The 281,824-nt window shown below is 41.6% G+C and overlaps 1 protein-coding gene across 1 annotated transcript; it reads right to left on the reverse strand.

The window, feature by feature from the left end:
- Positions 1-21,027: 21,027 nt before the first annotated feature.
- Positions 21,028-235,946, reverse strand: ABCA12 (ATP binding cassette subfamily A member 12). Its single transcript, XM_067470388.1, has 53 exons — positions 235,592-235,946; positions 216,426-216,519; positions 201,845-201,995; positions 197,999-198,087; positions 191,994-192,091; positions 189,298-189,477; positions 186,023-186,201; positions 177,061-179,524; positions 174,860-176,499; positions 171,291-171,406; positions 168,974-169,080; positions 165,973-166,226; positions 165,770-165,882; positions 160,716-160,840; positions 158,158-158,331; positions 156,305-156,469; positions 150,485-150,686; positions 148,688-148,827; positions 146,415-146,534; positions 143,575-143,665; positions 135,176-135,355; positions 133,633-133,948; positions 131,620-131,734; positions 126,652-126,981; positions 122,639-122,708; positions 122,412-122,546; positions 120,913-121,068; positions 116,943-117,129; positions 112,859-113,077; positions 107,679-107,875; positions 105,731-105,891; positions 104,328-104,564; positions 95,064-95,196; positions 94,477-94,729; positions 93,641-93,727; positions 90,497-90,590; positions 88,354-88,481; positions 85,701-85,788; positions 77,762-77,867; positions 73,714-73,768; positions 69,995-70,172; positions 57,450-57,565; positions 56,194-56,350; positions 49,558-49,826; positions 45,819-46,035; positions 43,574-43,683; positions 42,732-42,876; positions 35,927-36,061; positions 31,997-32,100; positions 29,591-29,683; positions 29,283-29,388; positions 25,146-25,283; positions 21,028-21,519 (listed from the first exon to the last, which is right to left on the reverse strand). The coding sequence occupies exons 1-53, from the start codon at positions 235,658-235,660 to the stop codon at positions 21,400-21,402; spliced, it is 11,706 nt and encodes a 3,901-aa protein (XP_067326489.1). The 5' UTR covers positions 235,661-235,946; the 3' UTR covers positions 21,028-21,399.
- Positions 235,947-281,824: the final 45,878 nt, after the last annotated feature.

The raw sequence follows: 281,824 nt of genomic DNA on the forward strand, positions 1-281,824 counted from the left end.
ATTTGAATGAAGTGTCGCATTTGACTTGAACACATTACATTTGAACCTTTGGCTGAAACCTGGATGAAATCCATCTTTTTGTATTTTGTTACGTATGTAGACAGCAACTGAAATGTGCTTTGGTGATTTCATGTTGACCCAATTTTCTCTACCAATTATCTCACAGTCTTGACTGTCAGCGATGCAAGCCAACAAGGATAACTCATTCTACTAAACCACAGGAAAGAAACTGGTTTGGAGCAAGAAAAACAAACTTGCTTGACTTTTGGAGTTCCCTTATCACAGACATTATTCATAACTATAAAACAAAGACAACTGTGATGCAGCTGGTTAGGAGATAAATAGACTGCCAGGAAAGGTAGACAAGTAAATCGATCACCTGTACCACTCAGGCATAGCCTGGATATTAATGTTGGGACTCTGCACTTTAGCGTCACAAAAATTGTTAGGGAGACGCAAAAAGAATACTTTTTAAGGAGTTCAGAACTACAAAGAGTACTTATAGTTTGTAAATTTAAAATGTTAAGTAACATTTGCTGTTATTGCAGGCAAGCAATTATTCATTACAGTCCAAAGAATCAGCAAGTTAATATTATTGCTGTAATTTTTGCTTTACTTAATTTTATTTGTTATAATAAACATGATGACTGCTTATTATTATTGTTGTTGTTATTGACAACCTGTGAAGCACAAGGACTCAAAACTCAAAACAAACATGGTGAAAAACATTTGCAAAGACATAAGTAAAATGTTTAAAAACATTTTCAAAGCAAGTAAAATGCAATTAAACTATCCATAGAATTTTTTTAAATTTAAATTTAAAGAATTTAAAACAAAGTCATGAAAATACCAAAGATAAAAATGAGTAGAGGAGAACCTGTGAACGGGATCTCCAAGACATCTTATGATCAATAGCTCTGCTCCAATCTTGCAAACAGTGACAGCCTTGTCTTAAGCTCCTGAATCTGACAGGGCCTGGCATAGGGCATGGAGAACCTATCACCCCATGTCCTGCATCGCCCACCTTTGCCCCACCAGGAGTAGATTAACCTCATGTGATGGGAGCTGGAGAGCTCCATGCCTAATGAACAAAATCAGGCTTTCATTCAGGTCATGGGACAGAGACTGTCTTGATACTGACGAATTCGTCTTGGTACTGACGAATTACTGACGAAATTCATTGTCAGTTAGATCGAGGTGGATCAGCGCTATTGGTACTCTTGGACCTCACAGCTGCATTCGACACTGTGGACCATGACTTGCTGATTCATCGATTAGCTATGTCTGGTGTATGAGGTTTAGCCCTGCAATGGTTCAATTCGTTCCTCCGGGACTGGAGACAGAGGGTGGAGTGGTCAGGCCAAAGTTCTGAGAGCTCCTGCCTTTGCTGTGGAGTTCCCCAGGGTGCTATCCTCTCGCCCCGGCCACTTGCTGGACTGGTGTGGAGCTTTGGCATAGAGTGCTACCAGTATGCAAATGATACCCAGCTACTCTTGCGTCTCGAACCTGGGACAACCGCAATTCCTGAGAACTTTAGCCTGTGTTTGGAAGCAGTTCTGAGTTGGCTGCGAGCGAGCAGACTAAAAGTGAATCCTGCTAAAACTGAGATACTCTGGCCCGGCCAGCCGCCAGAATTAACCCAGTCTCTGCCTGATTTCGATGAGGAAGCTCTGGTTCCGTCTGCCACTGTTAAAAGCCTTGGGGTTGTGTTGGACTCATCGCTGACGATGGAGGCCCAGATCACTGCCATAAGTAAGCAGGCCTTTTTTCATCTTCGTCAGGCAAGGAAATTGGCATCCTATCTTTCGGTAGAAGCATTGGCAACAGTAATCCACGCAACAGTCACCACGAGGTTGGACTATTGCAACGCCTTATATGCCGGCCTTCCGAAGTCAACAACCCAGAAGATTCGGATGGTCCAAAATGCAGCGGCCAGGCTGCTAGCGGGATCATCTATAAGATCCCATATTACACCGATTCTGCAACAACTGCATTGGCTACCAATAGAACATCGGATCTCTTACAAGATACTGATCCTGACATTTAGAGCTCAAAATGGCCAAGGACCTTTATATCTTAGGGACCGCCTCATTCCTTTTCTCCATCAGTGGTTACCTCGATCCACCCAGGAAAATCTCCTATACATACCGGGCCCTAGGGAGGTACACCTGGAAGCTACAAGGCGTAGAGCTTTTTCAACCTATGCTCCAATTCTGTGGAACTCATTGCCTCCATACATTAGAGCAATGTCAGATTTGCAACCTTTTGTAAAGGCACTCAAGACTTGGCTGTTTTGTTGTGCATTTAAGTAATCAGATCTAATTTGCCAAATAGTCACTGTTGAATGTTTTTATGTTGAATGGAGTATCTTGCATTTGTCCCCGTTGAACTTCATTTTGTTAGTTTTGGCCCATCTCTCTAAGAGTGGGATGACAGTCGATTAATTAGGACTTGCCCTACCAAATTGTTACCATTGGAAGCAGGCCCATAGCCAGGATTTCGATTCGGGGAGGAGGGGGGGCTGAATCTGAGTGAAAGAGGGTCTAGCCTAGCAAACCTTTTGTATCATTACCCCAATACCCCCATGCATATGGGATATATTGAGTATGGTGATCAGATCATGATATGAATAAACATAACAGTTTAAATAATGCACCAGTAAGGCCTTTTCGCGAACCACCATGAGAATTTCGGGGGGGGGGGGCTGAAGCCCCTCAAGCCCCCCCCCCCTACCCCAGCTACATGCCTGATTGGAGGGTAGGAATAGAAATGGTAAGTTAGAAGAGAGAGAGTTAAGGATATCATTACACATGCTTGGAAAAGTAGCTACAGAACTAGGGAAGACAATGAATGGCATTTCTTTTGGACTGGCAGTTTTCAAAAAGGAGCGGGGTGATGGTTAAACAAGCAGAACTTTTAAGAAAAAAGCCCTTTGAAAGTAGTCAAACAGAACTAATTTGAAGTGTTGCTTTCCAATATGTGTTTTTCCCCCACATTCCATGCAAAGGTCACATAATAATGGCTTCCATTATTTCATTTACCACTTGCTATTTTTCTACATAGTCCCTTCAATATATCAGGTCAGGTTTCCCAATGTGAAGCCAAATGTAAATTTAATGAACCTAGAGCAACTACAGTAAAATTCGGTATTCAGGAAAACTCCTATAATTCTTTTTCTAAAATCTGAAGTGATAAGGTCAGATGAAAGGATGCATTTTTGCAAAAGCTACCCTTTAAAAGTGGGCAGAATGAGTCAGCTGGGGAATTTCGAAGAACTTAGTGATAATATTAATGACACTCTTGCATTTTTTTTAAAGAAAGTACTACAGTGCTTTGAGGCATGGGTAATCAGTCTGCCTCAAATATTGTGTGCCCGTAAGGCATGTGGCCAGAACAAGAAGTCTAGGCAAGGGTCTGACACTAAAAAAAGATCTCAGATAAATCAATTAGAAAACATTTTGGGATGTTGAGTGTCTCTGCTATTCAACAGAAAGTGGACAAGATTGCTTGCATCAGTGAACTCAGAAAAAGGAAATTTAATGGATTAAAGCAATGGTATTCCCCGTAGTGACCTACGGATGTGAGAGCTGGATGATAGGGAAGGCTGAGCGAAGGAAGATAGATGCTTTTGAACTGTGGTGCTGGAGGAAAGTGCTGAGAGTGCCTTGGACAGCGAGAAGATCCAACCAGTCCATACTTCAAGAAATAAAGCCTGACTGCTCATTAAAGGAAAGGATATTAGAGGCAAAGATGAAGTATTTTGGCCACATAATGAGAAGACAGGAAAGTTTAGAGAAGACAATGATGCTGGGGAAAATGGAAGGAAAAAGGAAGAGGGGCCAACCAAGCACAAGATGGATGGATGGTATCCTTGAAGGAGCTGAGGGTGGTGACGGCTGACAGGGAGCTCTGGCATGGGCTGGTCCCAAAGGCAGCCCTAGGTAATTTTCAACGGTAAGCAAACAGTATTTTGATTGCCCCACTCCACCTCAAAAGGAGGGGGGGTGTTCTGTCGCGCGTTGGGCCTGTAAATAGTTGTCTTTAAAACAGGACGTGCAACCTTTGCCCAACGGGAAGCCAGGGGCCCCAAAGAGAAGTTCTCAGAGGTTTCCACCACAAACAGTCTTTAGATGGCTTGAGAAGTACAACAACTTCTCCCAGGCTGCCTGAAACTTAAACCTAACTGATGTGGGCACCACTACCAGGTTGAACTGCGTCTCAAAGCACCGAGTGGACCTACCAGCAAGGCCTGTAGTCTCTTCAGCTGGAGTTCTTTGATCTTTAGGGCTGTTTCCTTGGAAAGTCTTTGGAGACTCTTTTCCTTCTGTTTCTGTTGGAATTTCTGTAACCCTGGAAATTCTTTCCCTGGAGATTCTTAGGAGTTTCTTAAAGCCGTTCTCTCCTGGGAATTCCTAAAGGTTGAAGCTTTTGTACAGGGGAAGCTTTACACACGTCCTGTACATAGCTTTCCTTGCTGAGACTAACTAAAAAATGGCTCCCTTCCCTTCCCAATTGCCCTGAGCAAGGGGTGGGACCAAAACTTAATGATGATTATCACTACAACCAAAAGAAGCCACCTATCTGCAGAGTCCCTGAAACCTAGGACTGCAAACAAACATTTAATGCAAAGCAAACAAAATTGGAGCTCCTGGTACAGCTGTATCAGAACAGGGGGAGTGCAACTATTTTGTGGTGAAATGTGGTATGTTTTAAAAATCAGCAGCAATAAAAATAATGTGTACTTGTAGTACATGATTCAAATATTATTTTAATTGGGTAATAATGATAGCTGTAACTGGAGTGGATGCACGCCCAAAGGTTCAAAAAGTAAATTAACACAAATCTTCAGCTTTCTAGATATGCTATCACAATACAGGTAAGCTGGGTTTACAAAAAATGTTTTGGGCTTATATCTCAGAACAAGGATATTTCAATTAAAATACTTTTCTACTGAAAATGGCACAAAATGCTATAGACACTCGGATGGTGTCGCATGGATTTATCAAAAACAAGTCATGCCAGAAGAATCTCATCTCTTTTTTCGATAGAGTTACAAGCTGGGTAGATGCGGGGAATGCCGTGGATGTAGCATACCTGGATTTCAGTGAGGCCTTCGACAAGGTCCCCCATGACCTTCTGGCAAGGAAACTAGTCCAAAGTGGGCTAGGCAACACTACGGTGAGGTGGATCAGTAATTGGTTAAATGGATGAATCCAGAGGGTGATTCTCCCCAATGCTTCCTCTTCATCCTGGAAAGAAGTGACGAGCGGAGTGCCACAAGCAGGGTTCCGTCCTTGGCCCCGGTCCTGTTCAACATCTTTATTAATGACTTGGATGAAGGGTTAGAAGGCAGGATCATCAAGTTTGCAGACGACACCAAATTGGGAGGGATAGCCAATACCCCAGAAGACAGGAGCAGGATTCAAAACGATCTTGACAGATTAGAGAGATGGGCCAAAACTAACAAAATGAAGTTCAACAGGGACAAATGCAAAACACTCCACTTTGGCAGAAAAAACAAAATGCAAAGATACAGAATGGGGGACAATGCCTGGCTCAAGAGCAGTACGTGTGAAAATGATCTTGGAGTCCTCATGGACAACAAGTTAAACATGAGCCAATAATGTCATGTGGCGGCAAAAAAAGCCAATGGGATTTTGGCCTGCATCAATAGGAGCATAGTGTCTAGATCTAGGGATGTAATGTTACCGCTCTATTCTGCTTTGGTTAGACCACACCTGGAATATGGTGTCCAATTCTGGGCACCACAATTGAAGAGAGATATTGACAAGCTGGAATGTGTCCAGAGGAGGGCAACTAAAATGATCAAGGTACTGGAGAACAAGCCCCATGAGGAGCGGCTTAAGGAGCTGGGCATGTTTAGCCTGAAGAAGAGAAGGCTGAGAGGAGATATGATAGCCATGTATAAATATGTGAGAGGAAGCCACAGGGAGGAGGGAGCAAGCTTGTTTTCTGCTTCCTTGGAGACTAGGATGCGAAACAATGGCTTCAAACTACAAGAGAGGAGATTCCATCTGAACACGAGGAAGAACTTCCTGACTGTGAGAGCCATTCAGCAGTGGAACTCTCTGCCCCGGAGTGTGGTGGAGCTTTTAAACAGAGACTGGGTGGTCATCTGTCAGGGGTGATTTGAATGCAATATTCCTGCTTCTTGGCAGGGGATTGGACTGGATGGCCCATGAGGTCTCTTCCAACTCTTTGATTCTATGATTTTCGTCTCGCAATCCCACAGAAAGGAACAATGGTGGCTAAAGTGCTACATAGTGTGGAAAGCTGTATGTCTGCATGAGGAGGCTTAGGCCACAACACAGCCCCTCAATATATTATTTCCTAACTCAGAAGCCCAAGGACACAGATTTTGTGGTTGCCTAGCAACTTCTGCCTATTTTTGCTGTGCAAAAATGGCCTGGGGCCCATTGTGGTGAAGAGGAGTCTAAATCGATCTAAGACAAGCTCTAATTCCATTTGTCAAAGCTATGCCCGCTATCCTACCTCCTAATTTGAAAACGGAAGATGTCCCTTGCATTGTCATGTATATGTTGGAAATGACATAAAAGCACACAAAAACAAGAGAAGAGGGAACGTTGACCGGTTTTGTTGGTCATGGAACAAGAAAACAAGCAGCATCTGCAGAAATGTCCTCTTCTTTACAACCATTAGAGATATAGAAGCTGTCTCCAGTTTTCATTCTCCATACCTCTTTGGCTGCTGAATGTGCAGAATCCTCATATGCATTCCATCCATATCTATCTATCCCTGGAGATATGGCCTTTCAAAATACAGAATGGTGTAATGCTTTAAGCACAAGCTTTGGGAGACTTCTGGATTATTGACCAACCACGGAAGTATATAGGCACACTGGGTAACCCAGAGACTCAGGCCGCTTCTACACTGCCATATAAAATCCAGATTATCTGCTTTGATAATCTGTATTATATGGCAGTGTAGAAGTGGCCACAATGTTATTCTCTGCTTTCCTATAGCTGCTTTGTATGTTATTAGATGTGTGCAATTTGGCTAAACCTCATGCCATTTTCAGTGTCCGAATTTTGATGCCCCCCTCCCCTGATTTGTGTTTTGAGAGCTTCCCAAATTTTGGCAGGCAAATTCCAGTTTTTAATCCAGCAGCCAAAAGATCTATTTTTGCTCCAGGAAGATCTGGCTCATTGATGACAATGGGGAAACTTCCTTTCCATCACTTTTTCTCCTCATATCCTTCAACTAGACCTAGGTTTAAGGCATCAAGCTTAAGAAACCACCCTTTCTAGAATCCTTTCTCCTTATATCCTTCAATAACACCTGGGTTTAAGGCATCAGACTTAAGAAATCACATTTTCTGACATTGTTGGTTCATCCAGTGCTCTGCTATGGCTGACTTTCTCTGGTTGAAGTAGTCTGCAGTGCCTTTCATGTTCCTTGATTCGTGTTTGGGCAATGCTGCTGCGTTTGATGGTCCCTATGTAGACTTGTCCACAGCTGCATGGTACACAGTAGACTCCTGCAGAAGTGAGAGGATCCCTCTTGTCCTTTGCTGAATAATCTTAGATTATTTTGAGAGCAGGGTTTCTTGGCACAGCTCCAGGGTCCCATACAATCTGAAATCCCACAGGAACCCTTAAGTAAGCAATATTCCTTATAGTAAGAGACACTTGGTAACCCTATATATCACAAACTTTCCAGGCCTTCAATAAGGGCATCCCATACAAGGGAGACATAGTGTTGCATCCCAGTTCAAGAAACAAGACCATAAGATTAAATCCACCACTCTGGACTGTAGGAAAAGCAATCCTTGTTTATTGATGAAAAGTTGGTTACAAAAGAAAGGTAAATGCAGAGTCAAAAAGCCACAGAAAAACACAGTTGTCAATAGGATCTCTGAACTTGAGCAAAACTTCAAAAGCCACAAAACAATAACCAGGAGTCTGTTAGCCTTTTACTAACCATGAACTTGGAAACTAGAAGCCTCTGGGATTACTGACCATGGAACACAGGAATTCAGCCAAGACCAGCCACAGTCCCGAACATTGCTTGACCTAAAGAAGCACCTGGCAGGGATGCTCTTAAACCAAAGAAGCTATTCTTAGAAACGCCCCTTGACTTTTCTGTCTGGGCCTCTTTCTGCTGTAGGCGCTGTGACCTTCGTACAGACTGGGAAACAAATCTATCTCTGACTATCTGTTCTCTTCGGTCCTCATTATCAATCCCAGGTGGGGAGATATCATGGCTAACTTCCAAAACATTCTCTTTTAACTGTTGGGTTTCGTTTTCATTCCCACTGACCTCTGAATCAACAACAGATTCCACACTGTCAGAGTCAGAGAGAGCTTGCTCAGTTGGAAAAACTATCAGAGAATCTTGTTCACACAGATCAGGATCAGGCTGAACCCCAACACATAGTATCTCTGAGTCCAACTCAATAAATGTTTACAAGAAAAAGAAAGATTTTGAAATTTAGGACTTCATCACAGGAGGTATTTTTTGGCAGCATCTGCTGATTTATAAATATGTTTATGACTGAGCCCGCCGACTACCATCTCACGACGTTCGACAGGACTCAATTGCAAAAGTATAGGCAAAGTGGTGCATGCCACCATGGCAGCAGGTGGAAAGGAGTGACAGAGTTGGACGTCATCTACGTACAGATGACACCGTACCTCGAAACTCCGGATGATCTCCCCCAGCGGCTTCATGTATATGTTGAACAACATAGGGGTCAGTATAGAACCCTGAGGAACTCCACAAGACAACGGTTATGGAGTGGAGCAGGTGTCCCCCAGTAACACCATCTGGTACGACCCTCCAGAAAGGACCGGAGCCACTGCAAAACAGTGCTTCCCAGGCCCATTCCAGCAAGGCATCCCAGAAGGATACCGTGGTCAACGGTATCGAAGGCTGCTGAGAGGTCCAGCAGAACCAACAGGGACACATTCCCCCTGTCTAGCTCCCGCCGCAGATCATCAACTAAGGCGACCAAGGCTGTCTTGGTTCCATGTCCCGGTCTAAAGCCAAACTGTGCTGGGTCCAGATAATCCATGTCTTCCAAGAATACCTGGAGTTGTGAGGCTACCACACATTCCAAGACTTTGCCCAAAAAGGGGGGATTGGAAATAGGCTGATTGTTGACGAATTGATTGGGGTCCAGTGATGGTTTCTTCAACAGCGGTTTTATAATAGCTTGTTTTAAGCTTGCTGGAATGTTGCCTTCCCGAAGGGAGGCATTGACCACCACCTTCACCCACTCGGCCAATCCCCCTCTGGCCTTCTTTAGAAGCCAGGATGGGCAGGGGTCCAGGATGCATCTAGTTGGCCTCATTCCTCCAAGTATCTTGTCCACATCCTTGGGTTTCACCAATTGAAATGAATCCATTAAAATCGGACAAGCAGATGCTCTCATTACATCCTCAGAGGCTGGTTGAGAAAGGACTGGATATAAATGCCCTAAATAAATAAATAATACCCCCGTGATGGGCACCACTGGATTCACCACGACACTCTGAAGAGGCCATCTGATGAGGTCATTCATGGATAACCCTCATTTACTGCCCTTCATGAGCCTTGTTTCTTTTCCTTTTTGACTGTAGTAGAATGCTCACTCATCCCACATCCCACATGTAATTATAACCATGCTGCTAATCATAAAATTTTTGAAAGGCAATCCTTAGAATTTCCAGCCAGGATGCAGGAAAGCAGAAGATAGACACAGGCTCCTACTTGCAGTCTCTGTGGTTAACATGCTAAACATGTGCTATTGGTAGAAAGCATCTCTTCATATCTCTCCTTTGCTCTCTTGTGCTCTGTTGTTTGAGACTATTAGATTAAAAAAATAAATGTGCAAGCTTTTTCTCTGGTAGAAGTGAAAAAGGAGTTTTTTGCACTCATGCTGTGGTATGTGTGATCAAAGTATAAAGTGAAACAGAGGCCTTTTAATATGAAGACTTCATTGCTTCTACACACACATTGCTACAGCTGCAGCAAAATAAACACGGTGCACTGATTTGGTTCAGAATGAGGCCGGAATACTAATAGTTGCCTTGCGTGCCTGAAAGAGAAGTCTGTGAGTCAGTGTTTTCACTCTCGGTGAGTAATGGAAGACATCCTTGTGTATGCAAATAAGGAATGCAAATAAGACTTAGAACAAGTTGAAACTATGTGTTTTATATCCTGGGTGATTTCTCTCTCAATGTACACTTCCTGCTCTGTAGGAAAATAATTATTATTTATTATTTATTTTATTTATTTATTATAAATAAATAAATAAAATTATTACCTGTCAGCGGCTTATGATACTGTGAACCACCGCCTCCTCCTGAGAAAAATGTATAATATCACAAAGGACTATCACCTCACCCGTCTCATAGGAAACCTGCTACAAAACAGGAGCTTTTTTGTTGAGTTTCAGGGCCAGAGAAGCAGATGGCGGAAACAGAAGAACGGCCTGCCTCAGGGGAGCGTGCTTGCTCCATCCATGTTCAACATCTACACAAATGACCAGCCACTGCCAGAAGGGACAGAGAGTTTTATCTATAATTACTGCTCAAGCAGGGAGCTTTGAGATGGTTGAACAGAAGCTCTCTGAAGCTCTAGGTGCTTTTACTATTACAGGGAAAACCAACTGATCCCTAATCCATCTAAAACACAGACATGTGCCTTTCACCTTAAGAACAGACAAGCATCCCGAGCTCTGAGGATTACCTGGGAAGGAATCCCACTGGAGCATTGCAGCACACCTAAATACCTGGGAGTCACTCTGGACCATGCTCTGACCTACAAGAAGCACTGCCTGAACATCAAGCAAAAAGTGGGCACTAGAAACAATATCATACGAAAGCTGACTGGCACAACCTGGGGATCACAACCAGACACAGTGAAGACATCTGCCCTTGCGCTATGCTACTCTGCTGCTGAGTATGCATGCCCAGTGTGGAACACATCTCGCCACTCTAAAACAGTGGATGTGGCTCTTAATGAGACATGCCGCATTATCATGGAGTGTCTGCGCCCTACACCACTGGAGAAATTACACTGACTAGCCGGTATTGCACCACCTGACATCCGCCGGGAAGTAGCAGCCAATAGTGAAAGGACCAAGGCAGTGACATCTCCAGCTCATCCTTTGTTTGGGTACCAGTCAGCATGTCAACGACTTAAATCAGGAAATAGTTTGCTTAGATCTACAGAGACACTCGCTGGAACACCTCAGCAAGCGAGAGTCCAAAAGTGGCAGCTCAAACCCAGCATCTCAATCAGTGGGTGATACCAGATGAGAGACTCCCCCCTGGGCACACAGAAAACTGGGTCATCTAGAGTGGAGCCAACATATGCCGTGGCAACATGGGAAGCTTCCTGTGTTGCAGAAGAAGTAGTGGGGGGCGGGGGGGGGGCGGAGAGAAGCTATGTGGTCATGTCGAGCTGGGTGATGACGGTCACAGGATTCTCCACAATGCATGGTGATTTCAGCGGCCCATGTGATGAAGTAGTAGTATAGTGAGTAAAGCACAGAGAGAAGGCACTTGGCTGAAACTGCTGGAAAGTTGGAATTCCTACTTGTAAGGGACTCTTTTGAGACCAGATGGCATGGATTCCCAAAATATTTTGACCTGGTACCTTTTTCAGTTGTCAAAGATGGCTTCCTATAGTTCAGCTTTTAAAGTAAGCAGCTAAGATGCTTTCTTGGTTCCTTCAAACCTTGAAGGGCAATAGGGACAGACTGTCATCTCGCATAACAAAAAGACCAGCATGCCAAACTATGTCAAACTACCAAGGTTGTAGGATTGTGCATTGCATTACAATTGCTCGCGTCTCTGTTTTTACCCCTGCAGCTTCAATTGATCTAGGATTACACAGGGATAGGAGAATCACATTACTGATAAATGTTTTATTATTAGGGGCTTTCCTAGTACTATAATAAAGGATTCCAATTTGCTGTGAACTCTGAAAATTTTTAAAAGTGCTTTCAGAAACCTGAAATGACAGTGCACTTATCTGCACAGTTTGAAGGTTGTTAAACTGTCATTTAATTTTGACAGCAATTGATAACTTAAGCTCTCAGATGCACCAAAGACAATGCTGTTTAAATGAACTTCAGACTGGATTTCAATAGACCTGTCTAGCTTTAGTTTCCAAATTATCTTCTGCTTTGAAAGTCACAGCACAATTCAGAAACAAACAAACAAATCCACTCAAAAGCTGAGCCTGAAATAGCAGCTGTATTTTAATAAGGATACTGAGCAGAATTTGAGGGTAACAGGCAACCCAGCTCTCTTTTCTTTCCCATATTCACCAAACTGTGACTTAAGTATGAAAACATTTCATTTTTGGAACATGTTTGGCTGATGAGGAGATATTGGAAAAATAGATATTTATTGATTTATGCATAATTGTATGTACTTTATATACACTGAAATCCATAGAAAAATCAGGCTCTCTCTGTAATAGAAAGAATGCTGACAAGACAAGCAGGCTACGTCCCAGGCACAGCCAAGAGGGAGGGGGAACATTCCAGGAGAGAGAGATAAGCCACACAGACATCTAGGCTTTAAGGAAGGAGCTTCTTGACAGGTCAAAGTGGGCTCCTTGATTGATGAGTGTAAGATGCTTGCTCTTCCGAAAGACACAGACATGCTTCTTGCATGTTAGAAGGTAGAATTGATGCTAAGATGATGCAGTGAGTGACGATAATGTATGTATTTGTTTGCTTGAACTTGGAATCTATAAAAGCCACAGTCCGCCCCTCTATCATTTGCTCTGGTTTGCTTTTGAGCGCTAGTCCACTCCAGGTCCCCAGCTGGATAAATAAATCAGTGCTTTTCAGACCTCCAGGACCTCTCTTTGTGTCTCCATTCCTCAAAACCTATTCCCTGCCATTTCAGGCAAGCTGGAATTGTAGTCATTTTTTTCCTAGGTTCTATTTTTTTATCCATTTGATAGCAAGTTTTACCTGCCCACTATGCTTGAGTTTTTTAATTGAAGCAATTTAAAACATTTTTATGACAAAAGTATCTAAAGCCAAGAACCAGCTATGAATCGTGTCTCAAAGTGTCAATTACTTTCTAATTTACATCTATCCCTGCTGTGTAACAAACCCAACAGGAAAAACATCTACTCTGGGAAAACCCCTTCGCTACCTCTTTGCAGATATCGTATTGTATTATCTAAGAGGATTTACAAATTGCTAATATTTGTTACCAAAGATACTATTAATAAAAGTGTTCCTGTATATTTTGGTTTCTTACCATCTCAAAGAAATTATAGCCATCCAATTTGCATTTTTGAATTACAGATTAGCAAATGTGCAAGACTAAACAACGACTCATGGGGGAAATGTGAACAAATGTAAAGAAAATACAAACATTAGGGGACTTTATGCCAAAAATATACATAAATTCTATACAGAGGGAAAAAAAACTAGTATTTCACTACCCCAAAAGGAAATTAGTCAGAGCAAGAATGCTGGTATGATTTTAGAAAACACAACAAAAATAAAATCGTGGGTTATTTTTGCATATATAGGAAAGTAGGTCTCAGATCACAGAGGAATCTGGGTTAGAATGATTTCCTTTGGCAGTAAGCTTTCAATGTGGATGGGATTCTTTTTCATGAATTGACTGTTCTACACATAAGCCTCAGGGAAAAAGGGTGCTCTGGCTGTGTGAAATCGAAGTGGTACAACGCTAAACAAGCCAACATTATAGAAAGCCATGCTGGCCATGAAACAAAATTCCAAATCCATAGTGGAGTAATGCTTTTATTAGTACCACCAAAAGGATCAGAAAAATACGTGCAAGCTTTCGAGGTTCCTTGATTTCAGAGGGAGGCTGTCGCAAATAGCCGCTAAGTATTCCTTATCTAAGAAAACCCTACAAAATTCATGAGATCGTCGCAAGTGGACTGGCAACTTGAAAACACACAAAGAACTCTTTAACAGGCAAGGTATTGAAAAAACAAGCAAACAAAAAAACAACAACAATGAGAATTTGTTCCACTGCTGTTGTGACTATAAACTAGTTTTTAGAAGATTCTCCACCACAAACAGTCTTTAGATGGCTTGAGAAGTACAACAAAGTCTTTTATTAATGAACAATCAAACAGAAACTTCTCTTGTCTTCAGTAAAGTTAAGCAAATAATTCCAAGCTTTTAGGTAACTGGTGAATTTCTAATCTTACCCACGAAGGACAGGCAACTGTGTTCAATAACTTCTTCTTTACTTTAAAGGAAAATCCCCTTTTTAACTTCTCCCAGGCTGACTGTAAACTTAAACCTGCGTCTCAAAGCACCGAGTGGACCTACCAGCAAGGTCTGTAGTCTCTTCAGCTGGAGTTCTTTTATCTTTAGGGCTGTTCTCCCACGGAAAGTCTTCAAAGCTTTGGAGATGCTTCCCTGGAAATTCTTTCCCTGGAAATTCTTTTCCTTCTGTTTCTGTTGGAATTTTTGTAACCCTGGAAATTCTTAAAGTTTGAAGCTTTTGTACAGGGGAAGCTTTATACACATCCTGTACATAGCTTTCCTTGCTGAGATTAACTAAAAAATGGCTCCCTTCTCTTCCCAATTGCCCTGAGCAAGGGGCAGGACCAAACTTAATGATGATGGCTTGCCCTATAACTGCAACCAAAGAAGCCACCTATCTGCAGAGTCCCTGAAACTTAGGACTGCAAACAAACATTCAATGCAAAACAAACAAAATTGGAGCTCCTGGTACAACTGTACCAGAACAAGGGGGAATGTAAATGCAAACTTATGAATTATGAAATAAAAGCTCAGGAGAGCTTACTACCAACTTACACAATCTGCACCCCTTCTCAGATTTGGAGGATCTAAAGATGATAGTGCATACACTGGTTACCTCAAGGTTGGACTTCTGCTATGGACTTTGCATTGGGCTCTTTGTATCATGTTCAGAAACTTTAGTTGGTTCAAAATATGGCACATTACATCTATACTTAAGTCACTCCACTGGCTGCCAATTAGTTTCCAGGCAAAGTACAATGTGTTGGTTTCGCCCTTAAAGCTTTACATGGTTTGGGTCCAGGTGACCTACAGAATTGCCTTCTCCCATACAATCATCCATTAGGACACTGAGGTCCTCTGAGGGGTGGCCACTCCAGCCTGCTAGAATCCGACTGGCGACCGACACCCAGAGGATCTTGACCATCCCAAGACTGTGGAACAACCTGCTGGAAGAGCTCTGACAGCTAAATGAGTTGTCAGAATTTTAAAAAACCATCTAAAGACCTATCTCTTCTGGCAGACCTGCCCAGCCAGTTTTTATTCCAAATTATAATCTGACCCTCCAACAGTTTGAGGGATTCTAGCTTGGCCCTCTGTTTAAAAGGTTTGAGGACCCCTGCCCTAGAAGGTGTCAGGGAAGAACTAGAGCATCTCAGGAAAAGAAAATTTTCTTCTGCCCAGACTTCGGATTTTGTTTCATCCTGATTTACTGGTTGGTGGGGATGGACACTCAGATAACAAAGCCTTGAGTTTGCCTCCTCCATGAGAACTATGCCTCTGTGGCAAGCAAACTGAAGGAAATGAGAGTCTGCTTTTCCAAAAGATTTGTTGCAACATATCACTGAATTCATCTTTCTTTTTATCATTTAGATTATATATATATATATAGCTGGTACAGCTGTACCAGAAGCTCCCACTTTATTTGCTTTGTATTAAGTGTTTGCTTACAGCCCAAGGCTTTGGATTCTGTAGAAGGGTGGCTTCCTGTTAAAGTTTGCAGATATAAAGTTTGCAGATATATGTCCATCGTCGTTAAGTTTGGTTCTGCCACATGTTCATGACAATTGGGAAGGGAAGGGAGCCATTTTCAGTCAGTCTCAGCAAAGGAAATCAATGTACGTGTACAGACTTTCTCCTGTACAAAAGCTTCAACCCTTAAGACTTCCCAGGGGAGAACAGTCTTAAGAGCATCTAAAGATTCCCAAAGGTTCCCAGGGAAACAGCCTTACAGCCCTGAGGAATTTCGGAGGGAATAACAGCTTTAAACATCAAGAACTCCAGCTGAAGTGACTACAGGCCTACTGGTAGGTCCACTCGGTGCTTTGAGACACAGTTCAACCCGGTAGTGGTGCCCACATCTGTTAGGTTTAGGTTCACAGGCAGCCTGGGAGAAGTTTGGAAAGGGATTTTCCTTTAGAGTAAAAGTAACAGTTAGAAGCCACCAGTTGCAAAAAGGCCTTGGAGGCATTTGTTTAACCTTTTGAAGACAAAAGAAGTTTCTGTTGATTGCTCACCAATAAAAGACTTTGTTATATTTCACAAACCCTCTAAAGACTGTTTATGGTGAAAATCCATAAACATTTCTCTTCAGGCCCCCTGGCTTCCCACTGGGCTAAAGTTATACCTATATATATATATATATATATATATATATATATATATATATATAGGAATTCTTACAGAGTCAGAAGGCTTCTGAAGGTTCCCAGCACCAAAATCTTAACAAATAAGACAAGGTGGATACCACCTGAAGTTCCAAATTAAACCAAAAAAGGAAAATCAACTCCAATTGATTTGATTCACTTTTGCTAGTCAATTTCTAAATGTCTACTTGACATCATTTGCTCTGGACGTTTCTTACCATTGCCTTGATATCAATATTCCTCACTTGCATACGTGATTTACAAGTGTGTCCTTCAATCAAGGACAATGAGTACGAACTTCCTATTTCAATTAACATCTAGAGTTCACATGATTCAATCAGTTGAAGATTTGGTTTTCTCTGACTCCCTGGAAAATGTCCTGACATCATAAAGACCTGAAGTCAGATAATGTGGAAAAGAGCAGAGATCAAAAGCTTATTGATAGAAAATAAACTAGGACTTCAGTTCAGAGAGATTCTGGATGGAAGGAGAAGATAAAATGATGAATTGCAGTTGACAAAGAAAGAGTTCTCCTGCTGTGCTCAAGTGACAGACGTGTTTGCACAGGGCATCTGCCTGAGGATAATCGCATGGAAATGAGAGCTATGTGATGATGTTTTCGCTATGTATCCTGCAGAATGTCTATATTAACTTTGGTCTTCTACTGATGGGTCACTGCTTGCAAATGGCTGTCATACTCTGCCTTGATATGGATCATGCCAAGAATGTCATCCCCATTATACTCTTCTTTTCTTTGTTTTTAAGCAGAAAGGGAAGGAAAAATACCAAATAAATATAGTTTACCAGCAAAACAATGTAGAAAGAACAAGGAAAAAAAAACAAATCTTGTCACAGTGTGCGTCAATGCATATAGCAGGGTAAATTTAGCCATTCTGTGTGCTTTTGTCCCAAAGAAGTAACTTTTATATATATAGATAGATTTTTATTAAAGAATTTTTGCAACAATAAAACTTGGGGGAGGGGGTGGTTTAAAAAAAATGTGTGGAGGGGTGGTTTCTTCCGTTTCTCTGCATAGTGGTGTTATCTATGTAGATTCATATATCTTGAGCATGCCTCCAGAGGGGAGAGCCTTAGGGGAGTTTCCCTATGTATTCTTTGTTTATATTTATCCCATATTCGCACAAAATGGTTCCCAATATTTTTTCTAGGTTTTTTTCTTTCGTACCAGAGGTATGCATGCCATCATGCTTGTAATTCATGGCCCTCTAGTGTCAGCATCCTTTTGTTTTTCAGATTTATCCATTCCTTTAACCTTTCCAAACCACTAGATTCACAGTATAGACCTAAATTCGGTAGTCTGAGGACTCCTCATTTCATCAGATAGCTTGTCCTAGATTTCTTGTTGTTCCACACAAATTTTATTAAGTCTTTATTCCAGTCTTTGAAGATTTGTGTTTTCCTAATTACTGGTAAATTCTGGAACAAATACAACATTTTCGGGAGGATGTTTGTTTTATCATCATCATCATCATCATCATCATCATCATCATCATCATCATTTAATTACTTATTAACCGCCCTCCATCCAAGATGCTCTAGCCGATTTACAAGCTAAAATTGTAAAGGATAAAAATACATACATACAGATATTGATAAAATTAACAAAGATCAAAAGCTCTAGTAAAAAGCCAGGTCTTAAGTGCTAGGGTAAAAGGCCCTAAGTCACGCATGGCTTTCAAATAGGGAGGCAAGGAATTCCACAAGGCAGGGGCAGAAATAGAAAAAGCCCTGCGTCTGGTCCTTTCCAAGTGCACTTCTCTAGGACCCGGTATATAATGTAAGTCACGTTGGGATGGTCGTTGCAACCTCCGATGATGGGAGAATGAGAGACGGTCCCTAAGGTACGATGGACCCTGGCCGTAAAGAATCTTAAAGGTCAGAACTAGTATCTTATACAGACCACGGTAATCAGTTGGAAGCCAATGCAAATGTCACAACACTGGTGTTATATGGCATTTCACGGGCGTTCTTGTGAGTAACCTGGCTGCCGCATTCTGAACAATACGAAGCTTTTGGGTCGTAGACATCGGAAGGCCAACATACAGGGCGTTGCAATAGTCCAGCCTAGACGTGACCGTGGCATAGGTGACTGTTGCCAGAGCCTCATCAGATAGGTAGGGTGCCAATTGCCTTGCTTGTCGCAGATGGAAAAAGGCCTGTTTGCTGGCAGCAGCGACCTGAGCTTCCATTGTCAGCTGCGAATCCAAAACGACACCCAAGCTCTTAATGGTAGGCGAAGGAGATAGGGCAGCACCACCTCCAAGGTGGGTAGCAAATGGGTCAGACCAATCGAGTGGCCATGCCAGAGAATCTCAGTCTTCGCCGGGTTCACCTTCAGTCTACTAGCACGTAGCCAGTTCGACAGAGCCTCCAGACATAAGGTGAAATTGTCTGGTATTGACGTTGCTCCAGGCTCCAAACACAGAAGGAGTTGGGTGTTGTCTGCATATTGATAGCAGTCTAGGCCGAAACTCCGAGCCAAACTAGCAAGAGGTTTAACATAGATGTTGAAGAGAAGAGGGGAGAGAATTGCACCTTGGGGTACCTCACATAGGAGGGGAGATTTTTCAGAGACTTGATCCATATACTCCACGCATTGGCTCCGGTACGTTTTAGTAGCTGATATTCTACCCAGTAAGGATAGATTCAGAGCTGTCCAGTTCTTTAGGTCTTTTTTGATTTCTTTCCATTTATGGTTGTAGTTGTTTTGCATTAATTGTGAATTTTTTGCTGTGATGTAGATTCCCAAGTGAGGGCAATCTGGCTGCGACATCTGTCACCCCATTGATCGCCAGGGTTGATTCAGCTGATCTGGCTGGCTAGGTGGGTGTCCCTCCCTCACCACTCCATGTGCGTCCCTCCCGAAGCTGCGTGCTCGGTGGAAGAGGATGACGTCCCAGGTATAGAAAGAGTGTACCAAGGTCTCCAGTCTTTGGTCCCGGGTATACGATAGCTGCGCTCCCCTGCTAGAACTTCCAAACAAGCTCAAAAAAAGTAACTTTTAAAAGTTCAGGTTAATGATCAGCTGATGTCTGGAAATGATGCAGAATTGTAGACTGCTTGTAGGAGAAAACTTGGAATGGAAAGGGAGAATTTAATCAGTAAATATAGCACATTCTGAAATTTATATGCTGGCAGCAAAGATCTATCATGAGAATTTTAATTTCTAAAGAGTCATAGGTTATCAAAACTAGCTTAAGGAAAATTAAACTTTACTGCCTTAAGAGTACTCTTCACCTTTAGTACACATGTGCTGGCTTTTTTGCAACGCTAAAAAAGATTGTTAGCTCAATGTGATTTCTTTCTAACATGTGAGATACTGTGAAATGTAGGGTTTCAGGATTTGGGTAAATATCAAGGTCTTTATCACATGAAGCAGGCAAGCCATCCATATCACATCATGCCCTGTGCATCCTGTTGCTGGTCTGTCCCTCACCCCACTCCATGATTTCCCCATCCCTCTTAATGAGCCATATTCAAAACAGCATGACACATTCAACTGACAAAAGATACCAGCTTGACTTGAGTATGAGATTCGAACAGCAGTGGTGACATACATAGTTTGGAAACAGTGTTTTCCCAGTTATTGTTGAGTTTGTATAATTATCATTGTGCTGGTACAGCTGTACCAGGAGCTCCAGCTTTATTTGCTTTGTATTAAATGTTTGCTTGCAGTCCAAGGTTTCAAGGAGTCTGCAGAAGGGTGGCTTCCTTTGGTTGCAGGCATAGGGCAAGTCACCTGTCCATCATCGTTAAGTTTGGTTCCGCCCCTTGCTCAGGGCAATTGGGATGGGAAGGGAGCCATTTTTTTAGTTAGTCTCAGTAAGGAAAGCTAATGTACAGGACATGTTCAAGCTTCTCCTGTACAAAAGCTTCAACCCTTAAGACTTTCTGGGGGAGAACAGTCTTAAGAGTCTCCAATGATTTCCAGGGAAACAGCCCTAAAGACCAAAGAACTCCAGCTGGAGAATCTACTAGCCTTTCTGGTAGGTTCACTCAGCGTTCAAGACGCAATTCTACCCGGTAGCGGAGCCCACATCAGTAAGAATTAGATTACAGTCAGCCTGGGAGAAGTTGAAAAAGGGGATTTTCCTTAAAGCAAAGAATTAGTTATTGAAGACAATTGCCTGTCCTTCGTGAACAAGATTAGGAAGCCACCAGTTGCATAAAAGCCTGGAATCATTTGTTTAACTTTCTGAAGACAAGAAAAGTTTCTCTTTGATTGTTCATTAATGAAGGACTTTGTTATACTTCACAAGCCATCTAAAGATCATTTGTGGTGGACAGCCTCTGAGAACTTCTCTTCGGGGGGCCCTGGCTTCCCGCTGGGCTCAAGTCGCACGTCCTATTTAAAGACAATTATTTACAGGCACAGTGCACGACAGAATAATCATACCCATTTGTTTCCCAGACACAATGATTTTGTAAGAATTCTGTATAAAGCTGGTTGAATTCACGGGCAGTCAGTAGAGCTTTTCGATGAAAAATTTTAAAAGTATTCCAGAAGTCTCCATACTGTATATCTTCTGGGAGGCATTTTTTTTCATGTATTATGAAGGGCAACCTAGATCGCAAGTGTAGTTAAACAAAGATACTTATAATAAACATACATTGCTCTTGTCTTTAAAATAATTTTATTTGATTTCATTTAATACTAACGTAGCCCATACATGTTGCAATCTTTAGCCTATTTTATAGCAACAGTTCTTTTCCATGGTGTAAGGTTCTCATGGACTGCATGCAATTGAGCAACTTCCCAAGCACACAAGCCAAACTTGCTAGTGGCAAGTACACATCTTTGTCTACCATACACAGTCAATGAGCATCTAAACCAAAAGATACTAAACAGGTAGTAGATCAATTTGGTATAGGTTGTAGTACCACCATTCAGGGCTCTAGTATTCAGGATTACAAAATGAATACATAAACTCTCTTGAAAAATATATATAAAACTTCAGTTCAACAATGGGAAACCGCCATTTCAAAGGCTTAGCAGATACCAATTATGTTAGCATCTTCACCGCTGAGGCTAGAGCCCTCTGAACCTGTGTCTGAGCTTGTATCCAAAATATCAGGGCCGGTCTGAGCTTTCGCAAAGTTGATGAAAACCTAAAACAAAACCAAATATATAATTTCAAATTAAATATATCCTGTTTTATAGGTAGCTTTAAAATACAAAAGCAGTTGGCCTTCTTTATAGCTAAACTCCATATGTTGCAGTTGCTAATTATATGATTAGCAGTCATGTCATCGTTTTCATATATTAAATACAGGCAGTAATAGTCACTGGCATCACTTAGAGTGGTGAGTTGAAATCTTCTCCCTGGCTACAAACACAATAAAACTCCAGAGACCGAGAGGGAGAGTGCACAAGCAATCACATTTAGTATTAAGGAAAAATCTCTGACTGGCACCACTGGGAGAGTTTCCAGCCTCCTAATGTTAAATGCTAGATATGGGGTGGGGGTGGGGAGTGTATGCAAACTATGACTTGGAAAAACGGGTTTAAACACACTACGGAGCTGATCCCCCCCAACAACTCAGAAGTAATGTGTTGAAAAGAGCGTCATTATAACCATAGATAGATGAAATTGCACAGGTTATTATTATTACTAATTTATTTATTTACTTTTATCCTGCTTTCCTCCCACAAATGGGACTCAAAGCAGTGTACAAAATAAAACACAACTACATTATAGACTAAAGCCCCATTCTTACAAGTACAGGTTGTGTTGTGATGGAGTCTTCGAGTAGTGATACTACTGGGAGTATTAGGAGGGGAAGAAAGACTACTTGTGAGCAAGACTCCGATGAGGAGCAACAGAGAAAGTGGATCAGGGAAATACTTATGGAATCCAGTGATGATGAATCATTTGAGGTAGGTTCTTGTGGGTTTTTTCGGGCTATAGAGCCATGTTCTAGAGGCATTTCTCCTGACGTTTCGCCTGCATCTATGGCAAGTATCCTCAGAGGTAGAGGTCTGTTGGAATTAGGACAATGGGTTTATATATATCTGTGGAATGGCTGGGGTGGGGCAAGGAGCTCTTCCCTGCTGCAGTTAGGTGTGAATGTTCAGCTGATCACCTTCATTAGCATTTGAAGGCCTGCCTGCGCCTGGGAAAATCTGTTGCTGGGAGGTGTTAATCTGTGCCTGGTTTTTTCCTCTCTGTTGTTTAGCTGTTATAATTTTAGAGTTTTTTAATACTGGTAGCCAGATTTTGTTCATTTTCATGGTCTCTTCCTTTCTGTTGAAATTGTCCACATGCTTGTGGATTTCAATGGCTTCTCTGTGCAGTCTGACATGGTGGTTGTTGGTGTGGTCCAGCATTTCTGTGTTCTCAAATAATATGCTGTGTCCAGGCTGGTTCATCAGGTGCTCTGCTATGGCTGACTTCTCTGGTTGAAGTAGTCTGCAGTGCCTTTCATGTTCCTTGATGCGTGTCTGGGCGCTGCGTTTGGTGGTCCCTATGTAGACTTGTCCACAGCTGCATGGTATACGGTAGACTCCTGCAGAGGTGAGAGGATCCCTCTTGTCCTTTGCTGAACATAGCATTTGTTGGATTTTCTTGGTGGGTTTGTAGATTGTTTGTATGTTGTGTTTCCTCATCAGCTTCCCTATGCGGTCAGTGGTTCCCTTGATGTATGGCAGGAACACTTTTCCTCTGGGTGGATCTTCGTCTTTACTCTCGTGGCTTGCTCTTGGTCTTGCAGCTCTTCTGATGTCTGAGGTGGAATATCCATTGGCCTGTAGAGCCCAGTTGAGGTGGTTCAGTTCATCTTGGAGGAGGTGGGGTTCGCAGATTCTTTTTGCACGGTCTGCCAAGGCTTTAATGGTGCTTCTTTTTTGACTTGGGTGATGGTTGGAGTTTTTATGTAGATATCTATCTGTGTGTGTGGGTTTTCTGTAAACGGGCTCATTTGAGGGCTTTGCAGGGAATAATGGGTCTGAGACTGAGGGGAGTGGTATGGCAAGTCCAGAGGATGGAGAAATGGACTGGACTAAAGTGCGGGAGGTTCAGAATATTTGTGAGGAGCCCACAAGTAGTGACACGTTTGTGGGGTTCTCTGGTTGGCACAGTGGGGATCCGGCTGAGTCCTGGGGAGATATGGGTCTGGATAGAAGATGGAGAGACTGGAGGGATCAGCAAAGGACTTCAGCTGAAAGGAGGTCTGGTGAGGCGTTGTCTGATTCCAGTTCTGAGGAGGAATTGGGGCAAGGAGTTTCAGCTGGTAACAGGGTGGTTCCAGTTCAGAGGATGATTTGTGAATAAAAGTGGGGTTGGGAGATGGGGTTTCTTTCAGTCAGCAAAGTGTTGATGTGTATTCGTGTGAGTCCTGTTTGAGAAGACGTGTTTGGGAAGACTTCTCTGGACCTGCTGTGCTGTCGTTCTTCGTTTTGGCTCTGTGTAAGACCTGGACTGGATTATCGTGTTTGTTGCCTTCTCCCTCTTCAACCCGGATTGGATTCACGGCGAGGACTACGCCACGTTTGGACTGACTTCGATAGATGACTCCAGCCTTTCTTTTTGAACTGAAGTTCCATACACATCTGTCTGTATAAGTTTAGCTGTTGTATTGCTCCTATGCTATGGATGTCCAGTATTTATATTTACTCCAGTTCAAAAAGCTGTGGCACAGCTGACAATGATTATTTTTAAGATCAGTAAAGCAATATACAAAACCACTATAGTGTATCTAAAGCAGGTATCTATCACAGATGTATCTATTTGCACATCTAAGTCCTTGCTTCAGGTGATACTCTGTATTTGGAAGCTGTGAGAAACAAGACCTACTTGTGGTGGTGTCTTCACTGTAAAATTTCCACTAGATACAAACAACACAATTTTCTAGCATAGGTGTGGGTATAATTCAGTGCTCCATATATTGTTGGAATACCACTCAGGTATTCCTCAACACCAGTGGCGACGCTATCCAACTATATCTACACAACTGAATGTTGCCTGCCTAGGTTCTACATGTATGCAGGGGTGGCTAAACCATTACGCAAAGTAAGCATCTGCAGTATAGTTGATGTTGCCCAGGGGCGCTCTTGAGGCGCTCTTGGGGGAAAATAGACCTTGACATATGCGAGTTGTAGTTACTGGGATGTATAGTTCACCTACAATCAAAGAGCATTCTGAACTCCACCAAGGATGGAATTGAACCAAATATGGAACACAGAACTCACACTACGAACAGAAAATATAGATCAGTGATTGGTTGGGGGCGGGGGCGCCAAAATACTGTTTGCTTACTGTTGAAAATTACCTAGGGCCGCCTCTGCATGTATGCTCAGATCTTTGCTGTCCTTCCAGCTCACGGATGGTAAATAATATCAGTATGGAGCTTTCTTTGGTTCCTCTGCCATTTTATTTACTTTGATGTTCTAGGTTTTAAGTGATTGTGTATTAATTTATGTTGTTTGTTAACTCATGTTGCTAGCCACTTTTAAGTCTCAGCAAGTGGTATAGAACTCTCTCTTCCTTTAGCTAAAAAAGTGGGTACAAATTAAATATATGAGAAGTGCAATTTTCTTCTACATTTTCAAGGAAAGAACTTGACTATAAAATATTGCATATCTTTTAGTTTCAAGAGAGCCTGCTTTACAATAGTAAGATAGATTGGATGATCCCAGGCTTTCCTATCTTATACACAATTTAGTGTTCTATATGTGAAAATAATAACTGAATCAGTTCCGTTGCTCATGGTTGGAATGGACAAATACAATTTCATACCTCTTCTAGAGTTGTTTGGCTCACTGAGAAGTGCCTGATGTTGAACATTTGTTTGTTTGTTTCCAGCAGTTGAAATATGTTTGCTACACCTCCTGCAGACAAGGGAACATGATATTCTGCCATGTTCAGTTGGTGGTCCTATAGGAATAAGAAGAGTTACTGTAGATTGATCAGAATCAGATGAACGTCAGAGGCAGAAAGGAGGAAGAACATTTTGTAATGGAAATACTGTCATCCAGTACATGCAATTTAGATTCTCTCTTGGCTCACTCTCCTCCAAATCCATCATAAGACAAAGACATGGATTTTCTCAAGAACAAGCATGGTATAGTGGCTCAAATATCAGCCTAGGATTTTGGAGAGCACCCACTCAGCCACAGAAACCCACTCAGTGATCTTGAGCAAGTCACATTTTTCAACTCCAGATGCATGCAATAGCAGCTCCATTCTGAGCAAATCTTGCAAAAATATACATGGTAAATTTGCTATAATCTGGGTTCAATCTGAAGGCACATGACAATATTAATGAATTAATCCAGAATGTACTATGCTTCCTGAATGTCCACACAATAGTTCTTGGGATCCTGGCATCAGTTACATAAAGTGTTACCAGTTGCCGGGAAGTAGCAGCCAATAGTGAAAGGACCAAGGCAGAGACATCTCCAGCTCATCCCCTGTTTGGGTATCAGCCAGCACGTCAACGACTTAAATCTAGACATAGTTTTCTAAGATCTACAGAGACACTCGCTGGAACACCTCAGCAAGCGAGAGTCCAAAAGTGGCAGGCTCAAACCCAGAACCTCAACCAATGGCTGATACCAAATGAGAGACTCCCCCCTGGGCACACAGAAAACTGGGCGACTTGGAAGGCGCTGAACAGACTGCGCTCTGGCACCACGAGATGCAGAGCCAACCTTCAGAAATGGGGCTACAAAGTGGAATCCTCGACATGCGAGTGTGGAGAGGAGCAAACCACTGACCACCTGCTGCAATGCAACCTGAGCCCTGCCACATGCACAATGGAGGACCTTCTTGCAGCAACACCAGAAGCACTCCAAGTGGCCAGATACTGGTCAAAGGACATTTAATCAACTACCAAGCTCACACATTTTGTATTTTGTCTGTTTGTTTGCTTTGTTCTGTTAGAAATGTAATATAATTGACTGGTTGCCCTGACATGACAAATAAATAACCAGTTGCTCTTGAACACAAAGGAGAAATTCTCAGAGATATGCTAGTCTGGATCTGTATGCAGAGAGATCATGTGTCACCTTTGAGGCTATCTGAGAGAACGAGGTCAGTAGTCAAAACTTCCATAGACTGCTTCTGATGAAGTACATTTCAATGTATTGTCAAAGGCTTTCATGGCCGGAATCACTGGGTTGTTGTAGGTTTTTTCGGGCTGTATGGCCATGGTCTAGAGGCATTCTCTCCTGACATTTTGCCTGCATCTATGGCAAGCATCCTCAGAGGTAGTCACTACCTCTGAGGATGCTTGACATAGATGCAGGCGAAACGTCAGGAGAGAATGCCTCTAGACCATGGCCATACAGCCCGAAAAAACCTACAACAACCCAAGTGCATTTCAGTCTATGAAAGCTTATGCTACCAACATCTATCTCTCTTTTGGTCTCAAACGTGCTAAAAAAATCTACATGTCATCTGCAATTTCCCTCAAATTTCAGTCATTTACTATATACCCCTTTTTGTGCACCTTCAAGCACCAGCAACAAAAATGGCTAGATCAAACAATGTCTCAACCAATCAGCTGCATTTTCCCATTTTTGTCCCCGAAAATTTAACATATTGGATGACTTTTTTTAAAAAAAAAACTCTCTAGCCATTTTTTTGATGAATCACTATTTTATGGAACACAAATTATGTGCTCTGAATGAATATCAATGATCTGCTTCTTTTGGGGGAATTCAAAATTTCTTCCACTGTAGGAAGACTGGAATTCATTTGCTTAGGAATATACCTCTTAATACAAGAAAGATATGTTTTTATTTTATCTAATTCTAGTTCACTCTTATGCCTCGTGTGTTTCTAGCTTTGTCTAGTGGATGAATCATACTTAATTTTGCTCACAAAATATCCCTGTGGACAGGCACATTTTAATATTCATTCCTTTTCATCATTTCTCCATACTTTACAATTCACATAATGCAATTTTTGTAGCAAACAAAGGTTAATGATGAAAGGGAAAAGTCTATAAATTCCACTGTGGATGCATAAATATTTGTCAAAAAATAATGACATTCATGATAATATAGTTGATGCTGGTTTATAATGGTTATATTGAACTGTTATAATACTTTTAGGCTTATTCAAAGTTATTTGAACACTCTCTGACTTGTGTCAGGCTGTACCAGTTTAACTACAGATGAATAACCAAATAACCATATATTTGTGCAGGATTGCCAGATGTGTGTGTTTGTGTGTGTGAGAGGGGGGGGGGGGTAGTTTTTGATATGAAGGAACACATGCTGTCTGTGGTCCCTTTCAGGCAACTGAATAAAATCCCATATTTTCTGCTTCGAACGGGAACATATGGCAGTGTGGACTCACATAACCAAGTTCAAAGCAGCTATTGTGGGGTTTTTCTGACTTGATATTCTGGATTATATGGCCATGTAGAAGGGCCCTGCATTGATACAGCTTAGAAATGCACGTTATTCACCTTAGTAAGAAGTTGATAAAGTTACACCTCACATTTTACTATAACAAGGAAGGAAGGAAGGTGTCTATCTTGAGCAGTTTACAACTAAGTAACAAGCAAACACGGTTACTACTGATCTAAAATACGAAAAAGTCTATCTCTGCATAGATGAAGAAGTGGCTGAAGCATTTCAATCATACATTAAGCACAATATTTATTAGAATCAAATGCTCACCTTTTTTGGCTAAATGACCTTACCAAAACTGGACTATGCATTATATTCACATCATATGGCAATCTTAGTGCTGAACCAAAGCAAAAGGGGAAGCTGGTTCAGGAGCTGCACCTGGAGCTCCTCTTTGAGGTATGTTATTTCTAATTAAATAGCCATGGCTCAATGTTATTCGATCCTAAGCTTTGTAGTTTGGTGAGGCACCAGCATTCTTTGGCATAGAAGGCTCAAAACATTGTCAAACTACACCCCAACAGGATTCCACAGTGTTGTGTACTCCTCTTCTTCTGAGGAGAGGTAGAACAGGAGGCTGAAGATGTAGGAGTTGGGGATTTGGGGCCAAGTGTTGAGGAGGAAGAAGAGGGTGAAGAAAACATATAGCTGGTGTCTACATTTCAGGAACGTGGTAGGGAAAAAGGAGAAAGTCAGCTAGAATTGCTGCAAGGATGCTGAGCAATAAGACCTTACCCTAGAACAGTGGTTCTCAACCTGTGAGTCCCCAGATGTTTTGGCCTTCAACTCCCAGAAAAACTAACAGCTAGTAAACTGGCTGGGATTTCTGGGAGTTGTAGGCCAAAACACCTGGGGACCCACAAGTTGAGAACCACTGACCTAGAAACACCTTTGCTGGGAGCTGAGGGCTATAAATCAGCAGTAAAGCAAGTGGTCAAGGCTGGCAGCAACCGTTCTATTTAGTGTTTTGTACTCTGGTTTCCTTGCTTGCAGCTCCAGCATCTGCGAAGTGCCTCGCAAAGACTTTTTGCCAAAGACTCTTGTTTCATGTCTGATGCAAGACGTTTGCTTTGCTTTTGGGATTTACCTTCTGTTCCTTTGCTGCTGTTTGTTACATTATTATCATTATGCTGAAGCAAAGCTTTTTTAGTTCCTTTAACCCTTGCTGTAAGGCTGTTTCTGAGGCAAAACACATAGCATTGAACCAAAGCAATTAAAGTGGATTCATTCTACAGCATAGATGCACCCCAAGGTTTTATTTTCAATAGCTGGAAGGTTTGGTGTTCTAGCACAATTGTTTATAACAAAGGAATTATAAGCAGGCAGCAACAGTAATGCACACCTTCTATGGCCAAATTACAAAGAGCACAGTTTTTGCCACTACGCATTACATTCAGCAACATTTTTTTTTTTTGGTTTCAGGGTTTTGAAAATTGAGGTGCACATTACATTTGATGGTGCATTAGGCTTGAGTAAATACGGGTAATTACAAATATTATTTTCTTATATTTACCTTTAGTTGTGTGTTTGGAAAGTTTGATTGCAAAAACCGTGTCAGCTTCTCTATGCTATCCAGCTCATTATTCAAATGCAGCTTCACAGTGAATCCTTTTCCAAATCTATGGAAACAAAAGGTTATTAAATATAAACAGAATATTTCTGAAAATAAGAATCTATTACTAAATGAACATTCCTTTATCAAAACCAAATGAAAAAGTATCAAATTCCCAGTGCAACTAAGACCCCTTCCACACAGTTGTATAAAATATATAGCACTGCTTTCTGTTTAGTAAACCTTTCCCAGAGAGATGCTTTACCAACCTGCTCTTGATGTGCTGCAATGAACCCATGCACTGGAAGCGTCCATTTACCATGATAGCCAGTCGTGTGCAGAGAGCCTCACATTCCTCCATGCTGAAAACCAAAGCAGCAGAGTTATATCCTGATGAAAAAGTCTGGATTCTTGATTATCCACACCTTTTCAATAAGTTACAAATACTCTCTGCTCTTAAGTATAAGGAAACATTCTCTAAAACCAGTCATTTTTCTCCTGTAATTTGGCCAGAAGCACCAGAGGATAATACCATAGCTGAGGACTCCAAAGGGCCCTCCTTTGAGTTGAATGTTGCTTTTTTTCTCTATTCCTGCCAGTTATGGAAGCTTTTGCAGATGCTTTCATAATTGGATTTTAAATTGTTTTATTGTTGTGGTTTTATTGGCATCTTACAATGTTGCGCACTTCTCTGGAGAAGGAGAACACAGAGTACAAATCATAGAAGCATACAAATAAGACGCAATTTGTGATTCAAATTAACTTCATGATTCTCGTAAAAACCTGTAGCCAGGAAAGCACATGTCTTTGGGGATTGCTAAAAAGACACCACCAAAGGAAGAGATACCCTGGAGAGGGGAACCTTTGGGCCTTTCAACACATGCATTGAAATCCCAGAGGAAGTGAGTTAAAGGGGGGGGGGGTTAATGACATTTAGCCAAAGTATGAGAGGAATCAGGAGGAAATGGGTTAAGGGCTGGAAAACGTGTGTTTAAAAGGTGTCGTTTAAACCCAATTCTTCCTGAGAAACATGCACCTTTCCAAATCTGGGTATCCCAGCAGTCATGGAAAACATATGCATTCCTTCCGTCCTGTGTGGACTCTTGCAGAGCACAAGCATTTCTGAAAATCCCCAAACAGCTGATCAATCAGCTGTCAAATGGAGACACAGTTGGCTCAGGGAAGCACAAGTGGAAAGCAAATACAACTCTCTCAAATTCTGTCTTTTACACTTTGTTATGTTAAATAGATCTTGAATTAATAATTGGGAAAGATCCACAAGATGTAAATTTGCTCCATTATGCGCTGGACGTCAAATGTGCATATGCACATCTCTGGAGTAATTTAAAAAATCTGCCGCTGGATGTTCCTCATCCACCCTCCATCTTAATTTGTTTCAAAAATAGCTATGAGGATGGCATGGGGCTATGCAGTGGGACTGACAGCTCTGTGTTTGGACCCACTTTGAGATCCTGCATTTTAAAAACCCACTTTTTGCCCCACATTTTGGTACTGTCTGGAAGCACCCTTTGTTACCTCACAGCCACTTTACAGAGACAGTGGCATCAACATGAAATGGAACAGAATATTGTGGTTCTTTGTACCACTGTGCTGAATCTGTTGTTTTAAGGCTCATCTTTTTATATTTATTTATTGTATTTTATTGCTGGCTACTGTGAATACAATTGCCCCTCCACATTCTCAGGGATTAAGGACACAGAACCCAACAAATGTGGGAAAATCATAAATATCTTGAGGTCCTCCACCAACCATATTTAACACACACACACAAAAGTATTGTTTGACCTGCAAAATCAACCAACCTTTTCACAAGGCAGAAGCAGGTGGCTGCCAAGGCTTGCCACCTCCTCCCCTGCTACCCCAGACTGTTGTTAATAAGGAATTATAAGCCTTGCTTCATGTTCACAGTCTTGTGAGGTTTGCAAAGTGACTGGGAATGCAAAGTGAGCCTTATAAATCCCTATTAAATATGGCATTGGGCAGTAACAGCATCAAATAATCCACAAATAATCATATCCATAAAGGTTAAATCCACAATTGTGTAGGGGCAATTGTATTGATTTTAAAGAAAAATTGCAGTGTAAAGGTACAATAAGTTTGAATTTGAAACAGGTAGCAGTAATTTCCCACAAGTATACCTGAAATATGATGGCTTGTATATTCATCATGCACAGCAGTTAGCAAGAACAGAGAGATATTGCCTAGGCTAAGGTATGGAGCTGTGCACTGTCAACATTTCAACCACATTTTTCCTTGTCATTATTCACTTCAAATGGAATGCATGGTAGCAAACACAGTTTACGTGTATTCTGTTATCAGTGAACATAAATTGGTTTGAATAGACAGAAAGCAGGGAACTGTTTTGTTGTTCTTTTACTTGTACAGTAAAAATACATAATGATGATGATGCTATATGAGAAGAAGAGAGGAGAAGAAGAGAGGAGGAGGAGAGGAGGGTAGTAGTGGGCTTGGCCTCATGTAAGCCGCCCCAAGTCCCCAGCGGGGAGATGGTGGCGGGGTATAAATAAAGATTATTATTATTATTATTATTATTATTATTATTGGAGGTGGTGCAGGTTTGAATCCTAATAAGGAATGTGAACTCTGAGTCTGAACAATTCAATGGGTGCAATCTATCAGCTCAGGCACTCTACCTGTGTGATGTAAGTATCACCGAACATTGGTTCTGCACTTCCTCAGTGATGATTTTCCATAGATGCCTCTTAGCATTAGGATCCATCCCAGAGCTTGGTTCATCCTAAAATGAAAGAATTTGGCAGTAATTTGTTAAAGAATTTGACAGAAAAGAGTATATTTTTGCTAATACACTTTGCCATTACTTTGTTATGAGCCTTGATACCAACTATGGTCCCAGGAAGTGGTGGTGGGGATAACGGAGGCACCAGCAGCAATATATAGCTAAAAACCTCTGTACACTTAGTGGGACGCCTGGCTTGAGAGCAGTACGTGTGAAAAAGATCTTAGAGTCCTCGTGGACAACAAGTTAAACATGAGCCAACAATGTGATGTGGCAGCAAAAAAAGCCAATGGGATTTTGGCCTGCATCAATAGGAGCATAGTGTCTAGGTCCAGGGAAGTCATGCTACCCCTATATTCCCCCTTGGTTAGACCACACCGGGAATATTGTGTCCAATTCTGGGCACCACAATTCAAGAGAGATATTGACAAGCTGGAATGTGTCCAGAGGAGGGCGACTAAAATGATCAAGGGTCTGGAGAACAAGCCCTATGAGGAGCGGCTTAAGGAGCTGGGCATGTTTAGCCTGAAGAAGAGAAGGCTGAGAGGAGATATGATAGCCATGTATAAATATGTGAGAGGAAGCCACAGGGAGGAGGGAGCAAGCTTGTTTTCTGCTTCCCTGGAGACTAGGACGCGGAACAATGGCTTCAAACTACAAGAGAGGATTCCATCTGAACATGAGGAAGAACTTCCTGACTGTGAGAGCCGTTCAGCAGTGGAACTCTCCGCCCCGTAGTGTGATGGAGGCTCCTTCTTTGGAAGCTTTTGAACAGAGGCTGGATGGCCATCTGTCAGGGGTGATTTGAATGCAATATTCCTGCTTCTTGGCAGGGGGTTGGACTGGATGGCCCATGAGGTCTCTTCCAACTCTTTGATTCTATGCTTCCTAATGTTCAGATGGAATCTCTTCTCCTGTAGTTTCAAGCAGTTGCTCCATGCCTTAGGGTGCATTTACACTGTATAATTAACACAATTTGGCATCACTTTAATTGCCATGGCTCAATGCTATAAAACCCTGGAATTTTTTATTTTGTGAGGCACCAACACTCTTTGCCAGGAAAAGCCTAAAGACTGTAAAAACTAAACTCTCATGATTTCATATCATTGAGCCATGGCCATGTGGAACTGCATTCATTTTTCAGTGTAAATGCACTAAATCGCTGGAGCAGCAAAAAAGAAGCTTGCTCCCTCCTCAATATGATATCCTTTCAAAAATCAATACTTTGTGTCACACTGTTTTCTCACTGCAGCACTACCACACATATGCATCAGTTGCAAACAGAACCCTGTATAGTAATTATACATCCACCTCTTCTGTACACTTTGACATTTTCCTTGTTCAACTGGAGAGCATGCAAAGCAGAAGGACACACAGGCAAAATACCAGAACTGAGTGTGCTTTATCCCTTCGGATGAATGTGTATAGGGAAGTTGCAGAAAATAAAAAAATGCACTGCTTCTACAGTAACATCCACTACGCTGACAAGTAACATGGAGGGGACTCCTAGCTTCTTTCCTTCATCTGATGTGGAAGTAGTGACAGCAAGCTGAGAAACACAAAGGTTGAGTTTCCATCATATCATCAGCTGCTCTGACAAATTAGATGTAACTAGGTGCATGAAGCTTGTTATGTGTAATTTTCATCCCATAATTGGCTGACATGAGAGGAGACATTAGTCAAGGTAGTTGTTGCACATACAGATGTTATCCATCGATGAATGCAGCAAAACTATGGGGAATCAGCTTGTGGCCTTCTACATACTGCTCTTTGTGGCCTTGGCACAATTGGCACAGTAATTACATGGCCCACAGAGCATGTTGTCTGAAGCCGCAGTTTTGAGGTGCTTCTGGATGAATGATTGCATAGCTCTACCCCTGCCTGCTCCAAATATACCATATGCCTCTCTGCTTGGTGCAGAGAGGGGTTTGAGTTTAGTAGGAAGTAATAATAATAATAAACCTTTATTTGTACCCCGATACCATCTTCCAAAGGACTCGGTGCGGCTTACAGTAGACCGAGACCCAATACAACAATAAACAAGACAACAACAATACAGCAATAAATAACACTCAAGTAATAACATTAACAATAACAACATGACGCAATTAAAAACCAAGTGTCAGGGCCAGATGTAATGGTTAAAATTTAAAAAAGCTGGGCATGACCAGGTGAAATGGATAGATATTTTGGAGATAGGTAGGGCGTGCAGACAGTCCTAGATCTCTAGTCAAGTGCATTTGGGACAAAGTGCTTGGAGTTTCCTATTCTGGGAAGGCACAGTGAAACAGCCACGTTTTCAAGCTCCTCCTAAAGACTGCCAAAGTCGGGGCATGCCTGATTATGCCAACCAATGTAATCCAATCTTCAGATTTCTTTGATATGAAAGTAAATGTTATTGTAGTGTGCAGGCCCGTAGCCAGGATTTTGATTCGGAGGGGGCTGAGTTTGATTCGGGGGGCGGGGGCTGAGTCTGGGTGAAAGAGGGTCTACCCTAGCAAACCTTTTGTAACGTTACCCCAATACCCCCATGCATATGGGATATATTGAGAATGGTGATCAGATCATGATATTAATAAACATAACAGTTTAAATAATGTACCAGTAAGGCCTTCTTGCAGACCACCATGAGAAGGCCTCTCGTCCCCCCCCCCCCCCGGCTACATATCTGGTAGTGTGCATTTAAAGTTTTGCCAACTCATAATGACCTCAAGGGGCCTTCTGAGTCCCAAAGTCTGTGATCCGCCTGAAATAATCCACCCAGTGGGTTTCCATGGCCAAACAGGGAATTTAACCCTGGTTTCCAGAGTCATCTAGCTTATTTATTTATTTATTTATTTACTTTACTTGTATACCGCAGTTTCTCAGCCTAACCGGCGACTCAACGCGGTTTACAACAAGGATAAAATCAATCAACGATATACAATTTAAAACCACAAGAGCACAATATACAATATTACACAACAGTAACAACACAATGCATCTCATAACTAGAGTCGTGATCCAAATTCGTCGTCTATATTTCCATTCCTGTAATCGTCACATTCATTGCACTGATTAACCAAATGCCTGTTCAAACATCCAAGTTTTTAATCTTCTTCGGAACACCATTAGCGAGGGGGCTGATCTTACCTCCATGGGAAGGGCGTTCCACAGCCGAGGGGCCACCACAGAAAAGGCCCTGTCTCTCGTCCCCGCCAGCCGCACCTGTGAAGCAGGCGGGATAGAGAGCAGGGCCTCCCCAGAAGATCTTAGGGTCCTGGTGGGCTGATAGGCAGAGATACGTTCGGATAGGTAGCTTGGGCCAGAACCGTTTAGGGCTTTAAAGGCCAACGCCAGCACTTTGAATTGAGCCCGGTAGCAGATCGGCAGCCAGTGGAGCTGGTGCAGCAGAGGAGTGGTATGCTCCCTTCGCTCCGCTCCTGTTAGTATCATGGCTGCCGAACGTTGGACTAGTTGGAGCTTCCGAGCCGTCTTCAAAGGCAACCCCACGTAGAGAGCATTGCAGTAATCTAATCCCTGGGATTTCTCACTTATGAAGTTTCACACAAGGGGAAGAGGAGGTAGATGTATGATGTAAACATGTTTTTTAAAGAAAGAACTAGAATGCTTCTTACTTTCTTGAGTGAGGCTCAAGCTCTCATAAGTCCTTCTCACTGTTTAGTTTCTGTTCAGAACATAAATTTTGTTACTAAGCATGCTAAGCACACCTCCTGGCTTTCACAAAATCTTCCTTCTCACAGCTCCTGCTGTTGCTGCTGCCTCTGTGAAGCTTCAGAGAAGAGAGAAGCCCTTCTCCTTTTCCAACAAAGCTTTATTTTCTTACCAGCAGTAAAATGGAAGGTTTCCCAAGAAGAGCCAGGGCAGTTGACAGCTTTCTGTTGGTGCCATAGCTACACATGGAGGTGATTCGGTGTTTGTAGGGCATCAGGTTAAGTCGATAAAGCAGATGAAATACAACCTGTGTAAACAATGTTTACATTTTTTAAGAAAGCGTACTGAAATATTGTCACCGCATATGCTGAGAGCTGTAGCGATGACAACTTGACAATGTAACTATGGTATTATCTGCTGACATTTATGTAAATAGGTTACTTTACCCGTTTGAAAACCGCCCTTGTTTCACTTCCCAGCTGGCTGCCTTTCCCCTCCCTTTGCACATCCTCAATGCTTGCTAATCAGCAATTTCAAACTTGCATACATTTAAATCAAACTTGGCTAAATTTATAGCAAACAGAAATAACAACCCTCTTATTTTTTGCTCATCCTGTCTTGCCAAATTAAGCAGTATGTCTTGAATTGGAAAATGGCTGACATATTTATAGCCACCCTGTGCTAAACAAAACCAGCATTTGTCTTTGTCCGACTTCCTCAGAAAATTGAGGGCAAAGAAGGCAGGGTAATACAAGCGAGCTCTCTGTTCACAAGAATTAATATTAAACTTTAGCAGTGGTCCTCAACCTGTGGGTCTCCAGATATTTTGGGCTTCGAGTCCCAGAAATTTATTTATTTATTTATTTGCTTCATTTGTATACCGCTCTTTTCAACCCTTAGGTGACTCAGAGTGGTTAACAACAGTTTCAATATACACAGTACAAAATCATTGGACATTTAAAAGCAATAGCATAACAATTAATTAAACATCAAACATCAATATAACAAATCCATCACGTCTCATCGATAGAATCAGAATCCAGTCTAATTATCCTTGTTCCATGTTCCAATAATCGATTACACTGCCTAGTCGAATGCCTGTTCAAACAGCCAGGTCTTTACTTTCCTCCGGAATGCCAATAGGGAGGGGGCCGATCTGATTTCTTTAGGAAGGGCGTTCCACAGCCGAGGGGCCACCACTGACAAGGCCCTGTCTCTCGTCCCCGCCAAGCATGCTTGTGAAGCTGGCAGGATCGAGAGCAGGGCCTCCCCAGACGATCTTAATGTCCTAACTGGTTCATAGGAGATGCGTTCAGACAGGTAGGTCAGGCCAGAACCGTTTAGGGCTTTAAAGGCTAGAGCCAGCACTTTGAATTGTGCCTGGTAGCAAATTGGCATCCAATGGAGCTGGTGCAACAGAGGAGTTGTATGCTCCCTGAGTGCCGCTCCTGTTAGCATCTTGGCTGCTGATCGTTGGACCATTTGAAGCTTCCGAGCAGTCTTCAGAGGCAACCCCACATAGAGAGCGTTGCAGTAGTCTACACAGGATGTAACCAGAGCGTGGACTACCGTGGCCAAGTCAGACTTCCCAAGGTACGGGCGCAGCTGGTGCACAAGTTTTAATTGTGCGAATGCTCCCCTGGTCACCGCTGAAACCTGGGGTTCCAGGCTCAGCGATGAGTCCAAGATCACACCCAAGCTGTGAACCTGCGTCTTCAGGGGGAGTGTAACCCCATCCAACACAGGCTGTAACCCTATGCCCTGTTCGGCCTTGCGACTGACCAGGAGTACCTCTGTCTTGTCTGGATTCAATTTCAATTTGTTCACCCTCATCCAGACCGTTACAGCGGCCAAGCACCAGTTCAGGACCTGAACAGCCTCCTTAGTAGCAGGTGGAAAGGAGTGACAGAGTTGGACATCATCCGCGTACAGATGACACCGTACCCCGAAACTCCGGATGATCTCTCCCAGCGGCTTCATGTAGATGTTAAACAACATGGGAGACAATATTGAGCCCTGTGGAACCCCACAAGACAAGGGTTGTGGGGTTGAACAGGTGTCTCCCAGTAACACCTTCTGAGATCGGCCCTCTAGGAAGGACCGGAGCCACTGCAGAACAGTGCCTCCCAGGCCTATTCCCACTAGGCGTCCCAGAAGGATACCTTGATCGCCGGTATCAAAGGCCGCTGAGAGGTCCAGCAGAACTAACAGGGACACACTCCCCCTGTCTAGCTCCCAGTGAAGATCATCAACTAAGGCGACCAAGACTTCTTTCAGTTCCATGTCCCGGCCTAAAGCCAGAAATCCTAACAGCTGGTAAACTGGCTGGGATTTCTGAGAGTTGAGGGCCTGGGGACCCACAGGTTGAGAACAACTGCTTTACAAGGACTTTTAAATCTTACACTCAGGGGTTTGCTTCCCACCACCACCCCTGACACAACTCTGTTCCTCTAATGCAATGGTTCCCAACCTTTTTTTTTTTTTTTTTACCAGAGAGCACATGACCAGGGACCCTTTGACCAGGGGCCTCTCTCTAACATTAGTACCAAAAGGGTTACGAATCGGTTTTTAGTCAACTTTACATTTCGTTTGGGGTGCTGATTCAGAAAACTGCATTGGATAGACCAAATCCGCTCTAGTTTCTGATACAGAACATATGCCATGGTCAGCGACAGGGAAGGAGTGGCAGGCGATGCAAAAGGAGCAGAAATAATAAAATAAAATAAAATAAAATAAAATAAAAGAGGCTCGTGGACCAGATTTTAATTCTCGCAGCCCACTGGTGGTCCGCAGCCCAAAGGTTAAGAACCACTGCTCTAATGGATTTAATCACACAGTAAATCAAATGCTGATTTGTTAATTTATTATTTTTCCTCCTCACCGTGGTTCAAAAACCTCTTTCCAAAGTTTCATATTGCCTCAAAAACATTTTTTCTGTCTTTGCCTTATAATCCGTTTGTTTTGCTTAAAAAAAAGCAGAATAATTTTACTTCCATTTCCAAAAATAGCTTCTGAGAGAATAGTGACCTCTATACTCCCCCAGCCAGGCAGCACTATGTCTAATATCGTCTACTGAAATCAAAAATAACAGCTTTCTCTAATCTCAGTCCAAGAAAAAAGATTAGATGCCTGACAACTATCTTGCTGAAACCGAGGTTGTTTTTTTCTTTTTCAAAACCAATGTGCTGAGAAATAGACACAAGTATTCAAACTGAGCCCAAGTCATTTTGGCTGGGAACTGCAAAAATTCTGTCTTTAAATCTGAATATATTCTCAGTTATTACGGATATAATTGGGCCCAGTGGCATCACTAGGGGACGTCTAGAACATGTAGATTTACTAGGGGGTATCACTAGAGAGGGTAGTACCAACCATGAGTATGGGAGAGAAGCGAGCAAGAAAGGAGGAAATCATAGAATCAAAGAGTTGGAAGAGTTGCATTCAAATCACCCCTGACAGATGGCCATCCAGCCTCTGTTTAAAAGCTTCCAAAGAAGGAGCCTCCACCGCACTCCGGGGCAGAGAGTTCCACTGCTGAACGGCTCTCACAGTCAGGAAGTTCTTCCTCATGTTCAGATGGAATCTCCTTTCTTGTAGTTTGAAGCCATTGTTCCGCGTCCTAGTCTCCAAGGAAGCAAGTTTGCTCCCTCCTAACTGTGGCTTCCTCTCACATATTTATACATGGCTATCATATCTCCTCTCAGCCTTCCCTTCTTCAGGCTAAACATGCCCAGCTCCTTAAGCCACTCCTCATAGGGCTTGTTCTTCAGACCTTTGATCATTTGAGTCGCCCTCCTCTGGACACATTCCAGCTTGTCAATATCTCTCTTCAATTGTGGTGCCCAGAATTGGACACTATATTTCAGGTGTGGTCTAACCAAAGCAGAATAGAGGGGTAGCATTACTTCCCTAGATCTAGACACTATGCTCTTATTGATGCAGGCCAAAATCCCATTGGCTTTTTTTTGCCGCCACATCACATCACATTGTTGGCTCATGTTTAACTTGTTGTCCACGAGGACTCCAAGATCTTTTTCACACGTACTGCTCTCGAGCCAGGCATTGTCCCCCATTCTGTATCTTTGCATTTCGTTTTTTCCTGCCTAAGTGGAGTATCTTGCATTTGTCACTGTTGAACTTCATTTGGTTAGTTTTGGCCCATCTCTCTAATCTGTCAAGATCGTCTTGAATTCTGCTCCTGTCCTCTGGAGTATTGGCTATTCCTCCCAATTTGGTGTCATCTGCAAACTTAAATAAAGCAGGGTAATGCAGGATGTCCAACTTTGCTCCTTTTTCTAGGAGGGGAGAGTAATACTTTTCCCCTCTTGGCTGGCTTTATTTTCAGTAGCTCAACTTGCTCTCTTTCTCTCTCACACACACATACACACACTGCTTGTGCTTTAGGTGGGCTCCCCCTTCAAATCCTTCCCTCTCTTCTCCATACATTTACACAGAGCATTTCACCTCATCTCCTTTGACATCCCTGTTTTCATTAAACATTTACAAAAAAAATATCTCCAGTGACAGACCCTTGTCTGTGCCCAAACATATCTTTTATATGCCATGCTTTGATTTATGAATGTAAATATGGGCTAAATTTGCAATTCTGGTTGCTGATCGACACATTTCCTGCTGACTAATGGGCTAAACAGACATTCTGAATTAATCATAGAATCATAGAATCAAAGAGTTGGGAGAGACCTCATGGGCCATCTGGTCCAACCCCCTGCCAAGAAGCAGGAATATTACATTCAAATCACCCCTGACAGATGGCCATCCAGCCTCTGTTTAAAAGCTTCCAAAGAAGGAGCCTCCACCACACTCCAGGGCAGAGAGTTCCACTGCTGAACAGCTCTCACAGTCAGGAAGTTCTTCCTCATGTTCAGCTGGAATCTCCTTGGCTCTTTCTCAGCTCTCTTTTGGGCCAGTATTACTTCTGCTGGAATGCCTGCTGTGGTTGCTGGGCAGCTTCAGGAGCTTGGAACCAGGTGCTGTGTGTTTGTGCATAATCTCAGGATGTAGGAGGGGTGGGTGATACACAGAACTATGACTCCAAATAATAGAGAGTTCAGTGAGAAGTTCTGTTTTAAAACTTTAGACACTATTGTTGTTCATTTGTTCAGTTATTTCCGACTCTTTGTGACCTCATGGACCAGCCCACGCCAGAGCTCCCTGTTGGCTGTCACCACCTCCAACTCCTTCAAGGTTAAGCCAGTCACTTCAAGGATACCAAGGTCAAGGATACCATGGTCAAGCTTCAAGGATACCTTTACACACTGCTTTTGGGAAAACTATTTTCCAAAACTTACTGTTGAGTAATTTACTTTTTGAATAACCTCATCATGCAGGCTGCCAGAATCACCACATGTCATGGTGAATCCAGCTACTATTGTGGGTGTGTGTGTGTGTGTGTGTGTGGCGGGGGGGGGGGGGACACCCGTAGATTCATGCCCTGCAACACCCAGCTTGAGAGGAAGCTGATTCTGTGAGGGGAAGCCTCCCATGTTGTCATCATGGCCCCACTCTAGATGACCCACGGAGCCGCACTGGAAGTTTCTCTGCATTGTTTTAGGTCTGCTTATTATGTTTTCCACAAATGCCCCATCACTTTTTCGCCCATGTTCCAGCATTATTCTCAATTTTAATTTTACATTTGGCCTTCCCATCGTTTTTAATTGTGTGTTGTCTTATTGTTAATGTTTCGTTATTTTATTGTCCATGTTTTATTTTAATTGCTTGTATTGTTATTATTGCTTGTATTGTTGTATTTGGGCTCGGCCTCATGTAAGCCGCACCGAGTCCCTTGGGGGATGGTAGCGGGGTACAAATAAAGTTTATTATTATTTATTATTATTATTTGATGGAAGGCAACAGATTCCGTGGATCATCTAGGGCTCAATTGCCATATGCCACCAGAAAAAAAGCCCTGTCTGATTAGGTTGCAAGTCTCACTGGTGAGTAAAATTATGCAGAATTGGTCAGAGACCACTACTAGGCATTATTTCAGGTGTGAAATTTATGCAGATAAATTGAAAACTGAACCACACAGAGAGGTGAGTAAGAAATAAAATTGTTGTTGTTTGATTATTTTATATTATTATTATTATTATTATTATTATTATTATTATTATTATTAGTGTTATATTTTCTCAGAAATAAAAGAAATGTGAATAAATTAGTCTGAACTCAACAACAGAACCATAGAAGAAGTAGATCACTCTTCTTTGTATTTACTCCAAAGACGATGGTTTAGAGCCAAAAGGCAATGATTACAAAATGTGCCCGGAACTTTCAATTTCAAAACTTCCTACAGGAGATTCTTAGGCTGGCTCTACACTGCCATATAATCCAGATCAATACAGTTAATCTCTATTCCAAAACTGGATTATATGCAGGGGCGGCTCAATCCATTACGCAAACTAAGCACTTGCAGTATAGTTGATTTTGCCCAGGGGTGCTCTTGAGGCGCTCTTGGGGGAAAATAGGCCTTGACATATGCAAGTTGTAGTTACTGGGATGTATAGTTCACCTAAAATCAAAGAGCATTCTGAACTCCACCAATGATGGAATTGAACCAAATATGACACACAGAACTCCCACAACGAACAGAAAATATATATCAGTGATTGGTTGGGGGTGTGGGTGCCAAAATACTGTTTGCTTACCATTGAAAATTACCTAGGGCCACCTCTGATTATATGCCAGTGTAGATCCAGCCTCAGTTAACGAGAACTCAATTCTAAAGCAACTTTTTGATGTCATTAATTTACTGAAGGACAGATGTTGGTCGCATCTACATTTTTTCCAGTCTTATTTACAGATTTATAGAAACCATATTATAGTTTTTATTAATATAATCTCTGTATTTATTATGATATAAAATACTTTAGGCATTTTCAACCTTGAATGCACCTGAGCAAAGTACAGTGAATGCATTTCCACAGTAAATTTATGTTTACTTATCTAATTTTACTTACCCCTTTAATATGTTTCTCTGGGATGCCATGTAAGCGAGCATAGTAGTACATGTGTTCTTCCACAGTTAGTAAATCATCCAGGGCATCATCTTGTGGACAGTACCCAAACAATGACCAGTGAGAATCATTGATGTCATTCAAAGATCTGCATTGAAGTATTAATATTTTTTTAGGTTCTGCATGGTATGACCTTGTAAACATTAAAGTTAAATGAAAGCAGGTGACTATGTTTTGCACAGAGCAACTGTATAGAGGTTTATATGGATATAATTTATCTCTCACTCATTAACATCTTGCACATTTCAAGTTCTAATTTTTGAATTGCAAATTTCAGAGGGCTATATGCTATTTTTGTTGTATGTTAAGGATATGCTTAACCATGCCTGAAATCCTTTTCATTTTTTAAAAACCCAGCAACAGGCCTGTTTGTCATCTTTTGAGAAAGCATGTTCAAATCTCTTGATTCAAGTAACAGAAAAGTGACATAGACTGAATCCCCTGCCTTGTACGAATTACTTGGTACAAACCTACAGCATGGTTGAGTTCATGCTTCTTTGGAAGCAAATCCAACCAAGTTCAAAAGGCATTATCCTAAGGCAGGGTTCTGATAAGGCTACAATGTAAACGTCGCATTGTCTCAATCTTCTCTAAATGAAATGGGGAGAAGAATAAAGCTGGGAACAGTTTCTTAACTGAAATCATTATTTCATTTGTGCTTTTCCTCAATAACTCTCATTTCCACACTTAGATTTCTTTTGATCCAAGTTAATGTCCCATTGCATTGATTTCCTCGGCTACATTCCCCATATTTCACAGTATAAATTAAATCAACTCCTCCATACCCAGTTTCATCGCGCACCAGCAGCCTTCCGCCAGATGGCCCAATGTCTCCTGTCAGCATTTTGAAAATTGTTGTTTTTCCAGCCCCGTTTACACCAAGCAGTCCAAAGCACTGGAATATAAGGATAAAGACCAAGTTTGGGTTACAATGCTTTCCTAACGTCTTTCAAATAAACAACTAGAGCAGAGATTCCCAAACAGCTAGAGCAGAGATTCCCAAAATTGGCATTGAATTGGATTGTGGCGCAGCTGGCTGAGTGTCAGCTGCATTAAGATCACTCTGACCAAAAGGTCATGAGTTCAAAGCCAGCCCGGGTTGGAGTGGGTTTCCAACCAATTGTGTAGCCCGTTGTTGACCTTTGCAACCCGAAAGACAGTTGCATCTGTCAAGTAGGAAAATTAGGTACCACCTTAAAGTGTGGGGAGGCTAAATTAACTAATTTATGAGGCCATAAAAAAAGACTCCAGCAAGCACTCCAGCAAAAAGCATGCAGGGAATGCGGAAGTACTTCATCAGTGTTGCAGATGGACGATGAAAGTGACAGCTCCCCTGGCAGCCAGAAAAAGTTAAATAGCCTCTGTGTATGTCTGTATATGTTTGTATGTCAAAAATTGGCATTGAATGTTTGCCATATATGTGTACACTATAATCCGCCCTGAGTCCCCTGTGGGGTGAGAAAGGCGGAATATAAAAGCTGTAAATAAATAAATAAATACACTAAGGGTCATTAATGCTGGGATTTGCCATATAATTGTTTACATTGTGGAGAATCTGTGGGGTCTCAGCAGGGGGCGTGGAGAGCCCTTCACCCCACACCCCGCATCACCCAACTTACCTTTGTCCCCATCCCAGGGTGGAAGCATCCACCATTTGGCATCCCCTCATTGTTGCAAATGCAACATGGGAAACCTCTTGTTTAATAGAGGCAGTAGCGTACACCACTTCCTCTCCCCTTTTGCCATGAAGCCCCATTGGAAGTGCATTAATATACAGAAAAGCACCTTAGGCATAGGGTTACACAGCCAGTGTTGGATGGGGTTACACTCCCCCTGAAGACACAGATTCGCAGCTTGGGAGTGATCCTGGAGTCATTGCTGAGCCTGGAACTGCAGGTCTTGGTGGTGGCACAGTTAAAACTTGTGTGCCAGCTGTGCCCGTACCTTGGGAAGTCTGATCTGGCTACGGTGGTCCACGCTCTGGTTACATCTCGAATACATTACTGCAACACACTCTATGTGGGGTTGCCTTTGAAGACTGTTTGGAAACTCCAACTAGACCAATAGGCAGCAGCCAGATTACTTACTGGAGCAACATACAGGGAGCATACACCCCACTGTTGTGTCAGCTCCACTGGCTGCCGGTCTACATCTGAGCACAATTCAAAGTGTTGGTCTTGGCCTATAAAGCCCTATATGGTTCTGGCCCAGCTTACTTGTCTGAACATATCTCCCTCTATGTCCCACCTTTCAGTTTAAGATCATCCAGGGAGGCCCTGCTCTTGGTCTCTCATCCCTGGTTTTTTGTTTGTTTGTTTGTTTGTCGTGTCAGGAGCATTCTGTTGTGAAAGAATTGGCCGTCTGCAAGGACGTTGCCTAGGGGACGCCCAGATGATTTTGATGTTTTATCATCCTTGTGGGAGGCTTCTCTCATGTCCCCGCATGAGGAGCTGGAGCTGATAGAGGGAGCTCATCCGCCTCTCCTCGGATCCGAACCTGCGACCTGTCGGTCTTCAGTCCTGCCGGCACAGGGCTTTAACCCACTGCGCCACTGGGGGCTCTCTCATCCCTGGTGGGGATGAGAGACAGGGCCTTCTCGGCAGTTGTCCCCCACCTATGGAACTTGCTTCCCAGTGAGATAAGGTCAGCTTCATCCCTCCTGTCTTTTAGGAAGAAATTGAAATCATGGTTCTGGGACCAGGCTTTTGGACAGCAGGTATAACAGCACTTCGGATGTGGAATTGGACTGGAATAGTAATATGGCTGACCATAATGTTTTTAATTGTTTTAATTAATGTTATATTGTTGTATCTGTTTATGTGTTATGGCATCAAATTGTTGCCAAGTGTAAGCCGTCCTGAGTCCCCCTCCGAAGGTTGAGAAGGACAGGGTAGAAATGCTGGAAATAAATTAGTTTCAACAGAGAAAAGACAAAATACTTCAGCCAGAGTTAGCACCAAGGCATGTTGCTGCCCAAAACAAAAGGGAGAAAAGGGCTTCCTCTCCCCCAGGCCGCATACAGAAACCCACCTCTCCTGCTGGAATCCCAACGCTGACATTTTTTACTGCTGCAATCCTTCGATGGAGAAGGTGGTAGACTTTGGTGAGGTTCTGGAGCTGCAGCATGTCGCAGTCCGTTAGACCCATTGTGACCCGCTCTCTTTCTGCTTGGACATCCTTGTCTTCTTTCTCATCCACTGCTTCCAGTTGGAGTGGTGTCTCTCCATGTACTTTGTTAAACAAAAACCTAGAAAAGAGGAAAGCAACCTTGTTTTATCTCCCCAGTGCTGTATTTCTTTGGGAGTCTGCTGAAGGGCAGGCATAAAAACATAAATAAACCAATATCTTACAGAAGGAACACAGCTCCTTACTAAAGGCATATATTATTCTGCCTTTAAAAAAGAATTAGGGACAGAAAGATTATTATGATCTTTGAGCTCTGACCCCCGGGGCACCCTTGCAATACTTCTTCGCACATTGTAAAATTAATGTATGAGCTCCTGTGATGGCCAGTGGCTTAGATAACTTCAAAAGGAGATCTGAAAAATAAACAAAATTTAAGCCTGTTCATGTCTATCAAAACAGAAGGGTAACTATGGGAGGCAAAATGAGGATTTCTGTTCTTGTTCTTGTGTGGCATTTAATGTTTCTGAGTTATGACAACTTTATCTTGGGATATTATTGGCAGACTTGCCTTTGACTTCCTCTAAGGCTACTCTATGGGTTTCCAGGGCTGAGTGGAGATTTGATCCCTGTTTTCCAGAATCATCCAGTGTGCAAACTACTGCACTTTTCTGGCTCTGGGTACTACATTCAAGTAAGAATTCTGCCCCTCAAAGGACATTTTTCTTCAGTCCTAAAATTTATGGATTTATAGAAGACTGGACGTCCCCTACCACGCATTGCTGTGGCCCAGTCTGGTGATCTGGAAAATAAAGTAATGAGAGAGTGTTGGTTTCTAATATAAGTAATGTCTTTATGCTTGTGGGTAAATAGTATTTCTTGTTGTTTCTTTGTCAGTGTTGATGTGGAGAGTGTCTGGTTTGCCTATTCTGGAATATGGAACATATAATAGTCCTTCTTTAGGGGTCCCTTTCAAATCTATGATACTATATCTCTCTGTGTGTGTGAATCATATCTATCTGTCTATATGTATGGCTGGATGGCTCTTTGTCAGGAGGGGTCTGATTACATTTTCTTGTCCCTGGTGAAGGGAGTTGGACTGGATGGCCTTAAGTATGGGGGTTCTGTGTGGAAATTTGCCCCAATTCTGTCGTTTGTGGGATTCAGAATTCTCTTGATTGTAGATGAAGTATAAATCCCAGTAACTACAAATCCCAAATGTCAAGATCTATTTCCCCCAAACTCCATCTGTGTTCATATTTGGGCATATGGAATATTTGTGCCAAGTTTGGTCCAGAGCCATCATAGTTTGAGTCCACAGTGCTCTCTGTATGTAGGTGAACTACAACCCCCAAACTCAAGGTCAATGCCCACCAAACCCTGTTGGTCATGGGTAGTCCTGTATGCCACGTTTGGTTCAATGCCATAATTGGTGGAGTTCAGAATACTCTTTGATTGTAGATGAACTATAAATCCCAGAAACTACAACTCCCAAATGACAAAATCAAAAAATTTTGAGTGAAGGACATACATTGGGTTGTTAGGTGTTGCTGTCCAAATTTGGTATCAATTGGCCCACTGGTTTTTGAGTTCTGTTAATCCCACAGACGAACATTACATTTTTATTTATATAGATAGACATTGACAATAGTTCACACCCAGAACTCTTCTATTTGCTGTATTCACATTCTCTTTGTAATTTTGCCTGTCCCTTTTCTTTGGGTACATCAACTCTACTTGTCAATGGTTAACTGATGTTTTATCTTATCTCAATGCTAGAAATGTAGGTAATGAAGGTAAATTTCATTTGGGGACAGAGTGCGTTCACCCTCTTCTCATAGCTATACTCCTGAGTAGATGGAACCTCCTGTTCAACACAAAATAATAGGCCTTAGTGTCAAATGCTGCTGGGAAATGGAGATGTGTGAATATGCCAGTTTAATTTTTCCCAACATCAATTTCTTTTTTTCAAAAATATAATTTTTTCCATCAAATTTATGAATAAACGTCAGCATTTTGAAACATACAATGTTGGAAGCCACCCTGAGTCCCCATGGGGAGATAGGGCAGAGTACAAATAAATTATTATTATTACTATTATTCTTAAGTTATTGTTGATACTGTTGTTTTTGTTGACTCTCCTTTTCTACTTAAAGAGCTAGTTTACTGTTTTTCTTTGAAATACAGTAAATATTCAGAAACATTTAACCTACTGATGTCTCAATTAATGCAATTTTATTGGTATCTATTTTTATTTTTGAAATTTACCATTAGCTGCTTCATTTTCCACTCCCGGCTTATACTCAAGTCAATAAGTTTTCCCTATTTGTGGTAAAATTAGGTGCCTCGGCTTATATTCGGGTCGGCTTATACTCGAGTATATATATATATGTGATGAGATCCTATATCTGACATACAGGAAGCAGGACTTTTTTCAGTTATCTGAAAAAAAGTCTTGTAGACTCCTCAGCACAATGGTAGCAAGTCCACTCTTGATGTTACTGCTCTACCTATCACTCCTCCCAAGCTGGTCTTTGGGTGGAATGAGATCTTGCCTGGCTCTGAAGACTATTCCTTCAGAGGTTCAAGCCATTTAAAGCAGGGAGTTATTTTTCTTCACTTAGTTAGTTAGTTAATTCATTAGGTCTACATCCTGTCTTTCTCCTGAGATGGGTACTCAAGGCAGTTCAGAACATAATTTAAAAACAAGATAGATCTAAAAGCATAAACAATTATAATTTTGAAAGCTAAGTAAACCAATCATCATATTAAACTGGATTTAAAAACATTGAAAATCACATTAAATATGTACAGTACCCTCTGGCTGAAATCTGCTTTTCCAAGGTTCCAACATATAAAATCTGAGTAGTCAGAGTAGTCCTTGGCTAAGAAAATCTTATTAAATCCATGGGGTTGCTATAAATTGACAGGCGATTTGAAAGAACATACACATACACCATTATGTTTAGTGGAGATTACACTCATGGGATTATCTGGCACTCATTCTCAGAGCAGTCTAAATTGGTTTAAGTTAAACCCAAGAACTACCCACTTTAACTAGTTTATGAATAATTCCCAGACAGGACACAATGTCCTTTTAAAGTTTAATCATCATGCCCTCTTTAATTCCCTGCCATGCAGCAAAACAATACATGCATTTTGTAATTCCATGCATGTCAAGTATCTATGGTTGGGTTGTTGTAGGTTTTTTCGGGCTATATGGCCATGGTCTAGAGGCATTCTCTCCTGACGTTTCGCCTGCATCTATGGCAAGCATCCTCAAAGGTAGTGAGGTCACTACCTCTGAGGATGCTTGCCATAGATGCAGGCGAAACGTCAGGAGATACTGCCTCTAGACCATGGCAATATAGCCCGAAAAAACCTCCAACAACCCAGTGATTCCAGCCATGAAAGCCTTCGACAATATATCTATGGTTGACTGTGATGGAAGAACAGCAGTGTGGAGCAAACTGAAATTGATGCAATCTCAGTTTCATCCTGCGTTGCCAATGTATTTTACACATCCTTGCTGTTGATGTAAAAGAAAAAGTCACAAACAAAAGATAAACCACCCAAAACATCCCACTCCATCCATCATTTTTGTTTGCCATTGTGAAATTATTCTCCCAGTGAAGACATCACTTACTCCAATATCTTATGCCAAACTTTATGAATTGTCCCATCATCAATCAAGAGGCGGATTGAAAAGAATATTGTCCCTTGGATGAACATCCCAAGAAGTTTGGAACTTGTTCTGTCCAATTCAAATGTTCTGTCAGGGCAGACAACTCCATATGCTTTCAAGAAACCCATCAAAGCTTGATGGTATGACAATTCCATCAAACTGTATCCAAAGCAGAATTGTGGGAACATCAGAAAAACATGCTTCAGAGTTTCAGCGAGATCATGCAAGCCCTGAAAGAAAGGAAGAATTGTTATAATGTGTAGCATTATACATTTTTTTAAACATAACCTAATGGATTGAATTTTACATGGCCATAGTTTTTACAGCAAAATGCCCGTTGAGGGAGAAGATCTATGGTGTGTTACACAGAGACATGTTGTGGTCCTTTGTCCTTCTCTATAGTAGTCCAACCAACCAGCATCACACAACCTAGAGAAACCCAGAAGTTGAACACAATAATGTATTTAATAAATGAAAATATATATGTGCACCACAATGATGAATCAAATAGATGCAAACTTAAAGGGGCTTAATCTGCTCCCTGCTTTTAGAAAGGCACCAGTTTACCTTTATCTGAACATGCTTCCCACCATCTTGTGCTTTCCCAGCCTGCCTTTAAAAGTAACACTTTTAAATCTTTGGAGGCCATCAGAGTTGGGAAAGTTTCTTTACTTTGTCCTGCAGAACTCAAAGTCTGGTCAAAAAACTCAAAGTCTGGCTATATTTTTATGCATTCATCTGTTCCGCTCTATTCTGCTTTGGTTAGACCATACCTGGAAAATTGTGTCCAATTCTGGGCACCACAATTGAAGAGAGATATTGACAAGCTGGAATGTGTCCAGAGGAGGGCGACTAAAATGATCAAGGGTCTGGAGAACAAGCCCTATGAGGAGCAGCTTAAGGAACTTCCTGACTGTGAGAGCCATTCAGCAGTGGAACTCTCTGCCCCGGAGTGTGGTGGAGGCTCCTTCTTTGGAAGCTTTTAAACAGAGGCTGAATGGCCATCTGTCAGGGGTGATTTGAATGCAATATTCCTGCTTTTTGGCAGGGGGTTGGACTGGATGGCCCATGAGGTCTCTTCCAACTCTTTGATTCTATGATTCTATGTCTTATGTAATTATGATGTTGTTTATTGTTTGCGTTTTCGGTTTTATTTTGCCATAATTTGTTGTTTGGGCTTGGTCTCATGTAAGCCGCCCCGAGTCCCCATTGGGGAGATGGTGGTGGGGTATAAATAAAGATTATTATTATTATTATTCACACCCCATAAGCCAGGCTGCTCTGTTGAAACATCTCAAAGTTGTTAAAGACAGAGAAAACGGGAGTGTATCAGATTGTCTCTATCTGGCTTGCTCTTTCTGATTATCTCATCATTCTGTTCTAGCAACTTAATTTCCATAGGGATTGGAAAAGGAAAGAGACAGGAATACTGGGCTGCTTATGAGATGAAATGATAAATGCAGGTCAACAATAAAATAATGGATGGTATAAGATGCCGTCCCAGCTGGCCATCTTTCTGTTTCAACCTTCTTCAACTTGAACATCTCCAGGTGTTTTTTGAAAAACCCTCCCATCATGCCAAGTTATGTTACCTGACATCTAAAACATCTGGAGGTGATGGGACCCTAAGCATGTTTGCTTAAAAATAACTTGCATGGAATTCCACAGGGATTACTCCCTCGCAGAGATGAACTATATTAAATTATTTATTTTTGCAAGACCCCTGTGAACCAATATTGTCAAGATACCCTCAGGATTGCTATAAGCTGGAAATGACTTAAACCATTGAGATCTGGGATTAAATGGTTGAGATCTGAGAACAAGCCCTATGAGGAGCGGCTTAAGGAGCTGGGCATGTTTAGCCTGAAGAAGAGAAGGCTGAGAGGAGATATGATAGCCATGTGAGAGGAAGCCACAGGGAGGAGGGAGCAAGCTTGTTTTCTGCTTCCCTGGAGAACAATGGCTTCAAACTACAAGAGAGGAGATTCCATCTGAACATGAGGAAGAACTTCCTGACTGTGGGAACTCTCTGCCCCGGAGTGTGGTGGAGGCTCCTTCTTTGGAAACTTTTAAACAGAGGCTGGATGGCCATCTGTCAGGGGTGATTTGAATGTAATATTCCTGCTTCTTGGCAGGGGGTTGGACTGGATGGCCCATGAGGTCTCTTCCAACTCTTTGATTCTATGATTCTATGATTCATGCATAGTGGGCAGGTAAAACTTTATATCAAATGGAGAAAAAAATAGAACCTTCCTGACTGTGAGAGCCGTTCAGCAGTGGAACTCTCTGCCCCAGAGTGTGGTTGAGGCTCCTTCTTTGGAAGCTTTTAAACAGAGGCTGGATGTCCATCTGTCAGGGGTGCTTTGAATGCAATATTCCTGCTTCTTGGCAGGGGGTTGGACTGGATGGCCCATGAGGTCTCTTCTAACGCTTTGATTCTATGATTCTATGATCAAATTAATCTGAGCCACAGCCCATTCAGCACATTGGAAGTGTTCCCACAAATCCCTGTGGCTTTCCTATAATCTGTACGTCGTTTGATTCCCAACCGTCTTCAATACCTGCTCATATCAAAATGGTCTTCATGAAGTTACCTAGCAGATTAGAAAAGTAGCCTGTCATAAACTCCAGACAGTAGTTAAAAGAAAGCTATCTGTGAAAATAACACTTGACATGCAGTAAAAAGTTGGCCTTTGTGGATAGCACCAATTCTTCTTGTCACGAAGCATGAGAAATGCAGCTGACATTTGAGTATTGGCTATGTCAGATACACAATAAATTATCATGGGGAGACAGAGCCAAACACCTGCAAAGGACATATCAATGTCAGTCAACACACCCTGCCTGGTTTTTAGGCCACAGCAGTTTTGTAAAAATCTTCCTCTTTTGTTTGTGTGTGTGTTTTCTTGCTGTTTAAATGCCTTTACAAAAAAAAATTCCTGAGTGTGCAGTCAAGAAAGAAGTAGATCTTCAATGAAAGATGACAAGAAATTCTGTTTTAAAAGCAAAGATTGCCTTTCAGGAGAGAGAGCTAGTGTTTTTGCACTTAGCATCATTGCAAGGGTGTAGCTACAGGGAAGAAAATAAGGACTTCCTGTACAATAAGATGTCTCTCTCTCTAGGATATTTTCCTACATTTCCCATCATTTTACATAATGAAGTATCTTAAGCATTTAGGAAAAGAGTTAGCTGTTCAAAGAAAAGTGGCAGACAAAGTGATCAAAAGGATACAAACACAAGAGTTGCAAGGGTGAACAAATTTCTCATTTTCTTCAATGCTATAAACTTGGGATGGAAGGAAAGATTCATTAAGGGCAGAAAAAAATGAAATGCAAAGATACAGAATGGGAGACAATGCCTGGCTCGAGAGCAGTATGTGTGAAAAAGATCTTGGAGTCTCGCAGACAACAAGTTAAACATGAGCCAACAATGTGATGTGGCGGCAAAAAAAGCCAATGAGATTTTGGCCTGCATCAATAGGAGCATAGTGTCTAGATCTAGGGAAGTCATGCTACCCCTCTATTCTGTCTTGGTTAGACCACACCTGGAATATTGTGTCCAATTCTGGGCACCACAATTGAAGGGAGATATTGACAAGCTGAAATGTGTCCAGAGGAGGGCGACTAAAATGATCAAGGCTCTGGAGAACAAGCCCTATGAGGAGCGGCTTAAGGAGCTGGGCATGTTTGGCCTGAAGAAGAGAAGGCCAAGAGGAGATACGATAGCCATGTATAAATATGTGAGAGTAAGCCACAGGGAGGAGGGGGCAAGCTTGTTTTCTGCTTCCTTGGAGACTAGGACGTGGAACAATGGCTTCAAACTACAAGAGAGGATACCATGCATGTTTAGCCTGAAGAAGAGAAGGCCGAGAGGAGATATGATAGCCATGTATACATATGTGAGAGTAAACCACAGGGAGGAGGGGGCAAGCTTGTTTTCTGCTTCCTTGGAGACTAGGACGCGGGACAATGGCTTCAAACTACAAGAGAGGATACCATGCATATTTAGCCTGAAGAAGAGAAGGCCGAGAGGAGATATGATAGCCATGTATAAATATGTGAGAGGAAGCCACAGGGAGGAAGGAGCAAGCTTGTTTTCTGCTTCCCTGGAGACTAGGACACGGAAAAATGGCATTATTTTTGCTTTCTTAATGTTCAACTGCAACTCTGTTTTTGTACTAAAGAGTTACAAATAATGCACAGGGATAAATTAATATTTGCATCATATGGAGGTCAATGCATCCATGTACATAATTTCTAAACTTGAGCTTGAATTTGGAGGTGATGCTTGAAATTTCTAACTATAAGCCAGAATAGTTTTTTTCAGCTGCCAAAAAAATTCATATGCAAAAGCTGAACAGTCCTTTTAGTTCCATCTTTCAAATGGTTTAGAAGAATGGTTAGAGAGCCAAAGTTCAATCTTATCTCTTCTATACACTGGATAATATGAGGCATTTGATGCCAATCTATTTGAACTTTAGGCTGTAACTGTGAGTCAGAATACAAATCTGCTAGTTGAGCATTGTACTTCCAACACCTAAATGTATTAGCATGATAAATCTTATTTAACCTTTCAGGGGTCGAATACATCTATACATTTATTTTTTTTACTGAGTCTTCCTTGGAAGTCACTCAATACAAAAGGCAACGTATTTTCAATACCAATAGAGGCATACAGGCAAGGAGAGCTGAAATTATCTCCATAAAGTACATGAAAACACCTAACTTCATCTCTTTGTATTCTGTTATTAATTAACCAGATTAATAACATTAAGTTATGAATTTTATATCTATATCTTTAGCAGTAGAACACCACTGCTCTTGTCCACTGCCTTATCTCAGTACTGACTGACTATACCTAAGAAGATAGGCCCTGGCTATCAGAAGGGAGCTCAGAGCTGGGGTGATGAATCTCCTCATACAAATCTCTTGAGAAGACAGATGGACAAACGTCAGCGTTTTGGAAGAAGCAAAGACAATCAGCAATGAAGTGCTGACTCTCCACCATCAACTTCACTGGACTAGTCAAGTTGTCCGAATGCCCGATCATTCTCCCAAAATAGCTAATTTACTCTCAACATAAGAATGGAATCATAGAAACATAGAATCAAAGAGTTGGAAGACACCTCATGGACCATCCAGTCCAACCCTCTGCCAAGAAGCATTCAAATCACCCCTGACAGATGGCCATCCAGCCTCTGTTTAAAAACTTCCAAAGAAGGAGCCTCCACCACACTCCGGGACAGAGAGTTCCACTGCTGAACGGCTCTCACAGTCAGGAAGTTCTTCCTCATGTTCAGATGGAATCTCCTTTCAGAATGCTGGTAGACAGCAAAAAATATTTAAAGATGAGTTTAAAGCAAACCTTTAGAGCTCCTCAAGTGCTCTAAGTAGAGGCCAGCTGCTACCAACAGTGCTATGGATATTGAGGAGGCACAAATAGAGGGTGAAAGGGGAAGCATGTCAAGAGGGAGGCATGTCAAGCAAACCTTTGTCAGGACTGCCTTCCATATAGAAATCTCTCTTCAATGTGAAATACCATGCAGATCCAGAATCGGTCTCTACACTGACTTACAGATCCTCCACCAAGACTCTACCCTACCCTTACCCATATTCAGCCACAAGTAATTGCCTATAGAATCCACTTCTGCTTTGAATTGATCCTCATCCCCATCTATATTTAGCATTTCTGATCACTGTATTCAAAACCTGGAGTGGATTCATCATCCCATTCTCATGCAACCATCAATTTCACTGGTAGCCACTGAGAACTATCTATTTTTGTCAGGTTTTACAATGTATTATAATGTAATATAGCTGAGTCGTGCACTGCTAATAGGCTTCTATTGGAAATGCTGAGTCATGCATTAACTGTATATAGGGAATCATTTGGGGGAATGTGTTCTAGCCTAGTCCAGGTGATTGTGAATGATGTAATCCTGGGTCTGAGTTAAGTTAATGAGTTGGGAACCAATCAGAGATTGCTATGTGTAATTGTATAGAATTGTATATAAGGAAGTCATGTAGAGTGTATACTCTCTTCTTGTGCTGTGATGTTGTTCATCGAAGGCTCTATGTAATTGATTAAAAGAACCTGTCTGCTAAGACAAGATATAACTGTGTGCTGTGGTAAGTTTGTAATGTCATCTAGACTGGGGGAAAATCAATGGTAAAACTGACAATGGCCGGGCATGTGCTCAAGTGTCTGTAAAGGAGTTCCAGAGTGACTGCAGTTTGTGGGAGTAGTTGACTGAAAAATACTGTGTAGGAAGAAGCTACTGGAAAGCGTTGAAGTTGTGCAACTGATCTGCTGCTGAATTGTGAAATTAATCTCAACAATTTTCTCTGGCCATTTATCTTTTTATGGACTGAAGATATTCCCAAGAGTTTAGCTAGCTGTATGTAAAGCCTTCCACATGTAGACTGTCATCTAATATATGCAAGGATATTGTCCACTTCTCTACCTGACTCAAAAAAAAATCAAGACTACCCAGTCCCAATTTTTCTGAAATAGAATAGTAGTCCATTCTCTGAAGCGGAATGAATTTCACACAATTGTTGTACACAAATACAAATGACATCTTGTTAAGAGTTTTACCTGATCTGCTTTTTCTTGGGAAAGTTCCAACACAGTTGCATGCGTGATTATTGTGTTGACGCCAAAGAACAAGTTGATGCAGACATAAACTATGAAGGCCATCCCAGTTTCCTTGAATATGCCAGCCAACAAATACATCCATGAAAATGAAGCGTATCTGCAAAACATTCATTACAACAACATCAACAACAATAGAAAGGATAATCTACACAAAAGATCATCAAAACAGAGCTATCAAAAAGTGCTTCATTTTCTGATTGACACTTCCTGGTGGTTTTTCTTTGTGGCTACAAGAAAATAGTGTTTCTTTTCATTGTTCCAAGGACAAAAGAAACAATAAAACTGCCTGATGTTGAGCAAGATTTTCTAGAAATACAGGCAGAGGGAAGAATGGAGGGGAAGACGGGATGCTGTGGTTTCTGAGGTGACCTGGGCTGGAGTGTTCACTACAGACATTTTAATCAACAAAAGGTTATGTGAGAGTTCATACTGACACAATTCACTGTTTTATTTATTTTTTCAATTAAAGTTTCCTACTGAAATGCTGCAAAATAGCATATCCAAAATACAAAAGAATGTTGTTGTTCTTATATTAAAAAAGAAATGATGTTCTACTAATATAGAGGGGACAAAAATGAACAGATATCATTGCTGAAGCAATATAATGTTATAGGTGAAAGTAAAGGTTACCCCTGATATTAAGTCCAGTTGTGTCTGACTCTGGGGTGTGTGTGTGTGTGTGTTCATCTCCATTTCTAAGCCTACAAGGTCATGTGGCCGGCATGACTGCATGGTCATGCTTAAAACTATACTTAAAACTGTACATATACTTAAAACTGTACTATACTATACTATACCTCTGCTGCAAACAGACTTGTATATTAACTGAACATCTCATTGCATCATACTAACTAACTATACTCCTGCTCTAAGTGACATAACAGATTTCACTGACTTCTAACTTCCAACTGACTCAAACCTCAACTGACTCCAAATGATTTCACTGATTCAAACGCATTCTAAAATGGAGTCTCACATGGTCTGTAGTCCCTCCCACAACCTCTAACAACATAGAGTTAAGGGAAAAACTGCATACCAAAATATATACATGCATCAAGCAATCTTAATTATATACATAACAAACAAATAGTAGAGGAGGCTTGTAGAAGATTGCTATTTCCAACATTTAGAACTTAATGCGGTTGGGAAAGCAGCGCATTAAGTTGAGCTTGAGATAAACTAAACAAAATCCTTACCCAAACAAGATGAGAAGTAGGAATACAGCCAATAGATTATTGTCATTGATGAAAGCCGGTATCTGAAAAACTGAAATTATGACTACGGAGAGTGTAACAGGTACCAGAAAGTAAACCTGTGGAATGATAATAATTAGAAGTGATTATCAAAATCCTAATGCTAAGCCCAGTTATTATAACAGTACATGAATGTTACACTTGGAAAAAAGGTGGTCTTAATTATATTAAAAATGATGCACTTCCTTATGGTATATGTAGAACCACATCTTTTTCCATTAGTATAATTTCCACGCTCTCTTCTTGTTTCTAGGCACTGACATGGATTTGTGTCACTATTCCATATAACATTACTCAGATGATTAAAAACTATTAGACATCCTTCTTAGCACTTTAAGCAATACACACTTTGGCATCAAAGGAGTTTTGTTAAAAAAAGAATCTTATTTCTAAGAAAGCAAAGTGGTAAGAATAACTTTGTTCTGCAGAAAAATAACAGCATTTTAAAAAATGCAAATAACTTTAAAACAACATTGCTATTAATAGTACTATAGACAAATACATTGATTGGTGCCCTTTTAGCAACTTTTGTTGACATCATTGCCAGTGTTTTGTTTGTTTAATGTATTGTCGAAGGCTTTCATGGCTGGAATCACTGGGTTGTTGTAGGTTTTTTCGGGCTGTATGGCCATGGTATAGAGGCATTCTCTCCTGACGTTTCACCTGCATCTATGGCAAGCATCCTCAGAGGTAGTGAGGTCTGTTGGAACTAGGAAAAAGGGTTTATATATCTGTGGAATGACCAGGGTGAGACAAAGGACTCTTGTCTGCTGGAGCTAGGTGTGAATGTTTCAACTGACCACCTTGATTAGCATATAATGGCCTGACAGTGCCTCGAGCAAACTTTTGTTGAGAGGTGATTAGATGTCCTTGTTTGTTTCCTCTCTGTTGTTGTGCTGTTCTAATTTTAGAGTTTTTAATACTGGTAGCCAGATTTTGTTCATTTTCATGGTTTCCTCCTTTCTGTTGAAATTGCCCACATGCTTGTGGATTTCAATGGCTTCTCTGTGTAGTCTGACATGGTGGTTGTGAGAGTGGACACAGCATTTCTGTGTTCTCAAATAATATGCTGTGTCCAGGTTGGTTCATCAGGTGCTCTGCTATGGCTGATTTCTCTGGTTGAAGTAGTCTGCAGTGCCTTTCATGTTCCTTGATTCGTTCCTTGAAACGTCAGGAGAGAATGCCTCTAAACCATGGCCATACAGCCCGAAAAAACCTACAACAACCCACTTTTGTTTGTTTGTTTGGTTGGTTGGTTGGTTTTGGTTGTGGCAAAAGTTGAATTAACTACTGATTCTCTTACAAAATGACCATCTCACAAACCACCCTTTACCTGCTACTATCTCTCATGCTCATCCATTCCCACACATCATGCTCACCAAATGACTGAGCAGAAGGTATTGGATAAGGATCAGACTGCATCCCTAGAACCATCCACCTTCGCAGTTCCATATGTGGAATTTTTATGCTGCTATCAATGATGCAGATTTTTTGCCATTTATTTTGTCTGAAGTGGACAATAGCCATATGCCCAGGTGCTTTTTTTTTTTTTTTTTTTTGCTCCTGGGATCTTCTGGGTAGTGCCCAAAATGACAAAACACCAACAAAGCCAGAATTAAGGATTTTGAAATGTGATGTTTGTTTCTGTTCTTCATGTTCAATAGTATAATGTTCACTACAACTTGTAAACAAGCTTGCTAAAGAGGCTGGTCAACTATCTCTTTGGGCCAGAAAAAAATCTCTGGAGAGAATGAAGACAACAAGAACAGCTTGGGGGGGGGGGGGAGCACATGCTGCCTCAAAGTAATACTTTGACCACCAGGGTCTAAGTGAATCAGATTTTTTAAATAGGATATTCTGCTGGGTTTAATAGGATAAACCCAGCAGAATATGCTAGCCAAAAGCAAGATGAGCAGAATTCAGAATGGATATGAACATTCACCAAACATCCAGACTAGATGTCCTAGTCAACCACAAAACAGATCACACACAGATAGATATCTACATAAAAACTCCAACCAACACCCAAGTAAAAAAAGAAGCACTATTAAAGCCTTGGCAGACCGTGCAAAAAGAATCTGCGAACCCCACCTCCTCCAAGATGAACTGAACCACCTCAACTGGGCTCTACAGGCCAATGGAGACTCCACCTCAGACATCAGAAGAGCTGCAAGACCAAGAACAAGCCACGAGAGTAAAGATGAAGATCCACCCAGAGGAAAAGTGTTCTTGCCATACATCAAGGGAACCACTGACTGCATAGGGAAGCTGAGGAGGAAACACAACATACAAACTATCTACAGACCCACCAAGAAAATCCAACAAATGCTATGTTCAGCAAAGGACAAGAGGGATCCTCTCACTTCTGCAGGAGTCTACCATGTACCATGCAGCTGTGGACAAGTCTACATAGGGACCACCAAACGCAGCATTGCCCAAACAGAAATCAAGGAACATGAAAGGCACTGCAGACTCCTTCAGACCACTCTCACAACCACCATGTCAGACTACACAGAGAAGCCATTGAAATACACAAGCATGTGGACAATTTCAACAGAAAGGAGGAAACCATGAAAATGAACAAAATCTGGCTACCAGTCTTAAAAAAAACTCTAAAATTGCAACAGCACAACAACAGAGAGGAAGCAGACAGGGACATCTGATTACCTCTCAACAAAAGTTTGCTCCAGGCACAGTCAGCCCATTGCATGCTAATCAAGGTGGTCAGTTGAAACATTCACACCTAGCTCCAGCAGACGAGTCCTTTGTCTCACCCTGGTCATTCCACAGATATATAAACCCTTTTTCCTAGTTCCAACAGACCTCACTACCTCTGAGGATGCTTGCCATAGATGCAGGTGAAACGTCAGGAGAGAATGCCTCTATACCATGGCCATACAGCCCGAAAAACCTACAACAACCCATTCACCCATAGTTTGCAAAAGCTTTTTGCAAGCAGTGTGTGATTGCTCGTATCCATACTGGTAAAGGCTGAAATAATTAAACCAAAGACACAAGGCAAAAGAGTAGAAATTACACAGTCATTTAAATTCTTGCTGACCTAAGTCCTCATGCTGTCAGTTTGGCAGGGGGTGGTATTACCTGCCATTTTCATGTAGTTTACATCACTTTTTCTAAACTATGGGTCCCAATTCCAAGTGGGGTCCCCTTAGCTTAATGTTCAGTTCTCAAAGAAACTGATAACAGTAAACGTGCTGGTTTTAAACTTCAAAGCCCTAAACGGTTCTGGCCCCGACTACCTGTCCGAACGTATCTCCTGCCATGAACCATCACGAAATTTAAGATCTTCAGGAGAGGCCCTGCTCTCGATGCCAACACTATCGCAAACATGGTTGATGGGGACAAGAGACAGGGCCTTCTCTGCAGTGCCCCCCCCCCCCCCCCGCCGCCTATGGAAAGCCCTCCCTAGAGATATCAGATTGGCCACCTCCCTCTTGTCTTTTAGAAGGAAAATCAAGACCTGGTTATGGGACCAAGTGTTTGACCAGTGAGTAGCAAGTGGACGAAGATCACACAACTCATGGCAACGAATTGAACCGGACTGGGTTTTGCATTTGAATTTTAATGGATGTGTCTTAATCAATTGTTTTAATTGTTGTTTTAATTTTTAATATTTTGATTGTACTGTGGTTGTTTTTATGATGCCTTTGTTAGGCCGCCTTGAGGGCGGGGTATAAATATAGGAAATAAATAAATAAATAATCTATATAAATAAAAATGTAATGTTCGTTTGTGGTATTCACAGAACTCAAAAACCCCTGGATGAATTGGTACTAAATTTGGACATGATACACCTAACAACCCAATGTATGTTCTTCACTCAAAAAAAATGATTTTGTCATTTAGGAGTTATAGTTGCTGGGATTTATAGTTCACCTACAATCAAAGAGCATTCTGAACCCCACCAATGATGGAATTGAACCAAACTTGGCACACAGTTCTCCCATGACCAACAGAAAATACTGGAAGGGTTTGGTGGGCAGTGTCCTTTGGTTTTGGAGTTGTAGTTCACCTACATCCACAGAGCACTGTGGATTCAAACAATTATGGATCTGAACCAAACTCTACATGAATACTCAACATGCCCAAATGTGAACACTGGTGGAGTTTGGGGAAAATAGAATCTTGGCATTTGGGAGTTGTAGTTGCTGGGATTTGTAGTTCACCTACCATCACAGAGCATTCTGAACCACACCAACGATAGAATTGGGCCAAACCTCCCACACAGAACCCCCATGACCACCAGTGGGCCACAGCAACGCGTGGCAGGGGATGGCTATTAAATAAATAAATGTTTTCTAAACATCACCTAGTGAACTGTGTTGCAGTGTTTTCAGTGAAAATCAGCCTGTTTAGCCTTGAAAATGCTGATTTGTTATCAGTAAATGTGTGATCTTTGTAGCTATTTTATATAGCTATATACCCGGTATCACATAAAAAATTTCTCAGGCCAAGTGGAAATGTTTAAGAGGCCGTGGTCTATGTTTTCCTAGAAGAGGAACCATGTTCTAGCATGTATCTTGGTCCCGTGGAATAAAGATGTATCTTGGTATGCAAATCTCCTCAATTGATATTTTAATTTGTATACTTATGACTTTTTTTTCCTTATAGGATAAAGTGCAATGACTTAAAACCATCCCAGTTCCTAATTAGGGGAAGCCTCCAGACATTCCAGTCTTTTCTCATAGTTAGGAACAAGGCTTGCTTGTCAGCAGGGATTCACTGAACAAGTATCAAGTTGCAGCATACCACTGCATTAGTTTCAGTCTGCTGCATATTGATTTCAGTTAGATCATCAGGATGCTTTCAAGTGGATGATTTATAAATACTCCATTTCACAGCAAGCACCTAATGCATGAAAAGAAGCATGGCAGTTACAATGATAGTGGGGCCAGAAGAGTGGTCTGGCCAGCCCTTCAGGCCTAACAACCACTTCTGTGTGGTTGGTTAGTTGGTTGAGAAATGTAGGTGTGATGGCCAATTGGACATGGCTTGTAATAACGTGCATGAGAGAGCAACACAGAGTGATTTCATAATGTAAAGGGCTGGAGGATAGAACGAGGCTAAAGATTACACGAAGGCCTTGTTAAACTTTCATGAAAACACATTCTATCTCTGCCCCAAGCAGTTATTCAGGCAGCAAATCTCCTAATTTTGATCATTCCCAACAGGATTGTTTATATCATTCTCTTCGCAAGTATGTTTTGGATTTGCTAGGCCTTCATAAAGTAGTGGAAAACATTTGTGTAGCCCACTTAAGGCATCAAGAATGCTGGAAGACGCTTCTTCTATATGGTATGCAAAACTCATTAAAAACTTTGTCCCATGGGCTGCAGGAATCTCCACATATTTTGGTAAATATGTGGAAATTCCTGGAATTTTACCTTTTGGTAAAAGGAAGGGGGAACCCATCGCCCCACGCCCCACATCACCTGACTTGACGGTCACCACATCCCACGGGAAAAGCATCAGCCGCCCGGCTTCCCCCATTGTCTCAAAGGCAACATGGGAAGCCCCCTCTATAGTTTTATGACAGAGCCCCACCAGAAGTAGTTCAGCATCATCTGATGGGAGCCGGTGGGCTTCTTCGCAAAACTATAGAACAGGGGTCCTCAAACTAAGGCCCGGGGGCCGGATGCGGCCCTCCAAGGTCATTTACCTGGCCCTCGCTCAGAGTCAACCTAAGTCTATAATGACTCAAAAGCACACAACAACAACAACAACAATCCTATCCCATCAGCCAAAGGCAGGCCCACATCTCCCATTGAAATACTAATAAAATTATATTTGTTAAGATTGTTCATTTTAATTATTATATTGTTTTAATTTTTTTGCACTACAAGTAAGATATGTGCAGTGTGCATAGGAATTCATTCATTTTTTTTCAAATTATAATCCGGCCCTCCAACAGTTTGAGGGACTATGACCTGACCCTCTGTTTAAAAAGTTTTAAGACCCCTGCCATAGAATATCCAGCGATTGCTGTCAAAACTAAGCCCATTTGATGAGGTTGTAAGAAGATGTGGAGGGAGTGGGAAGTATAGTTACATTACTGAAAACATTTTTGATAATAGCATTGGAAACTTTTTAGCCTTAGGAGGCAATGGCTGGAAAATTTGGTTAGACCACACCTGGAATATTGTGTCCAATTCTAGGCACCACAATTCAAGAGAGATATTGACAAGTTGGAATATATCCAGAGGAGAGCGACTAAAATGATAAAGAGTCTGGAGAACAAGCCCTATGAGGAGCGGCTTAAGGAGCTGGGCATGTTTAGCCTGAAGAAGAGAAGGCTGAGAGGAGATATGATAGCCATGTATAAATATGTGAGAGGAAGCCACAGGGAGGAGGGAGCAAGCTTGTTTCCTGCTTCCCTGGAGACTAGGATGCGGAACAATGGCTTCAAACTACAAGAGAGGAGATTCCATCTGAACATGAGGAAGAACTTCCTGAGTGTGAGAGCCGTTCATCAGTGGAACTCTCTGCCCCGGAGTGTGGTGGAGGCTCCTTCTTTGGAGGCTTTTAAACAGAGGCTGGATGGCCATCTGTCAGGGGTGATTTGAATGCAATATTCCTGCTTCTTGGCAGGGGGTTGGACTGGATGGCCCATGAGGTCTCTTCCAACTCTTTGATTCTATGATTCTATGATACTCTCCTTCCTTCCCTCTTTTTCTTCTTCTTTTTTCCTTCTCTACCTGTTTCTTTTCTCGCTTTCTTTGCTCTTTGGTTCTATCCTTCCTTGTCTCTTTCCTTCCTTCCCTTCCTCTTTCTCGTTCCTTCTCTCCTTCCTTTCCTCTTTCACTTTTTTGTTTCCTTCTCTCCTTCCTTCCTTCTCTACCTTTCTTTTCTTTTTCTCTCCTTCTCTCCTTCTTTCCCTTTCTCTCCTTCCTTTTCTCCTTCCTTCCTTTCCCCTTTCTGTGTGTTTTGTGTGTGCGTATATGTGTGTATATATTTGTGTATATATATGTGTGTTTGTGTATATATGTGGTTTTGCACATGCATTATAATGTATATTTGTTTTTTTGGCTTTTTAAGTCCCTTCTGCTGTGTTTTTATGAGTGATGGTCACTCGTTGGCCTGATAGGTGTATTGTGTCCAAATTTAGTGTCAATTCACCCAGTGGTTTTTGAGTTATGATAATCCCATAAACAAACATTACATTTTTATTTATATAGATTTTTGCTCCTTTTGAAATTACACAGATTCAAACTGAGCTTTTCAAGACACTAAAATACAGGACAATAGCTACATCTTATTCTGTCAAATTATTTTGGATTTTACTAGAAGAGCTCTTAAACCATCCAGTGTAAAAATGAGACATAATTCATAACAATGAATGGGAAAATCTCAGTTTCGGTTTGCCTCTGTGTGCAATTCTTCCAAACCTAAATTATTTTCATCTCAATTTCATTTCATTTTAAAGCTCACATAACTGCATTGTGTTGAGCATTTTCTAATGAACTGATTAACATACAGATAAATATTAGTACTTAATGGGCCTTTCTTTGCTAGCAACATCTCCTGAAATAGTGCATTTGTGCCTGTAAAGTTTAGCAGCACATTTCATTTTTATGCTGATTTACCACTAATTTACATATTTTTTGCATGGTTTTAGCATAAAAATTAAGGAATGTATTAATATCAATGTACAAACACAAAACAACTGTTTTATTGAAGACATGGTGCTTATCCTGTCTTTTTTTGGTGGGGGCGGAGGGATGGTAACCCCTATCAACTCTAGCTTATATATCTGGTCATAAGGGATTATGGGAGATGCATATCAGAAACAGCGAGGCAACCTCAGTTCCCAATTTCTTCTGGATTGATTATGTGAATTGGGCAGATTTGTTTGAAAACTCAGGGCACATCTATACTGCTCACTTTATCCATGGAGTAACCAGCATAGAAGGAAGAGGTTTCACAGTGCAGATGATTACACTGGAAACCCTGGAACTTGATTGTGGCCTGAATGGTGCTTAGAGGCTGGTCTGAAACTGGTTAGTACACAACCTCTGGCCCTCCAGGTATTTGGATCTCCAACTCCTAGAAGCCCCAGTCAACTTGTCCAATGGTCAGGATTTGTAGAAGCTGATGTCCAAAACACCTGGAGGGACAAAAGTTGTGCACCACTGGGTGATAGGATCCACATTGCCCTTAGCTTGACAGGCGTTTTTCTTTTTAGCTTCCTTGACAGTATGAGTCTGTGCATATCAACATAGCCATTTGGCTATCTGCACAGCAATTTGTATTCTGCAGAGTTGCTTTCACCCTGCAATGTGGCTTACACTTCAACATACTAATGTGCATTAAGGGCTCTATTTTGGAATATTCTCCAACTTTGCTTGTCTCAGTTTAAAGCACACTGCAGCATACATTTCTGGTTTCAAATATATAACTACAAGATTCTCACGCTGCTTTCAAACTATGTTAAATGATCAGTATAGATGTGCCCACAGATTGAAATGAATTCTTCCCCCAACACGGTTCATAACTCAGCACCGGGATTGTGGTGCAGTTGGCTGAGTGTCAGCTGCAATAAGATCACTCTGACCAACAGGTCATGAGTTCGAAGCCAGCCCGGGTTGGAGTGGGTTTCCAACCAATTGTGTGTAGCCTGTTGTCAACCTTTGCAACCCGAAAGACAGTTGTATCTGTCAAGTAGGAAAATAAGGTACCACCTTAAAGTGTGGGGAGGCTAAATTAACTGATTTATGAGGCCATAAAGAAGACTCCAGGAAAGCATTCCAGTGGGGAAGCATGCGGGGAATGCGGAAGTGCTTCATCAGCATCGCAGATGGTCGATGAAAGCGTCAGGTCCCCTGGCGGCCAGAAAAAGTTAAATAGCCTCTGTGTATGTCTGTATATGTTTGTATGTCAAAAATTGGCATTGAATGTTTGCCATATATGTGTACACTGTAATCCGCCCTGAGTCCCCTGCGGGGTGAGAAGGGCGGAATATAAAAGCTGTAAATAAATAAATAAATAAATAAATAATATTGTCTTCCAAATATGTTTAAATTGTTTAAACTGTCTAGGTTTTAATATAATTATTTTGTCTTTTAACTTCTGTAAAATAAAATTTTAGCTGGACTTTGCTTTAATTTTTTGTAAGCTACTCTATGGATTGAATTTTTCACTAACTTCCTTCTTAAAGGAAACAATTAACAATTTTAGAAACTGCTATGAGGAAGCCTTTTAAAAAGTGCACTGTTCAAGGCATATTTGTAATTCTGAACTTACTTTGCACAAAAATCACATGGGGATATACATAAACGGGTATTTAATATAAGGAAACATTTTTCTGCACAGAAAATAATATTTTGGTTCTGTTGGTTCTCTTGGACATCTCATCGGCTTTCGATACCATCAATCATGGTATCTTTCTGGGACGCCTCTCTGGGATGGGCCTTGGAGGTACGGCTTTGTCGTGGCTCCGGTCCTTCCTGGAGGGTTGATCCCAGATGGTGAAGCTGAGACACCTGCTCGGACCCCTGGCCTTTGACCTGTGGGGTCCCGCAAGGTTCCATGTTGTCTCCCATGCATCCACATGAAACCGCTGGGTGAGGTCATCTGGAGTTTTGGAGTTGGGTGCCATCTCTATGCAGATGACACACAACTCTACTACTCTTTTCCACCTAACTCCAAGGAAGCCCCTCGAGTGCTAGACAAGTGCCTGACCGCTGTGGCGGTCTGGATGAGGACGAACAAGCTGAAGATTAATCCTGACAAGACAGAGGTCCTCCTGGTCGATCGTAAACCAGATCAGGGTATAGGGTGGCAACCTGTGTTGGACAGGGTTGCACTCCCCCTGAAGCCACAGGTCAGCAGTGTGGGGGTCCTTCTGATTGTGTTTGAGACTCAGGCATCAATGGTGGCTGGGTGGGCCTTTGCACGATTAAGACTTGTGCGCCAACTGCGACCATACCTTGGGAAGGCGGATGTGGCCAAATGGACCACGCCTTAGTCACCTCTAGGCTGGATTACTGCAATGCACTCTACGTGGGGCTGCCCTTGAAAACGGCCCGGAAATTTCAGATGATCCAACTGGCGGCAGCCAGGTTGTTAACTGGGGCTCCTTACAGTGAGCAGTCAACCTTCCTGTTTAAGGAGCTCCACTGGCTGCCATTCATTTACTGGACCCAATTCAAGGTGCTGGTTCTTACCTACAAAGCCCTGAACAGTTTGGGACCCGCCTACCTGCGTGACCGCATCTCCATATACGAACCCACATGATCCCTTCGATCATCCGGAGAGGCCCTGCTCTCAATCCCACCAGCATCACAGGCGTGATTGGTGGGGACGAGAGAGAGGGCCTTTTCGGTGGTGGCCCCTTAACTCTGGAACGCACTCCCTAAAGACATCAGACAGGCCCCAACTCTGGCAGTCTTCAGGAGGAGCTTGAAGATGTGGCTGTTCCAGTGTGCCTTCCCGGAGTAATGATCCCATTGCACTTTGTCCTCCAAGCACTTTACATTTCTTTAGGTCTGCTCGTATGCCCTTCCATAAACACCACTATCACCTTTTCGTTCATGTCCCAGCATTACTTCCAATTTTAATTTTACATTTGGCCTTCCCACTGTTTTTAATTGTGTGTTGTCTTATTGATAATGTTGTATATTTTATTGTCTATTTTTTATTTTAATTGTTTGTATTGTTGTTTATTGCTTGTATTGTTGTATTTTGGGCTCAGCCTCATGTAAGCCACACAGAGTCCCTTGGGGAGATGGTAGCAGGGTACAAATAAAGTGTTGTTGTTGTTGTTGTTGTTGTTGTTATTATTATTATATTTCTACATAAAGTCATTACATTTTATGCATAAAACTGTTTCCTTTTCAGAGAATTCCCTTTTCTGTGCAAATCAACCAAATGCAATTTTTGTGCAAAATGAGTCCCCAGTGACAGCATCCCATAGTGGAGCCAGTTTTTCTGCACAGAAAACCATATTCCTGCAATTCTATATACTGTATATAAAAAAGCTGTCCCTTGTGTAGAAAATACTGTTATGGGTAAAAACATGCTCACATTTTGTGCACAATAAGTCTCAAACTGCAAAAAAGATCATGATTAGTTCAAGATTTTGAAATATATTTTGAAATATTTATTTCATCTCTAGCTTTAGAGATCCTTTCTGGGTGAAAATCAGTAAACAGTCTTTCAAATGAAATATATACATAACAATAATAATGTAAATAAATACAATTATTTAAGTTAATATTGTATTGTCGAAGGCTTTCATGGCCGGAATCACTGGGTTGTTGTAGGTTTTTTCGGGCTATATGGCCATGGTCTAAAGGCATTATCTCCTGACGTTTCGCCTGCATCTATGGCAAGCATCCTCAAAGGTTGTGAGGTCTGTTGAAAGCCCTTTTCCTAGTTCCAACAGACCTTACTACCTCTGAGGATGCTTGCCATAGATGCAGGCGAAACGTCAGGAGATAATGCCTCTAGACCATGGCCATATAGCCCGAAAAAACCTACAACAACTAAGTTAATATTGTCTAATTTGGGAAATTACTGAGTGTCTGCATTCCCTTACTGAATTAAGAGACTGAAGGGAAAGTGAAATCCAAACATGGCATAGAAGTTTTCCAAAGGGGCCTGCAAAACTCCATATTTTGAAGAATGAAAGACTGTTCTTCCTTTTCCCTGGGCTTAATTTTAAAAGAGTTTATCTCCCAAAGCCATAATATCTATGGTAGAAAGGACATTCACTCTGTTTCTTTGAGGAATGGAAAGATTTTTATCCAATCACTAAAATCATTTTATTCCATCCCAACTTGATTTTTGCTCCTGAAAATTCTAACAAAAAAAGGTTGGAACTACGCTACTGTTTTTGTTTAGAGTAACCAGGCTTTAGTAAGAAATATTTGCTTCAAAATAGCATGGGTGAAAATATATATCCTGATAAATAGGACTCAGGGTATTTTTGAGAATTTTTTTTTTTTTGCAATGGTATGGATACTTTCCCTTATACGAACAGGACTTTTCTATGGCAGAGTTAGAAAAGGAAGGTCACATGCAGTAGCCTTTTCATGAGTAGCCATTACTCAGAGATTTTAACAAAATATATACCATAGGATGACTTTTAGACCTGGCTTTTTGCCCTTGCTACAGTGGAATTTAACCTCAAGGCAATTTTTCTGCCTACTGGTTAAAAATAAATTGAAGCCATGACCTTAATAGCATAGTGATCTTTTTAAAATTTGCTGAGCTTTATGCATATAGCACATCCAAAAGGAAGGAAAAGAAACTGTCAAGAAGTGCCTATGCATCTTGGGGTGTGTGCGTCTGTGTATTAATTACAATAATTCTAAATTAAAATCTGTTACCCTTTCACAACATTTATATTATGATCACTATTAAGACAAGTTCAAGACAAAACCGCATATCACATCATCTGAGGGAGTCTTAAAATTGCTCTTGATCACACAAGTTCTTATATTATTTTAAAGAGAAAAAGCACTTACCAAGTCATAAATGAAGTTAGTCACCCAATAGCTTTTCACACCCATGCCTGAGATATGTTGTAGCTGTTTTGCCTTGTTCTGATGCTCCTTTACCACATAAAGCACAAAGCTAGATGTGGTGATGGAGTAGCCAATAAGGACACACATAGACACGATGAGATCCAGAAGACTGCTAAGCCTGAGAGAGGAAAATGTAAACAAAAGGATTGCTTTTCCAAATGAATATGCAGCTAGGACTGGGTAAAGGTTCAACAATGTCCAGGGCAAAATGTCATCTTGGATTACTTTCCTCTCAGTCAGTGGACCCTAGCTGGTTTACCTGACTGTGATAACACTCTCTAAGCCAGTGGTTCCCAACCTATTGTCCTCCAGGTGTTTTAGACTTCAGCTCCAGGAATTCCTGACAGTTGGCCAAGATGGCTGGGGACTCTTGAAGTTGAAGTCCCAAAAGCCTGGATGACCAAAGGTTGGCAACCACTACTGAAACCAAAACTAGCCTATGTGTAGCCACTACCCAAAGCTTAAGAATGGCAGCAAGTTAAGACACTATTAATATGACAGTTAGAAAAATCTAATTTTAGTTTTGAATGTTTTATGGATTTTAACTGAATCTTTTAATACAAATTATATTTAATTCTGTTTTAATGATATATTGGTATCATATATATATATATATATACACACACACACACACGAGGGGTATTTTTTAAGTAAGGTCCGTTTTGTTGTAGACACTAGTAGTTCGCGTGCATACCGCAACGAGCGGTTGTGTCGTGTACCGGCATGCCTCGGGAACAACTGTGCTCAGTTTCCGCTCTGTAGCTAACCTGTACGGTTCTGTTCTGTGCTTTAAAAATGTTTAAGACTATCAACTCACCTGCCGCATGTGAGGTTCGCTCAGTGATACGGTTTTTGTCAGCAAGGAACCTGCCTGCTGCAGAAATTCATCGACAGATTTGTGAAGTGTACGGTGATACTGTTATGAGTGAAAGCAAAGTGGGTACGACAATTCAAAGATGGCCGTGACAACGTCCATGATGAGGACCGCTCCAGTTGCCCTTCTTTGATTACAGACGATTTAGTTATTGGAGCAGGCGGCAAGTTTTTATGAAGGGGGTATTTTAAAATTGGTTCAGAGGTATGATAAGTGTTTGAACAAACTTGGCAACTATGTCGAAAAATAGAGTGAAGTATGTACTTTCTGAAAATAAATTTACTTTTTTGAAATAAACTTTCGTTGTATACTTATGTTCAAACGGACCTTACTTAAAAAATACTCCTTGTATATATATATATAGAGAGAGAGAGAGAGGTAGATTTTAAATTGTATGAAAGTACTTTTAATGTAAGCTACTTTGAGTCTCCTGGTGGAGAGAAAAAGCAGAATATAAATAAACATAATAATAATAATAATAATAATAATAATAATAATCAGATCTAACCAAATATCCAACTGAACAGTAATGTTTTATAGGAAGACTACTAACAAAGCTGTCGCATGAGATTTCCACTGTTCCTGGGTCTCGACCAATTGCTAAGAAAGTTTTTCTTAGGACCGTGTCAAATATACATTACACTAGATAACATAACTTTGTTCCTGGGTTACAGATTTCATTTCCTAATTTCCTAATTCTATCATAAAAACATGGAAAAAGTTTATTAAACTGAAAAAACTTTGTTCCTGAGGGACATCCTGTGGCACATTTTGCTCTAGTTTTTCACTGAATATCTTAAAGAGTCTCAACCAATTCAAAATAGTTTGTGGTAGTCACAAAAATGAGATTTCTGGAGTATAACAACTACTTTCAAAGTAAGTACTGCACAATTAAACAGCAAATAATACTTTTAAGCCGGGAACATTTTTTTTCCAAATTTTGTTACATGGTATTATATTTTGGTGGACACAGAATTTTTCAAATATGTCAACAACAGGGTAGATATGTATGAAAGAAGCAGCATGATCATAAAACCTTAAGCTATTTATGATTTTATATATGATGAACAGTTAGGTATGAAATTCACAATTTTCCTCGTTAGAATGTTGGGAAAAATAATCTATTTTTTCCAACATTCTTATGCCATTGGGAGATGTGGGATCCCACCTTAGCCCCCCACCAAAATGACAGGAAGCTGCACAGCTTTCACTAAAAACTGCAAATCTTTTACAGTTATGTAGGGGATACTGTTTTTCCACTTTCACTCCTTCCTTTCACCCAACACCAAAGTTGTGATTGACAGCGGGGGAGATGCAGCCTATAGACAGGACTTCTGTGAAAGAATGATGAGGAAGAGTTGTGCATGGAGGTTTCCGGGGGGAGAAGGTATAGATCAGTGGTTCTCAACCTGGGGTCCCCAGATGTTTTTGGCCTTCAACTCCCAGAAATCCTAACAGCTGGTAAACTGGCTGGGATTTCTGGGAGTTGTAGGACAAAACACCTGGGGACCCACAGGTTGAGAACCACTGGTATAGAAGTTTGGCAGCTGTTTATTGAGTTTCTACTTTTCCTGCAACTTCTGTCCCTCCCAACACTGACAGGAAGCTGTGAAAAGATGGTTCAGCTGTGAAAGAACCCTTGGAAGATGAAAGTTAAGTATATTTTCACAGCCTCTAGTCACTATTTAACAGAAATCCTGACTAGAGGCTTTGAAAAGACATTTCAGCTATCAAACTAGCAGAGAATAGGTTGGGAGGGGGGCGGTACTTGAAGTGTCTTTTCACAGCCTCTAGTCAAGATTTCTATGAAAGGCATGGAGTTGGGAGAAGGTGAAGAAAAAACAGAAACTTGACTACCAACCTTCAAACTTCTGCAACTCTCCTTTCTCAATTTTCATAGAAATCCCAAACGTAATGCTGCTTTGGGCTAGAGGGGGGAAAGTATCTGCAAAACTGCAGGTACTTTAGCCCTTCCTACACTGCCATATGCTCCATATTATCCAAGCAGATAATCCACATTATTTGCTTTGAATTGAATTACGAGGGACATTTTTTAAGTAAGGTCCGTTTTGTTGTAGACACTAGTAGTTCGCGCGCATACCGCAACGAGCGCGTGCGTCGTGTACCGGCATGCCTCGGGAACAACTGTGCTCAGTTTCCACTCTGTAGCTAACCTGTACGGTTCTGTTCTGTGCTTTAAAAATGTTTAAGACTATCAACTCACCCTCCGCATGTGAGGTTCGCTCAGTGATACGGTTTTTGTCAGCAAGGAACCTGCCTGCTGCAGAAATTCATCGACAGATTTGTGAAGTGTACGGTGATACTGTTATGAGTGAAAGCAAAGTGCCTAAGTGGATACGACAATTCAAAAATGGTAGTGACAATGTCCATGAGGAGGACCGCTCCGGTCACCCTTCTTTGATTACAGACGATTTGGTGGCTTCAGTTGAAGCGAGGATTCGTGAGAACAGGCGCTTCACAATAACAATAATAAAAATCTTTGAATTGTCGTACCCACTTACGCACTTTGCTTTCACTCATAACAGTATCATCGTATATGAGTCTGCACTGTCATTTTAGCAAAGAAGATAATCTGGATTTTATATGGCAATGTAGAAGGGACCTTTGTGGAGTGTTTTTCTTCCTGCATCAATTTTCAAATATGACGAGAACTCCAGTATTGATCATGCTCAGGAAACTGATGTAATTAGATACTTTTTATCATTGTGAAATAGAAAAAAAAATGTGAGAGTTTTTCACATCCCTTAGAAATCCAAAATCTTACATGACTTGTTCTTGGCTCTCTCCACCAGGATAAGGATGTGCAACGATGGAAATGCCTACAACAAAAACAAGAGCAAATTTAAGGATTTTCTATAAACAGCAGCACATTTAAGGATTTTTTAAAATCAATTCTGACTAAAGTCCAAGAGCAAAGAAGTCAATAGAAGACTCATTAGCACCATGATATTACATCCTGAGCAAAACATAAATGGATAGAGTTTAAAGCCTTTCACACTATACAATTACACCACTACAATTATACCTTAATCATCCGGAGAGGCCCTGCTTACGATCCCACCGCCATCGCAAGCGCGATTGGTGGGGACGAGAGATAGGGCTTTCTCGGTGGTGGCCCCTCGACTCTGGAACTCTCTCCCTAAGGACATCAGACAGGCCCCGTCGCTAGCAATCTTTAGGAGGAGCTTGAAAACATGGATGTTCCAGTGTGCCTTTCCAGAATAAGGAAACTCCTAGCATTATGTCCCAAGACACTTTATCAGAGATTTAGGATATCTGCAAGCCCACCCTCCTCTAAACACCCCACCTGTCATGCCCAGCACTTTTTAATTTTAACTTTAATTATTATATTTGGCCCAGCCATTGTTTTTAACTGCGTCACTGCGTGTTGTTAATGTTATTGCTTGTTTTGTTTTATTTTGCTGTATTATTGTTGTTGTTGTTTATTGTTGTATTTTGGGCTCGGCCTCGTGTAAGCCGCCCCGAGTCCTTCGGGACATGGTAGCGGGGTACAAATAAAGGGTTGTTATTATTATTATTATTATTATTATTATTATTATTATCATCATCATCATAGTTGGATTCTGTGGAATCCTAGGAATAGCAGCTGAGGAGGGGACCTTTGCAATCTTCAACCATGGGACTTTTTGATGCTTGCAGACAACCACAAATCCCAGGAAATAGTGAAAGTGGAATCATAGTGCTATAATTGCTTAGTATGAAAAGGCCTTATCAACCTAATTCCCCCTCCCCAGCATAACAATATAATAATCACATTTTCAAATTTGGATGCATAATGCTTAAATGTTCATCTACTTTTTTACAACACCTTAGAGCCACCTTTACTTCATCTCAATTAAAGGGGCTCCAAACACTGATAAATAACCAGGGAAGATGTGGGTCATGTCTGCTAAGTTCAGTGTGCAACCCCCTCCTCCCCCCAGGGATATCACTGACTTCCAAAAATACAAACAAGCCCAAATTCTATAGTATTGCATAGATTGCAACCTCTAGGAATAGAGGTAGGACCTCTTCATGCACACCACTGGAATCACTGAGTATCCCAGTGGATTGTGGTGACCCTATGACCCCGTGCCCACACCGTCCCTGCTTTCCCCACCTCATCACATGGGAGGGGGAAGCCTCTTTAAGCTGGCTCAACCCATCTTTCCCAATGGAAAGACAGGAAGCTTCCCAGGTATTTTGAGGTGGCGGCAAAGTTTTTGTGCCAGTTTCTCCACGGAGCCACCCTGGAAATACTTATCCAGGGAATTATGGGAGCCACCGGGCTTTGTGGTACAAGTTCAATAAAACCCGTCATTGCTGCCAAATTTCAGCCCCTGTGAAGAGGCCCAGTGCTTGCAATGTGACAGCAATATGGGGAGGGAAGGAATGGGAGGTTTGAAACCTAGTTGGTTCCTTGAGTTTATACCAAGAATAGAAACTATAAAATGAGGGGGAAACATATATTTTTTTGTTTGTTGTTGTTCATTCATTCAGTCGTTTCCGACTCTTCGTGTCTTCATGGACCAGTCCACGCCAGAGCTACCTGTCAGTTGGCACCACCCCCACCTCCTTCAAGGTCAATCCAGTCACTTCAAGGATACCATCCATCCATCTTGCCCTTGGTCGGCCCCTCTTCCTTTTTCCTTCCATTTTCCCCAGCATCATTGTCTTCTCTATGCTTTCCTGTCTTCTCATGATGTGGCCAAAGTGCTTCATCTTGTCCTCTACTATTCTACCCTCCAATGAGCAGTCAGGCTTTATTTCAAAAATCTGTCAGGGGTGATTTGAATGCAATATTCCTGCTTCTTGGCAGGGGGTTGGACTGGTTGGCCCATGAAGTCTCTTCCAACTCTTTGATTCTATGATTCTATGATTCTATTTCCTGGAGGATGGACTGGTTGGATCTTCTCGCTGTCCATGGCACTCTCAGAACTTTCCTCCAACACCACAGTTCAAAAGCATCTCTCTTCCTTTGCTCAGCCTTCCCTATGGTCCAGCTCTCACATCCATAGGTTACTACGGGAAATACCATTGCTTTAACTATGCGGATCTTTGTTGCCAGTGTCATGTCTCTACTCTTCACTATTTTATCGAGATTGGTCATTGCTCTCCTCCCAAGAAGTAATATTTTTTGTTAAAGACTTCAAAATCCTTCTAATGAATATTGCAACTTGGAAGGAAAAAGTTCTAATTACATTATATAACAATAACAACATATTGTAGTTATAGGAAAGAAGTGAGTTCAACATTAATTCTGTTGGTGTAGTAATATGTCCTAGCTGCTATTTTAGTTATAAACGGGCATTTGTATAGGCCAGACATGTAGCCGGGGGGGGGGGGGGGCTTGGGGGGCTTTAGCCCCCCCCCCCCCAAATTCTCATGGTGGTCTGCGAGAAGGCCTTACTGGTATATTATTTAAACTGTTATGTTTATTCATATCATGATCTGATCACCATGCTCAATATATCCCATATGCATGGGGGTATTGGGGTAACAATACAAAAGGTTTGCTAGCGTAGACCTTCTTTCACGCAGACTCAGCCCCCGCCCCCCGAATCAAACTCAGCTCCCCCTGAAACAAAATCTTGGCTACGGACCTGGTATAGGCATTTTTCACATATTGTTCACATATTAGATTGTGTTATCAATTCCTAATTTTTAAAAAAATGAAAGCATCAAAAATGGCAACAAATTATGTTCCAACTTTCTTTGTGGAAGAAAGAATAAACTTTTCCATCTCTGTTTTTTAATGTTTTATTCATGGCACTGGCACCAGTCTTGCCTGACTTTTTTCCCATTTCCTCTCTAGGCTTTTTGTTTTCTCTTCTTGAGAAGATTTTTGGAACTAGAATGCCAATCTAATATTAGGTTTAAATAATACGTATATGGAAAGAGTGACATTGAAAATGAAGGAAGTGAGAGGTGTTGCTCATAGCTGATTGTAAACAAACAAAACCCATCTACTTATCAGGCTTCCTCCCTCCTTAGTTTATATGAATGAGGTACAATAACTAGAAAGCATTTTTCCATCTATCAGAAATAAAGGAGATACAGTTTGACTAAGCTGTTAATGCTCCTTCCCTGTAAAACCATTTTCTCTTTACTGCAGCTTAGGCTAGAAGTCAAAATTTCCATTTCAATACATATTTTTCAAGACTTGGAAGAAGAGGCTGCACAATATACATAAGTCGAAAGCCATTATGATTTGCTTAGTGACAGCATAAAAAGTTCTTTTTATGTGCCTCTTTAAATACACCAAGCCTAAGTCAAACCTCAAAAGCAGGATTGCCACCTATTTCAAATTGTGAAAATGACAGCAAACCTTTTATCTGGCCATTTCACTGGTTCTTAAGCTGTCATTTATTTGTCAAAGCAACAAATGGCCTTGGCTGCTGGAGAGGTTCACGGGAAAAAGTTCCATCAATTCTGCCTCCAACCAGTTTACAAGAAGTCTCTAGATTTACAAGTTTGTTGCATTTCCCAGCTCCTGAGTGCATTTGAGTGAGAAGCCAGAAAATAATTTTTGCTTGATTGTTGGATTTGAGTTTTAAAATAATGTTTGTTAATTAGTTTTGTCTCTGACTGCAGAGAACAGAACCAGGAGCATGAAAAAGAAACGTGTAATTGATGCCCTGAAAGTCTAAGAATTGGATCAGCCATTCTACAGTTTTACGCTGATCATTCTTAACGGGAAGAAATAAAAGTGTTGTGCTTCATTGTGTCACAGCAAATTAGGCACAGCTGAAAGCAAAAGTCTCTCAACCTGTAGTTCCAAATGACACTGCCAAGGTCTGTTGAGTGCCTACCGTACTCAGAAGACTTTTCTTTTGGCAAGTTAGCGCGGAGTATGAAGTTGTTCAAACTGTTCAGGTATGCCGGGAGACTGTGGTAACCTTCAGGATTATACCACACCTGTGTTGGAGAAACCAAAACAGCAGAGAAAAGTATTTATTTTAAAAAACTGCTTCTTTTCATTTTTTGTTAATGGGGAAAATAATCAAACTCTAGATGTATATGTTCATCCATATGACGGGACCTTTCATACTGCATAGTGATAGCACTCTGATTCCACTTTAAGCACTATAGCGATTTCCAATGGAAACCTGGGATTGTTCATTGAGGACAGGGCCTTTGGCATCCCAGGATTCATTAGAATGTATTCATGGCAGTTAAAATGGAATCATAACCTGCACCCTTTCACATTCAAAAGGCCCCACATATTATTTATTTTTGTTCATTAATATGAATCTCCTACCTGGCTCAAACAAGGGGTATATTTATCGAAATATTGCTTTTCAAACATATAGTTTTCAAACATATATTGCTCCATGACTTAGTAAAGTATAGCATGTTATAACAAACACAGCGGCCAAGCAGTTGAGAGAGGAAGATTTTTAAAGTTAAATTTACTATACAGGGAAATGTATATATGAAATAAATCCCAACCACTCGCTGCTTCACCAAATTATATAACGATGACACCACTTCAGATTAGCTCAACAAAATATAGAGGGAGAATAGTTGTTGAACCAACTGAATATTTGTTGAACTGGAACGGAGAGACTTAAAATGATTCTTTAAAAGATTTCCGCTGCCACCATATTAATAATAAACAGGTTGAGTATTATTGAGAGGTTGCTCAGTAACACACTCTGTGTCAAGATAATTTTCTTTGAGGCTGTTAAAAGCTGACTAGAATAATGCTTTGACCACAAAGGTATTCACACTGAGGCTGGTATAAGTTGATAAAAAATAACAAGAACGTTTATTGAACAGGCTTAAATAATTCAAGTACAAATGCTCAATGGTTTCAGTAAAATACTGGCATCAAAAAAAATTGTGATTTCATTAAGTAAAGATCTTAAAAACTTCTGGGTTACAAGTCTTAAAGGTTTCAACACAGAAAATTACTTCAGGAAATGAATCCCTGAAAGTAACTCCCACAAAAATCCCCCTTAGGAATCTAGCCAAAACCCTGAACTAGACTTCCTTAGGAAAATAACAGACCACTAATGGGGTTCTGCTCCACACAGTATTCTAGCTATGGTTCTCTATAGCTACTCTGAATACTAAACAAAAAACTGACCCAAAGTTCTACTTAAAAAACCCAAGCTGCTCTCACTAACACCCAACGTCTTCACTCTACCCTTTCCAAGCTCCAACTGGCAATCTGGGAACTCAAGCCTCAATTTAAAAGTCATTTTTTTCTTTTAGATCACTTAGGCTCCGCCCCATCTTCCTAACGAATCCTAACCTTCTAATTTTCCCTCCACGACTAGACCACCCCCCCAAGGCAAACCTAACCTAAGATGGCATCTCCCTGTTTCCCTTCTCCAAAATGGATGCCGTGGCTTCGCCAGGCCCACTCCCTTAGGCTTTAACTAGCTAGTTAAGATAAGGGATTCATTACACATGTCTACGCTGAATGAATGCCTGGAGGAAGTAATGGGCTGGATGAAGAAAACCAAATTAAATCTGAATTCAGATGCAGTTTAACAGCATTTGTCTGTTTTAACCATGTTGCCCCCTGCTTTGAGCCATATGGAAAGGCAGGTAGCAATTAACATAAACAGTAGCAGCAACAATAATTATTTTCCTTCTCCTCTTTCTTCTTCGTATGATAACTCTGTATTATAATAAATTCCACTCACACTTTCCCCAAACGTCATTTAGTTGCCCCCACTTTTATCCTGGTTACTTCCGAGTTTTACTGTATGTGTACAAGGGTCTAAGAGTTTAGGCAGAATATGTATTCTTACTCTTAGCCACATCTTCACTCTTCTCACATCAGTCTGCATATAGGTTGGGTTTGATATCCTCCATTTTCTAATTTGGGCTTATTATCTCTCCTTCCATGTTACAAAGCCTATCACCATGGGATGTGATTAAACCTACTTAATATCTTGTTTTACAAAGAAGACTGACATGCTTTACTTTTCTTCTAGATTGATTTTTGATATTGCTGTTTTTTAAATTGTTTTAATTTTTTAAAATTGTAAATTGTTTTTAAATTGTGTTAGATTTTAGCCATTCTTGTAAGCCGCTCCGAGCCCCAGGGGAGTGGCGGCATATAAGTTCGAATAATAAATAAATAATAAAGTCAAGAAAGTTATTCTTAGCTTTTTCCTCTTTCCTCAAAATATTTGAGTGTCATGCATGTATCATGTATTGCATTGTATGACCATATCTAAGAATCATAAAGCATAGTTCTTTAAAAGTCTATGCAAAATTAAATTTTACTGATTTTAATTATGTTTAATCTTAGGTAAATAACAGCAGAATTGGAACTATAATTTGGAGTCACTATAAGATAATGGCTGAGAATCCTCTAACACAGTGGTTCTCAACCTTCCTAATGCCGCGACCCCTTAGTACAGGTTCTCATGTTGTGGTGACCCTCAACCATATTATTTTTGTTGCTACTTCACAACTGTAATTTTGCTACTGTTATGAATGGTAATCTAAATATCTTATATGCAGGATGTATTTTCAGTCACTGGACCAAATTTGGCACAAATACCCAATACTTCCAAATTTGTATACTGGTGAGGTTCGGGGTGATTGGTCATTTGGTAATGCTGGAGTTGCTGGGATTTATAGTTCACCTAAAATCAAAGAGCCTTCTGAACTCCACCAATGATGGAACTGAATCAAACTGGGCACACAGAATTCCCATGACCAAGAGAAAATACTGGGAAGGTCTGGTGGAAATTGACTTTGAGTTTTTTGGAGGCATAGTTCACCTACATCCAAGAACACTGTAGACTCAAGCAATGATGGATCTGGATCAAACCTTGCACAAATACTCAATATGCCCAAATGTGAACACTGGTAGAGTTCGGAGAAAGTAGATCTTGCCATTTGGGAGTTGTAATTGTTGGGATTTATAGTTCACCCACAATGAAATAGCATTCTGAACCCCACCGATAGAATTGGACCAAACTTTCCACACAGAACCCCCATGACCAACAGAAAATACTATGTTTTCTGATGGTCTTTGGCGACCCCTCTGACACCCTCTCGCGACCCCCATGGGGGTCCCGACCCCCAGGTTGAGAAACACTGCTCTAACATAAATGCACTCAAAAGTACAAAAAGAAGAAGAAGAAGAAGAAGAAGAAGAAGAAGAAGAAGATAAACACGTAGTGTCTGTTTTTATGAAGCTATTTTCAGAACAGAGCTACGCGGCAGTGGTTGTTATGTTTTGAAATAAATTTCAGGCATCTTGAAAGGCTCCCTCCTACTATGTTTCTTATGTTACAGACTACAAGTATGTCTCCTTTTAGAGAATGATTTTTATCTGTTATAAAAATGATATCATATAAAAAAGACAGCTCCAAGAGACTGTTCCACAAGAATAGGCCAATTGTAATTGGGAAGGAGAGTCTATTCTGCTTCTCACAAGGGAAGGTGTTGTATTTTGCTTCTCGCAGTTTTGAAACTGCAAAATGAAAAAAGATTGTTGTAATGTCCAAAAGGTAGAAAAGAAGGTTGGATTACAAACTGTTGGATTTCATAGACCTAAACCTGCTGTCTGTTCAAAAAAAGAGAGGAAGAAATCACCCATATGTCCTGTAATATGCATTTGGGGAAGCAAACCTGACTTTAAAAAGAGCTTTTAAAAGAGCTTTGGAAAGATCTGTTGTGCCACAAAAATGGCTCTTGAGTCTGCATGCATCCCACGAGTTACTCTTTCTATTTATTATTTATTTATTTCAGTTACTTCTACCCCGCCCTTCTCATCCCCGAGGGGGGACTCAGGGCGGCTTACAAAAAAGGCACAATTCGATGCCTATGTCAAATATACATACATACATAAAAGCAATTAAACAGTTAACAGATTAAAATCATCAGTACATAACACAATAGTAAACAATCTCATGCTCAGTGTTCAGAGTTCCATAAATCCATTCCGTTCCGTCAATTCCTGCCCATCATCACGGTCTTTCCTTTAGCTGCCAGAATGTCCAAAAGCCTGGTCCCACATCCAGGTCTTCAATTTTTTTCTGAATGAAAAAAGGGAAGTCGCTGATCTAATCTCCCCGGGGAGTGAGTTCCACAGGTAAGGGGCCACCACCGAGAAGGCCCTGCTCCTCGTCCCCGCCAGCCTCACTTGTGATAGAGGCGGGGCCGAGAGCAGGGCCTCCCCAGAAGATCTTAAATTCCGAGGTGGGACGTAGAGGAAGATCCGTTCGGACAGATACACTGGGCCGGAACCGTATAGGGTTTTGAAGGTCAAAACCAGCACTTTGAATTGTGCTCGGAATTGGATCGGCAGCCAGTGGAGCTGACACAACAGGGGGGTGGTATGCTCCCTGTATGCCGCTCCGGTGAGCAATCTGGCTGCCTCCCGCTGGACTAGTTGGAGTTTCCGAGCAGTCTTCAAAGGCAACCCCACGTAGAGTGCGTTGCAGTAATCCAGTCGGGATGTGACAAGAGCGTGGACCACCGTGGCCAGATCTGACTTCCCAAGGTACGGGTGCAGCTGGCGCACAAGTTTTAATTGTGCAAAAGCTCTCCTGGCCACCGCCGAGACCTGGGGTTCCCAAGCTGCGAACCTGCGTCTTCAGGGGGAGTGTAACACCGTCTAACACAGGCTGTAACCCTATGCCTTGTTCGGCCTTACGACTGACCAGTAGGACCTCTGTCTTATCTGGATTCAATTTCAATTTGTTAGCTCTCATCCAGTCCGACACAGCAGCCAAGCACCAGTTCAAGGTCTGGACAGCCTCCTTAGTGACAGGTGGAAAGGAGTGACAGATTTGGACATAATCTGCGTAGAGATAACATCTTATTCCGAAACGCCGGATGATCTCCCCCAGTGGCTTCATGTAGATGTTAAATAACATCGGGGACAGAATTGAACCCTGTGGGACTCCACACAAGGACGGGTGTGGGGCCGAACAGGTGTCACCCAGTAACACCTTCTGGGACCGTCCCTCAAGGAAGGATCGGAGCCACCGCAGAGCAGTGCCCCCGAGCCCCATGTCCATGAGGCGCCCCAGAAGGATACCGTGATTGACGGTATCGAAGGCCGCTGAAAGGTCCAGCAGAACTAACAGGGACACACTCCCCCTGTCAAGCTCCCAGCGAAGATCATCTACCAAGGCGACCAAGGCTGTCTCCGTTCCATGTCCCGGCCTAAAGCCAGACTGTGCCGGATCTAGATAATCAGTGTCTACCAGAAACCCCTGGAGTTGTGTTGCCACCACACATTCCGTGACTTTGCCCAAATAGGGGAGATTGGAAACTGGCCGATAGTTGTCGAATTGAGTGGGATCCAGTGATGGTTTCTTCAACACCCTCACATGACAGTAATCCTGAGTCATTGATGCTGCTTGACCAATTTCTTCAGCACTTCACAATATCTCATTAGCTAATTAGCTATGAATCAGAAAATTTCCCAACTGAATCACACACCTGACATGACCTGATAGGACTCCTTGGCATCTGCCGAGCCTCAATTTTCCAAGCATGTTTGTTATCTAGATAATAATTCGATTCTACCTGAGTATTGCTATGTCTTTTCTAGTGCTCACTTTAATTGCCTTCCCTTTGTAGTACTTAAAGGACACAGTCAACCCATACAAAGATTATTGACATCCCTGTGGAGATTAAGTAGTTGAAGCTTAAGGTGACATCATATTTGAAGAACACAATAACCTGCACTGGAAATGCCCAGTGAAGACATCAGAATGGTGCCTGAACATTTCTTGGTTGATTTAAACAACTTAATGACTCATTATGTGGCTAAACTCTTTTTCTCCTATCAGAGGTGTCACAAGAAGATTAATTCAACCTAATTGAAATCTGTATCTTATTCATTTTTAAATTGTATATGTATTTTTATTGTTTTAAATTATCACGTTTTAAAGATTTTTAGTGACTATAAAAGTCAGTGGTGCAATGGGTTAAACCCTTCGAAACCGGGGAGCGGGTTAAGCTCCTATCTCAGCTCTAGCTTCCCATGTGGGGACATGAGAGAAGTCTCCCACAGGATGGTAAAACATCAAACATCCAGGCATCTCCTGGGCAATGTCCTTGCAGATGGCCAATTCTCTCACACCAGAAGCAACCTGCAGTTTCTCAAGTTGCTCCTGAACGAAAAGAGTGACTATATATTTATTCCTTTGGTTCAGTGACTGTACAATAAAGGAGCGATAAGGATGATGAAGGTTTATTTATTTATTTATTTTGAACATTTTTACCCTGCCCTTCTTAACCCCTAGGGCAGTGGTTCTCAACCTGGGGGTTGGGACCCCTGGAAGGGTCATGAGGGAGTGTCAGAGAGGTCGCCAAAGACCACCACAGGCAGTATTTTCTGTTGGTCATGAGAGTTCTTTGTGGGAAGTTTGGCCTAATTCTATCATTGGTGGGCTTCTGAACACTTTTTGGTTGTAGGTGAACTATAAATCCCAGGAACTACAACTCCCAAATGTCAAGGTCTATTTTCCTCAAACTTCACCAGTGTTCACATTTGGGCATATTGAATATTCATGCCAAGTTTGATCCAGATCCATCATTGCTTGAATCCACAGTGCTCTCAAGGTCAATGCCCACCAAACCCTTCCAGTTTTTTCCGTTGGTCACGGGAGTTCTGTGTGCCAAGTCTGGTCCAATTCCATCGTTGGTAGAGTTCAGAATGTTCTTTGAATGTAGGCGAATAAATCCCAGCAACTACAACTCCCAAATGACAAAATCAATCCTCCCATAACACTCAAATAAGAAAACATCCTGCATATCAAATATTTACATAACGATTCGTAACAGTAGCAAAATTACAATTATGAAGTAGCAATGAAAATAATGTAATGGCTGGGGGTCACCACAACATGAGGAACTGTATTAAGGGGTCGCGGCATTAGGAACGTTGGGAACCACTGCCCTAGGGGGACTCAGGGCGGCTTCCAATTGGCAACAATTCAATGCCGCATCATAAAATACAAAACAGCAATTGTAACAATTAAAAAGCATAAACATTAAGACATAAAAATTAAAACAATATACTTACAGTCCATTGAGCTATTACCAGTCTGGTGGCTATTTATCTAGCCATATACTATTGAGTACTCTGCTTAACTTAACCAAATCCACTTCCAAGCCATAGTCAAACATTATCAATTGTCCTTTAACCGAATGGCCCGAAGGCCTGGTCCCACATCCACATTTTAACCTTCTTTCTAAAGGTAAGGAAGGATGATGATGACCTAATTTCCCTGGGAAGTGAATTCCACAGGCGGGGGGCTACCACTGAGAAGGCCCTGTCCCTCGTCCCCGCCAAACGTGTTTGAGACAGAGGCGGGGCCAAGAGCAGGGCCTCCCCAGAAGATCTTAAACTCCGAGGTGGGACATAGAAGGAGATACATTCGGATAGGTATGCTGGACCGGAGCCTCAATGTTCCCACAGTAGTATGGAATGATATTACTGAACTACCTTAAAAGATTGCAGTTAGAATTACAGCCAGGTAATATGTAATGTAGTGGTTTGAGCATTGGATTAAGACTCCAGAGACTGAAACCCATTGGGTGACCTTAGGTGAGTCATGCACTATCTGCCTCAGAAAAAACTATGATAGGTTGCCCATAGAGCCACCATAAGTTAGAAAGGACTTCAAGGCAAACTACAAGAATAAAGTCATATTGATTTTTGGGTGGCTTTGAGAATCATCAAAGATATTTTCCTTCTGAATACACTTCCAACACAGCCAATCCAATGTATTGTCATGCATTTCAGTACTAGTTTACCTTAGTAATTGTTCTATTAGTAGGCACTGGTCTTATATCAAACTGGAGGTCACTTGTCAAAGGCAGTCCAAAACTCCAACCACCATATCTAAATGGGAAAAAATAAAACACTTCAGGAAACACAATCTGGATTTATAGATTTAATTCATGAACTAACCAGATCAGGTCGATTTTGATTCGGGGGGGGGGGGGGGGCGCTGAGTTTGATGGGGGGGTGAGTCTGAGTGAAAGAGGGCCTACCCTAGCAAACCTTTTGTATCGTTACCCCAATACCCCCAGGCATATGGGATATATTGAGAATGGTGATCAGATCATGATATGAATAAACATAACAGTTTAAATAATGTACCAGTAAGGCCTTCTCACAGACCACCATGAGAATTTGGGGGAGGGGGCTGAAGCCCCCAACCCCCCCCCCCCCCCCCCGGCTACATGCCTGCCTGTAGATGAAGGGCCTAGTCTGTGGTCTCGTGGCCTTTCTCAAAAATCTTCACTTCCCCCACCACCAACAAAAATTATTATAAAAAAAAATCAGTTCCTTTCCTGGAAATCTCCAAAAGCAGTAAGTCTACCATAATCAAAGAAATCATGTGTCACGTAAGCCTTGCATATGCAGCATATGCTATTTTGCTCTTTTTTCCAGTATTGAGCTGAAATTTTGACAGAATGATGTTAGATATCCAGAATCCAGATTTCTACCATAAACCTGTGGCTTGGGGGGGGGGGGGGGTTGGGGGAGTTATGTGGATTTAATTTTTTCTTGGATATCACATTCCAGGTGAGTTCCATAAGTACATTCAAATACCGTATTTTCTGGTGTATAAGACGACTGGCCATATAAGACAACCCCCAACTTTTCCAGTTAAAATACAGAGTTTGGGATATACTCGCCGTATAAGACTACCCCTCCTCCAATGCACACCAAATAAAAATCTAAAAAACTTCAGATTTGATTTCACTATGGTAATTTTCCTATTGCTGTGCCTCCTTCTCTACCTCTCAGATCTCACATATGCATGTGTGCGCCGCTTCACTGCAGTCCCCAGGAGCAAGATCTGAGAGGCAGAGAAGGAGGTATGGTAATAGGATATAAGGACGGGCCAGACAGGTGAAATAGGCCTGTTATTCTGGGCACGGTGCCACTCTATCACTTCTTTCCATGTCCCGGACATCCCGGATGCCTGCAGCTTGTTCCACCCTTCACTTACACCTTCTCGGTGAGGCTCCCCTTCACCTCATCATTGGGACCACATTAAGTCACTTCTTGCTGTTTTCATATGGTTGCTGCATACGGCGGGGATGCAGCCATGGCTGTTTTTCAGCTCCCCCCCACCATATACGGTGACCACAGATTCCCCAGTCCAGCTCAGAAGTTTCAGCACCCACTCTATAAGATGGCACCCAGCGTATAAGACGACCCCAGACTTTTGAGAAGATTTTAAGAAGATGAGGAAGAACTTCCTGACTGTGAGAGCCGTTCAGCAATGGAACTCTCTGCCCCGGAGTGTGGTGGAGGCTCCTTCTTTGGAAGCTTTTAAACAGAGGCTGGATGGACATCTGTCAGGGGTACTTTGAATACAATATTCCTGCTTCTTGGCAGGAGGTTGGACTGGATGGCCCATGAGGTCTCTTCCAACTCTTTGATTCTATGATTCTATTTCCTTAGTTAAAAAGTAGTCTTATATGCCAGAAAATACAGTATATCTAATTTTCACCTACACATTTAATTGCTGACCATGCAATTGGGTCAACACAATGCAACAATGAATCATCAAGACAGAGCACGTTTAATCAAAATTCAGGGTTATAACAATTGCAGAGAGCTCTGGCTAGGTATAAATATTGTATATTTTTACCAGAAGAGAATCAAATGCTAAAAAAACATAGCTAAAGAAGTGGTTGATGAATAAGCTTTCTTCAGGCATCTACTAGAAAAGAACTGCATAAAGCTGGAATCTGCTGCATTTCTAGGCTCACAATCCTCTATTTGTTGTGGGGGGGGGGGGGAGAGTCTGCTGCATAGAGCTTGCTCTACTGGTGTATTCCTTGCATGCAATTCTCTATAAACAGGTATTTGAATTGCACAGGATGCATCCACAAGTAGAGGAGTTTTTCCTTATGCAAAAGCAAACCCTCCAGCATGGAGAAAATAACATGGCCAAGTGAGAGGAGATATGATAGCCATGTATAAATATGTGAGAGGTAGCCACAGGGAGGAGGGAGCAAGCTTGCTTACTGCTTCCATGGAGACTAGGAGGCGAAACAATGGCTTCAAACTACAAGAAAGGAGATTCCATCTGAACATGAGGAAGAACTTTCTGACTGTGAGAGCTGTTCAGCAGTGGAACTCTCTGCCCCAGAGTGTGGTGGAGGCTCCATCTTTGGAAGCTTTTAAACAGAGGCCGGATGGCCATCTGTCAGGGGTGATTTGAATGCAATATTCCTGCTTCTTGGCAGGGGGTTGGACTGGATGGCCCAGGAGGTCTCTTCCAACTCTATGATTCTATGATTCTAAGTGGTGAGACAAAGTAGAATAGGTTGAGGTCACCAATCACACTTCTCTTTTCCTCCGTTGAGTCAAACTACAGGCAGAAGAAAGGAAGGAATATCTGAAAATGCTTATAAATAGAGAGCAATAAAATAGAAGTAATACCTTTTTTGCACAAAGTCTTTAGCAGTAGCAAGAAGGTAGGTCTCTACATCATGCCCAGTAAGATTATAAATTGTCCGGGAGAAGAAAGTTCGTTTATGAGGTGGGAAAAAATTGACCTTTGGACAAGTCTAGAAACAATATATATATATGTATATTTTTTAAAAAAACTTGACATGCTTAGAAATTTCGCAATATTTAGCAGGCTAATAATGAAGTACATTTAGGGAGTATTAAATCAGTAAAAAGGAATATATTTATTTGTTCATTCATTCATTTATATTTGTTGAAAACAGTAACTTCAGGGATTCCTAGAGAAATGTTCTCTCCAGAATTACTAGGTCCTCCAGCATGACTACAGTAGTTGAGTATAGAGTCACACAGGAGGATCTTGACATTTTATCAACCTCATCACAAAGGGCAATTTTGTAATAATAATAATGATGATGGTGGTGATGATGATGATAATAATAATCTTTATTTATAACCCACCACCATAATAATAATAATAATAATAATAATAATAATAATAATAATAATTTATTTGTACCCCGCTACCATCTCCCCAAGGGACTTGGTGAGGCTTACATGAGGCCAAGCCCAGATACAACAATACAATAATCACAACAATACAAGCAATTAAAAAACATAAACAATAAAATACACAACATTATCAATAAGACAACACACAATTAAAAACAGTGGGAAGGCCAAATGTAGAGTTAAAATTGGAAATAATGCTGGGACATGGACGAAAGGTGATACTGGTGTTTGTGGAAGGGCATACGAGCAGACCTAAAGAAATGTAAAGTGCTTGGAGGACAAAGCACCATCTCCCCAAAGGGGACAACGGGGCAGCTAACATGAGGCTAAGCCCAAAGCAATACTCCCGCCCAGTTTACCTGTCCGAATGGATTCTCCCCTATGAACCATCAAGGTTGTTAAGATATTCCGGAGGGGCCCTGCTCTCGGTCCCACCACCCTCGCAATCGCATCTGGTGGGGATGAGGGACAGGGCCTTCTCGGTAGTGGCCCCTCGGCTCTGGAACTCTCTCCCATTGGAGATTAGAACTGCCCCTTCCCTCCTGACCTTTAGAAAGTTGGTAAAAAAACTGGCTCTGGAATCTGGCATTTGATGAGTGAGTCAAAAACTCTTGACCACACAGACGGATGGTGATGAATTGTGATTTTATGCTGACGACTTGGCCTTATATAATTGTATGATTGTATTTAAATTGTGTTTTATATTAGTGTACTATTGGATGTGATGTTTTAAACTATTGTGTATGAATTCCTCTGTTGTAAACCGGTCTGAGTCCCTCATTGGAGGTGAGAAGACTGGTATATCAACGATGAGACAATACGGAATGGCTTTCGTAGTAATGATGATGTTTTTGATGATGATGTTTTTGTTTAATGCTGGATGTGGATTTTATATTATGTCTTGAATTTTTGAATTTTGTTCAAAAACAAAATTCTGAGAACAGGCTGAGAACAGCGGTATATAAGCAAAGTATATATACTTTGCGGTATATAAGCAAAGTATATATATATATATATATATATATATATATTCTAAATAAATAAATAAATAGTTACAAATTATTATTTTTTTTCAATCCTACACACATGAAAACAGTAAATATTGAAAGATCAGGTTGAAGGTTGCAATTCTTGACTTTAATGGGATGTAAGCTGCCTAACTGACCCTGCACAGTTACTTTCAGATACATCCTATGGAACTTTATTGAATTTGCTTCAGAGTGTACTGCAAAGCAATTTAAATCCATGAACTCTTGACAGCTGGTTTGTGAGTGAAGCCGCCCTGCATGTATATGGCTTTCAGAATGCTGGGTAGCTAATGTGATAAAAAGAAATACATCTGTTCATTTTGCTGGCTAAGGAAGACAGAAAGCATAGTACTTTTTTCAATTACACAGTCAGGGACAGACGGGCGACAGGGACTCCTGTCATCCATCTATTTAAAGTGGATTCAAACATACAGTTTAGCAGTATGCAGTCCGTGTTCAAATCTGCAACCCTTAGAGCCATCTGTTCCCTTGTGGAACAAGTTCTGAACAACAGTTAAGTCCCCGCTGTTTATTTCACATACATCTCCTCTCATGGAGTCCAACTTTTACGTTACCTGTCTGTCGTCGGTGCAGTTGCAGACAGAATACCGAGCACTCTGGTTCCCACTGAACACCCACTCGCTGGGCACATCTTCCTTAAAACATGCTCTGAAAGTAAGCAGATTTAACATTGACATTTCCTGTAGGCTGACATACAGATGACATGTAGTAATATGGTGCCAGGTTCCTATTAATGCGAGGCACTTGGCAGGCGATCACCTTTGTTTATTGATTCCCCCAAGAGTGCTCAACAAATCCCACTGGCTTCAAGGCAAGCTGAATTTGCTCTGCCCAGCTTGTTTCTTAAATGGTTCTGCCTATTGCTCTGTCAATCTCTTTTTAGTTGTTCAATGGCGATATTGATTGAAAAGGTCTAATGAGACCTGCTTCAAATTCTTTAGCAAGAACCTCAGGAAATTAACATAAAAATAACAATTATCTTGAAATCAGAAGGGAACCCCGTACTCTAAAGTACTTCAAGGTCAGACATTCCTCAAATGCTTGATTAAGCATTCACAGTTTGCACAAATAATTCCCCAGATATTTGTGAGAAATGTGTTATCAACTCCCTTTAAAAATTTTGAGATGAAAATCCATAATATTTTCCACATATCTCTCAACCAATTTGAGTAGGACCTGTGGATGGACCATTGGTTAAAGGTGAAGGTTTTCCACTGACATTAAGTCCAGTCATGTCTGACTCTGAGGTGTGGTGCTCATCTCCATTTCTAAGCCGAAGAGCTGGCGTTGTCCGTAGACACCTCCAAGGTCATGTGGCCAGCATGACTGCATGGAGCACCGTTACCTTCCCACTGGAGGTAAAATCTATTGCCTTTGCTGTGGAGTTCCCCAGGGTGCTATCCTCTCGCCCCTGTTATTTAACATCTACGTCCGGCCACTTGCTGGACTAGTGCGGATCTTTGGCATAGAGTGCTACCAGTATGCAACAGTATGGAGCCCCCGGTGGCGCAGTGGGTTAAACCCCTGTGCCAGCAAGACTGAAGACCAACAGGTTACAGGTTCGAATCCAGGGAGAGGCGGATGAGCTCCCTCTGTCACTCCAGCATCTCATGCGGGGACATGAGAGAAGCCTCCCACAAGGATGATAAAAACATCAAATCATCCGGGCATCCCCTGGGCAACATCCTTGCAGATGGCCAATTCTCTCACACCAGAAGCGACTTGCAGTTTCTCAAGTCGCTTCTGACATGACAAAAAAAAGTATGCAGATGATACCCAGCTACTCTTGCGTCTCGAACCTGGGACGACCACGATTCCTGAGAACTTTAGGCTGTGTTTGGAAGCAGTGATGAGTTGGCTGCGAGCGAGCAAACTAAAAGTGAATCCTGCTAAAACTGAGATACTCTTGCCTGGCCAGCCACCAGAATTAATCCAGTCTCTGCCTGATTTTGAGGGGGAAGCTCTGGTTCCGTCTGCCACTGTTAAAAGCCTTGGGGTTGTGTTGGACTCATCGCTGACGATGGAGGCCCAGATCACTGCCATAAGTAAGGTAAGCAGGCCTTTTTTCGTCTTCGCTAGGCAAGGAAATTGGCATCCTACCTTTCGGTAGAAGCATTGGCAACGGTAATCCACGCAACAGTCACCACGAGGTTGGACTATTGAAACGCCTTATATGCTGGCCTTCCGAAGTCAACAACCCAGAAGATTCGGATGGTCCAAAATGCAGCGGCCAGGCTGCTAGCGGGATCATCTATAAGATCCCATATTACACCGATTCTGCAACAACTGCATTGGCTACCAATAGAACATCGGATCTCTTACAAGATACTGATCCTGACATTTAGAGCTCAAAATGGCCAAGGACCTTTATATCTCAGGGACCACCTCATTCCTTTTTTCCATCAGTGGTCACCTCGATCCACCCAGGAAAATCATACATACCGGGCCCTAGGGAGGTACACCTGGAAGCTACAAGGCATAGAGCTTTTTCAACCTATGCTCCAATTCTGTGGAACTCATTGCCTCCATACATTAGAGCAATGTCGGAGTTGCGACCTTTTGTAAAGGTGTTCAAGATTTTGCTGTTTGGTTGTGCATTTAAGTAATCAGATCTAATTTGCCAAATAGTCACTGCTGAATGTTTTTATATTGTTTAAATGCTATTTTAGATTGTAAGTCGCTCGGAGCACCTTGGTGGAGAGCGACTAATTAAGAAATTAAGTGAAGTGAAGTGAAGTGATGTATTCACATTTCCATGTTTTCAAACTGCTAGGTTGGCAGAAGCTAGGGTTGACAGAGGAAGCTCACGCTGCTCCCAGGATTCGAACCTGTGACTTTTCGGTCAACAAGCTCAGACACTCAGTGCTTTAACCCACTGCACCACCGGGAACTCTGGACCATTGATACAAATGGCATATACATTTCATCTCTTGTTTCCAATTAGTATGATGATTGCCAGGCAAACTACATCTGCACTCCCACTCATATTCTCACTGAATTCAATGGAATTTCTCAATAGACAAGTCCAGTATTGTGCTATAAAGCTAAAATCTAAGGGTACTGATGTCAAAATAAGTAGACTTGCTTACAAGTTAACATGCACAAAATTCAACTTCATGGCTGAAATTCATACTTATACTCATGTATAGGCCAACTTTATGTAGAAGTCAAGGCAGATTTGGAGCCAAAATCATGGATTTCAATATGACTTGTTGGTAAGTCAAGGGTCGTTCCACAGAGATAGGAAAGCACTTGACCTTAGGTTTATGTTGTTGTTGTTATTCATCTGTTCATTCATTTCCGACTCTTCATGAACTCATGGACCAGCCCACGCCAGAACTCCCTGTCGGCCGTCACCTCTCCCAGCTCCTTCAAGGTTTATGTTTATGTTATAAGTCTACATTTTTATGGAAGTTATTCCTTTTTTTCCATGTACTGCTCATTTTTACTTTAAACTGCTTTGTACAGAATTTTCCAAGTACATTTAGAGAGCAGCTCTAGCAAACTTAAGACATTTTTACAGCTAGATGGCTTCAATCTGATTGTTTTTGACTTCTTTTGATGTGACATTTGGGTATCACAGCTTTCCAGATGATCAAAGGATGTTCTTAATCCTTGATAACTCTTATTTTTGTGTGTGTGTCCTTTCCTGTTCCACAACAGGAATGTATAAGAAGAGGGGGGAAAAGGATACTTACAAATTATTATTGTTCAGGCATGCGTTATCTGCTCCAGGGAAAGAAAGCAATGATTCCACTAACGAATTGGTAGTTTCATTGTAATTTCTAGGAGTTAAAACATAACACTAGAAATGATTATCTGTAATATTATACCAAGACAAGCAATAGGTATCCTTTTAGCTAAACTAAAGCAAGGTGAGACTCAGATATTGTTTTATATCTTAATACAGTAAAACATATAACAAATATGAAGGCTTCACAAAAATAAAATGTGATTGGTTCCTGAAGTTGTTCAGTGTGTGCTTTTGCTAGCACCGGGATTGTGGCGCAGCTGGCTGAGTGTCAGCTGCATTAAGATCACTCTGACCAAAAGGTCATGAGTTCGAAGCCAGCCCGGATTGGAGTGGGTTTCCAACCAATTGTGTGTAGCCTGATGTTGGCCTTTGCAACCCGAAAGACAGTTGCATATGTCAAGTAGGAAAATAAGGTACCACCTTAAAGTGTGGGGAGGCTAAATTAACTGACTTATGTGGCCATAAAGAAGACTCCAGCAAAGCATTCCAGCGGGGAAGCATGCGGGGAGTGCGGAAGTGCTTCATCAGCATCGCAGATGGACAAGGAAAGCGACAGCTCCCCTGACGGCCAGAAAAAAGTTAAATAGCCTCTGTGTATGTCTGTATATGTTTGTATGTCAAAAATTGGCATCGAATGTTTGCCATATATGTGTACACTGTAATCCGCCTTGAGTCCCCTGCAGGGTGAGAAGGGCGGAATATAAAAAGCTGTAAATAAATAAATAAATAAATAAATAAAATGATTGCTCATATAACGAACAATGTAAATTAAATATTTACCCAAAAAAGTCTGCCTGGTTGTAGGAGCCATAAATGGATGGTGAGAGAATGAGTGCTGGGTATTCTGCCACCTTAGGTCCCAAGGTGCCTAGACCCATGGCTGCTGTCACAAAAAACACTGGAAGAATGACCTGAGCAATGAAACCTTTCACATTGCGTCGAGTGTGATGAAACCTCTTAATGAACAAGGCAGTGGATCTTCTCACCAATACAGAAAAGTTGCTTGACTTCTTGAGCTGAACAAGTGCTTGATCTATGCAAGAAGAAGTGATATGATGACACATTAAGTACTGAATTTTGTTCCTTCAAAGTTCCTTTCAATGCACATCTTGGAAAAAAAATACTTTTTTGGATGAACTCCCAGAATCCCACAATCAACATGTATAATTCTCCTTCAGTCCTAGGACAATAAATTAGGATCCTGTAGAGATTGCCTACAGATCTGCATAACCTTCCTGTGGACTGCAGTGTGGTGTATTTCTGTAGATAGTAGACCTCTCTTTGTTTGACAATCACACACAAATGAAAGATGACAATGTATCTATTTATTTCGTTGCCAGGGATCCAACTTGTGTATAAATTCATACCATCTCTTTCAGTGAAGCTCTCAGAGCTTATGGAGAAGTCTTCATTTGCTGGAGTATAGCTGCAGGCATCTTTAGACGAGCCAGCATCGACCTGTTCATCTTTAGGCATATCTTTGGTCAAATTGAGAAACACCTGCAAACCAATAAGATAAAAATACTAGTTTTTAATGCAATTGAGTTTTGCTTTCTTTGGACAAACTCTGATCAGTTTGGGGCAGTTTTTCTGTACTATCCCTAAGAGCAGTGGTTCTCAACCTGGGGTCCCCAGATGTTTTGGCCTTCAACTCCCAGAAATCCTAACAGCTGGTAAACTGGCTGGGATTTCTGGGTGTTGTAGGCCAAAACACCTGGGGATCCACAGGTTGAGAACCACTGCCTTAGAGCAGTGATGTCAAAAAGTTGTGTTTTAGACTTCAGTTTCCAGAATTCCTTACCACTGAACAAGCTGGCTAGGGCTTCTGGGAGTTGGAAGGCCAGACATCTAGAGGGCCACACGTTTGATTTTACCAAGTTTTGTTTTCTTTTATGTCTGGACAACTGTGGCATGTGTCTGGTTTAAAGATAAATAATCATAAAAAGAAAATTTGGCATGCAGGGAGAGGGGGAGGGTTTGACGTGCACACCAACATTTATCTCCTGGGAGCAATCGCAGAGGTTACCTGTCCTCAGCAAATTATGATAGGCTGAATTTATTTTTATTTAAGTTATAGTTATGATTTCTAGATGTATAAATGTCTATGAATGTAAAATGTATCCAAATCCATATACTGGGAGGGTGATACAAGTTGAGTGTCCATCATCCAAAAGTTTTAAATTTGCGCAACTATATCTCTATATCTTGGAGATGGAGTCTGAACTCAAAAGTAAGTCATGTTTCATTTATACCTCATTTTTCTTCGTGGTCTCTGCGAATGCACACTTGTGGAGAGACTGCGCCTGCGCGGGCTCCAACGGAAACTTCTACATTTTAAAACTTTCAAGTTTTGGCGGTAACCCCGCCCAGCCCCGGCAGGGGATAAAAGGGCGCCCCGCGCACACCGATCCAATTCCTTTTTTTCCGCCGCACGGCTCGCTTCGGTACTTCTAGTTGGATAGAGTTTGGATAGCTTCTCGTCAGAGTTTGTTCCTCGAGTTGTTTGACCGGATTATGTCAACAACTCGTTTCAAAAGATGCGCGAATTGTCCGAGGAAGATCCCTGACTCGGACTCTCACGCTCTTTGCCTTTTGTGTCTCGGTGAGGCACACATTACTTCTTCGTGCCGTCATTGTCAATCGTTGACGGCACAGTCCCGTAAAAATCGGGTCCACCGGCTTCGATACCTTCTGTATCAGCAGACTTTGGCTCCGGTTCCTTCGACATCGACATCGGCGTCGACGTCGGCAGCGGTATCCAGGCCCTCGACTTCAGCTTCGACGTCGAAGGCAGCATCGACGCCAAGACCTGTTAGCCCATCGGCGGAGGCCGAGCCTCGCCAGACAAGGGCGAAGAAGGCTGCACAGAAGAGGCCGAGAGCAGCGATGTCAACAACCTCCAAAGCTTCGGTGTCGACAGCTTCCAAGGCTACAAAGCCAACGAAGCAGAAGGCTCCTTGCACGGTCACGACCGAGACCGTGCGCATCCGGCACTCTTCCACCAGTTCTGTGGCATCGGTGAGATCGATCAGGTCCACGAGGTCGACGTCGGCGACTCCGCCATCTTCCACGGCGGTTCGTATTGCCTTCCGCCGGTCTCAGGAGGAGTCTCGGTGTGCCTCTACCTCTTCTTCAGTTCCGCCCACCCCGGGCAAGTCGGTGTCGAAGACATCTCAACCACCGGCAAAGAAGAAGAAAACGATGCCGCCTCCATCCTCGTCTTCTTCTGCTTCCCGAAAGCAAACCACCGCCTCCTCGGCCACCTCGTCGGCGAGGTCGTCGCCTTTGCAACCGGTCGAACCCCAACCGGCCCCTCAACCCGCTCAGGAGCCGCAGTCCTTGCCAGAGCTGCCGTCAGAGCAACCCGAGTCCACAGTGATTTCGGTGGACACGGTGATCGAGGCACCAACTCGACACGTGACAGCCAGACAGGAGCTTTTCCCGTCGGTCGCGACCTTGACAACTGTGACGGCAAGACAGGAGACTTCTCCAGTGCTGGAGACTCCGGAAAGGGGCAGGCAGACTATGAGACTGGCCTTGGCCCGTGCCAATCAGGCTTCAACCTCGAAAGCCCCTCCGGTGGCCCCGCTGCAGCTCCTGAGTAGAGATGTCTCCTCATCCCCTCCCCCTCAGTCAGTGGCAGCTGATGACGAAGAAGAGGATGGCGAGTTGCCGAGATCGGTACACTCGGGGTCTGTGTTGTCTCTCGGGATCGAGAGATCACCTACTCACGACGCCTATGAGGCTGACCCTCCATCTCCTACTGACAATGTCCGAGCCTTTGCAGATCAAATGGCTCGTATGGCTGAAGCTCTGGGCCTAGAGGTCAAGCAGACTTCCAAGGCAGTACAGGACCCGGTGTTTAAAAGGGTGCAAGCGGAATCCCCTCCTGCTCCTCTTCTGCCCTTCCTTCCCTACCTCCTAGAAGTGATCCAGGGCTCCTGGAAGACCCCTTCCTCCATCCCTCCAACCTCCAAGAAGATCGAGTCTTGGTATAGAACGGACGATGAGGGCTTGGAGTGGCTGAAACACCATCCCGACCCTAACTCGGTGGTCGTGAAGGCGGCTCAGGGGTTCGGAAGGCAATCGTCGGCGCCGTCCGACCGTGAGGGGAAGAGATTTGATGCAGTGGGCAGGAAGCTATACTCCGGTGCCCTCCTGCTGGCTCGCATGGCAAATTATGGCGCTTGTATGGGCGCATACCAGCAGATTCTTTGGGAGAAGGCAGCACCACTCTTCCAAAGAATGTCTGAAGAGGACCGCTCTGCCCTTTCCACCCTGGCCCAGGAGGCGAACTCTTTGGCCCATCACCAGATGCAGATGGCCAAACACACGGGAGACACCGCGGGCAAGATGATTGCTCACGCCGTGGCAATCAGGAGACATGCATGGCTCAGGTCCTCTGGCCTTTCTACATCCTCGAGGCAGGTGATCGAGGACCTCCCGTTCGATGCCCTGGGACTCTTCAACGCGGGTACGGACGACAAACTGAAGTCGAATCACGACTACAAGACCTTGGCTTCGAAGTGCGGGTTCGAGAATCAGAACCAGGCGCAGAGGACCAGATGGTTCCAGTACAAACGCCGACACACGGTCCCGTACCGCACCATACAGTACCGGCAGCCTACCCGCCCTCTGCATGCCTCCCAGCAAACACACCCGCAGCAGCCACAACAACAGAGGAGGCAGCATCAGCAACAACGCTCCCGATCCCACCAGGCCTCTGGAGGCAACCAAGCCAGGCGCCGCATTTGACGCCCTAGTGGACGATACCGTTTGCTTTTTCGTTACTGATGTTGTTCCCATGTCCCTCCCGATGGTACCCGCCCTCTTCCTTCCATCCGGCTCGACACCGTTCGGGGACCGCCTGACGAACTTTCTCCCTGCATGGGAAAATATCACCTCAGATGCATGGGTTTTAAAGGTTGTCGAAGAAGGTTATGCATTGGAGTTCGAAGAGCTCCCACCAACGGGTCAAATTGTCGATACCGAACCATCCTCAGCCATTCTGAAGGAGGTCGAGACCTTGCTTCGAAAGGGGGCAATTTCCCCTCTCCCGGACTCTCAAAACCATCGAGCCTTCTTCTCCAGATACTTTACTGTCCCAAAGCCGGATGGCTCCCTCCGCCCCATCCTCGACCTCAGGGACTTAAACTCCTTCATCGAACCTCAAAAGTTTCGGATGGTGACGGTATCGTCCATTCTCCCGCTCCTCAGGCATGGGGACTTCTTCGCGTCCGTCGATCTTCGAGACGCCTATTTTCATATTTCCATCAGAAAGCATCACAGGCGCTTCCTGGCCTTCAGGGTAGCGGGGCAGACGTACGTCTTCGACGTCCTTCCGTTCGGTCTCGTGACGGCACCGAGAACCTTCACCAAATGCATGTCGGTGGTCGCGGCAGCCCTCAGGAGGGAAAAAATCCGCATTTTCCCGTACCTAGACGACTGGTTGTTGGCAGCACGCTCCCCGGACCTTCTGCGCCTTCAGGTGGCAAAGACACTTTCCCTTCTCGAAGACCTCGGCCTCCAGCTGAACGAGGAGAAGTCCCACCTCGAGCCCACCACCTGCATAAAGTTCATCGGCGCCATGTTCGATTCTCTCTCCCAGACAGTCTTCCTCCCGGAGGAGAGGTTCAGAGCTCTTCGTGCCGAGGCGCTCAAAGTGCGTCGATCCCGAGTGGTCTCCGCGAAGCAGATACAGGTCCTCCTCGGGCACATGGCCTCCACAGTGATGGTGACACCATTGGCGAGGCTCCGCTTCCGTCCCCTCCAGAGATGGTTCTTGGACCACTTCAATCCCATGCGGGACAGTCCTACGAAACGCCTGCTGATACCGAAGTCGGTAAAGGACTCTCTAAATTGGTGGATGAACTGCCGGCATGTCTGCAAAGGCGTTCCATTCCATCCAGAACCCCCGGCTGTCACAATAACGACAGACGCCTCGATGTTCGCATGGGGATGCCATACAGGAGATCTCTCAGTCCACGACCTCTGGTCTCCACAGGAGAAGCAGTGCCACATAAACTACTTGGAACTGCTGGCAATCTTCAAAGCCCTGAGGGCATTTGCTCTCCTGGTCGAGGGGAAGTCGGTCCAGATCCTCACAGACAACATGGTGGCAATGTTCTATGTGAACAAGCAGGGAGGAACGGGCTCGAGAAAACTGCTCAAGCTGTCGCTGGAACTCTGGGACTGGTGTGTGGCCAGGTCGGTGTCGATAACAGCCTTGCACCTCCCGGGGGAGGTCAACGTCGAGGCCGACGCACTCAGCAGAACCAAGGCAACATCTCACGAGTGGAGGTTGAACCCAAACGAGTTGGCCAAGATCTTCAGGGACTGGGGCCTCCCAACCGCAGACCTCTTCGCGTCGCCGCAAAACGCTCAGCTTCCTCAGTTCGGTGCCCGGCTTGCTCCGAACACGGTACCGGGGTGTCTCGGGGACGCGTTCCTTCTAGACTGGTCGCGGCATCTGCTCTACCTCTTCCCTCCCTTCCCGCTCATCCCGAGGGTGATCGAGAGAATCCAGTCGGCGCAGACGAACTGCATCTTGATCGCGCCAGAATGGCCACGACAACCGTGGTTCTCGGTCCTTCTTCAACTGTCCGAGGGACGGATGAGACGCCTTCCACTGCGGCAGGACCTACTCTCCCGGGAAGACGGTCAACTTCTCCACCCCGACCTCGCTTCTCTGCATCTTTCAGCGTGGAGGATCCAGTTCTGAGGTCCCTGTGTCCAGGAGTCCTCCCGATCCTGGAGGCAGCTCACAAGCCGGCAACCAAAAAGTGCTACTCGGCGTGCCTCAACCGCTTCCAGGCCTTCCTCTCTGAGAAGGGCCTTGACGACCATCGGCCGTCGATACCGTCAGTCCTCTCGTTCCTGCTACACCTTACCGAACGAGGCCTGTCGTTGTCGTCGCTCAAGTCCCACCTGGCGGCCATCTCTTGGCAGCTGCAACGAACAGGTGAGGCCTCCTTGTTTAAGGAGAGCTCAGTGAAGACCTTCCTGCGGGGTTTCAACAACCTACACCCCCCAGTCCGCTCCCCGACTCCAGGGTGGGACCTTGACCTTGTGCTGGCCCGGCTCGCACAGGAGCCTTTTGAGCCGATATCGTCGATCGACCTGCGACTCTTGTCGTGGAAGGTAGCATTTCTTGTTGCTATCACCTCGGCCCGTAGGCCTTCGGAGCTTGCGGCACTGCGCGTGGACGAACCTTATTTTGTTGTCCACGAGGACAGAGCAGTCCTCCGTACCGACGTGAACTTCCTTCCCAAGGTTGTGTCCCCCTTTCATGTGAATGAAGACATTGTCCTTCCCTCGTTGTGTCAGTCCCCCTCCACCCCGAGGGAGAAAGAACTTCACATGCTCGATGTGCGAAGGGCTTTGCTTTCTTATAGGGACAGAACCGCTCGGTCTCGAAGGACTCAGAGACTGTTCGTGGCGTATGCCCAAGAGAAGTTGGGCTTGCCGGTCTCGGCACAACGCCTGTCCCACTGGATCACCTCGGCAATCGAGCTTTGTTACCAGCTTGCTCGAAAGCAGCCCCCTTTGGTTGTCCGGGCTCGGTCAACCAGGGCTATGGCGGCTTCAACAGCCTTCCTTAAGGGAATTCCCCTGGACGCTATTTGCAAGGCGGCCATTTGGAAGAACCCTCAGACATTTGTCTCACATTACAGATTGAATACCAGGTGTACACCTGACATGGCCTTTGGGAGGGCGATTTTGGGATCGTGTCCTTCATAGGACCCAAAGATTTTTTCTTGTGTGGGTCGGTACCGAGCTTTTCTTCGGTACCGTACATTGTTGTGAATGTTATTTACCATGTTCTACTTGAATTTACTTGTTTACCGGTGCCAGTGAATGTAATTGCACCTTTACACTTGATGCCTTACTGCCTGAGGCGCAGGCAACCTTGCACTACGGCCTAATGGGGCCCCCCACAGGTACTGTTTGTGTCGATATCGACACCATTTTACCTTGCTAATGTGTTTTGCACTTGTTAACAAAACTGTTTTTGTATAACCACTTAATGTGCCCTCATTGCAATGAGTGTCTCGGGAATCACCATGTGTTTTGATTCAAGGGTCATGAAACAGTTCTTATTGTTCAAGAATGCCCTCGTTTATTGGGTGTCTTTCACTGTGAATTGGTCACCCTCACGTGACCGGGAGGATCACGTACTCCCATAAGTTTTATGCACTGTGCCCTTCCTCGGAAGTGTTTACAACCTTTTGTTTACTAAATGTTTGCACTTAATAAAATTGTTTGGCCCTTGACTTGACTAGTCGGTTTGCATTCTTCCCGCCTCCGGGACCTGAGCTTGCTAGTCTCCACAAGTGTGCATTCTCAGAGACCACGAAGAAAAATGGTAGGTTACATACCTGTGACCATCTTTCTTCGAGTGGTGCTCTGCGAATTCACACTAACCCGCCCATCCTCCCCTCTATGCAAACCTCCAATTTCTCGCTACCGTAGCGGCGTAGGAATTGGATCGGTGTGCGCGGGGCGCCCTTTTATCCCCTGCCGGGGCTGGGCGGGGTTACCGCCAAAACTTGAAAGTTTTAAAATGTAGAAGTTTCCGTTGGAGCCCGCGCAGGCGCAGTCTCTCCACAAGTGTGAATTCGCAGAGCACCACTCGAAGAAAGATGGTCACAGGTATGTAACCTACCAATCTTGGAGATGGAGTCTGAACTCAAAAGTAAGTCATGTTTCATTTATACCTCATACACATAGCCTGAAGGTAATTGCATACACAGTATTATTAATAATGTTTTGCATAAAACCAAGTTTGTGTACACTGAACCATCAGAAAGCAAAAGTGTCACTATTGTAGCCACCCACGTGAACATTTTTGTAATTTGAAGAATTTCAGATACTGGAATCTCGGATATGGGATGTTCAACCTGTACATCATTGGCCAACCTAACCAGAAGCCATGGCCTAGCCCATTGTTTCTCAAACCGTACTCCTCCAGGTGTTTCGGACTTCAGCTCCCAGAAATCCCAGTCAGCTTTCCAGCTGTTAGGAATTGTGGGAGCCGAAGTTCAAAACATTGCGCATCTGGAGGAGCACAGCTTAAGAAACTCTGTCCTAGCCACTGTATATAAGCATGGTCGAAGATGTAGAGAGGGAAGAGAATGGAAGAAGAGTTTTAAGCTGCTCTGTTACAAGAGCACAATCAGTTCAGGATCTTCCTGCCATGAACAATTCTATGAACTCGGTCTATACAGACCAGCATGAGAGGTTTCAAGGAAAGCTCTGTCAACAAATCACCACTAAAACTACATCAACAGTAAAAAAAAAAAATAATCTGGAGATCAACTGTAGGGTGGTTTTTGAGGACAGACATCCTTCCTATGAACCAATCCCTTATTCCATTAGCAGCTCTTTGTATCTCCTCCTTCTTATTGGAAAGATCTTTGAACATGACTGGAATACCACCTTCTTAGGCTACTTCTCCTGTAGTGAGGTTACGTCTACTGTATGGACTGTCATCTTTGTCATCATTGATCCACTAAGTTCATTTGTAGATCCTTGGGCCTTAGGTATCACTGCTGACACAGACTACAGGAGACTATATGTAATATAAACTCCTGCTATAATTCTGTCATTGTTGAGATAAATACAGATAAATGCATCCAGTGTGTACATGTTTTCTATGGTACTGCTCAATCAGTGGCAAACTTTCTACACACACTTTGGACTCTATTTATTTAACAAATGTGCAGTTTCACAGGCTCATCTTGCGGCTACAAGAGAGAGACTTCTTCTCTGTGGCCCCCCGACTCTGGAACTCATTGCCTGGAGAGATTAGGAAAGCCCCTACCTTAGGAACCTTTAAAAAGAATCTCAAGACATGGCTCTGTTGTTGTGCCTTTTGAGAGTAACCATACAACCTTATGCTATTGCTCCCCTCAACATTTTTGTCCGTGGAGTACACTTCCCCGTGTACGAAGGCTTGTTTACTACCCCGTTTCTCTATGAGCTCTCCCTTGCAAATAACCTGTTCCTTTTATGTCACCCTGAGTTTTAATCATTTTATTGTACATACGGCCCATTCATTGTTATTGTAATTGTTTATTGCATTTTCATGTTTTGTGTACATTGTTTATTGTATTCATATGTTTTTGCATTTTATTGTGTTGTTGCTTGCGTTTCAGTTTTTATTTTATCTTTTTCTATTTTATTGTAATGTGTTGATCAGGCTTGGCCTCATGTAAGCTGCCCCGAGTCCCCGTAGGGGGAGATGGTGGTGGGGTATACATAAAGTTTATTATTATTATTATTATTATTATTATTATTATTTAATTAGTTATTTCTTCATATTGTCGAAGGCTTTCATGGCCGGAATAACTGGGTTGTTGTAGGTTTTTCTGGGCTATATGGTCATGTTCTAGAGGCATTTTTGGAGAACATGGCCATATAGCCTGGAAAAACCTACAACAATCCAGTTATTTCTTCAATAAATGTCTATGCAGCCCTTCCTAAAATTATTATCTGGCTGTTCGTAACAATACAAAAGACCAACAACACAATGAAACAACATTCAGTACATCAGCAAGAGAAAAACTGCAGCAATAAAATAGTGAAATATTAAAAGTTCAATAAATGTTAAAAGACTGGTAGGCACCAACCTCTTCCACTGTGCTGTCTGAAATTCCATAGCAGCCAATATGGAGATCACTCAAGCCATTGTCGAGGCCTCTCAGGAGGGACTGGTATGCTGGAGAGACTTTACTGTTAAACTTCGGAAGCACATAGACAAGCTCGCCCCCAATGTCTTCCTTGAGATAAGCTTCTGGGAGATGAGACTGGATCATGGCTGTCACTGCAGAGGTATCACATTCTTCTGCAACATTTAGAGTTGGGCCCTGGGGAACACACCACAATAAAGCAATGCAGTACGAACCTTGCATTTTCATAATATATTATTTCAGTTATGCCAAAGAAGGAACTAATTAGTCTTAAAGTGAGTATCTACCACCTCAAGCAAGAGCTCTTTGGCGGGTGGGGAGATGTGTGTTAAAATGAAAATCCACTTTATGTTTAGCTAGCTGAATTTTGACCAAGCGACACATATGCATTAAATTCATTTTCCAGCTCAACCCATCTACATCAGATTTTTTGCTTCCTATAATGTATGTATTGCATCTTCTCAGACACAATTCAGTTGCTGCCACATCTTCAACTTTCTTCTTAACCAGGTGTTCCTGCATGCCCGAAACCTGTACAGAACATACAAATGTTTGCATACTGTGCTGGTACACCTGTACCAGAAGCTCCAACTTTATTTGCTTTGTATTAAGTGTTTGCTTACAGCCCAAGACTTGGGATTCTGCAGAAGGGTGGCTTCCTGTTAAAGTTTGCAGTTATAGGGCAGGTCCATCATCGTTAAGTTTGGTTCCGCCCCCTGTTCAGGACAATTGAGAAGGGAAGGGAGCCATTTTCAGTCAGTCTCAGCAAAGAAAGTCAATGTACAAGACATGTACAGACTTTCTCCTGTACAAAGGCTTCAACCCTTAAGACCTCCCGGGGGAGAACAGTCTTAAGAGCATCTAAAGATTCCCAAAGGTTCCCAGGAAAACAGCCTTACAGCCCTGAGGAATTTCGGAGGGAATAACAGCTTTAAACATCCAAGAACTCCAGCTGAAGTGACTACAGGCCTACTGGTAGGTCCACTCGGTTTTGAAACGCAGTTCAGCCTGGTAGTGGATCCACATCAGTTAGGTTTAGGATCACAGTTAGCCTGGGAGAAGTTTGGAAAGGGATTTTCCTTTAGAGTAAAAGCAACAGTTAGAAGCCACCAGTTGCACAAAGCCTGGAAACATTTGTTTAACCTTTTGAAGACAAAAGAAGTTTCTGTTGATTGTTCACCAATAAAAGACTTTGTTATATTTTACAAGCCTTCTAGAGACTGTTTATGGTGAAAATCCTTACGAATTTCTCTTCGGGCCCTCTGGCTTCCCACTGGGCTAAAGTTGCACGTCCTGTTTTAAAAGCAATTCGTTTCAAGCCCAGCGTGCAACAGAACACATACCTTTTTCTTAGTAAGGATCAGGTGGTATCCATTGCCAAATGTTTCCTTGAGGTAGAATGGGGACCCACAGCATTTGAGCCCCCCATGTTCCAAGAATGCAACCCGATCACTCAATACCTCAGCTTCATCCAAATGATGGGTAGAGAGAATAATTGTTCTGCCTGAAAATAACAAAAAAAAAGACACATGTCTGTCTCTGGACCTATGGGGGAGGGGCAGACAGAAACTCACAGTCACATTAACAGCATCTCCTCCACAGGAGCTGAGTTACTGAGACAGAAGAGAATGCCCAATGGGACTAAAACTTTAAAAGCCAGTCAACCAGAACCTTGTTGGCTCCCTGGTTTATTTTATTTATTTATTTCGAGTATTTCTACCCCGCCCTTCTCAACCCCCGAAGGGGGTCTCAGGGCGGCTTACAAAAGGCACAATTCGATGCCAGCAATACACATAGTAAGATAAAATACATAGCAGCAACAATTATAAACAATTAAAACAATCCAGTTATACAGTACAACTAATAAAAACCAGTCTAGTGATCAACGTTCGCCAAGCTCAAAATCCGTAAATTCATTCCGCATTGTCATAATCCTATCCAGTTCTAGTCGTCATTGTCCTTTGTCTGTCTGCCAGATTACCCAAAGGCCTGGTCCCATATCCATGTTTTTAGTTTCCTTCTAAAAGAGAGGAGGGATGTCGATGACCTAATTTCCCCGGGAAGCGAATTCCCCAGGTGAGGGGCCACCACCGAGAAGGCCCTGCTCCTCATCCCCACCAACCTCACTTGTGATAGAGGTGGGGCCGAGAGCAGGGCCTCCCCAGAAGATCTTAAACTCCGAGGCGGGATATAGAAGGAGATACATTCGGACAGGTACGCTGGGCCGGATCCATATAGGGTTTTGTAGTCAAAACCAGCACTTTGAATTGTGCTCAGAACTGGATTGGCAGCCAGTGGAGCTGACATAACAGAGGGGTGGTATGTACCCTGTATGATGCTCCGGTGAGTAATCTGGCCGCTGCCTGTTGGACTAATTGAAGTTTCTGAACAGTCTTCAAAGGCAATCCCACGTAGAGTGCGTTGCAGTAATCTATTCGGGATGTAACAAGAGCGGGGACCACTGTGGTCAGATCTGACTTCCCAAGGTATGGGCGCAACTGGCGCACAAGTTTTAATTGTGCAAAAGCTCTCCTGGCCACCGCTGAGACCTGGGGTTCCAGGCTAAGAACCAAATCTGATAGCCATGCTGTAAATACTTTATTTTCTATACCACAAGGAGTGACAGATTTGGATATCATCTGCGTAGAAATAACACCTCATTCCGAAACTCCGTATGATCTCTCCCAGCGGCTTCATGTAGATGTTAAACAACATCGGGGACAGAATTGAACCCTGTGGGACTCCACACAACAAAGGTTGTGGGGCTGAACAGGTGTCACCCAGTAACACCTTCTGGGACCGTCCCTCAAGAAAGGACCGGTGCCACTTCAAGGCAGTACCCCCAAGACCCATATCTGTGAGGCTTCCCAGAAGGATACCGTGATCGACGGTATCGAAGGCCGCTGAGAGGTCCAGCAGAACTAACAGGGGCACACTCCCCCTGTCCAGCTCCTGGCGAAGATCACTTAACCAGGCACTGGATCAGTTGGTTGGGCCTGTAACACTACCCTAGAGGGCAACACAGTACAGCTTACATTTCCTGGGACTATGCCTTAGGTTCCTTGGTGATATAGAAAATAAAGTATTTTACAGCATGGCTATCAGAAAACCCAGTTTGAGAACTTTAGCATTGGTTTCTTCATAAGGCTACTTACAACCCTATTTATGAGATTCAATTCTGGTTCAAAGCTTACTTTGATCCTAACATGACTTTTATCATGAGTGTCACAGTATTAAAACACAATTTTTCACGTCATTGCTCCAGGATGTCAATTTTCCCACTCGTATTACCTTTTCTATTCTTTGATATAATCTCCCAAATGCCTCTCCTTGAACAAGGATCAACCCCAGTGGTTGGTTCATCTAATATCACAACCTTTGAACCTCCAAGAAGAGCGATAGATATTGATAGCTTTCGTTTCATCCCTCCTGATAAGGAGCCAGCCAGTTTGTGACGATGGTTGTATAATCCAGTTTCCTTCAAAGTCCTTTGAAACAGGAACCAGGAAAAGAAAACATTTTTTTCACTATATGCAACTCAAGAGGGGGGAAAAACCTATACATACCAAAGCATATTAGCACAAATGAAAGATTACTTCTTCAGATCTGGAAGTACTGTGATTTCAAACTTTTTTGTTTTATTTATTTTTCTTTTAAGACTTTTCAGAATTTTTGGCAAACAAGACAAGGCAAAATGAGTCAAAGCTACTATTTGGAATGGCAATGGGAAATCCAAATGTATACTTGGCCTGTTTCTCCAATCTCAGTGTAAAAAAACCTACAAACCCATTTTGAATGGACAGTAAAGGCTGATTTATGTTTCAAAAGTGACACAAAGCAGTCTTTAAAAACTGTGTAGTAAAATCAAATCAAAACAACAACAATAAATTAGGAAAAACAGCAGTCCAAGAGCTATTGTCCTTGCCAACACGAATATGCTTACTTCGGAATAATATGATGAAATCATGACATCTGTGTCAATATTTCAATGTGCTTTTATTATTTTGCCTCTGCCAAAGGGAGGAAAAGCACATTTGGACCCTATCACTCCCTGTTCAGTAATCCTTCAAGAAAATTGGGATATTATCTTCTCCTCTATCTAGCTTTTTAATGACACTATGACTAGTCCAGTCAACTACAAATGCAATCTTAATTGGTGAACAGTTCAAACCTTGTTTAAAGACGTGCCAGGTTTAGGAACTTACGAATAGGAACTCAAGACTTATGCCTGCTGTCTGCCAACATAATTCACTTCTACTGGCTGATCTCACAAGACTGAGATTAGATAGCAGATAAGCCCCCAAAGGAGCCAAATTCTGCTGGAGCCAACCTTCTCATGGACCAAGAAAATAGGGTTAACCCAGAACGGGGATACTCCAAAATATTTTTGCACACCTGAAAGTTTGGGAATGGATTGGATTCCACACCATTTCAATTGACTTTATGTCAGTTCAGCTGATACTCAGCATTCTAAGTGAGTTTGGATTGTATGGCTAACTAACACTACGGACTTCATTGGACTGTTGGGGGAAATGAAGGAAAGCAGAGGGAAAGATCTTACCCTGTTCCTGCCTGTCTTCCCTTTGATTGACATCTGACTCCTGATAGAGATCTTTGGGCTCCATTTCCATGTGCCTGGGAAACGACGCACCACAGAATCTCACCAGAAGTGCCCTTACATTGTCTGATGGCCTTCATGGGACTCCATTTCCCAAGCGCATGGAAATAGAGTGCGAAGACCATCTGATGAATTCCTACCACCTCATCACATAGGGGTTATTTGGCCTCTTACTCCTCTTCAACCATGGGTTTGATGCACCACTTAGCACAGGATGGAGCCTGCTGAATGCCACCACATAGCACAGGCCTTGGCCCCACCCCATTGATGTGTGAAGTGGTGAGGAAGCAACACAAGAAGCTTCCTTGTCAACTAGGGTAGGTTTTTTTCATGTCAGGAGCGACTTGAGAAACTGCAAGTTGCTTCTGATGTGAGAGAATTGGCCATCTGCAAGGACGTTACTCAGGGATGCCCAGGTGTTTGATGTTTTACCATCCTGTGGGAGGCTTCTCTCATGTCCCCACATGGGAAGCTAGAGCTGAGACGTGTGTTCACTCCACTCCTCAGATTTGAACCGCCAATCTGCCAGTCAGCAGTCCTGCCGGCACAAGGGTTTAACCCATTGTGCTACCAAGGGCTCATACTACAGTAGGTAAATTGAGTTTTGGGCAACTCTAATGGTTTTGGGCCTTTTTCCCCATCTCATGGGGGAAATAGCAATTGGCAACACACGTTGACACAGTTTCCCCTCTTATTTTTCTATCTCTTTTCTAACTCTTCTGAGGCGCAATAGGATATTAGAAGAGTTCAATTGGCAGACTGCTCTGTCAGTATATCTCAGAGATCCATTGGCAGAAGAGGGTTCTTCCAATCAACTAGAGTCATTACCTCTTTGATTTAGGATGGCACCTTGTAGAAGTTAGCCAAGCCTTAAGGAAGGAAATCTGTGGTTATGAACTCTGTTAAAGTTCACAGTAGATGTCACATGATTCTCCTTTTGAGCTCCGTAAATGTATTTTACATACCTATTTGATTTATATCCTGCTTTTGGGATATTTGTTGTATCACACTGATTTAAAATAGATATAAAGAAAAGGTAACAGCATCCTCATACTGCAACAACATAGGTTTTCCCCAGAATCACAATACATACTATCATAATCCTTAGTAGAAAAAGCCCATCATGCTTAAAGGTCAGGATTCTGAAGTCTGAATTTTAGGCTGCCATCTGGTGTAATCTAGCTCACACTCAACCCAGCCCCATTTCTTGTCCTCAAGGAAGAACAATACAAGTGGCTGTTCATTTGATATTGTTATGTAAGTCAACTTCAATACAAGAAGGGCAAGGAAAAGCACAAGAAAATGAGTGTCATAAGGATGTTATAAAGAAGATAGCTTCCCAGCTGCTGTATGCTTCCAGTATCTGGATTGGGGGCCAAACATCAAAAATAGACCAACAGCAAACACAGTTTTTGAGGGTCCTTATACAGCTCCCCAGATGAGCTTATTACTAGAATCCGGAGAAGCGCCTCTGTCAATAAAAGCCTGGTGGTGGGCACTTAAATATTAGATCAAGATTAACGTTTTAGTTTGGGGTCGGGTTTGGTGCACCACTTAGCTCAGGATGAGTGCATAAGCAGTTGGTTTAAGATCAATTCTAAGAAAGCTTCCTCCATCGGTCTTTCCGCATCCTTCCTAACTCATCTGGGTTTTGACATGGCCCTCAAATCAATCAAACAGAGACTGTTCTGTCGCGCGCTGGGTCTGTAACAGCTGTCTTTTCTATAGGACGTCTACTTTAAGCCCAGTGGGAAGCCAGGGCACCTCAAAGAGAGGTTCTCAGGGATTTTTCTGAAGGGATGGTCTTTAGAGTCTTTAATGATACAACAAAGTCTTTATTATGGAACAAACAACAAATCTTCAATGGTTCTAACAATATTTCAAGGCTTTCTTAGTCTAGTCCTCAATGGACTGGTACCTGATTTTGATTAACTGTACTTTCTCTGTAGGAAAAAACCCTATTTAACCTCTCCCAGTCTGTTTACTATCTATGCCTCATCGGTGTGGGTCCTACTACCGATTCCAAATGTGTCTGGGTATCGTGTAGACCTACCACCCGAGGCTTGTAGATATTTCAGAGGGAGTTCCGTGGATCTGTAATGCTTTTCTCCCTTCGAGAATTCTTTGAAACTTCAGGGCTGTTTTCCCTCTGATTGCTGTGAGGCTGAGAGGCTGTGAGTTCTTAGCCAGAGCCTTGGGACCTTTTTCCTGGAATTTCTGTTTCTGTTTCCCCGGATATTCTTGAGAAAAGAAGCTTTTCTACGGGACGAGCTGGTCTACGTCCTATAGTTTAGCTTCCTTATGTGAGGCTGCCCAAAAAATGGCTCCTTTCCCTCCCAGAGTCCTGAACAAGGGGCGGAACCAAAGCTTAATTATGATGGACAGGAGGCCTGCCCTATGACTGCAAACAGGTAACAGAAAGAAAATAAAGTTGGAGCTCCTGGTATAGCCGTACCAGCACAGAGACTGTGGGACATTGCCTTTTGTGAGCTGTGCTCTCGCTCTTATGTACTCTCCTAGTGCCCTGTCCATGCATTATGTTGGGCCTTTTCATGAGTCCCCCTAGGGGTGAGAAAAGTGGTACATAAAAACTGTAAATAAACTATCTAAAGAACTTGACGGTAGCCAAATATCGCTGCTTATTTTCCCAAGCAAGGTGCAATATGCTCCTGTCTGAATTGCTGCATGGGAGATTTGCCGCTACCCCATATAATGAAAGACTCCGCCCATGTAACAAACAGGAAGTAGAGTGCATCTACCACATTCTACTGTCATGCAGTTTCTATGAACAGGCCCGAGTAAACATAACCAACCCCCTACTAAGGAATTTACCAACAGGTGCAGTGAAATTTTATGTGAAGTTTCTACTTAGTGACAACCTTCCCCACGTGACCTTGGCCGTTGCCAAGTTTCTTTCTGAGGCAGCCAGAATTAGACATTTCCCAATTTTAGACGCAGGCTGAAACACACCAGCACTTCTTGTAGTCTTTTACCTATGTATTTAGCCAACTTGTATTTTACCTTGGAGGTGTCTACGGACAACGCTGGCTCTTCGACTTAGAAATGGAGATGAGCACCACACCCCAGAGTCAGACATGACTGGACTTAATGTCCGGGGACAACCTTTTACCTTACTGTTTGCAAATTTTATCCAACTGGATGTTCTTAATCCCATTACCTGTATAACTTGTATGCTACAGTAAGGGTCTTTGCACCATAATAAAAATGTATGTCTAAAGAAGATTGAGCAGGCTTGTTTTTCAATGCCCTGGAAACTAGGACTTGGAGTAATGGGTTCAGATTACAGGAAAGGAGATTCCACCTGAATATTAGGAAGAACTTACTGACTATAGGATCTGTTCAACAGTGGAACTCTGCCCTGGAGTGTGGTGGAAACTCCTTCCTTGGAGGCTTTTAAACAGAGGCTGCGTGGCCATTTGTCAGGGGTACTTTGATTGTGTAGGTTGGTCTAGATGGCCCATGTGCTCTCTTCCAACTCTTATGATTCTCTGTGATTCTACAAGTGCTCATTTGCCATTGGTATGCAAGTCAACTTCAATATACAGTGTCCCTAATGTAGGGTTTTTCTGGCAGGATAGATTCAGAGGATTTCCTCTAGGTCTGACTTGCCCACCATTACCAAGTGGGCTTCCACAGCTAATGCTGATCTCCCTATAATGTTATCCAACACTGGCTGCCGATGTAATTCTGAATATTTTGAAACATTTCTGTATTTATAAATAATCTCCAGAGATTTCTTTTCTCTCTGAAACAGATTATGGCCCTTTTTGATTTTGATTTGCAATTCTCACATGCACAACATATAAGGAATCTCATTGTCACTTTAATGTACCTTTCAATTTCTTTCTGTAATTCTTCCTTGCTCCAGTGGGGTACCTTGATGTAGCCATATAAAAACAAGTGTTCCTTTGTTGTGAGGTAACTGAATAATACATTGTGCTGCATGCATATTCCCATATTTTTCCTGATGATATCCTGGTCAGTTCTGATATCTTTACCATAAACATATATAGTGCCTGATGAAGCAGGAAACAGGCCAGTTAGGATAGATCTACAAGGAGAAAGACACAAGGAAACAATTAGATCAATATCCAGGACTGGCAGCCCACGCTGCTCCAGTTCCTTAGACCAGAGAAGAAACATTGCTGCTGTTTCCCTCATCACTGAATCCTTCACCAACTTTCTTCAAGATCCCTGCGGGACTCAGGTTTTACATACTTCAGCACCTATTCAACAGCCATTTAAGTGACCAGCCATTTAAGGGACATTGGCTACAGCCAGATGTAGAATGATGAATCCAGGAGCCATCTTTAAACCAAGAGACACCTCTATCATTTTGTCTCTTGGTTTAAGGATGCAACCGGATGCTTCTTTCTGTGATGCCCTCACTATTCTCCCTACAGATGTTTTTCCACCAGTGTTACAGAACAGAGGCAATTGTCTGATCTGCTCCTGCAGAATTCTGGGAAATGTAGTTCAGGGAAGCCGAGAAGCTCTCTAGCTGAGCATTCCAAAGACTCTAACCTGAACTACATTTCTTTTGAGATTAACTTCACAATTCAGCAGCAGATTGGTTGCACAACTTCAGCGCTTTCCAGTAGCTTCTTCCTGCACAGTATTTTCAGTCAACTGCTCCCACAGCCTGCAGTCACGCTGGAACCTTTTACAGACACTTCAGCATATGCCCGGCCATTGTCAGTTTTACCATTGTCTTTCCCCCAGTCTAGATGACATTACAAACTTACCACAGCACACAGTTATATCTTGTCTTAGCAGACAGGTTCTTTTAATCAATTACATAGATCCTTAGACGAACAGCATCACAGCACAAGGAGAGAAATATACTCTGTACATGACTTCCTTATATACAATTCTATACAATTACACATAGCAATCTCTGATTGGTTCCCAACTCATTAACTTAACTCAGACCCAGGATTACATCATTCACAATCACCTGGACTAGGCCAGAACACATTCCCCAAATGATTCCATATATACAGTTAATGCATGACTCAGCATTTCCAATAGAAGCCCATTAGCAGTGCATGACTCAGCTATATTACATTACAATACATTGTAAAACCTTACAATTTCCTAAACTTCTGCAGGAGCAGATCAGACAATTAGCAGATGATAGCCTCCACTCTGTAAGGCCGGTAGGAAAATGTCCTACGTTGTAGGAGCAGCACAGCAACCAAAAAGTGAATCCCAGAGGAAGGGGAAGAGGGAAGACATACTGTATGTTCCATCTGTGCAGAATGTGTCTCCTAATGCAGGATCTTAGCTAAAATGTTCAAATTAAAAAGAAAAAAATATTTAAGAAACAAAAAAGAATCTAGCTATTTCAGGATTTTGAACAAGGAATAATGTCAAAACTTCATTTCACCTCTACTCACTAAACACTTAATTTTTAAAAAGTAATACTCTCTCTAACTCTATAATAAAAGTAAAAAAATATGTTTGTATGTTTGTATCTACCTACCTACCTACGTATGTATCTACCTCTATATCTATGTTTGCTTGCATTTTTCAAAATGGCTCTCAAATCCAAAGAGCCCTTTGATTCCCGCCAACAACGCATCTAGACAAAACTTTGCACGCATAGCTGTCATGACCATCTTAAAATACTGATGGGCTTTGACAAAGGATGATGGGTTAAAATCCAAAAACAATGACTATTTCTGTGTTGTTGTAGGTTTTTCGGGCTATATGGCCATGTTTTAGAACAGGGGCCCTCAAACTAAGGCCCGGGGGCCAGATATGGCCCTCCAAGATCATTTACCCAGCCCTCGCTCAGGGTCAACCTAAGTCTGGAACGACTTGAAAGTACACAACAACAACAACAACAACAATCCCATGTCATCAGCCAAAAGTAGGCCAACACTTCCCACTGAAATACTAATAAGTTTATATTTCTTAAATTGTTCGTCATTTTAATTATTGTATTGTTTTAAAGTGGGTTTTTTTGCACTTCAAATAAGATATGTGCAGTATGCATAGGAATTAATTCATTTTTTTTCAAATTATAATCTGGCCCTCCAACAGTTTTAGGGACTGTAGACTGGCCCTCTGTTTAAAAAGTTTGTGGATCCCTGTTCTAGAAGCATTATCTCCTGACGTTTTGCCTGCATCTATGGCAAGCATCCTCAGAGGTTGTGAGGTCAGACCTCAAATGCACAACATGCAGGCGAAACATCAGGAGAGAATGATTCTAGAACACGGCCATATAGCCCGAAAAACCTACAACAACCCAGTGATTCCAGCCATGAAAGCCTTCGACAATACAATGACTATTTCTAATAGTTATCATTACAAAATAGCTAACCCAGTCATCACCAAGTACCCAAGCTAGTCTATATAAATAAAAGTGTAATGATCGTTTGTGGTATTCACAGAACTCAAAAACCACTGGGGCAATTGGCACCAAATTTGGACACGATACACCTAACAACCCAATGTATGTCCTTCACTCAAAAAATTGATGTTGTCATTTAGGAGTTGTAGTTGCTGGGATTTATACTTCACCTACAATCAAAGAGCATTCTGAACCCCACCAACGATGGAATTGAACCAAACTTGGCACACAGTTCTCCCATGACCAACAGAAAATACTGGAAGGTTTTGGTGGGCAGTGTCCTTTGGTTTTGGAGTTGGAGTTCACCTACATCCAGAGATCACTGTGGACTCAAACAATAATGGATCTGGACCAAACTCAACACGAATACTCAATATGCCCAGATGTGAACACTGGTGGAGTTTGGGGGAAAATAGAATCTTGACATTTGGGAGTTGTAGTTGCTGGGATTTATAGTTCACCTACAATCACAGAGCATTCTGAACCACACCAACGATAGAATTGGGCCAAACCTCCCACACAGAACCCCCATGTGGGCCACAGCAACGCATGGCAGGGGACGGTTAGTTTTTAATAAAACACACAGACATTTTAAATATATAAGACTACACAGCTACATACTATCCATTACAATTAAACAACTATAACTAGTATCTACAAACTACCCTCTATCTGATAATGATTATGCCTTATTATTATTCTCCCAACAGTATTGCAACCACAATTCTACTTAAGGCAACCCTCTACGAATTCATGAATCCCAAAGTTGATAAATGCCCTCATAGTTGTGAAAAGGTCACAAACAGAGGGCAATCTTTCTTGAAGAGATTTCTTTTTAATCAACATAGTCTATTTGTCCATTTCTGCTATTTCACAGATCTTCACTCACGAATCACTTTAGTGATAGAAAAGTAGACACAAATAGACAGATCTGTAAAGCGTACTCAAGATTTCCCAATCCATTTCAGTTTCTTGGCCATAGATACATGATACGTACAAAACTGGAATTCTAAAGGCATACCATGACATTTGGGGAGAACATGATTTTCAAACAGACTAGCAAAGCTAAAAAGTGAACAAGTTGTCTCCGTGGATTTCGGCTCCTGAAACCTCTGGGGTTCTTAAGGTCTGCCGGGCATTGACAGTGTTGTAGTACACAGTGTTACATGAAGTTGTGGCTGCAGGTCATTTTCCCACTATGAGTATCAGACAACAGACCTAGCTACTGTTCAATAACAGTAATTCAACAAAATGAAAAGCTTTAGCAGGTATTACTGTGTGCTTACACATTGTCAAGCCTGCGAGCAGAAAAAATCTTTTACATGTTCTTGTCGATAATGACAAAAAATCTGTTTTCATTTGTGAAAGAGAAAAGACTTGCTGTGACAGATAAAGAGCTCTGGAAGCATAGGGTGTAAAATAATTTCAAAAAGCAGATCTTAAAAGATCCGATCCCATCTGAAAGTCTAAAAATGCCATAGTTTAACACTTATCTTTATAAGCCACAAAAGATGCATTTCTTGTGACTCTCAACGACTCCTCTTCAAAGAGAACTTACATGGTGGTAGTTTTTCCAGCTCCATTGTGACCCAGCAAGGAAGTGATGTTTCCTTCATAGAAATTCAGGCTGAGATTCTGAATCGCTGCTTTGGATTCATAGATCTTTGTTATCCCATGAAGAGAAACTCCCACTTTTAAGTTGGTAGGTTCAGGTTCAAGGTTAGAAGGTAGTGCACTCTGAGTGTCTGTAAAACAAGAAAACAGGAAAACCTATTCAATTATTTTTGAGATAGTAAGAAATTCCATTTGAGTTATTTGGACAGCTTTCAGCAAAAGAAAACAGACAGAATATTTTGCCTCACGTGCTTAGTTATATATATGTAACTAAGTGTTGTGATGAAGTCTTTGAGTAGTGATACTACTGAGAGTATTAGGAGGGGAAGAAAGACTACTTGTGAGCAAGACTCCGATGAGGAGCAACAGATAAAGCGGATCCGGGAAATACTTATGGAATCCAGTGATGATGACTCATTTGTGGGCTTTGCAGGGAATAATGGGTCTGAGACTGAGGAGAGTGGTATGGCAAGTTCAGAGGATGAAGAAATAGATTGGACTAAAGTACGGCAGGTTCAGGCCATCTGTGAAGAGCCCACAAGTAGTGATACATTTGTGGGTTTCTCTGGAGGAGAGGATTGGCACACTGGGGATCCAGTTGAATCTTGGAGAGTTATGGGTTTGGATAGAAAATGGAGAGACTGGAGAGATCGGCAAGGGGCCTCAGGTGGAAAGAAAAATGGTGGGGCGTTGTCTGATTCCAGTTCAGAGGAGGAATTGGGGCAAGGGGTTTCAGCTGCAAGGGGAGTTGGCAGGGCGTTGGCTAGTTCCAGCTCTGAGGAAGATTTGTAAATAAAAGTGGGGTTGGGAAATAGGGACTCTGCAGTCAGCAAGGAGTTGATGGGTGTCTGTTCTTGGGAGCTGTGTTTAGGAAGACGTGTTTGGGAAGACTTCTGTGAATGTAAGTTTAAGCCGGATTATCCACGGCTTTGGTGGGCTGGAACTGTGAGGGTTTTCTCTGGATTGCCTTGTGTTGATCTTTATGCATTAGCTGCTGAGCTGCTGTTCTCCATTTTGGCTTTGTGTAAGATCTGGACTGGATTTTCGTGTATGCTGACTTCTCCCTCTACAACCTGGATTGGATTCACTACGCTTGCTTCTTTGGGACGACGACTTCATTTTGGATTGACTTCATGGTGGATGACCTCGGTGTTTCTGACGACTCCTGTGTGCTGTGATGACCCTTTGTGCGCTGAGATGACCTTCGTTTGTTTTGAGTGCATTTTCTTGCTGTTTGCATAACTTTAAGTTTAAACTGGATTATATTCCAGTTTAATCTGGGTTATTTTCCAGGTCTTGTTTTTTGGCCCAATTGTGGGTAATTTTGTTTTACACCGAAGAACAACCGTTTTGAGCCTTTTTTCGTTATTTTTTGGCTCCTTTTTGATTGTTAACTAATAAACTGTACTTTAATTAATATTGGTCTGGTGCTTTAACGGGTCTGTCTTGCAACACTAAGGCTGGCTCTACACTGTGGAATAAATACAATTTGACAAGACTTAAACTGTGATGGCTCGATTAAATGGAATCCTGTTGTTTGCTTAGTTTGGCGAAGCACCAGCGCTTTTTGACAGTGAAGGCTAAAGACTTTGTGAAACTACAACTCCCACGATTCCATAGCATTCAGCCATGTCTAGAAATGGGGAGGGGGGGGGGTCTAAGACTAAATAATTTTCATTTCAGATATCTATAATGAAATAAGTCTCTCAGTTTTCAGACTTAATGGGATCTAGGCATGTGCGATCCTTGGTTCTAAAGTACTTACAAAACTAGCAGGCGCTGGTGCTTTGTTTCTAAACTGTTTCTAAAGTATTTCTAAAGTTTTTGGTGGTGAACATTTCAGAACTCTAACAAAACTTTCAAAATTTCACCACTGTTAGCTCACCAAATTTCAGAACGTTTGACTTATCCACTGATTTTTGGTGGATTTTCAATTTTTTTTATAAATTATTTTAAATAATACTGAAAATCTGTTCCTGGTTTGAAAATGTTATTTCCTGTTTCATTGTGTAGTCTTTACTCCAGAAACTTTATTTTTGAGGCAACAACTTTGTTAAACTTGTAGAGACTCAGCAAACCAAAATGTGCTATAGGGTGATTTCCCTTGCACAAAGACAAAGATTTTGCTGTGTAATAAATTTTAGCCATGTCAACCCTCCGGTTTAAGGAGCTCCATTGGCTGTCGTTCATTTTCCGGTCCCAATTCAAGGTGCAGGTACTTACCTACAAAGCCCTAAACGGTTCGGGACGCGCTTACCTGTGTAAGCAGGTCCCGCATCTCCGTATATGAACCCACACGATCTCTCCGATCATCTGGAGAGGCTCTGCTCACGATCCCACCTGCGTCGCAAGCGCGATTGATGAGGACAAGGGACAGGGCCTTCTCCGTGGTGGCCCCCCGACTCTGGAACTCTCTCCCCAAAGACATTAGACAAGCCCCAACGTTGGCAGTCTTTAGGAGGAGATTGAAGATGTGGTTGTTCCAGTGTGCCTTCCCAGAATAGGAAACTCCAAGCATCATGTCCCAAATGCACTTTACTAGAGATTTAAGATTGTCTGCACATCGCACCTATCTCCAAAAACCTATCCATTTCACCTGTCAGGTCCAGCATTTTTTAAATTTTTAATCATTACATTTGGCCCGGTATTAGTTTGAAATGCGTCATGGTGTTATTGTCTAATGTTTACTGCTAGATTTTTAACGTTTATTATTTTGTTTTATGAGTTTATGAGTTTATTTATTGTTGTATTTGTTATGCTCTTGTTTTATTGATGTGTTGGGCCTCGGCCTCTTGTAAGCCGCACCGAGTCCTTCGGGAGATGTTAGCGGGGTATAAATAAAGGTTTATTATTATTATTATCATTATTACGTTCTTATGACAGACCCAATTAGGAACTGCCACTTATAATGAAATTTTGCAAGTTTTGTTAGACTTATGAAATTTTCACCATGAAAACTTTAGAAACTCTTTAGAAACAAAGCACCCGCACCCCTTAGTTTTGTAAGTACTTTAGAACTATTTAGAACCATGGATTGCACATGCCTAATGGGATCCTTTCATTTTTACAATGGAGGTTAGACAATTACCGTATATACTCTAGTATAAGCCGACCCAAATATAAGCCGAGGCACTAATCTTATCACAAAAAACTGGGCAAACGTATTGACTCGAGTATAAGCCGAGGGTGGGAAATGCATCCACTATGGATCAATTTCAAAATAAAAATAGATACCAATAAAATTACATTAATTGAGGCATCAATAGGCTAAATGTTTCTGAATATTTACATAAAACTAATTTAAGATAAGATTATCCAACTCTCATTAAACCATTATTCTAACCTCCGTCAATGTAAATGTACTTATTATTAAAATAATAAATATAATAAAAATAATAGAGTAAAATAGTGAAAATGCAATAAAAACAGTAATAATAGAGTAAAATAATAAATGTAGTAATAATAGGGTAAAATACTGTAAATGTAATCATAATAATAATAATATTAAAAATGTAATAATAATAAGGTAAAATACTGTCAATGTAATAATAGAGAAAAATAATAAATAGAATAACAATAGAGAAAATAATGTAAATATAATAATAGAGTAAAATAATAAATGCAATAAAATAATACTAATAACAGAGTAAAATAATAAATAACCTTGACTCGAGTATAAGCCGAGGGGAGCTTTTTCAACCTAAAAAAGGGGCTGAAAAACTAGACTTACACTCGAGTATATACAGTACTTTTCTCATACTTAGAGTTGCCAAAATGTGCAACATAAATATCCCAAATGTAAGCAGACAACCGAAGAGGGTTTCAGTTTCACCTTTAAACTTTACCCTTCAACTTAAATAGATAAACATAATAATTTCAGCTAAGTGAACCAAGCAGAAATCTGGAATACATACACATCTTTTCAGGAAATTCTGGCTGCTTTCGGAAGAAAAAATCCGTGAAAAGATAGCCTTTGGTCTTTTCACTCCACAATGGGCTGTAACCATAGCACTCTGCCCAGTAAGATGGAAGGAGAGGAAAATACCATGGAGCTGCCATGCCGTATTTTCCTGTAATTATAAAAAGGAAGAAAACAAAAGTGAGCATTTTTAATGTTATTTTTGTTCAAAGGTTTCTTCTTCTATAACAGGTGAACTTCTTACTTAAACACTATTATTATAATTCCAGGCCCAAAGAATGTGGTAGTGTTGATGACTACGATCCCAAAATATTTTTGTCAAGTATTTTTTGCAGCTTCGATATGTGCAATTTTGTCTCCATATCGATATACTTAAGGTACTAGGTTCACATGGTCTTATACAATGGATAGCATATGAGTGGGAATCATGCTGCCCTATAGAGTCCCAACAGTCCAATTTGACATAGTTAAGGTGAGAAATGTTGGGAATCTGATGTCCACACCCCCACTAGGACATCAAAATAATAAGATAAATGCTGATGACAGAGCTAGCAAATATGCTATGGAGAGTTCACCCTTGCATATAAAATTAGAATGGGAATGTATGATCAGTCAGCACTGCAGTTCCACCAAAAATGATTATCCTGTCATAATAGTTTCGCCTGAGACATTTTTCCTTTCTAGAGATATTTTGACATTTTGAGTCAATTGGCTTTACAACTGTACTTTACTTCAACACTGAAAAAAGGGACAAAGTCCCCCAGTACTGGGTTGTTGTAGGTTTTTTTGGGCTGTATGGCCATGGTCTAGAGGCATTATCTCCTGACGTTTCGCCTGCATCTATGGCAAGCATCCTCAGAGGTAGTGAGGTCTGTTGGAACTAGGAAAAAGGGGTTTATATATCTGTGGAATGACCAGGGTGAGACAAAGGACTCTTGCCTGCTGGAGCTAGGTGTGAATGTTTCAACTGACCACTTTGATTAGCATACAATGGGCTGACTGTGCCTGGAGCAAACTTTTGTTGAGAGGTAATTAGAGGAAGCAGAGAGGAACAGAGAGGAAGCAGGCAGGGACATCTAATTACCTCTCAACAAAAGTTTGCTCCAGGCACAGTCAGCCCATTGTATGCTAATCAAGGTGGTCAGTTGAAACATTCACACCTAGCTCCAGCAGACAAGAGTCCTTTATGGTACATTATTTAAACTGTTATGTTTATTCATATCATGATCTGATCACCATGCTCAATATATCCCATATGCATGGGGGTATTGGGGCAATGATAGAAACGGTTTGCTAGGCTAGACCCTCTTTCACTCAGACCCCACCCCCCCCCACCCCCGAATCAAAATCCTGGCTACGGGCCTGACTACAGCACATATTCTTGTCCAAAATTTGTCCAGCTAACACAGATTTAATAGCTACATAATCCCTTTTTTCAATCCTGATCTGTTTTGTATTAACAACCTGATTGTATTAATAACCTGTTGGACCTACCTGGAAAAACCTTTCTAATATACCAGCCCAGAATTAAATATATAAAAGAGTCTATCAAAATTAGCCAGCACATCCAACCGAAATTAGTGTCGTCTCCTAGCATAGGTGATGCATACATATTATCCCATTGTAGACCTATCAAAAAAAAGGAAGAATACAAAAGATAATTATTGATTTTGATAATGGACCAGATTATATCTGAAAAACTCCATAGAAAGGACACATACCAATGCCCTGTTCTTCATAACGGGTTATATATTGGCTTGCATAGCTGAATGCTGTTGGAGACAACAGGCTCTGGAAAAGAAAAAAGAAGGGCTGTGTGTGGAACAAATCTATTGAAATACTTGGATAGAAATACCTAAATGAACACATGTAAACTATGCAGATTTCTGAGAAATACAGTAAAAATATGCAGCACCTTTCATCTAAGGATGAAAACATATTTAAATAAAGAAAGGTGTGTAACAGGAGGAAACAATTTCAAAGAGAGAGTGGCTACAAACAATGCTTTTATCTTCACTTGTCTCCTGAAAACAATGGGTTGGATTCAGGCCCATCCATGAATCATAGACTCATAGAATCAAAGAGTTGGAAGAGACCTCATGGGCCATCCAGTCCAACTCCCTGCCAAGAAGCAGGAATATTGCATTCAAATCACCCCCGACAGAATCAAAGAGTTGGAAGAGACCTCATGGGCCATCCAGCCAAGAAGCAGGAATATTGCATTCAAATCACCCCCGACAGATGGCCATCCAGCCTCTGTTTAAAAGCTTCCAAAGAAGGAGCCTCCACCACACTCCAGGGCAGAGAGTTCCACTGCTGAACAGCTCTCACAGTCAGGAAGTTCTTCCTCATGTTCAGATGGAATCTCCTTTCTTGTAGTTTGTAGTTTCTTGTTCTGCGTCCTAGTCTCCAGAGAAGCAGAAAACAAGCTTGCTCCCTCCTCCCTGTGGCTTCCTCTCACATATGGATTCTCAGTAACTGCATGACCCGTCTAGCCTGCAGTTGAGCCCATCCCATCCTATTCAGCAAGATCTCCCAATCTCCTATGAAGCATTTTCTGCAAGCTACGTAGGCCTGGGGCATTGTATCACTTCTGGCTTTTAGTCCAATCTTTCAAAAAACGAACGAAGACCCAATTCAATAATTTTAGCACCTTGAACTGCTCTACCATGTTCAGTCACTATTCAAGTCCCATGGCATGGAAACCACTACCCACCATTTTCTGTGGGAAGAAGTGGATAAAGAGGTCTCTCCCACCAGTACAAACTTAAATTAGGATCCAACCCAATGTGCTTTATTCTTTCTTCACTGTAACTCTGAAAGATGAGTTACAGTCAGAATGAGACTGGGGAAGCCATTGAGTAAGCATCAAAAATAATCCAGCATCCTACATCCAAATCAAACATCATCCTCCCACTATCTCGCTGGAACACCTCAGCAAGCGAGAGTCCAAAAGTGGCAGGCTCAAACCCAGAACCTCAATTAATGGCTGATACCAAATGAGAGACTCCCCCCTGGGCACACAGAAAACTGGGCGACTTGGAAGGTGCTGAACAGACTGCGCTCTGGTGCCACAAGATGCAGATCCAACCTTAAGAAATGGGGCTACAAAGTGGAATCCACGACATGCGAGTGTGGAGAAGAGCAAACTGCAGACCATCTACTGTAATGCAACCTTGCTGTTTTTAAATTGTTTTAAATTGTTTTTAAATTGTTGTTCGATTTTAGCCTGTTCTTGTAAGCCGCTCCGAGCCCCAGGGGAGTGGCGGCATATAAGTTTGAATAATAAATAAAATAAATAAATAAAACCTGAGCCCTGCTACATGCACAATGGGGGACCTTCTTATAGTAACACCAGAGGCACTCCAAGTGGGCAGCTACTGGTCAAAGGACATTTAATCAACTACCAAGCTTGCAAACCTTGTGTTTTGTTTGTTTGTTTGTTTGTTTGTTAAAAATGCAATACAACTGTTTGGTTTGCTCCTGACATGATAAATAAATCAATAAATAATCTCTCTGTCTTACCCTTTTTTGGGTAAGAATAAAGAAATAAAGGAGGATGGGACTGCTGTTTCTGTAGGAGAGACCCCATGAGGAAGAACTTCCTGACTGTGAGAGCCGTGGGAAGTGGAACTCTCTGCCCCGGAGTGTGGTGGAGGCTCCTTCTTTGGAAGCTTTTAAACAGAGGCTGGATGACCATCTGTCAGGGGTGCTTTGAATGCAATTTTCCTGCTTCTTGGCAGGGGGTTGGACTGGATGGCCCATGAAGTCTCTTCCAACTCTTTGATTCTTTGATTCTATGTGTATGGCTCCTCCCCATATGGTTGGACCACATCAATGCTTCTGCAAACATACAGGAGCAAGTATAATTGCCATTAGGAAATATGTTCCTTTCACTTTGATCATACTATTCTACTAAAGAGGAATCCTTTGATCCTTACAACAATTCCATGAGCCAGATTGGAGTGAAGGATGCTAGTTTAACTCAGGGTGCCTAGTCAATTTCACACTACTAAAGAATTAAAGTTGGGTTTCACGTTGACAAGCTATAACCATTAGGTCAGATTTGAACCTGAACATGTTTGAAAAAAGGAAATGAGGGTGGGAAGTGATGGCCTTTGATTCACAATCAACGCACTTACTCTTTCTTCAAGTGATAAAATGCCCAATCATCCAAAGACTTTATCACTACCCATGTCATTTGATTACTATGTCTGTCTTTTTTATTGTCCTCATCTGTCAGTATAACCACATACAGAAATTGTCTGATCTATTCTGTCGACACTTGAAAAGATTTTCAAAAACACCTTCCCCTCTTCATTTTTAGACATCATTTTTAGGTGCATGGTGAACAAAGATTACAGTGCTGGAGAGAACAATGGTGTTAATAACAAGAACACAGTTGAATAACAGAGGACTTGTATTGTAGGTACAGGCCCTGGTTCAGGCCCTGGCATTTCCAAAACAAAAACAACAACAACAATATTTAATGGCCTTTGTCAGAAACTCTGGATAGCTTCAGCCAATCAGTGGTTCCCAACCAGTGGTCCGCCAGATGCAGGCATGTAGCCGGGGGGGCTTGAGGGGTTTCAGCCCCCCACCCCGAAATTCTCAGGGTGGTCCGCGAGAAGGCCTTACTGGTACATTGTTTATACTGTTATGTTTATTCATATCATGATCTGATCACCATGCTCAATATATCCCCCCCCCTTTTTTTGTCGTGTCAGGAGTGTCCTGTTGTGAGAGAATTAACCGTCTGCAAGGACATTGCCCAGGGGACGCCCGGATGATTTTGATGTTTTATCATCCTTGTGGGAGGCTTCTCTCATGTCCCCGCATGAGGAGCTGGAGCTGATAGAGGGAGCTCATCCGCCTCTCCCTGGATTCGAACCTGCGACCTGTCGGTCTTTAGTCCTGCCGGCACAGGGGTTTAACCCACTACGCCACCGGGGGCTCCAATATATCCCATATGCATGGGGGTATTGGGGTACGATACAAAAGGTTTGCTAGGGTAGACCCTCTTTCACTCAGACTCAGCCCCCCCCCCCCCCGAATCAAACTCAGCTGCCCCCGAATGAAAATCCTGGCTACGGGCCTGGTCAGATGTTTTGGACATTAGCTCCCACAATGTCTAACAGTTGAAGTCCAAAAAAACTGGAGGACAAAAGATTGGTAACCATTCGTTTAAACCAGGGGTCCTCAAACTAAGGCCCGGGGGCCGGATACGGTCCTCCAAGGTCATTTACCCAACCCTCGCTCAGGGTCAACCTAAGTCTGGAACGACTTGAAAGTACACAATAACAATAACAATCCTATCTCATCAGCCAAAAGTAGGTCCACACTTCTCACTGAAATACTAATTAGTTTATATTTGTTAAATTGTTCTTCATTTTAATTATTGTATTGTTTTAAGTGGGTTGTTTTTTTTTTTTTGCACTACAAATAAGATATGTGCAGTGTGCATAGGAATTCATTCATATTTTTTTTCAAATTGTAATCCAGTCCTCCAACAGTTTGCGGGACTGTGACCTGGCTCTCTGTTTAAAAAGTTTGTGGACCCCTGGTTTAAACAAATTAACAAACTGACTTAGTATTGTATAAGATAGCTTTTTACATTGTTGTGAGACATTTCCTCAGTGGAAACATCCATGACAATTATAAACCAAGTCAAAAGATTGACCACAAAGTTGCAAAGGTCCCTTCACCCAGGATCTTAAAACAAGGAGAAATTTACCAGTAGACTCTTCACTGAGAAGCTCACGTGATTCTCAACAACAAGGAGGACCATGAAAGGGAAAAAGGTCAGGATGTAGACGAGGCAAGCAACCAAAGCAGCAATGTTAGTGTTGTTGAAGAAGACGCTGATGAGGTAGCACATGGCTATGATGGAGAAGCTGTAGTCCACAAGGTACAAGAACAAGATCACAACATTTATTTTGGGAAGGACATTTCCAACTTTGAGGATAATAACGAGAAAGGTGATAGTAATCAGGAGAAAAGTGGCACATTCGATGAACCAAGCAAAGAAGTGGCTGCTGGAATTGACACCCATCATCTTCATATACTGTAGAAAAAATAAATAAAAGAGATATATACTTAGATTAGCTTAAACATTCCTTATAATGTGCCGTGTGCCTCAAGCAAGTCAAGTTTGAAGACTGCCTTCTTTCCCTTACTAATTTCAATCTGTGAACTTTAATGTAATTTCCTATTTGTTTATCTTTCTTTTTCTTTTTATGAGAGAAAAACTAGTTTATATGTCTGCTCACATTTTTAAAGTGAACATTTAATGTTATTTTTCAAACTGTATATTTTTTCTTGCATGGTAAAATGTATATATATTTGCACTGGCAGACGTGAACATTATTAGACATATGTATTGTCGAAGGCTTTCATGGCCGGAATCACTGGGTTGTTGTAGGTTTTTTCGGGCTAAATGGCCATGTTCTAGAGGCATTTCTCCTGACGTTTCGCCTGCATCTATGGCAAGCATCCTCAGAAGTAGTGAGGTCTGTTGGAACTAGGAAAAAGGGTTTATATATCTGTGGAATGACCAGGGTGAGACAAAGGACTCTTGTCTGCTGGAGCTAGGTGTGAATGTTTCAAGGTGTTCAGTTGAAACATTCACACCTAGCTCCAGCAGACAAGAGTCCTTTGTCTCACCATGGTCATTCCACAGATATATAAACCCTATTTATTTATTTATTTATTTATTTATTTATTTATCTACTGCTCTTATATACCGCAATTCTCAGCCCAAGGGCGACTCATTGTGGTGTTGAGTCACAATGAGTCCAACAGTTCCAACAGACCTCACTACCAGAGGCGGCCCTAGGTAATTTTCAACAGTAAGCAAACTGTATTTTGCCCCCCCCCCCAACCAATCACTGATATATATTTCCTGTTTGTTGTGGGAGTTCTGTGTGCCATATTTGATTCAATTCCATCATTGGTGGAGTTCAGAATGCTCTTTGATTGTAGGTGAACTATACATCCCAGTAACTACAACTCGCATATGTCAAGGTCTATTTTCCCCTCAAGAGTGCCCCTGGGCAAAATCAACTATACTGCAAATGCTTACTTTGCGTAATGGGTTGAGCCGCCCCTGCTCACTACCTCTGAGGATGCTTGCCATAGATGCAGGCGAAACGTCAGGAGAAACGCCTCTAGAACATGGTCATATAGCCCGTAAAAGCCTACAACAACCCAATTATTAGACATAGTTTCCAAAGTCGTGAAATGTACTGATTCTACATGCAAAGTATATACATTCTTCCATCCTTTTCCAGGTAATACACATTAGAGAAATTCAAAAGTTACAAAAATTCAATATTACTCAAAAATTAGAAAAGTCCTAAAGCTGAAATATTTATAATATGGTTAAATGCTACTAATGCAGGGTGATATTTTGGTCTATGCATCTTCAATCCTATGCAGTCCTGTTGTAACACAGAACACACAAACACACCTGCAACTTAACTACCCTCTCTTTACTTGTCATATACCAAGGGTCCTCAAACTAAGGCCTGGGGACCGGATACGGCCCTTCAAGGCCATTTACCCGGCCCTCACTCAGGGTCAACCTAAGTCTGAAACAACTTGAAAGCACACAACAACAACAACAACAACAACAATTAAACATGATCCAACAATGTGATGTGGCAGCAAAAAAAGCCAATGGGATTTTGGCCTGCATCAATAGGAGCATAATGTCTAGATTTAGGGAAGTCATGCTACCCTTCTATTCCGCTTTAGTTAGACCACACCTGGAATATTGTGTCCAATTCTGGGCACCACAATTCAAGAGAGATATTGACAAGCTGGAATGTGTCCAGAGGAGGGCAACTAAAATGATCAAGGGTCTGGAGAACAAGCACTATGCGGAGCAGCTTAAGGAGCCGGGCATGTTTAGCCTGAAGAAGAGAAGGCTGAGAGGAGATGTGATAGCCATGTATAAATATGTGAGAGGAAGCCACAGGGAGGAGGGAGCAAGCTTGTTTTCTGCTTCCTTGGAGACTAGGACGTGGAACAATGGCTTCAAACTACAAGAAAGGAGATTCCATCTGAACATGAGGAAGAACTTCCTGACTGTGAGAGCTGTTCAGCAGTGGAACTCTCTGCCCCAGAGTGTGGTGGAGGCTCCTTCTTTGGAAGCTTTTAAACAGAGACTGGATGGCCATCTGTCAGGGGTGATTTGAATGCAATATTCCTGCTTCTTGGCTGGATGGCCCATGAGGTCTCTTCCAACTCTTTGATTCTATGATTCTATGAATCCTATCTCATCAGCCAAAAGCAGGCCCACACTTCATAGAATCATAGAATCAAAGAGTTGGAAGAGACCTCATGGGCCATCCAGTCCAACCCCCTGCCAAGAAGCAGGAATATTGCATTCAAATCACCCCTGACAAATGGCCATCCAGCCTCTGCTTAAAAGCTTCCAAAGAAGGAGCCTCCACCACACTCTGGGGCAGAGAGTTCCACTGCTGAACGGCTCTCACAGTCAGGAAGTTCTTCCTAATGTTCAGATGGAATCTCCTTCCCATTGAAATACTAAAAAGTTTATATTTGTTAAAATTGTTCTTCATGTTAATTGTTGTATTGTTTTAAAGTTTTTTGCACTACAAATAAGATATGTGCAGTGTGCAACCTGTAACCTGGCCCTTTGTTTAAAAAGTTTGAGGACCCCAGAAATATACAGTACAGACAATGCCACTGCAATACTGTATATGGCACAAAAGCAACGCCAGAAGCTTCATGATGCACAGAGGAAGCTCATGCCAACCCAGGATAAAGATTGGCATGGGTGAAGGCTATTTCAATTAATATCTGAAGGACAAATATCACGCTTTTTCTACAGGGTCATTTTTTCTGCTTAACTTGTAGGATTTATTAAATTGTTAATAAAGATTCTGGAAATCCCAATTGTGTCAAAGAAACCCAATTATACACACATCAAAGGAATAAGGCTGCAAACCAGAATATTTTTTTTTGTACAGAAATAGCTCATTTCAAAAACCAGCTTCCACTAATTTGACAATAACCGAGCAAAGGCAACAATTTATACTCTGGTGTGTATACAGCAGGTTTTCATTGACTATTGAGGCAAGGAATTACATGGTCCCTTTGCTTTGCTAGTGCTAGTTCAGTTTGAAAACTAAATCAAGTTAAGGTACAGAAAAGATTTTTACATTGATCGCTCTGCCATCTCATAGGAAATGTAATCTTGCACTTGCCTCAGAACCCAATCAAGAAATAGCCGGGGCTGGGGTGGCGAGGGGTGGGAGGTGGGGGTAAAGTAGTATGCCAGAAGTTAGGGATGTATAATCATCTTAGGAGGACCAAATGCAAAACAAATACTTCTGTATTTATGATGTCTATAAATTATAGGAATAAATAATGAACAGATACCAGTCACTGATTTCATAGAATCATAGAATCAAAGAATTGGAAGAGACCTCATGGGCCATCCAGTCCAACCCCCTGCCAAGCAGGAAAATTGCATTCAAAGCATCCCGACAGATGGCCATCCAGCCTCTGTTTAAAAGCTTCCAAAGAAGGAGCCTCCACCTCACTCCGGGGCAGAGAGTTCCACTCTTGAACGGCTCTCACAGTCAGGAAGTTCTTCCTCATGTTCAGATGGAATCTCCTTTCTTGTAGTTTGAAACTATTGTTCCATGTCCTAGTCTCCAGGGAAGCAGAAAACAAGTTTGCTCCCTCTTCCCTATGACTTCTTCTCACGTATTGATACATGGCTATCATGTCTCCTCTCAGCCTTCTCTTTTTCAGACTAAACATGCCCAGCTCTTTAAGCCTCTCCTCATAGGGGTTGTTCTCCAGACCCTTGATCATTTTAGTTGCCCTCCTCTGGACACATTCCAACTTATCAATATCTCTCTTGAATTGTGGAGCCCAGAATTGCACACAATATTCCAGGTGTGGTCTCACCAATGCATAATAGAGGGGTAGCATGACTTCCCTGGATCTAGACACTATACTCCTATTGATGCAGACCGAAATCCCATTGGCTTTTTTTGCCACCGCATCACATTGACTTATGAACAAAGGAAAATACTGTGTTTTTTTATGGTCTTTGGTGACCCCTCTGACACCCCCTCACAACCCCCCCAGGGGTCTCGACTCCCAGGTTGAGAACCACTATCGTATGCTAAAAGGACATCTGGGAGCCTTAACTTTGGACAACAGCAGTACTTTGTTAAACAGGAAAATTTAGAGAAATGGCAGTTCATCAATATGTATGATGCAGAGGGAAGAGAAAAGAATAGCAAAACAAAACAAAAGGCTTGACTCTCCTAGAGTTTAACTTACAGGCTACCCACAAGTGTGCTTCTCTATATTCTCTATCTGTTGAAGTCTGCGGACAGCCTTATTCCTATTCTTAAGAAATGAGTTGTGTACAGGAGAGATCAGACTGCATTCCCAGGACAGCAGCCACAGTCTTATTCAGTAGCAGGTCTTGGTGGATTTGCCTGAATAAAATGTTTGGAGAGCAGGTCATAGGGTGGGCTTTTTTTATAAGTGGCTTATCCGTCAGTCTTTGAAACATGTTAACTGGGAACTGTTGTTGCTAAGGAACATTGTACAAAGGAACTTTTCCACACACATACATAGGCAATTCAATTTTGTAAGGCTAATAAGCAGCTACGGCTGCAGGGAGTGGTGAACACTCAAAATTTCAGAGTACCTCATAAAGCCTCAGGTCTTTTTCTTGAACGAGCTTCTTCACAAAAGCTGCAATGAAAAGTATCCAAGCAGCCATCAGCGTAAATGGGAGAGAGTAGGTCACACTAGTTAGGAACCTGTAAGAAGCAAAGCAATTATTTAGCTAAATAGAAATACGCTAGCTTAGGGAAATATAATTAACATGATTTTCAAAATAAGACTGTTTTTCCCCCTGAAACACAGACAATAACTCAAAAACACTTTGAGCTTTCTAGAAAACAGTAATTTTCTTAAAAGGTACTTTGCTGTAGGGCAGAAAATGGCAGCCACTGGTTTTTAGATCACTTGGACCCTGTGCTGAACCAAACTGAACCTATCATCATCATCATCATCATCATCATCATCATCATCATTATCATATTTAATTACTTATTAATCGCCCTCCATCCAAGAATGCTCTAGGTGATTTACAGCTAAATTATAAAAGATAAAATACATACATACAGAAATTAAAAATTAACAGAGATCAAATGCTCTAGTAAAAAGCCAGGTCTTAAGTGCGAGAGTAAAAGGCTCTAAGTCACGCATGGCTCTCATGTAGGGCGGCAAGGAATTCCATAAGGCAGGGGCAGAAATGGAAAAAGCCCTGCGTCTGGTACTTTTCAAGTTCCACTTCTCTAGGACCCGGTATATAAAGTAAGTCACATTGGGATGGTCGTTGCAACCTCCGATGATGGGAGAAGGAGAGGCGGTCCCTAAGGTACGATGGACCCTGGCCGTAAAGAAGTTACGGTCATTCATATAGTCATTCATATAGTAATGGGACATTAACTCTATCAAACCCAGAATGCAATTTGAACAAATTTGAACAAATGCCAAGAAAAAGCCATACTAGTGTTTCTATAAGTTAAAGTGTAACAACATGAGATATTTATTGTAAAATGCCATTTATAGGTCCACAGTAACATTTGTGTATGAAAAAAAAGAATTTGAATTGTCTTAAAACATAGCAATAAAATATAGTTATTTTTTTTAATATTTTGCTACTAACTTTTAGTGTTCAGAATGAATTCAAAGATACAGAATGGGGGACGATGACGCCTGGCTTGAGAGCAGTATGTGTGAAAAAGATCTTGGAGTCCTCGTGGACAACAAGTTAAACATGAGCCAACAATGTGATGTAGCGGCAAAAAACCCAATGGGATTTTGGCCTGCATCAATAGGAGCATAGTATCTAGATCTAGGGAAGTAATGCTACCTCTCTATTCCGCTTTGGTTAGACCACACCTGGAATATTGTGTCCAATTCTGGGCACCACAATTCAAGAGAGATATTGACAAGCTGGAATGTGTCCAGAGGAGAGCGACTAAAATGATCAAGGGTCTGGAGAACATGCCCTATGAGGAGCGGCTTAAGGAGCTGGGCATGTTTAGCCTGAAGAAGAGAAGGCTGAGAGGAGATATGTTAGCCATGTATAAATATGTGAGAGGAAGCCACAGGAAGGAGGGAGCAAGCTTGTTTTCTGCTTCCCTGGAGACTAGGACGCGGAACAATGGCTTCAAACTACAAGAGAGGAGATTCCATCTGAACATGAGGAAGAACTTCCTGACTGTGAGAGCCATTCAGCAGTGGAACTTTCTGCCCTGGAGTGTGGTGGAGGCTCCTTCTTTGGAAGCTTTTAAACAGAGGCTGGATGGCCATCTGTCAGGGGTGATTTGAATGCAATATTCCTGCTTCTTGGCAGGGGGTTGGACTGGATGGCCCATGAGGTCTCTTCCAGCTCTTTGATTCTATGATTCTATGAATGTAATTGCAGACAAATAAACTGTTTGATCTTACCTCAGCTAGGATTGCAACCTATGGCTTGAAAGTCTCTCACATTCATGGCCTGGTATGGACTTGGGCTTGGTATGGACAACTGATTTGATACAAGTGACAAATATTATTTTTTGAAGCCTGATGAAACTAGCGGTGTTGGAACTGTATTCTTGACCCACTAAGATACTGCGCACTGCAGTCCCAATGAGAGACTTACATGTCTTTATTGTAGCAGGGATATGGTGTAGCTTGAACTTGGACAGCTATTTCTTCTGCATTTTTCCCAGTCTGTAGTTCAATTATTGCTCTGTCAATGCTGTCTTGTATGTAGATAAATGCCCGACTGTAGATTTGGCTCTGAGATGCTGAATTATGTGGGCCCACAGTCCAGACCTTTTCTCGAATTCTTCTCGTTGTTTGGGAAATCTTGCTGCTCATTCGGATAGTATAATTGACTAGTGGTGGAAGGGAAAGTTCACCAGGAATCTCTCTCTCCTCTCTTGTCCTCTTTGGTGGCAACTTGAAAATGACACCTTTAAAAATTTAGAAAGACACCTTTAAAAAATTTGAATTGTTGCCTTTACCAGACCGACTGTGATATGTTAAAGAGCAAGAGGAAGATGTTTTAAAACTTTAATAAATCTGGAATGCAAAAAATCTATAGAATGACAACAGGAATCAGCACAGCTTGGTTTCTCCATCCTCCACCCCAGATCAACAAAGATTTCCTCTTCTGCTTCCCCGATAAACTATTAGTTCAGACAGATTTTGACTTTTTTAAAGTTTTTTTAATTGACACACAAGTTTGTTGATTAAACATTTACTCATCAACAACTAAATAAAGAAAACTCAACAACTTGAGGCATGGGGAACTCATTCCCAGTGTGTTGCCCAGGATTATTCATCTAGTAGAATTACCCAATCATTTAGATACTCTGGAAGAAAACTGGCAATTACACGATCACAACTAATTTATAAGATCAATAAAATCTCCTCCCAATGAAATATTCTCCCTTTAAATAACTGATGAAAACTTCAAGAGATGGCTCAGGAAGAGTTTAAGCTGTACATGTACACTAAGAATTTTCTGTTGTCTAAATTTGATCCCTGGACCATCTAGTTTCCTTTGGGCAAAATCAATGAAAGAAAACAGATTTTTTTAAAATGACATCTAGAAGTAAATTCAATCCACATATGACCCCCCCCCCCTCCCCGCAGAAATAAGAAATATATAAGTTGGGTTGTTGTAGGTTTTTCGGGCTATATGGCCATGTTCCAGAGGCATTCTCGCCTGACATTTTGCCTGCATCTATCCTCAGAGGTTGCTTGACATAGATGCAGGCGAAACATCAGGAGAGAATGCCTCTAGAACATGGCCATATAGCCCGAAAAAACCTACAACAACCCAGTGATTCCGGCCACGAAAGCCTTCGACAATACAATATATAAGTTTCATGCAACCATTCTTACAGCAGACCAAAACATTTGAGGAACGCTACAATGAGTTGAGCAGTCTGTTTTTGCATGTTTATGTGTTATTAGGCAATCTGTTTGTTGCCAGAGTTGTCACTGGATGATGGAACACATTTACTGCTGGGTGTCAGAAGGGATGCAGTGAATAATGTACTTTAAAACCACCGACATGATACTCTTGGGTCAAGCTTAGAAAGAAGATTCATATTTCAAGGCCTGATTTTGATTTGGAGTTGAAAATAATGTCACTTCAACCAACAAACCCAAGGTCAGGTAACACTACTTACTTGCAAAAAGTTCATTCTTCAAAAAGAGATCTTTTGCCACCATCTCCATTTCTTCTACAGTCTTGTGTGGCTGAATGCGGTTGAACAAGACACATGAGGAGACATTTACGGCTAATCCTGCTAAGATGCTAAGTTGATTTATAATGTCAGCATTATCCTGTAGCTCCAAACGTATATCATCTGGTGGGGAAATGAAGCAAGAAATGCTTAGCCTGTGAATTATAATGTGTGACTCTCCTTTGTAGGTCACAGGAATGGCTAAAATAGATTAAAATTAGTTTAATAGGTTCTAATCACAGACTAATAAGGGCTCAGAGAAATCTAATCATCATCCATGGCCTAATATTCACTGGAGTACAGAAGCTGAATCTATAGATTGCAAATGAAAGTGAGGCGAACTATATCCCCTCATACAAAAAACCAATCTATATCGTTTTCCATATCAAGGAAAACTCCAATGGAATTCAACTAAGGGTGCATTCGCACGGTAAAATTAGTGCAGTTTTATAGCACTTTAACTGCCTTTAGCTTTCTCCATCAAAGAGTGTTGGTGCACTGAGCCATAGGAGTTTATGGTATCAAATGGAATTCATTCTATACAATGTAGATACACTATATAACCTTCATCAGTGGTTTTCAAATTGTTTTCGGGGAGCCCTAAATTGATCTGTGAACTGTAATTTCTCAAAGAGAAGAGATGAAATGATAGACAAAAGTCCTCTAAAATATCTGGCCATGGGAGAGAGATGAATGTTTTTCTGGGTGTATTTGTCATTCATATGAGGACCAATGAATCTGGACAGCATCCCGCATATAAATTAGATATACATCTCTGAACATCTCCTGAAATTTTCTGAAACCCAAAATATGTTTTAGAGCTTATGTGCAGAGGAAAGGTAATAGATGACACAGAAAGCCAGCCTAGCTCCGGACTTAGTCCAAAGAAGAAGTAGGAATCAAAATCTTGCTTCTTAACATCCTTGCAAAAAGAACATCTCATTCCATCATAATAATAATAATAATACTTTATTTGTACACCGCTCCATCTCCCCCAGGGGGACTTGGTGCGGCTTACATGAGGCCAAGCCCATCAGTGCAGTACACATTATTCCCCCCAACCATGTCGCCATTGTCAAAACAATCATCATTTTTGATATGGGAAAGGAGTGGGGGAGCAATGAAAATGGGGAAAATGATTTTTCTCCTTCAACTCCCCCCTCCACACGTAAAATAGACTATCCTTCTTTGTCTAGGTCCCCTTTTGGAGTCCACTCTGATAATAGAACAGTACCGTTTGCCCAAAGTCTGAAACAACTTGAAGACACAAAACAACAACAAACCTTACTATTTGCAATCTAGTCCTATTTGCAGCTTAGCCTATCTAATTTTGGCCTTTCTACTGACTAGTTGTGCAGGCCTGCTTTACCGCATTAGATGACACGGCCTTTATTTGCTATATACCGTCGACCACGGTATCCTTCTGGGACGCCTCACAAGAATGGGCCTTGGGGGTACTGCCTTGCAGTGGCTCCAGTTCTTCCTCGAGGGCCGCTCCCAGAAGGTGTTGCTAGGGGACTCCTGCTCGACCCCATGGCCATTGTACTGTGGGGTCCCGCAGGGTTCAGTACTGTCCCCTATGTTGTTTAACATATACATGAAGCCGTTGGGAGAGATCATCCGGAGTTTCGGGGTTCGGTGTCATCTGTACGCGGATGATGTCCAACTCTGTTACTCCTTCCCACCTGCTACTAAGGAGGTTGTTCAAGTCCAGTAACGGACTGGATGAGGGCCAACAGATTGAAACTAAATCCAGACAAGACAGAGGTACTCCTGGTCAGTCGAAAGGCCGAACAGGGCATAGGGTTACAGCCTGTGCTTGACGGGGTTACACTCCCCCTGAAGGTGCAGGTTCGCAGTTTGGGAATGATCCTGGACTCATCGCTGAGCCTGGAACCCCAGGTCTCGGCGGTGGTCAGGAGAGCTTTTGCACAATTAAAACTTGTGCACCAGCTGCGCCTGTACCTTGGGAAGTCTGACTTGGCCACGGTGGTCCACACTCTGGTTACATCCCGTATAGACTACTGCAACGCTCTCTATGTGGGGTTGCCTCTGAAGACTGCCCGGAAGCTGCAATTAGTCCAACAAGTGGCAGCCAGATTACTAACAGGAGTGGGGTACAGGGAGCATACTACTCCTCTGTTGCGCCAGCTCCACTGGCTGCCAATTAGCTTCCGAGCACAATTCAAAGTGCTGGTGTTGACCTATAAATCCCTAAATGAGTCCGGCCCAGTTTACCTGTCTGAACGGATTCTCCCCTATGAACCATCAAGGTTGTTAAGATCTTCTGGAGGGGCCCTGCTCTCGGTCCCACCACCCTCGCAATCGCATCTGGTGGGGACGAGGGACAGGGCCTTCACGGTGGTGGCCCCTCGGCTCTGGAACTCTCTCCCACCTGAGATTAGAACTGCCCCTTCTCTCCTGACTTTTAGAAAGCTGGTGAAAACTTGGTTCTGGAATCTAGCATTCGATGAGTAAGTCAATAACTCTTGGCCACAGGGACAAATGGTGATGAATTGTGATTTCATTCTGATGACTTGGCCTTATGTAATTATATGATTGTATTTTAATGTATTTTATGTATCACTGCATTATGTGATGTGATATTTTAAACTATTGTTTATGAATCTTTTGTTTTGAACTGGCCTGAGTCCCTCTGCGGAGGTTGAGAAGACCGGTATATAAAAGTTCTAAATAAATAAATAATAATAATAAAAGAGAAGAGATGAAATGATAGACAAAAGTCCTCTAAAATATCTGGCCATGGGAGAGAGATGAATGTTTTTCTGGGTTTTATTTGTCATTCATATGAGGACCAATGAATCTGGACAGCATCCTGCATATAAATTAGATATACATCTCTGAACATCTCCTGAAATTTTCTGAAAACCAAAATATGTTTTAGAGCTTATGTGCAGAGGAAAGGTACTAGATGACACAGAAAGCCAGCCTAGCTCCAGACTTAGTCCAAAAAAGAACTAGGAATCAAAATCTTGCTTCTTAACATCCTTGCAAAAAGAACATCTCATTCCATCATAATAATAATAATAATAATAATAATAATAATACTATATTTGTACCCCGCTCCATCTCCCCCAGGGGGACTCGGTGCGGCTTACATGAGGCCAGGCCCATCAGTGCAGTACACATTATTCCTCCCAACCATGTCGCCATTGTCGAAACAATCATCATTTTTGATATGAGAAAGGAGTGGGGGAGCAATGAAAATGGGGAAAATGATTTTCATCCTTCAACTCCCCCCTCCCCACATAAAATAGACTATCCTTCTTTGCCTAGGTCCCCTTTTGGAGTCCACTCTGATAATAGAACAGTACCGTTTGCCCAAAGTCTGAAATAACTTGAAGACACAAAACAACAACAAACCTTACTATTTGCAATCTAGTCCTATTTGCAGCTTAGCCTATCTAATTTTGGCCTTTCTACTGACTAGTTGTGGAGGCCTGCTTTACCGCATTAGATGATACATCCTTTATTTGCTATATCCTTTACTGCATCCGATGCTATGTCCTTTACTGTATTAGATGCTACACATCCTTTACTTGCTACACCCTTTACTTGCAGTTATATCTTTTAGGGGATGGAGCATAATAGAAAGATACACATCTCAGCTGCAAAAGGTTCTAGCAATGCATAAATGCAGATTCAGCTAATAAATGCTAATAACTTATAATGTCTATAAGCACACGTGTAATAATCACACAGATGACTGAAGAAAAACACAAAAAAGACAATCTAAATGACCCTAAAATACTGGTGGCGCAGTGGGTTAAACCCCTGTGTTGGCAGGACTGAAGACCAACAGGTCACAGGTTCGAATCCGGGGAGAGCGTGGATGAGCTCCCTCTATCACCTCCAGCTCCTCATGCGGGGATATGAGAGAAGCCTCCCACAAAGATGATAAAACATCAAAACATCCGGGCGTCCCCTGGGCAACGTCCTTGCAGACGGCCAATTCTCTCACACTAGAAGCGACTTGCAGTTTCTCAAGTCGTTCCTGACACGACAAAAAAACAAACAAAAACAAAACCCTAAAATACTCTGCAAGAAGAGTTGAATTAAAGCATACATTTCATGCTTCACATGTTTATTTACATACCTACATACCAGTGCGGAGGACAGACAACATATTTTTGTGTGTCCTATTACAAAAAAGTATCACATGTCATTTTAAAAACAAGTGCACATTTAAGAACATATTTCTGATCACTGCTGTCTGACATGTACAAGCAATTCAAAAGCAACAGCAATAAGTGTAAGTTCTCGTATTTTTTTTTTTTAAAAATGAGATTCAGACCTCACACAAACACATACACACACAGTGCCAGAGTCTGACAGCAGTATTTTCAGAAGTGTGCCATCAGAGACTGTACAGTTTGCATAACCATATTCCACAGCAGCTGTTTGATGGGCATCTCAAGGGGAATCATGCTTTCCCAAACACCCTCAAAAGACTCATAAAGTCTTTGTGCTCCAAAAAGGGTTGCAAATATAATCTGGGCCAGCCTCAATTACTTTTTTTCTTTTCCCAGGATGCTTTTTCCTTGCAGGCAGAGGCAGCAGGAGTCTCTTAGGTGTCCAACTTTACCTCTTAACACTGAACATGTGCTTTGCTCTCTTTGCCCAAGAAATAGCAAAGAGTGGGATAGGTTGATCCAAGTTTGTGCCAATTATTTTTTCAATAAAATTTTTTAGAGTTATACACAGATACATAGAGTATCATTATTTTTTATCAAGCACACATACATACACAATATAAAATGGCTTTGACATTTATGAAAAAAATACTAATAGATATGTAAAAATATACAGACATCCCTCATGAAGAATTCCAAAATTCAAAATATTCTGAAATCTGAAACTGACCACATGGATGGCTGAGATAGTGATATCTTTGCTTCCTGGTGGTTCAATGTACACAGACTTTGTTTCATACATAAGATTATTAAAATATTGTGTATAAAATTACTCTCATGTAAGGTTGATATCTATATATATATAAATGCTCTGTGCATAATGAGTACCTTAAAAACAAAAGAACCAATGAACGAAATCACACCAAATTTGGCAACAAAATGTCTCACAACACAAGGAGTGACCATCACTTAAAAAATTATGATTTTGTCATTTGAGAGTTGTAGTTGCTGGGATTTATACAATCAAAGAGCATTCTGAACTCCATCAACTATGGCATTGAACCAAACTTGGCACACAGAACTCGCATGACCAACAGAAAATACTGGAAGGGTTTGGTGGGCATTGACCTTGAGTTTGGGAGTTGTAGTTCACCTACATCCAGACAACATTGTGGACTCAAACAATGATGGATCTGGACCAAACTTGGCACAATACACCCAAATATGAACACAGATGGAGTTTGGGGGAAATAGACCTTGACATTTGGGAGTTGTAGTCACTGGAATTCACAGTTCACTACAATCAAAGAGAATCCTGAACCCCGCAAACGTCAGAATCGGGGCAAACTTCCCACACAGAACCCCCATGACAAACAGAAAATACTTAAGGCCATCCAGTCCAACTCCCTTCTTCAACAGGGCAAGAAAACGTAATCAAAGCCCTCCTGACAAATAGCCATCCAGCCATAGATAAAGATAGATAGATATAATTCATACATATAGTATCAAAGATTTGAAAGGGACCCTTAAAGAAGGACAATGATATTTTGCATGTTCCAGGGTGGGCAAACCAGACACTCTCCACATCAACACTGACAAAGAAATGGCAAGAAATACTGTTTACCGACAAGCATAAAGACTTTACATATATTAGAAACCAACACTTTCTCATTATTTTATTTTCCAGATCAACAGACTGGGCCACAGCAATGCGTGGCAGGGGACAGCTAGTGAATTATAAATGAATTTCATGTTTAGACTTGAGTCCCATTTCCAAATATCTCACTGTGTAAATGTAAGTACTCAAAAAACACAAAACTACAAAATATGAAATGCTTCTGACCCAAGCATCTTGAATAAGAAATGTGCAACCAGCATGAAATTTGCTAACATTGACCAAATGATCCTTGATAACACTTGATGCCACCAACTCAGTCTAAAGGTAATTGTTCCATGACTTTGCATAACCATCTTACAAAAATACCTCAAAACTAACTTTGTTAATTAAAAAAGTAAGTCATCTATACAGATATTTGAATTTCAAAATAGAAACGTTATTAATAAAGTCATAAATGAATGAATGAATGAATAAATAAATAATCTTATTGTTAAGTTTGCATGTCTACCAGACCCAAATTCTGCACGTGGAATATATTGTGCAAAATGAAATATATTATGCAAGTTCACATAATAATAATAATAATAATAATAATAATAATAATAATAATAATAATATAACTTTGGGTTGTTGTAGGTTTTATGGCCATGGTCTAGAGGCATTCCCTCCTGACGTTTCACCTGCATCTATGGCAAGCATCCTCAGAGGTAGTGAGGTCTGTTGGAACTAGGAAAAAGGGTTTACGTGGGCTGGTCCATGAGATCACGAAGAGTCGGAGACGACTGAATGAATGAACAACAACAACAATATCTGTGGAATGACCAGAGTGAGACAAAGGACTCTTGTCTGCTGGAACTAGGTGTGAATGTTTCAACTGACCACCTTGATTAGCATACAATGGGCTGACTGTGCCTGGAGCAAACTTTTGTTGAGAGGTAATTAGATGTCCCTGCCTGCTTCCTCTCTGTTGTTGTGCTGTTGCAATTTTAGAGTTTTTTAATACTGGTAGCCAGATTTTGAAACGTCAGGAAAGAATGCCTCTAGACCATGGCCATACAGCCCGAAAAAACCTACAACAACCCAGTGATTCCAGCCATGAAAGCCTTCGACAATACATAATATAACTTTATTTTTATACCCCGCTAACCATCTCGGGGCAGCTTACAAGGGACACACCCAAAATTACAATTAAAACACACATGTAAAACACTTTAACCAATTAAAACATCAGATAAAAACAAATAACAGCACAATTGAAAGCAATATAAAAACAATACATCTGAAAGAAACATAGCTGAGGTACAGATTCAATGAGTGCAATACATTTTACAGGAGTGCAGGAAAGTGCAACAATACAGTAAACTGGGCAGAAAATACTGTCATAACAAATGTTGAGGTAGAACGTATGCCAGTGTAAAATGCGGGCTGGTGTAAAGTGCAGAACTTCAAGTAGGGACAAGAAAGTTACTGGTGAGCTGCTTAGTCAAAAGCACACCAGAACATCCAGGCTTTTAGTTGACTAAGAAAGGAGGACAATGTGGAAGCCTGTCTGATCTCCCTAGGGAGGGAGTTCCAGAGACACGGGGCCACCACTGAGAAGGCTCTCTCCCTCTTCCCCATCAATCATGCATATGATGGTGGGGGGATAGGGAGCAGTGCCTCCCCAGAAGATCTCAAGGTACGCACTGGTTCATAGGGGAAGATGCGATCACGAAGATAAGCAGGTCCCCAACCATTTAGTAGTTTGAAGGACAGAGGCTTCTTAAAAAGGTGGGATTTGTCTACTCATATTTCTTCCAGGAATCAGAAAGAGAATGTAAAGCCCTTAGATTAGATAACATGGATTGTTTGTAGTTATTGTGGGATGTCTTTTTTAATGTTTAGGGTGTAGTGGTATTATTATTGTAGGAACCCAAATATAGCTTTTGTTGAGTTTGGTATGTAAGAACTGCTGTGAGTAATGTGAACTCAAAAGTGTTTTGAATGATAATATTCTATCCCTAACTCCTGAACGTTCTGAGGAAAGTTCTGAGAGTGCCTTGGACTGCGAAAAGATCCAACCAGTCCATCCTCCAGGAAATAAAGTCTGACTGCTCCCTGGAGGGAAGGATACTAGAGACAAAGTTGAAGTACTTTAGCCACATCATGAGGAGACAGGAAAGCCTAGAGAAGACAATTATGCTGGGGAAAGTGGAAGGCAAAAGGAAGAGGAACCGTCCAAGGGCAAGATGGATGGATGGCAACCTTGAAGTGACTGGACTGATCTTGAAGGAGCTGGGGGTGGTGACGGCCGACAGGGAGCTCTGGCGTGGGCTGGTCCACGAGGTCATGAAGAGTCGGAGACAACTGAACGAATAAACAACAACAACAACTCCTGAAAAGGCTCTTCCCACTTCCACTCCATGTCTTCAATATATTTGTCAGTCTTTACTCCAAATTGGAAAGGACTAAAACATAGCAAACATTTCAAACAACATTTTCTTTCAGTTTCTTACATACAACTGTTCACCTCCCACCATCACTGGTACACAATTCCATCTTGATTAAGAGGCGATTGTGCATCAACTTACCCAACTCATCAATTTGATGTAGAAGATCAACAGCATCCAACTTCACCATGAGTTTGATGAACACTTGTACAAAAGGATTCCTCAGTGCATTCTATCGAATGACAAAATATGAATATGCTTAAACATAGAATGTTAATGTATTCAGAATTATTAAAATTAGATCCACTGTCATCCAAGTAAGAAATGATTTTATTGAAAAGAATCCCTGGAAAGGTCACAGGGAAGGTTGAAGCACTGGATACTATGGTTCAAATTTAAACAGATGAATTACAGAAGCAGAACCTAATTTAGATTGGGGTTGGGGGTTCATACCTGGTTGCGACTGACTGCTCTGTGGGTTACACTAGTATTATCTCTATATTAATCAACGAAAAATCAAACAAAATGTATTGCTGTGGGGATGCTCTTATCTAATATAACTTGAATAAAATTATAGTGTTGTGGAATGATTGATGATGCACTTGGATCACGATTTTAGTAAGGAGATGTTGAAGATTATTTTTATGGCTTTGTTTGTTTTTTTATATTATATGTTAATGTTTTACTTGTATTTATAATCCGTTTTTAACTTGCACTTTATTGTTGTGGAGGCACCGAATTGTTGACGATTGTGAACCACCCTGAGTTGCCTTCGGGCTAAGAAAGGCAGTATATAAATGTGGCAAATAAATAAATAATGCACATCCAGGTTAAAACTATATTTTCAACAAAAAGAGTTAGTTCAGAAGCTGTGTCTTTTTAACTATAGCTTAATTAGAAATTTCATTAGAAATTAAGAGATAAAGGACAAACAAACTTTACATGATGATGACTACTACTACAAAGAAGCCATTGCTTCTGATCCCAAAAAGAAGTGGTTCTCAACCTGTGGGTCCCCAGGTGCAGTTTACTAGTTGTTAGAATTTCTGGGAGTTGAAGGCCAAAATATCTGGGGACCCACAGATATTACCTGATTATTTTCATCAGTGCCTTGAGGCCGTTACTGGATGGTTGAGTGCCAGCAGGTTGAGGGTGAATCCAGCAAAGACGGAGATACTACGGCTGGGTCAACCAGACAGTGGGGATATCCAGCTGCTTACCCTGGATGGCGAGGCACTACGCCCGTCATCGTTGGTAAAGAGTCTGGGAGTCCTTTTGGACCCTCTGCTGACGATGGAGGCCCAGGTCTCCGCCGTTAGCAGAACTGCCTTCTTTCACCTCCGGCAGGCTAGACGGCTGGCCCCCTACCTGTCCAGGGACAACCTAGCTACGGTGATCCAGGCTACGGTCATCTCAAGACTGGACTACTGTAACGCCCTCTACATTGGCCTTCCTGTGTCAGTGATCCGGAAGCTCAAGTTGGTACAAAATGCAGCTGCTCGGCTTCCTGCAGGAATTCCGATGAGATGCCACATAACACCAATCTTACTACAGCTGCATTGGTTACCAATTGAGCACCCGATCACTTTCAAAGTGATGGTACTTACCTTTAAGGCCTTGCATGATCTGGGGCCGATGTACCTGAGGGACCGCCTCACCCCCTACCAACCCCAGAGATCCCTCCATTCTGACGACCAAGATCTATTGGAAATTCCCAGTTTCAAGACTTTGCGTCTAACAGCAACCAGACGCAGAGCCTTCACAGCAGTGGCACCATCACTCTGGAATACTCTGCCACCTGAAGTCCATGCTTTGCGGGACCTATCAGCTTTCCGCAGGGCATGTAAGACATATCTGTTTCGACAGGCCTTTGATCTTTGATATTGCTGTTTTTAAATTGTTTTTAAATTGTTTTAAATTGTTTTTAAATTGCATTAGATTTTGGCCTGTTCTTGTAAGCCGCTCCGAGCCCCAGGGGAGTGGCAGCATATAAGTTTGAATAATAAATAAATAAATAAAGTGAAAGGGCACAAGAAGGCACATAGAGAAAGAAGAGTTTTCTGAGGTGCACAAGGATTACACTAGTATTGCTAGTATCCTAATACTAGTTGAAGTCTTGGGGACTTCCCAGAGAGGGAAAAATGTAAGTAGCACTTGGAAGAAAAGTTCTGATTTTTCTATGTAAAGTGGACATTAAATCTATGTACCTTTTTCCACCCACACATAGCTTGGGCAAGGGCATTCTTGCTTAGTGTGAAAGCAGCTGTATGTGTTTTGATTTGGGAAGAAAGTGTGGGCATGGACATGAGGGGAACATTTGACCACATTGAGTTGTTTGGGGCAAAGCATTACGGCATGTGAATCTTTGTGTTAATATTTATACATGACCTTATGAACCTTCCACAGGCTTCAGTAATACTGGGGGGAAACTTGTGTGCTGTTTAGACTATGTTGGCTAAGAGACCAAGTGTGAGTGTATCAAGCACATTTTTCTTTAAAAACTAAGATTTTTTTCTTCCTTGCTCTGAGTTGCCTAACTGACTTTTACACAAATTCCATTCCTGTTTGTTTAGATTTCCCTCATTTCCATTTATACACTCAGCTTATGCAGAAAAAAGCACTTCCTTGCCCTGCCTCTATTATGTCACAAACACCCAGTTGTGATTCTGAAATCTCAGGAAATAGACTATAGTTGACTTGACAAACCTACTCTAGGGTATTTTACTCTGGTCTTAAAAATAATTTTAAAGCCTTGTTTATTTTAGTCCCTGACATTCATTCTAGTCAAAAGGCAAGCAGCAATATCCTGAACTCACAGTACCTTCCAATAGCATTTTCAAAAGTTGCCCTTTGTAAGGCATATACACAGCACAATTGAAATCTTATATTTTCGGGTATATTTTCATCCAAATCTGCTCATCAGCTATTACCACGCAAGCCAATGCTCTTTTTTAACAAGATGGGAAGTAAACATTTCATACCTTTAATACAGGAACGGTCTCATTTAACATAGCCAATGAGTCCATGAGCAATGGAGAACTGTCCAGCCACTCCTGGGATTTTTGTGTTAAATCAGCCATGAGTTTAAGTGTTGAATTAGACTTTAGAAAAGAGAAAAAAAATCAGAACAAATTAAAAACTTGGTCAGAATCTTGGAAATAAAGAAGATTTACAGCATAATGTCCCAGATTTTATTTTCCATCCCATCACAAAAGTAAGTCAGGAGTGCTAATACGACAACTGTAGTTTGGGAAGCAAATATGGCAGTCAAAATGTGTAATGGTGTTTCTTCATTTCTGAGGACCAGATTCAGTCCTTGTTTGGGAATGTTCTTGTTGGTGTTAATAATAGGTTGCAGTTGCATTGTGGATCACGGAGAGCTAAACGCACACACTGAGTAAAAAAAAAGTCACAACTTAATTCATGAAACCTACATAGCATTGGTTTGGCCTCAGATAACCCATCTGTTAGCCAATGACAGCTACCTCTGGCCCAACCATGAGAGAGATGACTTTGTATGGCATTCATTCAATAACTCGGGACTATGTCTGTTCTTGTTTTCTTGAATTTTAAAGTTAATTGTATTGTTTTAATCTACTGCTGTAAACCGCTCCGGGCCAAATTGGGAGTAGCGGTATACAAGTCAAATATAAATGTGGGCACACCACCTCTATGTGATTCCCTGCTAACTTGGTAGTAATGCATTTCCAACAACCCCTGAACTAAACCTGAGCCTGACTGCCTAAATTCTGAAGTCCTTTAAAAGGATCTCCACTAAACACACCAGAATTGCCCCTTAAAACTGGATCGAGCCCACTTTGCACCACCAAATTTGTGACATAGAGTAAGTATGAAACAAAAAAACCTCAGAAATCATAATTGCATACTATAATAATCAAACAATAGGGTGTTGGGTGGCAAGACAGATTACCAAAAGAGAAACCTTGGAACCCTTCATGTCCATTCCAGTAGCTGTATTAAGTCCTGCCTGGGAAAATGACCCACCACTGCTTCATGCTGCCTGTTTCGTCTTCCAGGAGCTTGCTTTGCACTGCCCCTTAGTTGCTTGAAATAGCATCCCTTTGCATTTCCCCCAGAGTTGCTCCAGTCTTAGCAGCACCCTAATAGTCAAACATTAACAGAGGCTGGAAGCCAGCCTGCAAGCCTTTTGCAACTATTGGCTTTAAAAAGTATCTCTTTGGTCCAGAAACCGCCCTTTTTCTTGGGGATGAGATCTCCATTTTGGAGAAGCTCTCCTGCCTTCTTCAGTATAGAAAAAGCCTCAGATGTGCTGGTGGCCAAGCTAGGCAGCTCGGACAGGCCATCGTGAGTACGATTACCTCCTTGCCTTAGAAACTGCTGTGAGTCGCCTTTGGGCTGAGAACAGCGGTATATAAGTAAGGTAAATAAATAAATAAATAAATAAATAAATAAATAAACTGGTGCTGAGCTCAGATAAGGGAAGACCTGCTCTTTCTAAAAGATAGTAGCTCACAGCTGGGGCAGAGAATATCTCAGGATTTCTCTGCCATTGGGAGAGGCTCCATTACTTCATCCCCAAACTAACCTTGAGCTTGGATAGGGAAAGACCTGCTCTTTCTAAAAGACAGCAGCTCAGGGTTAGGTTAAAAGATCCCAGGATTTTTCTACCCTTGGGGAAAGTTAATTCAGCAGCTGAAGAAAAAGGGAAGGAAAGAACATCTACATGGTTTCACAAGTTGACTGTTTGTGTTTATAACTTCATCAAGCTGTGCAAAGTCCGTCAAGGACTTTGAGAAATAAATGTTCTGTTTGATGTTCAAATCTGGACTGGCCTCAGTTGCTGGGAATTCTGAGCTTCTAAGTAAGACAGTCGCAGTTCACCCGGATAAAGAGAGAAGCACATCTTAGTTTTAACTTTATAGTGTCTGGGTGTGACGGCACATTGCCCAACTGTCTGATTAGCCAGTCTTCCTAAAAACTATGCAAAACACATGGGCTTCTGGGGAACAGAAGGACATTGGATGGAAGAAAATGGCAGCTTCTCCTTTCTCCTTATCTCCTGAAAACTGACTTTCCTTCTAAATCAGAAGCCATTGCTTCTACATTGCAAACATTTTATCAACCAAGTCACATATTCTGAAGGATCATTAGCATTATAAATTCTGCTCTTTCCCAAGCCACTGAAGGAGAAACCTGCTAATTGGTGCCTGTTGCAAGTACCAAGTGTTTTGTAACCACAAAGAACTATTGATTATGTTGAGTGTGGCATTACCTTCTCCATGATCGCTCGTGTTGCGGGAGTGTCTGGGGTATACAGAATCCTCCCAAGCAGCATGGGCTTTAGGAAAGACCAAATTAAGGCCCCTGTAGGTGTTCTAACCAAGTCCAAAAAGAATGATAAGCAGAATGGCGCTGCAGAAATTATTGGGGAAAAACACACACACAAAAAGAAAGATAAATTAACACGAGCACACATAACACAGATGCAGTGAGTCTGACAGAGGATGCTTGCCAGGGGGTAGCAGATTCTTGCAGATTCCCAAGGAAGCCTTGTCTTCACATACTGATGTGATGCCATTTGACAAAGCTAATCCTCCCCAAAGATCTCCCACTGCTGAACTCAGCTAACAAGATTTTTATTGTTCTAGCAAAAACCCTTCTGTTTAAGGTTAAATGGAGCTTTTGGAGCTCAGAGGAGCCAATGTCAGTACAGATGAAAAAAAAAACAGCTCCACGAAATAAAAGCAGTGACCTTTTTGAATACAAAAGCCAAACTCATTGGGGACTTGAGATTTGGCGAAGTATTAAAGCCACCTCAACTACTTCCTAAATTGCTTCAGTTTTCAGATATAAACTTTTCCCCATAAAAGAGTTCAAAGTTTTCATTTCTTTCCAACAAATCTTCAAAAGCTCAGCAACTTTTGAAGTAATTTTCCCCGTTTTCATTTTCAGTTCTATGCATACATTGGCCCATGGCTTGCAGAATCCGATCTCACATAGGCTGGAGGGCAACCTACAACAATGTAAAAGTGGCAAAGCAAGTCAAACTGTTGGTTCATCTAGCTCACTCTTCCCACCGAACTCTCAGATGACTAAAGAATTTCAAATGTCAACATGAAGAGGAACAAAACCTTGCCTACCTCATTTTGAAACAGAAGGATAAATAGTTCTTATTTTGTAACCTCCAATATTTATGCTAATGTTAATTGCCAACAAATCAGCTATGACACATGGTAACCCTGTGAATGAAACAGCTTGAAGTGACCCTGTTATCAACAGCAGGAAAAACAAAATGCAAAGATACAGAATGGGGGACAATGCCTGGCTCGAGAGCAGTACGTGTGAAAAAGATCTTGGAGTCCTCGTGGACAACAAGTTAAACATGAGCCAACAATGTGATGTGGCGGCAAAAAAAGCCAATGTAGCTTTAAGGCTACATCTAGAATCTCTGAAAAGCTGCAGACATGCAAAATGCTCAGCAAAAGGCTATGGTTGAAACGATGTCTTGAACGATGTCTTTTCTGGGTTTTCTGGGTTGTTGTAGGTTTTTTCGGGCTATATTGCCATGTTCTAGAGGCATTCTCTCCTGACGTTTCGCCTGCATCTATGGCAAGCATCCTCAGAGGTAGTGAGGTCTGTTGGAACTAGGAAAAAGGATTTATATATCTGTGGAATGACCAGGGACAAAGGACTCTTGTCTGCTGGAGCTAGGTGTGAATGTTTCAAACTGATGTCTTCTCTGATTGTTAATGGGATATGCATGCTATTATTCACATGCATAACTAGTTACTAAGGCATGTAGTGACTTTTTCACAGAATGCACATTTTGTGCAGTTGTTTCTACACAAAATGTGGTACAAAGGTACAAAGGCCCAAAAGACTGAGGTTGTTCAGAAAAGCACAACATATTCCACATATTTCTGTTTATGACTAAGTCCTAGTTCCAAGAGGATAAGGTAAAGTTATCTGAAATCCCACTGATTTTAAGGAGATTTTTAACCCACCTTTTCTTGATATTTCACTGAATTGTGCTTATTTGAATTTGCAAGGAGCTTTGAATGTCACTCACGTGAATCCTGAGGAATGCCATATTTCTTCATAATATTTTGCACATGGTCATCTTGTCCTGAAGAATGGTGAATGTTCTGCTCTTCAAATTCAGGTAACAGAGATTGAAAATACAAAGGAGTAATTTCTTGGTTGCAGAAAGCTTTGGAGAGGGTTTTAAATGTTCCAGTGTTTAGTGTCAGGTTGTTAGCCTGATTAAATGCCTGTGGCAGCAAACGGACAGTAGACTGTCAGAATGAAGATGAAATCATATATATGTGAAATAACACTGATGTAGCACCACATCATATTGGAAACCAGGATGGGGGAAGAACGGCTAGCGTTGTGTGTGGATGTTAGGTTAAAGTCAGGTTAAACCTTTCACTGGATCATTCAGCTCAGTCAGAAAAATTTCTTCCTCTCAACCTACACATCCACATAGGGAGGTGAAGAAGAAACAATCTGCAGGGCACTTGGTAAATGTTGAAAATAACTACATAAATTATTAAGAGGAGCAACAAAATTGGCAACTGGCATAATAATTTTCAGTGCTCAGCATGAAGCTATAATAAACAAAGCTGTGTTGGACAAAAAATTATATTACATTGCAAGTATATTTTCTACTTGAAATGTCTTTAAGGATCCAGTAGTTAGTTATTATGTGAACTGACTACATTCTCACTGCATCTCTACTTAATTGAAACCACGTAGTTTTATCCCACTACTAGTATGTGAATTAGCTTAGCTATACCAGAATTTCTGTGTTATTATAAACAATGGATGAAATCTATTTATTTACATTTCTATCTATTTATTTATCTATTGTGTCTACCATGGAAAGAAAAAATGGGGTATAAATAAATATAATAAACATAATAATCGCAGACATACAAGCTTTAACATCATTGTTTTTGGATTTTATTTATTTATTTATTTGCATGTTTTTATTTATTTATTTATTTATTTATTTATCTATCAATTTTATATACTGCCACTCCCTGAAGGCTCGGAGCGGTTCACAATATACACATGTAATACATAACATTAAAATCAACAAAAATTTTGATCAGCAAGGTTCAAATGCCAGCCTAAATAAAAGGGGTATTTTTTAAGTGAGGTCCGTTTTGTTGTAGATACTATTAGTTCGCGCGCATACCACAACGAGCGCGTGCGTCGTGTGCCGGCATACCTCGGGAACAACTGTGCTTAGTTTCCACTCTGTAGCTAACCTGTACGGTTCTGTTATGTACTTTAAAAATGTTTAAGACTATCAACTCACCCACTGATGAATTTCTGCAGCAGGCAGGTTCCTTGCTGACAAAAACCGTATCACTGAGCAAACCTCACATGCAGAGGGTGAGTTGATAAGATTGGCTCTGCATCTCGTGGTGCCAGAGCGCAGTCTGTTCAGTGCCTTCCAAGTTGAATCCACGACATGCGAGTGTGGAGAAGAGCAAACCACTGCCCTGCCACATGCACAATGGAGGACCTTCTTGCGGCAACACCAGAGGCACTCCAAGTGGCCAGATACTGGTCAAAAGACATTTAATCAACTACCAAGTTTGCAAAATTTGTGGTTTTTTATCTGTTTGTTTTGTTATGTTAGAAATGTAATACAATGGTCTGGTTGCTGATGACATGATAAATAAATACCCATTCAATTTTGTAAGAATAGTTGTAAAAGGTTTGTTATTATTTGTTTAAACTATTTTTACAGCGTATTGTCGAAGGCTTTCATGGCCGGAATCACTCAGTTCTTGTGGGTTTTTTCGGGCTATATGGCCATGTTCTAGAGGCATTTCTCCTGACGTTTCGCCTGCATCTATGGCAAGCATCCTCAGAGGTCTGCTGGAGCTGGGAAAAAGGGGTTTATATATCTGTGGAATGACCAGGGTGAGACAAAAGGCTTTTGTGAGTTGGGCTAGGTGTGAATCTTTTCAACTGACCACCTTGATTAGCATACAATGGGCTGACAGTGCCTGGAGCAAACTCTTCTTGAAAGGTGATTAGATGTCCCTGCCTGTTTTTCTCTCTGCTGTTTTAATTTTAGAATTTTTTAATACTGGTAGCCAGATTTTGTTCATTTTCATGGTTTCTTCCTTTCTGTTGAAATTATCCACATGTTTGTGGATTTCAATGGCTTCTCTGTGTAGTCTGACATGGTGGTTGTGAGAGTGGTCCAGCATTTTTGTGTTCTCAAATAAAATGCTGTGTCCAAGCTGGTTCATCAGGTGCTCTGCTATGGCTGACTTCTCTGGTTGGAGTAGTCTGCAGTGCCTTTCATGTTCCTGGATTCTTGTTTGGGCGCTGCGTTTGGTGGTCCCTATGTAGACTTGTCCACAGCTGCATGGTATACGGTAGACTCCTGCAGAGGTGAGAGGATCCCTCTTGTCCTTTGCTGAACGTAGCATTTGTTGGATTTTCCTGGTGGGTTTGTAGATTGTTTGTATGTTGTGTTTCCTCATCAGCTTCCCTATGCGATCAGTGGTTCCCTTGATGTATGGCAGGAACACTTTTCCTCTGGGTGGATCTTCATCTTTACTCTTGTGGCTTGTTCTTGGTCTTGCAGCTCTTCTGATGTCTGAGGTGGAGTATCCATTGGCCTGTAGAGCCCAGTTGAGGTGGTTCAGTTCATCTTGGAGGAGGTGGGGTTCACAGATTCTTTTTGCACGGTCTGCCAAGGCTTTGATGGTGCTTCTTTTTTGACTTGGGTGATGGTTGGAGTTTTTATGGAGATATCTATCTGTGTGTGTGGGTTTTCTGTAAACGGTGTGACCCAATTGTTGATCTGGTTTGCGGATGACTAGGACATCTAGAAAAGGCAGTCTTCCTTCCTTTTCTTTTTCCATAGTGAACTGGATGTTAGGGTGGATGCTGTTAAGATGTTCCAGGAACCTGTTGAGTTCTTCATCTCCATGGCTCCAAATGGTGAAAGTGTCATCCACATATCTGAACCATATAGTGGGCTTTTTGGTTGCTGTTTCAAGAGCTTGTTTTTCAAATTGTTCCATGTAGAAGTTAGCTATGACTGGGCTGAGAGGGCTCCCCATAGCTACTCCATCTTTCTGTTCGTAGAATTCATTGTCCCACTGAAAATAGCTGGTGGTGAGGCAATGGTGAAACAGCGCCGTGATGTCTTCTGGGAACCTCTGGTTGATGAGTGCCATGGTGTCTGCAACTGGGACCATGGTAAATAGAGACACCACATCGAAGCTGATCAGTTTGTCATTTGGATTTAGCTTGAGATTGCTGATTTTTTCAATGAAATGGGCTGAGTCCTTGATGTAGTGTGTTGTGAGCCCAATGTGGCTTTGTAACTGTGCAGCAAGAAATTTGGCTAAGTCATATGTGGGGGACCCAATGGCACTCACGATTGGTCTGAGTGGGGTGGAGTCCTTATGGATTTTGGGGAGTCCATAAAGCCTGGGTGGAAGGGCTTCCGATTTACATAGCTGCTGTCGTATGTCGAAGTTGATTGAGGAGTTTTTAATTAGAGTGTTGGTTTTTCTGGTTATTTTGGAAGTTGGGTCTTGCTTAAGTTTTCTGTATATAGTAGGGTCCAGGAGTTTTCTGATCTTCTCCTTGTATTGCTCTGTATGCATGATGACTGTGGCATTCCCATTGTCTGCTGGCAGAATGAGGATATCAGGATCTGAATTTAGGTCTCTAATGGCTTCTCTTTCCTTCCTAGTAATGTTACTGGAGGGGAGTTTTGCCTTTTTCAGGATCCTTGCTGCTTCCGCTCGTACTTCTTCTGCTTCCTCCTCTGGGAGGCGGTAAATTGCTGATTCGACATTGGCAATGATGTTTTCTACTGGGATCCTGGTGGCGGTTACAGCAAAGTTTCCTCCTTTCGCTAGTATGGATACTTGGTCTTCAGAGAGTTGTCTGTCTGTCAGGTTGATGATGGTCCGTGATGTATCCAGTTCTGGTTTCGGCTGTTGCTTTTGTCGTTTGTGGAATTTTTGTTTTTGTCTGTTGGTGTGGACAACCATGTTTTTCTCCATTTTCCTGTAAGTGAGGTTGTCTATTTTGTCCCAGTCCTGGGAATTCATCTTCTGGCTGATATTGATATGGAGATGCAGCAGTTCCTTGTCCGTGTTTGCGAGTTCCTTGCGGATGGTGTGGATTCTCTCTCTTAAGAGGTTGCGTTCCAGGTGGTCATAGATCCGGTGAGCCTGTGGTGTTTTGAAAGTTCTTTTGGCTGCGAGGAATTGTGGGATGGTATCTGTGTCTCTGCAGCGTAGAAGGAAAGTCAGGGAGCACAGTAGATGTGCTTTCCTGGTCCTTAGTTTCTCCAATTTCCGTGTGTCTTGGAACAGTTTCTCCCCGTAGAGATGTTCAATGTATTGTCGAAGGCACCTCAGACATCAGAAGAGCTGCAAGACCAAGAACAAGCCACAAGAGTAAAGATGAAGATCCACCCAGAGGAAAAGTGTTCCTGCCATACATCAAGGGAACCACTGATCGCATAGGGAAGCTGATGAGGAAACACAACATACAAACAATCTACAAACCCACCAGGAAAATCCAACAAATGCTACGTTCAGCAAAGGACAAGAGGGATCCTCTCACCTCTGCAGGAGTCTACCGTATACCATGCAGCTGTGGACAAGTCTACATAGGGACCACCAAACGCAGCGCCCAAACAAGAATCCAGGAACATGAAAGGCACTGCAGACTACTCCAACCAGAGAAGTCAGCCATAGCAGAGCACCTGATGAACCAGCCTGGACACAGCATTTTATTTGAGAACACAAAAATGCTGGACCACTCTCACAACCACCATGTCAGACTACACAGAGAAGCCATTGAAATCCACAAACATGTGGACAATTTCAACAGAAAGGAAGAAACCATGAAAATGAACAAAATCTGGCTACCAGTATTAAAAAATTCTAAAATTAAAACAGCAGAGAGAAAAACAGGCAGGGACATCTAATCACCTTTCAAGAAGAGTTTGCTCCAGGCACTGTCAGCCCATTGTATGCTAATCAAGGTGGTCAGTTGAAAAGATTCACACCTAGCCCAACTCACAAAAGCCTTTTGTCTCACCCTGGTCATTCCACAGATATATAAACCCCTTTTTCCCAGCTCCAGCAGACCTCTGAGGATGCTTGCCATAGATGCAGGCGAAACGTCAGGAGAAATGCCTCTAGAACATGGCCATATAGCCCGAAAAAACCCACAAGAACTGAGTATTTTTACAGCCTTATATTAATTGGACATAAAATGTTTAAAATAAATAAACATGAACACAACTGTGCTCAAAACTTTGCACTGCAGTGTGCAGTAAATGACATTCATGTACATCCTTCACTGTAACTTCCTGAATTCTTCTGTCCTACCAGAAGTTATTATTGATGTTCTTAGCCTTCAAGTCATTTCCACCTTATAGCAACCCTGTGGTGAACATATTGAGATTTGTTCAGAGAGAGTTTGCCTTTGCCTTCATAAGAAAATAAGATTTGTCCAAGGTCATTCGGGGGGTTTCCATGGCCAAGCAGGGATTTGAATAACCTCCAAACCACTACACCATAGTGGCTATCAGAAACACTTTCCATAATCTATGGTGAAGATACTAATTTCCATTATATATTGGATATATATGTCTGTATATGTTGTATGTCAAAATTGGCATTGAATGTTTGCCATATATGTGTACACTGTAATCCGCCCTGAGTCCTCTGCGGGGTGAGAAGGGCGGAATATAAAAGCTGTAAATAAAATAAATAAATAAACATTTTATTGATAATTTTGATATTTGTGCTGGGTTAATAGCAATGTTCAATAATTTGCTTTCAGTATTATTATCTTTTGCTTATTGACAAGGGAAACCAACCTTAGAGAAGGGTGCATTCCTTGATTGACGTAATTTTTTAAGAGAATGGACGGCATCTAAGAGTGGACGAACATCTGAGATAACCTTTTCCTTGAAATGGTTCAGTTCTTTGAGTAGATCAAATACCTGATCTAGAGGAGTTTGTAGTTCCTTGGGGAAAAACATCTAGAATAGACAAAAGGCATAAATAGGGTCAAAATCAAGCACTCTTGCTTATAAGGGGCAAGATGCATGCAAAGTGGATAGCACTGGTTTCAATGAGGGCATTAACAGTTGCTGATCGATGTATCTTCAAAGTACACAATCCTGGACAAATCAAGACCAAAACAATAAAAATATCTTTTGAAAACTTCAACCAACATCATGACCAGTAGCCAGGAAAAGTGGGCATGTTCAGGATTGATTGGGCAGAGCAAGGGCTTGTGAGAATGCAAAACTGTAGGACTGGGCCAGAAGGAAATCCTGGGAAATCAAAACGCAATTCCTAACAGCTAGTAAGCTGGCTGGGATTTATGGAAGTTGAAGTCCAAAACAATGAGAGGAACAAAGGTTGGAAACCACTGGTGTAGATCATGGGCCCTCAAACTTTTTAAACAGAGGGCCAGGTCACAGTCCCTCAAACTGTTGAAGGACCAGATTATAATTTGAAAAAATCATGAATGAATTCCTATGCTCACTGCACGTATCTCATTTGTAGTGCAAAAAACACATAAAAACAATACAGTAATTAAAATGAAGAACAATTTTAACAAATATAAACTTATTAGTATTTCAATGGGAAGTGTGGGCCTGCTTTTGGCTCTACGTTGGGTTGCCTTTGAAGATGGCCCGGAAGCTCCAATTAGTCCAACGCTCGGCAGCCATGATACTAACAGGAGCGGAGCGCAGGGAGCATACAACTCCTCTGCTGCACCAGCTCCACTGGCTGCTGATCTGCTACCGGGCTCAATTCAAAGTGCTGGCGTTGGCCTTTAAAGCCCTAAACGGTTCTGGCCCAACTTACCTATCCGAACGTATCTCGGCCTATCAGCCCACCAGGACCCTAAGATCTTCTGGGGAGGCCTTGCTCTCTATCCCGCCTGCTTCACAGGTGCGGCTGGCGGGGACGAGAGACAGGGCCTTTTCTGTGGTGGCCCTGTGGCTATGGAACGCCCTTCCCATGGAGGTAAGATCAGCCCCCTCATTGATGGTATTCCGAAGAAGACTAAAAATCTGGATGCTCGAGCAGGCATTTGGTTAACTCAGTGCAATGAATGTAATGATTAAAGGACTGGCAATTATGGACGACGAAACTGGATCACGATTTTAGTTAGGAGACGAATTGGATTGTTATTGATATATGAATTGTGTATTATGTTTTTATGCTTTTAAACTGTATACTGTTGATTGTTATAGGCTAGGCTGAGAAACGGCGGTATACAAGTATAGCAAATAAATAAATAAAATAAATGAGATAGGGTTGTTGTTGTTGTTGTTGTGTGCTTTCAAGTCATTTCAGACTTAGGATGACCTTGAGCGAGGGCCAGGTAAATGACCTTGGAGGGCCGTATCCGGCCCCCGGGCCTTAGTTTGAGGACCCCTGTGTTATGTTAATCCCACAAACAAACATTACATTTTTATTTATATAGATTATTAGGCTGAGAATATGTAGCCTGTCCAAGGTCACCCAGCAGATTTCCACAGCTCAATTTATGTTCAAAGCCTGGTCTTCCAGAGTCCTCATCTAACACTCAAATCACTATACATCACTGACTCTTACAACATATAAGAAGATGTACATACATAAATACATATATGTGTGTGCACCTAGATGACCTAAAATATGTTATAGAATTGCAACTTGTTATGCAAACCTTGTACATGAAGCTGTAGACATCCAGGTAATGAAGAAATGTGACTCCCAAAAGATAAGACTTGTGAGCCCTTTCCGTGAGTGATAAGTTGCAGAATTCCTTTGCTACAACTTCCAGCTTAGCATCTGTAACGTCAACATAGCAGAACTCCAGCTGGAGTATCTGGAAAATCAGCTGTATTGGCACAGAAGAAAAACAGGTTTGTAAACAGTGAGCTCTCTCGGTAATGAGGATGAATTAAGTAGTTCTCTCTTTCAGAACACTGGCCTATGCCACCCTCCAAAGTGGCTAACACAGCAGTAGATGTCCTTCTTTACACAATAATCAATATACTGGTGCTTTCTTTAATGTGCTTACATACAAGAACAGCAGCTAAAAGATTATCTTTCTTTGGGCCTTTAGCATTAACAGACATCCTGTTACCTCTCCAATATTTGTGAAGAAGTTGTTCCAGAATCCATTACTACTCCTTGGCTTGAGACAGAAAACAAAGAACAGTTGATAGGAGTATAAAATGATCTTAGTGAGGCTTTGGGTGCAGCTACACTATAGAATAAGTCTAGTTTGACACCACGTGAACTACCATGGCTCAATGCAGTTGAATCCTGGGACTTCTTGTTTGGTGAGGCACCAACACTCTTTGGAAGAAAATACCTTTTTACAATTACAACTTCCATGATTCCATAGCATTGCACTATAGCAATGAAACTTGTCTCAAACTGCATTTAATTCTACAGTATGGACGCACTTTTTGTTTCCTATGTTGCATATACATTCTCCTTCTGCCTCATAGCCAAAACGGATTTTCTGTGGGTGTTCCTAATCATTCAGAAATGTGGTCAATCTGATTACTAAAGGCAAAAGTGGAATGCGTGTATATCCCACCAGCAGCCTCCTATTATCCAACTTTCCCCTTAGATGTAGGATAGGATTTTGCATTCTTCCATATGGAGGAGCACATTATAAACACTGATATGGAAAAACAAATGTGGAATTCCTGGAAAGCATTATCTTGTTTTTTTGCGGATAGTTACCATTTTTTTTCACTCTGTTTTGTTAAGTTAGTATGCCTTGATAACAAGTTTTCTTAAAATAAAGACTTCCATTTTAGTAGCATTTGAAGATCTTTTCACCCATGTGTCAGTATTATATTGTTGAAGACTTTCATGGCTGGAATCACTGGGTTGTTGTAGGTTTTTCAGGCTATACGACCATGTTCTAGAAGCATTCTCTCTTGACGTTTCGCCTACATCTATGGTAAGCATCCTCAGAAGTTGTGAGATCTGACCTCACAACCACTGATGATGCCTGTTAAAGATTTATTTATTTATTTATTTATTTCGGGCATTTCTACCCCACTCTTCTCATCCCCTAAGGGGGACTCAGGACGGCTTACATCCGGCACAATTCGATGCCAACAATTACAATAAAAATGCAATAACAATAAACACAATAGTTAAAAACATACAATGATGCAGGCAAAACATCAGGAGAGAATGCTTCTAGAACAGGGGCCCTCAAACTTTTTAAACAGAGGGCCAGGTCACAGTCACCCAAACTGTTGGAGGGCCAGATTATAATTTGAAAAAAACATGAATGAATTCTTATGCACACTGCACATATCTTATTTGTAGTGCAAAAACACTTAAAAACAATACGATAATTAAAATGAAGAACAATTTTAACAAATATAAACTTAATAGTATTTCAATGGGAAGTGTGGGCCTGCTTTTGGCTGATGAGACAAAATTGTTGTTGATGTTGTTGTGTGCTTTCAAGTCGTTTCAGACTTAGGTTGATCCTGAGTGAGGGCCAGGTAAATGACCTTGGAGGGCCGTATTCAGCCCCCAGACCTTAGTTCGAGGACCCTTGGTATATGACATGTAAAGAGAGGCCAGTTAGGTTGCAGGAGTGTTTGTGTGTTCTGTGTTACAATAGGACTGCTTTTGGCTGATGAGATAAAATAGTTGTTGATGTGTGCTTTCAAGTCGTTTCAGACTTAGGTTGACCCTGAGCGAGAGCCAGGTAAATGACCTTGGAGGGCCGTATTCGGCCCCCGGGCCGTAGTTGAGGACCCCTGTTCTAGAACATGGCCATATAGCCTGAAAAACATACAACAACCCTGTCAGCGTTATATTTTATTTTGATGGACAGAATGTCAGGCACTGTATGGATCCATAATTTTTTAACAAGAGCTATTGAAAAGCATGTGTGTGTATACTACAGATGTATATTTTCTTACCCACTGAGGAAATTGTTGAAAACTACAGCAGTTTTCATTTCTCATGAATTTTTGTTTTTTTAAAAATGTTGGTTTTGCACAAAATACATTAAATTTTGTGTGAAATACAATTCTGAGGCAATAAATACTGCTTTTACACAACAAAGTTCTGAAATTCAAAAGGCAATCTTGTACAAAAGGGGGAATCTGCAATTTTTCTCTTGCATGAGAGACTTAAACTAAGGACTATTCCAACCCCAAGTTTGCATAAACCTATTTGTGTGCATTTTGCACTATGAGACCTGAGTGAAATAGCCAGCCGTAATAATACACTTGCCTGTGTTCTGTTTTCTGGAAGTGGCATTTCCAGCAGTGCATTGAGGCTTTCTTCCGACATTCCTACTACACTTCTGAGATCGTTCCTGAGGCTGTCTTCATTTCTGAACAGATTTATTAACGTGTCTTTAAAATAGAAATTAAAAATTAGATTTGCTTCTAGAAATCACACTGTTTGCACAGAGTATTTATAGCAGGAACATGGAAGAAGGAGAAAATGCCTCAAGAGTGTCACCATGTGGTACATTTCAATGTGAAATAACTCAATAGATGTAGTCACATTTTTTTAAAAAAAGTTTTGCATTCCTGCAACAAGAAAGATTGAGGCAGCTGGATCATTTTAAAGCAGTGGTTCTCAACCTTCCTAATGCCGCGACCCCTTAGTATAGGTCCTCATGTTGTGGTGACCCCCAATCATAACGTTATTTTCATTGCCACTTCATAACTGTAATTTTGCTACTGTTATGAATCGTAATGTAAATATCTGATATGCAGGATGTATTTTCAGTCACTGGACCAAATTTGGCACAAATACCTAATACACCCAAATTTGAATACTGGTGGGGTTGGGGGGTGTTTGATTTTGTCATTTGGTAATGCTGGAGTTGCTGGGATTTATAGTTCACCTAAAATCAAAGAGACTTCTGAACTCCACCAATGATGGAATTGAATCAAACTTGGCACACAGTATTCCCATGACCAAGGGAAAATACTGGGAAGGTCTGGTGGACATTGACCTTGAGTTGTTGGAGTTGTAGTTCACCTATATCCACTGTGGACTCAAACAATGATGGATCTGGATCAAACTTGGCAGAAATACTCAATATGCCCAAATGTGAACACTGGTAGAGTTTGGAGAAAAATATACCTTGCCATTTGGGAGTTGTAATTGTTGGGATTTATAGTTCACCCACAATGAAATAGCATTCTGAACCCCACCGATAGAATTTGACCAAACTTTCCACACAGAACTCCCATGACCAACAGAAAATACTATGTTTTCTGATGGTCTTCAGCGACCCCTCTGACACCTCCTCGCAACCCCCACAGGGGTCCTGACCCCCAGGTTGAGAAACACTGTTTTAAAGCCACTAGTGTTCAAAATTAGACCAGGTTTGCCCCCAGAACATTTTCCAGGCATGTACAAATAATACATACAGACTTTAATAAACACGTACTAAAGTATACCCTTTCCCAAATGTCTATTCAGCAATCCCTCGTTTGTTATATGTTGCCCAGCTCTTCAATTTCATAAGTTTAAGAATAAATACTAATTAAAACTATCTAATTTTTCTCCCATTCCTAAATCTTGTTGGACGTGTGAGTTTCATTACCAGCAATGAATTGCATTTGCCATTTTACCAAACCTCAATAGACAAAACATCTATTTTCCATTTAAACACAATTTAAATCCTAGCCGTTAGTAATAAGTTATTCACTAATTCTATTATTTCTCAGCCTTACAAAATACTCCACTCCAATGCTGTGGCTGATGGGCAGGTGAATGAGCCTCTAGTGAATGGCTGATGATATCAGTCCATAATAGTGCTGCCTGAGTAGATACCTCATATTATAACACTATTACGGAAATGAATCACATTAGCTGTACCATTGGGGGTTCATTTACCAGTTTGTCCTCCAGCATGAAACCTGCACCATCTTTTAATAATGTCCTCCTGCTGTCTACATAGACCAAAAGTAGGTCAGGCATCTATACAAAAAACTCAATGCATACCGTCTAGTGTATGTAACAATAGATTTCAAAAACTAATGGGAGAATATTTCATGCCCAGGCCACCCAACTGCCGACCTGAGACTTCTATTACTCAAGAAAGCAATTTCAAAGGAAGTTGAAGTTCTACTATATTTTTCTGGCATTTATTAGATCCCAAGATTTCAAGTGAACTTTTGAAATAGTAGAGCAAACTTAGGACATTCCCACTGAGATGTTATATTGATATAGTTCTACATCTATGAACTTGTTTGCATTATGTGCAATAATAAGATTTATAGTTTAATCAGAGGAATTCTCTGGTTGAGAACTATAAAGTGCCCCTTCCATAATACCAATCCTCTGATGTCCTAGGACGGTGATGCCCAAAGCACGGGGGAAGAGGGGTTGGGCACTCGAGGGGGTGAGCAAGGAGTGGCAAGCGGGAAAGCAAGCAGGGGCGGGCGGGAGAGTAGGGGGTAGACAAGCAAGCAAGTGAACAAGTAAGGGGAGAAAAAGCAGGATGGTGGGCAGATGAGAGGGACAACTAAGCAGGGTCAGGCAAGTGGGAGATTGGCAAGTGAGCAACTGGAGGTGGGCAAACAAGTGGGTGAGCAAGCTGGTAGTTCTGACATATATATTAAACCAAGATATCAATTTACATCCCTTCCCTTATTTGCCACATCCTTAAGACCTTTCTAAATTAAATATTTAGACAATTAACACTTTCTTATATGTCTATTGTTTTCGATACCATCTGTATGCTTTCAATTACCTAATTGGACTTTGCCAAGTCGTATGAGTTGTTTCAGAAGAAGAAACACAGACACATTTTTAACTATCTTCGATGCTTTTCAAAGTAGAAAGATGAATATAAACAAAAAAGTTTTAAAAGGAGCTAGACATTCTTTCACTTTTTCACCTGTCAAATCTGAGTAGCAAATCTAGCTCAGAAAGAATAAAATGTATTGGCCATTATTTTATTTTATTTATTTATTTATTTATTATTCGAACTTATATGCCACCACTCCCCTGGGGCTCGGAGCAGTTTACAAGAACAGGCTAAAATCGAACAACAATTTAAAAACAATTTAAAACAATTTATAAACAGCAATATCAAATATCAAAGGCCCGTCGAAACAGATATGTCTTACATGCCCTGTGGAAAGCTGGTAAGTCCTGCAAGGCACGGACTTCAGGTGGCAGAGTATTCCAGAGTGATGGTGCCACTGCTATAAAGGCTCTGCATCTGGTTGCTGTTAGACGCAAGGTCTTGACACTGGGAATTTCCAATAGATCTTGGTCCTCAGAATGGAGGGATCTCTGGGGTTGGTAGGGGGTGAGGCGGTCCCTCAGGTACATCGGCCCCAGACCATGCAATGCCTTAAAGGTGAGTACCATCACTTTGAAAGTGATCCAGTGCTCAATTGGTAACCAATGCAGCTGCAGTAAGATTGGTGTTATGTGGCATCTCATCAGAATTCCTGCAAGAAGCTGAGCAGCTGCATTTTGTACCAACTAGAGCTTCCGGATCACCGACATAGGAAGGCCATTGTAGAGGGCGTTACAGTAGTCCAGCCTGGATCACCATAGCTAGGTCGTCCCTCGACAAGTAGGGGGCCAGCCGTCTAGCCTGCCGCAGATGAAAAAAACCGTTCAGCTACCAGCGGAGACCTGGGCCTCCATCGTCAGCAGAGGGTCCAAAAGGACTCCCAGACTCTTTGCCAATGATGACGGGCATAGTGCCTCGCCATCCAGGGTAGGCAGCTGGATATCCCCACTGCCCGGTTGACCAAGCCATGGGATCTCCGTCTTTACTGGATTCACCCTCAACCTGCTGACACGCAGCCATCCAGTAACATATACATGGCAAACATTCTGGTGCTCAATTGGTAACCAATGCAGCTGTAGTAAGATTGGTGTTATGTGGCATTTCATCGGAATTCCCACAAGAAGCCGAGCAGCTGCATTTTGTACCAACTTGAGCTTCCGGATCACCAACAGAGGAAGGTCAATGTAGAGGGCGTTACAGTAGTCCTCTAGCCATTATATCTGGTACCTGAGGCACATGAAACACTTTTTCATTTATTTATCTATCTATCCCATAGTATTTCAGACAGTTAAGTACTTTCACTCTCAAGCCATTTAAGGCTTTAAAGTCAAAATTTAACAACATGAAGGGATTGGGATGTAAAGCATCATTTGATGTTTCCAAATTGTTTTTAGTGGTAGATAAAGATGTAACAGGATGTTACCAAAGCATTTAGAGAATGGTACTTGTTGGCTCAGGGCATCACTAGTAAAAGGTTGGGTTCCACTAAATTCCACCATAGAGCAAATGAGGACAACCTGTTTCGTAGATTCACAAGTGGCAGAGGTACTTTTCATATTAATGTTCCTCACTCTTCATGTTTAAGTTTGTTATATACATAGGAATTAGTTAGTATAGGTAATCACATACCAGAGAAGTAATTATTTACTAAGTTTTTTCTCAAAGGAAGCCATGAGTAATATCAACTTTCATCTTCCCAATGTGAAAAAGTCTTCAAAATGTGTGCAGTGTTTCAAAGCCTACTTGCAATTAAGGACTTATCTTGCAACAAATAAAGGATAGAATTTTTGAGTTGTTATAGGTTTTGTCGGGCTATATGGCCATAGTCTAGAGGCCTTCTCTCCTGACATTTCACCTGCATCTATGGCAAGCATCCTCAGAGGTAGTGAGGATGCTTGCTATAGATGCAGGCGAAACATCAGGAGAGAATGCCTCTAGACCATGGCCATATAGCCCGAAAAAACCTACAACAACCCAGTGATTCCGGCCATGAAAGCCTTCGACAAGAGATAGAATTTTTCTACACAGAAAATATTTATGTGCAGAACATGTAGTTTCCCACAAAAAAAAAATGCTGTAGTTGTTTACATAATCTATGTAAAATGTGAAAAAATGTGCTGAAAGGGGCATTTTCTCATAGAAAAAAATGTGTGTAAAAATATCATTTTGTGGCCAGAAAATGTTGTTTCCAGTACAGAAAGTGTTTCCTGAGCAGCATAATAAGTCTGGAACTGTGAATTTTTTCATCAGCCTAGTATTCTCCTTGTCAACCCTAAAGAAACATATTTTGACCACTTTTCTCATATTTTAAAATATTCTTTCTATCAGATGTTACAGATATGAAAATATTTAAATGCGTTCATGTAATTGCAACTTCTCTTATTGGGGCAAAAGCTCAATTTAGACCATTAGAAAAATTTTGTTCCACATTTGTTTGCTTGGTTTTGTTTTTTTTAAAAAAAAACATATGTGGAAACTTTAAAAAAATAAAAGACGATACATGGAAACATACCTTGTTTTCTGGAATGTGTTATATTCTTGGTGATATTCACTATAGAATTAAGAGATGCCATATATGCAGAGATATCCTGAAAATATTGAAGATGCGGCACATTTTCTTGTAACCTTTTTCAAAAAGAAAAATATATAGTTGTAAGTAATTTGTATATTGCAAATTAAAATGCAATGCTACAGATTACCTTAAGGAGGTCTTACCAGACAATTTGCTGTTGGAGTTTTTTGGGATCCCCAATTAACATTTCCTGGAATTCTGCAGAAACACTTCTGCGGTTAATAGAATTGGTCACTACATGATCACTTAGTCCTAGACGGTGAAGAAGCTTCTTATGATATTCACTTTCATCACACAACTCTACAAAATTAACATCAGGAAGCTGGCAGGTTTGCTGCAATGACTTGATGACCTCAGAGTCACAAAGGAGTGATGTCAAGTTTTGAAGGTGAGGTAACTTTGAACACAGCCAAAAGAAACACAAATTAGTTATTCATATATGGATGATAGTAAGAGTGATAAAGCTGTGGCATCCCTATACACCAACATCTGCATACTAAGAATGACTACAGGCCATTGTGAATGATGTTATAGTCATCAAACTCTGCCACTTAGTACTTACTCATAACATATGTGTACCTCCAAGTCAGTGGCATGCCATGAGTAACCAACCACATGATACCCCAGGATGTAAATCTTTTTCTTGCTGACCTGGAACAATGCTTCTTCAGAACACACATCCAGAAACATCCTTTACCCTAAAATTTCTTGAGCACATCTTTTTCATTTGTCCACATGAAAATCAAGCAATTAAAAAGTCCTACAAGGATTTCAACATCTTCTGCCTACAAATATCGTCAGCCTGGAACAATTCACACAACAAATTAACTTTCATGACATCACTGTGCAATAATACAATGGACATCTAAGCACCAAACTTGGTCATGCTACCAAATCTGTTGCTTCCAGCCAAGCCTTCTAATACCACCACATCTGTTCAGACCCACAAGACAGGGACTCAAAACTCTTGGATTTACAACAGACATTACAATGATCACCTAAGGAGATGAAAAGCAAATCAACAAGGCAAGATCAACATCCAGGAGGCATCTACAATGGGATTGACCAAAAACACAAAACAACATTCCTAGCGGTCACTTACATTTAAGCACATCATCAATGAGCTACAGCTAGTCCTGAGAAATAACTGCCACAAACCCAGATGCCAATGCTGTCCCTATGTCTGCTTAGAGAGCAAGATTTAAGGGGCCAAAAATGTCACCCATAACATTCTCTTGCTTTTCTTCCAATATATAATGTGCCATTTCCTGCCAGTTAAACCACTTTACACTTTATACTGGAGAAACCGGAAAGCACCAAGCAAGAAGATAAATGAACAAAACTTTGCCATTATAAAGCAGTACTAAAAACCAGTTGATGGCCTTCGTTGACCTTTTCAGTGACCAAGACTGTGGAATGACCTGTCAGAAGAGCTCTGACAGCTAAAGACCTATGTCTTCTGATAGGCCTACCCAACCAGTTTCTAGGCGACTATGTTAGTATATGAGTCTGTGATTTTCATTAATGTTATTGTTAATTTTTAAGTATTTGATTTTATGTTGTTGTACTGATATTATGGCATTGAATTGTTGCCCATGAAAGCCGCCCTGAGTCCCCCCTCGGGGGTGAGAAGGGCGGGGTAGAAGCGATGTAAATAAATAAATAAGCATAAATTTTAAACTTGTATCCTTTGTTTAATCTGTTTTGTGTATATTAATATGTATTTTATAGAAATATGTTTCAATTTGTATCTTTCATAAAATACATGTTCATATGTGTATTTGTAGTATTTTTACAATGTGTATATGTTTTAATTATTCTGTAACCCACCTAAAGCCATGAGGAGAGGCGGGTAAGAAACAATATAATAATAATAATAATTATTATTATTATTATTATTATTATTATTATTATTATTATTTTACTGACACAAAAACACAGTATGTCATAGAAAATGAGATCTATATGCTGGATTTTGTATCACAAAATCACAAGTCGAACACTTCCCAAACATCTAGGACTTTGTGATGTGTTGTTGTTGTTATTGTTGTTATATACTAAGGCATTTACAAGTTGTGATCCTCAAACAAGGAAATTACAAAGAAAAACTAGAAAGAGAAACTGTGAAATTTAGTTATATTGACAAATTTAAATCCATTAACAGAGGTATGAACAAAAACAAACTGCACAAATAACAAAATGGATCTTATCAGAGAGAGTTTTGAACCCAGAGAAACCGATTTTTGGTAAGCAGATTTATTGCTTACACACATCAAGACTAATTGACTATCACATTAACACTAACATGAACACGAGCCATAAAGACATTAAAGATTTTTGAAAATTTAAGGCAAGGGATACAATGTACGAAGGGTATTTTTTAAGTAAGGTCTGTTTTGTTGTAGACACTAGTAGTTTGCGCGCATACCGCAATGAGCATGTGCGTCGTGTACCAGCATGCCTCGGGAACAACTGTGCTCAGTTTCTGCTCTGTAGATAATCTGTCTCGGTTCTGTTCTGTGCTTTAAAAATGTTTAAGACTATCAACTCACCCTCCGCATGAGAGGTTCGCTCAGTGATACGGTTTTTGTCAGCAAGGAACCTGCCTGCTGCAGAAATTCATCGAGAGATTTGTGAAGTGTACGGTGATACTGTTATGAGTGAAAGCAAAGTGCGTAAGTGGGTACGACAATTCAAAGATGGCCGTGACAACGTCCATGATGAGGACCGCTCTGATCACCCTTCTTTGATTACAGATGATTTGGTGGCTTTTGGTGACGGCAAGTTTTTATGAAGAGGGTATTTTAAAATTGGTTCAGAGGTATGATAAGTGTTTGAACAAACTTGGCAACTATGTCGAAAAATAGAGTGAAGTATGTACTTTCTGAAAATAAATTTACTTTTTTGAAATAAACTTTCGTTGTGTACTTATGTTCAAACGGACCTTACTTAAAAAATACCCCTCGTACACCTTACAATACACCCCACTCCCACAACTGTATCTATATGACTCTGCACTTCATCTGAAGAAGTGAATTTAGATCCCCCCAAATCTCATGCTAAAATTCAAAACCAGTTAGTCTTAAAGGTTCTGTCACATCTCATTTTCCCCCATCCCTCCTTTTTATATGAAAAGCTACTTACTCTTGACATCAAGATTTCTGAAACCATTGAATATTTCTTGTAAGTATCATGAGGGGATAAAAGAACACTTTCTAGCTGTGCTATCTTTAGCATGAGAGCAGAATTTTCTGGAAGAGTAAGAAACAATGAATAATTAACTTATTATTCTATTTCAAGCAATTGTGTTACATTATTACTACCTGTAAGACGGCCTAAGTGTCTATCAATAAAACTCAGATATACCCACAACCCAATTGGAGGTGGAAATGAAGTTGTAGAAGGATCACGTCTGAGTTTTAAAACAACCAGGAGTGAAGGAATTAAGAATGGATGGATAGAACCTAAAAGCAAAATTGGAAGATAGATAGATAGATAGATAGATAGATAGATAGATAGATAGATAGAGAGAGAGATAGAGAGATAGAAAGATAGAGATAGAGATAGACAAACACACATATATACATGCATAAAACAGACATAAAAACACATATACACATATACAAAATAAATTATTATATAGACTGCAAGGTAACACTTGAAATGTAGGTGCCAGAATCAAATCTGATGGGGAATTAATCTTTGTTGGGCATAATAATAATAATAATAATAATAATAATAATAATAATAATCTTTATTTGTACCCCGCTCCATCTCCCCAATGGGGACTCGGTGCGGCTTACATGAGGCCAAGCCCAAAACAACAATTACATGAAATAAAAACAAAACCGAAAACGCAAATAATAAACAATAATAACGCAATTACATAAAACAAAAGACAACAATATAAAATTACAATAAACACAATCACAGTAACATGGGCGAGCTACATGTAATAGATAAAAGAAAATTGGGTAGAAATAGATTAAAAACCCAGGCGAGATAAACACGAGATAAACAAGGACAGATTATTTGTGGAGGAGAGCTTGTTTCAGTGGAGGTCGTGGAGCAAAACTTTCCTATGGGGGGGGGGATGCACTCCAATAACAAAAACCGTTAAACTAAACACTAGTATGAGGATGTAGATCTACTCATCAAATGCGCAGTGGAAGAGCCAGGTTTTGAGGTTCTTTTTAAAGGTTTCTAGTGTAGGGGCTTTCCTAATCTCTCCAGGAAGTGAGTTCCAGAGTCGGGGAGCCACAGAGGAAAAGTTTTGTAAACTGAGCATGCAAACTGTGCATGCTCAGAAGTTACTGATCTTTCCCAAGTTTTAGGCGTGAGCCCTTAAGACAGAAAAAAAAGCTTTATCTGCTCATTTCTGATTTTTATCAGTTGTCCCAGAGACTTTCCAAAGTCAAAAAGTAAAATGTGAGATTTCTTTTTAAAGAACAAATTAATGGCTAGCTAGTCCTGGGACTCAACTAGACAGAAAAAGCTGTTGATGCATCATTAGCTTAACTCATTATGGCATGCCGGGATAGGGTACATATATCTAAAATGTGAGCTAACCAATTTGTATAACCTAAAATGATGAATCTTGACTTTTTATTAAATTCAATAGATTTCCAACTGGTGAGACCTACCTAGGGATTCTCCAGCATGTTTTATTCAAACCACACACCCCCCCCCCCCCACACACACACACACAACAACAACAACAACAACAACAACAACAACAACAACAGGGATTGTGGCGCAGCTGGCTGAGTGTCAGCTGCATTAAGATCACTCTGACCAAAAGGTCATGAGTTCAAAGCCAGCCCGAGTTGGAGTGGGTTTCCAACCAATTGTGTGTAGCCTGTTGTCGACCTTTGCAACCCGAAAGACAGTTGCATCTGTCAAGTAGGAAAATTAGGTACCACCTTAAAGTGTGGGGAGGCTAAATTAACTGATTTATGAGGCCATAAAGAAGACTCCAGCAAAGCATTCCAGCAGGGAAGCATGCGGGGAATGCGGAAGTGCTTCATCAGCGTCGCAGATGGACGATGAAAGCGACAGCTCCCCTGGCGGCCAGAAAAAGTTAAATAGCCTCTGTGTATGTCTGTATATGTTTGTATGTCAAAAATTGGCATTGAATGTTTGCCATATATGTGTACAGTGTAATCCGCCCTGAGTCCCCTGCGGGGTGAGAAGGGCGGAATATAAAAGCTGTAAATAAATAAATAATAAATAACAGCAGCTGTACATTTTGACTTAGATATTTGCTGTGGAATAAGCTGGTGTTATGTGTGTCTGCCAGATACTCATTGGGTGGGGTGCATGTTTCTGGGGACCGTGGCTTCCTGGCTCTAGTTCAGCAAAATACTTCTGCCACTGAGAATATTTCAACTGCCAACACAAATATTCAGGGGAAAGGTTCAGTAAAAGCAAACAAGGATCCCATTAACAAAATGCACAGTACCTGTCAATTCACTCTCTAGCTTTTCCGTCACATTCATTAGGCAAATCAAATATGATCTGAAGCCATTATTAGGTGACATCTGTATAAACACATTTTCAAACTCTGCAAAGAGAAACCTGAGACAAACAAAAGTGCATGGGGTCAACTTCTTAATGTGATGCAGCAGACATTACAAACAGCTTTCCAAGGATGTTTTAAACTAAAAGAAAATTCTGCAGCCACTCAGATTGGAACAAATGTGGCTCAATCGTCTTAGATCTAGATTCAGGAGAAGAAACTGGCACTCACTCCCTTTTTTTCAGAGCCCTTTTCCCAAAAGAAATTTGAAACATTTTCAGCTTTTCTACGACAAGGAATATTATTTTCCAATACTCCTGGCCATGATAATAGGTACAATTCCCATTAATCCTTGGAACTGGCCATGCTGACTAGGGTTTTTGGGAGTCTGAAGGCAACAAGAGCCTAAATTCTGTTTTAATTCCTGACTGGAGTAGACCCATTGAGGAAAGTCACAAACAAACCAAATTATTTCATTGATCATTAATATATAGTCAGGTGTTATGTGGTTTTTGGGCTGTATGGCTGTGTTCTAGCTGCATTTCTCCTGATGTTTCGCCTGCATCTGTGGCTGGCATCTTCAGATCCTCTGAAGATCTGAAGATACCAGTCACAGATGCAGGTGAAACATCAGAAGAAAATGCTGCTAGAACATGGCCATACAGCCCAGAAACCACACAGCACCCCAATGATTCTGGCCATGAAAGCCTTTGATAATGCAATAATATATAGCTTTGTGGTCTGAAATAAATATCATTGATATGTATTGTCGAAGGCTTTCATGGCCGGATTCACTGGGTTGTTGTAGGTTTTTTCGGGCTATATGGCCATGTTCTAGAGGCATTTTTGCCTGACGTTTCGCCTGCATCTATGGCAAGCATCCTCAGAGGTAGTGAGGTCTTTTGGAACTAGGAAAAAGGGTTTATATATCTGTGGAATGACCAGGGTAAGACAAAGGACACCTAGCTCCAGAAGACAAGAGTCCTTTGTCCCACTCTGGTCATTCTACAGATACATAAACCCTTTTTCCTAGTTCCAACATACCTCACTACTTCTGAGGATGCTTGCCATAGATGCAGGCGAAACGTCAGGAGAAAATGCCTTTAGAACATGGCCATATAGCCCAGAAAAACCTACAACAACCCAAATATCATTGATGTTTCTCAAACTGTTGCAATTTCTGATAAGGTCAAGAGTATTCGTAAGGTGTCATGTATAACTTTATCTTTAAAGACTAACATTAAAAATAACACAATATTTTTAACATGGGGCAATTAGGTACCACAATTGCTGAATTATTATGATTACTGGCCACTAGATATGATCTGCAACTTCCTCAGTCCCTATGCATGCTTATACTATCTGCCCTAGCTGCATTCACACATATCCTTCATCCATAGCCCTTGGTTGTGGATTCTCTGCCCTCTCCATGTTAAAGTCAGCATTTTTTCTCCAAATAAGAATTAATATAATAATAATAATAATAATAATAATAATAATAATAATAATAATGCTTTATTTATATACCGCTCCATCTCCCCGAGGGGACTCAGAGCGGTTCCCAGAGAACATCACAAAACATATAAAGTAAAAAACAACATAACCATAAGATTAACAAAACAAATATAAGCATAAAAATTGTCGCCATAACACACATATATTAAAAGTAATCCTGCCTGTTCAAGGCAATTTAAAAATTTTAAAGGCTGGGCCAAAATTTTGCAGCATCAAAATTCTAGGGGGCTCGGGAATTAAGTGTAATGCTATGGCAGGCAACAAAAATATTAGGTATAGGTCTGTGGCTGTTCATTCCAGGGCCGATTAGAGGAAAGAATCTGGGAAATTGGTAGGAAGAATAAGACCGTATTTGACAACGTGCAGGGCTGAGTTAGAACTGGTCATTTTCAAAGGCTCTTATGAAAGGAGAGGGGGGATGGGGCATGTCTTATTTCCCTTGGAGGGGCGTTCCAGAGGCGGGGGGCCACCACTGAGAAGGCCCTCTCTCTCGTCCCCACCAATCGTTTTTTCCCCAAAGTTTTAGGATTGTAGAGATGTTAAAAACTATTCACATCTAGAACTTTGATATGATTCATTTCCTTTTTTCTGTATATCTAAACGCTAAATTAAAGTTTTAAGTTGATGCAACTTTACACATTTGGGGATTGAAAGGTAATTTTATTTAGGAGGTGCAGAATTCTTATTTGGGGCATTGTAATCGTTTTGTCTCCCACCCACTTACACACATAACTACACCTCTTATTTATTTATTTATTTATTTATTTCTCGCACTTCTACCCCGCCCTTCTCAACCCCCGAGGGGGGGACTCAGGGCGGCTTACAAAAAGGCACAATTCGATGCCAGCACAACAAGATAAAACAAATTCAACATATAAACAGTAATTAACCAATTAAACAATTAAAACAATTAAACAGTCCATTATATATCACAGTCCCTAAAAACAATCTAGTGCTCAACGTTTATCAGCTCAGAGTCCGTAAATTCAAAATCCACATTGTCCAATCCAACAATCCTAGTCTTGCTTGTGCCTTATCTATCCGCCAGATTATCCGAAGGCCTGGTCCCAAATCCATGTTTTTAATTTCCTTCTAAAGGAAAGGAGGGATGTTGATGACCTAATTTCCCCAGGGAGTGAGTTCCACAGGTGAGGGGCCACCACTGAGAAGGCCCTGCTCCTCGTCCCCACCAATCTCACTTGTGATAGAGGTGGGGCCGAGAGCAGTGCCTTCCCAGAAGATCTTAGACTCCGAGGCGGGACGTAGAAGGAGATGCGTTCGGACAGATATGCTGGGCCGGAACCATATAGGGTTTTGTAGGTCAAAACCAGCACTTTGAATTGTGCTCGGAATTGGATCGGCAGCCAGTGGAGCTGACATAACAGGGGGGTGATATGCTCTCTGTATGATGCTCCGGTGAGTAATCTAGCTGCCGCCCATTTGACTAGATGAAGTTTCCGAACAGTCTTCAAAAGCAACCCCACGTAGAGTGCGTTGCAGTAATCTATTCGGGATGTAATCTATTCGGTAAAGTCGCTGTCCCCATGCTGATTCATGAAAGGGGGAAAACTATAGTTTAATGACCCATGATTAAATGGTCCACCCCTTTCTGAGACCCCGGTAGGAGACTTTTTAAAATCACGTGTTGCACTTTTAGTATTTGCCCCTACTTTTTCTGTAATAAATACAACCATAGTATGAGGCAATGAAAAAAATCTAATAATTATGCTATTCATTGCCCTGCTACCTAATAGATGTAGCTGCATCAAGTTACATGCTGCAGCTTTTAGTAAGTTTCCCCTTGTTGCTATATCAAAACTCGCTTGTAAACATATTTTATTGCCTCTATACATTTTCCATTCTTTCTTTCTTCTTCTTATTATTATTATTATTAACTTTATTTATACCCCGCTAACATCTCCCAAAGGACTCGGTGTGGCTTACAAAGGCCAAGGCCCACAATAAAACAACAGCATCTAATGCAACTGAGGACTCACTGTGCAATCCAATTGCTTGGAGGCGGTGCCTGTCTACGTTGACTCGTAAGCATCTTGTTCAAAAATGTTTCCACCATCACGACAAAAGGATGTGTAATATGATCAAATCCATATTCCACATTGTTTTGATTTGAAAGAAAATGTTGATCCAGACCTCTTTTTAGTTCCTTCAGCAAATCCAAAAACATGCCTTTTTGAAGCATATAAACACTGCTGGCAGGTACGTCTGGAGTTGACATGTTTTGACCCAGGACCCTTTCCACCAATTTCCGTCCAAACTGTGTGTACTCCTTTTCTGTCAGGTTCCACTGAGATACCCGGCTCCAGATTTGTGAAAGGTTACTCCACCCAGCTTCATTCATAGAAGGATTTAGACGTTCATTTTGCAGTAGACCGAAGTAGTCTGACCAATGTTTGTAATCTGTTAATTTACCAGTAAAATTTTGCCAATTCAATTCAGCTTCACTGGTTAAAAAAGGATGGACAGTTTTTAAAAGATTATACTTAAGTACATTATCTATACCACCAAGGACTGGAGTTGGGCAAGTTGCGTTGCTTGGAGGCAGCTCTTTTGAGATTGCTGTTAGTGTTTCATAACTCTTCTGTATCCAAGGATGTTTAAAATTGAAGAGATTGTCCATTTGGGAAAGGAAGGCTGAAGAAAACTGCAGTGATTTGATAATGCACAACAATGCACTTGAAAAATGTTCATTATTGTTTCTGTAAAGACTTGCTAATTCTGGCATCTGCTCTACGTTACTTATCGAGAGCTGGAACAATTCAGTGAATGTTTGATTGGACATTGTTTGGTTTTCAAAATCCATGGACATAAAAAGTAGCTCACAGCGGCTTTGTGGTAAGGACTCTTGAAGGGCACCATTTTTGAACAACCTTTTGAGTATCGTGTCAATTAGCTCTTGGGCAGTGCAGTTTGCAGCACTTCCTTCTCTATGGTTCCTAATATCTAAGAAAAGATTCAATGATAAATGCAAAATTTCCGCTATCTGGCTTTCTGCCAAACTACTATGTCCTAACAAAGATTCAAACTCCTTTGGAAACAAAAAGTGCGAAAAATTGTACAAGGCAGTCATTTTGCCCATATCTGTCTCTTCTGCCAATTTTCTGTCAGAAAGTATCACTGTCCCTCGCCTCAATATGTCATTCATTCTCTGGATGGTTTTATTACTATCATTAGGCAAGGAAAAAAATGCTTCAAATTGGCTGATGTTAAGTTGATGTTCAACACTTTTCTGATCTAATAGGCTTCTAAGGATGGTGTTAATCATATCTGAGATGTTACTTTGTGGGTGTTCATACTTTTTGAGAGCATGGGATAAAATTCTAGTAAACCTTTCCAGTTCTAGATTGAAAAGAAGATGAGAATCAATCTCATGTGAAGACAAATATTTGTGTAATGTATTTAAAATGTGTGCGTAGGTATCTATGCTTCTGTTATCTGCCTTAAGAAATCTTAGCTGTTCACGAATGGCAGTTGTTACATGCGCCCATGACTTGTTTGTAGCATTTCGGATTATTTGCATTATTTTGGCAACATGTGTGGTCAAAGGATAGTGATCAGTCATATTCTTAATTGTTTCACTATAATAATCATTCTGAAGTGCGGAGAGCTTTTCCAAAATGTCTCCGGTAGTTATATTCTTAATTGCTTCACTATAATAGTAATTCTGAAGCGGCGAGAGATTTTTCAAAATGTCTTCAGGATTCACCAAAAAATGTAAAAACTGCATTGGGGTTTCCTGTGTTGCATTAAAATCCCATTGCATGCTCTCAGGAAAGAGTGGAGTTGCAAAAGACATCACTTTTTGGATTGTTTCCCAAAGTGTTGCTAATTTAATATTGGTGTCGTTCAAAAACAACATGTCTCCGGTAGTTATATTCTTAATTGCTTCACTATAATAGTGATTCTGAAGCGCCGAGAGATTTTTCAAAATGTCTTCAGTAGTTACAGGATTCATCAAAAGATGTAAAAACTGCATTGGGGTTTCTTGTGTTGTATTAAAATCCCATTGCATGCTCTCAGGAAAGAGTGGAGTTGCAAAAGACATCACTTTTTGGATTGTTTCCCAAAGCGTTGCTAATTTAATATTGGTGTCATTAAAAAACAACATGTCTTCGGTAGTTATATTCTTAATTGCTTCACTATAATAGTGATTCTGAAGCGCAGAGAGATTTTTCAAAATGTCTTCAGTAGTTACAGGATTCATCAAAAAATGTAAAAACTGCATTGGGGTTTCCTGTGTTGCATTAAAATCCAATTCCATGCTCTCAGGAAAGAGTGGAGTTGCAAAAGACATCACTTTTTGGATTGTTTCCCAAAGCGTTGCTAATTTAATATCGGTGTCGTTCAAAAACAACATCTTCTTTATCGCCTCTGCGACCTTCAGTGCCTCTTTGGTTTCTTCCCAGTAAGGATTCATGTCGAGGCGGCTTTCAGCAAGGACATCAATTGGTGGTGAAAAAATATTTAAAATATTTCCAAGATAAGTTTTGTAATCAATGTCAGAAGTTGTGTTCAAGGGTAATTTGAATAAACCGAGCACCTCTCTCACATTGGAAGCTTTCATTCCCCAACTTAAAGTTTCAAGAAACTCAGAGTTTTTAGTTTCATTGGGAGCCAATCCTGTCACAAGAAGAATTAGGGCCTTTCTGGTCTTTTCTAGTAATTGAACATACTGCTCTGTATTTGTCACATTCTGACTAGACCTCAACAGTGTTGCAACTTCACTGAAGGCCTTGGAAAAATTCTCCCATTTTGAATTCTTAGCAGCATTTTTGCTCATTTCTACCAGCTTTGATACAGTGGCATTCTTATGGGGCTCCCTGTACAGTGAAATAAAAGATGCAAGTGCATGATTCCAGACTGATGGATTGCCAGAGACATTTGGTGCATACATTTCTGTTTCATTCCGCATAAAATGGCTCAAAATGCGTAAAGCAGGAGATACATTTCTAACATCCATACTGCCAAACAATGGTACTTGGCAGGTCTCATTACTTTGGGACAGCTCATTAGAGATGGCTATTAGGCTTTTATGCATCTTTTGTATCCAGGGATTCTTGTAGTTATAGGCATTGTTCAGTTTGGAGAGAAATCCCGATGAAAGTTTCAACGATTTCACAAGACACTGAAATTCATTGGGAAAGTATTTCTTTTTGGTTTTAAGATGTGTATCTGAAGCTAGGAGATCTTTTACATTTCTCAGTGCAGGCTCAAATAATTCAGCAAATGTATGATGGTGGGTGGTTTTGTTTTCAGAGTCCATGGAAATAAAAAGGAGATCGCAGCTGCTGCTTCTTAAGGCTTCCTTCAGTGTGGCATTATGTAACAACACTTCAACTGTGATGAGATGGAAGTCTTTCACGGTGCAGTTTGCCAGGTTTTCCTTATTCTGAAAGTCTTCCCTTAGAAAAGGGCTCAGTGTTAAATACAAAAGTTCCAACACATTTGCCTCCACGGAAGAATTCTGCCACTGTGGGGCTCCATATAACTCATGCAAAAGCAAAATGTGTGAAAAACGGAGAAGGGTATCCATTTTTTTAATACCAGATGCTCCTGTCAGCCTGGGATCTGAAAGTATATCTACACCTTCTTTGAATATTTGAAATAATCCTTGGATAGTTTCATTATCTACTTGCATTAGTTGATTAACATTCATGTACTTTTCCTCCAAGTCCTCTAACACATGTAAAGTTTTCAGAATGGCATCTAAAGCCATTGTAACATTGGACCCTTCAACACCATGCTCTTTCAGTAAGTGGTTGACATGCTGAATCAGATGCGCAAGTTCCCCTTTCAAAGGTCGGTCTGAGCTATTGTGAGGAACATGCAGGTTGTCGTGCAAAATACCTAAAACCTGCCCATAAACAATGATGTCTGTGTCACTCCATTTTTCAGACCTCAATTTTTCACCAATACGCCAATAAGTATTGAACTCCTTCCACAAAGGTTCACCAAGGAAATTTTGGATTTTCTGCATCATTCCAGTCATGATAGACATCAGTAGATAATTATGACTTGTGTTTACATTTGCAATGATATCAACGATTTCTTGAAGTGTCAGGAGTTTTTCGGGAACGTTCTCCATTGTTGTAGGTCTAAGCAGAGAATTTGCAAACAAAGACGGCACATCTTGAAGAGATGTTAAGTATCTTTCAAGCTTTTCAGAGGTGTAAGGGAAGTTGTGAGAAGCTAGCATTCGAATGGTTTGCCATGCATTTGTTTCCTTCAAGTTAGTTTCATTTGAAAACAACTGTTTCCAGCTGCTTATGACAAAGTTGTGGATTTCTTGAATTTTTTGAACATTGGTCATTTTGTTAAATAAGGGCAACACTTTGAAGCCATTCTGAAGCAGAAGAGATGTCACATTGTGGAGTTTTTTGATATTATGTTTATTTAATAGCTCCCTGAAAGAATTATCTCTGCCATCTTCCATTTGCCACTGCAGGATCTCGGCCCATCTTGGTATCAAGCTGTTCTTTTCTTGTCTGAAGAGCCCTAAGTTTTTCAGATCAGCAGTACTAATTTTCTCTTGCATATTTTGGAGAAGTTGCAAAGTCATGTTCATCCTTTTTGAGAATTCTTTTGAAATATGATCTGCTTCAAGAGCCCAGTCTTCACTCATGAAATCAGCAGACAATATTTTTCTAAGTAAAGAAAATGTAGAAATACAGCAGGTTAGAAATTAAAACAACAATTTCTAGAGGAAAAATGATATCAATCTATGCAGCAAAACCAACAAGTTTTGGACATCTTACTTATGAATACAGTTATTATGGTGCAAGGCAGAAGTGGGAGAACTATGGGTTGTAATGAATCCTTACCTTAGCTGGCTGGCTGAAGCCTAAGGAAGTGGGCCTGGTGAAGCCACGGCATCCATTTTAGAAAAGGGAGCCGGTGGAAGCCATTTTAGTTAGGTTTTCTTTGAGGGGGCATGTTCAAATCTTGGAGGGAAAATAAGGAGGCTAGGATTGGCTAGAAAGATTGGGTCTAGAGAAAAAAAAGTGTCCTTTTAAAATAGAGGCTTGAAGTCCCAGTTAGTCAGTTGGAGTTTGGGTGTTAGAGAAAGTGGAAGATTTGGTGTTAGTCAGAGTGAGTTTGGGCTTAGAGAAGAAGATTGAGTTAGTCTTTTGTGAGGTATTCAGAGTAACTATTAGCAGATAGCTGGAACACCTCAGCAAACGAGAGTCCAAAAGTGGCGACTTGGAAGGCGCTGAACAGACTGTGCTCTGGCACCACGAGATGCAGAGCCAACCTTCAGAAATGGGGCTACAAAGTGGAATCTTCGACATGCGAGTGTGGAAAAGAGCAAACCACTGACCACCTGCTGCAATGCAACCTGAGCCCTGCCACATGCACAATGGAGGACCTTCTTGCAGCAACACCAGAAGCACTCCAAGTGGCCAGATACTGGTCAAAGGACATTTAATCAACTACCAAACTCACAAATTCTGTATTTTGTCTGTTTGTTTGTTTGTTTGCTTTGTTCTGTTAGAAATGTAATATAATTTGACTAGTTGTCCTGACACGACAAATAAATAAAAGCAGATAGCTAGAATACTGTGGTGAAGCAGGGCCGAGTTAGTGGACTGTTCAATTCCTAGGGAAGTCTAGTTCAGGGTATTTTTGGCTAGATTCCTAAGGGGCAGTTTTGGGAGTTACTTTCAGAGATTAGTTTCCTGAAGTAAATTTCTGTGGTGGAACTTTGATGACTTGTAACCCAGAAGAGTTTAGGATTTTACTCTAACGCAACCGCAAACTTTTCATGCCAGTATTTTCGGAAACCATTAAGCATTTGTACCTGAATTATTTCAAGCTTGTTCAATAAACATTCTTGTTCTTTTATTAACTTATACCAGCCTCAGGGTGGGTACCTTTGTGTCAAAGTATTTCTAAAGTCTGCCTCACAGCAGCCACTAAGAAACTATAGTGACACAGTGTTACAGAACAAACTCACAATATTACCTCAGCCTCAGGCATTTAGCCGGGGGGGGGGGGGGCTTGAGGGGCTTCAGCCCCCCCCCCCCCGAAATTCTCATGGTGGTTCACTAAAAGGCCTTACTGGTGCATTATTTAAACTGTTATGTTTATTCATATCATGATCTGATCACCATACTCAATATATCCCATATGCATGGGGGTATTGGGGTAACGATACAAAAGGTTTGCTAGGGTAGACCCTCTTTCACTCAGCCCCCCCCCCCCGAAACAAACTCAGCCCCCCCCCCCCGAATCGAAATCCTGACTATGGGCCTGCTCAGCCTGATTAATACTGGAATGTTGGCAGCAGAATTCATTTGAAGAACCATTTTGAGTCTCTCAGTTCCACCCAGTTCCTTTCGATGGCTTTATAATTTTGGTGAACACGCATTCATTTTTAGGAGGTGCCTGTGCGTTATATGGGTCTTATGTTGCTTCAAATGTTTCTGAACTGCAGCTCCTAGTAGTCAGGGATGATTTGAACTGGAGCCCAACAACATCTGGAGGATCATAGCTTCACTATCCATGGCATGACATTTAATGTATTAGAGATTTTTATAATCTCTAATACAATTTTATAATAATAAAACCACTGTTCATTTTGTTAAAAGAATGACTATTTAGACTTTGAGCACACATTATATCCGAGGTTGACTTAATCCCCAGCAAAAAATAAATAAATCTTGTACCAAGTGTTTAAAAATATTGGCTTGTCTATTAGATATTACGAGGGATATTTTTTAAGTAAGGTCCGTTTTGTTGTAGATACTAGTAGTTCGCGCGCATACCGCGACGAGTGCGTGTGTCGTGTACCGGCATGCCTCGGGAACAACTGTGCTCAGTTTCCGCTCTGTAGCTAACCTGTACGGTTCTGTTCTGTGCTTTAAAAATGTTTAAGACTATCAACTCACCCGCCACATGTGAGGTTCGCTCAGCGATACGGTTTTTGTCAGCAAGGAACCTGCCTGCTGCAGAAATTCATCAACAGATTTGTGAAGTGTATGGTGATACTGTTATGAGTGAAAGCAAAGTGCGTAAGTGGGTATGACAATTCAAAGATGGCCGTGACAACGTCCATGATGAGGACTGCTCTGGTCGCCCTTCTTTGATTACAGACGATTTGATTATCGCAGCAGGCGGCAAGTTTTTATGAAGAGGGTATTTTAAAATTGGTTCAGAGGTATGATAAGTGTTTGAACAAACTTGGCAACTATGTCGAAAAATAGAGTGAAGTATGTACTTTCTGAAAATAAATTTACTTTTTTGAAATAAACTTTCGTTGTGTACTTATGTTCAAACGGACCTTACTTAAAAAATACCCCTCGTATATTGAAATATGTGTTTTAATGGCTAAATTGCTAAATTATGGTGCAATTTATAATGAACACATGTCCTGCTCTTCTCTGTGCAGATGGCAAGGAAAAAAATCATCTTCTGTTTTCAGTTTTGACTGGTCACAGTTTGCTATTAAATCAAAACTGTGGTCAGTTTCAGCCATGATTTAAGGAAACAAGTGTAATTTAAACCCAGTTTGCTTTCCAACCATTGTTCCAGATTTGCAAATAACAACAAGCCATAGTTAATTGGAAATAGAAATGTGCATTTCTCATCTCTTACTAACAGTTAGGAATGAATGAATGGGTCCAGAGCTCATGCATAAAACATAATATTATGTTAAGCTGAGCCATGGAGTTATTATAGGATGAAAACTCATGCATGTTTATCTGGGAGTGAGATCTACTGGCGCCATGCAGCTTATCATTGAGGAAATTGTACCGTTAATGTTGTATCAGTGCTGTGCAAACACTGCACTACTAATGCATGCACACTTCACTTGATGTTACAATGCACAGGTTTGTACAGAGATTGTTTAACAAAACAATACAACAAATGAGCGCTCAGATGATCTATATTTTCTACAGCCTCATCTACACTGTCCATTTAATGTAGTCCAAAGCTGTGACAGCCAGACAACAAACTCCCACAAAAGTGCATGAAAGAAAGCCCTTAACCAGTGCTCTGTGGTTTATGTCATCACTATCTGGGCCTCAAATTGGTTCCAGGATTTCCTATGTACATAGTGAAATAACTTTCTTCAATACCTGTTTGAAACTGCATTAAATGGTCAGTGTAGATGGGACCTAACTTTTCCTTTTATCTCTCCTTCCCTCCATTGTATAATAGGTTTCCAAATTAGAAGAGTCCCATTTTTCACCCGATACATCAATATTATTTAAAATGGTGGCTGACTGTTTATGCAAAATTTCCAGAGAAGAAAGACACAGTGTAGCTAAAAAAAATGCAAATATTGTGCTGATTCCTGAAACACCGTGGGAAAATTGTACTGCCTTCCAACATCAGCATTTCTTAAACACTGTATTGTCGAAGGCTTTCATGGCTGGAATCACTGGGTTGTTGTAGGTTTTTTCAGGCTATATAGCCATGTTCTAGAGGCATTTTCTCCTGACGTTTCGCCTGTATCTATGGCAAGCATCCTCAGAGGTAGTGAGGTCTGTTGGACCTAGGAAAATGGGTTTATATATCTGTGGAATGACCAGGGTGGGACAAAGTACCCTTGTCTGTTGGAGCTAGGTGTGAATGTTTCAACTGACCACCTTGATTAGCATTTGATAGCCTGGCAGTTGTTTGGTGTGGCTTGTTGGTGCCTGGGGCAATCTTTTGTTGGGAGGTGATTAGATGTCCCTGATTGTTCCCTCTCTGTTGTTTTGCTGTTGTAATTTTAGAGTTTTTTTAATACTGGTAGCCAGATTTTGTTCATTTTCATGGTTTCCTCCTTTCTGTTGAAATTGTCCACATGCTTGTGGATTTCAGTGGTTTCTCTGTGTAGTCTGACATGGTGGTTGTGAGAGTGGTCCAGCATTTCTGTGTTCTCAAATAATATGCTGTGTCCAGGTTGGTTCATCAGGTGCTCTGCTATGGCTGACTTCTCTGGTTGAATTACAACAGCAAAATTACAACAGTAAAACAACAGAGAGGAAACAATTAGGCACATCTAATCACCTCTCAACAAAAGATTGCCCCAAGCACCAACAAGCCACACCAAACACCTGCCAGGCCATCAAATGCTAATCAAGGTGGTCAGTTGAAACATTCACACTTAGCTCCAAAATTGTGACCAACCTGAGGAGTCTGGTTCACCCACTATGCTCTGCTCCATAGGAAGGAGGGAGATAGTGTACCTGTGGAGAGTGGCAGATTTGCACAGGAGCCGTCTGATCACTTTGGGGCTTCTTTCTCAAGGGAAGAGGAAGAAGTGCACTTTTGGAGTCTTGGATTTTGTGCAGGGAGTCAGGTTCTGCTGTATGGAAAACAGAGATCTGGTCCTTGGCATTGTTCTTAGGGAAAGAAATTTTGGCGTTATGGAAGTTTTGGAACTATGCATTGGCAAGCTGCAGGAAATCAGGGTGCTTCTAACAGGTGCTTCTCCAAGGAGGGAGAAAAGGATATGGTAATATTTGGATGCATGTGGATGAATGCATGTACATGTGTGTGAATGTTGAGTGAAAATGTAATTCCCATTTGTTTGTTTGTTAGCCATCTAATTGTAAATCCAATGTAGTTGCATAGAATTTGTATGTCCAGTGTCATTCTTTGTCTAAATGTTTTCTGTAATTTGATATACCTTCTCACACTGGAAATGGCAATAAAAAGAACCTATGCTTCAAAGTCATTGAAAAGTCATTCATGACATTCTTTCTAAGCTGTTTGCCTTCTTTTGCTCTGCCTTACAAGTTCTTTCTTTCTTTCTCTCTCTCTCTCTCTCTCTCTCTGTCTGGCCTGCCTGCCATGCTACCCTCTCCTCCACCCAAGCCCTTCCCTTCCAGTCGCTGCATGCGACAGAGTGACTTCTCTGGCGTGCACAGGGCTATTTAAAGGCAAAATGGCATTCACTCCTTCTCCGCCTCCCCTTCCTTCCTCCATCAGCCCTGATTGGCTGAGAGGCATTACAACATTTTGGCTTCACATCTCAGCAGGACTTGGTTGTCCTGTGAATTTCTTGCTGCATCACAGGCAGATCCGAAAACAAAACAAAACTTTAGAATCAAAGCAAGGAAAAGATTCAAATTCTAAAATTTATGTGCGCACTACACATGTACGTCATGAGTCAGAAACATCCAAAAAAAAATTATGACTTAGAATCATAGAATCATAGAATCAAAGAGTTGGAAGAGACCTCCTGGGCCATCCAGTCCAACCCCCTGCCAAGAAGCAGGAATATTGCACTCAAATCACCCTGACAGATGGCCATCCAGCCTCTGTTTAAAAGCTTCCAAAGAAGGAGCCTCCACCACACTCCGGGGCAGAGAGTTCCACTGCTGAACGGCTCTCACAGTCAGGAAGTTCTTCCTCATGTTCAGATGGAATCTCCTCTCTTGTAGTTTGAAGCCATTGTTCCACGTCCTAGTCTCCAGGGAAGCAGAAAACAAGCTTGCTCCCTCCTCCCTGTGGCTTCCTCTCACATATTTATACATGGCTATCATATCCCCTCTCAGCCTTCTCTTCTTCAGGCTAAACATGCCCAGCTCCTTAAGCCGCTCCTCATAGGGCTTGTTCTCCAGACCTTTGATCATTTTAGTCACCTTCCTCTGGACACATTCCAGCTTGTCAATATCTCTCTTGAATTGTGGTGCCCAGAATTGGACACAATATTCCAGATGTGGTCTAACCAAAACAGAATAGAGGGGTAGAATGACTTCCCTAGATCTAGACACTATGCTCCTATTGATGCAGGCCAAAATCCCATTGGCTTTTTTTGCCACCACATCACATTGTTGGCTCATGTTTAACTTGTTGTCCACGAGGACTCCAAGATCTTTTTCACACGTACTGCTCTCGAGCCAGGCAGATGACTTCCGATGACTTCTGGAACATGCACCCCCCGCCCTCCACACACACACACCAGTATGATGTGTTTCTTCATTTCTTCCCAATGCTTTATTTCCCTTACAATATCCACTGCCCATTTGAGAACTATGGATGAAATCAAAACTTTTCAAGGTACCAGCCCTTTACCGAGTCATTGAAGCAGCACGCTTTCATTTCACACTTCCCTTTACAATAGTCAAAGCTACCCATCATCATTGTCAACAAAATGCCAGACACGTTGTTTATAACAACAGTGCAACGCTTTCTTTTTCTTTTACCTGCTTGTGTTCTGAAGAGCAGCAACCATGTCCTTCACACTGATGACACCTTGTGTAATATCCGGGGCCAAGAGAAGTGTGCTCCACAGAGATGTTTCATTCTGCACTTGCGAGACGAGTGATAAGAATGAAATTGTTTCCTTGACAAAAGCTACCTGGTACTGAGGATCATTCTGTAACTAAAGAACGAAAGGGAAGACAGAAACATTGAAAAGAACATTATATTTGTGTGTATGCTAGAGAGAATAAGAAGCAGATTTAGACATTTCTCATGTACTGCTAAAAGTTATGCAATGAAGGAATGTTTTTTTCTCTTCCATTTTTGCTTTTTATTCTTCTCTACATTTCTATTATGGTTCCTTATCTCTAGAATTTCAGTCTTACTGAACATCTATGTGATGCTGATGCTCCGTTCCTTTATGTAACACTTTTACAAAATAATTTCACTATGGATGGAGTCACCCAATGAAACACATCATGGTGTTATTGTTCATTCGTTCAGTCGCTTCCGACTCTTTGTGACCTCATGGACCAGCCCACGCCAGAGCTCCCTGTCAGCTGTCACCACCCCCAGTTCCTTCAAGGTCAATCCAGTCACTTCAAGGATGCCACCCATCCATCCTTGCCCTTGGTCAGCCATCTTCCTTTTTCCTTCCATTTTCCCCAGCATCATTGTCTTCTCTAAGCTTTCCTTTCTTCTCATGATGTGGCCGAAGTACTTCATCTTGGCTTCTAATATCCTTCCCTCCAATGAGCAATCGGGCTTTATTTCCTGAAGTATGGACTGGTTGGATCTTCTCGCTGTCCAAGGCACTCTCCAAACTTTCCTCCAGCACCATAGTTCAAAAGTATCTCTCTTCCTTCGCTCAGCCTTCCTTATGGTCCAGCTCTCACATCCGTAGGTGACTACGGGGAATACTATTGCTTTTACTATGTGGATCTTTGTTGCCAGTGTGATGTCTCTACTCTTCACTATTTTATCAAGATTGGTCATTGCTCTCCTCCTGAGAAGTAAGCGTCTCCTTATTTCCTGGCCACAATCTGCATCTGCAGTAATGTTTGCACCTAGAAATACAAAGTCTGTCACGGCCTCCACGTTTTCTCCCTCTATTTGCCAGTTATCAATCATTCTTGTTGCCATAAGATGTAGAGAAAGAGGGAGGGAAGGAAAGAGAAGGAAGAGAGAAAGAAAAAGGGGGAAGGAAGGAAAGAGATAGAGAAGGAAGGAAGAAGAGAAGGAAAGACGGGAAGGAAGGAAGGAAGAACAGAGGGAGTGAAGGAAGGAGGGAAAGAGGGAAGGTTGACCACAGCAACACGTGGTGGTTACAGCTAGTCAATAATAATAATAATAATAATAATAATAATAATAATAATAATAACAACAACTTTATTCTTATATCCCACCACCATCTCCCTGAGGTTGCTTACAAGCCCAATATAAACAAGGTTGCAAAGTAACCCAATTAAAAACATATAACAATCAACTATATTAAAACAATAAAACCAATACAATCACAAAACATAACCAAACAACAAACAACCAATGACCTAGAAAAGTGGGCATGTGCAGATTTGAGACTAATAGGACAGGGCTAGTGCAACATAAACTGTCACAGGTCCACAGTTTGGGGGTCCTCCTGGATTCTTCACTTACGTTTGAGGCTCAGGCGTTGGTGGTGGCCGGGTGGGCCTTTGCACAATTGAGATTCATGCGCCAACTGCGACCATACCTTGGGAAGGCGGAGCTGGCCAAGGTGGTCCACGCCTTAGTCACCTCTAGACTGGATTACTGCAATGCACTCTACGTGGGGCTGCCCTTGAAAACGGCCCGGAAATTTCAGATGATCCAACGGGCGGCAGCCAGGTTGTTAACTGGGACTCCTTACAGGGAGCGGTCATCCCTCCTGTTCAAGGAGCTCCACTGGCTGCCATTCATTTACCAGACCCAATTCAAGGTGCAGGTTCTTACCTACAAAGCCCTGAATGGTTTGGGACCTGCCTACCTGCGTGACCGCATCTCCGTATACGAACCCACACAATCTCTTCGTTCATCTGGAGAGGCCCTGCTCTCGATCCTGCCAGAATCGCAGGCGCGATTGGTGGGGACGAGAGAGAGGGCCTTTTCGGTGGTGGCCCCTCAACTCTGTAACTCACTCCCTAAGGACATCAGGCAGGCCCCAACCCTGGCAGTTTTCAGGAGGAGCTTGAAGACGTGGTTGTTCCAGTGTGCCTTCCCGGATTAACGATACCATAGCACTTTGTCCCTCTAAAGCACTTTACATTTTTTAGGTCTGCTAATTTGTCTCTCCACAAACACCACTATTACTTGTTCGTCCATGTTCAGCATTATTTCCAATTTTAATTTTACATTTGGCCTTCCCATAGTTTTAATTGTATCTTGTCTTATTGATAATGTTACATGTTTATGTTTTATTTTAATTGCTTGTATTGTTGTGATTATTGCTTGTATTGTTGTGTTTGGGCTCGGCCTCATGTAAGCCGCACCGAGTCCCTTGGGGAGATGGTAGCAGGGTACAAATAAAGTGTTATTATTTATTTATTTATTTATTTATTTATTATTATTAATAATAATAACAACAATGTATTGTCGAAGGCTTTCATGGCTGGAATCACTAGGTTCTTGTGGGTTTTTTGGGCTATAGGGCCATGTTCTAGAGGCATTTCTCCTCTAGAGAAATGCCTCTAGAACATGGCCCTATAGCCCAAAAAAACCCACAAGAACCTAATAATAATAACAACCTTTATTTATAACCCGCCACCATCTCCCCGAAGGGGACTCGGGGCAGCTAACATGAGGCCGAGCCCAAAAATAATACAGCATAATCAGACACAAAACAACAGAAAAATTACATCATGACAAAATACATAAAATGACAAAATAAAATAAGCAGTGAAAAATAACATAATAAACGAAGGACTAAGATTTATAGCTGAACAAATCCTGCAAATATTGCCTGTCTTCAGCCTTGACCATGAAGAGGTTGGCCTTGCCTGTTTCACATCTGTGAGATAAATAGCTCTCTTTCATCCTTGCTATGCTTTTCACTTTGTGCTATGGGAGTTCTTGGAGCATAAAGCAAAGCAACATCTCTCTGAAGAGTGATGCCAGCTGAATGGTGACAATGCAAAGCCAGTTGAATGGAGAACTGCAGAGAAGGCAACCTAAGCAGCTTGGTTAGGGTCATTGCTTAGCAACCTTTGTCTCTGCTACAGAAATATGAAGAGAGAGGGGAAAAAGAAGGCTAGATACTCACTTTAGACATTTGATTTCTGAATTCCTGAAAAAACGACTCCACAAGAGACATATTGTTGAAGCAAAATGTCTGATAGATGTTTCTTCCAAAGACTTCCCAAAGGAGACACTGAGCAGGTACATTTGTTGTCATAGCTTCACAGATCTCTGCTTTAAGCTCTGCTACAGATGATTTTTGCTTCTATAAAAGATGTGTTGTGCAATAGTTGAACAGGTATTATTATTATTATTATTATTATTATTATCTCAAATACTTTGAGCAAAAAAAAAAGCCACCACCCTTGATGTAAAACAATGATGGGAATCATATAACCTTAGAGTGAGATTTGGAAGGTCTGTGTAGCTTTATTGTGTAGTAGTCTATACGCTCTGGTTACATCCCGTATAGACTACTGCAACACTCTCTACGTGGGGTTGCCTCTGAAGACTGCCCGGAAGCTGCAAGTAGTCCAACAAGCGGCAGCCAGATTACTAACAGGAGAAGGGTACAGTGGAGCATACTACTCCTCTGTTGCGCCAGCTCCACTGGCTGCCAATTAGCTTCCGAGCACAATTCAAAGTGCTGGTGTTGACCTATAAATCCCTATACGACTCCGGCCCAGTTTACCTGTCCGAACAGATTCTCCCCTATGAACCATCAAGGTTGTTAAGATCTTCTGGAGGGGCCCTGCTCTCGGTCCCACCACCCTCGCAAGTGCGTCTGGTAGGGACAAGGGACAGGGCCTTCTCGGTGGTGGCCCCTCGGCTCTGGAACTCTCTCCTGATGGAGATTAGAACTGCCCCTTCTCTCCTGACTTTTAGAAAGCTGGTGAAAACTTGGCTCTGGAATCTTGCATTTGATGAGTGAGTCAATAACTCTTGACCACATGGATGGATGGTGATGAATTGTGATTTCATTTGGACGACTTGGCCTTATGTAATTATGATTGCTTTTTAATGTATTTTATGTATTAGTGTATTATGGGGTGTGATGTTTTAAACTATTGTTTATGAATCTTTGCTGTAAACCGGCCTGAGTCCCTTTCCGGAGGTCGAGAAGACCGGTATATAAAAGTTCTAAATAAATAAATAAATAAGACTATAAGGCTGTTATATTTAAGCATATTTTAACTGAATTGATTTAATGTTTTAACTGTATGCAGTTATGGGCTTTATTATGTATTTTATCATATACACATGGATGCATCAAATCGTGCCGGCTGGAAGCCGCCCTGCATTCCCCACGCCAAGGGAGTTGAGAAGGGTGGGGTACAAATATTTGAAATAAATAATTAATAAATATATCTGGTCCAACGATCGGCAGCCAGGATGCTAACAGGAGCGGCTCTCAGGGAGCATACCACTCCTCTGTTGCGCCAGCTCCACTGGCTGCCAATTTGCTACCGGGCACAATTCAAAGTGCTGGCTTTAGCCTTTAAAGCCCTAAACGGTTCTGGCCCGACCTATCTGTCCGAACGCATCTCCTCCTATGAACCAGTTAGGACATTAAGATCGTCTGGGGAGGCCCTGCTCTCGGTCCCGCCGGCTTCTCAAGCACGCCTGGCGGGGACGAGAGACAGGGCCTTCTCAGTAGTGGCCCCTCGGCTGTGGAACGCCCTTCCCACAGGCATTAGATTGGCCCCCTCCTTATTGGCATTCAGGAAGAAAGTGAAGACCTGGCTCTTCGATCAGGCTTTCAACTAAGCAGCACAGTTGATTGATTACTGGAATATGGATTAATGGACAACGAGATCAGATGCTGATTTTATTGATGAGACGTGATGGATTGTTGTTTTCTGTACTGCTGTATTGATGTTGATGTTAATTGATTGATATTACTGTTTTAAATTATTATGAATTTGTACTGTATTGCTGATACTGGTTGTTAACCGCTCTGAGTCGCCAAATGGCTGAGAAGAGTGGTATACAAGTAAAGTAAATAATTAATAAATAAATAAATATTTATTTATGGCTAGGAGCCCCCAGTGGCGTTGTGGGTTAAACCCCTGTGCCGGCACAACTGAAGACCGACAGGTCGCAGGTTCAAATCCGGGGAGAGGCGGATGAGCTCGCTCTATCAGCTCCAGCTCCTCATACAGGGACATGAGAGAAGCTTCCCACAAGGATGATAAAAACATCAAATCATCCAGGCATCCCCTGGGCAATGTCCTTGCAGACGGCCAATTCTCTCACACCAGAAGCGACTTGCAGTTTCTCAAGTTGCTCCTGACACGACAAAAAAAAAATTGCCATGGCTCAATACTATGGAATTCTGGGATTTGTAGTTGGGTGAGCACTTTTTGGCTTGTAAAACTACAGTTTGCAAAACAACAACCCCCATGAATCCACAGCATTGAGACATAGCAGTTAAATTGGTGCCAACTGCATTAATTTTACATTGTAGATGCACTCTAAGGTAATTTAATTTCCATCCTTGCAAGACCAGTGTAACACAAGTATGCTCTGCTGTTTCTATGTGGAACATTAGCACATACTCAAAATCTAATCACATCAAATTTGGATGTACTTCCATTGCTGAAATCTCTGTCTGTACAAGACTTCTGTGGAATTATCAGAAATAAGATCTGTCACTCATTCATGCAAAAAGATTGCACTGGGAAACTAGAATCACGACTGCACTTTTTTCATCAAGCAAAGCTCAAAGTAACATTAGCATTTTGAAAACAATCTCATTAAAATGAATATATAGAGATTTACCTCTGCCAGACTGAGAATCTTGTTGAGGAGATGAATTCTGGCTGATAATGACTTATTTTCGTCATGGCCTTCCAAATCAAATGTTGAATTAATCGACTCTGCAGTGATTTAAAAAACCAAAATGACACATGCAAATGTTTCCAAATGTTAGAATATGGTGATTCTGTCAAAGCATGTCACTCTTGTGACTCTTTTCCTCTAAACATTGCAGAAAAGAGCAGAATGTTTTGCAAATACTAGTTTAAAGGTCTGCCAGAACTCCCAAATGCCAATCTAAAGTGTCATGCATCACTCTTCCACCAAAGCCAATTGGCAGACCTTTAAACCAGAATTTCTGGCCTAGTCTTTTATCTTATCTACCACATAACCCAATTATAGAAGAGAAGCTGTATTCCTAAACATAGATAAAAGTACTGGAGGATCAAGTCCATTTTCCTACTAATTTCCTGAAAGTATTACTTTTTGAAATATGCAACTAGTACTTAACCTAAACCTCCCCAATAGGAGATTACAACGACGATAGTGGTTACAGCTCGTTTGTGCAAGATATAGCTATTTACCATAAAATAATATTACATTTTCATAATCCTCACTCATGACTATTTTACAGACAAATTATTCTAATTTTTAAAAGAATCAAAAACAGACACAGAGGTGGCACAAACCAAGAAAACCCGACTCCAAATGCATACAAAAGTCCTTGAATGGATTTCAGCCCTTCAAAACATATTATTTGTAATCCAATGTTATTGGCGCAATGAGTCCATGATGAAGACAGACATGATAAGATAATCTATTTAATTTTGGTTTTAATGCAAGTTTTTAAAAGTGGGAGGATGGTTAAAAAGCTACCACTAAAATAGAATAATGTGATTGAAACATATTTGGGACAATATGTCTAGGTTTTTTGAAAATCACTTAAGCAAACTTTGGCCCCATCTACACTGCCATGTAATGAAGTTTCATGACTGCATTGAACTGGATTATATTAATCAATACTGCCATATAATCCAGATTATTAAAGCAGATACATTACCATATAATCCAGTTCAATCTGGATTTTATATGGCAGTGTAGAAGGGGCCTCAGGCTGGATCTACACTATCATAGAAAATCTATATTATCTGCTTTGAACTTGAATTACAAGGCAGTGCAGATTCAAAGCAGATAACTACCTGGGTCGTTGTTAAATTTTCATTACACTCTTACAATACAATACAAAGTGCAGGTTATTACCTATAAAGTCCTAAACGGTTCAGGACTTGACTATCTTCATGATTATTGACTATTTCTACGACCCAAAAGCTCCGTATTGTCCAGAATGCGGCAGCCAGGTTACTCACAAAAACGCCCATGAAGTGCCATATAACACCAGTGCTGCGGCATCTACACTGGCTCCCAATTGAGTATCGTGGTTTGTATAAGATACTGGTCCTGACCTTTAAAACTTTATTTGGCCAGGGTCCATTGTATCTTAGAGACCGTCTCTCTTTCTACCATCATCGGAGGTCACCACGACCATCCCAACGCGATTTGCTCTATATGCCGGGTCCTAGAGAAGTGCACTTGGAAAGCCTTCTCTATTTCTGCCCCTGCCTTATGGAATTCCTTGCCTCCCTATTTGAGAGCCATGCGTGACTTAGGGCCTTTTACTCAAGCACTTAAGACCTGGCTTTTTACTAGAGCATTTGACCCATGTTAATTTTAATATTTGTATGTATGTGTTTTATCCTGTATAATTTCTGCAATGTAAATTGCCTGGAGCATCTCGGATGGAGGGCGATTAATAAGTAATTAAAGATGATGATGATGATGATGATGATGATGATGATGATGATGATCGCATTTTCCCCCGTGAGCCAGCATGTACTTTAAGATCATCCAGGGAGGCCCTTCTCTCGCTTCTACTGCCTTCACAAGCTCGGTTGGTGGGGATGAGGGAAAGGGCCTTCTCTGTGGTGGCCCCTCAGCTCTGGAAATTCCTCCCCAGGGAGATCAGACAGGCTCCCACTCTCTCCATTTTCCGCAAAGAATTAAAAACTTGGATGTTCTGTTGTGCCTTTGATTATGCAGCTCACCACAGAATTTCCCAACCTATCCAGCCCCTGCACTTTAACACTGTCCCTTTCTGGTACTTCTAACACCTTAATAGTCTAAGGACAATAGCCTCCTAGCCCAGCCCTCCAATTGCTACACTTTTCCCAGGCACTACATAGGAATCGCTGCACTTAGCAATTTGAGCTGTATCCAGCATTTATTATTCAGCCACGATATTGTTTTTAATTGTTTTTAAAATGTTATTTGATTTTATGTTTATTGATATTTGATATTGATTGTTTTTGTGATTGTTCTAACCTGTACCTGTTTGGGCTTGTCCGAGTCCCTTCGAGGAGATGGAGGCAGGGTATAAAAATAAAGTTATTATTAAAGTTATTTTACATCTCCCATGACTTATTGTGCCAATTTGATTATCAAAGTAGCAGAGACTTCGACTAAAATGAGCAAAACCTTTGCATTACCCCCTTGTTCTTTGGCTCTCTAAGAGCGCTTCCACACAGATATTCACCAGGATTGTGGCGCAGCTGGCTGAGTGTCAGCTGCATTAAGATCACTCTGACCAAAAGGTCATGAGTTCGAAGCCAGCCCGGGTTGGAGTGGGTTTCCAACCAATTGTGTGTAGCCTGTTGTCGACCTTTGCAACCCGAAAGACAGTTGCATCTGTCAAGTAGGAAAATAAGGTACCACCTTAAAGTGTGGGGAGGCTAAATTAACTGATTTATGAGGCCATAAAGAAGATTCCAGCAAAGCATTCCAGCGGGGAAGCATGCAGGGAATGCGGAAGTGCTTCATCAGCGTCGCAGATGGATGATGAAAGCGACAGCTCCCCTGAGGGCCAGAAAAAGTTAAATAGCCTCTGTGTATATCTGTATATATTTGTATGTCAAAAATTGGCATTGAATGTTTGCCATATATGTGTACACTGTAATCCGCCCTGAGTCCCCTGCGGGGTGAGAAGGGCGGAATATAAAAGCTGTAAATAAATAAATTAAAACGAATAATTAAAATGCTATTCAAAGCTAGCTCAATGTCAGGATGTCCATAAAAATATACATCCCCAGTGAACACTACAAACCACATTCAGCCAGAAACAGCATGAAAAAAAACTTCGCTAGAAATTCCGGTTCAAGCCACAAAATCTACTGCCGATGTTTAGCATATATTCCCAACAGAGCTGAAACTCAAGATCAATATACAGAGCACTTGGACAGGGAAAGCACTGAAGCATTCAGCGGAAGAAGCTGGAAACACAGCTCCCTAGGAGGACTAGGGAGCTGATCTTGGACTTTGATTCTGAACTGGCGGAACTTTTAAATGAATGTTTAAAACTGTTTGTAACTGTTTGTAACTGTTTATTTTAATGTAGATATTTGGCATCTAATGGTTGCCTGATGTAAAGCCACCCTGAGTCCCCCTCCAGGAGTGAGAAGGATGGGGTACAAATGCGTGAAATAAATAAATAAGTATTTCCCTTTCTTCCTGTGCCCTGCTTTCATCTAGCACTGGTCATAATCAGACAGACTTTTTCTTATCAGTGCATCCCATCAGAAGAGAAAGGGGGAAAATAGTCCTAGTTTTGAACTGATCCACAGTCAACAGATCTTTGTGGCCATTATCCCAGCCTCCAGCCGGTTTCTGAAATGCCTGTATGGGTGCTTCACAGGGAACCGAGTCTCTTTAATCTACATCCTGACTTGGATCAAATGACTTAGCCAGATGTTGGCTAAGGCATTTTAACTCTACTGTAGCCTGTGGTTATTATTACTATCACCACAACCACCCAATCTAGATGTACACATGACTTACTGAAACAATTGGAAGGTATTATGAAAAAATAAGATCTGCAAGAAAAGGAGGATGGGTAAGTTTGCCCCGATTGCCTCCTTCCTGTCCACACACACACTTCTTGCTCTGGCTAGTATGAGCATCCTTCATGCCCCCAGTCACTTTAAAGACTGCACTTTTTATAGTGTGCTAATCCTAATTGACAGAGTTGGCAGTAAAGGAAGCCATGTCTTTTGGGACTGTGGTGGTTTTGGTTGTAACCTTTGGCCACTCGAAGGTCTTAAGGCAACCCTATCACAAGGTTTTCTGGTGTTGAATGTAGTGGAAGGTCATCCAATGTGTTTCCATGGCCAAGTGGAGAACTAAATCCTGGTATCAAGAATTGTAGACCAATATCCAAATCATGTGGCTTTCAACATTGTACTATTGGGTTGCAATCATATACATACATATTAGGCTTGGTTGATCCAAATAAAAAGGTTCAAAACTCGTTTCTGATGTAGAGAGCACTGGTGGTTTGATTCTAAAGTCTCTTCTGGATTTTTTAAAAAATCAAAACTTTCCAAAACTTCCAAAACTTGCGAATCAATTCATTAAAGCATGCACACTAGGGGGAAAAAAAACAGCACTGGTACTGTTTTAAACATTTGTTTAAGAGTTCCGCCAGTTCAGAATCAAAGTCCAAGATCAGCTCCTTAGTCCTCCTAGGGAGCTGTGTTTCCAGCTTCTTCCCCTGAATGCTTCAGTGCTATCCCTGTCTAAGTGATCTGTATATTGATCTTGAGTTTCAGCTCTGTAGGGAATATATGCTAAACATCTCCTTCCCTCATTTTGAGACCAAGCTTGATGAAACTTGCTACAGTGGTAAAACACATGGACCACTGTTAGCTCACCAACACTTCTATCCATTTATTCCTTTTTGCAGATAAAATCAGTCATTTTATCATTACTTACTGACTGTAAAGGGCTGTCTGTCTGGCTGTGGCTGGCTACCCCAGTGCCTTGGTCATGGCAATCAGGCAAAAGTAAAATGATTGGTTTTTAAGCAGTTTATGTTCTCTTGGCTTTGCTGCCTTCTTTAGACACCTTTGTAGATTCAATCAGTTTATTTTATACGTAGGCAAAGACTGCTACAGACAGCTATTTTTGGGTCCTTCAGCCATTTTGGCTAATAAACAGGTGAGCATTGAGGGAAATGCGGTTTAACAGCAGGACCTTTTGCAGTCTCTACCACTGAGGGCCTGGCCTTCACAAACTACTACAGTTAAAGATGGCTGAAATTAGCCATGGCCATCGCCTCCGTCCTTGCGGCACGGAAGGCATGAGATTTTAAAAAATGCCTTGCCTTTACCAAAGTTGCTTAATAGTTGTGAAAATTAAAATAACCTCTCACATGTATAAATATGTGAGAGGAAGCCACAGGGAGGAAGGAGCAAGCTTGTTTTCTGCTTCCCTGGAGACTAGGATGCGGAACAATGGCTTCAAACTACAAGAAAGGAGATTCCATCTGAACATGAGGAAGAACTTCCTGACTGTGAGAGCTGTTCAGCAGTGGAACTCTCTGCCCCAGAGTGTGGTGGAGGCTCCTTCTTTGGAAGCTTTTAAACAGAGGCTGGATGGCCATCTGTCAGGGGTGATTTTAATGCAATATTGGCAGGGGGTTGGACTGGATGGCCCTTGAGGTCTCTTCCAACTCTTTGATTCTGTGATTCTATGGGAGACATCTGAACATTATGAGATATTTCCAAAAAAAGGTAAGTGGTTCAAATTCGGATTCCCCCCCCCCCCTTTCCTGCATGATTCAAAACTGCATCGGATTTCATAATTCGTATGTTTTGTTCCGAATTTCAGTCTCTTCTGAACGAACCTATCCAACGCTAATACATATCTAGATGAAACCATTCCATGTTTTGGCCGGTTTTAAACTGGCTATCCAAAGTACTCGGGCACCAAAAATCACTGCCAGACATGTATGTTGCTCACTGAAGTATTCTCAACAGTTTAAACAATTGCTTGCTCATTCGAGTACTCATCGCAAGCCCAGCAATCATTTTAGCACAACTCTCCCAGGCCTTTGTCCAAAGAGTTTCCCCTGATTAAAACTTTATCTGCAGCAAAGAAAGGAAGTCCACTAAACTCTTTAATAGAATCAAATAACCTACCCAATGATCCATTCCTGCTTTTAGGAACATCAGCAGTCTGGGATGATGGATTGCTGTCCTTCTCTGGGTTAGCTGACCTTCTCTGTTTTCTGATAAAGAAAAAAAAGGAGTTAGAAGAATCCTGCATCATCGCTTATAATTACCCTCTGGCTGACGTTTCTCATATCAAATCTCACGCAAGCTTCCTATCAGAACATGGATTTCTTTCTAAGTCTATTTCATGGCAGAGATTTTTTTTTCCAGACCAGCTATTGAGTCTATTTTGATCTTGCTTCCACTAAAACAAAGCTATTTTTATCAGATTTCTTCTCCGTCAGAATGGAAAGAAGGGAGCAAAACAACTTTTTATGGCCAGGATTCTACTTGGCTGACCATAGTGAAAGTCATCCTTTGGTGATAGGAAGCATATTCCGGTTCAATAAACTAGACAAACATTTACTATAATTAAATGAAGGAAGTATACTGAAATGAGAGTGGCTTCTTAGCTTGTGGGTGTATTTGAGTCACAAATACAAATCTAATTTAGAAAGAATTTGTCCCTTCCCTGGCTTAGGTAACAATGTCCTTCCTACGTCACCTGCAGTGTGAGGCAGAGGGTGGAAATGGCCAAGTTGTATTGCACCAGTGTTGCAAAACCGGCACAGCCAAAGCATCTAAGATTGCTGTGGTGGGCCAAATTAAGTCAATGCAAATGTGGTAGTGCTTATCTGAATGAGTTATGAGTCAGATGCTGGCAGACGTGGGAGTTGGAAAGGATTAAAAATGTATATCTTTTAAGTTATTTATTTTTGCATGTGGGAAGGATTATTTCCAACACTTTTCTTCTTGCTGTGGAAAACTATGGAGCTTTCTAATTGACTTTCGATGTTTGTTCACTTTTCCAGTTTTGATTTCTGTGTTTAAAAAAAAGATATATTTTAAACCCCTTTTTTCCCAGCTCCAGCAGACCTCACCTCTGAGGATGCTTGCCATAGATGCAGGCGAAACGTCAGGAGAAATGCCTCTAGAACATGGCCATATAGCCCGAAAAAACCCCACAAGAACTGAGTGATTCCAGCCATGAAAGCCTTCGACAATACATTAAACACATTTTTGTTTAGAAAACAGTTGCTTTTGTGCAAAACATGTTTTTCATGGCTCAAATCTTACACTTTCTTCACAAAAAAGGAAGAAAAAAGTCATGGAGTGCCAAGAATAATCTGGCTGTTTCTCTTTCTTGGCTGGGTTTCTTAACACTTGAGAAAAAGGAAGAACTGTTTTGAGAAAATTCACGAATATTCATTGTATTCCTGAGTAAGATAGGACACTGCCATATAAAACCCAGATTGTTCACTTTGAACTGGATTTGAATAAGATTTTCCTGCATCTTGGCAGAGGTTGGACTGGATGGTCCATGAGGTCTGTTCTGTCGCGCGCTGGGCCTGTAACAGCTGTACTTTTCTATAGGACGTATACTTGAAGCCCTGTGGGAAGCCAGGGGGCCTCGAAGAGAGGTTCTCAGGGATTTTCTGAAGTGATGGTCTTTAGAGTCTTTAATGGTACAACAAAGTCTTTATTATGGAACAAACAACAAATCTTCAAAGGTTTAAACAACACTTTAAGGCTTTCTTAGTCTAGTCTTCAATGGACTGGCACCTGACTTTGATCAACTGAACCTTCTCTGTAGGAAAAACCCTTTTTAACCTCTCCCAGGCTGCTTTCTATCTATGCCTCATCGGTGTGGGTGCTACTACCGAATCCAAGTGCGTCTGGGTATTGAGCAGACCTTACCGGCTGAGGCTTGAAGATATTTCAGCTGAGTTCAGTAAATTTCAGTTTTCCTGGATGATCAGTTTCCTTGGATGATCCTTTTTTCCCTGGAAGCTCTTAAGAAAGGAAGCTTTTCTACGGGACGAGCTGGTCTACATCCTATAGCTTAGCTACCTTGTGTGAGACTACCCAAAATGGCTCCTTTCCCTCCCAGAAGCCTGAACAAGCGGCGGAACCAGAGCTTAATTAAGACGGACAGGAGGCCTGCCCTATAACTGCAAACTTTAACAGAAAGAAATAAAGTTGGAGCTCCTGGTACAGCCGTACCAGCACAAGGTCTCTTCCAACTCAATGATTCTATGATTCTATGGATGATATGGCAGTGTAGCCTCATATAATCCAGCTCAAAGCATATTATGTGAATTATCTGCATTGATAATCTGGATTATATGACAGCGTAGATCCAGCCTTAGTGATAAACATACTGGCAAGATGAAGACCTTTCAGCCAAAAGATCTTGATCACACACAGAGCAAGATTGTCATTGCTTTTTTCTAAAGCTCAGGCATTTTGACTTGCCTGCGGCCACACAGTTGATTTTCATGCCTTTCTGCCCATGCCTGGATGCTGTTGTTTTAGCTTTGAATATGTTTTTCATTCGTTTTAAAAATTTTAACTGTTAATTTTTAAGTGATACCATTGATGTTTAATTTTGTTTCAATGTTTGTATATTTTTGGATTGTATAGAAAAGTTTTTAATGTAAGCCATTTTGAGTCTCCTTCGTGGACAGAAAAAGTGGGGTATAGATGATGATGATGATGATGATGATGATGATGATGATGATAGTCCTAGTCCAGCACTCAAACCACTACACCATGGTTTAAACCAGGGGTCCTCATACTAAGGCCCGGGGGCTGGATACGGCCCTTCAAGGTCATTTACCCGGCCCTCGCTCAGGGTCAATCTAAGTCTGAAACGACTTCAAAGCACACAACAACAACAACAACATTTTAAAGTAATACCATTGATGTTTAATTTTGTTTCAATGTTTGTATATTTTTGGATGGTATAGAAAAGTTTTAATGTAAGCCATTTTGAGTCTCCTTCGTGCACAGACAATCCTAGCTCATCGGCTGAAAGCAGGCCCACACTTCCCATTGAAATACTAATAAGTTTATATTTGTTAAGACTGTTCTCCATTTTAATTATGGTATGTTTTTAAGTATTTTTGTACTACAAATAAGATATGTACAGTTTGCATAGGAATTCATTCATGCTTTTTTCGAATTATAATCTGGCCCTCCAACAGTTTGAGGGACTGTGACCTGGTCCTCTGTTTAAAAAGTTTGGGGATCCCTGGTTTAAACCATGACATTGGTTGAAAAAAACTTTGCAAAAGCCCTAAATCTAATCCATGATAGTGCTAAAACCCCACCTCCCCACTCAATCATTGGAACAATGAAAGAGCCCAAGTATCAAAAGTGTAAGAACTTCATCAGCGAGACTATACCCTGTCTGATTTTATACTAAATGCTCCCATTAATATCCCTCCTATTAAATTTTATACTATGCCCTTCTACTAAAATTTCAATTAGGGACTAAACCCGTGTTTAATATGTCCCTGTAATTTTTTTTTTAAAAAAGACTGCAACAGAAATAGTATATATATATCCCAACATTCTTTGTAGGCCCTTCCAGATAGGCCCTATATTCCAAGAGCTTATCCCAGATTTTTAGCCGAGATTATCTGGCAGTGGGGACTCATAAAATCCAGGTTATAACAGAAAACCTGGGATCAGATCCTGGGATATAGGGCCTGTCTGGAAGGGCCCATGTCTTTATATTGTACTGTGCCAAGAGCCATCTTTGTTCTGTATTGATCAACATTCAACATTTAATCATCTGACCCTTGGCTGGAACCTGAGGTTGACCATCTGTACACAAAGTCTACCATACCAGTGAGAACTGGGCCAGAACCATTTCTCTGTGTCATTATTTTTAAACTACAATACATTCAGTGTTCACAAATGACATCCTTGTCTTTTAGTTGGATTTGAAGTACTTTCCTGCAGCAACAAGGCAATATGCTATCTTACCTGCTTATTAGGGGTGGGATGCCATTTAGTTTGGGTAGCAAGTCCTCAGGTTTATATGCTGTGCGTTTGCAGGTGGCATCTGAACTACAAAGCACAGTTTCGAGAAAAGGGAAAAAACCTGCACTAGGAAGGTTCCGTGGAGCAAGGTAGCCTGAAAAGAATGAAATGAAAAAGTATATGTTAGTAGAGCGAAGTAGATAGAAATCCATACAAAAACTAATATAAGTAGAATGTATTGTCGAAGGCTTTCATAGCCGGAATCACTGGGTTGTTGTAGGTTTTTCCGGTCTATATGGCCATGTTCTGGAGGCATCTTCTCCTGACGTTTCGCCTGCATCTATGGCAAGCATCCTCAGAGGTAGTGAAGCCATTAAATGCTAATCAAGGTGGTCAGTTGAAACATTCACACCTAGCTCCAGCAGACAAAAGTCCTTTGTCCCACCCTGGTCATTCCACAGATATATAAACCCATTTTACTACTTCCAACAGACCTCACTACCTCTGAGGATGCTTGCCATAGATGCAGGCGAAACGTCAGGAGAAAATGCCTCCAGAACATGGCCATATAGCCCGGAAAAACCTACAACAACCCAATATAAGTAGAGTTTCCCTTATCCAAAATGCTTGAGGCCAGAAGTGTTTTGGATACCCCCTCCCCCAGATTTATAAATACCTATATTCAAATATATGTGCATAATGGGATATAAGCATAACATTAATTTATCATTCATATATACTTTATATGTATAGTTTGAAAATAATTTTAAAATTGTGCAGAAATGTCTATGTGCATTGATCCATTAAAGAGCATAGGTGTCACTATCACACCTACTCATGTAGTCAGTTTTGGAATTTGAAGTATTTCTAATTTTGGAATTCCAGATAAGTGATACTCAACCTATATTAGACTTCATATTTTTATGAAATGTTTTGGACCACAGAGAAAAAGAGAAGCATTAGAAAATGAAAATGGAATTTGTTTAGGAGCAAATTGAAAGGTGGGATGGAGGCAGGCAAGTTAATTCTAATTAAAAAAAAATTATTTACAGCTTTTATATTCCGCCCTTCTCACCCCACAGGGGACTCAGGGCGGATCACAGTGTACACATATATGGCAAACATTCAATGCCAATTTTGACATACAATGTATACAGACATAGACAGAGGCTATTTAACTTTTTCTGGCCGCCAGGGGAGCTGTCGCTTTCATCGTCCATCTGCGACACTGATGAAGTACTTCTGCATTCCCCGCATGCTTTTTGCTGGAGTGCTTTGTTGGAGTCTTTTTTTATGGCCTCATAAATTAGTTAATTTAGCCTCCCCACACTTTAAGGTGGTACCTAATTTTCCTACTTGACAGATTTTATTTAATTTATGTATTTGGAGTGCTTCTACCCCACCCTTCTCAACCCTCTAAGGGGGACTCAGGGAGGCTTACAACAGGCACAATTCGATGCCCAACAGTTCACAAAATACAATGTACAAAATACAATATAACAACAACAGTTATAACTAGTTAAAACAGTCAAGTGAATACAATAGGAGCAATAAAATCATCTTGTGGTCAGCGTTCGCCAATTCATAAATCCATAATCCAGCATTGTCATTGTCCTTTCCTACTCTGGCCGTCATTGTCCTTTGTCTGTCTGCCAGATTACCCAAAGGCCTGGTCCCATATCCAGGTTTTTAACTTCCTTCTGAAAGAGAGGAGGGATGTTGATGACCTAATTTCCCCGGGGAGTGAATTCCACAGGCGAGGAGCCACCACCGAGAAGGCCCTGTCCCTCGTCCCCCCCAGTCTCACTTGTGATAAAGGTGGCGCCGAGAGCAGGGCCTCCCCAGAAGATCTTAAGCTCCGAGGTGGGACGTAGAAGGAGATACGTTCGGACAGGTATGCTGGGCCAGAGCAGTATAGGGTTTTGTAGGTCAAAACCAGCACTTTGAATTGTGCTCGGAACTGGATCGGCAGCCAGTGGAGCTGACATAGCAGGAGGGTGGTATGCTCCCTGTATGATGCTCCGGTGAGTAATCTAGCCACCGCCCATTGGACTAATTGAAGACCGAACAGTCTTCAAAGGCAACCCCACGTAGAGCGCGTTGCAGTAATCTATTTGGGATGTAACAAGAGCGTGGACCACCGTGGCCAGATCTGATGCAACTGTCTTTCGGGTTGCAAAGGTCAACAACAGGCTACACAATTGGTCAGAAGCCCATTCCAACCCGGGCTGGCTTCGAACTCATGACCTTTCGTCAAAAGTGATCTTAATGCAGTTCACACTCAGCCAGCTGCGCCACAATCCCCGGTGCATGGGGAAAGCATCACCATCACAAGGAAGCCCCGTGCTGGTTCCATTTTAGCCAGTACAACACGGGAAGCCTCCTGTGTTGCTGATGAAGTGTCTAGTGACACTTTCACCCTGGTTGGAGGCAGGGCTTCTAGCGGAAGCTTCCTTGCATCGTTTGATGGGCAGAGAGCATATCAGTCCTCCAAATGGGGCAGAAGCATCCTAGTATGCTAAAATCACCCCGTCTGATGAGGTGTTAACTAGAAAAGCACAGAATATATACAACCCCAAAGGTATCACAACTTGAATTCATACTGACATCAGGGCATGTCCCAATGAAAGCAATGGCACTTATGTAACTTGTGACTAACAGTAAATGGGCCTACTCTAATCCATTCTCTATCCACCTCCACATTCTGAAATATGACTCTGCCTCAGTTTCATGGATAGCCGCATGATTAAATGCAGCAGAGCTGTGGGAACAAATGATGAAACTGATTCTCATTTATGCTTTTTCTCTTATCATTCCATTCCCTATACTTGGGTTCACTTTGGTACCAAGGACAAGCAATAAGGAGGGTTTAGCATATATGTATATATGTGTGCGTAGAGAGAGAGACTACTAGCATTCTCATTTTTCATGATTAATCATACCCCAATGTCTATTTTATATCGAGACTAGCTGTCCCCTGCCATGCTTTGCTGTGGCCCAGTCTGATGATCTGGAAAATAAAGTAATGCAGAAGCGTTGGTTTTTAATATATGTAATTTCTTTATGCTTGTGGGTAAACAGTATTTGATTACGTTTTCTTGCCCTGGTGAAGGGAGTTGGATTGGATGGCCTTAAGTATTTTCTATTGGTCATAGGGGTTCTGAGTGGGAAGTCTGCCCCAATTCTATCATTTGTGGGGTTCTTTGATTGTAGGTGAACTATAAATCCCAGTAAAAAAAACAACTCCCAAATGTCAAGGTCTATTTCCCCCAAACTCCATCTGTGTTCCTAGTTGAGCATATAGAATATCCATGCCAAGTTTGGTCCAGATCCATAACTCTTTGAGTCCACAGTGCTCTTTGGGTGTAGGTGTACTACAACTCCCAAACTCAACATCACTTCCCACCAAATCCTTCTAGTATTTTCTGTTGGTCATGGGAGTCCTGTGTGCCACATTTGGTTCAATTCCATATGCCCTGAGTCCTTTGGTGGAGATAGAGCAGAATATAAATAAAGATTATTATCATTATTATCGTTATCACTGGTGGAGTTCAGAATGCTCTTTGATTGTAGATGAACTATAAATCCCAGCAACCATAACTCCCAAATGACAAACTCAATTTTTTTGAGTGATGGTCACTCCTTGGGTTAGTAGGTGTCTTGTGGCCAAAATTTGGTGGCAATTCGTCCAGTGGGTTTTGAGTTATGTTAATCCCACAAACGAACATTACATTTTTATTTATATAGATTGACATGTAAAAACATGAATCTCCTGTTGTTGTATTTGTAGCACATGCAAAATTTACATTTTGTCCAGAATCCCTTAGCCAGCATGGCCACTAACCATGCTTTGACCTAGACAATATAAGCAAATTGCATGTGTCATACCCATTCACAATGCTAGTAATATAAAATGAGAAGACTTCTATAGGATGTACTAGCTCTGTTTTAGCAAGGTGTATTGTTCTGGTACGGCTTTACCAGGAGCTCCGATTTTATTTGCTTTGTATTAAATGTTTGCTTGCAGTCCAAGGTTTCAGAGACTCTGCAGAAAGGCGGCTTCCTTTGGTTGCAGTCATAGGGCAAGTCACCTGTCCATCATCGTTAAGTTTTGGTCCTGCCCCTTGCTCAAGGCAATTGGGAAGGGAAGGGAGCCATTCTTAGTTAGTCTCAGCAAGGAAAGCTAATATGCAGGATGGGTGCAAGCTTCCCCTGTACAAAAGCTTCAACCCTTAAGACTTTCCAGGGGGAAACAGTCTTAAGAGCATCCAAAACTTTCTGGGGGAGAAGAATCTTAAGAGTCTCCAAAGATTTCCAGGGAAACAGCTCTAAAGACCAAAGAACTCCAGCTGGATAACATCTAAGCCTTTACTGGTAGGTCCACTCTGCGTTCAAGAAGCAGTTCGACCCGGTAGCGGAGCCCACATCAGTAAGGGTTAGATTACAGTCAGCCTGGGAGAAGTTAAAAAGGTTATTTTCCATTTATAGTAAAGAAGAAGTTATTGAAGACAGTTGCCTGTCCTTCGTGGGCAAGTTTAGGAAGTTACCAGTTGCATAAAAGCTTGGAATCATTTGTTTATCTTTCTGAAGACAAGAGAAGTTTCTGTTTGATTGTTCATTAATAAAATACTTTGTTATACTTCGCAAGCCATCTAAAGATCGTTTGTGGTGGGAAACCTCTGAGAACTTCTCTTTGGGTCCCCTGGCTTCCCGCTGGGCAAAGGTTGCATGTCCTGTTCTAAAGACAATTCTTTACAGGCCCAGCAGAACATGTATTGATGAAATCTGCAGAGTCAACTGAGAGATAATCTATTGCCAACCAAAGTGGCAATTTTTACTCAATGACCTTCCTATTTTAGCAGAAGCTTGGATATAATAAAGTAACACTGAATATTAAAATAGACAGACTAAAATAAAACAGGGAAGTATGATGCCATTTGTTAGTGCATTTGGGAAACCCAACCTATAAATCAATATCTGCATAACTGAGAGAAAATATAATTAAAATTGTGTGCAGACTATCAACTTAAATTATATAGGATTGACAGCAGAATATCAAAACTATGTTGGGGACGATGTAGGGGATAAGAGCCACATAACATATTCCAAAGTATGAAGTTCTTTCTTGGATAAGTCAAATAGTGGGAGAATTTTTTTATTTCAGTGTGGCACTACCAACAGACCTCACAACCTCTGAGGATGCATGCCATAGATGCAGGCGAAAGGTCAGGAGAAAATGCCTCTAGAACATGGCCATATAGCCCGAAAAAACCTACAACAACCCAGTGATTCCGGCCATGAAAGCCTTCGACAATACATTGAACAATCTCTTTGTTTGAGAGTGAGAATAAAAATTTGTCAGATAAAGGCCTCATATCACTTATGTTATGTGCAGCAAGGCCGGATGTGGTCAAATCTTGCTGAAAAAATAGATAATTTATCAATAAATAATTGGGAAAATAAAACATGGGCTATAGCACATGAAACTAACACATAAGAATAGCAGAATAGGAAATAAAAAAGAGTTGTGTTGTCAAAGGCTTTCATGGCTGGAATCACTGGGTTGCTTGCCTATGTGGACGAAACGTCAGAAGAGAATGCTTCTGGAACATGGCCATATAGCCCAGAATACAACCCTAAAGAAGACATTTGACATTACATAGAAACTATTTGTTATATGTGTCAAAACAATAACAACTTTAAACCACCAAATGACCAAGTGAAAGTTTGGATTAACAACTAGATAAATACAAGTCAATTATAATAATATGCAATAGCAGATATTGAAAAATGTATTGTGTAAGAGATTTGACACAACTGTATTTTCAAAGTGTATTATGAATTGGGGAGGGATTAAATGGGGGTTGGTTGTTTGGAATTAAGGGAACAACTTGTTGCAATAGAGATATTGTGTTGTTGTTGGCTGTCAATAAAACAAACTATATATATAGCGGAATGACTGCATTCTTAGAGGAGGACACCAAATGTATGCAAAGAGATACGTATAGAGACAGAACTCATGAAAGTCCAAATATGTTTCTGGTTTTACCTACACTAATATGTAACCCTAAGGTGTGGATTGGTATTTCCAGTCTGTGAGAAATAAGGATTTTTATGGGTTTTGGGTTGTTGTAGGTTTTCCGGGCTATATGGCCATGTTCTAGAGGCATTTTCACCTGACGTTTCGCCTGCATCTATGGCAAGCATCCTCAATTGAAATCCACAAGCATGTGGACAATTTCAACAGAAAGGAAGAAACTATGAAAATGAACAAAATCTGGCTACCAGTATTAAAAAACTCAAAAGTTACAAAAGCAAAACAACAGAGAGTAAACGATCAGGCACATCAAATCACCTCTCAAAGAAAGATTCCTCCAGGCACTTCCAAGCCATTAAATGCTAATCAAGGTGGTCAGCTGAAACATTCACACCTAGTTCCAACAGACAAGAGTCCTTTGTCCCACCCTGGTCATTCCACAGATATATAAACCCATTTTCCTACTTCCAACAGACCTCACTAACTCTGAGGATGCTTGCCATAGATGCAGGCGAAATGTCAGGAGAAAATGCCTCTAAAACATGGCCATATAGCCCAGAAAACCTACAACGACCCAGTGATTCCGGCCATGAAAGCCTTCGACAATACATTTATGGGTTTTCATTTATGCATCTCTATGCCTTCTGTTAAAAGGGACTCTCAAGGCAGATTCCAACTCACAAACAGATGTGATAAAAATTAGAAAAATACAGTTACTATCTAACAAATAAAATAAAAAATAGTAACAACTTAAACAGCAACAGGGAGAGAATACAAAACTGTTTATAAGAAAACCCAACAATAATGAACAGCAGGACAGCAAAGCAATAAAACTGAAAGCAAATAAAAAAAACTTGGCAAAATAAAAGCAATTTTGTACACCCTCATAAAATTCTACCACGGGAAAATGAAACAATAAAACCTTGCTAGGAAAAGATTTCCACAAGTAAACTGAATTGTAAAGTCCTCTTCTGCATCTCAGGCACCACCTCAAAAAAACTGAAGGATGGAGATCAAGAAGCAACTGGAAGCATTATCAGCTTCGGATAGACTCACTTTGAGGCTTCAATGGGATGGGGAAGTAAAAAAGCAACAACCCTCTTATCTCCTTCCTGCTTTTGTCCTTTACAACTGAACCATACATTTCTCTCACACATGGGATTGTATAGGACACAACATAAAATTAGGCCTGGGCGGTTTCGTTCGTTAATTTTGTAATTCGTTAAATATTCGTTAATTTTAGCAATTACAAAACGATTACAAAACTTATTTTTAAACCCGGAAGTGTTTTTAAATATCGAAACGGCAGGCGCCAAAAAATTTTGTATTTCCGTCCATTTCGGAAATACGTAAGATGGCCGCCTGGCGATGCCTGCTGGGAGCTCTCCTCTCTCGGCGCCGGCTGAGCAAGCGAGCGAGAGGGCGAGCGAGAGGGGCGAGCGGCGAGCGAGAGGGACGAGCGGCGAGCGAGAGGGGCGAGCGGCAAGCGAGAGGGGCGAGCAAGCGGCGAGCGAGGGCGGCGAGCGAGAGGGGCGAGCAAGCGGCGAGCGAGGGCGGCGAGCGGCGAGCGAGAGGGGCGAGCGGCGAGCGAGAGGGGCGAGCGAGCGGCGAGCGAGGGCGGCGAGCGAGAGGGGCGAGCGGCGAGTGAGAGGGGCCAGCGGCGAGCGAGAGGGCGAGCGGCAAGCGAGCGGCGAGCGAGAGGGCCCGCCAGAGTGAGTGCCTGCCTTCCCTCCTTAATAATAATTTTAATTTCTCCTCCCTGTTCTACTAAATTAATAATTAAATTAAAAAAATATTTTAAAAATATTGGAAAAAAAAGGGCGCCATCTTTACAAAATGTTTTGTAAATATTAACGAAATTTCGTAAATACCGAACTTTTTTAAGAGAAAATTTTGTAATTATTTTAAATATCGAAACAAAAAAAAACCCCAATTACAAATCGATTTTAGAAACAAATTTTTGCGTTGTTACCCAGGCCTACATAAAATTAGTAGAACTACAAAGAATTCAAAAGGAAAAAAAAATCCCACTTGTCATTAACAATGAATGTAAATCATTTCAGGTCAAAACCTGTTTGACAAATGTATTTAGAAACAGTCAATGAAAGTCAATGGAAAAGGACATTCAGAAAGCACAATCATGATTAATCAACACCATTTAAGCTCTGCGAGTGCAGTATTTTTCAAATGAAGCAGAGTGTTCCAGGAATGGGACATTCATAGTGATACCAAGATGTTTGTTTATAAAGCTACTAGCTGTACCCACCATGCATTGTTGTGGCCAACCTTTCCTCCCTCTTTCTCTCCTCCTTTCTTTCTCTCCTACCTTCCCTTCTTTTTTTCCCCTTCTCTCTTTCCTTCCTTCTCTTTCTCTTCCCTTCCTTCCCCCTACTTTCTTTCCCTTCCCCTTTCTCCTCTTTCTTCCTTCTCCACCTATTCTTGGACTGCAACTCCCAGCAGTCCTCCTGATCTATCTATCCACTTACTTATCTATCTCTGTCTAATCTATCTATCTGGAGTATTGTTGGGAGTTGCAGTCCAAGAATAGGAAATTGGAAATATGCAGTGATTGGGATGCTCTCAAAGAAATCCAAGGAGAAGAAAGTTGCATCTTGGAAGCAGTGCATTTGGATCATGCTCCTCTCGTAAAGGGCCTGCTCTAGGGGGTGCTGGGAGCTGTAGTCCAGAAGAGAGTGTGGATATGCTATTTTGTGTTTTCTTTGGCGGGGGGGGGGTCGTTTTTGCGCATGCGCTGTAGCATATTTTTGCTTTTTGGGCTTTTTAAGTCCCTTCCACTGTGTTTTTCAGTGTTTTATGAGTGATGGTCACTTGTTGGCCTGATTAGTGTATTGTGTCCAAATTTGGTGCCCCAACGTTGGCAGTCTTTAGGAAGAGCTTGTTCCAGTGTGCCTTTCCAGAATAGGAAACTCCTAGCATCATGTCCCAAATGCACTTTATCAGAGATTTAAGATTGTCTGCACACCGCATCTACCTCTAAAAACCTTACACTCCACCTGTCACGTCCAGCACTTTTAAAATTTTATTCATTACATTTGGCCCGGCCTAGTTTTAAATGCGTCATGGTATTGTTTTTTATGTTTATTGTTATTGCTTTAATGTTTATTGTTTTGCTTTATGAGTTTATTGTTGTATTTGTTATGCTGTTGTTTTATTGTGGGCCTTGGCCTTTGTAAGCCGCACTGAGTCTTTCGGGAGATGTTAGCGGGGTATAAATAAAGTTAATTAATAATAATAATAATAATAATAATAATAATAATTCATCCATTGGTTTTTGAGTTAATCCCGCAAATGAACACTACATTTTTATTTATATAGATTGTCCTTCCAACTCTATTGCATGATTGAAATGATGAACCATCTACACACATCACTTCTGACTTCTGGAATGATTCAGTCTACATTGCCTCCAAAAATTCTGTATGTTTCTAGTGAAGACAGGCAGACAAATGTCAGCATTCTGAAGAAACAAACATCAGCAGCATTGAAGCAATGATCCTCCACCATCAACTTCACTGGACTGACCATATTGTCCAAATGCCGGAACATCCATCTCCTAAAGCAGTTACTTTACTCTCAACTCAAGAATGAAAAATGGGTGTCAGTGAACAGCAAAAGAGATGTAAATATGGGCTCATAGTTGACTTTTTAAAAAAGTGGCACAAACACCGAAGACTGGGAAGTCCTGGCCCTCGAGTACCCTAACCATTGGCTGCTGTTACCAACGATGCTATGCATTTTGAAGAGATATAAATTGAGGACAAAAGTGAGAAACATGTCAAGAAAAAGGTGCATCAAACAAATCCTTGCCATGACTGCCTTCCATCTGGAAATCTATGTCTTCATTGTGAAAGACCATGCAGATACAAAATAGGTCTTCACATTCATTTATGGACCCACCACCAAGACTCTACCCTTGGAAGACAATCATACTTGGCCATGAGTGATCATCAATGATGATGATGATGTCCAAAATGCTCTTATTTCTCTCCTTTCACCTTCCTCCTTTGTCCTCAAATAACTTCAGTTGATACAAACTGGGTTCTAAGTGTAAATGCATTTCATTAACTCAGTATCAGGGAGAAGACAAGGTAGATTCAAGCAAAGATAAACTGCTGCAGTCTCTCCTAGCATGTGTGTTCTTCCCCATTCATAATTTTTGCTATATTAATCTTACTCTAATGGTTTATGTACATATCTATCCCAGTTTTCATCTGTCATATGTTGAAGGGCATGTTTTAATGGTTGTGCAGTTTAATACAATCTTCTAGGTTTGCTACTCTTAGAATCATAGAGTTGGAAGAGACCACATGGACCATGAAGGCCTGCTATAAAGAATCATAGAGTTGGAAGAGACCATATGGACCATGAAGGCCTGCCATAAAGGCCCCCTGCCATGAAGGAGAAGCACAATCAAAGTGCTCCCAACAGATGGCCATCCACAGCTTCCAAGGAAGGAACTTCCACCACACTACGAGGCAAAGAGTTCCACTGTTGAACCGCTAGTATGGTCAGGAAGTTCTTCCTATTATTCAGGTGAAACCTCCTTTCTTCTCATTTGATCCCATTGCTCCGAGTTCTAGTTTCAAGGGCAGCAGAAAACATGCCTGCTCCCTCTTCCTTATGACATACTTTCCCATCTTTATATAAGGCTATCATGTCTCTTCTCAACCTTCTCTTCTGCAGGCTAAACATAGCCCGTTCTTTAAGACGCTCCTCATAGGGCATGGTCTCTAGACCTTTGATCATTTAGTTGCCCTCCTTTGGACACCTTCCAGCTTTTGAACTGTGGTGTCCACAACTAGACACAGTATTACAGAATAGAGAGGCACCATGACTTCCCTCGACCTAGACACTATACTGTACACCAAATTCCAAGGAAGCTCCCCAGATCCTGTACCAGTGCCTGTCATCTGTGATGGACTGGATGAGGACTAACAAGCTGAAGCTTAATCAAGACAAGACAGAGATCCTCCTGGTCAGTCGCTAGGGGTGCCAACCTGTGCCCGATGGGGTTACACTCCCCCTGAGGACACAGGTCTGCAATCTGGGGGTCTCCTGGACTCAGAACTGATGCTTCATGCTCAGGTGTTGGCGATGGCCAGGAGAGTCTTTGCACAAGCTGCCAGCTGCAACTGTACCTCAAGAAGCCTGACTTTGCCATAGTGGACCATGCCTTGGTTACATCCAAATTTGATTACTGCAATTCACTCTATGTGGGGCTGCCTTTGAAGACAGCCTGGAAACTGCAATTGGTACAAAGGTCGACAGCCAGGCTCCTAACTGGAGGTAATTATAGGGAGCACACAACACCCCTATTAAAGCAGCTCCACTGGCTGCTGATAAGTTTCAGGTCCTAATTCAAGGTATTAGTTATGACTTACAAAGCCCTAAACAATTCAAGTCCTGCCTATCTTCATGACTGCATCTCCCACTATGAATTGGCACGGGCTGTAAGATCTGTTTTATATTCTTATGTTTTGTTTAAATTTGTTTTTATCTGGATTGTTATATTATATTATGCTCTTGTTTTATTTGTGTTTTGGCTTTAACGTATTGTTTTGCTTTTGCACACAGTTCTCCCATGACCAACAGAAAATACTGGAAGGGTTTGGAGGGGGGTGTCCTTTGGTTTTGGAGTTGTAGTTCACGTACATCCAGAGATCACTGTGGACTCAAACAATGATGGATCTGGACCAAACTCTACATGAATACTCAATATGCCCAAATGTGAACACTGGTGGAGTTTGGGGAAAATAGAATTTTGACATTTGGGAGTTTAGTTGCTGGGATTTATAGTTCACCTACAATCACAGAGCATTCTGAACCCCACCGACAATAGAATTGGGCCAAACCTCTCACATAGAACCCCCATGTGGGCCACAGCAACACATGGCAGGGGATGGCTAGTATAACTATAAAATATAAATTAAATTGGAGACAGATGGCTAAAGAAAAGCAAGAGGAAGAGGGTGAGGAGGAGAATCCCATCCCTGATGTAACCTTAGTGCTGCCACGCAGACACAGAAACGAAATGGACCCATTGCACTGAGGTAGGTGACTGAAATGTTGGAAGCTTGGCAGCTATTAATAGTTTTTACCTGTCAATAGCAAGGGATTAGATAATCATGAAGAGGAGGCAGATTGGCAGCAGGATGCGCATCTCTTCACATAAGTCCAGCTGGAATGCCAATTTGCTAGTCTTGTGTGATAAAATACAAGATCTTTGTCACTAGATACTAGGGAGCACTTTACTGATTGCTTATGCCATCTTTTGTCCTGTTTTTTAAATATCACATAGAGCCTGAAAAAAATCTGTTAGTAGAAAAAAGATTTTGTTCAGCAATGTTCATGCTACCACAAGCATTGTTGCTTAATGGCAGTATGAAACTATCAGCTCTTACATGAGCCTATGAAATAGTTTGCTCTCTGTAAGCATAATGTTTTTTAAAAGAGGAGGACACTATTAATAAACATTCCAGCAAACAGGTTCCACCAAGCCGAATATAGTGAATTCATATTAGTTCTCAGGAATTTCTGATTTCTCGTATAGGCAGTTGTTACATAAAAGAAATATGACAGAGGGTGTGGCTGGCATTTCCACATTTCCAGAACAACTCATATTAACTTTGCATTGATAAACTGAGCTGGGTTCCAGCCAAAATGAGAACAGGCATTTCCTTCCCTGCTGTTTCTATTAAAAAAGCTGGGATTGTAAAGTTTGCTGGAGCACCATTTCTTGAGAAAGGTCTATCTATGCCTTTCTGAGCAATAGAATTATAGTGCTGTGGATTTTATTCTATGTTATTCTATGGCAGTCATGTAATATCAGCATGAGCAATCTCCTGTTGCGTACTTGCACTCCTCTGCCAATCTGTGGCCCCTCATTCGTATTTCCACATACTCTTGTAACCCTGCCCTCCTACACTTCCACTGCTCTGTAATTCTTTTACACGATTGCTTTATAAAAACAATTTCACAATCCTTGCTATGGTTAATCTTTTAAAAGCCAAATACTGCTGAATGTTTAAAAATCACTGATTCAGGAATAGTCAGGGGAACAGTCTTGGACAGCAATGGCTCCCAAAGTGATCCATTTAAAGTGGAATCAGGTGTCAAACAGGGATGTGTTATTGCCCCAACTCTATTCTCCATCTTCATTGCTATGATACTTCACCTTGTTGATGGGAAGCTTCTCACCGGAGTGGAAATCATCTATCAGACAGATGGCAAGCTATTTAACCTCAGCAGACTGAAAGCCAAAACCAAGGTCACAACAATGTCTATTATAGAACTCCAGTATGCTGATGACAACGTCATCTGTGCACATTCAGAAGACCTACAAGCTACTCTAAACACCTTCGCAAAAGCATACGAGAAGCTCAGCTTGAACATTGAGAAAACCAAACTGCTCTTCCAACAGTCACCAGCCATTTCCTCTCCAACGCCAGCGATACAGGTTAATGGTGTAACATTAGAAAATGTTGACCATTTCCGCTACCTTGACAGCCACCTCTCCACCAAAGTCAACATTGACACTGAAATTCAACACCGCCTGACTTCTGTGAGAGCAGCATTTTTCTGAATGAAGCAGAGAGTGTTTGAGGACCGAGACATCCGTAGGGATACCAAGGTGCTTGTTTGTAAAGCTATTGTCCTCTCAACCCTGCTATACGCCTGCAAGACTTGGACTGTCTATAGACATCACATGCAACTCCTGGAATGATTCCATCAGTGCTGCCTCTGAAAAATCCTGCAAATCTCTTTGGAAGACAAGCGGGCAAACGTCAGGGTGCTGGAAGAAGCAAAGACCACCAGAATTGAAGTGATGGTCCTCCGCCATCAACTCCGCTGGACCGGCCATGTTGTCCAGATGCCCAACCACCGTGTGCCAAATCAGTTGCTCTATTCCAAACTCAAGAATGGAAAATGGAATATTGGAAGACAGGAAAAGAGATTTAAAGATGAGCTCAAAGCCAACCTTAAAAACTCTGACACTGACAACTGGGAAGCCCTAGCCCTTAAGCGCTCCACTTGGAGCTCAGCTCTGACCAGTGGTGCTTTAGAATTTGAAGAGGCACAAATTGAGGATGAAAGAGAGAAACGTGCCAAGAGGAAGGTGCGTCAAGCCAACCCTGACCGGGACCGCCTTCCTCCTGGAAACCGATGCCCTCACTGTGGGAGATGATGTAGATCAAGAATAGGGCTCCACAGCCACATACGGACCCACCGCCAGAACACCAACCTTGGAGGACTATCATCCTTGGACTACGAGAGATCACCTAAGTAAGGGGAACAGTGGGAGAGGGAGAGTGGGAGAAAAGGAGAATCCTGCCCCTCAACGTCACTCAGTGCTGACATACCAGTACAGAAGCAGAACAGCCCTATCACACCAGGTAGGTGACAGGGACATTGCAGGATTGGCATCTATTGATAGGTTTTTCCCATTAATAGAAGGGGAGAGATTAATCACAAGGAGAAGGCAAATGTTAACATGGAGTTTTATAGTAGAAATCAAAAATTACTTACAGTTCGGTTGAGGTTCTGGAGGGAATTTTATTCTTATGATGGCCAGAAGGATGAATGAAAACACAGGCCATGTTATTAACATAAATGACCATAACTGTGAAAGAGACAGAAAAAATAGTTGTTTTCATTTTGAGGTTATTTATTCAAACATTGAAATGGTGTTTAATGTTAGTTTTCATTTTAACAGCAAACACGTACTGATGATATTCTTCTGCAACAAATAATGGTACAGATTCAATCATAGTGCAACAGAACAACCTCCATTCAATCTGATGTGAACCCCACTCCCTTCCAAAAGACAACAACACTGAGCAAGTTTTAAGGTACATGGAAGGCGATCTGCAGTGGGACAGATAGATGCCTCTCTTCTTATATTCTCATTAGTTAAATTTTAAATGGTTCCCAATGAGAAGAAAACCTATTAATTTGTTGTTGCACATCTGCAGGTTCAGGGCTCAGATACAACCCACCCCCAGGTACAGCTGGTGTTGTCAGAAAGACCGTATATGCATACATTATGGCAATGCTTCTCAACCTTCCTAATCCCGCGACCCCTTAATACATGTTCTCATGTTGTGGTGACCCCCAACCATAACATTATTTTCGTTGCTGCATCATAACTGTAATTTTGCTACTGTTATGAACTGTAATGTAAATATCCAATATGCAAGATGTATTTTCATTCACTGGACCAAATTTGGCACAAATACCCAAAACACCCAAATTTGAATACTACTGGGATTGGGTGAGGGATTGATTATGTCATTTGGGAGTTGTAGTTGATTTTAGTTATAGTTCACCTACAATCAAAGAGCATTCTGAACTTCACCAATGATACTATTGAACCAAACTTGAACCAGAAAATACTCGAAGGATTTGATGGGCATTGACCTTGAGTTTTGGAGTGGTAGTTCACCTACATCCAGAGAGCACTGGAGACTCAAACAATGATGGAACTGGACCAAACTGGGCAAGAATACTCAATATGCCCAAATGTGAACACTGGTGGCATTTGGGGAAAATAAACATTAACAGTTGGGAGTTGTAGTTGCTGGGTTTTATAGTTCACCTACAATCAAAGAGCATTCTGAACCCCACCAACAATAGAATTGGGCCAAACTTGGCACACAGTTCTCCCATGACCAACAGAAAATACTGGAAGGGTTTAGTGGGCAGTGCCCTTTGGTTTTGGAGTTGTAGTTCACCTACATCCAGAGATCTCTGTGGACTCAAACAATGATGGATCTGGACCAAACTCTATATGAATACTCAATATGCCCAAATATGACCAAGAGAAAATACTGTGTTTTCTGATGGTCTTTGGCAACCCCTCTGACACCCCCTCCTGACCCCCCTAGGGGTCCCGACCCCCAGATTGAGAACCACTGCATTATGGGATGTCTTGAAAATGAGGTCCAAATCTAAACACACACAAAACTCATTTATGTTTCATGCACAGCTTACAAACATAACTTCAACATTTTAAATAATTTTCTGCATGAAACAAGGTATGTGCACACTGAGCCAAAGAGCTAAGTTGTCACTATCTCAGTGATCATTATAGATAATTATGGGTTTCTGATATAGGGAAGGGCATGAATTTATTTTAAGATCTAAAAAAATAGAGTTAGGGAAGGGTTAGGGTTACAGTTACAGTTAGGGTTAGGGGGGATGGGCATATGGAGCATATGGCAGCTTGCTGTGGCAATTTATTCCCAGGGTCATATGAGCTAGTCTTTCTGAGGTTCCTTCAGAGAAGCCATTGTTCATAAAGGCACTAGTGACTAAGAACCTTTTCACACTGATCACCAGAATCACCATACATTATGGTTAATCTGTCAACAGCGTCAGGGGACATGGGGAACGGCTCCCATGGACCGCATTGCCCGGTTTACCAGCAAAATGATCCCACAGGGGAAGCATGAACCATCTACGACAATTCAAAGATGGCCGTGACAAAGTCCATGATGAGGACTGCTCCAGTCGCCCTTCTTTGATTACAGACAATTTGGTGGCTTCAGTTGAAGCGAGGATTTGTGAGAACAGGCGCTTCACAATAACAGGTCTCTCAAACAAATTTCCTGATGTGTCGAGATCAGTGCATTACAACATTGTTTCTGAACACCTAAAGTTTAGGAAACTGTGCTCCCGTTGGGTCCCGAAACTCTTAACAAAGAACCACAAAAAACAAAGATTTGAGTGTGCGATCAAATCAAATCGTCTGTAATCAAAGAAGGGCGACCGGAGCGGTCCTCATCATGGACGTTGTCACGGCCATCTTTGAATTGTCGTACCCACTTACGCACTTAGCTTTCACTCATAACAGTATCACCGTACACTTCACAAATCTGTCGATGAATTTCTGCAGCAGGCAGGTTCCTTGCTGACAAAAACTGTATCACTGAGCGAACCTCACATGCAGAGGGTGATTTGATAGTCTTAAACATTTATAAAGCACAGAACAGAACCATACAGGTTAGCTACAGAGCAGAAACTGAGCACAGTTGTTCCCGAGGCATGCCGGTACACGACGCACGCGCTCGTTGTGGTATACGCTCAAACTACTAGTGTCAACAACAAAATGGACCTTACTTTAAAAATGCCCCTCGTATTTAAGATGTAGTTAAAGGGTGCTGTGGTTTTATATGCTTTTATGGTTTTAACTTGAATTGCTTTTAATATTAATGATGCTTAATACTGTTTAATATTTGTATATTTGCATATTTTCAGTTGCATTGTGATGGTTTTAATTGTGAGCCACTTTGAGTCTCCGGATGGAGAGAAAAAGCAGGATATAAATAAACATAATAATAATAATAATAATAATCATCATCATCATCATCATCATCTACTTCATAAATGCTTCTGTTAAAAAAAACCCAAAAACAAAAAAGCCCACCTCTTTTGAGAATGCAAATATCCGTATTGCAAAGTCTACAGAAAAGGGGAGCATGGGGTGGGGAAGGTAAGATGCAAGTGATTCAAAAAGAAGATTAGGAGATGAGGGGAGAGGAGTTAAGGGGAGAAGCAAAATACAGGGGCCTAATATCATGATTGCATATAGATGTAATAGTGATTGTTTTCATAATGGTAAGTTGTCAAAATATTTCCATTTGCTTTAACAATACAATTGCTGCAAAACAAACTGGTGTGGCAAAATCCTTTAGAGTTTTGAAGATATTATTTCCTTAATAGAATAGTTATACTATATATACCATAATCTATATTATACCAGAGTAGTGCCACTTTTATTGTCATAGTTCCCCATAGAAAGTCCTGGGACTGTAGTTTGGTGAAGTATCTTTCTACAAAAAAAGATGGAGCCATAGTAGTTAATGTAGTATGAAAGTGATAAAACTGTGTTCTGCACATATTCCAAATCTTGTGTTCTTGATACACAGCCCATGCCATTTATAGCAGTTCCCTGATCCATGAAAGGAGAGGAGGGTCTGCCTGAAATTAACTTGGGAGTATAGAGTGGTGTCAAAGGACTGAGAAGCAGCAGAAGCTGGTTTTGTATACTCTGCCTTTGACATTTGTCTAGCTTAGAACTGTGAGGTACAAGAAATATGTCAACTGTCAGTGATAGTTTGCCCACCTTAATGTCTACTGAACCAAGCAAATATTTCAGGGACAGTCATCAAGCCAGGACAGAAATAGAATCCCCACATTTTAAGCAAAAAGGAATTAGAAGCAGCATCTGATATTATTATTATTATTATTCGTAGTATAATATCTTGCCCTCTCCCCCAAATTATGTTTAAACCAGAACAAATTAGCTGGTTGGGAACATCTAGTAACGAAACTTTAGAAGAGAGGTACCCATTTTTGTCATGATAAATCAATAATATTTCCCAATTAAACTGTGGGTCTAAATGTGATGCTCCATAGACACTCAGACTCTTCAGTATTATTACTGAAAAGAGGGATGTGACTGTTTGGCCTGACTTAAAGCAATTCTTGAATTGACTCATCTGTAAATGTAAAAGCTACATGGCCAGACATGGTTCTACGAGGGGTATTTTTTAAGTAAGGTCCATTTTGTTGTAGACACTAGTAGTTTGCGCGCATACCGCGATGAGCGCGTGCGTCGTGTACTGGCATGCCTCGGGAACAACTGTGCTCAGTTTCCGCTCTGTAGCTAACCTGTACGATTCTGTTCTGTGCTTTAAAAATGTTTAAGACTATGAACTCACTCTCCGCATGTAAGGTTTGCTCGCTTCAACTGAAGCCACCAAATCGTCTGTAATCAAAGAAGGGCGACTAGAGTGGTCCTCATCATGGACGTTGTCACGGCCATCTTTGAATTGTCGTACCCACTTACGCACTTTTCTTTCACTCATAACAGTATCACCGTACACTTCACAAATCCGTTGATGAATTTCTGCAGCAGGCAGGTTCCTTGCTGACAAAAACCATATCACTGAGCGAACCTCATATGCAGAGGGTGAGTTGATAGTCTTAAACATTTTTAAAGCACAGAACAGAACCGTACAGGTTAGCTACAGAGCGGAAACTGAACAAAGTTTTTCCCAAGGCATGCCGGTACACGACGCACACGCTCGTTGCGGTATGCGCACGAACTACTAGGGTCTACAACAAAACGAACCTTACTTAAAAAATACCCCTCGTACATATGACAGATGCCTCACCTACATTCTTCCCATGTATATTTATATAAATAACAAGGTAGACAACTTCTTAAAATGAAGGTGCAGATGATCGTATGCCTATTTCTGTGATGGCTGAAAGCGAGGAGGAGTCGAGGAGCCTTCTAAACAAGGTGAAAGAAGAAAGCACAAAACCTGAGTTGCAGCTAAACATAAAAAAAAACCAAGATTATGACAACAAGAATAATTGACAACTGGGTAATAGTGGGAGAAAGCGTGGAGGCAGTGACAGACTTTGTATTTCTAGGTGCAAAGATTGCTGCAGACGCAGACTGCAGCCAAGAAATCAGGAGATGCTTACTTCTTGGGAGGAGAGCAATGTCCAATCTCGATAAAATAGTGAAGAGTAGAGATATCACACTGGCAACGAAGATCCACATAGTAAAAGCAATGGTATTCCCCATAGTCACCTATGGATGTGAGAGCTGGACTATGGGGAAGGCTGAGCAAAGGAAAATAGATGCTTTTGGACTGTGGTGCTGGAGGAAAGTTCTCAGAGTGCCTTGGACCACCAGAAGATCCATCCCCAAGGAAATAAAGCCCGACTGCTCATTGTGTGTGTTTAGTATCACATGATTTGTTGTTACTGTAGACTTCAAAGATGGGAAATTCATATACTCAATGCACATTTGAAATTGTAAGGTTTTCTTTCATGACATACCGCTAGTTTTGGACACTACAATGCAACTGGCGCTATCCCTGTAGCCAAAGATGCAGTGACAACATTCAAGGTGGCTTCAGAAGTACTGGGCTTGCTCATACTCATCAACAACTGGACAGATCTCCAGTTTATAGAAGAAGACTGCAACCCAATATTTAGGTTCTGAACCATTTTGCCATAGCAAAGTTGGACAACAATGAGAGGCTATGGGGCCACAATATATTACCCCCTGCACCCCTGCAAAAGGATACTTTTTAAAATAAAAGTGTCCTCAAATCTCCAATGGAGGGGGATATAGAGGAGATGACTGTCATAACTACAGGAAGCGACAAGAAGTTGTTTCCTGTTTACTATCATTTTTTAAAAAAGCTCTCCTGCTACCAAATTGACCCAAGGGACTAAATGGTGAAAGCACACACCCCTAGAGATCATCTGATGGAATTTGTGATTAATATTTGAAGGACCACACTTTGCTATCCCCTATGCCATAGCACACAGTTCCTTACTACCACTGGAACAACTGCACTACTGAGTGATGCCAAATAGCAGTCTTACAGGATGCTGTACTCCAGAGAGAGAGAGTTAAAAGATAAAAGTGCAACTCCTCTTAAGATAAATGCCCTTTGAGGCAATACGTTATTTGTATTGTCGAAGTCTTTCATGGCCGGAATCACTGGGTTGTTGTAGGTATTTTCGGGCTATAAGGCCATGTTCTAGAGCAGTGGTTCTCAACCTGGGGTCCCCAGATGTTTTTGGCCTCCAACTCCCAGAAATCCTAACAGCTGGTGAAGTGGCTGGGATTTCTGGGAGTTGTAGGCCAAAAACATCTGGGGACCCCAGGTTGAGAACCACTGTTCTAGAGGCATTCTCTCCTGACGTTTCGCCTGCATCTATGGCAAGCATCCTCAGAGGTAGTGAGGTCTGTTGGAACTAGGAAAAAGGGTTTATATATCTGTGGAATGACCAGGGTGAGACAAAGGACTCTTGTCTGCTGGAGCTAGGTGTGAATGTTTCAACTGACCACCTTGATTAGCATATAATGGATTGACAGTGCCTAGAGCAAACTTTTGTTGAGAGGTGATTAGATGTCCTTGTTTGTTTCCTCTCTGTTGTTGTGCTGTTGTAATTTTAGAGTTTTTTTAATACTGGTAGCCAGATTTTGTTCATTTTCATGGTTTCCTCCTTTCTGTTGAAATTGTCCACAGGTGGTCAGTTGAAACATTCACACCTAGCTCCAGCAGACAAGAGCCCTTTGTCTCACCCTGGTCATTCCACAGATATATAAACCCTCACTATCTCTGAGGATGTTTGCCATAGATGCAGGGGAAACGTCAGGAGAGAATGCCTCTAGACCAGGGGTCCTCAAACTTTTTAAACCAAGGGCCAGGACACAGTCCCTCAAACTGTTAGAGGGCCGGATTATAATTTGAAAAAAGCATGAATGAATTCCTATGCACACTGCACATATCTTATTTGTAGTGCAAAAAACACTTAAAACAATACAATAATTAAAATGAAGAACAATTTTAACAAATATAAACTTATTAGTATTTCAATGGGAAGTGTGGCCCTGCTTTTGGCTGATGAGATATGATTGTTGTTGTTGTTGTTGTTGTGTGCTTTCAAGCCATTTCAGACTTAGGCTGACCCAGTGTGAGGGCCGGGTAAATGACCTTGGAGGGCCGTATTCGGGCCTTGGGCCTTAGTTTGAGGACCCCTGCTCTAGACCATGGCCATATAGCCCGAAAAAACCTACAACAACCCAATACGTTATTTTCTTACTAGAAAAAAAACGGGGTGTACTTCTCACCTCACCAGAGTTGGCCTCACAGTTACTTTAGCTGTTGGACTGGGTATCTTGAGGGTTGTACTGAGGATCTTGTAGTATTTTCTAACTCTACCATCATATGATTTGAAATGACTCACAACTTTCTTTTCAACTGTTTCCTTCATGCAAGAGAATAACTTGCTGATGTAAAATGCAACCTGTTACGAGATCTCCACTCTCGTATCCTTGGCAATACAAAAGTTGCATTGTGGTACTTCAAAGGCCACAGAATTTGTCAAAACTGAAAATGCCCATGAGCTTCCACCATATGTGAAAATGGGATGAAAGGGGACATGAAAGCCAGGTTTGATGTAAAAAAAGAAAGAAAGAAACCAAACTGTGTACAATATCTAGAGATTTATATGGTTTCCAAAGAAACTGCCTGACCTTTATATAACAGAGCATCCATGGAGGCCCATTTGAATTGGGATGTGAAAAATTCTTAAGAATTGTATTCTTCGTATTAAAGCTGGTGTTCAACACAAATGGTGCTTTTTATAAAGCCTTTGTTCTTAGTAAAGAGAATGTAGATATATGTATAATAGAGGGATTGTTGGAGAGATCAACTTGCTAATTTCTGAGACACTAGCAAGTTGGTGGACTTCTCAGCCATTTCACTATCCATCAATGGGCCTGCTACCGCAAAATATAGATGGGCACCTAAATATACAACATACTGCAAATGACGCATGGTTCTAAGAAGAACTTCTACAGTTTAGACCAGGGGTCCTCAAACTGAGCCAGGTCACAGTCCCTCAACCTGTTGAAGGGCCGGATTATAATTTGGAAAAAAAATGAATAAATTCCTATGCACACTGCACATATCGTATTTCTAATGCAAAAAATAAACAACACTTAAAACAATACAATAATTAAAATGAAGAACAATTTTAACAAATATAAACTTATTAGTTTTACAATGGGAAGTGTGGGCCTGCTTTTGGCTGATGAGATAGGATTGTTGTTGTTGTTGTGTGCTTTCAAGTCATTTCAGACTTAGGTTGACCCTGAGCAAGTGCCGGGTAAATGACCTTGGAGGGCCATATCCGGCCCCCGGACCTTCATTTGAGGACCCCTGGTTTAGACGGTTGGGTATATGTAGATGTTAACCATTTGTGGCACATTACTTTCAGTAGTATACTACTCTATAGTCTGCCACCAATATGCACCATTGACTTGATTTGGGCTGACAGTCTTATTGCACACTGGCAATGAGATGGCCCATGTAGTCCAGAAAGTAAGGTTGTCACTAGATCAGTTATCCCAAGCCCTGGGCAGGCATGTAGCCTGGGGGGGGGGGGCTGAGGGGCTTCAGCCCTCCCTCCCCCCCAAAATTCTGATGGTGGTCCACGAGAAGGCCTTACTGGTACATTATTTAAACTGTTACGTTTATTCATATCATGATCTGATCACTATGCTCAATATATCCCATATGCATGGGGGTATTGGGGTAACGATATGAAAGGTTTGCTAGGGCAGACCCTCTTTCACTCAGACTCAGCCCCCCCCCTCCCGCCCCCCGAATCAAAATCCTGGCTACGGGCCTGCCCTGGGGTTTGAAGATCCAAACCTGAGGCCTGGAGATGACATTTATCAATGTCATAGGAAAAAGTTCTGCTGATAATAAAAAGGTGATGATGTTCTTGGTGATGCCATTAAGTATCAACAACCACATGAAGCAAACTAGTTTGATTAAAAAAAAGTTTAACAAATGAAGAAAATACATATACACACATACTTTTGAATTTTTACTGATGTGTTGTTAGGCTTGGCCTCATGTAAGCCACCCTGAGTCCCCTTGGGGAGATGGTGGCGGGGTATAAAGATTATTATTATTATTATTATTATTATTATTATTATTATTATTATTGAACTAGCTGTACCCGCCACGCGTTGCTGTGGCCAGCCTTCCCCCTTTCTCTCCTTCTTTTCCTCTTTCCTTCACTCTCTCTTTCCTTCCTTCTTTCCCGTCTTTCCTCGTCTTCTTCCTTCCTTCCCTCTTTCCTTCCTTCCCCCTTTTTCTTTCTCTTCTGCTGTCTCTCTTTTCTTCCTTCTCTATTTCCTTCTTTCCTTCCCTCCCTCTTCCTCTACGTCTTCCTCCCTTTTTTCTTTCCTTCTCTCCTTCCTTCCTTCTCTCCTTCCTTCCTTCCCCCTTTTTCTTTCCCTCCTTCTCTTCTTTCTTCCTTCTATCTTTCCTTCCTTCCCCCTTTTTCTTTCTCTTCTGTCTCTCTTTTCTTCCTTCTCTCTTTCCTTCTTTCCTTCCATCCCTCTTTCTCTACCTTTCCCCCTTCCCCCTTCCTTCACTTCCTCTTTCCCTTTTCCTTTCCTTCCTTCCTTCTCTAACTTTCCTTCCTTCCCCCTTTTTCTTTCCCTCCCTCTTTCTCTCCTTTCTTCCATCTCTACCTCTTTCCTTCATTCTCTCTTTGCTTCCATGTTTCCTTCTCCCTTTCTTTCTTTCTTTCTTTCGCTCCCTCTTTTCTTTCTTTCGCTCCCTCTTTTCTTTCTTTCTTTCTTTCTTTCTTTCTTTCTTCCTTTCTTTCTTTTCTCCCCTTCTCTCACTCTTTCTTCCCTTTTTTTCTGTATTGTCATTTAGCTTTTCGTCATTTAGCTTTTTGGGGCTTTTAAAGTCCCTTCTGCTGTGTTCTTCAGTGTTTTTATTAGTGAAGGACATACATTGGGTTGTTAGGTGTCTTGTGTCCAAATTTGGTGTGAATTCATCCAGGGGTTTTTGAGTTCTGTTAATCCCACAAACGAACATTACATTTTTATTTATATAGATGGGACTGACACTGCAGCCTCTCTGTGGATTATAGTTTCACAACACTTGTATCAGTCCTTCCCTTGCAGTTCTGAATCTTCTCTTATGCCTTTCATCCCTCCCTGTCTCAAGTTTCCAATCCAGTTTTCAGAAGCATTGGCATGCCCTGACTCAACCAAGTTCAACCAAGTTCAAACTGACCAATTCAAGAAAACACAGCCTATACCAGCCATCATCAAACTGCGTTCCTCCATCTCTTTTAGCCTCCAGCTCCCAGAACTCCTACCCAGGGTGTTCAATGATCAGGAATGTAGAATTCTGGGAGTTGGAAAAACAAAATGTATTTCTTTATTTATTTACTTTATTTATATACCGCTTTTCTCAGCCCTCAGGCGACTCAAAGCGGTGAACAACATTGATACAAAACATCACGAGACAAGTATAGGGCAATTAAAAACAATTGTAACATAAATCATTAAACATCAGTATAACAATCATTAGCACCTCAACAGTAAAATCAGAATCCAATCTCATCATCCATTATTCCGTATTCCTATGTTCAATTACATTGTTTAATCAAATGCTTGTTCAAACAACCAGGTCTTCACTTTCCTCCGAAATGCCAGCAGGGAGGGGGCCGATCTGATATCTGCAGGCAGGGCTTTCCACAGCCGAGGGGCCACCACTGAGAAGGCCCTGTCTCTCGTCCCCGCCAAGCACGCCTGTGATGCAGGCGGGAACAGAGAGCAGGGCCTCCCCAGGTGATCTTAGTGTCCTAGTCGGTTCATAGGAGGAGATGCATTCGGAGAGGTAAGTAGGGCCAGAACTGTTTAGGGCTTTATAGGCTAACACCAGCACTTTAAATTGTGCCCGGTAGCAAACTGGCATCCAGTGGAGCTGGCACAACAGAGGAGTCGTATGCTACCTGAGTGCCGCTCCTGTTAGCAACCTGGCTGCCGAACGCTGGATCATTTGAAGCTTCTGAGCAGTCTTCAAAGGCAACCCCATGTAGAGAGCGTTGCAGTAGTCTATACGGGATGTAACCATAGCGTGGACTACCGTGGCCAAGTCTGACTTCCCAAGGTACGGGCGCAGCTGGCGCACAAGTTTTAACTGTGCGAATGCTCCCCTGGTCACCGCTGAAACCTGGGCTCAGCGACGAGTCCAAGATCACACCCAAGCTGCGAACCTGCATCTTCAGGGGGAGTGTAACCCCGTCCAACACAGGCTGTAACCCTATGCCCTGTTCGGCCTTACTGGAGGGCTGCAGTTGAGGATGCCTGATCTATATACACACCAAACAGAAACAGGCAGTGTGGTGAGTCCAGAGGTACTGAGGACTACAATATAGTTGGGGAGATACATGTATTCCCAGGTCCACACTCTCTCCAAATCTTTCCTAAATGAAAATTATAAACACATCCTGCTGAGTTTAACTGTCCTTGCTGTACCTAACCAAGTTTCTGGACTTCGGAAAGGACTGTAACCATATAAAGCTGAACAAGCTTAACCAGCTCCCTTCAGATATTATTTTCCTGCTCATTGTAGGAGGTCTGGAGGTGGAATGGGATAATTCTTTCAGCCTCCATAGGTACATGGTATCTGTTTCCAGAAAGCACTAGTGCTTTCCATCCCTGACTCACCAGGTGGTTTCACATGCAGCTTAAAGCAGATCTTGCATCAGGTGGTTTTGTAATGGGAATGATAAGCCCACGCTGGACAGATTTTTCATTTGCAATGCATCTCCCTCACACAGACACACACACTTTTGCCTCATTTAAAATAATGATATGCTTGCATTCATCGAAGGAAGAGTTCAAAGACACTTTTAACCTCATGATGGAAATTCCCAAAGATCAGCTCAGATGGACTTGTTTTTCAAATATGGATTCATATAGAAGTAGATTCTTGTTCAAAATACTGTAACAAAGGGAAGCAAAGGGAACACTAACACACACACCATCTGTGTATATACCTTCTCATGGCTGTTTCTTCTCATATCTTGCTCTGTATTGGTTCACTGCATCAATAGGAGCATAGTGTCTAGGTCCAGGGAAGTAATGCCACCCCTCTATTCTGCTTTGGTTAGACCACACCTGGAATACTGTGTCCAATTCTGGGCATCACAATTCAAGAGAAATATTGACAAGCTGGAATGTGTCCAGAGGAGGGCGACTAAAATGATCAAGGGTCTGGAGAACAAGCCCTATGAGGAGCGGCTTAAGGAGCTGGGCATGTTTAGCCTGAAGAAGAGAAGGCTGAGAGGAGATATGATAGCCATGTATAAATATGTGAGAGGAAGCCACAGGGAGGAGGGAGCAAGCTTGTTTTCTGCTTCCTTGGAGACTAGGACGCGAAACAATGGCTTCAAACTACAAGAAAGGAGATTCCATCTGAACATAAGGAAGAACTTCCTGACCGTGAGAGCCGTTCAGCAGTGGAACTCTCTGCCCCGGAGTGTGGTGGAGGCGCCTTCTTTAGAAGCTTTTAAACAGAGGCTGGATGACCATCTGTCGGGGGTGATTTGAATGCAATATTCCTGCTTCTTGGCAGGGGGGTTGGACTGGATGGCCCATGAGGTCTCTTCCAACTCTTTGATTCTATGATTCTGTATCTGTCCCATTGCATTACTCCTTCCTTCTGGGGATTTTGATTCAGTCTAAAGTACTGCAGATATTCAATACCCCCTAATGTAGCACAGTTCAATAGCCACATTTGGACTTACAGATATCTTAAGCAGCTACACTGATGAAAAACAAGTCAATGTAAAAGTTCAAAAGGCAAAAACACTGCCTTTAGCCTCTGAAGATGAAAGTATGCTGGGGAACTGTTTTGGTGGGTGTTTTGTGAACCAATAGAGAGCAAGAATTGGACACAGTGAAAGAAGATACTCCACTTTTAGAAAAAAGGTGGTGATCACAGGATGAAAATCTGAGTCGCCTTGAGCAAGTGGCTAAGCAGCCTTCCCTCATAAAACAAGAATATCCATTCACCACAGAGATTAGAGTTCCATATACAATGCCACATAATGCAGTTTTATAACTGAACTGAATTATATGAGTCTACACTGCCATATAATGCAGTTCAATGAAGTTAAACAGCATTCTTTTTTTCAAATATTTTTATTGGTTTTCTTAGAATACATCAATACATCAATACCTTCAATAATCTTATATTCCATCCTCAATTCATTACATCAACCAAAGTGTGTGTGTGTGTGTGTGTGTGTGTGTATATATATATATATATATATATATATATATATTGTATATATTTTTCCCCCACGTCTGTGCCCCCCCCCCCTTCCAAGCCTCTTCAATTTGCATTCTCTTTCCAAAATACCATTTCTTCTTGTGGATGTAATTTCCCATCTACTTCTTTTAAGCCATTCTCAATAAATTTTCTCCAAACTTTATCAAAATCATTTTCCTTCCATACCCCTTTCCTGACTCTTAACCTACATGTCAATTTATCATTTATTGCTATTTTCCATAATTCTTTATACCATTCTTCAATTGATATGTTTATTTACCTTTCCAATTCTTCGCTATCAGTAATCTTGCTGCAGTTAACATGTTATCTATTGCATCTTTCTGTTTTTTTCAATTTCTTAACATTATATAGTGACAACAATGCAATACTTGCACTTTTCCTTACCTTCATATCCATTATAGCTTCTATCTCTCCAAATACTTTCCCGCAAAATTCATTTACATATTTACATTGCCACCACATATGTATATATGTACCCACCTCCTGGCAACCTCTCCAACAATTTCTTGTGGAATTCCTATTAATATTTGCAATCTTTACTGGTGTTAAGTACCATTTCCAAACCAATTTGTAATAATTTTCTTTAACATGTATTGATAAGTTCTTTAAATATCTTTGATCCCATAATTGTACCCTATCCGCTTCTTTTATTCTAATCCCTAGATCTTCCTCCCATATCTCTCTTAATGTTACGTCCTTTATTTTTCCCCTTAATATCAATTATTATCTTATACAATTTGCTAGTTATTCCTTTCAACTTGTGGTATCCTCCCGTCGCTCTTTCTTTTTGTATCATTTGTTCAACTTGTGTAAGTTTGCCTCCTTCCCCATTTTTTTTATCCAATTCTTGAACCATTGCTCTAACTGTAAGCAATGGAACCATGAGAGTTTAATATCTCTAAATTCCCTCAATATAGTTTCCTTCCTCATGTTTGCTTTTATCCAATCTCCAATTCTATCTATATTCTTCTCTCTTAATTTTTTATCTAATATATATTTTAATTTTTTGGGAATTTTTTATCCATTATTATTGGTGTTAGTGTTGAACTTTCTGATAATAATATTTCCTTGTAAACAGCATTTTGAAACTTCATTGTATGACATTGTAGATGAGGCCTAGTTCAAAGAAATCAGAGTAGCTGCCATGAACAAGCAATTAGAATATGTTATTATGCACAATTAAAACTTAATAAGCAAATAATTATAAATACAATTTTAAATGTTGGCCATAGATCATGAGATATTGCAGTGAAAGCTTTCAGTCTCTTGTTACACAACTGCAAATCAGTTACAAAGCGCTGACAAGAAATTTAGTTGTTCTCCATCTGATGACAACAACGGTGACAACAAAATCTACAGAAAATGACCTTCCTTTCAGTAATTTTAACAGGAGCTAAGATCATTATAGCAAGAGCTATTCAAAACACGTGAGTAATATAATAATAATAATAATAATAATAATAATAATAATCTTTATTTATACCCCGCTACCATCTCCCCAGGGGACTCGGTGCAGCTTACATGAGGTCGAGCCCAGAATACAACAATGGAAGCAATAACAACAACAATAAAAGCAATTAAAATCATCAAGACAGTAAAACAATAACATAAGCATTAACAATAGGACAACACACTTTAAAATCTATGGGTAGGTCAAATGTAATTAAAATTTAGAAATAATGCTGGACATGGGCAAAAAAAAGTGATGGGGCGTTTGTGGAAACATACAAGCAGACCTAAACAATATAAAGTGCTTTGGAGGACAACGTGCTATGGGATCACTATTCTGGGAAGGCACACTGGAACAACCAAGTCTTCAAGCTCCTCCTAAAGACTGCCAGAGTTGGGGCATGCCTGATGTCCTTAGGAAGTGAGTTCCAGAGTCGAGGGGCCACCATCAAAAAGGCCCTCTCTCTTGTCCCCACCAACCGCGCTTGCGATGCAGGTGGGAGTGCGAGCAGGGCCTCTCCAGATGATCGAAGAGATCGTGTGGGTTCGTATACAGAGATGCGGTCACGCAGGTAGGAGGGTCCCAACCGTTCAGGACTTTGTAGGTGAGAACCTGCACCTTGAATTGGTTCCGGAAAATGAACGGCAGCCAGTGGAGCTCCTTAAACAGGAGGGTTGACCGTTCCCTCTAAGGAGCCCCGGTTAACAACTGGGCAGCTGCCCGTTGGACCATCTGGAATTTCCGAGCCGTTTTCAAGGGCAGCCCCACATAGAGTACATTACAATAATCTAGTCTAGAGGTGACTAAGGCATGGACCACCCTGACCAGATCCGTAATATTTTTAATAGATAAAGGATCACAACCACCCTCTTAGGGCCCATCCAAACAGGTCCAAAATGCAGTACCTTTCTCAGTTTTTACCGGAGGTATCCAAACAATACCTCTGATAAAAAAAAAATGAGTTAATTCAGAATAAACAAGGTTTCTTTGGTTTATTCTGAATTGATTAAATATCTCATTAGATCAGGGCTTTCCTAAAAGGCCTGGGTTTAATAAGGTATTGGGCCTGGGGGGACTAACTTCTAGGATCACATTCCATGACACCAGGGGTAGGTCTCCACAGCCATCCTGCACCTTTTGGGGTCCTGGAGCCAAAAAGTATGGGAAAGTGCCCATCCCCTCCCCCCCCCCCCCCCCCAGCCCCCAACTGGCACACAAGTTTTAACTGTGCCAAAATCTGGGGTTCCAGGCTCAGCGATGAATCCAGAATCACTTTCAAGCTACAAACCTGCACCTTCAGGGGAAGTGTAACCCCATCAAGCAGAGGCTGTAACCCTATGCCCTGTTTGGCCTTACAACTGCCCAGGAGGACCTCTGTCTTGTCTGGATTAAGTTTCAATTTATTCACTCTCATACAGTCCATTACAGCTTCTAAACACCGGTTCAGGACTTGAACAGCCTCCTTAGTAGCAGGTGGGAAGGAGTGACAGAGCTGGACATCATCTGTATACAGATGACACTGCACCCTGAAACTCCAGATGATCTTCCCCAGCAGCTTCATGTAGATGTTAAACAACATAGGGGACAATACTGAACCCTGCGGGACTCGACAGTACAATGGCCGTGGGATCAAGCAGGTGTCCCTTACCCACACCTTCTGAGAACGATCCTCGAGGAAAGATTGTATAATAGATATCAGCCATTAAGTATAACACAAAGGGATGGCTCAAAATGTTCAGCTGCTACACACTTGTAGGAGTCTGCTGAAAGAATGACCACAGATGGTTTGTTGTTATGTGCCTTCAAGTCGTTTTCAACTTATGACACCCCTAAGACAAATGTATCACAGGGTTTTCTTAGCAAGATTTGTTCAGAAAAGAGCACAAATGCATTTCCATGGCTGATTGAGTATGCAAACTCTGGCCTTCTAGTATCCTAGTTCAATACTCATGCAGCTACACCATGCTTTCTCCCCACAGGTCATTTGCATAGTTTTATAGTAGGTGATGAAGACTGATACAGTTACAGCTTCCCCGCACCTTGGCTCAATTACGAATCAAAATCAAGAATGTAGTCAGGGAATCAGAAGAAGACTACACAGAGAAGCCATTGAAATCCACAAGCATGTGGACAATTTCAACAGAAAGGAAGAAACCATGAAAATGAACAAAATCTGGCTACCAGTATTAAAAAAAACCTCAGAAATTACAACAGCAAAATGACAGAGAGTAAACAATCAGGCACATCAAATCACTCTCAACAAAAGATTCCCCCCAGGCACTTCCAAGCCTTTAAATGCTAATCAAGGTGATCAGTTGAAACATTCACACCTAGCTCCAACAGACAAAAGTCCTTTGTCCCACCCTGGTCATTCCACAGATATATAAACCCATTTTCCTACTTCCAACAGACCTCACTACCTCTGAGGATGCTTGCCACAGATGCAGGCGAAACGTCAGGAGAAAATGCCTCTAGAACATGGCCATATAGCCCGGAAAAACCTACAACAATCCAATCAGAAGAAGATTAGGATTTGGAAGGGCAGCTATGAAGGAACTAAAGAAGAGCCACAAGTGTATCTCACTGAATACCACAGTAAGAATTGTCCGGGCCATCATATTTCTCATTACGATGCATTGTAATGAGGACAGTGAATACATTTGATTGGAAGGGAATTAATTCATTTGAAATGTAATACTAGTGGAGAGTTCTTCAGATACAAAGGAAGCCAAAAAGACAAACAAACAAGTACTAGAGCAAATGAAACAAGAAATGTCCCTAGAAGCCAAGATGATGACACAGAACGGCTATTTTGTTTCAGACTATAAATAAGTGAGATGCCCATCTTGTATCTCCAATCTCCATGGGGTTTTTGGAAAACCGGAAAAAACAAACAAACCAATAAATGTAGTTCCCACCTATTCTGTGATGTGATGATAGTGTCTCACCATTTTTCGTAACTAATTTTTTTGCTTGTTTAGACCAGATCCAAGTCATCACTGTTATTTGATGTGATATATATCAAGGGAACTTGATAGTTAGAATGGAGAAATTGTATGACTTTTTTTCTATGGGTTTTGACCCTGTCACCTCATTCCTAACATTTTGAGAATGAGGTGGGGAAGCAATTTTATACATTTATTTATTTATTTATTTAAAACTCTTCTATTCCGCCCTTCTCACCCCGAAGGGGACTCAGAGCGGAGCACAACATATACATGGCAAACATTCAATGCCTGGGTACAATACATAAACATTAAAAAACTTTTATCTAAATATTAAAATCCACCATTTAAAATAACACAATTTAAAACCGTCCTAGCCATCCACATCAAATCCAATTGGCCCTGTCATCTTTCCCATTGTCGCTTCATTGCCCTGTCCCGAAAGCTTGGTCCCACAGCCCAAGTTTTTACCATCCTTCTAAAGGACAGGAGGAAGAGGGCCGACCTGATCTCACAAGGAAGGGAGTTCCATAGCCGGGGAGCAATCACCGAGAAGGCCCTGTCTCTCGTCCCCACCAATTGCGCCTGTGACAATAGCAGGACGGAAAGCAGGGCCTCCCCGGAGGATCTTAATCTCCGCGATGGTACATAGATGGAGATGCGTTTGGACCGGTAATTTGGGCCGGGGCCGTTTAGGGCTTTATAGGCCAAAGCCAGCACTTTGAATTGTGCCCGGTAGCAAACTGGCAGCCAGTGGAGCTGGCGTAACATGGGAATTGTATGCTCCCTGTATGCCGCCCCAGTTATTAACCTGGCTGCCTCTCGTTGGACTATTTGAAGCTTCCGAGCAGTCTTCAAAGGCAACCCCACGTAGAGTGCATTGCAGTAGCCTATTCTAGATGTAACGAGAGTGTGGACCACCGTGGCCAAGTCAGACTTCCCAAGGTACGGGCGCAGCTGGTGCACAAGTTTTAATTGCGTGAACGCTCCCCTGGCCACCACTGCAACCTGGGATTTCAGGCTCAGCGATGAATCCAGGAGAACTCCCAAGCTGTGTGAACACTCATTGTGAAGCATCCAGAGCTAAGCATATAGACCTGAATGCTTTTGTGACACTGACAATGTCACTCTGCCCCCCGTCCCATGATGATTTTTCAACCATCCTTGCATGATGAAGAAGTCAAGGAGCTTTGATACTAGCACAATCTATCATCAATATGCATTTTGGATTTTCAATTTAGTTTAATGTCCAATACAACTGCTCATGCAAGTGTTTATCTGTTATAACACTCGCTATAACCACTTCTGGGAGTGATTGATTGTCTAATATCACAGTTAAACAACACAACAAAAGGTCATTATCCCAATTAAGTAGAATAACAGCAATTTTAGCAGGTCAGATAAGAGCTTCTAACTTAAAAGAACCGAGCTCTGGTCATTTGTCACACATATCACCACGTCGAGTTTTGTCTTTCCCCTAGCAAATATTGTTTCCACCTTTGACACATGCACTATCCATTTCATCCCAGCCCCCAAGAGACAGAAGGGTTTCTCTCATTTCAGTTGAATTGTGATACTTACGGGTTGCCTTTTGACACTCAGCCAGTTCTTCCACAGCAGCACTCGCAGGTGCTGGAAGAGGGAGCCCATCCTTGAAAGACTTTGGGATGAGCAAACAAATGCTTTTCTCTCCCCAGCCTCAGGTTGCCCAAAAACCTTAAGCCGTGACACAGCAAGGCTTGGAATACTTTGTGTATGAGCTTTCTTCACACAGCATAGTTTTCAGGCACTTAGTTCATCTGTACGCATAGTTGGCTTTCTCAAAGCAGTAACTCCTAGCAAAGACAGCAGTTTGCCTCTCTAAAAGGGAAGGAACCGGAGCAGTACTGACTTGTGTTAATTATACCAAACTCTCTACGCATTCTTCAGTCCCTTTGTGATAAAATGGACAGCATTCCAAAAAGATGCTTTGTTTGAAACAGAAGATGCACGCCTTTTTCCCAAGTAGGAACTCCCTACCACCTACACATATAGCCTGCAGAAGAAGTCTCATGTAAGAGATGAGCAAGGTGCTTCCTTGTCAAGCCAGTGTGGCCACTTTTATTTCTCTTCCCTGCTTGTATATGTAATTTCTGGAGCTGATATAAAGCATCAACAGGCATTTTTAGTTAGCCATTTAATAGTTGTGGAACACAATGCAATGTTTGCCTTAAATAAGTACCCATGTGACAGCAATGTGTGGACAGATGTTAGGAAACTTATATCTTTATTTAAATGTTTGGGAAAGGTGTGTGGAAGGGTTGTATCCTTTCACCCAACCTATTCAACTTGTATGCAGAACACATCATGCAATTTGCGGGGCTTGATGAATGCAAGGCTGGGGTTAAAATTGCTGGAAGAAACATTAACAACCTTAGGTATGCAGATGACACCACTTTGACGGCCGAAATCAAGGAGGAGATTTCACCTTATAATCAAGGTGAAAGAAGAAAGTGCAAAAGTTGGGTTGCTCTATGTACCATCGCGGAGATTAAGATCCTCCGGGGAGGCCCTGCTTTGCGTCCCGCCATTGTCACAGGCGAGATTGGTGGGGACGAGAGACAGGGCCTTCTTGGTGATTGCTCCCCGGCTATGGAACTCCCTTCCTTGTGAGATCAGGTCGCCCCCTTCCCTCCTGTCCTTTAAAAGGATGGTAAAAACTTGGCTCTGGGACCAAGCTTTCGGGACAGGGCAATGAAGCGACAATGGGAAAGATGACAGGGCCAATTGGATTTGATGTGGATGGCTAGGACAGTTTTAAATTGTGTTATTTTAAATGGTGTATTTTAATATTTAGATAAATGTTTTTTAATGTTTATGTATTGTATCCAGGCATTGAATGTTTGCCATGTATATGTTGTGCTCCGCTCTGAGTCCCCTTCGGGGTGAGAAGGGCGGAATATAAGTGTTTTAAATAAATAATAAATAAATAAACATAAGAAAACCCAACAAGAATGATTGACAACTGGCAAATAGAGGGAGAAAACGTGGAGGCAGTGACAGACTTTGTATTTCTAGGTGCAAAGATTACTGCAGATGCAGACTGTGGCCAGGAAATCAGAAGAAGCTTACTTCTTGGGAGAAGAGCAATGACCAATCTCGATAAAATAGTGAAGAGTAGAGACATCACACTGGCAACAAAGATCCACAAAGTTAAAGCAATGGTATTCCCCGTAGTCACCTACGGATGTGAGAGCTGGACCATAGGGAAGGCTTAGCAAAGGAAGTTAGATGCTTTTGAACTGTGGTGTTGGAAGAAAGTCCTGAGTGCCTTGGACCACCAGAAGATCCAACCTGTCCATTCTCCAGGAAATAAAGCCCAACTGCTCATTGGAGGGAAGGATAGTAGAGGCAAAGATGAAGTACTTTGGCCACATCATGAGGAGACAGAAAAGCTTAGAAAAGCTAAGCATTAAAAAAAACCAAGATTATGGCAACCAGACTGATTGATAACTGGCAAATAGAGGAAGAAAGCTCACTGGAGGGAAGGATATTAGAAGCCAAGATTGTGGCCACATATAGAGAAAACACGAATGCTTAGAGAAGACAATGAAGAAACAGAAGGAAAAAGAAAGAGGGGGCGACCAAGGACAAGATGAATGTATGGCATCCTTGAAATGACTGGCTTGACCTTGAAGGAGCTGGGGGTGGTGACGGCTGACAGGGAGCTCTGGCGTAGGCTGGGTCATGAGGTCACGAAGAGTCAGAAGCAACTGAATGAATGAACAACAAGAGGGAAAAAATGTGGAGGCCGTGACAGACTTTGTATTTTCTAGGTGTAAAGATTACTGCAGATGCAGGCTGCAGCCAGAAAATCAGAAGACGCTTACTTCTTGGGAGGAGAGCAATGACCAATCTTGATAAATTAGTGAAGAGTAGAGACATCACACTAGCAACAAAGATCCGCAAAGTTAAAGCAATGGTATTCCCCGTAGTCACCTACGGATGTGAGAGCTGGACCATAGGGAAGGCTTAGCAAAGGAAGATAGATGCTTTTGAACTGTGGTGTTGGAGGAAAGTCCTGAGAGTGCCTTGGACCGCCAGAAGATCCAACCAGTCCATCCTCCAGGAAATAAAGCCCGACTGCTCATTGGAGGGAAGGATAGTAGAGGCCAAGATGAAGTACTTTGGCCACATCATGAGGAGACAGGAAAGCTTAGAGAAGCTAAGCATAAAAAAACCAAGATTATGGCAACCAGACTGATTGATAACTGGCAAATAGAGGGAGAAACCTCACTGGAGGGAAGGATATTAGGGGGCACTTAATGAAAAGACAGGAAAGCTTAGAGTAGACAGTTATGCTGGGGAAAATGGAAGGAAAAAAGAAGAGGGGCTGACCAAGGGCAAGATGGATGAATGGTATCCTTGAAGTGACTGGCTTGACTCTGAAGGAGCTGGGGGTGGTGATGGTCGACAGGGAGCTCTGGCATGGACTGGTCCATGAGGTCACAAAGAGTCGGAAATGACTGAACGAATGAACAACAACAACATTCCCTATAGGGAAAAAAATCTGGGGAAGAGATTGTAGCAGCAACACACACGCATGCACACAAAACGTTGTTAAATAAGTTTAAAGAGTTAAATGCAGGGTAAAAATATTCAAAATTAGTATGGTATTGCTCCTGCTGGTGGCAGGCAAAGGAGAGTTTCAATGTTTGGGCAGGTGCATACAGGAGAAGGCATGCCTTCAGATGTCACAATTCCAGGCAATTGAAGGCTTTGCATATCATCACAAGCTAGATACAAACGTGCACTGAAAGCATATTGAAATCCAGTTCTATTCCCTTAATGGTATGTGGCTATGATATGTTATCCTTGTCAGCAATCTAGCTGCTGCATATTTCACTGGCCTCTTCTACACTGCCATATAAAATCCAGATTATCTGCTTTGACCTAAATTATACAGCAGCATAGACTTATCCCATTCAAACCAGATAATGTGGGTTGTCTGCTTTGATAATTTGGATTATATGGTTGTGTAAAAGGGGCCACTGTCTTTCAGGGATATCCCACATAATGCACCTTGTAAGTAGTCTACCTATGAATACTAGTGTGTGAACTATTCTGGTCAGGTTATTTTTCTACAGAATCAGCTCTAGCGACAAAAAGCACACCACCTTCACTAACAGAAGTGGCTCCAGGAATACAACCACCAAGCTATCCTAACAGCATTATATGTCTCTGGGAAAAGCAACAAACTGGGTCCTATCTACACGACCCCGCAGAGAAATAAAAATGTAAATTATTGATAGAATAAACTATTTATTGTTACAAAATCAGAGCTCATTTTCTCTTACTCTTCTGCAGCTCATTTCCTCTTCTGTGTTCCACTCAAAACATTACATTTCATTTAATGGATATGCTGAGTCCCCTTCGGGGTGAGAAGAGCAGAATATAAATCTATATAAATAAAAATGTAATGTTAGTTCGTGCTACCATCAGAACTCAAAAACCACTGGGGGAATTGACACCAAATTTGGACACAAGACACCTAACAGTCCAATTTATGTCCTCCACTCAAAAAAATTGATTTTGTCATTTGGGAATTGTCGTTGCTGGGATTTATAGTTTATCTACAATCAAAGAGCATTCTGAACTCCACCAATGATGGAATTGGGCCAAACTTAGCACACAGAGCTCCCATGACCAACAGAAAAAACTGGAAAGGTTTGGTGGACCTTGACCTTGAGTTTGGGAATTATAGTTCACCCACATCCAGAAAGCACTGTGGACTCAAACAATGATAGATCTGGACCAAACTTGGCACGAATATTCCATATGCCCAGATACGAACACAGATGGAGTTTAAGGGAAATAGACCTTGACATTTGGGAGTTGTAGTTGCTGGAATTTATAGTTCACCTAAATCAAAGAGCATTCTGAACACCACCAACGATGGAATTGAACCAAACTTGGCACACAGAACTCCCATATCCAACAGAAAATATTGGAAGGTTTGATGGATATTGATCTTGAGTTTTGGGAGTTGTAGTTCACCTACATCCAGAGAGTACTGTGGATTCAAATAATGATGGATCGGGACCAAACTTGGCACTAATACTCAATATGCCCAAATGTGAACACTGGTGGAGTTTGGGGAAATTAGACCTTCCCGTGGACATCAGACTGGCTCCTTCCCTGATGATATTCCGCAGGAAATTAAAGACTTGGTTGTTCAAGAAGGCGTTCAAACAAGAAGTACAATGATTGGTAATGACTATAGGAATGGAACAACGGAAAATGATACTGGATTGTGGTTTGGACGATGAGACGACGCGGAATGGCTTTCGTAGTAATGATGATGTTTTTTGATGATGATGTTTTTTGTTAATGCTGATTGTGGATTATTTTATATTATGTCTTGAATTTTGAATCTTGTTCTTTCTATGTTGTACACCGCTGTGAGTCGCCCCCGGGCTGAGAACAGCGGTATATAAGCAAAGTAAATAAATAAATAAATATAAATTGATATTTGAGAGTTATCGTTTCTGGGATTTATAGTTCACCTACGATCAAAAAGCCCCTTGAATCCCACCAATGATAGAATTGAGCCAAACTTCCCACACAGATCCCCCATGACCAAGAGAAAATACTGTGTTTTCTGATGGTCTTTGGTGACCCCTCTGACACCCCTTTGCGACCCCTCCAGAGGCCCCGACCCCCAGGTTGAGAAACACTGCTCTAATAGGCCCTGGAAATTAGCAGCCACAGATCCGGACCTGCTAGTGCAGTTAGCCTGTTATAGCACTGTACTTAATTCCCAGTCCCCTCATATTTTGAGTCTGCACTAGCCTCGGCCCGGTTTTTTAATTGCTCTGAATAGGCAGGATTATTTTTAATATACACGTGTTATTGTGATATTTTTATGCTTATGTTGTTTTGTTAATTTCATGTTATGGTGTTCACTTTGTATGTTTCAGTGATGTTACTTGGAAACTGCCCTGAGTCCCCCTCAGGGAGACAGAGCGGTATATATATAAAGTTTTATTATTATATTATTATTTCTGCTCACAAAGTGGAATTCACGACATGCGAGTGTGGAGAAGTGCAAACTACAGACCATCTACTGCGATGCAACCTGAGCCCTTCTACATGCACAATGGAGGACCTTCTTATAGTAACACCAGAGGCACTCCAAGTGGTCAGCTACTGGTCAAAAGACATTTAATCAACTACCAAGCTTGCAAACTTTATGTTTTGTTTGTTTGTTTGTTTGTTTGTTTGTTTGTTTGTTTGTTAAAAATGCAATACAACTGTTTGGTTTGCTCCTGACATGATAAATAAATAAATAAATTTCTGTTCAAGGTTTGTTTACAAATTTCAGTACCATATAGTAAGTCTACAGCTCCCCCCCCCCCCCCACTTCACTTTCTTACACTTCATTTCACCCTTCAACTCACGAATAAAATTCTTGGAACACAAACAGCAGAGGTTCTGCTTCTGATAATGGAAATGCACACTGTCCGCAATTGGTGTCCCCAGCCATTAATTGCCTGCCATAACAACTGGAACGGCTCCTGGAATATGATTTCAGATTGTGTGGTTTTAATAATTGGTTTTAATGTTTATATGTTTTTAATTCTATGTTTTAATTTATATGTTTATTTTATTATATGTTTGTTTTATGTGACATTCAATTATTACCCATTGTAAGGCCACTCTGAGTCCCCTTCAGGGTGAGAAGGGGGGAGTATAAATACAGTAAATAAATAAATTTATTTCAATATTCTGTTTACATAACATTGTAAGCAAGCAAAAGGTAGAATTTCTCTTGTGAATGCAGACATGCCAACTGTCCACTACGATTTGTAATTTTATTCCTTCTACCTAGCCAGTAGGAAATTTGAATGTGGTCAGCATAAATATTTCAACATTCCCTTCCTTCTGCTATTGAGGTGTTGATTAGACACAGAAAAAAAACTGCTTATAACACAGACCTAAGAATCTGCTCCAAATGAAGTTTAGCACTAAAATATTGACATCTTTGTACGGGAATCACATGGCACATGAGGTTCCTGGCAAAATTGGAATTCATCCATTTATTTGCAAAGAGAAGAGCTTGCTTTGTGCTTGGCAGTGGGTAAACTTTTTTTAATGCCTCTAAAGAAAATTCAACCTTGTTGCTAAAGTCTAAAAGAAAAAAAATGAACCAGACAGGCGTTAGAGCTGGAATACTAGGACGGTTGCATGAAAAGTAATGCCTCCACCTTCATTACTTGAGTTTGGATGGGAATTCATATCATGATCTGATCACCATACTCAATATATTCCATATGCATGGGGGTATTGGGGTAATGATACAAAAGGTTTGCTAGGGTAGACCCTCTTTCACTCAGACTCAGCCCTCCCCCCCGAAACTCAGCTCCCCCGAAACCCCCCCTGAAAAAAACTCAGCCCCCCCCCCCCCCCGAATCGAAATCCTGGCTACGGGCCTGTTAGAATGTATTGTCAAAGGCTTTCATGGACGGAATCACTGGGCTGTTGTAGGTTTTTTCTGGCTATATGGCCATGTTCTAGAGGCATTCTCTCCTGACATTTCACCTGCATCTATGGCAAGCATCCTCAGAGGCAAGCATCCTCACCACCTCTGAGGATGCTTGCTGTAGATGCAGGCGAAACGTCAGGAGACAATGCCTCTAGAATATGGCCATATAGCCCCAAAAAAACCCACAACAGCCCAATCCTTAGAATGTGCTCTTTAACTACCTGTTCTAGTACGGCTGTACCAGGAGCTCCAATTCTATTTGCTTTGCATTAAATGTTTGCTTGCAGTCCTAGGTTTCAGGGACTCTGCAGAAATGTGGCTTCCTTTGGCTGTAGTCATAGGGCAAGTCACCTGTCCATCATCGTTAAGTTTTGGTCCCGCCCCTTGCTCAGGGCAATTGGGAAGGAAAGGGAGCCATTTTTCAGTTAGTCTCAGTAAGGAAAGCTAATGTACAGGACATGTGCAAGCTTCCCCTGTACAAAAGCTTCAACCCTTAAGACTTTCCGGGGAAAACAGTCTTAAGAGCATCCAAGACTTTCTGGGGGGAAACAGTCTTACGAGTCTCCAAAGATTTCCAGGAAAACAGCCCTAAAGACCAAAGAACTCCAGCTGGAGAATATCTAAGCCTTTACTGGTAGGTCCACTCGGTGCTTCGAGACGCAGTTCGACCCGGTAGCGGAGCCCACATCAGTAAGGGTTAGATTACAGTCAGTCTGGGAGAAGTTAAAAAGGGGATTTTCCTTTAAAGTAAAGAAGAAGTTATTGAAGACAGTTGCCTGTCCTTCGTGGGCAAGATTAGGAAGTCACCAGTTGCATAAAGCCTGGAAGCACTTGTTTAGCTTTATTGAAGACAAGAGAAGTTTCTGTTTGATTGTTCATTAATAAAGGACTTTGTTATACTTCACAAGCCATCTAAAGATCAGAAGCATAATGATGTCCCTGCAGATCTTCTTTCATTATTGGGAACAGATGGAAGTCAGATGTTGCTAAATCTGGACTGTATGGAGGATGTTGTACGGTGATGAGATCCAGTCTCTGAAGTTTCAAGTCTATGCGCTTTCATTTCAGGTGTCAGCATCCTGGTTACCCATTGTGCACCGATCTTCCGATAGCCAAGCAAAGCAATAATGTCACCCACATGTTCTTGTGAAATGCCGATTATGCTTGAAATTTCCCTCTGAGTGATATGACGATCATCCTGAATCAATCTGTCAACCTTTTGCTTGTAAAACTCAGGGGTTGCTGTCACAGGACATCCAACTTTTTGTTTGTCATGCAAGTCAGATGTTCCCACCTCAACATCTTTAAATTTTCTTGCCCAATGACGCACAGTACTCACATCAACACAACCACCATAAACAGCTTGCATTCTCTGATGAATCTCCTTTGGGGTATAAATACAGTAAATAAATAAATTTATTTCAATATTCTGTTTACATAACATTGCAAGCAAGCAAAAGGTAGAATTTCTCTTGTGAATGCAGACATGCCAACTGTCCACTACGATTTGTAATTTTATTCCTTCTACCAAGCCAGTAAGAAATTTGAATGTGGTCAGCATAAATATTTCAACATTCCCTTTCTTCTGCTGTTGAGGTGTTGATTAGACACAGAAAAAAACTGCTTATAACACGGACCTAAGAATTTGTTTTGGGGTGACACTTTCTGCTGTCAAGAATTCAATGACTGCAAGTTGTTTAAGTCGCATTGACCGACCGTCTGCGCAGGGTTCCATACTTTGCACTTTAACAACACAACTGTTCAATGCTAAGGCTTCCCACCAAAATGGAACTGTAGAATCTACTGAACAAGCCAGTATCTGCCGCATAGCAGTACTGCCATCTGTTGAGGAATTATGAAGGTGGAGGCATTACTTTTCATTCAACTCTCGTATATAATTTCCTTGCAACTTTACAGGATACACAGGGGCGGCTCAACCATTACGCAAAGTAAGAATTCGCAGTATAGTTGATTTTGCCCAGGGGTGCTCTTAAGGCTCTCTTGGGGGAAAATAGACCTTGATATATGCGAGTTGTAGTTACTGGGATGTATAGTTCACCTAAAATCAAAGAGCTTTCTGAACTCCACCAATGATGGAATTGAACCAAATAGGGCACACAGAACTCCCATGACGAACAGAAAATATATATCAATGATTGGCTGGCGGGGGGCACCAAAATACTGTTTGCTTACCATTGAAAATTACCTAGGGCCGCCTCGGAGGATACATATGTTGTGCAGACAAAGGCTGTTGCATTCAATTTATCCTTTGGTTTTATCCATTTTCTTGAATGAGATTATGATACCTTTCTGTGATGTTTGTCAGGATCACATTTAAAACTTCAAAACTTTAAAAAAAGGAATGTTAGTGGGATTTGTGGGTTGTATAGTTGGAGGCTTAACTCTTAACAATGCAATATGCCATGGTTGCTCTTTTCCAGATTGCACAGCATTAGCAAGCAAACACAAACAAAGAAACTACTTTGGCATAGTTGGTGGCAGCAAGAGGGAAATGTCACAGGTACTGTGGCCATATGGGAAGTCAGGCATTAGGGCCAGCAGTTTTTGTCTGCCATCTCTCAGCATTGCTGCTAGGATTGCCAGGTTCAAGATTTCTGTGCCAAACCTTGAGAATGAGAAATGGCCTTCTGGTGGTGTCATGGCCTAGGAGCATCATTAAGCATTAAATGGCAAACTTGTTCAAACAGTCATATATGCACACAGAATATGGTGTATTTTCTGAGTTGGAAATGAAGTGTCTTTGCAAATTGATGTATGCATCTGATTTATATCTCTTACCTTTTACAGAGTGCAACAAGCTGCACAGCCAGCTAAAATCAGATTGACATATCCCAGTTCTCTAAAGGCAAGAGGACTACTCTGCATAATATGCAAATTAATTTGGAAAATATGCAAAGTATCCACTTTCCTTATGATGTTGCTTGTCTGTCTGCCAGATGCTATTCTTACATTTTAGCCTTGGAGAACATTTACATAGCAAGCTCTGCTCTGAGAGAAAGCAGGTTCAGAGCACTGAACCTGGAACAAGGTGAGTCCAATTCAAATCAATCTTAGTACAAAGCTTGCATGGTGATCTTTGGCATTAGAAATAGAGGGCCCTTCCAAACAGGCTCCCAGGATCTAATCCCAGGTTTTCTGTTTATCCCAGATTATCTGGTAGTGCAAACTCATATAATCCGGTTTAAAGCAGAAAACCTGGGATCTGATCCTGGGATAGAGGGCCTGAGCGTTTGAGGACCGGGACATCCGTAGGGATACCAAGGTGCTTGTCTATAAAGCTATTGTCCTCCCAACCCTGCTATATGCCTGCGAAACGTGGACATGCAACTCCTGGAACGATTCCATCAGCGCTGCCTCCGGAAAATCCTGCAAATCTCTTGGGAAGACAAGTGGACAAACGTCAGTGTGCTGGAAGAAGCAAAGACCACCAGCATTGAAGCGATGGTCCTCTGCCATCAACTCCAGCCGGCCACATTGTCGGGATGCCTGACCACCGTCTCCCATAGCAGTTGCTCTACATTGAAGCGATGGTCCTCTGCCATCAACTCCGGCCAGCCACATTGTCCAGATGCCTGACCACCGTCTCCCAAAGCAGTTGCTCTACATTGAAGCGATGGTCCTCTGCCATCAACTCCGGCCAGCCACATTGTCCAGATGCCTGACCACCGTCTCCCATAGCAGTTGCTCTACATTGAAGCGATGGTCCTCTGCCATCAACTCCGGCCAGCCACATTGTCCAGATGCCTGACCACCGTCTCCCAAAGCAGTTGCTCTACTCTGAACTTAAGAATGGAAAACGGAACGTTGGTGGACAGGAAAAGAGATTTAAAGATGGGCTCAAAGCCAACTTTAAAATCTCTGGCATAGACACTGAGAACTGGGAAGCCCTGGCCCTTGAGCGCTCCAGCTGGAGGTCAGCTGTGACCAGCAGTGCTGCAGAATTTGAGGAGGCACGAGTGGAGGATGAAAGAGAGAAATGTGCCAGGAGGAAGGCGCGTCAAGCCAACCCTGACCGAGACCGCCTTCCACCTGGAAACCAATGCCTTCACTGTGGGAGAAGATGCGGGTCAAGAATAGGGCTCCACAGCCACCTACGAATCCACAAGGAAACCCATCATGGAAGACCATCTTACTCATCCAACGAGGGATCGCCTAAGTAAGTAAGTAAGCAGTAGTCTATACGGGATGTAACAAGGGCGTGGACTACCATGGCCAAGTCAGACTTCCCAAGGCACGGGCGCAGCTGGTGCACGGGTTTTAAGAGATGTTTATTATTTCAACAATGAATGTACTGTGAACCGATAAGATTGTGGACTGCAATTTGTACCAATCACAGAAGTATCTATTATGGTATTTCCAAATGTCTATAAAATGTCAGCAAACCTCAAGATTTAGGACAATAGTGTCCCTTATATAAAATGGCAGAATCAAAGTTGGCTTTTTCAAAAGGGTTTTGATGATGGTTGCATCCATGGATATGGAGGCCCAACTGTATGATGAACAGCTTCAAATGTAGAGGAAAGACATCAAGAAAAACAGAAAATGGCCCTGTTGTTTAAAGAATTGAAAATGAGATTTAGACACTTTTTTTCCAATTTTAAAGAAGCACAAAGAGTAAAAAGGATCAACAAGGGAGTTAGAAAGATAAACCAAGAAGCTAATTATAACAGATTGTAACCAAACAAGAAAAACAAGGAGATAACCAGACAAAGACGCATCCAAAGAAGAAAGAGGGATGTGTTGATAGGGGAAGAGCTGCAGCAAACACAGCAAGACTTATTCAGTACAAAAACATTGATGTGAAACAAAAGAGGAGGATAGCACAACCATTTACAATGTCAACAGTAGGTAGGTTGCATGTTAAAATATTCCCTCATCAGGGGAAGGGGGACTACACACAGAAAAATTGTGTGCTTGAGGAAGGATGAAGCCAGATGTTTTCGAGTTTCCTGCTTGCAAGGACAGGTTAACCTACCTCCACTGGGTACATTTCAACCTGCCACTCTGCCCCTGTAAAATAGAATTGACAGTATTGTGGAACGGTGGTTTTGCTGTGTGCACAAATAAGTCTAGTTTAAATGAATAGCTTTTAATCTGTCTTCCACATTTAAATCCTTCCACATTTAAATCCTTGGAGCCCCCGGTGGCGCAGTGGGTTAAACCCCTGTGCCGGCAGGACTGAAGACCGACAGGTCGCAGTTTCGAATCCGGGGAGAGGCGGATGAGCTCCCTATATCAGCTCCAGCTCCTCATACGGGGACATGAGAGAAGCCTCCTACAAGGATGATAAAAACATCAAAACATCTGGGTGTCCCCTGGGCAACGTCCTTGCAGACGGCCAATTCTCTCACACCAGAAACTGCTTGCAGTTTCTCAAGTCGCTCCAGAAATGACAAAAAATTAAATCCTTAATGCTTGCTCAATGCTTTTTGTCACAAATATATGGTTTGTAAACTTTGGTTGATTCTTCAAACTATTGAATTTCTTCCTCATATCACATCAGCTTGTTGTCTCATCTCAATTGTGTTGTTTACACAAACTAAAACATACTGTTACTGGAACACTTGCACGCCTCAATGAAAGCCATGAAAGCCTTCAACAATACATTGAACATCTCTACATGGAGAAACTGTTCCAAACCTAGTTCCAACAGACTCCACAACCTCTGAGGATGCTTGCCATAGATGCAGGTGAAACGTCAGGAGAGAATGCTTCTAGAACATGGCCATATAGCCCGAAAAACTGACAACAACCCAGTGATTCCAGCCATGAAAGCCTTCAACAATACATTGAACATCTGTACGTGAAGAAACTGTTCCAAGCCTAGTTCCAACAGACCTTACAACCTCAGAGGATGCTTGCCATAGATGCAGGTGAAACATCAAGAGAAAATGCTTCTAGAACATGGCCATATAGCCCGAAAAACCTACAGCAAACCAGTGATTCCAGACATGAAAGCCTTTGACAACACATTGAACATCTCTATGGGGAGAAACTGTTCCAGGCGTAGTTCCAACAGACCCCACAACCTCTGAGGATGCTTGCCATAAATGGCTAAATGTCAGGAGAGAATGCTTCTAGAACATGGCCATATAGCCTGAAAAACCTACAACAACCCAGTGATTCCAGCCATGAAAGCCTTCTACAATACTTACACACCTTGGTGCAATTATGCAATGCTGATACTTACTTGATGCCAATTCCCATGATCATGTTGTGTTTCCTCCTATTTTGACTTGCCTTTCTATTTTGTTGCAACTGTGCAGCCACACAATTTTGGCATTTGCACTAGAATTTCCTACCTTTTCCAACGTCAATACTTGCAATCAGAGGACATTATCACATAAAGAAGAGTGACGGTAGAACAGTGATATTGAATTAATTGATACCTTATTCCCATCAATGAAAAGGTATGATCCAAGAGCAATATGACTACAGGAGAAGCACCACATGATGCAGTAAGCCTCATCCAAATGTGTTTTTATCCTGCTGTAATTGCCCTTTATCAACCTTGTATGATAAAGTCCCAAGAATACAGATCAATTGGCAAACTAAGTACGGACTTCCATTCACCTGCATTTAATTTGTTTTTTACTTATCATCTATCCAACAATGATTCCCCATGTTCCCCCCTAAGCTGCTATATGTAGTAATCATGTTTACACTTTTTGATGGGGGTGAGGATTGGGGCAGGCAGGACAGGTCCGAAATTTGCAGGGTAGGGGTGGGAAATGAATGGTTGGGAGGGTTAACTCTAAAGGAAATGCGATTGAACCAATCGATTACAACTGATTCAGGGGCTGAAGGTAGGAATATGAAGCATGTCACAGGAGATGGGAGTTCCATTGGCCATTTCCATTGGCCACAGGCATGTAGCCAAGGGGGGGGGGGGCTTGAGGGGCTTCAGCTCCCCCCCCCCCCCCCGAAATTCTCATGGTGGTTCGTGAAAAGGCCTTACTGGTGCATTATTTAAACTGTTATGTTTATTCATATCTTGATCTGATCATCATACTCAATATATCCCATATGCATGGGGGTATTGGGGTAACGATATAAAAGGTTTGCTAGGGTAGACCCTCTTTCACTCAGACTCAGCCCCCCCGAACCCCCCCTGAAAAAAACTCACCCCCCCCCCCCCCCGAATCGAAATCCTGGCTACGGGCCTGATTGGCCATAAGAGTAATAATGGGGAGGGGGAGATACAGGAAAGGGAGACCATTAATTCAGCCTAGGGATCATGTGACAACATTAGTAGTTCCAAATCGGTCTCCTGACATGGTAAATTGGAGTACCCAGGATGGCGGTCCCTCCGTATTAAAGGTGGTGCTGTTGAATGCCAGATCTGTCAATGGTAAAACAACTTTCAACCAAGATCTAATCTTGGATGAACGGGCAGATCTGGTGTGCATAATGGAGACCTGGTTGGACAAAGCTGGAGGTGTGAATCTGACCTGGCTTTGTCCACCAGGTTACTCTGTGCAGCACCAACTGAGATGCCCTCACGCTAGTGTTACTTTGTGATAGCACTGTGGCTGTGTCCCTAGATTTGGAGAAGTTTGACACTGGTATAAGTTCTCTCATTCCTCCCACCACATTTCACCACCACTCTTTTGGCTCTTCGCTGATCTTAGCCAGCAGATATGTTCTGTTTATAGACTGCTTATCAGTACATCTCAGAGTTTAGCTAATAGAAGGAAGCTTGGCTAGCAGAAAAATCTTGTGCTTCAACTTAACGTCCTACAGCTGGCACACCTTTGAGTTATAACTGCATTGCACCATGGCTGAATACTAATGGATTCAAAACCAGGCATTTAAAAGTTCGGTATTCCGCACAGCCCCTATATCCCAGGATACTGGAGGTGTTTGTCAGGGACCAACCCATCCATGTGGGAGGTATAGTTCTCCCTGCATACAGAGCACTCCGAACCCCATCAATAATGGATCTGTATTGTCGAAGGCTTTCATGGCCGGAATCACTGGGTTGTTGTAGGTTTTTATATCTGTGGAGTGACCAGGGTGAGAAAAAGGACTTTTGTCTGCTGGGGCTTAATCAAGGTGGTCGGTTGAAACATTCACACCTAGCTCCAGCAGACAAAAGTCCTTTGTCTCACCCTGGTCATTCCACAGATATATAAACCCATTTTTCCTACTTCCAACAGACCTCACTACCTCTGAGGATGCTTGCCATAGATGCAGGCGAAACGTCAGGAGAAAAATTGCCTCCAGAACATGGCCATATAGCCCGGAAAAACCTACAACAACCCAATAATGGATCTGCACCAAACTTGGCACACATATCCAACATGCCCCACTGTAAATACAGGCGGAGTTTGGGGGTCATTGCCCTCTGAATCTGAGAGTTGTACTTTACCTACATCCAGAGAAACTGTGACACCCACTGACAATGGACTGGGACCAAACCTGTCACAGGGAAACCCTATGACCAACTGAGCATACTGCAGGGGTTTGGGGAAAATGACCTTGATTTTGGGAGGTGTGGTTCACCTGCATCCCGAGAGCACTCAACCCAGCTGATGACAGATCTGGACCACACTTGGCACACAGGCCCAACATGGCCAACTGTAAATACTGGCAGGATTTGAGGGCAACTGCCCTTGGCATATGGGAGTTGTAGTTCACCCTTATCCAGAGAGCACTGAACCCAGCCAATGACAGATCTGGACCAAACTTGGCACACATACCCAACATGGCCATCTGTGCATACAGGCCTGGTTTGGGGATGACTGACCCACAATTCTGGGAATTGTAGTTCACACACATCTTTATGTATTTTCTAATGGGAGCATTCATAAACAATGAAATCAAAGACTGGCTTTTTTCTAATACACAGTGTTACTAATTAACGAAATGATATTACCTAATACCCCAAAACAAACAATGCCTTTTTCAAATAACCTGGGCACTGCCAGATACCCAAGCTAATCAACTAATAAAAGATCAATCATGATTAACAGAGGTATGAAAAGAAGGAAGCTTTTAAACAAAAACAGAGGGGAATTATAAAAAAATGTAAAGTTGTGGAAGTACTGGGACAGTTACTGACAATGATAAAGAAGAAGAGTGTTTAGAAAGAGCAAACAAGCAAAAATTGCTTCATGAAATAAATGTTGTATGAAACTTTTTTGGCAGACGATGGGAAGAGGATGAAGATTAAGCAAAGATTTGATAACACAGGACAAAGGGCAAGAAGGAGAAATCAGAAAGGGGAGAAAAACTCAGAATGAAATGATGAAAGCCTAAAATTTTTCAGAACAAAATCAGAGATCAGATTAGATTTATGCCACCTGGCAGCTGGAGTTAAGAAGATGTGATGGAGGAATAAGGCAGGAAAAAAGAAATACAGGAACAAAGAGATAAAGGCGTAAAGATAAGAACAATAAAGTAATAAAGCAGAACTGAGTTAAGGAACAGCACAAACAACAATAGATGCCAAAGCAAGTGGGATGTGGGTGGAAGAAAGCTATACACAAAGGAAATACAAGTGCATCCTGTTTCGGGAATCGTGAAATCAGCTAGAAATGGTCAGATGGGAAGAAGAAAACAATTGTAATTAAACAATGCTTACAAACACTATACAGAACACTGAAAAATGGCAAAAGAAGATTGTAATAAGGAAATCTACCCTACCACACCTCCACTTGACAAAATAAAAGGGTGCAAAAAGGGGAAAGAACCAGAACAGCACTACAACTATGTTAACAGCAGTAATCCATGCATGAATCACTGTGTGACAAAACGAGAGAAATTATATCTATTTTGATTACCATGGACTCCGTCAGTCAAAGAGGGAACACAAATTAGAACAAACAGGTGAGCAAATAATAATAATAATAATAATAATAATAATAATAATAATAATAACAACTTTATTTATACCCCGCTACCATCTCCCCAAGGGACTCGGTGCGGCTTACATGAGGCCGAGCCCAAAGTACATCAACAGTAAAAGCAATAAGAAAACAATCGATACCACAGTTAAAATAAATCTCATAAACAAAAGTAAACAATATTATTATTTAGAAGTTTTATATACCGGTCTTCTCACCTCCAAGGAGGGACTCAGGCCGGTTCACAACATGTGTTCATATACAATAATATACAAAAAACCCCACAGTGCATCATCATTACACATTAAAATATAAGTATAATAAAAACATCATCATCACAATACACAAGCCAAGTCGTCAGTACAGTCACAGTCATAATTCGTCGCCCTCCTTCCATGTGGACAAGGGTTATTGACTCAGTCTTCAAATGCCACGTTCCAAAGCCAGGTTTTTGTTAGTTTCCTAAAGGTCAGGAGGGAGGGAGCAGATCTAATCTCTGGTGGGAGGGAATTCCAAAGCCGAGGAGACACCACCGAGAAGGCCCTGTCCCTCGTTCCCTACAAAGACGATTGCGAAGGTGGTGGGACCGAGAGCAGGGCCCCTCCGGAAGATCTTAGTAACCTTGATGATTCATAGGGGAGAATCCATTCGGACAGGTAAACTGGGACGGAGTCTTTTAGGGCTTTATAGGTCAAAACCAGCACTTTGAATTGTGCTCAGAAGCTAATCCGAGCACAATAGACAGTAACAATAACAACAAACATTTAAAACCTATGGCTGGGCCAAATGTAATAATTTAAAATTTAAAAAATAATGCTGGACATGGACAAGGTAGGATATAACTGGGATAGACTTTTCAAGCAGAGATGGGGCGAACAGACAATCCTAAATCAGTGATAAGGTGCATTTAGGGACATATTGCTGAGGGTATTTCCTCATTCTGGGAAACCACGTTTTCATGCTCCTCCTAAAGACTGCCAGAGTTGGAGCATGTCCGATATCCCTGGGGAGAGAGTTCCAGAGTCGGGGGGCCACCACCAAGAAGGCCCTCTCCCTTGTCCCCGCCAGTCGTGCCTGCGATACAGGTGGGAGCGTGAGCAGGGCCTCTCCAGATGATCGAAGAGATCGTGTGGGTTCGTACAAAGAAATGCAATCATAAGAATTAAAAATGTGGCAGACTCTATGTTGCTACTCCTGTAAGCAACATCAACAAATAAAAGAGAGAAAAGATATCAAAGAATTAGTAAAATCAGCTTAACATAATTTAAATGACGGGTGAAAAGTGTGGATAAGACTAAGAATTAAAAATTATAGCAGAATTTAAAAGATCAAAACCAGAAGTGAATGAAAGAAGAAGCAAATAAAGGAAACCTGTTTATCTCACAGTTCTTCAGAGTGGTTTCTGCAAAACCGTTTATCATTGCAGAGGATATGGGAGCAATTCCTATCTTCTTTACATTAGTTGTCTCAGTTATCTACCCTCTATAGTCTCATCCAGCAAGATTTTTTAAAGAAAATCTCAGGAAAAAGAGGCTTGACTGAGCAAAGAATTGCACCCACTGGCTGAAGACAAGCTCATTGTTCCTAAGGTTCTTTGTCATTTTGAATGTTCTCTAGATCAGGGCTTCTTAAACCATGAGTCCCAGGCCTAAATGGGGTCCCCATAGCTCAGCGTTGGTCTCACAAAAAAAATTGGAAACAGTGAAAGGTTTCTGAATGCTGCCCATTTCCACAAATCTGTTAGCAACAATATGCATTGTTTACAGTAGAATGTTTAGTTGTGATGTAGTAAAATAACTGAAGTGATGTAATGGTTCAAATGCTGGATTACGACTCTGGAGATCAGGGTTCAAATCCCTACTCTGCCATGGAAATCCACTGAGTGATCAGGCAAGTCACCAGAAGGTAGAGGCAAAATATATTTGAAAAAAAATATTATTCGGAAAACTCCATGATAGCCTTAGGTTTGCTATAAGTCGGAATTGACTTAAAGACATTCAACAACACCAATATATCTATATATACAATGATACTCCACTTATGCAGAAAAAAATGAAATGCATATACAGAATGGGGGGCGCATGGCTTGAGCACAGTACATGTGAAAAAAATCTTGGAGTCCTCATGGACAACAAGTTAAACATGAGTCAACAATGTGATGCGGCGGCAAAAAAAGCCAATGGGATTTTGGCCTGCATCAATAGGAGCATAGTATCTAGATCTAGGGAAGTCATGCTGTTCTGCCTTGGTTGGACCACATCTGGAATATTGTGTCCAATTCTGGGCACCACAATTGAAGAGAGATATTGACAAGTTAGAATGTGTCCAGAGGAGGGTGACTAAAATGATCAAGGGTCTGGAGAACAAGCCCTATGCGGAGCGGCTTAAAGAGCTGGGCATGTTTAGCCTGAAGAAGAGAAGGCTGAGAGGAGACATGATAGCAATGTATAAATATGTTAGGGGAAGTCATAGGGAGGAGGGAGGAAGCTTGTTTTCTGCTGCCTTGGAGACTAAGGCAAGGAACATTTTTTTAAATTATTTACAGCTTTTTATATTCCGCCCTTCTCACCCCGCAGGGGACTCAGGGCGGATTACACTGTACACATATATGGCAAACATTCAATGCCAATTTTTGACATACAAACATATACAGACGTACACAGGGGCTATTTAAATTTTTCTGGCCGCCAGGGGAGCTGTTGCTTTCATCGTCCATCTGCGACGCTGATGAAGCACTTCCGCATTCCCCGCATGCTTCCCCGCTGGAATGCTCTGCTGGAGTCTTCTTTATGGCCTCATAAATTAGTTAATTTAGCCTCCCCACACTTTAAGGTGGTACCTAATTTTCCTACTTGACAGATGCAATTGTCTTTCGAGTTGCAAAGGTCGACAACAGGCTACATACAATTGGTTGGAAACCCACTCCAGCCCGGGCTGGCTTCGAACTCATGACCTTTTGGTCAGAATGATCTTAATGCAACTGACACTCAATGGCTTCAAACTACAAGAAAAGAGATTCCATCTGAACATTAGGAAGAACTTCCTGACTGTGAGAGCCGTTCAGCAGTGGTGGAGGCTCCTTCTTTGGAGGCTTTTAAGTAGAGGCTGGATGGCCATCTGTCAGGGGTGCTTTGAATGCAATTTTCCTGCTTCTTGGCAGGGGGTTGGACTCGATGGCCCGTGAGGTCTCTTCCAACTCTATGATTCTATGATTCTATGGTTATATTACATTATACTGTAGTAATTATATCCCTCCTAATGTCAAATGTTCCTTTCTTGGACAAGAGAGATTGTCACACAATGCCAAGTGTTTCTCCAGACTTGGAGCCAACCTGGGCGTCGTTTGTGAAAGCCCCTTTAAAACTGTGATTAATTCCAATCCACTGAATGAAAATGTATGGGAGTATCTTTTGCAATCTAGTGTAAAACAGCAGGCATGAAAAGAATCCTAGGTGCTGCCAGGCCTCAGTTGAAGGAGAAATTAAGCAAGTCTCAGCATGTTGTAGAGAATTCAGCCAGCAGCAAAGGGAACAGCTGCATGTCTCTAACTTAATTTGAAAACAAGTGCACCGACTTTGCAAGATCAGGTACTTCAAAGGACCTTTTTAATGAAACCAGGAGAGTCAAGACCATTGAAAAAGGAATGTAATCAATAGGCAGGCACTACAAGAAAGCCTCTCAGCTAACTCCCTTGCCCTGTTCACATACACATTATTTGCAACTCCAAGGAAAGAGGCAGACCCCTGACTGGTCTCCTCTTCCATGAGTGTCCTGGAATATGTTCACACATCTGAAACTGATGCACCAACTGCTTCTATTTCTTGCTATGTCAGATCTGGCTATAGCGATGCATGCCTTGATTGTATTCCATTTGGATCACTGTAGCATATTCTACATAGTGATGCATTTGGAAATCATTTGGAAACTCTAGCTGTTTCTAACACATTTAAATAGGCATTTAGTTTAATTATCTTCAAATTTTTGTATTAAGAGTTTTATTCTAATTGTATCATTTTTTAAAAAAATAATAAATAATAAATAAATATTTATTTGTAACCCACGTTTCTCCCCAAATGAGACCCAAAGCAGCTCACAACATTAAAAATAATAATACAGATCAACCATACATGTAACAACTTATAAAACCAATGTTACAATAAAACATATATAAACATTTTAAAATCATTTAGTAAAATATTATACACATCTGGAATGCTATGTGGAGAGGAAAGCTGGACAAAGAAGGAAAGAAGGGACTGTGGCGCAGCTGGCTGAGTGTCAGCTGCATTAAGATCACTTCTGACCCAAAGGTCATGAGTTCGAAGCCAGCCCAGGTCAGAGTGAGGTTCTGTCAGGTTTTACAATGTATTGTAATGTAATATAGCTGAGTCATGCACTGCTAATGGGCTTCTATTGGAAATGCTGAGTCATGCATTAACTGTATATAGAACTTCATTTGGGGAATGTGTTCTGGCCTAGTCCAGGTGATTGTGAATGATGTAATCCTGGGTTTGGGTTGAGTCAGTGAGTTGGGAACCAATCACAGATTGCTATGTGTAATTGTATAGAATTGTATATAAGGAAGTCATGTACAGTATATATTTCTCCTTGTGCTGTGCTGTTGTTCGTCGAAGGCTATATGTAATTAAAAGAACCTGTCTGCTAAGACAAGATATAACTGTATGCTGTGGTAAGTATGTAATGTCATCTAGATTGGAGGGGAAAGACAATGGTAAAACTGACAATGGCCGGGCATGTGCTCAAGTGTCTGTAAAAGGTTCCAGAGTGACTGCAGGCTGTGGGAGCAGTTGACTGAAAATACTGTGCAGGAAGAAGCTACTGGAAAGCACTGAAGTTGTACAACTGATCTGCTGTTGAATTGTGAAGTTAATCTCAACAGGTTCCGACCAATTGTGTAGCTTGTTGTCGACCTTTGCAACCCGAAAGACAGTTGCATCTGTCGAGTAGGAAAATTTAGTACCACCTAAAAATTTAGTGTGGGGAGGCTAATTTAACTAATTTACGAGGCCATAAAAAAGACTCCAGCAAAGCATGCGGAGAATGTGGAAAGTACTTCATCAGTGTCGCAGATGGATGATGAAAGCGACAGCTCCCCTGCCAGCCAGAAAAGTGGAATGTTAGATAGTCTCTGAGTGTCTGTCTATATGTGTTGTGTGTCTTTGGCATTGAATGTTTGCCACATATGTGTACACTGTAATCCGCCCTGAGTCCTCTGCGGGGTGAGAAGGGCAGAATATAAATACTGTAAATAAATAAATAGGAAGGAAGGGGGTAATATGATTATGTTGTAGCTCTTATCAACATAGTGATTAGGCTTGTGCAATCAATGAAAAAAAGTTTCAATACTCATTACTAAATTAATGGGGGATTATTTCTAAAGTGTTTCTAAAATATCGTTAGAATGTTTCATTAGTTTTTAGTTATGTGATTGCACGAGGGGGAGAGTTTCTGGAGCTCCTTTCTCCCTCACTTTTAGAGCTATCAGGATGAAACTTGCTACAATGTTAAAACATATTTACCACTGTTAACCTCCCAGTTTCAGAACGTTTCACATATCCACTGATTTTTGGGAATTTAATAATTTTCTTTATGAACAACATTTTAAAAAAAATTACAAGAGCTATCTCCTTGAATTTCTCTTTTCAATGATATAACATCACCAGGGCATCCTTCCTCTGGAGTTTCAGAAAGATTTACACATCCAGTGATTTTTAGGGAATTTTAACCAACATAAACTTAACAGGATACTCTTTCATTATCCGAGTAGAGAGCCCCTGGTGGCGCAGTGGGTTAAACCCCTGTGCGGCAGGACTGAAGACCGACAGGTCGCAGGTTCGAATCCGGGGAGACGCGGATGAGTTCCCTCTATCAGCTCCAGCTCCTCATGCGGGGACATGAGAGAAGCCTCCCACAAGGATGATAAAAACATCAAATCATCCAGGCGTTCCCTGGGCAACGTCCTTGCAGATAGCCAATTATCTCACACCAGGAGTCACTCCTGACACCAAAAAAAATCCAAGTAGAGGCCACAAGGGGGTGCTAGAGAGAGAAGCATAGTCCATTTTATGGGGGAGGAGGGTGGGTTGAAAGAGGAAAACTATTTCCCCCTGTTTTCCTGTTATTTCCCCCATCCATGTCCTCATTATGGAAACAACCCTTGTTTATTATATGGGAAAGGGGGAGGGGGGATAACCAACAAAAATTGAGGCAATTATTTTCCCCTTTCAACTCTCTCCTCCCCCCATAAAATGTACAATCCTTCTCTCTCTAGCACCCCCTAGTGGCATCCCTCTGGATAATGGAACAGTAGCCTTAACAGTACTATTTCACTGGAAGACCCCAGGGGTCATCCAGTCCAACCCCCTTCTGCTAGGCAGGAAAAGTAAATGAACCCAGAGGGAGCTCACCAATGTTTCCTCTTCATCCTGGAAAGAAGTGATGAGAGGAGTGCCGCAGTGCTCCATCCTTGGCCCGATTCTGTTCAACATCTTTATTAATGAGCCCCCGGTGGCGCAGTGGGTTAAACCCCTGTGCCGGCAGGACTGAAGACCGACAGGTCGCAGGTTCGAATCCGGGGAGAGGTGGATGAGCTCCCTCTAGCAGCTCCAGCTCCTCATGTGGGGACATGAGAGAAGCCTCCCACAAGGATGATAAAAACATCAAAAATCATCCGGGCATCCTCTGGGCAATGTCCTTGCAGACAGCCAATTCTCTCACACCAGAAGCGACTTGCAGTTTCTCAAGTCGCTCCTGACACGACAAAAAAAAAAATGAATTACTTAGGGCGGATCCGGACAGGCCTTTATCCCAAGAGAATCCGCGTTTTAAAAATGTGGATTTTCGTGGAGGCCTGCCCACACCCACCCCAGAAAGTGCACATTTCTAGGATGAGTGTCCAGACATTCTCTCAAGACTGGTCTGGGAAAATGTCTGGAGGCTCTAGCCCCCTCCCCCCAAGCCCCCAGACCCCTTAGAAAACGAATGAATACTTATCCGTCCTCCATTACAGGATTTGGCCAGCTCTCCCGGTGCGTAGAAATAATGTGCCATGAGAACGGGAGGTGTGTCATTTCTACGTGCCGGGAGAGCTGGCCAAAGCCTGTAATTGAGGACAGGTAAGTTGTAATTAGTTTTCTAAGGGGTCTGGGGGCTTGGGGGGAGGGGACATGTATTCCCACAGTTTACCAGGCTTATTTAGCCCGGTAAACTGTGGGAATACTGTCTGGACTGCTGTATTCTGCAGTCCAGAACCGGAAATAGTGGGTTTATTCCAACCAGAAATAGTGGGCTTATTCCAAGAAGGCATGGAATAAACCCACTATCTTATTGATTCGCTACAAACCAGGGTTTTCCTGGTTCATAGTGAATTAATTGTCGGGATTGTCCAGAATGTTATCTGGACAGCCCCTCCTTTATACCACAATAAAGGTACTGTCGCAGGCTTTCATGGCCGGAATCACTGGGTTGTTGTAAGTTTTTTCGGGCTATATGGCCATGTTCTAGAGGCATTCTCCCCTGACGTTTTGCCTGCATCTATGGCAAGTATCCTCAGAGGTAGTGCTTGCCATAGATGCAGATGAAACGTCAGGAGAGAATGCCTCTAGAACATGGCCATATAGCCTGAAAAAACCTACAACAACCCAATAAAGGTACTGTCTGCACAGGCCTTCAGATGAAAGGTTAGAAGGCATGATCATCAAGTTTTCAGATGACACTAAATTGGGAGAGATAGCTAATACCCCAGAAGACAGGAGAAGAATTCAAAATGATCTTAACAGATTAGATAAATGGACCAAAACTAGCAAAATGAAGTTCAACAGAGACAAATGCAAGATACTCCACTTAGGCAGAAAAAAGGAAATGCAACAAAATGGGGGATGTCTGAATCAGTAACAGTACACGTGAAAAGAAATAGATTGCTAGACTAGACAAGCCTCTGGTCTTGTCCAGCAGGGTTCTCCTTCTGTTTTTAGGTTATTGTGTATATAACTGAGGAAAGATTTGTGTCACTAAGCATCGACTAATTTGTAGACTTTCCAAGTTCAAAGCTGTATAAACAGTGGAAGGCTTGCTATTCGGTACAAAGAATGTGTCATCAATGGCATCATGATTTGATTTCCCAAATCTGTCCCACTCATCTTGAGTCAATGCATTATGTCTTGTGTAACATTTCTGCAAGGCTTCTTTGGCATTTCTGTTTCTCTACCAGTCTTGCATGTTGCAAAATAAATGCATCCATTGAGCAACAATGGAGATGAAATACAATCCTTGCTGTTAAAGCAAACGGGAGGCGATTGAAAGTATTATACAATCACTAGATACCACATCCAGTTTATCCCTTTAAAATACATGTTTCCTTGAACCTCTTTTTTTAGTTCTAATGGTATATTTTTAGCTTCTAGTCTGCTATCTTTGGTGGAAAGATACTTGAGAAGCAGCTTGGATTTGATGGCCAATGATGTTTTATTCAACTCTATCCTTCTATGTCTCTACAACTCCCTATCTATATAAATAAAAATGTAATGTTCGTTTGTGGGATTAACAGAACTCAAAAACCACTGGACGAATTGACACCAAATATGGACACAAGACACCTAACAACCCAATGTATGTTCTTCACTCAAAAAAATGAGTTTGTCATTTGGGAGTTGTAGTTACTGGGATTTATAGTTCACCCACAATCAAAGAGCACTCTGAACTCCACCAACAATGGAATCGAACCAAACGTGGCACACAGGACTCCCATGACCAACAGAAAACACTAGAAGGGTTTGGTGGGTATTGACCTTGAGTATTGGAGATGTAGTTCACCTACATCCAGAGAGCACTGTGGACTCAAACAATGATGGATCTGAACCAAACTTGGCACAAATATTCCATATGGCCAAATATGAACACAGATGGAGTTTGGGGGAAATAGACTTCGACATTTGGGAGTTGTAGTTACTGAGATTTATAGTTCACCTACAATCACAGAGCATTCTGAACCCCACAAATGACAGAACTGGGGAAAACTTCCCGCATAAGAACCCCCATGACCAACAGAAAATACTTAAGTCCATCCAGTCCAACTCCCTTTACCAGGGCAAGAAAAAGTAATCAAAGTCCTCCTGAAAAAGAGCCATCCAGCCACAGATATTGATGGATAGATATGATTCACACACAGAGAGATATAGTATCATAGATTTGAAAGGGACCCCTAAAGGAGCACAATTATGTTACATGTTCCAGAATAGGCAAACCAGACAATCTCCACATCAACACTGACAAAGAAACAGCAAGAAATACTGATTATACCCACAATGAGATCACTTTCTCATTACTTTATTTTCCAGATCACCAGACTGGGCTACAGCAACACGTGGCTGGGGATGGCTAGTTTCCTATAAAAGACCAGGAATTTACACTTTGTGTCTTGTATAGGCAAAAGATCTCTGTCATCTGTAATGTTTCATGAGCAAGATTTCAGAAATACGGAGATTGCTACTGTATCACTCAAACTTTTGTGCTTGTATTTATTCAGAGATACATTTTAGGCTCTTGCAACAGAAATATTATATATATTTCTGTCATCCACAAAAAAGTTCATAGTGCAATCCAACATAGAAGTAAAAAAGATTTACTCCCAGATAATCATTTATAGGTGTTATCTTATTAAAATTCCAATAAAGAAGCCCACTTTAGTTTGTAACATATCCCTTTACTCAAAATTAATGTTTGGTCTTGTTTTTAATTAATCCCTGACTAGGAAGACTTGATAAAAGGGTGCACCAGTAATACCATCTATGAATCAGGATATGAAGAAAGTGATTTGTGTTAATTAAACCCGGGGACAGAGTTCCGGCAGACTTTGACAGATATTTGCACTTACATGTCTGTCTATGATCACCATAACTCAACAGATCATTGAAGATGTTGTAAATTTGACAGACAACTATCTTGCCACTATCCAAGTTGCAGTATCAAACAGAGTGCTTATTAAATGACAAAAGGTAGGTGGGCCATAACACATTGGGAAATTGTGGTAAATGGGGCAGGGTTCGTTGTCATCTATAATATAACGTAGCAAGTAGTAAGATTTTTTTAAATTAATTTTTTTTAGAGGTGGAGAAAATATATAATAATCCAAAGCTGCTCAACCAAAATCATAAAGCTGTCAAAAGGATGAAGGAGTATGGTTGCTGAACCAACTGTATATTTAAAAGTTAGGAACTGGGAACCACTGGAACTGAGAGACTTAAAATGATTCTTCAAATGAATTCTGCTGCCACCATTTCCAATATTAACCAGGCTGAGGTAATATTGAGAGTTTGTTCTGTAACACACACTGTGCCACTATAGTTTCTTAGAGGTTGCTGTGAAGCTTACTTTAGTAATACTTTGACCACAAAGGTATTTACACTGAGGCTGGTATAAGTTGAATAAAATAACAAGAACATTTATTGAACAGGCTTGAAATATTCAGGTACAAATGCTTAATGGTTTCAGTAAAATACTGGCATAAAAAGCTTGTGGTTGCATTAGAGTAAAGATCTTAAAAACTTCTGGGATACAAGTCTTCAAAGTTCCCCCACAGTAAATTACTTCAGGAAATGAATCTCTGAAAGTAACTCCCAAAACTTTCCCTTAGGAATCTAGCCAAAAATTCCCTGAACTAGACTTCCCTAGGAATTAAACAGACCGCTAATGGGGTATAGCTCCACAAAACAGTATTCTAGCTATCTACTCAATAGCTACTCTGAATACTTCACAAAAGACTGACCCAAACTTCTTCTCTAAACCCAAACTCTCTCTCACTAACACCATCCCTTCTTCTCTCTAACAGTTCCAAACTCCAACAACACAACTGGGACCTCAAGCCTCAGTTTAAAAGACACTTTTCCTAGACCACTTAGGCTCCACTCCCATCTTTCTAGCCAATCCTAGCCTTCTGATTTTCCCTCTAAGACTTGAACACGCCCCCTCAAGGCAAACCTAACTAAGATGGCTTCTCCCTGTCTCCCTTTCCTAAAATGGATGCCATGGCTTCACCAGGCCCACTCCCTTAGGCTATCAGGCAGCTAGCTAAGGTAAGGGATTAATTACATCATCCAAGTTGTAGTGCCTACGTTAATACTGAAAAATTGAAAGTTTCTGTCAGGCTTTACAATGTATTGTAACGTAATAAAGCTGGGTCATGCACTGCTAATAGGCTTCTATTGGAAATGCTGAGTCATGCATTAACTGTATATAGGACATCAATTGGGGAATGTGTTCTGGCCTGATCCAAATGAGTGTTAATGATGCAATCCTGGGTTTGAGTTAAGTCAATGAGTTGGGAACCAATCAGAGATTGCTATGTATAAATGTACAGAATTGTATATAAGGAAGTCATGTACAGTGTATTCTCTCTCCTTGTGCTGTGATGCTGTTTGCCAAAGGCTTTGTGTAACTGATTAAAGGAATCTGTCTGCTAAGACAAGATATAACCGTGTGCTGTGGTAAGTTTGTAGTGCCATCTAGATTGGGGGTGGGAAACAATGGTAAAACTGACAATAGACGGGCATGTGCTCAAGTGTCTGTAAAGAGTTCCAGAGTGACTGCAGTCTGTGGGAGCAGTTGACTAAAAATACTGTGCAGGAAGAAGCTACTGGAAAGCGCTGAAGTTGTACAACTGATCTGCTGCTGAATTGTGAGATAAAACACGACGGTTTCAATGGAGGACTCATTAGAAACAAACATGAGAAGCCCTTAAGAAATCAGGACAGATGCCTCAAAATCTGTCAAGTTTTTTTTTTTTTTTTGCAATCATTCAAGTTGCAGTGACCTGGTGCAAACTGAGATTCCAAAAAAAGGGGGGGGGGCTCTTTCAGAAGCAAAAAAGAGAGGATATCTAAAACTCATTCAGTGAGGAGGAGAAGGTAAGGCTACAGTATGGCTGCTAAGGTATTGGAGGGTTACACTCACCCTGAAGACACAGGTTCGCAGCCTGGGTGTGATCCTGGACTCATCGCTGAGCCTGGAACCCCAGTTTTTGGCAGTGACCAGGGGAGCATTTGCACAGTTAAAGCTTGTGCACCAGCGGCGCCCGTACCTTGGGAAGTCTGACTTGGCCATGGTAGTCCATGCTCTGGTTACATCCCGTATAGACTACTGCAACACACTCTACGTGGTGTTGCCTTTGAAGACTGTTCGGAACCTTCAAATGGTCCAACGGGTGGCAGCCAGGTTACTAATGAGAGCCGCTCTCAGAAAGCATACAACTCCTCTGCTGCGCCAACTCCACTGGCTGTCAGTTTGCTACTGGGCACAATTCAAAGTGCTGGCTTTAGCCTATAAAGCCCTAAATCTGTCGTTCTCAACCTGGGGTCCCCAGATGTTTTTGACCTTCAACTCCCAGAAATCCTAACAGCTGGTAAACTGGCTGAGATTTCTGGGAGTTGTAGGCCAAAAACATCTGGGGACCCCAGGTTGAGAACCACTGCCCTAAATGGTTCCGGCCCAGCTTACCTCTCCAAACACATCTCTCCTTATGAATGATCTAGGAACTTAAGATCATCTGGGGAGGCCCTGCTTTTGATCCCGCTCACACCACTGATCAATAACGTTTCATATGAAGTTGTGAATCGACCATTAATCTGCACTCGAATTCCAAAATACTTTTGAGAAAAACACATTGTGTCCCATTTAAATAGTGGCAATTTATTTTACTAATTATCATCTGTCCTATGCTGAATGACACAACTCATAGTGTGTTACTTTTCAGTTATTCATTACCTTTGTGATTTCTGTGCTTATGAATGTACTGCATTCTTTTTTTTTCCAAGGTGACTTTCATTAAAACTGTATCTTTCTCTAATTGCATCAAGCTTGTCTCCCACCCTCACTGAATTTATAGAGCATTTGATAAATAACTGTAGCATATTTCACACTTGCATAGTTAAATAATAATGAGATTTCAGTCTAAACAAAAGAGAAGAAAAGTCCTAATTGACAGGGTTTACAATGGGAGAGGTCATGTTCTTTCAGGCTGTTTTTGTTATTGTTGTTTACTTTCAAGTTGTTTCTGACTTATGGGGATCCTAAGATGAATCTATCATGGGGTTTTCAGGAGTGGAGAGTTGTGTGATTTGCCCAAGGTCACTCCATGGTCAAGTGGGAAATTGAATCCTAACCTCACCAACTACTACCGAGTTGTAGTGCAAAACTTAAACTATATTTGTTACTCCTATGACCTCATCACATGGGTCTCCGGAATTGCCATGCATTGTAGGGAATTTAGCAGTGCCCATCAGGAGCCTGTCACCCCATGCCCCACATTACCCAACTCATCCATTGGGGAGCCCCCGGTGGTGCAGTGGGTTAAACCCCTGTGCCGGCAGGACTGAAGACTGACAGGCTGCAGGTTTGAATCCGGGGAGAGGCGGATGAGCTCCCTCTATCAACTCCAGCTCCTCATGCGGGGACATGAGAGAAGCCTCCCACAAGGATGATAAAAACATCAAATCATCCAGGCATCCCCTGGGCAATGTCCTTGCAGACGGCCAATTCTCTCACACCAGAAGCGACTTGCAGTTTCTCAAGTCGCTCCTGACACGACAAAAAAAAATCCATCGGAAGAAGCATCAACCACCCAGCTTCCTCTGTTGATCTCAGTTGAACACAGGAAGCCACCCATACTACCCCCATGTATGTATGTATGTATGTATGTATGTATGTATGCATCTATCTATCTATCTATCATGTCAGGAGCAAACCAAACAGTTGTATTGCATTTTAAACAAACAAAACACAAAGTTTGCAAGCTTGGTCGTTTATTAAAGGTCCTCCATTGTGCATGTGGCAGGGCTCAGGTTGCATTGCAGCAGGTGGTCTGTAGTTTTCTCTTCTCCACATTCGCATGTCATGGATTCCACTTTGTAGCCCCATTTCCTAAGGTTGGCTCTGCATCTCGTGGTGCCAGAACACAGTCTGTTCAGCGCCTTCCAAGTTGCCCAGTTTTCTGTGTGCCCGGGGGGAGGGGGGGTCTCTCATTTGGTATCAGCCATTGATTGAGGTTCTGGGTTTGCGCCTGCCACTTTTGGACTCTCGCTTGCTGAGATGTTCCAGCGGGTGTCTCTGTAGATCTTAGAAAACTATTTCTTGATTTAAGTCATTGACGTACTGGCTGATACCCAAACAGGGAATGTGCTGGAGATGTCACTGCCTTGGTCCTGTCACTCTTGGCTGCTACTTCCCGGCAGATGTCAGGTGGTGCAATACTGGCCCCCATGGTGACATGCATTGATTTTCCTTCCTTTTTACCATGAAGCCTTACCAGAAATAGCTGTGCATTGTGGAATGGGAGACATCAGGTTCCGTGTCAAAAGGGAAGGCAAACCGGTTTATGCCACTGAATTTACCCCATCTGATGAGGTCGCAAATCAAAATGACATGTTGTATTTCATTTTGATCAAAAATTTACCTTGCCTAAACAATGCTAACATAACATACATACATGGGTATTAAACAGCATGTAGATAAAGAGGCAGGGAAGACAACTGAAAATTCCCACTTGCATTTCCACCAAAAGTGCTAAAAGGACAAATAAACCGAACCAAATCTAAGATGCCATTGCAATAACAAAGCTATTTCTAAACCACTTTAACTGCCCGATGTGGGAAACTTACTAAGGATCAGTGAAATAGGCAATTTGATGCAAGAAGAAAAGCAAATATATCCCTGTGCATATGCTTTATATTAAGGCATAGTAGCATTTGTCTTCTGCTTGTATGTAGGACTTCCAGTGTGAAGGCTATAACATCAATGATTTCACATTTTTTCACTTTTAATATAATAAAAGTTATTGTGTTAGTGAAACTATTACCAAGTCAAACTATTCTGTGTATCCACTGATATGTCCATTTGTTTTGTTTGAATCTTGAAAGCATTCCAGATGGCTAGACTTAATCAAGGAAGCCATTGCCCTGAATCTATGACACTTGAGCAGGGCTGTCAATAACACAACCTCTTGGAGATCTCTCATTCATGAGTTCATCATAAGTTGATGTCTACTTGAAGATAGTTAACACACAAATCGCAAAAAGTAAAATGTTTTAAAATGAGGTTCCCGAGTAAACACAGATTGCAAGAGGAATGATCACTGAGAAAATAAGTAGTTGTGAAACAATAACTATGGGAAAATTGCTTACTCTTGCTCTTACGCTTTCTTTATTTTGTTGCCTTTCTTCCATGATCAAGTTGCCTAGAGTTTTCCAATTTAATAAAAAAGGTTTGAAGAAAACTGCAATAATGTATATTTATTAAAGCATACATTAAACTGATCACACTATTAAAGCACCAATTTAAACCCTTTATAAAAATGGAGACAGAACAGGCATATGTAGACTATAGTATGGCAAAGGAGTGCCAAGGGAGATTAGTAATTGGTGCCTTCCAAGACTGTAAGAAAATAGAAGCAGAGGGAGGGTCTGGGAAAGGTTTTCTAGTTACTTGTGATAGACAGAAGAATCAGGGCTGAAGCCTGGCTTGTGTGCATAGGGAAAACATGAAAGGTGGAGAAACTAGGATATCATTGTATGTATGTCAGAGGCTGTGTTACATTCTCTCTCTGACCTTTTTCCATAGTGCCAGACCCCATAAAAGCAAGGAATTATGAGGTTCATACAAGCTTATCAGAATATTTTCTTACCATGAATGGTCCTGGTGTATGGCAGTGATATTTCATTAAAACCCATATCAATGCCATTCCACAGTGCTGATGAATATATGTGTCGATCACCATACACATTTATATGCCATAAAAGCTGTGGCGCTGTGGCGCTGTGGCGCTGTGGCGCAGCTGGCTGGGAGTTAGCTGCATTAAGATCACTACTGACCGAAAGGTCATGAGTTCGAAGCCAGCCCGGGTTGGAGTGAGCTCCTGACCAAAATTGTGTAGCTTGTTGTCGACCTTTGCAACCCGAAAGACAGTTGCTGTGCTGGTACAGCTGTACCAGAAGCTCCCACTTTATTTGCCTTGTATTAAGTGTTTGCTTGCAGCTCAAGGCTTGGGATTCTGCAGAAGGGTGGCTTCCTGTTAAAGTTTGCAGTTATAGGGCAGGCCCCCTGTCCATCATCGTTAAGTTTGGTTCCGCCCCCTGTTCAGGACAATTGAGAAGGGAAGGGAGCCATTTTCAGTCAGTCTCAGCAAGGAAAGTCAATGTACAGGACGTGTACAGATTTCTCCTGTACAAAGGCTTCAACCCTTAAGACCTCCCGGGGGAGAACAGTCTTAAGAGCAAAAGGATTCCCAAAGATTCCCAGGGAAACAGCCCTAAAGCTGTTTGAGGAATTTCAGAGGGAAAAGCAGCTTTGAAATCTAAGAACTCCAGCTGAAGTGACTACAGGCCTACTGGTAGGTCCACTCGGTGCTTTGAGACGCAGTTCAACCCGGTAGTGGTGCCCACATCAGTTAGGTTTAGATTCCCAGTCAGCCTGGGAGAAGTTTGGAAAGGGATTTTCCTTTAGAGTAAAAGTAACAGTTAGAAGCCACCAGTTGCACAAAGGCCTGGAAGTATTTGTTTAACCTTTTGAAGACAAAATAAGTTTCTGTTGATTGTTCACCAATAAAAGACTTTGTTATATTTTACAAGTCCTCTAGAGACTGTTTATGGTGAAAATCCTTACGAATTTCTCTTCGGCCCCCCTGGCTCACTGCTGGGCTAAAGTTACACGTCCTGTATTAAAGGCAATTTATTTCAAGCCCAGTGCGTAACAGAACAGTTGCATCTGTCAAGTAGGAAAATTAGGTACCACTTTGTGAGGAGGCTAAATTAACTGATTTACAAGGCCATAAAAAATCTCCAGGAAGTATGCAAAAGATTCAAAAGAATGAGGAAGCGACAGCTCCCCTGCTGGCCAGAAGCTGGAAAGTTAATAGCCTCTGGCTGTCTGTCTATATATGTTGTGTGTCTTTGGCATTGAATGTTTGCCATGTATATATACATTGTAATCCGCCCTGAGTCCCCTGTGGGGTGAGAAGAACGGAATATAAATACGTCAAATAAATAAATAAATAAATGTTTGATGAACTCCCTGCTAGGAAGTTTGCAGCACTTCTAGCTATGGGAATCTGTTAAAGAATGTTCCTTTCTGTAATATCAAGTCTGGGAAATGTAATCAATATGGGATTTTGGTCAAAGACAGACATATAGTCTGCTAGTTTGTATGTTCTATGCCTTTAAACCAAATGAATTGGGATGTGCAAATTTGCATTCAGATTGCTTCCATTATACTTAGAAGCTCAGGTATTGGTTTTGCTTTTCTCCTTCAACACACAAGAAGGGAGTTCTTTACCTCTCTTGCTCTTGTTGCTTTCTTCTTGAAGAAATAAATTAATTTGAAGAGGCGAGACTATTATACATGTACATGGTCTCCATGTAAGTGAGATCCCTGATCTTCGACAGTTTCTGCTTGTATGTTGAACTTCCATACATACGGACGCTTCTCTTCTTTAAGTTCATTGCTCTCCATGTACAGAATAATAATAATAATCATCATCATCATCATCTATATAAATAAAAATGTAATGTTAGTTTGTGGGATTGACATAACTCAAAAACCACTGGACGAATTGCCGTCAAATTTGGCCACAAGACACCTACTAACCTAAGGAGTGACCATCACTCAAAATAAGTTGATTTTGTCATTTGGGAGTTGTAGTTGCTGGGATTTATAGTTAACCTATGCATTCTGAACTCCACCAATGATGGAAATGAACCAAACGTGGCATACAAGACTCCCATGACCAACAGAAAACGCTAGAAGAGTTTGGTTGGCATTGACCTTGAGTTTGGGAGTGGTAGTTCACTTACACCGAGAGAGCACTGTGGACTCAAACAATGGTGGATCTGGACCAGACTAGGCATGAATATTCCATATGCCCAAATATGAACACAGATGGAGTTTGGGGGAAATAGACCCTGACGTTTAGGAGTTGTAGTAACTGGGATTTATAGTTCACCCATCATCAAAGAGCATTTCAAACCCCACCAATAATAGAATTGGGGCAAACTTCCCACACAGAAGAACCCCCATGAACAACAGAAAATACTTAAGGCCATCCAGTCCAACTCCCTTCACCAGGGCAAGAAAACATAATCAAAGCCCTCCCAACAAAGAGCCATCCAGCCATATATATAGATAGATATATAGAATTCACACACAGAGAGATATAGTATCCTAGATGTGAAAAGGACCCCTAGAGAAGGACAATTATATGTTGCATGTTCCAGAGTAGGCAAACCAGATAATCACCACATCAACACTGACAAAGAAACAGCAAGAAATAGCGTTTACCCACAAACATAAAAAAATACACATATTAGAAACCAACAGTTTCTCATTACTTTATTTTCCGGATCACTAGACTGGGCCACAGCAACCCGTGGCAGGGGACAGCTAATAATAATAATAATAATAATAATAATAATAATAATAATTCTTTATTTATATCCTGCTTTTTCCCCTAAATGGGACCAAAAGTGACTCACATTTTAAAGTAATGATGGAGGAGGTGGGGCTGGTACACATGCCTTTCTCCAGAATGGCAAGTAGCATTTTAATAGGGCATAATGACACAATCGTGTTCAGGTGATATTTTCTCAATACAAGTGAAAGGAGTCAGGAACATATACTCCATCCCCTCCACTTTCAATTCCTCAGTGTCACTATAGAAAGTTTGAAAAGGATCTGTAACAATGTCCAAGTGAATGTGATGATGGAGTTCCTATTGATCAGAAATCCTGATAAGGCAGCACTACAGATTGTCTGGAGCTCTGTAACTCTGTTCAGTTGCACACAGCTAGAGCTCCTTGTCAGACTTCTTTGGCAATGCAGGGAACCTGAGATGTGGAGGCTTGAGTGCCCCCCCCCCCCCCCCCACACACACAAGGTTTGTTGTAGTTCAGTGTGATGGTAACGTTACTACTACTGGTAGGAGGGAGAAAAGGGCTGCGCAGGTGTTGGAAGAGGAGCAGCAGCGAAAGCGGATTAGAGAGATAATCATGACCCTGAGTGATTCTGAGACTTTTGAGGGATTCTCCGACTGTGAAATGGGGGATGGGGAGGAAAGCAGGGGAGTTAAGCGAACTACTCGCGAACAAGAATCCGACGAAGAGCTTCAAAGGAAGCGTATTCGTGATATACTTAGCGCTCCTACGGAGGACGAGGATTTAATGGGGTTTTAAAGGAGTGATGGGTCTGGGAGTGATATGGGGGAGGAGGATGAGCTGGATTGGACCTGTGTTCAGGAGATTAGGGACATTTGTAACCAACCCACCTCCAGTGATGAATTTGAGGGGTTTACTGGGGAATGGCAACCGGGGAGCACTTGGCAAGATCTAAGTCTTGACAGACGCTGGCAGAGGTGGAGGGATGGGCGCTTGGGTTCAGCTGCGGGGATGGAGGCAGCTGAGAGCAATGAGGAAAAGGCGGGGAGCTCATCATCCTCTGATGAAGACCTTTAGGATAAAAATGGGTTTTGGTTATATGATTCTTTCCAGAAGGCAAAGTGTCTCTTTTGGGATGTAAATCTTTGTTGCTGCCAACTTTCAAGCTTGGGTCCTTAGACTACAGATTCCTGTGTTCCTGTGTTTACCTCTACTCTGCTGCTTGACTCCGGACTGGTTTGGACAACGCTTTTGCCATTTGGATTTGAACAATTTGTCTACCTTAAGCTTCGACTTAGGAACGTTTTTGACCCTGCTTTTGCTTCTTGAACTGTGCCTTTTGAACTGTGCTATTTTTAAGCAGATTGCTATACTTTTGCGTTATACCAGATTAAACGCCAGAATAATCCGGATTATACTTCAGTTGTGTATATCACCTTGTTTTTGACGTTAACTTGTTGACTGAACCAGAAGCACGGTTTTTATGTCCTTCTACGACTCTTTTGTAACAAATAAACTTGAGTTTGGATCGTTTACTCTGTGTTTGGCTTTACTGAGGCTTCTGGGTCTTGACGAGGTTCTTCCACCTGTGGACAGGAAAGAACACTAGAGTATGCTTTTATGTGTTTTGGTCAAGCAGTTTAAACTTTATATGTTTGAGGATATATTTACACTGTAGGATTAATGCAGTTTGACACTACCTTAACTTGAGAAAAAATAAGCTGAATGATGGGAAAGACCTATCTGATGTAAACAGAAGTCTGTAACATTATATTCAGATTTGTCATGGTGCATAAAATAAAAAATTATCATGCTTGGGTAACACAGCCTGTGAGCATCTCATTGTTAATGCTTTGGCTCCGATCCAAGTAGTCTGCGCTCCTGAAAGTGTAACTTCATATAAAAGCAATTGTTTGTTGATGGATGATGGTTAAAAAAACAGCAATCTTTGTTGCACTAATTATGAGTGATGCATATATTATATGGTGATGACAAGCCACTCCTCCTATATAAGGTAAACAGAGCAGTAAAAAGAAAACAGTGAAAGATTAAAAAAATTCATTGCCCAATTTCACCATAACATACCTGAAATAATTCCAAACAATAGCTAAAAGCCTAAATTAGAGACCAGATTTGTTCGGGGCAATAGTGTCTGCTCTTCCACAGATTAGATGGCATCAAAAAGTAGTAGCTAGCTAACATTAGCTGCGGTTGTGTCCACAGAGTTTCAAAGTGGAGAATTCAATTCTGTGAGAGAGGATTAAATGACTTCCTCGTTATTGTGCCAGTACCAAATTTTAGAAAGCATCCGCCTTTCACCTAAAGAGGTAATTATTACTCCCCATTTCAGGAAATATAAAAACTGACTAGATCTGTCCATTGCTTCAGGCAAAATACTGAGATTCCTGAGGCATCATACAAGGGAATGTACACCGGAAAATGGCATAAGCAAAGCTAGAAGTTAAATTTTAAGTGGTGCATAAAGTTGGAAAGGCGGAAGGATAATAGGAGAGGAGGAATAATTGCCTTTTTCCTTGACAAACTGGTTCTTTCTCCCCCGGGAAAGAGAAACCATGGGAAAACATTGTTCCATCTGCCCCTGTTTATCAAGGTCAGTCTGGAACCTCTCCCTGGTAAATTGCTGCCTCTGCTTTGTACCTCTTTTTGCCTTTGGCAGATACCTTTCTAAAATTATGCTTAGTGTCAGGTGCTTGAAACCTCCTCTTTGGCCCTTTCCACACAGCTGAATAAAATCCCACACTATCTGCTCTGAACTGGAATATATGGCAATGCAGACTCGGATAACCCAGTCCAAAGCAGATATTGTGGGATTTTCTGCTTTGATATTCTGGGTTATAGGACTGTGTGGAAAGGCCCTCTCTCATCTTTAGTGCAGGAGACAACCCAGTTTCCCCTACTTTGGCGGTTTTCAGAAAGAACCTGAAAACTTGGCTGTTCCAACATGCCTTCTCAGATTAGGAACCCCACTACCAAAGCCCAGAAGCACTTTAGTAGAGTCAAGATCACCTTCACCGCACACTGCACTTATATTTTAATCCCATATCCCTCCGACACTTCAGCACTTTTAACCCTGTACCCCACTCCGGCCAGCCCAGTTTTTAACAATGTCCTGTTGTATTGCTATTGCTATTGTTTTTCTGCTTTAACTGTTTTATTTGCTATGTATTGTGTTGTTGTATTGTGTTGGGCTCCGGCCTATTGTAAGCCGCATCGAATCCCTTGGGAGATGCTAGCGGGGTACAAATAAAGTTATAATAATAATAATAATAATAGTTTCTCAACATGCTGATCTAGGCAGTTGCAGTTCTCCAGATGTTAAGTTCTTGGTTGCCTTCAAGAGTTATGATGATCCTAAGGCATGTTAAGTTCTTGGTTGCCTTCAAGAGTTATGATGATACTAAGTCAAGCCTTATCTGGTGTTTTGGCATATCAAATTCCTCCACAAATGTCAAGGTGATCATTTTACTATTAATGAGGTTGTTATTTATTGTTTGACATTGTTTCTGCCTTACAGCAACTGTAAGGCAAACACAGCACAAGGTTTTCCTGGCAAGATTTTCCAGAATAAGTTTACCTTTGCCTTCCTCTGAGGCCATGAGAGTGTGGCTTAACTCACACAAGGGGTTTCAGTTGCCAAGCTGGGGTTTGAACTGATCTCCAGAGTCATCATCCAATGTTCAGGCCACTGTCTCAATGTTTTCCAACAATTATTGTTATTATTATTATTATTGTTAATATGTACATAACAACACAGAAAACATGCACATTAGGTCCAAGTGTCTGCGATTTGTCTCTGAGTATTGGGCTCTTCCCAAGAGCCTAGAATATTAAAGGTATTTTCAAAGAATATACACAGTTCTGAGAAGTGATGCCTTCTGTTGCATGCAGATCACTGTTCTGTCCAAATTAAGGCTTTTCAAATGCTTTTCAGGGTTTCTTGGAATGCCTCCAAGAGCACCAACCACAATGGGTACCACTATTGTTCTTTTTTGCCATAGTCGTCCAACTTCTATTATTATTATTATTATTATTGACACAAAAGCACAGTATGTCACAGTTTTAGGCTGGATTTATGGCTTTTAGGGTTATTATATTATTTTACTGACACAAAAGCACAGTATGTCACAGCAAACAAGATCTATATGCTGGACTTCATATCACAAAATCACAAGTCGAACATTTCCCAAACGTCTAGGACTGTGTGATGCATTTTCGAATGATGCGCGCAGATCCAAGTAAGGTGGGCTTTTGCAGTTGACAGATCGTGATTTTGTCAATGTTTATTGTTTCCAAATGCTGGCTGAGATCTTTTGGCATGGCACCCAGTGTGCCGATGACCACTGGGACCACTTGTACTGGTTGATGCCAGAGGCTTTGCAGTTCAATTTTGAGGTCTTGATAACGGCTGAGTTTTTCCTGTTGTTTTTCCTCAATGCGACTGTCACCCGGTATGGTGACATCAATAATCCAGACTTTTTTCTTTTCTACAATCGTGATGTCTGGCGTATTGTGTTCCAAAACTTTGTCAGTCTGGATTCGAAAGTCCCACAGTATTTTTGCATGTTCATTTTCCACGACCTTTGTAGGTTTATGATCCCACCAATTCTTTACTGCTGGCAGGTGGTACTTGTGACATAAGTTCCAGTGAATCATTTGGGCCACAGAGTTGTGTCTTTGTTTGTAGTCCGTCTGTGCGATTTTCTTGCAAAACTGAGGATATAGTCCATGGTTTCATCAGTTTCCCTGCACAGTCTGCATTTTGGGTCATCTGCTGATTTTTCAATCCTGGCCTTAATGGCCTTTGTCCTGATGGCTTGCTCCTGGGCTACAAGAATCAGGCCTTCTGTCTCCTTCTTCAGGGTTCCATTCATGAGCCATAACCTGGTCTTCTCCTTGTCAACTTTTCCTTCAATCTTCTCAAGGAACTGCCCATATAAGGCTTTGTTGTGCCAGCTGTTAGCTCTGATTTGGAGTGCAGTTTTCTTGTACTGACTCTTTGTCTGCTGTGCTTTGAGAAGTTTCCAATGATTGACTTCAATTAAAGCAGGTTCTTGGCTTTCCTTGACATATTCTGCCAGGGCATGTTTTTCTTCTTCGACTGCTTGTTTGACTTATAAAAGTCCTCTGCCCCCAGACTTTCTAGGCAGATATTATTATTATTATTATTATTATTATTATTTTAAACACAACAAGATGAGTCCACAGCAAACAAGATCACTCTGCTGGTTGTTGTATTGGATCACACGGCAGACACTTCCCAAGTGTCTAGGACTGTGTGATGTATCGGCAAATAATGCATGCAGATCCCAGTAGGATGGCCTATTAAGTGCAGGCCAAGGTTTTTAGGCACTGCACCCAGTGTGCCAATCACCACTGGGACCACCTTTACTGGTTTGTGCCAGAGTCTTTGCAGTTCAATTTTAAATCCTCATATTGTGTCAGCTTTTCCAGTTGTTTCTCTACAACCCTGTATTATTATTATTATTATTATTATTATTATTATTATTACAGCCCGCTTTATCTCTCCCGAAGGAGACTCAAAGCAGCGTAACATACTCTAATCCTTTATCATTGGATCTGTTTGTTGGGGTTGACTGAACCTGTAGGCACATAAATTTCAAGATCATATTTGTCTATTCCTGTTCAAGAAGCTAGATTTTTTATGTGTGTTTGAATATGTATGTGGGGAGGGATGCATCATGTCTAATGTACATGTCCATAAAAGTGGACCCACACACAGCTAACATGGGTCTCTTCTACACTGCCATATAATCCAGATTATCAAAACAAATAATCTACACTATCTGCTTGGAACTGGATTATATGAGTTTACATAGACTGCCATATAATCCAGTTCAAAGCAGATAATCTGCATTTTATATGGCAGTATAGAAGGGGACATGGTGGTATGCACTTTCTTCAAAGTGGTAAAGGTTTTCCCCTGACATAAAGTCCTGTCGTGTCCGACTCTGGGGGTTGGTGCTCATCTCCATTTCTATGCCGAAGAGCTGGCGTTGTCCGTAGACACCTCCAAGGTCATGTGGCCGGCATGACTGCCGGAGTGCCGTTACCTTCCCACCAGAGCAGTACCTATTGATCTACTCACATCTGCATGTTTTTGAACTGCTAGGTTGGCAGAAGCTAGGGCTGACAGCGGAAACTCACGCAGCTCCCCAGATTCGAACCTGCAACCTTTTGGTCAACAAGCTCAGCAGCTCGGTGCTTTAACCCACTGCTCTACTGGGAGCTCCTTCTTCAAAGTGAGGGAGTGGCAAATCCATGCTGGATTTTACTCCAGAGTTTAAAGAAATTATCCATAGTGGTACATTAATCACACTCCCTGATATGGAAGCCATTGCCTGAGCACCATGAGGCACACAGTTGGGCATTTTGCACACAGTTGGACATTTTTGCACACTGCAACGGTGTGGAGAGAGGCATGTTTTCAACCACAAATGACATATTGAAAGGCAATTCTTCCAGTATATCATTAGGCAAATAAAGATCCATGCCTTTGGCTCTTAAAGCAGGGGAAGGCAGGCTGCTTCAAGATTTTAAAAAAGCAGAATACAGCCATTCAAGAAGGTAGGCATCTCTTCTGCTTTAATGTGGACTGACTTTCCAGGTGAAGATGAGGAGGGGAAAACTGTAGGTTTCAAATGTGCTAGCACACTCTTGTGTTGAGTCCTTATTACTGCACAATATACTGCACTATATAGAAAGAGTTATATTTGTTTGTCTCTGTATATATTCATTTTCTTTTCTTATGGAAATACATCTTACAAACAATCCAACTTTGAATGTACAAACAATTCAACTTTGATCTCTCTGTAAACCTCATGAGTTTTGCCCCGATTTGTTCCTTACAGAAAAGATCAATTAGAGAGGGAAAGAATAATTCCCTTTCAAGTCATCCTGGTTTGTTTGTTTGTTTGTTAAAAATGCAGTACAACTGTTTGGTTTGCTCCTGACACGATAAATAAATAAATCCTGTTATTAGCAGCCCTGCTCTGGTCTTCCAAAGCTAAGAGTTGTAGCTTCTTTGCTTGAGTTTCTGTGTATGTATGTATGTAGATAGAGTGGGATACAAATATTTTACTATTTATTGTTTTGCTAGCTGTCCCCTGCCACACGTTGCTGTAGCCCAGTCTGTTGATCTGGAAAATAAAGGAATGAGAAACTGTAGGTTTCTAATATATGTGATGTCTTTATGCTTGTGGGTAAACAGTATTTCTTGCTGTTTCTTTGTCAGTGTTGATGTGGAGATTGTCTGGTTTTCCCACCTTGGAACATGCAACATATAATTGTCCTTCTTTAAGGGTCCCTTTCAAATCCATGATTCTATATCTGTCTGTGTGTGAATCATATATATCTATCTATATCTATGGCTGGATGGCTCTTTGTCAGGAGGACTTTGATTATATTTTCTTTCCCTGGTGAAGGAAGTTGGATTGGATGGCCTTAAATATGTTCTGTTGGTCATGGGCGTTCTGTGTGGAAGGTTTGCCCCAATTCTGTCGTTCGTGGGATTCAGAATGCTCTTTGATTGTAGGTGAACTGTGAATCCCAGTGACCACGACTCCCAAATGTCAAGGTCTATTTCCCCCAAACTCCATCTGTGTTCATATTTGGGCGTATTGAGTGCTTGTGCCAAGTTTGGTCCAGATCCATCATTGTTTGAGTCCACAGTGCTCTCTGGATGTAGGTGAACTACAACTCCCAAACTCAGGGTCAATGCCCACCAAACCCTTCCAGTATTTTCTGTTGGTCATGGGAGTTCTGTGTGCCAAGTTTGGTTCAATTCCATCATTGGTGGAGTTCAGAATGCTCTTTGCTTGTAGGTGAAGTATAAATCCCAGCAAAAAAATGACAAAATCATAATTTGTTGAGTGATGGTCACTCCTTGTGTTGTGAGACATTTTGTTGCCAAATTTGGTGTGATTTCGTTCATTGGTTCTTTTGTTTTTAAGGTACTCATTAGGCACAGAGCATTTATATATATATAGATGTTTCCTTGTTTGAAATGGGTAATCAAGGCTTATGAGCTTGACTAAAGACCTCCTCCTAACAGAGATCAAAACAGCTATTTTAACAGTTAAACCACAAGTGGGATAGCAATGGAAGCTACAAATAGTATCAAAGAATTCAAGATGTAACAGTATTCTGCACCAGATTTTGGAAGCTAAGCAGATTCAACCCTGGTTAGTACTTGGGTGAGAACATTCAATGAATATGGTGTGCTGTGCGCTATTCTTTAAACGAAAGGACAGCCAAAACATCTGTGAATATTCCTTGTCTAAGGAAATACCATGAAATTTATGGAGTCAACATAAGTGGACTGGTGACTTGAAGATATGAATACACTCATCAAACATAGGCCTTACCAACTGTGAGGAGTCAAGGAACACAGTATTGCATTGGCAAATTTGGATGTGCCTCAGCATTGCAGCCAACTATATATCTTGCATTCTTGGATCCAGTAGCAACATCTCAATGAGCATAACAAGATCCCGATAGCTGTGTTGATTTATTGGTGTTGTGATCTAAGAGTTTCCATCTGCATTATGAACCAGCCTTTTGTATAGTTGATGGATCTTGCCTAATGAAGATCAGTTCACCCCTAAAATACAACAGGGATAACTCTAGACAATGGCCTGGGAAAATCTGTGTCCCCTCCAGCGTTGCTGGGGGTTGCAAATAAACTCAGAGATGATTGCCTTCATTATCATCATGAGCACCTAGATGTCAGAGTTGGAAGAGACCTCATGGGCCATCCAGTCCAACCCCCTGCCAAGAAGCAGGAATATTGTATTCAAGCACCCCCGACGGATGGCTATCCAGCCTCTACTTAAAAGCTTCCAGAGAAAGAGCCTTCACCACATTCCGGGGCAAAGAGTTCCACTGCTGAACAGCTCTCACAGGAAGTTCTTCCTCATGTTCTCCTTTTTGCAGTTTGAAGCCATTGTTCCACATCCTAGTCTCCAGAGAGGCAGAAAAGAAGCTTGTTCCCTCTTCCCTATGACTTCCTCTCACATATGTATACATGGCTATCATGTCTCCTCTCAGCCTTCTCTTCTTCAGGCTAAACATGCCCAGCTCCTTAAGCCACTCCTCATAGGGCTTGTGCTCCAGACCCTTGATCATTTTAATCGCCCTAGTTTGGACACATTCCAGCTTGTCAATACCTCTCTTCAATTGTGGTGCCCAGAATTGGACACAGTATTCCAGGTGTGGTCTAACCAAGGCAGAATAGAGGGGTAGCATTACTTCCCTAGCTCTAGACACTATGCTCCTATTGATGCAGGCCAAAATCCCATTGGCTTTTTTTTGCCGCCACATCACATTGTTGGCTCATGTTTAACTTGTTGTCCATGAGAACCCCAAGATCTTTTTTCACACGTACTGCTCTCAAGCCAGGCATCCCCTATTCTTTATCTTTCCATTTCATTTTTTCTGCCTAAGTGGAGTATCTTGCATTTGTCACTGTTGAACTTCATTTTGTTAGTTTTGGCCCATCTCACTAATCTGTCAAGATCGTTTTGAATCCTGCTCCTGTCTTCTGGGGTATTGGCTATCCCTCCCAATTTGGTGTTGTCTGCAAACTTAATGATCATGCCAGCTAACCCTTCATCTAAGTCATTAATAAAGATATTGAATAGAGCCCTGTGGCACTCAGCTTGTCACTTCTTTCCAGGATGAAGAGGAAGCATTGGTGAGCACCCTCTGGGTTCATTCACTTAACCATTTATAGATCTACCTCACCATAATTTTGCCTAGCCCACGTTGGACTAGTTTCCTTGCCAGAAGGTCATGGGGGACCTTGTCGAAGGCCTTACTGAAATCCAGGTACGCCACATCCACGGCATTCCCCGCATCTACCCAGCTTGCAACTCTATTGAAAAAAGAGATCAGATTAGTCTGGCATGACTTGTTTTTGATAAATCCATGTTGATTATTAGCGATGACTGCATTTGTTTCTAAGTGTTTGCAGACCACTTCCTTGACAATCTTTTCCAGAATCTTGCCTGGTATCGACATGAGGCTGACCGGACGGTAGTTGTTTGGGTCGTCCTTTTTTCCCTTCTTGAAGATTGGGACCACATTGGCCCTCCTCTAATCTGCTGGAACTTCTCCCGTTCTCCAAGAACTCTCAAAGATGGTTGCCAATGGTTCCGAAATGACTTCCGCTAGTTCCTTCAATACTCTTGGGTGTAGTTGATCTGGTCCTGGGGACTTGAACTCATTTAGAGCAGCCAGGTATTCCTGGACAACTTGTTTCCCAAGATACCACTGAATGCCCACACACTTATCTTTAAGAAACAGGAAACTTAAAGATCTAGTAAACCAGTGTCCAACAGAAAATTTCAAATCAGATTAACTAGGGGACAACGTCAACTTCATTTAATCCACCCCTCCTGCAAGTTTTGAACAAAGTGAAAACTTGCTTTGTGCTTTCAGAAAGAATACTTTGATGGATTTAATTTAGTTAAGCTATATACTCCTAAATCATTTGTCTGGTTTGCCTCTGACCTCTTGTATTCATGTCAGCTTTATGTTTTCCTGCCATTTAAAGAAATATAATTATGTTATGGCTTTTTTCAGCAGCAGGTCACACAACAGAATTTATTCCTATAAGCACAGAAAAAAATGTGAAAATCATTCTACATTCATCTCAAATGTCTATGGCATGCTTGTTATGTTTGCTGCTTTTGCCAGCATCAGTCTTTTTCAAGCAGCTATTTCTGTCATATCATTTGGTCATCATGTATTGCAACCTGAGGAGTAAGGTCCCCAAACAAGCATCTGTTTCAGTCTGAAATGACTACAGATTAGTGCAAACCCATTGCTTCAGCCTGTCAGTCACTGGGTGTCACTGACCAACAGGATAAGGAAAATGCTGATAAAGGATTGGCCAACAAAAGTAAAATGAGGTGTGCAAAAAGCCTTGTGCCATCTATGTTGCTATTGG

Source organism: Anolis sagrei, chromosome 1, assembly GCF_037176765.1.
Source record: "Anolis sagrei isolate rAnoSag1 chromosome 1, rAnoSag1.mat, whole genome shotgun sequence".
In the NCBI taxonomy this organism is placed as follows: domain Eukaryota; kingdom Metazoa; phylum Chordata; class Lepidosauria; order Squamata; family Dactyloidae; genus Anolis; species Anolis sagrei.

Excerpts from the sequence above, each read along its gene's own strand:
- ABCA12 (XM_067470388.1), bottom strand. The coding sequence starts at position 235,660 with ATGGGCTCCCTCTTCCAGCACCTGCGAGTGCTGCTGTGGAAGAACTGG. Across the intron at positions 146,535-148,687 it reads CACGAGCGATCATGGAGAAG|TCTAATTCAACACTTAAACT; the intron begins GTAATGCCACAC and ends TCTTTTCTAAAG. Across the intron at positions 95,197-104,327 it reads CAGACAGCACAGTGGAAGAG|GTGTTTCTCAATTTGACCAA; the intron begins GTTGGTGCCTAC and ends ATTGGTTTGCAG.